At 51.1% G+C, this 275,803-nt stretch overlaps 68 protein-coding genes and 2 non-coding genes across 70 annotated transcripts; 33 read left to right on the plus strand and 37 right to left on the minus strand.

The window, feature by feature from the left end:
- Positions 1-1,093: 1,093 nt before the first annotated feature.
- UHO2_04285 (uncharacterized protein) lies at positions 1,094-1,894 on the plus strand (the record flags this gene model as incomplete). Its single annotated transcript, XM_041555958.1, has 2 exons — positions 1,094-1,518; positions 1,588-1,894. The coding sequence occupies 2 exons, from the start codon at positions 1,094-1,096 to the stop codon at positions 1,892-1,894; spliced, it is 732 nt and encodes a 243-aa protein (XP_041411892.1).
- Positions 1,895-2,394: 500 nt separating this feature from the next.
- Positions 2,395-3,900, minus strand: UHO2_04286 (uncharacterized protein; the record flags this gene model as incomplete). Its single annotated transcript, XM_041555959.1, has 3 exons — positions 2,395-2,576; positions 2,625-3,162; positions 3,754-3,900. 3 exons carry the CDS (start codon positions 3,898-3,900, stop codon positions 2,395-2,397), a joined length of 867 nt encoding a protein of 288 aa, XP_041411893.1.
- Positions 3,901-16,180: 12,280 nt separating this feature from the next.
- Positions 16,181-16,288, minus strand: tRNA-Asp(GTC). Its single transcript has one exon. It is a non-coding gene; the product is annotated as a tRNA-Asp (tRNA).
- A 2,147-nt stretch (positions 16,289-18,435) lies between these two features.
- On the minus strand, positions 18,436-19,051 carry UHO2_04287 (uncharacterized protein; the record flags this gene model as incomplete). Its single annotated transcript, XM_041555960.1, has 2 exons — positions 18,436-18,516; positions 18,668-19,051. 2 exons carry the CDS (start codon positions 19,049-19,051, stop codon positions 18,436-18,438), a joined length of 465 nt encoding a protein of 154 aa, XP_041411894.1.
- A 7,198-nt stretch (positions 19,052-26,249) lies between these two features.
- On the plus strand, positions 26,250-28,120 carry UHO2_04288 (uncharacterized protein; the record flags this gene model as incomplete). Its single annotated transcript, XM_041555961.1, has 2 exons — positions 26,250-26,407; positions 26,530-28,120. 2 exons carry the CDS (start codon positions 26,250-26,252, stop codon positions 28,118-28,120), a joined length of 1,749 nt encoding a protein of 582 aa, XP_041411895.1.
- A 1,007-nt stretch (positions 28,121-29,127) lies between these two features.
- On the plus strand, positions 29,128-30,380 carry UHO2_04289 (putative ornithine carbamoyltransferase precursor; the record flags this gene model as incomplete). Its single annotated transcript, XM_041555962.1, has 2 exons — positions 29,128-29,634; positions 29,718-30,380. The coding sequence occupies 2 exons, from the start codon at positions 29,128-29,130 to the stop codon at positions 30,378-30,380; spliced, it is 1,170 nt and encodes a 389-aa protein (XP_041411896.1).
- Positions 30,381-30,907: 527 nt separating this feature from the next.
- Positions 30,908-32,506, plus strand: UHO2_04290 (uncharacterized protein; the record flags this gene model as incomplete). Its single annotated transcript, XM_041555963.1, has 3 exons — positions 30,908-31,365; positions 31,455-32,055; positions 32,138-32,506. 3 exons carry the CDS (start codon positions 30,908-30,910, stop codon positions 32,504-32,506), a joined length of 1,428 nt encoding a protein of 475 aa, XP_041411897.1.
- A 99-nt stretch (positions 32,507-32,605) lies between these two features.
- Positions 32,606-33,695, minus strand: UHO2_04291 (uncharacterized protein; the record flags this gene model as incomplete). Its single annotated transcript, XM_041555964.1, has 2 exons — positions 32,606-33,355; positions 33,444-33,695. 2 exons carry the CDS (start codon positions 33,693-33,695, stop codon positions 32,606-32,608), a joined length of 1,002 nt encoding a protein of 333 aa, XP_041411898.1.
- A 521-nt stretch (positions 33,696-34,216) lies between these two features.
- On the plus strand, positions 34,217-36,166 carry UHO2_04292 (uncharacterized protein; the record flags this gene model as incomplete). Its single annotated transcript, XM_041555965.1, has 1 exon — positions 34,217-36,166. The coding sequence occupies one exon, from the start codon at positions 34,217-34,219 to the stop codon at positions 36,164-36,166; it is 1,950 nt and encodes a 649-aa protein (XP_041411899.1).
- Positions 36,167-36,316: 150 nt separating this feature from the next.
- UHO2_04293 (uncharacterized protein) lies at positions 36,317-38,285 on the minus strand (the record flags this gene model as incomplete). The annotated part of the gene is made up of 4 exons (XM_041555966.1): positions 36,317-36,690; positions 36,776-36,819; positions 36,910-37,053; positions 37,147-38,285. The coding sequence occupies 4 exons, from the start codon at positions 38,283-38,285 to the stop codon at positions 36,317-36,319; spliced, it is 1,701 nt and encodes a 566-aa protein (XP_041411900.1).
- Positions 38,286-40,286: 2,001 nt separating this feature from the next.
- On the minus strand, positions 40,287-41,476 carry UHO2_04294 (uncharacterized protein; the record flags this gene model as incomplete). The annotated part of the gene is made up of 2 exons (XM_041555967.1): positions 40,287-41,129; positions 41,237-41,476. 2 exons carry the CDS (start codon positions 41,474-41,476, stop codon positions 40,287-40,289), a joined length of 1,083 nt encoding a protein of 360 aa, XP_041411901.1.
- A 558-nt stretch (positions 41,477-42,034) lies between these two features.
- On the plus strand, positions 42,035-43,054 carry UHO2_04295 (uncharacterized protein; the record flags this gene model as incomplete). The annotated part of the gene is made up of 1 exon (XM_041555968.1): positions 42,035-43,054. The coding sequence occupies one exon, from the start codon at positions 42,035-42,037 to the stop codon at positions 43,052-43,054; it is 1,020 nt and encodes a 339-aa protein (XP_041411902.1).
- Positions 43,055-45,808: 2,754 nt separating this feature from the next.
- Positions 45,809-50,979, minus strand: UHO2_04296 (uncharacterized protein; the record flags this gene model as incomplete). The annotated part of the gene is made up of 4 exons (XM_041555969.1): positions 45,809-48,266; positions 48,345-49,461; positions 49,560-49,768; positions 50,063-50,979. The coding sequence occupies 4 exons, from the start codon at positions 50,977-50,979 to the stop codon at positions 45,809-45,811; spliced, it is 4,701 nt and encodes a 1,566-aa protein (XP_041411903.1).
- A 2,729-nt stretch (positions 50,980-53,708) lies between these two features.
- On the minus strand, positions 53,709-54,505 carry UHO2_04297 (uncharacterized protein; the record flags this gene model as incomplete). The annotated part of the gene is made up of 2 exons (XM_041555970.1): positions 53,709-53,927; positions 54,011-54,505. 2 exons carry the CDS (start codon positions 54,503-54,505, stop codon positions 53,709-53,711), a joined length of 714 nt encoding a protein of 237 aa, XP_041411904.1.
- A 3,759-nt stretch (positions 54,506-58,264) lies between these two features.
- Positions 58,265-65,283, plus strand: UHO2_04298 (putative URA2 - multifunctional pyrimidine biosynthesis protein; the record flags this gene model as incomplete). Its single annotated transcript, XM_041555971.1, has 2 exons — positions 58,265-58,469; positions 58,613-65,283. 2 exons carry the CDS (start codon positions 58,265-58,267, stop codon positions 65,281-65,283), a joined length of 6,876 nt encoding a protein of 2,291 aa, XP_041411905.1.
- A 1,047-nt stretch (positions 65,284-66,330) lies between these two features.
- On the plus strand, positions 66,331-67,629 carry UHO2_04299 (uncharacterized protein; the record flags this gene model as incomplete). The annotated part of the gene is made up of 1 exon (XM_041555972.1): positions 66,331-67,629. One exon carries the CDS (start codon positions 66,331-66,333, stop codon positions 67,627-67,629), a length of 1,299 nt encoding a protein of 432 aa, XP_041411906.1.
- Positions 67,630-68,196: 567 nt separating this feature from the next.
- Positions 68,197-68,611, minus strand: UHO2_04300 (uncharacterized protein; the record flags this gene model as incomplete). Its single annotated transcript, XM_041555973.1, has 3 exons — positions 68,197-68,246; positions 68,335-68,476; positions 68,567-68,611. The coding sequence occupies 3 exons, from the start codon at positions 68,609-68,611 to the stop codon at positions 68,197-68,199; spliced, it is 237 nt and encodes a 78-aa protein (XP_041411907.1).
- Positions 68,612-71,884: 3,273 nt separating this feature from the next.
- On the plus strand, positions 71,885-75,140 carry UHO2_04301 (uncharacterized protein; the record flags this gene model as incomplete). The annotated part of the gene is made up of 2 exons (XM_041555974.1): positions 71,885-72,200; positions 72,286-75,140. 2 exons carry the CDS (start codon positions 71,885-71,887, stop codon positions 75,138-75,140), a joined length of 3,171 nt encoding a protein of 1,056 aa, XP_041411908.1.
- A 381-nt stretch (positions 75,141-75,521) lies between these two features.
- UHO2_04302 (uncharacterized protein) lies at positions 75,522-76,613 on the minus strand (the record flags this gene model as incomplete). Its single annotated transcript, XM_041555975.1, has 1 exon — positions 75,522-76,613. One exon carries the CDS (start codon positions 76,611-76,613, stop codon positions 75,522-75,524), a length of 1,092 nt encoding a protein of 363 aa, XP_041411909.1.
- A 1,263-nt stretch (positions 76,614-77,876) lies between these two features.
- UHO2_04303 (uncharacterized protein) lies at positions 77,877-81,638 on the plus strand (the record flags this gene model as incomplete). Its single annotated transcript, XM_041555976.1, has 1 exon — positions 77,877-81,638. One exon carries the CDS (start codon positions 77,877-77,879, stop codon positions 81,636-81,638), a length of 3,762 nt encoding a protein of 1,253 aa, XP_041411910.1.
- Positions 81,639-82,124: 486 nt separating this feature from the next.
- Positions 82,125-83,328, plus strand: UHO2_04304 (uncharacterized protein; the record flags this gene model as incomplete). The annotated part of the gene is made up of 2 exons (XM_041555977.1): positions 82,125-82,397; positions 82,561-83,328. 2 exons carry the CDS (start codon positions 82,125-82,127, stop codon positions 83,326-83,328), a joined length of 1,041 nt encoding a protein of 346 aa, XP_041411911.1.
- A 1,057-nt stretch (positions 83,329-84,385) lies between these two features.
- Positions 84,386-84,494, minus strand: tRNA-Glu(CTC). Its single transcript has one exon. It is a non-coding gene; the product is annotated as a tRNA-Glu (tRNA).
- A 681-nt stretch (positions 84,495-85,175) lies between these two features.
- On the minus strand, positions 85,176-85,813 carry UHO2_04305 (uncharacterized protein; the record flags this gene model as incomplete). The annotated part of the gene is made up of 2 exons (XM_041555978.1): positions 85,176-85,694; positions 85,766-85,813. 2 exons carry the CDS (start codon positions 85,811-85,813, stop codon positions 85,176-85,178), a joined length of 567 nt encoding a protein of 188 aa, XP_041411912.1.
- Positions 85,814-86,250: 437 nt separating this feature from the next.
- On the plus strand, positions 86,251-88,146 carry UHO2_04306 (uncharacterized protein; the record flags this gene model as incomplete). Its single annotated transcript, XM_041555979.1, has 1 exon — positions 86,251-88,146. The coding sequence occupies one exon, from the start codon at positions 86,251-86,253 to the stop codon at positions 88,144-88,146; it is 1,896 nt and encodes a 631-aa protein (XP_041411913.1).
- Positions 88,147-88,325: 179 nt separating this feature from the next.
- Positions 88,326-88,881, minus strand: UHO2_04307 (uncharacterized protein; the record flags this gene model as incomplete). The annotated part of the gene is made up of 2 exons (XM_041555980.1): positions 88,326-88,508; positions 88,600-88,881. The coding sequence occupies 2 exons, from the start codon at positions 88,879-88,881 to the stop codon at positions 88,326-88,328; spliced, it is 465 nt and encodes a 154-aa protein (XP_041411914.1).
- A 464-nt stretch (positions 88,882-89,345) lies between these two features.
- On the minus strand, positions 89,346-90,116 carry UHO2_04308 (uncharacterized protein; the record flags this gene model as incomplete). Its single annotated transcript, XM_041555981.1, has 1 exon — positions 89,346-90,116. The coding sequence occupies one exon, from the start codon at positions 90,114-90,116 to the stop codon at positions 89,346-89,348; it is 771 nt and encodes a 256-aa protein (XP_041411915.1).
- A 760-nt stretch (positions 90,117-90,876) lies between these two features.
- On the plus strand, positions 90,877-92,358 carry UHO2_04309 (uncharacterized protein; the record flags this gene model as incomplete). The annotated part of the gene is made up of 1 exon (XM_041555982.1): positions 90,877-92,358. One exon carries the CDS (start codon positions 90,877-90,879, stop codon positions 92,356-92,358), a length of 1,482 nt encoding a protein of 493 aa, XP_041411916.1.
- A 53-nt stretch (positions 92,359-92,411) lies between these two features.
- On the minus strand, positions 92,412-94,802 carry UHO2_04310 (putative QNS1 - Glutamine-dependent NAD Synthetase; the record flags this gene model as incomplete). The annotated part of the gene is made up of 2 exons (XM_041555983.1): positions 92,412-94,692; positions 94,789-94,802. The coding sequence occupies 2 exons, from the start codon at positions 94,800-94,802 to the stop codon at positions 92,412-92,414; spliced, it is 2,295 nt and encodes a 764-aa protein (XP_041411917.1).
- A 468-nt stretch (positions 94,803-95,270) lies between these two features.
- Positions 95,271-95,927, plus strand: UHO2_04311 (uncharacterized protein; the record flags this gene model as incomplete). The annotated part of the gene is made up of 4 exons (XM_041555984.1): positions 95,271-95,320; positions 95,417-95,505; positions 95,599-95,782; positions 95,867-95,927. The coding sequence occupies 4 exons, from the start codon at positions 95,271-95,273 to the stop codon at positions 95,925-95,927; spliced, it is 384 nt and encodes a 127-aa protein (XP_041411918.1).
- An 82-nt stretch (positions 95,928-96,009) lies between these two features.
- Positions 96,010-99,873, minus strand: UHO2_04312 (uncharacterized protein; the record flags this gene model as incomplete). Its single annotated transcript, XM_041555985.1, has 1 exon — positions 96,010-99,873. One exon carries the CDS (start codon positions 99,871-99,873, stop codon positions 96,010-96,012), a length of 3,864 nt encoding a protein of 1,287 aa, XP_041411919.1.
- A 1,014-nt stretch (positions 99,874-100,887) lies between these two features.
- On the minus strand, positions 100,888-103,494 carry UHO2_04313 (uncharacterized protein; the record flags this gene model as incomplete). Its single annotated transcript, XM_041555986.1, has 1 exon — positions 100,888-103,494. One exon carries the CDS (start codon positions 103,492-103,494, stop codon positions 100,888-100,890), a length of 2,607 nt encoding a protein of 868 aa, XP_041411920.1.
- A 480-nt stretch (positions 103,495-103,974) lies between these two features.
- On the minus strand, positions 103,975-105,093 carry UHO2_04314 (uncharacterized protein; the record flags this gene model as incomplete). Its single annotated transcript, XM_041555987.1, has 4 exons — positions 103,975-104,368; positions 104,455-104,513; positions 104,595-104,621; positions 104,737-105,093. 4 exons carry the CDS (start codon positions 105,091-105,093, stop codon positions 103,975-103,977), a joined length of 837 nt encoding a protein of 278 aa, XP_041411921.1.
- A 691-nt stretch (positions 105,094-105,784) lies between these two features.
- On the minus strand, positions 105,785-106,510 carry UHO2_04315 (related to MIA40 - mitochondrial intermembrane space protein, involved in import and assembly of intermembrane space proteins; the record flags this gene model as incomplete). Its single annotated transcript, XM_041555988.1, has 1 exon — positions 105,785-106,510. The coding sequence occupies one exon, from the start codon at positions 106,508-106,510 to the stop codon at positions 105,785-105,787; it is 726 nt and encodes a 241-aa protein (XP_041411922.1).
- Positions 106,511-107,200: 690 nt separating this feature from the next.
- UHO2_04316 (uncharacterized protein) lies at positions 107,201-107,938 on the plus strand (the record flags this gene model as incomplete). Its single annotated transcript, XM_041555989.1, has 1 exon — positions 107,201-107,938. The coding sequence occupies one exon, from the start codon at positions 107,201-107,203 to the stop codon at positions 107,936-107,938; it is 738 nt and encodes a 245-aa protein (XP_041411923.1).
- A 4,198-nt stretch (positions 107,939-112,136) lies between these two features.
- On the plus strand, positions 112,137-115,010 carry UHO2_04317 (uncharacterized protein; the record flags this gene model as incomplete). Its single annotated transcript, XM_041555990.1, has 1 exon — positions 112,137-115,010. The coding sequence occupies one exon, from the start codon at positions 112,137-112,139 to the stop codon at positions 115,008-115,010; it is 2,874 nt and encodes a 957-aa protein (XP_041411924.1).
- Positions 115,011-115,206: 196 nt separating this feature from the next.
- Positions 115,207-118,188, plus strand: UHO2_04318 (uncharacterized protein; the record flags this gene model as incomplete). The annotated part of the gene is made up of 1 exon (XM_041555991.1): positions 115,207-118,188. One exon carries the CDS (start codon positions 115,207-115,209, stop codon positions 118,186-118,188), a length of 2,982 nt encoding a protein of 993 aa, XP_041411925.1.
- A 132-nt stretch (positions 118,189-118,320) lies between these two features.
- UHO2_04319 (uncharacterized protein) lies at positions 118,321-118,833 on the minus strand (the record flags this gene model as incomplete). The annotated part of the gene is made up of 1 exon (XM_041555992.1): positions 118,321-118,833. The coding sequence occupies one exon, from the start codon at positions 118,831-118,833 to the stop codon at positions 118,321-118,323; it is 513 nt and encodes a 170-aa protein (XP_041411926.1).
- Positions 118,834-119,320: 487 nt separating this feature from the next.
- Positions 119,321-121,390, plus strand: UHO2_04320 (uncharacterized protein; the record flags this gene model as incomplete). The annotated part of the gene is made up of 1 exon (XM_041555993.1): positions 119,321-121,390. One exon carries the CDS (start codon positions 119,321-119,323, stop codon positions 121,388-121,390), a length of 2,070 nt encoding a protein of 689 aa, XP_041411927.1.
- A 109-nt stretch (positions 121,391-121,499) lies between these two features.
- On the minus strand, positions 121,500-125,573 carry UHO2_04321 (uncharacterized protein; the record flags this gene model as incomplete). The annotated part of the gene is made up of 1 exon (XM_041555994.1): positions 121,500-125,573. One exon carries the CDS (start codon positions 125,571-125,573, stop codon positions 121,500-121,502), a length of 4,074 nt encoding a protein of 1,357 aa, XP_041411928.1.
- A 602-nt stretch (positions 125,574-126,175) lies between these two features.
- Positions 126,176-128,893, plus strand: UHO2_04322 (uncharacterized protein; the record flags this gene model as incomplete). Its single annotated transcript, XM_041555995.1, has 1 exon — positions 126,176-128,893. The coding sequence occupies one exon, from the start codon at positions 126,176-126,178 to the stop codon at positions 128,891-128,893; it is 2,718 nt and encodes a 905-aa protein (XP_041411929.1).
- Positions 128,894-129,055: 162 nt separating this feature from the next.
- Positions 129,056-129,988, minus strand: UHO2_04323 (uncharacterized protein; the record flags this gene model as incomplete). Its single annotated transcript, XM_041555996.1, has 1 exon — positions 129,056-129,988. The coding sequence occupies one exon, from the start codon at positions 129,986-129,988 to the stop codon at positions 129,056-129,058; it is 933 nt and encodes a 310-aa protein (XP_041411930.1).
- Positions 129,989-131,550: 1,562 nt separating this feature from the next.
- UHO2_04324 (uncharacterized protein) lies at positions 131,551-133,572 on the plus strand (the record flags this gene model as incomplete). Its single annotated transcript, XM_041555997.1, has 1 exon — positions 131,551-133,572. The coding sequence occupies one exon, from the start codon at positions 131,551-131,553 to the stop codon at positions 133,570-133,572; it is 2,022 nt and encodes a 673-aa protein (XP_041411931.1).
- A 361-nt stretch (positions 133,573-133,933) lies between these two features.
- On the minus strand, positions 133,934-134,320 carry UHO2_04325 (uncharacterized protein; the record flags this gene model as incomplete). Its single annotated transcript, XM_041555998.1, has 1 exon — positions 133,934-134,320. One exon carries the CDS (start codon positions 134,318-134,320, stop codon positions 133,934-133,936), a length of 387 nt encoding a protein of 128 aa, XP_041411932.1.
- A 3,730-nt stretch (positions 134,321-138,050) lies between these two features.
- Positions 138,051-141,068, plus strand: UHO2_04326 (uncharacterized protein; the record flags this gene model as incomplete). The annotated part of the gene is made up of 1 exon (XM_041555999.1): positions 138,051-141,068. One exon carries the CDS (start codon positions 138,051-138,053, stop codon positions 141,066-141,068), a length of 3,018 nt encoding a protein of 1,005 aa, XP_041411933.1.
- An 11,473-nt stretch (positions 141,069-152,541) lies between these two features.
- On the minus strand, positions 152,542-153,417 carry UHO2_04327 (uncharacterized protein; the record flags this gene model as incomplete). Its single annotated transcript, XM_041556000.1, has 1 exon — positions 152,542-153,417. One exon carries the CDS (start codon positions 153,415-153,417, stop codon positions 152,542-152,544), a length of 876 nt encoding a protein of 291 aa, XP_041411934.1.
- A 60-nt stretch (positions 153,418-153,477) lies between these two features.
- UHO2_04328 (uncharacterized protein) lies at positions 153,478-157,124 on the minus strand (the record flags this gene model as incomplete). The annotated part of the gene is made up of 5 exons (XM_041556001.1): positions 153,478-155,103; positions 155,173-155,747; positions 155,846-156,054; positions 156,385-156,591; positions 156,628-157,124. 5 exons carry the CDS (start codon positions 157,122-157,124, stop codon positions 153,478-153,480), a joined length of 3,114 nt encoding a protein of 1,037 aa, XP_041411935.1.
- Positions 157,125-163,669: 6,545 nt separating this feature from the next.
- UHO2_04329 (uncharacterized protein) lies at positions 163,670-164,716 on the minus strand (the record flags this gene model as incomplete). The annotated part of the gene is made up of 1 exon (XM_041556002.1): positions 163,670-164,716. One exon carries the CDS (start codon positions 164,714-164,716, stop codon positions 163,670-163,672), a length of 1,047 nt encoding a protein of 348 aa, XP_041411936.1.
- Positions 164,717-165,766: 1,050 nt separating this feature from the next.
- On the minus strand, positions 165,767-167,515 carry UHO2_04330 (uncharacterized protein; the record flags this gene model as incomplete). The annotated part of the gene is made up of 3 exons (XM_041556003.1): positions 165,767-166,539; positions 166,630-167,219; positions 167,268-167,515. The coding sequence occupies 3 exons, from the start codon at positions 167,513-167,515 to the stop codon at positions 165,767-165,769; spliced, it is 1,611 nt and encodes a 536-aa protein (XP_041411937.1).
- Positions 167,516-172,135: 4,620 nt separating this feature from the next.
- Positions 172,136-173,878, minus strand: UHO2_04331 (uncharacterized protein; the record flags this gene model as incomplete). The annotated part of the gene is made up of 1 exon (XM_041556004.1): positions 172,136-173,878. The coding sequence occupies one exon, from the start codon at positions 173,876-173,878 to the stop codon at positions 172,136-172,138; it is 1,743 nt and encodes a 580-aa protein (XP_041411938.1).
- Positions 173,879-176,245: 2,367 nt separating this feature from the next.
- On the minus strand, positions 176,246-178,189 carry UHO2_04332 (uncharacterized protein; the record flags this gene model as incomplete). The annotated part of the gene is made up of 1 exon (XM_041556005.1): positions 176,246-178,189. One exon carries the CDS (start codon positions 178,187-178,189, stop codon positions 176,246-176,248), a length of 1,944 nt encoding a protein of 647 aa, XP_041411939.1.
- An 18,806-nt stretch (positions 178,190-196,995) lies between these two features.
- On the plus strand, positions 196,996-204,247 carry UHO2_04333 (related to URB1 - nucleolar protein required for the normal accumulation of 25S and 5.8S rRNAs; the record flags this gene model as incomplete). Its single annotated transcript, XM_041556006.1, has 2 exons — positions 196,996-200,131; positions 200,478-204,247. 2 exons carry the CDS (start codon positions 196,996-196,998, stop codon positions 204,245-204,247), a joined length of 6,906 nt encoding a protein of 2,301 aa, XP_041411940.1.
- Positions 204,248-204,277: 30 nt separating this feature from the next.
- UHO2_04334 (uncharacterized protein) lies at positions 204,278-206,427 on the minus strand (the record flags this gene model as incomplete). The annotated part of the gene is made up of 2 exons (XM_041556007.1): positions 204,278-204,302; positions 204,338-206,427. The coding sequence occupies 2 exons, from the start codon at positions 206,425-206,427 to the stop codon at positions 204,278-204,280; spliced, it is 2,115 nt and encodes a 704-aa protein (XP_041411941.1).
- A 2,324-nt stretch (positions 206,428-208,751) lies between these two features.
- UHO2_04335 (uncharacterized protein) lies at positions 208,752-210,887 on the plus strand (the record flags this gene model as incomplete). The annotated part of the gene is made up of 2 exons (XM_041556008.1): positions 208,752-209,267; positions 209,400-210,887. 2 exons carry the CDS (start codon positions 208,752-208,754, stop codon positions 210,885-210,887), a joined length of 2,004 nt encoding a protein of 667 aa, XP_041411942.1.
- A 329-nt stretch (positions 210,888-211,216) lies between these two features.
- Positions 211,217-212,632, minus strand: UHO2_04336 (uncharacterized protein; the record flags this gene model as incomplete). Its single annotated transcript, XM_041556009.1, has 1 exon — positions 211,217-212,632. One exon carries the CDS (start codon positions 212,630-212,632, stop codon positions 211,217-211,219), a length of 1,416 nt encoding a protein of 471 aa, XP_041411943.1.
- A 1,388-nt stretch (positions 212,633-214,020) lies between these two features.
- Positions 214,021-217,386, minus strand: UHO2_04337 (uncharacterized protein; the record flags this gene model as incomplete). The annotated part of the gene is made up of 1 exon (XM_041556010.1): positions 214,021-217,386. The coding sequence occupies one exon, from the start codon at positions 217,384-217,386 to the stop codon at positions 214,021-214,023; it is 3,366 nt and encodes a 1,121-aa protein (XP_041411944.1).
- Positions 217,387-218,636: 1,250 nt separating this feature from the next.
- Positions 218,637-218,942, plus strand: UHO2_04338 (uncharacterized protein; the record flags this gene model as incomplete). The annotated part of the gene is made up of 1 exon (XM_041556011.1): positions 218,637-218,942. One exon carries the CDS (start codon positions 218,637-218,639, stop codon positions 218,940-218,942), a length of 306 nt encoding a protein of 101 aa, XP_041411945.1.
- A 1,084-nt stretch (positions 218,943-220,026) lies between these two features.
- Positions 220,027-221,634, minus strand: UHO2_04339 (uncharacterized protein; the record flags this gene model as incomplete). Its single annotated transcript, XM_041556012.1, has 1 exon — positions 220,027-221,634. One exon carries the CDS (start codon positions 221,632-221,634, stop codon positions 220,027-220,029), a length of 1,608 nt encoding a protein of 535 aa, XP_041411946.1.
- Positions 221,635-222,508: 874 nt separating this feature from the next.
- UHO2_04340 (uncharacterized protein) lies at positions 222,509-223,093 on the plus strand (the record flags this gene model as incomplete). The annotated part of the gene is made up of 3 exons (XM_041556013.1): positions 222,509-222,614; positions 222,652-222,834; positions 223,050-223,093. The coding sequence occupies 3 exons, from the start codon at positions 222,509-222,511 to the stop codon at positions 223,091-223,093; spliced, it is 333 nt and encodes a 110-aa protein (XP_041411947.1).
- A 16,615-nt stretch (positions 223,094-239,708) lies between these two features.
- On the plus strand, positions 239,709-241,889 carry UHO2_04341 (uncharacterized protein; the record flags this gene model as incomplete). Its single annotated transcript, XM_041556014.1, has 2 exons — positions 239,709-241,707; positions 241,801-241,889. 2 exons carry the CDS (start codon positions 239,709-239,711, stop codon positions 241,887-241,889), a joined length of 2,088 nt encoding a protein of 695 aa, XP_041411948.1.
- A 97-nt stretch (positions 241,890-241,986) lies between these two features.
- UHO2_04342 (putative RSA4 - WD-repeat protein involved in ribosome biogenesis) lies at positions 241,987-243,906 on the minus strand (the record flags this gene model as incomplete). The annotated part of the gene is made up of 1 exon (XM_041556015.1): positions 241,987-243,906. One exon carries the CDS (start codon positions 243,904-243,906, stop codon positions 241,987-241,989), a length of 1,920 nt encoding a protein of 639 aa, XP_041411949.1.
- Positions 243,907-244,545: 639 nt separating this feature from the next.
- Positions 244,546-246,198, plus strand: UHO2_04343 (uncharacterized protein; the record flags this gene model as incomplete). Its single annotated transcript, XM_041556016.1, has 1 exon — positions 244,546-246,198. The coding sequence occupies one exon, from the start codon at positions 244,546-244,548 to the stop codon at positions 246,196-246,198; it is 1,653 nt and encodes a 550-aa protein (XP_041411950.1).
- Positions 246,199-247,254: 1,056 nt separating this feature from the next.
- On the plus strand, positions 247,255-252,381 carry UHO2_04344 (putative ARO1 - Pentafunctional AROM polypeptide; the record flags this gene model as incomplete). The annotated part of the gene is made up of 1 exon (XM_041556017.1): positions 247,255-252,381. The coding sequence occupies one exon, from the start codon at positions 247,255-247,257 to the stop codon at positions 252,379-252,381; it is 5,127 nt and encodes a 1,708-aa protein (XP_041411951.1).
- Positions 252,382-252,577: 196 nt separating this feature from the next.
- Positions 252,578-253,909, minus strand: UHO2_04345 (uncharacterized protein; the record flags this gene model as incomplete). Its single annotated transcript, XM_041556018.1, has 1 exon — positions 252,578-253,909. The coding sequence occupies one exon, from the start codon at positions 253,907-253,909 to the stop codon at positions 252,578-252,580; it is 1,332 nt and encodes a 443-aa protein (XP_041411952.1).
- A 2,230-nt stretch (positions 253,910-256,139) lies between these two features.
- On the plus strand, positions 256,140-256,712 carry UHO2_04346 (uncharacterized protein; the record flags this gene model as incomplete). The annotated part of the gene is made up of 1 exon (XM_041556019.1): positions 256,140-256,712. The coding sequence occupies one exon, from the start codon at positions 256,140-256,142 to the stop codon at positions 256,710-256,712; it is 573 nt and encodes a 190-aa protein (XP_041411953.1).
- A 170-nt stretch (positions 256,713-256,882) lies between these two features.
- On the minus strand, positions 256,883-258,955 carry UHO2_04347 (uncharacterized protein; the record flags this gene model as incomplete). Its single annotated transcript, XM_041556020.1, has 1 exon — positions 256,883-258,955. The coding sequence occupies one exon, from the start codon at positions 258,953-258,955 to the stop codon at positions 256,883-256,885; it is 2,073 nt and encodes a 690-aa protein (XP_041411954.1).
- Positions 258,956-261,752: 2,797 nt separating this feature from the next.
- On the plus strand, positions 261,753-266,716 carry UHO2_04348 (uncharacterized protein; the record flags this gene model as incomplete). Its single annotated transcript, XM_041556021.1, has 2 exons — positions 261,753-262,605; positions 263,154-266,716. The coding sequence occupies 2 exons, from the start codon at positions 261,753-261,755 to the stop codon at positions 266,714-266,716; spliced, it is 4,416 nt and encodes a 1,471-aa protein (XP_041411955.1).
- Positions 266,717-266,981: 265 nt separating this feature from the next.
- On the minus strand, positions 266,982-267,680 carry UHO2_04349 (putative Ras-related protein Rab-18; the record flags this gene model as incomplete). Its single annotated transcript, XM_041556022.1, has 1 exon — positions 266,982-267,680. The coding sequence occupies one exon, from the start codon at positions 267,678-267,680 to the stop codon at positions 266,982-266,984; it is 699 nt and encodes a 232-aa protein (XP_041411956.1).
- Positions 267,681-268,480: 800 nt separating this feature from the next.
- Positions 268,481-268,744, plus strand: UHO2_04350 (putative Diphthamide biosynthesis protein 3; the record flags this gene model as incomplete). The annotated part of the gene is made up of 1 exon (XM_041556023.1): positions 268,481-268,744. The coding sequence occupies one exon, from the start codon at positions 268,481-268,483 to the stop codon at positions 268,742-268,744; it is 264 nt and encodes an 87-aa protein (XP_041411957.1).
- Positions 268,745-270,962: 2,218 nt separating this feature from the next.
- On the plus strand, positions 270,963-272,102 carry UHO2_04351 (putative CDC12 - septin; the record flags this gene model as incomplete). Its single annotated transcript, XM_041556024.1, has 1 exon — positions 270,963-272,102. One exon carries the CDS (start codon positions 270,963-270,965, stop codon positions 272,100-272,102), a length of 1,140 nt encoding a protein of 379 aa, XP_041411958.1.
- A 1,970-nt stretch (positions 272,103-274,072) lies between these two features.
- UHO2_04352 (uncharacterized protein) lies at positions 274,073-275,659 on the plus strand (the record flags this gene model as incomplete). The annotated part of the gene is made up of 2 exons (XM_041556025.1): positions 274,073-274,233; positions 274,336-275,659. 2 exons carry the CDS (start codon positions 274,073-274,075, stop codon positions 275,657-275,659), a joined length of 1,485 nt encoding a protein of 494 aa, XP_041411959.1.
- Positions 275,660-275,803: the final 144 nt, after the last annotated feature.

Here is a 275,803-nt window from a genome sequence, read left to right on the forward strand (position 1 = left end):
ACTAATGATACTTATTGCTTGAAGTAATACTAGTTTGTTTGATGAGTAGAGTGGATGAGGATCCACTTGACCATTTGTGACAAGGAGGTATGACTATATACCTCTTCGCAGCGTTGCCAGTGACACTGCTCCTGCTCCCTTTTCTCCAGAGAGTTCCTTCTTCATCGAGTACTGCACAGGGATCTCCCAGGAGACACCTCCTCCAGGTCCAGCCTTGACCCTCCTGTCTTTCCTGAGCTGTGTTGACTTCATCGACACTGCTCCTCCTCTTCATGTCCCTCTCACCAGTGTCCTTTACACAGCTCTCCTTCCTCTGACCAGTGACAGTTCTCTTTTACTCCTGTCTTGTGGGCCCCTGAGTGGTAACCGTCTGTGTGTCACTGAGCTCGGTCCCTCTTGTGTGTGAATTGTCATATGGACATCCTTGCTACCGATCTCCGCAGAATCTGCCACATGGTCTCGCTTGTCACAGATTCTGGTGGGATTCGTGATATCAACAATGCTCGTGCCAATTTCGCTGCGATCTGCCATAGTGCAGATTCTACTGCTGATCTTGGTGAACTCTGTCACAGCTCCTACGATCTACCCGATTCCATGATTCCTGTGCTACCTTCATATCATTTCGGCCTTCCCTCGCTCTGTGCAGCTTAGGCCCGTGACATTACCCCCCTCTTAAGAGCTGAGCTCCATCGAGGCATGTTTTGCTCCATGTCTAAGTCATACTACCATCTTGTTCCATCTACTCATCATCAGTATGAGTTCTCATTACAATACTTGTTCGTGGTCCTCCACTAATGATGCTACTCCCACCTCCAGTTGTCATCGGATTGTTCCTCGACTACGTCCACATGAGGAATCAGCTCCAACAGCCACTCCTCTGTCTCCTCCTTCGTCTGCCATTCCCTTGGCTTCTCCAGTGGCTCGTTCACCATTGGAGCCTCTTTTCTTGGGGATGGATGACAATGCAGTCATCACTCCCCTCCCTTCCCCATACTTGGCTCCCATTGTTCCCAACCCCATGGGGAATGACCCTTCCCCAGATTCTCCAGCCATCGACCTGTACGAGGTCGACTCGTGACATGCTGCGCCAGAGATGACAACTCCAGAGCACCAAGCAGTTTGGGAGGCCGAATTGGCCTGGTCTCCCACTCCACCCCCTGCTGCCGATGAGGTGATTGACATGATCCTGTTGGCTCCTCAGCCTGAGACTCTGGTATATTGGCTGGTGGTCCAACCTTTGACTCCACCTCCCCACTGGGTGGCTCGTTGGACCCCTCCTCCTCCTCCTCCAGACTGCCACCTTCCCAGCAATGGTGAACTTGCTGGGTGGTCAGTACAATTTGTCACAGCCGAGCTCTTGACTTGGGTCACTGACCATTACTACCCTCCAGACTGGGACATACCGGTTGGTTCCTTACCAGCTAAATGTCTTCACTGTTTAGTCATGCTTCGCCTCACAGAGGGTTGCATGCCATGGCCAAGTTGGCAGTGTCGACACTGCTTCAACTTAGGCATTCTGTAAGCACACTTCTCAAACTTTGCTTTCGACTCTGAACCAATACTGATGATCTCCTTTCTTCGTTTTAGCTGCTTTGCATCTGCATTTACCAACCCGTTTGGTGAACATACTCGAATCCCTTGTGCCTGCATGCACTGTTACCTAGCCAGGTTGGGTCACTGCGAGCATAGCATCCCAGCTCATCCCGGCATGGATTACACCAGTGATGGGACTCCAAGTTTGCAACCTCGTGGGTCTCATCAGGTAGAATGTGCACACTTAACTGTAGCGGATGGATATGGTCCTGGATTGGTTTGGTCAGATGAACAAACCACCAACCTAGTGATGACCCATGGCTGGGTGGCTGCAATGCAGGTTGTGTGGCACTTACACTGACAGGAATTGGTAAGTTCCCTCCTCCATACACTCCAGCTATATGTCAAGCATCATGACCAACTGTACTCAGAGTGTCAGCCTCACGAGTCTGTCACGGAGTCTGGTGGTCCCCCAGACCTCCTTCACAAGTGGGTCACCCCTACTGAGGAGGAACTGGTGATCCATTTGTCACTTGCCCCTCCTCCTCCTCCCTCTTCCTATGTCAACATGTAGCAACATGTCTCCTTCTGTAATGTCGATGCCCTTGTTTCCTGAACTGAGTCTGTGGCCTGACTCTTGTGATGTTGATTATGAGCCTGGCTGTTGAGTACCATGCTCTTGACCCTCCTCTTGTATGGTGAGAGTAGTTTTCAGGTCCTCTTCCTGAAATCTGCCATACCATTAGTACTGTGACAGATTTCTGTGTAGTCTGTAACAACTCCCCTCCTCTCACATTTTTCACTCAAATTGGTTCTAACCCTCTTCTTACCAATTTCTCCTTCTCCTTGTGCTCGTGCTTGTTAGCCTCGTCCCCCCACCGAAACCTCATACTCCCGGATGAGGTCAGGACAGTTGAGATTCAACAATGGTTCCCAAGAGGCAGCCTCCTCTGGATACCCCCTCCAAAGCACCTTGTATTCTGTCACCTCATTGTGTGAACGCTTGCTGACAATGGCTTCAACTTCGAAGTCAAGATCCTCGTCTGGTAGCGATGGTATGATTGGTTGTGTCGATCATTGAGGAATAGAACTATTCCTTGCTGGTTCAAGCAAGGACACATGGAACACATCATGAACTCTGAGGGTTGCTGGCAATGTGATTCTATAGGCTCGTTGGCCCACCCTTTCTTGTACCAGATAAGGTCCTGTGAATCTGGTGTCCAGCTTTGGTGTGGGTCGCCTGGTCTTCCAATTCTTGTGATTGATGTAGACCATGTTGCCAACCTTAAATTCTATGTCCTTGTGTCTTCGGTTATAATGATTGACAGTATGACACTGTGCCTCCCTGATCTGTTCTTGAAGATACTTGCAGTGCTCTTTACCATCAAGCAAGTATTCAGAACATTCAGGGTTGTTCACTCCTAGTTGTTGAGGAATGTCAGGATGGGCTTTCAGGTTCCATCCATAACATGCAAAGAACAGCAAGACACTGATGCTATTGTGTACAGTATTGTTGTACACAAATGCTGCAGTGTCGAGCAAGCCGGCCCAGTCATTCTGTTCATAGTTGCAGTACATACGAAGGTACTGCTCTACTACTTGATTGACCCTTTCCATTTGCCCATCCATCTGAGGATGATAAGCAGTGCTGAGCAAATGTTTCATACCCATTTGATTGGCAAATGCTTTCCATGCTCCCGAGATGAACTGCCTGCCTCGGTCCGAGACCATGTGATCTGGATAACTGAAGTGTCTAACCAGATAACGCCATAGTAGCACAGCAGTCTGTTTCGCTGTGACTGTTTTGTATGTAGGGGCCAGAATAGCAAACTTGGTCAATCTGTCAACAATGACCAGGATTGAATCATATCCCTTTGATGGTGGTAATCCTTCAATAAAATCCAAGGATATAGAGCCCCATGGTCTGTCCAGAGTAGCGAGTGGCTGCAGCAAGCCATATGGGCGATGGCGAGGAGCCTTGTATCTGGCACACACTTGGCAACTTGCGACATAATCAGCAATCCAGGCTGACATGTTTGGCCACCAATAGTGTCGTTGGGCTGACTTAATGGTAGCATCTTGCCCCACATGTCCAGCTGTGATGCCATCATGACATTGAGACATGACCATGAATTGCAAGTGTTCTACAGACAACAACTGTCCATCAACTTCTTTGGCACTTCGCAAACAATGGTCATTGGTTCTCCCTGGCATTGTTACCTTGGGGATAACCAACCATCCGCCACTATACCATAAGTCATCTCTGATCTCGAATGGCTTCCTTAGATGAATCTCCTGAAGCTCGGGATCCAGAGGCTGGAAGATTCTGGCCAGATCTTTGATTCCTTTCATGGCTATAGACTCCATCGTGAGGATGGGAGCCACTAATACGGAATTGTTGCCTGAGCATGCAGTTAGAACCGATTCTGCTGAAATCGGTGGTATCATGCTTGCTATTACATTTTCGGCTGAAATCTGCTGCAGCTTGCTCCCTGTTGTGATCTTGTTTTCAACTTGTTCAAACACCCAGGGGGGCAATAGTTGTCGAACATTATGCTCCTGCTCTTTACTGACCAGCTGCATATCAGCTTGTCTGGTGAGAGCATCGGGTTCACCACCCTTGTCTCCTGGTCAATATTGTAGCACAAAGTCGAAATCTGCTAACAATACTGCCCATCTTGCTTGTCTGCCAGTGATGCGACGTTGCGACTTGAAGTACTTGAGCACTTTGTGATCTGTGAGAATGACTAACTGACTTGGAAGTCCTGCTAGCATGTGTCACCACTGAGTGAGGCAGGCAACCACTGCTAGGAGCTCCTTGTCGTGGATCTTGTAGTTTTTCTCAGCCAACAACATCTTCCTTGAATAAAATGCTACTGGGTGCCAATGTCCCTTGTGCTCTTGTTTGAGCACTCCAGTGATGGCAAAATCGCTTGCATCTGTTTCCAGCCTTGTAGGAAGGTGGTAATTGAAGTGTCAAAGTACTCCAGCCATCATGAATGCTTGGATGAGTTTGTGGAAAGCTTGTCGAGCTTCCTCCAGCAACTCAAACTTCCTGAAGCATTCAGTTGGTTTCACCAGTGATGTTAGTGGCTTGGCGATTCAAGCAAAGTGGGCAATGAATTGCCTGTAGAAGTTGGCAAAGCCAAGGAATCTCTGGATATCATGGATTGATTCTGGCATTGGCCACTCCTTGACTGTCCATACTTTCTCAGGATCCATCTCTACCCCTGTGGGTTTGATGATATACCCTAGAAATTCTACTGTCATGGTGTGGAACTCACACTTCGACAGCTTAGCAAACAGCTGATTGTTTCTCAAATGGGTGAGAACTTCAGTGACATGTTGCACATGTGCTTCCTCCATGTCACTAAAGATGAGGAAGTCATCCAAGTATACAACAACATATACTCCGATGATGTCTCAGAAGATGATGTTGATGAATGATTGGAAATGAGCTGGTGCATTCGCTAACCCGAATGGCATCACAAGGTACTTGTATAATCCCAATTGTGTACCAAACGCTGTTTTCCATTCATCTCCTTTCATGATGCAAATGAGGTTGTATGCTGCTCGGAGATCTAGTTTGGAATAGATCTTTGCCTTTCAGAGCAGAAACAGTTGCTCCTCGATGAGGGGCAACGGAGCCCTGTTCTTGATGGTAATCTCATTGAGTCCCCAATAGTCCACACAAAGTCTGAGACCTCCATCTTTCTTAGGTATGAAGAGCACAGGTGACCTTGCTGGACTCTTCGATGGTTGTATGAACCCCTTTGCAAGGTTCTCGTCCAGATACTTCCTCAATTCAGACATTTCTTTCGGCCCTTTGAGATACAACAGGCCTTGAGGCAGTTGACTTCCTTCCATTAGTTCAAGGTGAAGATCATGTTCAGTATGCTGGGGAAGCCTGTCTGCTTCCACCTCATCGAACACATCATGAAGGTGTTGGTATGGCTTTGGTATATCTGCTGCCATCACCTTCTTCTCGATCTCAACCTCGATCTCTACTCCTTTATCGGTGCCGGTAGGAATGAAACCGAAGGCCGGGAGTGATGAGGGTGGTACTTCCAATAACATGAACCCTATGGGTCTGTCCTCTAACACTGCCTGAAGTAAGTGCTTCGCTGAGATGAACTCATTTCCATGCATGGTTGGTCATGCCATTTTTTCTTCGTAGGAGCCCATTACCACAGATTTCGTTGAAATTGGTGATAAGCTGTCTCTTATGGCAAGCTCCTGTTTTTGCTTGCCTGTTGTGGCAGCTTTCGTCAAATTCTGTGACAGTTCTGCTACTATGACCGATTTCGATGCTTTTGATTGTAGGCCCCTAGTTGCGGCGGCTTCAGGGGGTTGTTTTCGGTCCTGGGACTTGAACTCTAGTTGGCCTGTGTCCCATCATATAGTGGGCTTGAGCCTTCTGAGCTCGGTGAATCCCAATATAAGGTTGTAGTTGGCGGTATCGGCTACCGATACTTTGACTACACCTAGGCTGTGCTTGCCAATAACCACCTGTACAGTCATGGCGCTATTGATAACGAGCTGGTGTCCAGTGACACCATGAATCGATCTTGTTTTTGAGGGTTTTGTTGGTATTAAGTACTTACTGATAAAGGAATCTGAAACTATGGACAATCCAGCACCAGTGTTGGTGAGTATATGAGCAGGATGGTCTTGGACTGTTCCTGTAAGCTCTAATACTGCTTTTCCTTTGCTGGTGGAGAAACATATTTGGCAATCTTGATATATACACAACGATGGTGAGGAGGTTTGTAGAGCCATGCACACCATCAGTGCATCACCCCACTGTTGTTTCCCTCGTCGTCATCATCTTGGGATTCCTCATGATTAATGTCATTAGGAACTTGGTATTGACTGAAGTCTAGGTCATCAGGGTTGCTTGTTTCAGCACTGCCTGTATGCCCATCCCCTGAGTTGGTGGCCCCTTCTTCAAAGGGGTCTTCCATGGTTACCATGACTCTTGGGCCCAAAGGTCGTGGGCCCAGAGGATCTGCCTTCTTGCTTGGACAGTCTCTGGCCCAATGTCCGATGCCTTTGCAGATATGGCAGGTGCTATTGCCTGGTACTGTGGGGCCTCCTTGTTTCAGGCCTGGTACATGCTGCTGAGGTAGCAGCCAGTTGGTTGGTCTGCTCAGGCTTCCGGCTGTTATTGGTGCTGGCATTCAAGCAGAGTTTCTTTGTGCCAGTTGCTGAATGGGGAATGAGCTCTGAGCAGGTGGCATTGGTTGGATTCCCAGGTTCAATCATGGAGGAGCAGCGCTTGGGTGCCTAGCAGAGGACTGCTGTAGCAGCATCCTCTGTCAGTCGATATCTTCGACCTCTCAGTACCATCCCCACCTCTTTGCAGGCAGGTTTCACTCAAACTTTTCTTGCAGACTACATGTGAGACTGCCTCTGAACAAGTCAATGATGAGTTTGTTATCATCCAGATTGACTTGTCCTTCCAAGTCTCTGAAACATTCCACATGGCGTGTGGCAGCACTGGGTGAATCGCTAGAGAGTTTGAGAGCCAACAGCTTGTTGTAGGCTTCCATTCTAGCATTCCGGGGATTGAATTGTTCTGACAGCTGCTCTGTAAAGTAGTGCCAATCATTGAATAACCTTCCTTCACATGCCCTGTCAATTTGGAGCTTGGAGGTCCACCACTCCTGTGCATTCCCTTCCAATTGAGAGCCCATGTGGTTGATCATTCTTGTTTGCTCATATACCTGGTTAAACTTAAACCAGGCTTCGGCTTCGAGAATGAATATCTCCACATCTCGCAGATTAAACTTAGGAAAAGGTGTGGCGATTGGCTTTGATTGAGAAAGATCTGCCAATACACTAGGATCCTCCTCCGAGTATGAGGCATAAGGTTCTGTCCTAGTCCTACTATATGGATCCTCCCTGGGTTTGTAGTACCTTGGCCTGGTGGGCGATGCATACTTTTCGTAATTAGCATCATCTTGCTCATCTATGGCAGCAAACGAAACCGATCATCTTGGTCATGATGCTGGTGTAGGAGTCTGAGGGTCTCCTAGCATGGATTCATCTCCTCCTGCTTGATCTTCTGATTGCAAGAACTCAATCGTCTCTTCTCCTCTTAGGTGAGCACAGCGAAGTCACTCTTCTCATTGGCCTTGCCTGGTGAGCTCGAGTTGGGCTTCCAATAGTGCTAGAAGCTGGTCAAGCTTATCATTGAGGCCTTGGTCCATCATCGCGATTGTGGGGTGCTGCTTGAACGATCCACTCTAATGTCAGCAGTCATGTGCCTGAAACCTGAGATCAGTAGCAGTATCAGTACTATCACCAGTTCTGTCGAATTATGTGACAGCACTAATGGTATTTCAATTCTTAGTGAAATATGCGACAGAGCCTTTTCTGTCACCTTTCTCATTAGAATCTGTAGTTGTATTATTGTTATGACAGATTTCGACTAACCACTGTGGACACTCCATCCAGAGGTAGCTCGGCACGATCAGACTATGATATGACTCTAAGTGAGCTTGATGTTGACACCAATGGTCTGGTGTGAGTATGGATTGATGATGCCAACATGAGTGTCCAGTGTGTTGGCTAATGCTTGAAGTGATCCCCAGGCCACAGTGGCCATCTGCCTTCAGTTCTATTGTTATCTGGACTGCTGGTTTGCTATGAACCACCTTTGGACATCAGGAAACGGTGATACCACACATGCACTTTGATGAAGAGCAATCTGTTGATTACTACTATGCTGACTGTGAACTAATGATACTTATTGCTTGAAGTAATACTAGTTTGTTTGATGAGTAGAGTGGATGAGGATCCACTTGACCATTTGTGACAAGGAGGTATGACTATATACCTCTTCGCAGCATTGCCAGTGACACTGCTCCTGCTCCCTTTTCTCCAGAGAGTTCCTTCTTCATCGAGTACTGCACAGGGATCTCCCAGGAGACACCTCCTCCAGGTCCAGCCTTGACCCTCCTGTCTTTCCTGAGCTGTGTTGACTTCATCGACACTGCTCCTCCTCTTCATGTCCCTCTCACCAGTGTCCTTTACACAGCTCTCCTTCCTCTGACCAGCAACAGTTCTCTTTTACTCCTGTCTTGTGGGCCCCTGAGTGGTAACTGTCTGCATGTCACTGAGCTCAGTCCCTCTTGTGTGTGAATTGTCATATGGACATCCTTGCTACCGATCTCTGCAGAATCTGCCACATGGTCTTGCTTGTCACAGATTCTGGTGGGATTCATGATATCGACAATGCTTGTGCCGATTTCGCTGCGATCTGCCATAGTGCAGATTCTACTGCTGATCTTGGTGAACTCTGTCGCAGCTCCTACGATCTACCCGATTCCACGATTCCTGCGCTACCTTCATATCATTTCGGCCTTCCCTCGCTCTGCGCAGCTTAGGCCCGTGACACACAGAAGCTGCGCTGGAAGATCCGAAATGAGGTATGAGGAGCCTTGTGCACACAAAATTGTGAAACCAACCAGATCATGGGTTTCCAGTTGATTTCACTTGACAATAACCATGTCACATCTGTCTGGTTGATTTTACTGAAATCAATCAGAATACAACTATCCAGTTGATTTCACCAAACACACCACAAGAAGCTTCCATTGGTATGGAACAAGCCAATGGACTACAAGGAAACAATGGGAGGCTTGGTAGGGAAGACCTCCATAGTCAAGGGGGAGGTCAGGATGATGGGAAAGGTTTCACATGCAAGGAGAAGGTCTGAGCTCAGCCAAGAAGAGGACCAAGCTCAAGAGCAAGCGGCAGGTTACTGTCAGAGGTCTCGCGCCTAAGACCTGATATCTGTAATAGAAACACATCTATTACAAATCCTGTTGAGTTATGTGGTAATGTGCTGTGTATTACTATTTCTAACAAGGTATGTCATAGAGAGGCCTCTATGACTTTTCTTGCCCAAAGATGTAATAGTGGTTTTGCTATTGCAGATTTTGACTGACCACTGTGGACACTCCATCCAGAGGTAACTCAGCATGATCAATAATGTATATGAACTTGTATGGACACCAAGGTCTGGTGTGAATGAGATGATTGGTGGTGCTGACATGAGTGTCCAGTGTGTTGACTGAGTGCTTGAGGTGATTCCCAGACCACAGTGGATGACTGCCTTTGGTTCTATCATTATCTGGACCACCAGTTGCTATGAACCACCTTTGGATGTCAGTGAGCAGTGATATAACACATGTGCTATGATGGAAGCAATCTACTTGTGATTGCAACTTTGCTGACTGGAAACTAATGTATACTTGTGCTGAAGTGATAACTAGTTTGTATGGTGTAGAGTGGATGGCAATCCACTCACTTGCTATGATGGGGAACATGGTTATATACCTGTCTGGCAGTGTTGCCAGTGACACTGCTTCCCCCTTTGTTCCTCCTATACTCCCCATCCACCTTGTAATGCTACTCATGGACACTGCACCCTCATCTCCTGTGGATGGATAGGCCCCTTGCTTCCTCATCTCTGTCAGGGGCCAGTCCCACTTCATCCAGGTGGTGACTCGCACCCTTTCATCACTTCCTTGTCTTTGGTGCCCACCTGCTGGCATTGACTTCATTGTTGTGCAAGGCCCCTTCTTCATTTAGTGGTGTCCTCTCCCTCATCCAGTATCCTTCTCTTGCCATATCAGTGATGGAGGTGCCTCTCAATCTGATTCTTGTGAGGTCTGTTGTATGAGTGTGATATTACCATTCCCACTGAGCTCTGTAGTAACAACATTGTTCCTACTGATCCTGATGAGTTCTGCCATAGAGCCATTTCTACTACTGTTCTCAGCAAGCTCTGCCTTAAGCTCTTGCTTAGCCCAATCTCATGATTTCTGTGCTCCTCTTCATATAACTTCAGATCTTCTTACTTCCTGCGCATCCTGTCCCATGACAGTTACCACACAGGGGGGACGTGCTCTTGATCACATAAGAACCAGTCACAAGGTAGACTGCATGGACAGGAGTGGGACAATATGGATGGTCACATGGTCAGGGAGAGCCATCAGATAGGGGCCAAGGGAATGGCCATGGATTGGGAAGAGAGGGGGATGAGCTGAAAGGACCAACATTGGTACCATGAGGAGGACAGGCAGTGTCAAGAAGATTAACACACAAGGAGAGGAGGAGTAGGAGGAGGACAGGGACACTCTGTCATGGGCCTGGATGCTCAAGAAGCAGGAGGGTCACGGGTTCATATGGAAGGAGCACAGGTATCGAAGATCTAGTCGAGATCAGTAGAGAGCATGGTTGTAGTGCAGTCTCCATGGAGACCATGGACTCCTACGGACTCACATGCAAAGAAGGGCCAAGCACAGCCACGAGGAGGACCAAGCTCAAGGAGCAGGCACAGCCACGAAGAGGACCAAGCTCAAGGAGCAGGCACAGCCACGAAGAGGACCAAGCTCAGATGGTTACCACTCAGGGGCTTGAGAGACAAGAGTCAAAGGAACTGTCACTGGTCAAAGGAAGAGGAGCAGTGTTGAAGGAGTTGACACCAGGTCATGAGGAGGAGGAGCAGTGTCGAAGGAGTCAACACAGCTCAAGAGGCACAGGGGTGCCAAGCAGGAGAGGCCCCTGAGCAGTACTCGATGAAGAAGGTACTCTCTGGAGAGAGAGCAGGAGCAGCATCGCTGGCGATGCTGAGAAGAGGTATATAACCATGCTTTCTCATCATCAATAGGATGAGTGGATCCTCATCCACTCTACTCACCATAACTAGTTATCACTTCAGCATAAGTATATATTAGTTTCAGTCAGCATAGCAGCAATCCATCAAAGGTTGCTCCTCATTGTAGTGTGTGTGTTGTATCACCACTACCTGACGTCCGAAGGCGCCCATAGCAGGTTAGCGGTCCGGATCAAGATAGAACCGAAGGCAGTAGTCCACTGTGGTCCAGGGATCACTTCAAGCATCAAGTCAACACACCAGACACTCGTGTTGACACCACCAACCTTATCACCAACACCAACAACCTCATTATCATTGACATCACCAATCTCATCACCAACACCATCAACCTCATCATCATCAACACTCACACCAGACCTTGGTGTCATCATAACATTGATATTGATCGTGCTGAGCTACCCCTGAATGGAGTGTCCACAGAGGTCAGCCGAAACCTACGATAGTATATACAACAAACGCCACCTGCTGTCACTGCACAACTTGATAGTCACCGATACCGAGACAATAGCTGTCGCACAGTTTGATAGTCACCGAGTATCTCGACAGACCGACCTGGGTTTCAGGCGCGAGACCCCTGACACACTCCTCCAAGAGGAGCAGGAGCAGTGCAGTGGATGACACCCTCCAGACACATAAATACTACCACTTCACCATAGCATATGAGTGGATCCTCATCCACTCTACTCTTTACTTTACTTACTCTTACTTAGTTACATATCATTGCAATAGCAAGAAGCCTTTGCAATGACATCTCAAACATGTGTGTTGTATCACCATCAGATGTCAGAAACTGTAGGTGGTGTTCTCTCAACACCTGTGGTCCAGTTCATCACTGTAGGCAGTGTTGCTCAACATCTGCAGGCCAGTCAGTTATTGTAGGTGGTGTCTAACACCTGGAGTCCAGTAACTCCTGTCATCTGTAGGCAATAGGCTTATTGCAGTCCAGGCAACGTCAAAGAGCATCAGGCAACAGTACTATGAACACTTGTGCTGTATAGGAGAGTGTAACACTCTCACCCCAGGGAGTAACAGATGTGCTGCACAACCTCTGAATGGAGTGTTCAAGGTGGTCAGCCAAAACCTACCAGAACAAAGCTGTCTGGTTACTCTCAGTTGAAACATACTGAGTAGATCTTACTCAATCAATCTCACCAAAATCAATTGGAAGCACCCTGTCATGGGCCTAAATGCTCAGGAAGCAGGAGGGTCACTGGTTCATATGAGAGGGGCACAGGTAGAGATCTAGTCGATACCAGTAGAGAGCATGGTCGTAGTGCAGTCTCCATGGAGACCATGGACTCCTATGGACTCACATGCAAAGGAGGACTGAGCCATATGCGAGGAGGGCCAGGCACAGTCACGAGGAGGACCAAGCTCAAGGAGCAGGCACAGCCACGAAGAGGACCAAGCTCAAGGAGCATGCAGATGGTTACCACTCAGGGGCTCGAGAGACAAGAGTCGAAGGAGTCGATATCAGGTCATGAGGAGGAGGAGCAGTGTCGAAGGAGTCGACACCACTCAGGAGGCACAAGGGTGCCAAACAAGCAGCAGGATAGCAAGGAGGAGGAGCAGTGTCAAAGGAGTCAACACAGCTCAAGAGGCACAGGGGTGCCAAGCAAGCAGGAGAGGCCCCTGAACAGTACTCGATGAAGAAGGTACTCTCTGGAGAGAGAGCAGGAGCAGCATCGCTGGCGATGCTGTGAAGAGGTATATAACCATGCTTTCTCATCATCAAAGGTCGAGTGGATCCTCATCCACTCTACTCACCATACAACTAGTCAATACTTTAGAAACATAAGTACTCATTAGTTTTCAGTCAGCATAGCAGCAATCTATCAAGGTTGCTCCTCATCATAGTGTGTGTGTTGTATCACCACTACCTGACGTCCGAAGGCGCCCCATAGCAGGTTAGCAGTCTGGATATAGATAGAACCAAAGGCAGTAGTCCACTGCGGTCCAGGGATCACCTCAAGCATCAAGTCAACACACTGGACACTCGTGTTGATGCCACCAACCTTATCACCAATGCCACCAACCTTATCACCAACATCATCAACCTCATCATCATCAACACTCACACCAGACCTTGGTGTCATCATAACTGAAGCATTGATATTGATCATGCTGAGCTACCCCTGAATGGAGTGTCCACAGAGGTCAGCCAAAACCTACAACAGTATATACAATGAATGTCACCTGCTGTCAACATGCAACTTGATAGTCACCAAGCAACTAGCTCATCAGGACCAATACTGAGACAATAGCTGTCGCACAGTTTGATAGTCACCAAGTATCTCAACAGACCGACCTGGGTTTCAGGCGCGAGACCCCTGACATGTATCTACTACTGATTTCAGCAAACTCTTCCTTAAGCTTTCGTTTAGCCCAATCCTGTGATTTCTGCACTCCTTCATATGACTTCAACTTCTTCCTGTCTCTTGTGCATCCGGCTCCTATGACAGCGCACCTAGAACCCGAAATATGTGGTAGAGGTCAATTAAATTCAGTCTCGGTGAAATCTGTTGTAGAAGCCTTTTATTACTGTTCCTGCCAGAATCTGCTGTAGAAGCCTTCTATCCTCCTTTTTGCTCAAATAGCTTGTAACTGAGAGTTATCACAGATTCTGACTAACCACTGTGGACACTCCACTCAGAGGTAGCTTGGCACAATCAATGTCCAATGGTTTCCTGTTGGACAACACCAAGATCTGGTGTGAATGTGTTTGTCTTGACACAAGTGTCCAGTGTGTTGATTGATTGATTGATTGATCCCCAGACCACAGTGGATGACTGCCTTTGGTATGAGATTGAGAGAACCAGACCACAGTATGAACCACCTTTGGTGTTGATCAATATCTGGACTGCAGGAAGTACTGCCTTCAGATGACATCAAAAGTGGTGATACAACACACATACTAAGTAGATGCAATGCTCTGCAATTGCAACTGTTGACAGAAAACTACTAAGTATACTTTAAGTCGAAGTTAGAGCTAGTAATGTGTAAGGTAGAGTGGATAAGGATCCACTCACTGCTACAATGAAGAGCATGTGTGTATTATATAGATGTTCTTGCAGCATTGCTGGTGACACTGCTCTTACCCTATGTGGACTCATCTGACACTGCTTCTCCTCCTCTCGGCTCTTTTACAAGGCCCCTTCTCTTTTAGCACAGTTCCTCCTGCTCCCTGTGAGTGGGGAGTCCTCATGCTGCCTCTTCGTTGATAGGGGCCACACCCACTTCATTGGAGTGGCAAAGTGACTCTCTTTCATCTTGTTTCCTGGTGATGGCACCCATCCTTGTGGGCCAAGTTCATCATTGTGCCAGGCCCCTACTTCATCAGGTGTCAAACCCAGCATCGGTACCATATGTCCCCTTACAAGATCTGTGGGGGATGCTGTCAGGGGTCTCGTACCTGAAACCTGATATCTGTAGTAGAAAAGCATCTATTACAGATCCTGTTGAGATATGTGGTAATGTGCTGTGTATTATTATTCTTGTCGAGTTATGTCATAGAAAGGCCTCTATGACTTTCCTCACCCGAATATGTGATCTGCTGGTTGCTATGAACCGCCTTTGGACTGTCAATGAGCAGTGATACAACACACATGCTATGTTAGGAGCAATGTCTTACAATTGCTACTGCTTGACGAAATACTAATGTATACTTTATGTGAAAGCTATAACTAGTAATGTATGGTGTAGAGTGGATGGCCATCCACTCACTTGCTATGATGAGGAGCATGGTTATATACCATCCTCACAGCATCACCTGTGACACTGCTCCTGTTCTGTGAGGCCTCCTCAACCCTATGTCTCCTCCTCATCCTTCCTACTGTTTTCCATCCATGTTGGGCTGCTGCTCATTGGCACTGCTTTCCTCTCTTCCTATGGATGGATGGCCCTTGTGCTGCTTCATCATTGTCAGGGGCCATTCCCACTTCATCTGAGTGGCAACCTGCATCCTTTCATCTCCCTCCTGTCACCAGCACCCATCTGCCTGCACCAACTTCATTGTTGTGCAAGGTCCCTGCTTCATATGGTGGCAACTCCTCCCTTGTTCTCAGTCATCCCCTTGCTGTATTGGCAATAGAGGTTTCTCTCAAATTGATTCACATGAGGCCTGTTGTAGCAAGTGTGATCCTGCTGATTCTACTGACTCCTGTAATAGGACCTGTGTTCCTACTGAGCACAATGAGTTATGTCATAGAGTTGTTGATCCTACCAATCTTACTGATCCCTGTTGGAACTCTACTTTCCTGCTGATTCTACTCCGGTAACAAGACCCATGTGTCAGGGGTCTCGCGCCTGAAACCCAGGTCGGTCTGTCGAGATACTCGGTGACTATCAAACTGTGCGACAGCTAAGAAGGGCAGAACGAGGTAGGAGCAGAGGGGCAAAACCTGTGCAGAAAGCAGCAGGCACATGTTGCCTTCAGGGCCAAAAAACAGTGATATGGACAAGGTAGCTGAAGATGCTCCTAAATGAAGTTGGTTGTATGATTGCCAGTTTTGCCCAGGATTATGGCGAAGGCTCCCCAGCTTTGCACTAAGTGGTGAGTGCTGTTCAAAGACAGATCAAAAGGCAAGGTTCTTGGGTGGGATTGAAGCAGAAGAAGAAAAAACTAGTGATACAGTTGGGTTATAACTATTGGTGCTCATTGCACTGCATTGCAGCTGAACAGGGTTGGAAAAGCTAGCTGGGGGCTTGCACCAAAGTCTGATGAGCCATCAGGTAAGTTGTTTATGCTGTCTCAATTACAAGGAACTACACTGCATGGGTTGACAACTGTTGAGAGTAGGGTCAGCAGGGGCTGACACCATCTCAAAAACTTTTAAATCGCCATAACTCATCCATTTCTTGATATATCTTGCTCGAAAAAGTTGGAGGGCAATCCCCTCGTTATTCCGCGTAGACAGAGTCAAAAAAATTGTTGATGTCCAAAGGTTAAAAAAAATTCTCCGAATCCGGGAATTGAACCCGGGTCTGCGCCGTATTATCTGCGCGGAGAATATATGAGCATCCTAAGATGACAAGGCGCCGTCATAGCCACTAAACTAATTCGGATCCATTTGATGCAAATCATAAGGATTATTGACAAAATATTAATACCAAATTTTACGCTGCTACCGAAGACTGATCTTCAAGCCCTTGTTCATTCTCGTGCACTTCGAACACATACACAAGTCAGCTCCTGCTATGCGTCTTACGGGAGCCAAGACCGATGCCTCGCGCTGCAAACTAGAGCTTCGTAGGCCCCATCTGACCTCCAGGTCTGTGCATTCATAAGACTATCGACCGGTCAACACCATCCACTGATGTCACCGAGAGACCATCTCCTCTCACACAGCCGAGAAGATCCCAATGATACGGTTTGGGGAAGAGTCTAATGCGGTTTCGTCATCACCTCTACACCATACGGCGAAATCAGGACGGGGGGAGAATTACATTGCAGTTCGTAGCGACCTTCGGCTACGAGGTCGCCGGAAGCTAGCGACGGTTTTGCGGATGGATGAGATGGCACGATCAAGTTCGGTTATGCTCTCAAGCTCTTTGTTCAGGATGATGCATCACAATGAGATTTGGCAGACCTGCCGAGGAGGGTGATCAACGCAAAGTGATGAAATCCTCGAACCTCGGATAATATTTCGCGTGGCAGAACGTAAACTTTCCGAGACATATAACTGGGTTCCTCGTTTCTATGCTTTCTGATTGGTAGGAAAGCTTCGACTTTGCGGTTGCGCATCCGTACTTGCGCTTCGAGCTGTATCAGGCATCGGCTGCACGGACAACTGAAGATGCTATCAACAACTCAAACTTGCTGTCGCATCAAGGGTCAAGCAAAGGGTGTCACTGAGAGAGGCGAATAAAGTCGAGATCTACGACAAAATAATTTGACGTCTAGATTACTTCGGGCAGAGTTGGCACTCAGGAAGAGGCCTCCATTCAATCATAGCAACGGAGAAGGCGGAGGTGATGAAAGTTGGTCGTGCTTCCCGGAGCGGAGTAAAGGTCGTAAGTGCACTCAATCAAGCTGACTGGTCAACCTTTGCACAGCGGAACACCTCGCAGACCACCGGTCATGGCTGCCGAGCGTAGACTAGCTCCTTTCGTGTTGTCCATGCGGCAAGGTCAATCCTGACCGACGAGAAGGGAATTCGCTCCGAGGAAAGATGCTGAATCCAATCGGCGCCGAAAAGGCGAAATCACCGAGCACATATCGTTGTCCCCGATCGATTATAGCCTCACCCATCACTCACTCTGGCTCTCTCTCTGTCACTCTTCATGCGCCAGCGGATCTACAGCATCTCCTTTGCACAGCCGAGCACCCATGCAGCCTACAGTCCATGAGAGGACGGAAGCTGCAGCAAGAGGAGAAGGTAGTAGTATAGTTCGCACCAGTTGCTTGGATGGGAAAGGAGAGATTTTGGTCGAGATGATCTTGAAATCCAGGGAGCTCGAAAGGAGAATTTCGTGAATCTCGCCGCGGAGCATTTCAGCATTCCAAGAACCAAACCGCAAACTCAAACCCAGGTCGCAGGACCTTGGCAACAACTGAAGGTAAGCTCGGTCGTCGTGTCAGCTTCCCAAGGAGGAGCATGAACTTAGGAGGTCGCGGTTCCCGATGGACGGTCGCACTGCTAGACACCCGGTTGGGGCGTCCATGTTGAGCGTAACTACGGACGCATCCAGCGAACTATCTCGGGCAGTCGATGGCTTGTCGAGTCGCTTGGCCAAGGAGACAATAGACATGTCAAGCACTCGTTCGGAGACAAAGACAATAGACGGTGATAGCAGGTATACGGCAAACAGACCGGAAGCATTTCGTATTCGTCGGATCTCTTCAGACAATGATCTGGTCTCTGCTTGCCAAGTTGTCGGAACGGTCGAACCTTCCTCTCATTACGTTGCTGACCATCAAAGGTATTCTTAAGTCATCAACTGACCGCAGCAGCGTTGGAAAGCCCACTCTTTGGAGAGCCCAAAGAAACCCGGACGGGGATCAAACCTACCATTAGAATGAAGCAAAAGCCAGGCTGTTGCTTCTGGGTCTGTTTTTGTTGGTGACAAGTGACCTTTTGGAAGCGTAGAGGTAGCTTCGTATGGCTCCATGTTTGACGCTGTGATACACAACCAGGTTCTTGTCGTAGGAACCAGAGTCTTGATCTCGTCACGAAAGTGAGAGTCGAGACCTGTTCCTTTCTACTGACACCTCACTTGCCGTCTTCGTAGTCTACACCAGCGATGTAGGTGTTGAACCATTTGCCGCGCACTTGAAGTTGACGAGGAGAAGCCTTTGGAAAGGACGAGCTGTCATTCAATGATCATTGGCCCGTGTCGGCGAGTGTTTGAGTAAGGCAGGGTCTCTACACATGTCAATCACAATGTGAGTCCGCAACAAACTGCCGCCTTTCATCCCCGTCGCATTTCAACTTTCCAGCTCACAGTGGTTGTTTGGCAAAGGAACGAAGCGGGCCGTCCAATGAGGGTCGGGAAGTTTGTAACTTTGTTTGCAAAGATTAGGAGTCCTACCACTTTTCCAAAGTCCGCTCGCAGCAATGGAACCCTTTTGAGCACTTTGTTGCCGCCGCGAAGAGCGGAAGGTCGGGCTGAGTCGCTAATCTTTTGACGGCCAGGAACGAAATGTAAATAAATAAAAAACATTTCCAAACCTCTTTTCTGGCTTCTGTGAGACACTTGAGCTTCTGGAGTTGCGACGGCTGTATTCGGACCGGTCGAAGAGATTGTGTTGTGGTTGGTATGTCGCTCGTGCAGTCCGTACAAAGGTCCAATCACAATTCCTTTGCTTTGAAAGCGGCTCTCGGGCATTGTTCAACTCATGTTGTGTCGCCACATAGACACCGTTGACAGATTACAATCGCATCGAGTGTAGGAGGACGCAGTGATGCTCAAGGGGTCAAGACCACAGAAATAACACCTTCTTCCGGCCGGCGCCACTTCAAGTCCACGAGATCATCACGATCAGGTAGATACGGTGGTTTGAGGATGCTCCACTTTTGCGGAACGTGTGCCGACTTGCCGTACTAGCACTGCTTGGGAAAAGGAGGGATCAAGGTGCTGGAGCTGTCTCGTGTCATGCCAATCTCGGCATGAACGAAGCCGGGCCCGTGTTCGCTCATGCGTTCCTCGTGCTCTCCTTGCCATAAGCCTTGGCATTCCAAGCCGTTAGCTCATACGAGTTGAGCAACGGCTGGCAATCGGCATTGCAAGGCCAAAGCGTTGTGTTTTTAATGGAATCTGCTAAACCAGCTCATACCCAGATTCCATCATGCAACAGTACTCAAAAAGCTCGCAGCGGTAGCGTTGGCCGCGGCAGCATGATTAGTGGGTCTTTGCAGCCACGCTGTGCGGCTGTGCTTGTTGTCATGCACAAGAAGCTAATCAAGGCTCGGTGTGATGCATCGGAGCAAAGCGTTCCCTTGCTCACAAATTTGGCTTGCAGCTCTCGTCTTCACTGTCAACATGCCGACTTTCTGATTAGTGTAGAAAAGCGTTACACAAATGTGCTTCTGTTGGGAAAGCCAAGACTGTCTTTGTCTGCAGCGGTGTCCGAACTTGGCCGGTGGCGAGCGTGCGTGCACCGTTGCAAGCTCTCATGGTCCAATCTCACTTGCCCTGCGTAAGTTAGCGGTTTGAGCTAAACATGCAGCTCGCGTTTGCCCTCGTTACAGACTCACGTTTGACAAGCTGCCACCAGGGTTCACCGTTGACGACTTCGGTGAATTCGTGTAAGTGTGTGCAGCGGACAGCGGACGGCGTTAAGGGGGAAGCCAACAGATAGAGCTCTAGACCGTTGGGTGCACGCAGGGCCTCGCACTATCATTCCATCCGCTCGATGCAGTTCTACCGGTTCAGCTTGATCAAGCCGGATATACTCGCACTTGCCACACCAAGACTCGGCTCTTGACATCCATTCTTGTGTTGCCCGAGTCTGGTCAAATACGATAAGAACAAAGTTCGAACCCAAGTATAGTCTGATAGTGTAGTGTGTGTACATTCCTGACCAAGAGCGGGACTAAATACATGTTATAGGAGGCTAAGGGCAGAGGAAAGAACCTAGGTCCGTCCGGGGAGGTATGAGCAGCCGGTTTCCTTTACAAGTCTCCTGATGAAGGCTGTTGCGGCTCGACAACCGATTTGCTGCCACGCTACAAGCTTAGTCTGGTTAGAATGTGAAGAAATTTTGACCCGATAACTGACGATCGGGGAGAGTCTGAGTACCATGTCACTACTGTTTTAGGGCAGAAACATATATACTCGATTGACTAAGAAAAGAAAGTGGCGCCCCGCTTGATATATATACAAAGTTTCGGCATATGCCAAAGGTGGGAGCATTCCACTTAATGACAATGTCTCTCAACGAGCGGGACTAAGTTGTACCCGATCTCTGATCAGATCGGCTCTGCCCGATCTCTTTTGTATCCGCTTACGTCAACTCGCATCATCATATTGGATCGTTTCCTTCAGCAAGTCTATGAAGTTGCCCGACTGGGCTCGATCTTCTTGGCCATTGATTCCAACGCCGCTTCCAAGTAGCAAAGGTTTGGAGACAGATGGAGCCACTTCAACTGGCGTATGTACCATGCTTTGACCTGTGCTATCGACTGCGCATGAAACTTGGCCGTCAGAACGATCCGAAGACAGGAGGCGCATTTCTCACGCTAGGTCTCAAATGTGTTCCCCGACAAGGGACCTGCTACTCACTATCGTTGTCAGCGCATCTGCTTCCCATGAGATCGATTTCGCCTAGAGCTCTATTTGCCGAGACGATAGCACTTCTGGATCTGTTGGATCAGATGATGGACATCGGAAAGTTTGTCATGATCACAAGAGGCCTGCTTGCGGTTGCGGGTGACTGAGCAGCTGGGAGTGACAATTCCAATTTCATGCCTATCTGGGACGTAATGCACGAACGGAGGAACGATAGATCGATTAAAGCAAGCATGCCACACCCGAAGTGCAGCATATGGCCATACTTTTGCAGAAAAGACAGGGAGATCAACAAACGGCCTTACCTCTGTGTGGGAGTGCTATGCGCTAGGATGAAAACCAACGAGTTGAACCTTGTGGATTGGATTAAGCGACTCTCTCAGGCCATACTTGTCACGCATACACACTTTCTCGTGCGAATAGATGCCGCACGAGAAAGTTCGATTTCTAGGGTTGCTTTGTATAGACTCCCTCTAGATCCTCCTTGGCGCAATCCACTTGGTTACTCCGTTACAACGTGCATATAGCCTGCGCATGTAACAATACTGTACAGTACCCCGGTAAGCATCAACGGAGAAGCGAGCTAGCGAGCGAGCAATCCACGTTGGTATTTGAGCGAGAAGCAAGATTTCAAGGTTGCAAAAGGCTAATGGGGGCTGCATGATTGACGACGGCGAGACGAAGAGAGCAGCTCGTCTGAATGCGGCCCAACGGTGTCAGCAGGCGGTGATTCGCTGTGTCACACCTCGGCTGGAGTTACGAGCTTGGTTGATGTAAAGCAAGTTGCAACGTAACATGGCCGAAACTAGACCATATGCACTTTCGCTGCCTGGCGGGTCGACGAGTCAAGTCCTGCTCATGCTTGGGATGCAGGTAAGCTCGGGCTGTGTCTTGAGAAAATTCGCCGCCGTCGCCTCGCTTAGAGACAATACGGTCTCGCTCTTCGCTCTCGCTCCAAATTGGCGGTGGTAGTGGGATATGACACGCGAGGCCCTAATCTCGGGCAATTTAGTGGCCAGGTCAGCTGTTGACTGCATCATCGTCTCCTATCAATTCCCATACGATCGGTAGGTGCCATAGGAGATCGCGCTGGAGCTGGAGCATTATATTGATCAGATCAGAAACGATCCCGGCTTCATGTGCGGCAAGGGCGACCACTGAACCTAGGGCTGTGTAGCATTGCAGCGAGCATCAAATGTACTGCTGGATGTGACCGCATCCGAGAAGCTAGATCAATGCCACTGATGGCATGCCAGACATTCCTTGGACGGTTGAGCAATCCGTCGGACACCGCTGACAGGCTGACCTCGATGTGTAGGCTAATCTAGCAGATGAGTGGATGGTTCATGTTGCCTGCCTTGGCCTCTCCACAGATCGGGTCGGGTCAACTTGATTGTCAATCGCAGCTCCGCCACTATCTTAAGAGATGCAATAGCGAGCAAAACAATCTCGGTCCCGTCGGATACAATCGTTATCGCAATGAGAAGTGTAATGGTGACGAGAAGATAGCAGCAAAGTAGAAGAACTGGGTCCCTTGCGGGATTCTTGATACTTGGCAGCTCTAGCCAAGGCTCATTGTCACTGCCGGCTTGTGCACGTAGACAATGCACTGTATACTAACATCGGCAATTGGTTCACACTGTCCTTGCTGTCGTGGCTTGAAAGCTAGCTGGCATTGCCAGCAGGAGGATGACACCAAGCTCATCAAGTCGTCGAATTTGCACGTCACAATGATGACTTCGGCAGAGTCAATCTTGTCGCTGTTTCCGTCGAGAACGGCACTAAGCATGACCCACCGTTCCTCTCGCTTGCTTGCTCCTATGACCTATGCGGAAGCAGGTTAAGAGCGCTGTCAGCTCGAAAGGATGAGGTACAAACAAAAAGATAGCAGACTCCGGATCGCAACGAGAGATGCGGTCAGTATGAGCTCATTCACTCATTCATTCTAGAGAGAGGAAAGAAAGAGGCAACAATTTCGTCCCGACCAAATTCTCGCTTGGTTGCTTGCCTTGGATGCAGTCACTCTCCAAAGTTTTTTTGGCTCCGAAACCCTGCAGATCGATTGCATCGCATTGCAGAGAAGGCGTCACGCAGCTGAACTCCTCATCAAGAGCGCAGAGCCAGAGCATAAGCCCAGAAGAAATCCAACTTTGGAGTTCTACTTCCGCCGCCTGCGGGTGCCAAGTTTATCGGCAGGCGAGACAGAGAGCGATAGAAAGGGAGGGACGCAAAAGGGCGCGTGAGAAGTGCATTTGTGTGTGTCTCTCTCTCTTCCTATCTCGCTCTCGGAGTTCTAGCTGAAGAGCAGTCTGAAACGAGGACTTGCCGCTCTGTTGTTTCCGATTGTTTGGCTTTGCTAGTGACCATGGCCTGAACTGAAGAACGACGGGAGCGAGCATTCTTACTTCCTGCACGATGGAACATCAAAAGGACGCTGGCCTTGAACTGCCAATGGTGAGCCACGTCTTTGACGATCTAACTCAAGACTGTTTTACGGGAATGCTGAGGACAATAGAGATAGAGAGAGAGAGAGAGAGAGTGTGTGTGTGTGTGTGTGTGTGTGTGTGTGTGTGTTTGTCAGTGTTGAACCGGCTTTTGCCCCGATTGCAAAGCCGTCGAATCTGAATGGTCGCCACGCTATGCTTGCTGTTTTGGACGCATACCGGCAACGACCCTGCAGTGAGGGCCCTTCTTCCCCGAGAATGCCCTGTAGAAAGTGTTCTCATTCGTCGACGGTCCAGTGCTGTAATTGTCACCGTTCCAAAGTCGAGGAAAGCGGACATTTGTGTCTGAAATTGGCTGGCTGCAGAAGAAATGCGAGTTGAGCCGAAAGCAGAAGCCCGCAAAAGCAGCACTCTCGGGCCAAATGGAAAAATTAAGACATAAAAAAAAGGTATAAAAAAAATAACAACAACAAACAGGCAGTTTTTCTTCTTCTGGGAAAACAAAAAAGAAGAAAAAATAAAATAAAACAATCAGGCAGTGCTTTTCCGAAGACGGACATCAGAAAGGCATTTCAGCAGTGTTCTGAGTCGACCTGACCATTTTTGTAGGGTCGAGTTACGTGGATTGAATGTCAGCACCTTGAAGCCAACACTGCTCAGGTGCCTGTTGCTAGTCGTTGGCCCCAATTTTTCCCGAAAACCAGAACTCCAAAGGCTTTGGCATGATCGTCCCCTCCCTTTCTGACACTCCTCTTTTTGCTTCGCAGCCAGCAATGAGCAGCACTGACAGCCAACGCAGGCGACACATTTACAAAGGCGCCTTTTTTGGCCCATCCGAAGCAGCCACTTGAGCTGGAACTCGTTGCTCCACTGACGGCTTTCCCTTTTTCTCACCTTAGCTCAACTTACAGCATTTCAAAGCATTCATATCCATCGACCTTCCTTTGCCTTTGTCGCTTCAGCGTGGTGATTGCGAGCTGTCTTCATGAGAGCGATTGGTGGGCTATGCAAACCGATCAAAGGGCGATTCGGCTTTATTCAAACTCACATACAAAGCCTTTTTTTTTTGGTCGACGAGCAAAGCGGGCGCAGTCGTGAACAAAGGACGCAATCATTTAGAGGGTCGGGTAGGAGCATTTGCGTTGGTGGCGCTCAGGGATCTGCGCGACGCTCCTCGCAATTAAAATCGTAAACGAATGAATGGATGAATGAGCTGGGAGGATGTGAAAGGCAAAACAGCTGGAGCGCGCAAGAACAGGCGAGTCTAAGAGAGGGTGGGAACATTAGGGGCAGAGTGCCGCTCCACCTTCGAAGAGGGTCCAACTGCAACTGTGCCAGTTCATGCACCAGAGAAGCTTGGTTTGTTGATGTGTCTCTGTCTCAACGGCAGTTTCCATTGCACACTCACACACAGGCATAGAGCCCACTCAACTAGAGATCCATTGTGATGGCATTCCATTCAATCGAACAAGAAAGGCATCCGAGCTGCACCGTCAGAGATGGAAATTCTGCCCTGCCTACGCTGTGAGGGAGTGGGCGAGGTTGTGACGCGGCTCCCATCCGGTCAGTCTCCTCTTGGTCACCTTCGCCTTTTCGACTTACAATTTTGGGATTCTCCCTACGGCTGCTTTTTCGGCTTTGCTTGTGCGCTGCGTTCAAACCCTATCCAAACCATCATGCGTTTGACTGCTCATGTTCCTTGCAACCTCTACAGCCAGGTTTCAGTTCTTCCAAGTCTGCCGAAAGAAAAGGTGGCCTGTCATTGCCTCGCATCTTGGAAAAGTCCGTTGACACTCTCGGTCCACACCCAGATTGCCGTTGCTCCTTCCATACAGTCTAAGGCAGTTTATCAGTCACTTTGGCCTTTATTCCTGCCTGTCCTCGCCTTCTGAAACTGACTCAATTCCACGCGTTCCCCTCCCATGATTTGGACTCAGTCCTCTGCTTTAACGCCCACTTTTACTCTCCATAAGTGCCTTTGATCCCTCGTGTGCCGTGTGCGCAGACCTGCCCTCTGGCATTTCGCCTCAATCTCAATTCTTCCTGAAGGGCCCCAATTCTACCCAGAAGCTCTCCATCAGGCGCAACCCACCCAAACGGCGCAGCAACTACCTTGCGTATTGCAGCAGCAGCGTCAACGCTGTCACACTTGGCTCTCCAGTGGCTACCTCGTCTCACTCCTTCGCCTCCTTCTGCTTCTCGACCCACTCTCGCTCGCCCTCTTTCTCAACTAACCTTTCCATCCCTACGACCCTTTCCTATCATCATCTTCCCATTCTATATCTATTCTCCTATAGCCTCCAACACGCACCCACACACCCAACACAACCCAAAAGGCATACCGCATACATTGCCACCACTCAGGCGTCTGACCCCTCAGCTACTCTATCCTGATACCCAAAAAGCTCCCCTACAGGAAGCACATCGACCTCTTCTCCTCATATTAACCTTTGCCTTCTTGCATCCTATCAAAAATCTCATCCCCCCCTCCCTCGTTGGCTTGCCACCATCTATAATCACATCACACCAACACGTACATAACCCTACAGCTTCCTTGCGTCTCATCACCCCCGCAACCAACGCTTGGATCCTATCAACAATCCAATACCCGAACAACAACAACAACAACAACAACAACAACAATAACAATAACAACAGCAGCAGCAACTCTCTCTGCTCAGCATTGTTCCTTGTCGCCGTCAGCCAAGCTAAACGGTATTCCGACACTCGACACTGTTCAGCTATCTGTAGAGCTTAGAGCTTCTTCTTTCGACAGCGTCCACCTCCCCACCATCAACTCCTTCTCCGCTTTCCATCACGATCAACTGGTCGTGATTCATACCTAGCCCATGATGCAGTCGCCAATTCCAATTGCACAGGCTCCAAGCCGCCTTGATTCTTTCAGCTTTCAGCGCCCTGGTGGCCTCACACCCCGCGCATCCTCCAGCTTTGTTGGTAGCGCGAGCTACAAGGAGCCAATGGCCGTCTCCTTTGGCAAAGATGTCTCAGAGTAAGTTGATATCTTCATCGTCTCGACCACATTTCGGGCAATAGCTTACCCTCTACACTTGCTCGCTGTCGTCGCTGTTTACCCCTCTCCCCTTCTAGAATCATGGACTACTCGATCTCAAGATTCGGCACTTCTACCGAGTCCGACGTCACCGTCGCCCCGTCTTCCGTGCGCCTCGAATCCACCTTCTGCCGCAACTTTACATGCTGTGGTCAGAAGCTTGACGACCTCCACGATCTTCTCCAGCACTACGAGGAGTGCCACGTTCGCTTCGAGGATGACGAGATGCCCGCCATGATTGCCGACGACGAGCTCGAGTCTTCCGACTCGTCCACCGCTTCCACATCGCAGCCTTCAAGCCCACGAACCTCGAACGCCGCCTCCACTGCCTCGACTGCCGCTTCGGCCACCGCCGCTACCACTTCTGGTGCCACCTCGGACTTGACCGTCACAACGCCTACTGGCCATGACGACACCGACAAGGCTTCGGCTTTCGACACAGCTGTGATGCGCTCGCCATCACTCTCCAAGGGTAAGAAGCGTTCTTTCGGCCAGTACGCCAATGCCTCTTCGGCAAGCCCTAACGGTGCTATTCACCAGTCCTTGAGAAGAGCGCTCATCGACGGTGGTGTTGGTAGACGCACTCCTGGCTCCCCGAACATCTATGCTCCCAACTCGCCCTTCTCGACACCAGGCAGCTCCATTCCCAGCACACCATCCCTCGACGCGGACGACGATGGCTACTTTGCCAACGGTCTCAACCCTGCCGCCTTCTCGGCCTTGTCCATTCGATCGAGCAACGCCGACGAGCACCATCTCCCCTCATGTGCGCCACCCAACCTCTTCTTCCCTGCTTCCGGCACTGCTTCTTCCTCGATGCAGCCGCCTGCCAAGCGTGAAAAGACCAGTGCGGTGACCAACGCTTCGACCATTGCTCTCGAGAACGCTCTCCGTGCCGGTGCCGCCAACATTGACAAGCCCTACAAGTGTCCCGCTCCTGGCTGCGACAAGGCTTACAAGCAGATGAACGGTCTCAAGTACCACCGTCTTCACGGTCACTGCAACCAGAACAACCTGCCCATCACCGCACAGGCCGCTGCTCAGCCACCTACCATCCACGTCACCACCAACTCGGCCAAGACCTCGCCACAGCCCGAGTCGGCTGACGGCATCAAGATTGAGGATGGCGGTGCTACTCCTTCGCTGGGCTCGCCTTCATCGCCAACGGCCAGCTCTGCCTCGTCGCCTGACCCGGCCAGCCCTGCTACCCACGCACCTATCTCTCTCGGTGACCGTCTATACATCTGCCAGGTTGGTGCCTGTGGCAAGCGCTACAAGAACCTCAACGGCTTGCGATACCACTACCTCCACTCTGGGTCGCATGGCTTGCTCGGCTTGCAGCTTCTCCAGTCGGGTGGTGGTGCCAGTGCCAAGGTAGATGCCACCGGCCGTGCTCCCGTCAGCACCAGCACCCTTAGCCAAGAGGAGATCACTGCTGCCGCTCAGGCTGCTCAGTTGGCTCAGGAGCAGATCCAGGCGCAAGCCGCCAAGAACGCTGCCGCCACCGCAGCTGCCGCTGCTGCTGCTTCGGCCGCCGCCGCTGCACGCAAGGAGGAGAGCGAGCGTCAGACTCCTACTCTCTCTACACCTCCTTCGCAGCTCACCCAGGCATTGCAGCAGGCTGCATCCGCATCGTCGCCCACCGGCTTGTAAATATACCTCCAGCTGTGTGTGGGCTGCTCGTTCGCGATGCGATGCGATGCTTCTCACTTACTCAGCAGCAGTCCTGTTGTGGTTGTCGTTCTTGTCTTTGTTCTTTCTCTCTGTATTGATACCCTTTCTCTTCCCTCTTGCACTGTGTTAATGTTTCTGTTCAGCGTTCATTGCTGGACTCGCTTTCCCCTCACTCTCCCCACCAATCCTCGTCGTGATCGGTTCAAACCGTCATCTACCATCGATTGCTACTCTTAGCTTCGTCACGCCAACGCGGTTGCCCCTGTCCCCTCCTTGGGCCCGCATCAGGTCAAGTCTTCTGCTCTAGAAGATCTTGTAGACCTCTCACCTTTGTCGTTGCTTTCCCGTCTATGGTCTTTTCCGTCTTTGCACCGTTCGCATTTGCAACTTTCTCTATATTCGCCGTTAATATTGCATTCGCTACTAGGGTTGTGCGCCCTCGCTTTGGCAGCCTTTCGCGGGCATTTCTCGAGGATATTGCGCTGGTTACCCTTTTCTCTCAGACTTGGTCCTTGTGGACATACGCAGGTCATACCTTGCATGTACAGGTACATTGTTGCTTTTGAAGAAACTCATTCTCCACTCATATCTCCGCCTGTTCTGCAGTTCTAGTGTGGTTTGTTCGTTGCGCTTTACCTTTAACATTGTCCAAGGAGGGTTTCTAGGCCACCGCCGCTTGATCGAAGGTTTCCGCTGGAAAGGTGTTTCCGATGACTCGGTTGGTGGGTAAGGTGGTGACGCTGAGATGATCTTTGACTGTCTTGCATTGCATTTGACTCTCGCTGAATGGCCATGCGCGAATTGTGGGCGACAAGTTGATCAGAAAGTGATAGGCTGGTATGACTCGAAAATCGCTCGCCAAGATTAGACCGGCAGAAGGTTTAGATTTGCAACGTTGGGGCCACTTTTTAAAGGCAGCAAACCTCCCACACTTTCTTCTCACCATCAACACATCACCAGCTCTGTACATCGTACTCATCGCAACCATGGCAGGACGACAAGCCGCAACCACATTGCTGCGAACCGCAGCGCTTCTCAAGCCTACGGGCACTACTTCCTCGTCGCTGCCTCGACTCGCTTCGACATCCTCTTCATCGGCGGCCACCCGCACACCACCACACCTCTTGTCGCTCGCCGATCTTTCATCCGCTCAGATCGCATCGGTGCTTGAATCAGCGATCGAGTTCAAGTCAGCATTCAGGAGCACCTCATTGGCACTCCCCGAGTCTTCTCGCAAACAGCTTAGCCTGGGCGAATCCCCCATCGTTCAAAGCTTGAAGAACAAGTCGATCGCTATCATGTTCAGCAAACGTAGCACTCGTACCCGTGTCGCTTCCGAAACAAGCGTTGCTTCGCTTGGAGGAACTGGTCTTTTCTTGGCTCCTTCCGACATTCAGCTTGGTGTGAACGAAAGCTTGTATGACACTGCCAAGGTGGTCAGCTCTATGGTTGATGGTATCATGGCTCGCGTCGGCGGTCATGATGAAGTCGAGGTAAGTACAGTCAAAGACTTTCTCTCGATAACATGCTGAGCTCATGGCGATTGACTTAATGTTTTGCCTGTTGACTTTGTCAGCTCCTATCCAAGCACTCAACAGTACCAGTGATCAACGCCCTCTCCGCCCGCTACCACCCCACTCAAATCCTAGCCGACCTGCAAACAATGCTCGAAGTCTACGCCTCCACCTCCTCCCCTACCGACCTCACTTCCCTCGCAGGCTTAAAAGTAGCTTGGGTGGGAGACAGCAACAACATCCTCAACGACATGCTTGTTTCCTACCCTCGTCTCGGTATCAACCTCTCTGTCGCTACTCCTTCTGGTTCCGCTTACCAGCGCGATGAGCTCGTATGGGGCACAATGCAAGACGGACTTTCCGCCCTCACCAAGTCCGGTTCTTCCCCCGTCGCTCTTGGTCAAGTCAACTGGACCAATGACCCTCTTGAAGCAGTCAAAGATGCAGATATCATCGTCACCGACACTTGGATCAGCATGGGTGATGAGGCGCAAAAAGAACAGCGTCTGCGAGATTTCAAAGGATTCCAAGTGACCAATGAGATGGCGAACAAGGGCGGCGCAAAGTCAGATTGGAAGTTCATGCACTGCTTGCCTAGGAAGAGTGATGAGGTGGATGACGAGGTGTTCTATTCCGATCGTTCGATTGTTTTCCCTGAGGCGGAGAACAGGAAATGGACGATTATGAGTTTGTTTGATCGCATGTTTGGTCGATGGGAGCTGTAGAGCTTTATGCTCATCTGTGCTCTATGGCAATCCGATGCTTTCCATACTACCCTCGTTTCTGTATGCTTGTGTCTCAAGCTGGCCGACTGTAAGGCAATCAGCTGCTCTCAAAGGCGTAGTAGAGCAACGTCGTTTGATGTGAGATTACTACAAGCCACTTCGGCGTCTTGCCAAAAAACCAGTCGGGACTACTCCGGTGTCAAACTTTGGTTCTCTGAGTGGACATCATGTTCACCCTAGCAGCTTGTTGTGTCATGAGTCGACATGGAGTGGTGCAATGAGAGGTCGACGAGTTTGTGTAGAGTCAATATGGTGGCACAGTGGCGTGCTTCACGCGAGAGAACCGCCGGTATCTAGTCCGGCAATGGATTTCCAGCTGGTCGGTGCATACTCATACAGCCTTCCGATTTGACAACCCCACATCTTCCTTTCTTGCCTCACATCTGCTATCTTATCTAACTCAACTCTTGTCCCTCCCCGACACCATCTTGAACTCATCCGGCCTGCTCCTCTATACAACCGCCAAGATGTCCGAGCCACTGGACTACCAATCTCTGCTCTCCGACTCGGCGCGCAACCGCATGCCCTCAGCCATTCGCTCGCTTTTCCCTGCCGAACTCATTCCTGGCATGGTCTCTCTTCTCTCTGGCAAGCCCAACTCGGATACTTTCCCGTTTCAGAAGATCACGCTCGAGCTCAAACCCGAAGTTGCCGAGGCAGGCAAAGTTGAAACAGTCACTATCGAAGGTTCTGACCTGGACATAGCTCTGCAGTACTCCGCCACAAGTGGGTTGCCCAAATTGGTGGATTGGATCGAGAACTTCCAGAGCAAGGTACACAAACGACCTAGAGTGAAGGAGGGGAAGCGGGCAGGAGAGGTGTGGAGATGCTCGTTTGGAAATGGAAGTCAGGACTTGCTGACAAAGGCGTTTGAAGCATTGGTGAATGAGGGCGATTCTGTGTTATTGGAATCTCCAGCTTATTCGTAAGTTCTCTCCCCCCCCCCCATCTCTTTCGTGGATATGTTGAAGAGCTGTGACTGACAAAGAGACCTTGCCTCTGTGAGATCACCAGTGGTATTCTTCCAAGCCTAGTCTCTCACAAAGCCCGCTTCTTTGAAGCTGCAACCGATTCTGAAGGCGTAGAACCCACCGCCCTCGACGCACTCCTCTCCAACTGGTCAACTTCCTCTTCCACCAAAGACTCACCCTTCCCCAAATTCCTCTACACAACACCCACAGGAGCCAACCCTTCCGGTACTACAGCTTCAGACGACCGCAAAAGAGCCGTCCTTGCCGTCGCCGGCAAACACAACCTCCTGCTGCTGGAAGACGATCCCTACTACTTCCTCTCTTTCAAAGGTCTAAGCGCCGTTGCTGATCCAGTTACAAGGGTGAGGGGAAAGAGCTACTTCCAGCTCGAAGCAGAGGACAACTATGTGGGAGGTGTGGGTAGAGTATTGAGGTTTGACAGCTTCAGTAAGATCCTCTCTGCCGGTTTGAGGTTAGGGTTCGTCACCGGTCCGAAAGAGATCCTGGATGCGATTGACTTGGACACGAGCAGTAGAAACCTTCAGACCAGCGGCACCAGTCAGGCTATTGCTTATGCGTTGCTGAGCAAGTGGGGTATCGATGGATTCTTGAAGCATGCGGATAACGTGGCGAAGTTCTACCAGGTAAGCACTCCCACCTCATCAACCTCAGCAACTGCAACTTCTTACTTACACGCGCGCTTCTTTCCTTTGTATGTGACTATAGGATCGGCTGGAGAAATTCGAATCATCAGCCAAAACCATCCTTCAATCCTTACCCTCGATTGCAACATGGATCACTCCCACAGCAGGCATGTTCCTCTGGATCAAGCTTCGTCTCCCACCCACCAACGGCTCAGAGGGAGATGAAGGAGACTCATTCGATTTGATCAGTAACAAAGCTAAAGCTGCCGGAGTCCTCGCTCTGCCCGGTGTAGCATTCAAACCACCCAATAAAGGCGAGCGTAAGACAAGTGCGTATGTCAGAACAAGTTTCAGCCAAGTTCCGATGGAGCAAGTCGACGAGGCATTCAAAAGGCTCAGAAAGGTCGTGGAGGAAGCTTGGGCCGAGGCTGGTCAGCAAATTCCTGCTTGAACTGCTCTGTTGTGGGATGTATCTTTCGAATGTCATAGATTGGGTTGTTGAAATCATATACAAAGCGTCGAAGAGCCTGAAGTGCAAGTCCTGCTAAACTTAACCACGCGAGAGACGGTAATCGCTCTCAACGCTCGTAGCCAGCTGTGCCAACTCCTGCTGAACAGTCGACAACAACTCTGCCGCAGCAGCATGATATTCAGCCTGGGCCTTAATGAATGCACTCAAGCTCTTAATCGGCTCCGGGTTCTCCAAAACCTGCTTCATCAAGCTGATCGCCTCCTCTGTCGCAGCGACCAACTTATCCTCTGCCTGTTCAACTTCAGCTCTGTACTGTTCCAACTTTGCCGAAGCTCCGCTGTTCTCTGCTGACTTTAACGACTGTTTCCAGCTGTCCAAGTGCAAACGAGCATCGGTGACGCTCTGACGAGCCTTCATAGCGAGCTGAATCTGTGCACCAAACGAGTTGAATGGTACGTTGAAGCCTTGCGTGATCTGGTCATCCTGCGTCAAGCGAGCGTTGCCGAGACGGTCTTCGGCGATGGCGAACTTCTGGAGAGCTTCACCGAGTTTGCTCTCGTCCTTGACGGGGGCGGGTTCAGAGCCGGGAGCTTGGGCGGTGTCGAGGTTAGGAAGTCCAGAGAGGTTGGATGGGTCAGCGCCGAGTTGGAGGGCACCTGAGGCGGCAGCGCGGGAAAGAGCGTGGTGGAGAGTCTTGTTGACTTTCTGAGGAGGAGCAGTAGGGGAGACTTTGGGGAGGTTGGTACCGCGAGTAGCAGAGGCGGCCCAGGAAGTGACGCTGTGTCCAACGGAAGCGGAGAGCTGGGTGATGCTCTCCTGCAATTGAGTCTGCCATAACGCACACAGAGGATGAGAACAAAAGTGCGTCAGTAGAGCAATGGAGATAGACCTTAGTGCAATCGGTGATTGTGCTTACAGGATAGTCGTAGCTCTCAGTCTCGTAGACTTTGGCAACCTTGATCAAGCCGGTGTGAGCATTCTTGAGTGCATCAACACGTCTTTCGAGATCCTTGTACTCCTGAGGCAACTCGGTGATGTCTTCCTGGTCAACGGCACCGAAACGCTCACGAGCCTGCTGGTTGAGGTTGCCGAACGTCTTGCCGATGTTCTGGAATTGAGGTGCAACATTGCTGGCAACGTTGCTGGTGAATTTCTTCCACTGGTCCATTTTGAATGATGCTTCGAAGGTGCAAGTACGAAATCGAGGTGATGTGATGGTGGTGAGCAAGAGGGATACCGAAAACGCATTCACAAGTCCAAGTCTGGATTGCATTCACGACGCTGCGGTGTTGCTCTGTTGCTCTGTCGCTCTGTTCGCAATCCAATCCACACTTCTGGCTTTGTCTCACGAAGCGCTCTTTCTTGCCGCGTTTGGCATTGGTTGGTTGGTTGGTTGGCTGCGATGCGCTGCACTGCACAGGGCAACTCTAGCATGCCGTGTTGTGCCAAATTAGACGCGTGCTGCGCAACTACTGCTTCGAATATTCCTATCACGCACAGACCAGCTGAGATAGCAGTGTTAGAGCAGAGAGATCAGATCGGCTGAGAAGCCCGATCGATTCCTTTCCTGCTCGTCAACTCTGACACCAACAGATCAAGAGCTGAGCCACGTTCTCCCGCTCAGGGTCTCATCCTACCATCGCTATCACTATCAAGCAACTACGTCTGGTCGCGTGAATAGCCTTAGCCATGCCGCTGAGAAACGATTCAGACAATCCAGACATCTGGGCAAGCTCAGAAGGAGGCATCGTCAGGTTCCCCGCCTTTGTCCGCCTCCCCGCCTCTGCACGTCCCGACAACAGACGCCTTCTCCTTCCCAACGACAACGACTCTGTTAAAAACATCACCCTCTCGGCTCGTCTACCTCCGCACTATGTCGAATCTTCTCGTCTCGCATCCTTCCGCCAGCAGATCGCCGCTCGATGGAGCATTTCAGAAGAACGTATTCGCGCGCTCACCGTCAACCTCGACGGCAAACGAGTCTTGATCGAAGACAATGACGATTGGGAGGATTGGGTTGCAACGTACTTTTTCCATCCGACACACCCGCCTTCTTCCTCAAGCTCGTACGCTAGCTCGATCAGCAGGCAGCAGGAAGATTCTCGTGCGAAGAAGGAGTTCCGTATCAAGCCTGTCCACATCAATATCATGGTGGAATCACCCCCGGCTTATGCCGAAGCTGGAGCTGAAAGCAGGTCCACTCAGACGAACGATCAAGTTGCCCCACCCATGGTTGACGATCTAATCGCGCGCATGAGAAGCCTTACTGATGACCTCCGAACCTACTTGGAGGCCCAGCGTGCTTCGAATCCTGCTGCTTCGACGACGCAGCGGCCCGATCAGCCACGAACACAGATACACCAGCCACAACGTGAAGCGCCCGCGCCCCAAGCGCAACCAGTCGTCAGCGAAGAAACCTGGCATCCTCTTCCGATTCAGCCTACACTTCCCAATGCCAGCGACGTGGTCGGCTCAGTCTTACAAGCTATTCAGCCTCAGCTTCGAGACGCCATGCCCCTGCTCTCCGGCCTGCTGTCCTCCTTGCCCGCTCAGCTGGCCAATCCTACTAGATCCACGGCTTTGTCACAGCAGACATTCACAGCCACACCAGCGCAGCGACCTGCACCTCCCGCTGCAACCACTGCCACTCCAGGCGCTGATACAGTCACCACCGCTAGCAACGGAACAAATGATGCAGTTCCGCAACAGAGGCAATCGCTCATCGAGGGACTGTTTAATGAGATTTCGCGTGTTCGTTCGCAGCGATCGGCATCGGAACAACCGCGAGCTCAGGGCGCCAACACAACAAGTGAAGAGGTGGAAGGTGAAATGAGCACAGTATTGAGCCAGGCGTTTGCTGAGATGCTTGCTCGTCAGCGATCCGCCCCCGCCCCCGCCACTGCCACTTCTGCTGCTGCGGCTGTCCCACAGGGAGAAGGACATGTCAATGAAGTTGCAGAGGCGGAAGAGCTGGATGAGGAGGAGGAGGCTGAAGAGTCGATCACTGTTGTTTCTACCCCTTCCACCAGCTCTCGTCGCTCCTCCCGCTCTCGCTCCCGATCTCCCCCTCCAGCAGCCAACCGCAGCATCTTCGCAACAACAACCCTATTCTTAACCCTATTCACTTTCATCCTCTCACTGGTCACTCCCACCTTCGCCTCCCCATCCCCCCTCACGACCTCCCTCAACCCCCGTTCCCTCACTAACCCCCTCAACCCCAACCCTCTCACCCCACGCGCTAACTCCCGCAACCTCCACCTCTGCAAATGTACGTGTTTCCAAATCAACTCCACTCTCGTTCCACTCTATTCCCCCTCCAATCCAGCTAAACCTTGCGCCACATGCACGCGGCAGTTCTGTCTCGATCAGGGCCTAGAGATCTGCAAAGGGGCCAAATTGGAGCATACGGATCACGACACGGGGACGGGGTTAGAAGGTGATGTTTGGGCGAAATGTTTCGAGAGGGATAGCCGGAAAGATCAGAATATTATTACATTGTATTTGTTGGTTGTAGTGGGGTTGGTTGCGTTTGCTGCGTTTAGGGGGAGAGTTGAAGGGTGGGTAAGGAGGTACGAGGAATTAGGTCCGAGAGGGTTGTATAGCGCTGTTAGGGATGCGCCTTGGCGTAGAGGCAGGTGATTTTTGTATTCATGGCTTTCAATGACACGGCACTTCGTTCAATCACTCTTGCTGTGAGAGAAGACACTTCTGGAATTGCAAAACCAAGAGTTCTGTTTGAACACGAACTGGGCCGAACCTCTCTCACATGACCATCCCTTGAAACCAAAGTTACTTACTTCCACTCAGCAGTCTCCTCAATTCACCTTCGAACCCTCCCAGTAGCCCCAAAACCACACAAACCCGCTCATACCACTTGTTTTCGACAAAATACCCTCCCACACCATCTGGCACCTTGTTTCCGCTCCGATGACACGCCTGAGCATGTTTCCACCAGTAAATCTCTGCCACTTTGACCTCTGTCTCTTTAGGTCCCTGAATATCGATGTACTTGTTGCACGAGTGACAAAGACCTTGGATGATCTGCCTGCGCTCCTTTGGTTTTGCGTTTGGTCGCGACTCGGTTCGGAATTTGGAGGGTGGAGTGAAGGGTAGACCGGTGAGGGCGGAGATGCCGTGGAAGTTCTGTAGGTGATAGTTGTAGGCTGTTGCGCACAGTAGGAAGACAAAATCAAGAAAGTCGGCATGAGCTTCGAAAGTGACATGAGAGACAGAAAGAGCGCAACTTACCCGAAAGCTTGGTCTTGAAGAACTTGACTTTACCATCCTCGTAGCTGCAGTTGGCAATGGCAAATCAGCATATGTACTTAACAGCCCTGAGTATCCAAGCGTAAACACGCGTGTCAGATTGAACGTGAACTTACCAAACGGGACACATCCCGACCTTCTGTGCACCCACACCCTTGACAAAGCGAGGCGTGTAAAGATCCAGAATCGAACGAGGCTTGTTGAAAGTACCTTGCACCGTTTGTGCTCTGTCTACGACCTCGTGAAACTCATCGTCGACGCTGTAGCGACGCAGTGTGCCAAGCAAAAGAACGGCTAAGGTGAACATCTTCTGGAAATCAACTCCTACTACACCTTGACGATGGATAACTTACTCGGCATGATTGAGTCCTCTAAGCAGCATCTCTAGCACTTCAGGACTGACTGAAGAAGGAACGCAGTATCGCTGATAAAGCAATGGAAAGTCGGCATGGATCTCGAAGTGGGCTGGGAATGTGCGCTGACCCCTGACCCTGACCCTCGCGGAGTCGGGCGATGCTGAAGGGATATCCAGTTCATCACCTTCGCCAGCACTGTCAGCGTCATAGCTATCTTCGAGCTTGGTCGTGGGCGCACCAGGCATCGCTGTGGGCGATGGTGTGAAGTTCCTGCCTCGATCCTCCTCTGGCTGGTCGACCCAGTCAGTCCATCCGTCCACGGCTTCATCTGAGGCTAGAGATGCAATGTTTCTCGGCGGAGTCATCAGCGAAGAGAGGTTGAGTTCCGGAACGCTCTCCTTCTTCCGCAGTCTGTACCTGCCAGTGGAGGAAGCTGGTGAGGACGGATTGATTGAGGCGGAAATACTGCCGATCTCGCTGCTGACGATGGGATCTTCCCGCTTGCTGCTGGAGCTGAGAGGCCTACGGGTCGTCGCTTTCTTCTTCGGCTTTGATGCTTTTGGTTGCTTCTTGCTGGCTTTCTTGGCTTTCGTAACATTCTTGCTAGTTCCACTGTCGTCACGCGTCTTGTTTGCCGTGCTCTTCTTTTGCTTCTTACTGGCTGCCCAAGACAAAGGGACGTCTTCAGAGTCGCTGCTAGGTAGAGAAGGGGCCCTTTTCTGAAGAGTGCTGGTGGTGGCAGAATTGTACAGTAGGTTCGGCTTGCTGACCTTGCCCAGCTGATTGAGAGAAAGCCCGCGCTGAGACGTGGTACGGCGGTGTTCTCCCTCCTGAACGTCGTCGCCGCGCGTCGCTGCATTTTGTTGCTCTGTCGCCTTCCACGTGCCGTCACGACCAAGCAAGGGGATTGGCGGGTCATCTACATCGAGTGTAGCCACAGTGCTGGTGCTTGTATCTGCTGGTTGGGCCATCCAGAAGGAGTGTTCAGAGTAGAAAGACTCTTCGAGCTCGCCCTCCGCGTCTTCGCTGCAAGAGGACAAGATGAGCCCGTCTGGTACGAGGTCCGCAGAGAGGAGGGAAGCTGGAAGACCCGGTTCTGCTTCGCGAGAGCTCTGTTGAGAAGAGAGTAGAGGCATGTTTTGTTCGAAAGGTAACAGTGGGAAACAAAGAGAGCTTTTGGGGTCGATGTCGCCGATAGAGGAGCTTGAAAGTGGTTCAGCCTCGCAGCGAAAGCTCTTGATGGCTTGCAATGCAACCGGATCTGTCTCTTGAGGAGGAATGAGGTCAGTATGATGAAGCAAAGGGAAGTCGGGGTCTGTACAAGTCAGTGCCTCTACTCTCGACTCAGCCATGCTCTGCTGTCAGGATGAATACTGGTGATAGAGACCAAAGAAGGGGCGTGCAAAGGGTAGCCTGGCGACGAATCCCAGAAGACTGCGAAGATTCAAGATGATGGAGGTGTCTGTATGATGGTCAGATCAAGGCGTGACCTGGCTTGACAGTTGTCAAGACAATGAAGCTAGGATACCTGAGGAGGGAAAGAAAAAGGGACGAGAGAAGATGCTTCGAGCCTTATTTGTATCACTAAGGATCGGCGGAACTTGCTTTTCCTTTCGTTTTGCAAAGAAGCCGCACACAGGGCGAAGAACGATCATTGTGCAAGTTTCGCTGAAAGACAGACGAAAGACAGCTGACGAGGAGAGGTGTGCCACAACAGCATCTGGACTGTGTGTCAGGTACACCTGAGCTTACTTGCTTTTTCGCTCAATCTCTTGCTTGTGCGTGTGCTTTGCTTCGTTGGCCATGCACTGCCAAGGCCAATCTCAATGCAAGCGGTGAGGCCGTGTCAACAGCTGCTGTCGGGTGTGAGTCCCTTGTGAGCTGGTCGCTGACCGCATACAGCCACTTTGTTGGCTTGATGCGCGGAGAAAGCGGAAGAAGTTGGTTCGAGGTTGAATCGCTCTGCAGCACATTTGGGCGAGGCTTGTGGCTCGGCAGCTTATGTATCAATTCTGTTCTGCTCTTTTGCTTGTTCTGTCGTGGCCTGTTGATTTAGAAAGCGAAAGAAGGCTTGCATCTTGCTGGCTTGCAACGTTGAATGGCTGGGTGTGCTACTCAATGCCTGTGAAAAATGTTGCTTTCAGATGCTGCCCAGTTCGTCGAGTCGGACGTCTCTGCAAGCTCAAGTACGGGTACAAGGATGTCGCAAGTTGGGCGCATATAGCCACTATCTCGCCATAGTAAAGCTTGATGGCCAGGCAGACGTTACGATCTGCCATGAGAAGAGCAAGTCCACCATGCCTTGTATGCGCCTGGCATCAAGCTCAATTTCGAGTTCCTCTTCAACTTCTTTCTCAGCCGGCACTCGTCACTTCAGCTACCCAGATATGCGTTGCAGAAGCCGAAAGCGAGTTGACAACGGGCTAGATTTAGTTCGACTGCATCCGAAGATGCGAAAGAAGGGCATGAGCTCAAAGCTGAGGAGGCAAGAGGTATCGCATGTCGTCATGCGCGTGCAAAGCACTGGCAGCAATACCGCGATCTGGGGCAGCAGCCTGAAAACTCTACGTCGTGACTAAATGAAAGCCAGGCTTTCGGTGCTCCGTTGTGCCTTGAGCTGCTGCCCTGCGATGAAGAAGTGCTGAGAGAGGTTGGAGATGGGTCGACAGGGAGAGAAACAAGAACAGAGGGGGGGGGGGAGAGAGAGAAAGGCAAAGAGGATCGCGGTGCTGTCGCCAAAACGACATGGCTAAAAAGAGAAGAAAACAAAAGCACTGTTAGTTCAGCTGTCTTTTCAGAGATCACCTTCATTCCCTACAATCACACGTCCCGTCAAGCAACGCGAACTGCGCGCAAAACCAGTAACGTCACCCTCCCTCTCTGACAGGCACAGAGCTCTTCCGCCTTCTCCCAACTGCATCGAAGCGAAGCATTGAAGGCTGGAGAGATTGAATAGCAAGTTGATGCATATGCATGAATAAAAGAGGAGATTGACCTGATGTTTGTATGCGGCAGCGTATCGGTCACAGGCATTGCAGTGAACTGAATGCTTCACGGCGGAAGACTTCGCATATATCGATCAAGGAGAATGCTGTATTGATGTATGCTGTACAAGTGAATGCTTTGAAGGAAAGTGTTCAGAAAAGAACAAGCTTGGTAGGCGACTTGGATCGCTTGAAAGAGCTCATCACCGCATCAAGCGCCAACAGCTTCATCAACTCGTCTCTTGTCTCGAAGCTGTCAAACACGCTTCGCTGCTTGGCATCGACCCAAGTCTGGTCGATAAGGATAGCTTGAAGCGAGTCGAGCCGCAAGCTTCCCGAAGCAATCAATGCTGCCACACGTTGTGGTGTACCGGCAGCCAATGGTGCCGTGTGTTCCTTCAGCCACGCCTCATGCTCCTTAAGTTTGAAGTGGCGTGCAAAGAGCTTCGCTACCGAGAAACCGCCCAACAATGCTCTGCTGTCCTTCGACGTGGCAGCTGCCCCTTTCTTGCCAGCTGCTGCTGCTCCCTTGTCGTCCTTGCCTTGAGCTTTGCCATTGCCGAGCTTGCGCCTCTTTGAAGATCCCAACGCAGATCGATCGTCGTCGCCACCTTCTGCCGACGCCGGGAGTTGAGGACCGAGAGCACGCAGATTGCGTGCAAGATCGGCAGCACGCTGTGCGTTACCGGTAAGCATGATGAGTGCAGGACGGCCTGGTTGGCTGAGGGTAGGATCTTGTGCGTCGTTGATACTCTTTGCTACGGAAGGAATGCATTTGCGCACAAAGGTGGCGAGGGTATCAAGGATGCGCGGCTGGTCAAATGCAGTGGTGTCGAGAAGCATACTTTCACGGAGACGGAGCTCTTCCAACTCGAGCTCGCTCAGCTTGGCAAATGAGGCGGTCTGTTTGGTGGTGATATAGTCGGCCTGCATGTCAGGTGGCTGCGTTGCTACTGAGCCCACACCTTGCGCAAAGTCGGCAGATAATGCCGCTCGCTGTAATGTAGGAGCATGTCGAAAGGTGATATATGCGTTCCTGTCAGTAAGGCTGCGCTGCGCTGACGTGCCACTGTGATTGATATTGCTGTTCAACTGGAACATACCTTTTGCTTGCGAGCCTTATCCTTCTCTTTACGCTTGCGCTTTTTGTCCTCTTTGCGAGCTGCCTCATCCTTGATCTCCTGTGCGCTTGGTTGAGGTGGTGATGGTGCTGATCCTTCAGCGGTGTCATTATTCGAGTGCTCGGGCTCATCTTGGATACTGACAGCTCCATCATCGGAACCAACCACCGAACCTGCATCGTTTTCGTCCAAGAGGTAGTTCTCCTCCAGTGTGTCGGCCATGTTTGCTGCGGTGTAGGTATGATATAGTGGAAGGTGGTATGATGGTTTGAACTGTTGTGTGTATGCTCTATGCAGTACACCTTTTCTTCTCGAAAAGTGTGGAGGAAATTTAAAGCTGCAGCTGCAGCATGAAAGAAGAAGAAATCCAAATTTTGAGCTTTTTCTCGGAATTCGGATTTTAGTTGGCTCGGCAGCTCGCCAGTTTCAGAGCGCAGCAAAAGTCGCGTTTGCATCTTGGACCCTGATCACCGCCATCATCATCTCGCCTCATATCTCACTGGCCTTCAAGCCACTCTACACAACGCGCTTCAGCACCGCGGACAGCATCCTCATCAGCTCAAGAGGTGCCTCTCGCGCAAGGCAAGCCAAACAGGACCCGGAATCCTTCTTCCAGCGAAGAGCGGCGGACGGGACCAAGGTACAGACTTGAAACACTGCCTCGCAACTCCGTCTAGGAGCTCATTGCCTCGGAACAAGGCGGCACACACGTACACGTACGCCTCCCACACATACAGCGGTCGATAGTCCTGCCCGGCTTGTTCTGCAAGAGACTACAAGATGATGCACATCGAGGATCCTGCGGAGATCGCAGCGATTGCGACCGAGTTCATCTCGAATCTAGACAACTTGCCGCAAGAGGTCAGTCACATGGTCAAGGAGATCGAACACAAGGATGCCAAGATCCAAGACCTTCTCTCCAAAATTGCTGCTAGAGAATCGCAACTGAGGGAAATCTTGCAAAAGAGCGGAGGCGGACTGTCAAACCCTTCAGGCAATCTGTCGGAAGCAGACCGAGTAAAGGCGGAAAAGCTAGCGGAAAAGATCCGGACCGACTATGGACGTGCAGATGAATGGAGCTCGCAGAAGGAAGCCTTGAGTATACGTCTTTGGCGATCGATCCATGCGCACCACAAGCATCTCAAAGAAGAGATGAACAAGATCAGTCCATCCGTACTCAACAACTTCTCTTCAACAGCTTCGATCGGAACGCCACAGGTACCTTCCTTGTCTGCACTACCGGCAGCCTTAGCAGGACTCAAGAGTCCAGCAGTGGAGATGGACTCGCCGCTTGCTGGACTAAAGCGCAAGGGAAGCATATTATCGCCTGGTGTTGGTACCCTCACTCCTGGCACGCCAATGAGTGCGGCAGCAAGAGCGAGAGCAGGAGGACGCACGACACCGGTCGAATCTGGATCTCCTGCACCGCCCGAGAGAGGATTGGGAGGGTCGATTCGAGGCGTCGGTGCTTCACGCAAGACACGCGGCGGGTCGTTATCGGCCAGTGGACCAGGAAGGTCTGGCTTGTCACAGAGCACCGAACTCGGATCACTGGGACTGGAAGGATTCGAGGGCGAGCCTGGCGAGGGCGAAGAAGGAGAAGAGAAGGACGACACGCCGTACTGCTTCTGTCAGCGAGTGTCGTTCGGCGAGATGATCGGATGCGACAATGCCGAAAACGATCCGGACTGCAAAGAATGGTTCCACATTGGATGTGTCGGAGTCACCAAGCCACTGCCTCAGAAATGGTACTGCTCCGAATGTCTGGCCAAGCTCAAGAACAAGCGTCGAAGGCAATAGAGTCACTCTCTTCCAGCATCTGCACACATCACACTGTAATTTTAGTATACCCTTTTGTGCCATTGCCGTTGTCATCACTGAACGGAGACCGTTGCGACCGTTCTGTGAACACTCTGAACGCTCTGCAGTGCCGAAGTCGGCTCCGGTGCAATTGAGGAGAGCACCTTTTCCCGATCTCTGCTGCCGATCTGGGCGTGCTTTACCGAAGACACTTTTCGGGAAATGCAGAAAAGAAAGGAAAAAAAAATTTGTTTGAAAAGGGTGGGAACCCACCATTTCAAAGCTCCTTTTTCAAAAAGCAATCTACGCGAAAGCAAATGCTGCACTTCAGCTCCAATTGACTTTGAGAAGCAAGATGCCCTCTGGTGTGTAACCATCGCGTTGCGGTCGGATCAGGACACGAAGATCTTCTCGATTTCACGATTTCAGCCGAGGCAAGAACGCCGTGTCGAGCGCACAAGAAATTTTAATTTTAATCCTTTTTGCGGTAGGAGAGCAGAGGCGAGATAGGAAGAAGAAGAAGAAGCGCAGTGTTACACAGTCGTACAGAGTCACACACACACACACACACACACACACACACACACACACACAAAGACGTCGGAAGCATTTCAAAATTTTCCTATCCGAGCTTCGACTCTGTGTTTTTTTTTTCTTTTGCTTTTTTTCGGCTCATCCCCACTCTCAAACTGAGACTCTCCCCCCACTCTTCTTACCAACCTTCAGATACAGAGGAGGACGGACCATGTCTTCGCTTGCTCTGCCTGTCTAGAGGCACTTCTTCTTGTCCACTCGACATGATTGGGTCCCAGTTACGATTGTCGACAGCGGAGGTATCCACCGCAAACTGAGTGTTGTTTTTTTTTCTTTTTTTTTTTTCTTTTTCTTTTTTCTTTTTCTTTTTCTTTTCTTTTTCTTTTTCTTTTTTTCTTCCTCTGAGTCCTTCTCATGGTTCAAGCTCGATTTTTTTATTTTTTATTTTTTGCTTTTTTGCTTTTTAGGGGGTATCAATTTTCGAGTGTTTTTAGAAACACGTGTTTCTCGATTTTGACGAGTTTTTATTTCACACAAAAACCTTACATAAGCTCACCCAAAGTGGAAAAAACACATGTTTCTGAAAACATGCCTCTGGACCCAATAAAATGGACTCACTTTTTTTGTCACTCTCCAAAATGATGTCCATTTGCACAATAAATCTTCACATCATATGAACACACCTGTGACATATATGTTTGGTCTCAAGAACATTCAGCATTCATTGCACAAAGAAGCAGTACCAGAAACAAAGTGCATTTCATGAAGACAAGCACAGTGAGATGGTACTGAGAAGATGCTTTTCCTGACCATCACAGTCTAGAGCATTATGGTCTTGGCAATTGTTGATTGCCAAGACTGGATGTCAAGGTGATGGTCCTCCTTGTTGCTGAGTGATCATCATATGCATCATTTCAATGAATACATTGTGATCCTCCAAGCAAACACATTCTTCGCACTCCCTTTCCTGAGCATGAAGACATTTGTCAGGGGTCTCGCGCCTGAAACCCAGGTCGGTCTGTCGAGATACTCAGTGACTATTAAACTGTGTGACAGCTATTGTCTCGGTATCGGTGACTATCAAGTTGTGCAGTGACAGCAGGTGGCGTTCGTTGTATATACTATCGTAGGTTTCGGCTGACCTCTGTGGACACTCCGTTCAGGGGTAGCTCGGCACGATCAATATCAATGTTATGATGACACCAAGGTCTGGTGTGGGTGTTGATGATGATGAGGTTGATGGTGTTGGTGATGAGATTGGTGATGTCGATGATAATGAGGTTGATGGTGTTGATGATAAGATTGGTGATGTCAATGATAATGAGGTTGATGGTGTTGGTGATAAGGTTGGTGGCGTCAACACGAGTGTCCAGTGTGTTGACTTGATGCTTTGAAGTGATCCCCGGACCGCAGTGGACTACTGCCTTCGGTTCTATCTATATCCGGACCGCTAACCTGCTATGGGCGCCTTCGGACGTCAGGTAGTGGTGATACAACACACACACTACGATGAGGAGCAACCTTGATAGATTGCTGCTATGCTGACTGTAACTAATGAGTACTTGTGTTTCTAAAGTATTGACTAGTTGTATGGTGAGTAGAGTGGATGGGGATCCACTCGACCTATGATGATGAGAAAGCATGGTTATATACCTCTTCACAGCATTGCCAGCGATGCTGCTCCTGCTCTCTCTCCAGAGAGTACCTTCTTCATCGAGTACTGCTCAGGGGCCTCTCCTGCTTGGCACCCCTGTGCCTCTTGAGTGGTGTCGACTCCTTCGACACTGCTCCTCCTCCTCATGACCTGTGTCGACTTCCTGTCTCTCGAGCCCCTGAGTGGTAACCATCTGAGCTTGGTCCTCCTCGTGGCTGCGCCTGCTCTTTGAGCTTGGTCCTCCTCGTGGCTGTGCCTGGTCCTCCTCGCATATGGGCTCAGTGCTCCTTTGCATGTGAATCCATAGGAGTCCATGGTCTCCATGGAGACTGCACTACGACCATGCTCTCTACTGGTATCGACTAGGTCTTCGATACCTGTGCTCCGTCCATATGAACCAGTGACCCTCCTGCTTCTTGAGCATCCAGGCCCATGACACTACCCCCCTCTTAAGAGCCGAGCTCCGTCGAGGCATGCTCTGGTCTGGTTCATGCTGACTCCTCCTCTTCCTTGACAACATCGCCCCCGTCATCCTTCCTCCTTCTCTCAACGTCATCCTCCTCTCTCTACTCCTCCTGTTCTCTCCTCCTTTCTCTACTTTGTCTACTCACTCGTCCCCCCTCCGACACCTCATACTCCTGAATGAGGTCGGGACAGTTGAGGTTCTCTACTGGTTCCCATGAAGCAGCTTCTTCTGAGTACCCTCTCCACAACACCTTGTACTCTGTAGTCCCATTGTGTGAACGCTTGTCGATGAGTGCTTCGACTTCGAAGTCGAGGTCCTCATCTGGAAGTGGTGGCATGGTGGGCTGTTCAGCACGTTGAGGAAGAGAACTTGTTCTTGCTGGCTCGAGCATGGAGACATGGAACACATCATGCACCCTAAGGTTTGCTGGCAATGTGATTCGGTAAGCTCGGCGTCCTACCCGTTCCTGAACTGGGTAGGGTCCTGCAAACCGGGTATCCAACTTGGGTGTGGGTCTCCGTGTCTTCCAGTTTCGGCGGTTGATATAGACCATATCACCCACCTTAAACTCAATGTCCTTGTGCTTCCTGTTATACTGGTCTACTGATCTACGTTGTGCCTCTCTGATCTGCTCCTGGAGGTACTTGCAACGCTCCTTTCCATCCATGAGGTACTTGAAGCGACCTGGATCATTGACTCCTAGTCGTTGAGGGATGTCAGGATGAGCTTTGGGGTTCCATCCATAGCATGCAAAGAATGGTGAGACACCAATGCTGTTGTGGACCGTGTTGTTGTATACAAAGGCCGCAGTGTCCAGCAGGTTGGCCCAGTCATTCTGCTCATAGTTGCAGTACATCCTGAGATATTGCTCTATGACCTGATTGACTCTCTCTGTCTGACCATCAGTTTGAGGATGGTAAGCCGTGCTAAGTGAGTGCTTCACACCCATTTGCTCTGCAAATGCCTTCCATGCTCCTGATATGAACTGCCTGCCTCGGTCCGAGACCATGTGATCTGGATATCCAAAGAGTCTAACCATGTGTCCATATAGCAATACTGCAGTCTGTTTGGCCGTGACTGTCTTATGGGTTGGAGCTAGTATGGCAAACTTGGTTAGCCTGTCGACAATGACTAAGATAGAGTCATAGGTCTTGGAGTCATACTTCTTCGATGTTGGTAGTCCTTCGATGAAGTCGAGGGATATGGAGCCCCAGGGCCTGTCTGGGGTTGCTAGTGGCTGTAGCAAACCATATGGACGATGACGAGGAGCTTTGTACCTAGCACATACAGGACAACTTGCTACATAGTCTGCAATCCAAGCTGTCATGTTTGGCCACCAGTAATGTCGTTGAGCTGCCTTGATGGTAGCATCTCTTCCTACGTGTCCAGCAGTGATACCATCATGGCATTGGGTCATCACCATGAATCGCAGATGCTCTACAGAGAGAGACTGTCCATCTACCTCTTTGGCACTCCTTGAGTGTCGGTTGTTGGTCCTCCCTGGCATGATCACCTTGGGGATAACCAACCTTCCTCCACTGTACCATAGGTCATCCTTGAGTTCGAAAGGCTTCTTCCTATGTATCTCCTGTAGCTCTTGGTCTAAAGGCTGGAAGATCTTGACCAGGTCTTTGAGACCTTTTGATGCTATGGACTCCATCGAGATCATGGGGGCCACTAGGAGCGAGTCATGGTCTGCTGTCTCCTTGAACACTCGAGGAGGCAGTAGTTGCCTCACATTGTGATCCTGCTCTTCACCGGCTGGTTGCATGTCTGTCCTTCTGGTGAGAGCATCGGGTTCACCACCTTTGTCTCCTGGTCGATACTGCAATATGAAGTCGAAGTCTGCTAGTAGTATTGCCCATCGAGCTTGTCGACCTGTGATGCGTCTCTGTGACTTGAAGTACTTGAGGGCTTCATGGTCAGTGAGGATGACCAGTTGGTTCGGTAGTCCAGCTAGCATGTGTCGCCACTGAGTGAGGCAGGCGACCACAGCTAGGAGCTCCTTATCATGGATCTCATAGTTCTTCTCGGCAGAAGACATCTTCCTAGAGTAAAAGGCCACTGGATGCCATCGTCCTTCATGCTCCTGCTTGAGTACTCCTGCTATAGCAAAGTCACTTGCATCAGTCTCCAACCTTGTTGGAAGGTGGTAGTCGAAGTGCTGAAGCACTCCTGCTGATGTGAAGGCCTGGATGAGCTTGTGGAAGGCCTGTTGGGCCTCCTCTGGTAGCTCAAACTTCTTGAACCGTTCTATAGGCTTTACCAGTGCTGTCAAGGGCTTGGCTATGCGAGCAAAGTGGGCTATGAACCTTCGATAGAAGTTGGCAAAACCCAGGAACCTCTGGATGTCATGGATTGACTCCGGCATTGGCCACTCCTTGACAGTGCACACCTTTTCTGGGTCCATCTCTATGCCCGTTGGCTTGATGATGTACCCCAGGAACTCAACTGTCTTGGTGTGGAACTCACACTTTGACAGCTTAGCAAAGAGCCTGTTGCTCCTTAAGCGAGTGAGGACCTCAGTGACATGCTTCACATGTGCTTCTTCAGTGTCACTGAAGATCAGGAAGTCATCTAGGTATACTACCACATATATCCCAATGATGTCTCAGAAGATGTCATTGATGAATGACTGGAAGTGAGCCGGAGCATTGGCTAGGCCAAAGGGCATCACTAGGTACTCATAGAGTCCCAACTGAGTGCCAAAAGCTGTCTTCCATTCATCTCCTTTAGCAATCCGGATGAGGTTGTATGCTGCTCTAAGGTCTAGCTTGGTATAGATCCTTGCCTTCCTGAGTAAGAACAGCTGCTCCTCGATGAGGGGCAATGGTGCCCTGTTCTTGACAGTGATCTCGTTGAGACCTCTGTAGTCCACACAGAGTCTGAGACCTCCATCCTTCTTTGGTACGAAGAGCACCGGTGATCGTGCCGGGCTCTTCGATGGTCTTATGAACCCCTTCTCGAGGTTCTCATCCAAGTACCTCCTCAACTCGGACATCTCCTTGGGTCCCTTAAGGTATAGGGGCCCTTGAGGTGGCTTCCCTCCTTCTATCAACTCGAGGTGGAGATCATGCTCGGTATGATGGGGCAGCTTGTCTGCTTCCACCTCATCAAACACATCTCGCAGGTGTTGGTATGGCTTTGGTATGTCTGCAGCCGTCACCACCTTATCTACCTCCACCTCCATCTCGACTCCTTTGTCTGCGCCTGTAGGTACAAAACCAAAGGCTGGGAGTGATGATGGTGGCTCCTCTAACAGCATGAACCCTATGGGTCCATCTTCCAGAGCTGCTCGTAGTATGCGCTCTGCTGAGACAAACTCGTTACCATGAAGGGTTGGTCTCCTCATGGTTAGGTCCCCTGCTCTTGCTGCTTCAGGGGGTCTCCTAGGGGGTCGGTCCTGCTCCTGAGTCTTGAACTCCAGCTGGCCCGTATCCCATTGTATGGTGGGTTTGAGCCTCCGTAGCTCAGTGAACCCCAGGATGAGGTCATAGTCCGCAGTGTCGGCCACTGAAGCTTCGACCACACCCAGATTGTGTGTACCAATAGATACCTGCATGCTCGCAGAACTATTGATGGAGAGTTGGTGCCCGGTGACACCATGGATCGATCTTGTTTTTATGGGTTTTGTGGGTATTTGGTACCTACTAATGAAAGAATCTGAGACTATGGACAAACCAGCACCGGTATCAGCTAGTATCCGAGCAGGATGGTCTTGAACCATTCCAGAGAGCTCCAGTACTGCTTTGCCTCCACTGGTAGAGAAACATACTTGACAATCTTGATATATACAGAGTGATGGCGAGGAGGTTTGTAGAGCAATGCATGCCATCAGTGCATCACCCCACTGACGTTTCCCTCGTCGTCATCATCATTGTGCTCCTCCTCGTGATCGGGGTCCATGGGTTGCTGGTATGAGCTGAGGTCCATGGCCTCGGGGTCACCCGTCTCAGTGCTGCCTGTGTGGCCATCCCCTGAGTCAGTGGCCTCCTCGAAGGGGTCTGCTGTGGTGACCATAACCTTTGGTCCCATGGGTCGAGAGCTAAGAGGGTTTACCCTCCTGCTGGGGCAGTCTCTGGCCCAATGGCCAATACCTTTGCATACATGACAGGTGTTGATACCTGATGGAGCAGGGCTTCCTTGCTTCGAGGGTTGGGTGGGATGATGAGGAAGGGGTCGGTTTAGGTTTTGTATAGTTGCTTGTGTAGTTGCTTGTGTAGTTGCTTGTGATGGTGATCGAGCTGGATAAGGTTGAGTGGGTTGTCGGATGGGGATCGAACTTTGATTTGGCCGAGACCCAGTTCTTAGTGGAGGTAATGTGGCATTTGGGAGTGAGTGTCTAGCCGAGGACTGCTGTAGTAGCATCCTCTGTTGATCGATCTCCTCAACCTCTCGATACCACTCCCATCTCTTCCCAGGTGGATTCCTCTCGAACTTCTCCTGTATGCTGCGAGTGAGACTACCTCTGAAGAGATCAATCACTAGCTCGTTGTCATCTAGGTTGACCTGTCCTTCCAAGTCTCTGAACCGCTCTACATGACGTGTGGCGGCACCAGGAGTATCACTTGTGAGTCTGAGAGCCAACAGCTTGTTGTATGCCTCCATCCTAGCATTGCGTGGGTTGAACTGCTCTGACAGTCGCTCTGTGAAGTAATGCCAATCATTGAACAACCTTCCTTCTCTAGCTCTATCAATACGGAGCTTGGAGGTCCACCACTCTCTTGCTGTCCCTTCCAGTTGAGCACCCATGTGATTGATCATCCTAGACTGCTCATACACCTGGTTGTACTTAAACCATGCTTCGGCTTCTAGAATGAAGATCTCCATGTCTCGGGGATTGAACTTTGGAAAGGGGGTGGCGATGGGCTTTGACCGGTTAAGCTCTGCCATGATGCTGGTATCCTCCTCGTGGTCCAGGGGGTAAGGGTCCGTCCTAGTCCTGCTGTAGGGGTCCAGCTTAGTCTTGACATATCTTGGCCCAGTAGGTGAAGCATACTTCTCGTAGTTGATGTCCTCCTGCTCATCCAGGTTGAATGAGACTGATCGTCTTGGTCGTGGAGCTGGAGTAGGAGTATGTGGGTCTCCTATCATAGACTCATCTCCTCCTCCTGCTTGGTCTTCTGAGTGAGAGAGGTCCATTGTCTCCTCCCTGCTCAGTTGAGCTCGTTGTAATCGTTCCTCTCGATGACCCTGTCTGGTAAGCTCTAGCTGTGCTTCCAATAGAGTGAGTAGTCTATCGAGCTTATTGTTGAGGTCTGGGTCCGTCATGGTGATCGTGAGGAGCTGCTTGAATGATCCACTCTAATGTCAGGGGTCTCGCGCCTGAAACCCAGGTCGGTCTGTCGAGATACTCAGTGACTATTAAACTGTGTGACAGCTATTGTCTCGGTATCGGTGACTATCAAGTTGTGCAGTGACAGCAGGTGGCGTTCGTTGTATATACTATCGTAGGTTTCGGCTGACCTCTGTGGACACTCCGTTCAGGGGTAGCTCGGCACGATCAATATCAATGTTATGATGACACCAAGGTCTGGTGTGGGTGTTGATGATGATGAGGTTGATGGTGTTGGTGATGAGATTGGTGATGTCGATGATAATGAGGTTGATGGTGTTGATGATAAGATTGGTGATGTCAATGATAATGAGGTTGATGGTGTTGGTGATAAGGTTGGTGGCGTCAACACGAGTGTCCAGTGTGTTGACTTGATGCTTTGAAGTGATCCCCGGACCGCAGTGGACTACTGCCTTCGGTTCTATCTATATCCGGACCGCTAACCTGCTATGGGCGCCTTCGGACGTCAGGTAGTGGTGATACAACACACACACTACGATGAGGAGCAACCTTGATAGATTGCTGCTATGCTGACTGTAACTAATGAGTACTTGTGTTTCTAAAGTATTGACTAGTTGTATGGTGAGTAGAGTGGATGGGGATCCACTCGACCTATGATGATGAGAAAGCATGGTTATATACCTCTTCACAGCATTGCCAGCGATGCTGCTCCTGCTCTCTCTCCAGAGAGTACCTTCTTCATCGAGTACTGCTCAGGGGCCTCTCCTGCTTGGCACCCCTGTGCCTCTTAAGTGGTGTCGACTCCTTCGACACTGCTCCTCCTCCTCATGACCTGTGTCGACTCCTTCGACACTGCTCCTCCTCCTCATGACCTGTGTCGACTTCCTGTCTCTCGAGCCCCTGAGTGGTAACCATCTGAGCTTGGTCCTCCTCGTGGCTGCGCCTGCTCTTTGAGCTTGGTCCTCCTCGTGGCTGTGCCTGGTCCTCCTCGCATATGGGCTCAGTGCTCCTTTGCATGTGAATCCATAGGAGTCCATGGTCTCCATGGAGACTGCACTACGACCATGCTCTCTACTGGTATCGACTAGGTCTTCGATACCTGTGCTCCGTCCATATGAACCAGTGACCCTCCTGCTTCTTGAGCATCCAGGCCCATGACAACATTCTTCTTGCTCCCTTTCCTTGCACTTGTGCTGTAACTGCAATTCTTCCTGCTTGGTGCACTCTGCTTCTTGCTTGGTGCACTCCTGTGCAAGCTTGAGGCAAATTGATAGGCTTTCTATTGAAGATTGATAGAAAGCCTCTGCAAGGGAATCCCACTTCTGTTCAACATTGTTATGCTTGTGCTTGTAGCCATTTGCTTGCAAAGATGAGGCCTGGTTTGAGAACATTGATGGACTTGAGACCAGGGCATCTGATTGGATGGGATGTGGGGGTGGTGTTGAGATGTCAAAATCAGTGCAATCTCCAGCATTACTGGGAGCAGCATCCACCAGGTCATGGATTGGGGGTAGGTTCTGTCAGCGGTTGTGTGCCTGAAAACTGCGATCGGTAGTAGTATCGATGCTATTACCGATTCTGTCGAGTTATGTGACAATGCTAGTGGTATTTCGATTCTTAGTGAAATATGCGATAGAGCTGTCTCTATCACTTTTCTCGTTCGAATCTGTAGTTGTAGTAATGCTATTGCAGATTTCAACTAACTGCTGTGGACACTCCATCCAGGGGAAGCTCGGCATGGTCAATAATGATATGATGTTGGATGAACTTGATGATGACACCAAAGGTCTGGTGTGAGTATGATACTGGTGGCATCGACATGAGTGTCCAGTGTGTCGACTATCACTTGAGGTGATCCCCAGACCACAGTGGACAACTGCCTTTGGTTCTATCTAATCTGGACCACTGGTTTACTATGAACTGCCTTCAGATGTCAGTGAGTGGTGATACAACACACATGCTACAATGAGAGGCAATCTATTTGATTGCGACTATGCTGACTGAAACTAATGAGTACTTATGCTTCTGAAGTAATACTAGTTATATGGTGTAGAGTGGATGAGCATCCACTTGTCCACTGATGAAGAGAAGGCATGCTTTTATACATCTTATGCAGCATCACCTGTGACACTGCTCCAGCTCTCTCTCTCCAGAGAGTACCTTCTTCGTCGAGTACTATCCAAGGGCCCCTGATAAGGCGCCTCCTCCTCCTCGAACCATGCTTGCTCATCGCTCCTGTCCTCCTTGAGCTGTGTCGACTCCTTCGACACTGCTCCTCCTCCTCATGACCTACTTGCTGGTGTCCTTTACACAGCTCCTCTTCCTTCAACCGGCAATGGTTCTCTTTACTCCTATCTTGTGCACCCCTGAGTGGTAACTGTCTGTGTGTCACCGAGCTTGGTCCCCATCTTGGCAAAGCTTGGTCCTCCCTGTATGTGAGCTTGGTCCTCCTTGCATGTGAACCATCATATGAACATCCCTATTGCTGATCTCCACAGAATCTGTCCTATGATTGTGCTTACTACCGATCTCGGTGGGATCTGTGATATCACCCTTGCTCATACTGATTGCACCGAGATCTGTCATAGAGCCGATTCTACTGCAGATCTTGGCGAATTCTGCCACAACTCGTACGATCTGCCCAATCCCCTGATTCCTGCGCTCCCTTCATATGAACTAATGGGTCTTCCTGCTTCCTGCACATTCAGGCCCATGACAGGTTCCGGGCATGCACTGTGTGGTCGAGGTCTGCATCGCTGGATTCCTCCATGGGATTGCTGCCAGGGAGCACATGATTGGAATCCTTGTTGCCAGTAGCATCCAGTCTAGGTGTTGTGAGGAGGACAGCTGGCCCTGCCAACACACATTCATTCATCATCTCATGCATCTTCTCAAACCAAGGATACTTGGCTGAGAGAGCAACCTGAGACATGTAAGACTGTAGAGAGAAAGTGTCAGCAAGTACATATTCACAAGTAATATAACTGATGGTCTTAAAGTACTTACAGGATTTGTTGCATCCATGTCCTTCAGCAGTGTTCCAGCTCCTGTAAGTGAGAGAGCTTTCTTCTCCTGATGGTATGTTTCTTGAAGCCAGCATACCTTGAACTTGATGCAAGAGGGATCAACAGACCTGGCAGGGAAGACCGATTTGCTGAGGTCACAATAGACTGTATCTTTGTGAAGCTTGTTGGCAGGCTCATTGGCTTCATTGTGATGAGAAGGGAGAATTGTGTGCTGATATGACTCATTGATGTAGATCATGTCTACAAGGCACTCGATGTCCTGAGCCTGCCAGACAAAGTTCTTCTTTGCCCCATTGTCAGCAGGCCTGGTGGATTGGGTGGAAGGTGTACCAGACATCCAATTGATTGGGGAAGTGACAGGAGAAAGCACAGGAGGTGCACCTTGTTCTTGCTCTGTGTCAGATGGGGGAGTTGGAGAAGCAGGAAGAGAAACATCCCAGCTTCCAGCTTCAAATACTTTGTCAATGAATGACATGGTGCACCAGTGCAATGAAGTAGTCAAGTTGAGGAGGTGAAGCAAGCAGATGTGCATCCATCTGCAAATGTGCACACTTTTCAAAGGTGTGCACAGCACTCTATGTGCACAACACTTTGCACAATGCTTTGCGCCATCTTTCTTGCTCCTCTCTCTTCCTTCTTCCTTCTTCACCAACACCATCACCTTCACCTTCCATTCCAACCATAACCCCCTTCCCTTCCTCACAGTCCTCTACACCATGGTTGTCAGGGGTCTCGCGCCTGAAACCCAGGTCGGTCTGTCGAGATACTTGGTGACTATCAAACTGTGCAACAGCTATTGTCTCGGTATCAGTGACTATCAAGTTGCACAGTGACAGCAGGTGGCGTTCATTGTATATACTATCATAGGTTTCGGCTGACCTCTGTGGACACTCTGTTCAGGGGTAGCTTGGCACAATCAATATCAATGCTTTGGTTATGATGACACCAAGATCTGGTGTGAGTGTTGATGATGATGAGGTTGATGACATTGGTGATAAGGTTGGTGAGTGTTGATGATAATGAGGTTGATGGTGTTGGTGATAAGGTTGGTGGCATCAACACGAGTGTCCAGTGTGTTGACTTTGACGCTTGAAGTGATCCCTGGACCGCAGTGAACTACTGCCTTTGGTTCTATCTATATCCAGACCACTAACCTGCTATGGGGTGCCTATGGACGTCAGGTAGTGGTGATACAACACACACACACTATGATGAGGAGCAACCTTGATAGATTGCTGCTATGCTGACTGTAACTAATGAGTACTTGTGTTTCTAAAGTATTGACTAGTTGTATGGTGAGTAGAGTGGATGAGGATCCACTCGACCTATGATGATGAGAAAGCATGGTTATATACCTCTTCACAGCATCGCCAGCGATGCTGCTCCTGCTCTCTCTCCAGAGAGTACCTTCTTCATTGAGTACTGCTCAGGGGCCTCTCCTGCTTGGCACCCCTGTGCCTCTTGAGTGGTGTCAACTCCTTCGACACTGCTCCTCCTCCTCATGACCTGGTGTCGACTCCTTCGACACTGCTCCTCTTCCTCAGGACCTGCCTGCTAGTGTCCTATACACTGCTCCTTCTCCTTTGACTGGTGACAGTTCCTTTGACTCTTGTCTCTCGAGCCCCTGAGTGGTAACCACCTGAGCTTGGTCCTCTTCGTGGCTGTGCCTGCTCCTTGAGCTTGGTCCTCCTCGTGGCTGTGCCTGGCCCTCCTCGCATGTGGCTCATGTCCTCCTTTGCATGTGAGTCCATAGGAGTCCATGGTCTCCATGGAGACTGCACTACGACCATGCTCTCTACTGGTATCGACTAGATCTTTGATACCTGTGCTCCTTCCATATGAACCCGTGACCCTCCTGCTTCTTGAGCATCCAGGCCCATGACACACTTCAGCACAAAACAGGACCAGCTCAATAGCATCATTCAAACTCTGGAAGTATCATTGCCTGCTGGACTTGATCAGTATGCAGAAGAGTTGCAAAACCTGGACTTTGATATGGATGATTATGATAGCAGCTCTGACACTGATGATGGCCCAACACCTCTTTTGGCAGGCCTCATTTGCATGTACACCCTCATTGCCCAGCAGCAATACTCAGTCTCATGGATTCACACACAGGGCCACTCCAAAAAGCTAATTGAGCTCCTGGACCAATATGCCATGATGAAGCCAGCCCTTTTCCAAGGCTTGCTATGAATGACACCTTTGGCTTTTGAGGAGCTGGTGAAATGCCTTCAACAAATGAAATCATTTAACTCAGGTCAGGTCTTGATTGAACAGTGCAGAGAAATCCTGTCAGTGGCTCTTTACCAGCTTTGGCAATTAGGAAATGGAGCCAGAGAGTGCAATGTTTCCCTGCAATGTGGCTACAGCATTGGAACTGTGATAGGCTGGACCAAACAGACTGTCTGCAGACTTCTTGAACTCAACAAGGAGGTTATGCAATTTGCATTGGAAGCAGAGAGGCAAAGTGCTTCTGCATGGGTGCAAAGGACTACTGGAGTAGAGGAATGGGGAAAAGGCTGGCTTGTGGTTGATGGTACTCATGTACCACTTGCATGGAAGCCAGGGATGATGAGCCAGGAGCACTTTAGCTACAAGGGCTTTTACAGCATGAATGTTGCCCTGGTCATCCTACCTCATTCTCTTCACATTGTGGAGTCAGTTGTTGGACAGCCTGGTAGTGTCCAAGACTCAAAGGTTTGGACTTCAGGCAGCAACATCCTCAAGAAACCTTGATTGTACTTGGACAATGGTGAGTTTATCTGGGTTGATGGAGGGTATGGTCACTCTGCCTTCATGGTTGGACCTTTCTCACACATAGCTGCTGCAAAAAGCCATGACCTGCATTTCTTCAACCACTCTCTCTCTCAAGTCTGGGTCTGGGTTGAACATGCCATTGCCTACCTCAAGAATCGATTTCAGTGCCTGAATGGGTACAGAGGGAACATGTATCATGTCAAGGATCATATGACAGCAGCAAGGACTATACAAGCATGCATTGTTGCCCATACATTTGCAAGCCAATATGATGGTCCAGACATGGTTGCTGAACTCCTTTGCCCATCCTTCTCTGAGGAAGTAGTCCATGATGTTGTTCAGACTCTCAGCACTGACCTGAGCCAGAGTGGGAATATGCAGAGTCAACAGCAGACAAATCAAGCTCAGTACAAGGAGGAGAGCATGGCAAGTATGCAAAGCATGACACAGCCTGCCTTGACACAACTTTGCAGCTCATTGGCACATGATCTTCAAGAGCAAATGTTTCAGGTGCTGTTCACTTCCACTGGCTGACAGCAGGAGGACACAACTGCATGCTCCAGGTGCCATGAGAGGATGGCCAAGGACTACAATGCAATGTTGGCATGGGGCTGGTTGTCCAGGCAAAGTTGCCAATTGTCAACACCTTCACATCCCTAGCACCTGTTCATTTTCATCCTTAGTGAAATGTTTCCACAAAAGACTTGATTGACTATGACCATCTGTAACAGTGTGAAGCACATGCTAACATGATACTGATGAGCTTCAGTATTAATAACATATGTGTTAAAACAAACCAAATGTCACATTTGCTGCAGATGTGTTTTTAGAAACATGTGTTTTTTGGATCCTTAAAAGGGGTGTTCAAAAATGGGAAAAAGTCGTCAAAATCGAGAAACACGTGTTTCTAAAAACACTCGAAAATTGATACCCCCTTTTTGCTTTTTTGCTTTTTTGCTTTTTTTGCTTTTTTGCTTTGAATTCGGGCTCATCGACGAAAGGTTAGTCCGTTGGACGGCGCTCCCACCATCTTCCTTCCTTTCTTCCTCCTTCTTCCCTCCTACCTCTCCTCCTTCCTTCTTCTCTTAGCGAGCACAACACACTCACGCAAGACAGGAAGGAGGTCGAAACGAGGTTCAAGAACTCGATCTGATCTGCCAATCCAAAAAGACCAACGTCACTTCTGACAACCCCCTTTAGACGTCTTCTCCTTCCTTGATTGTGTTCTTCGTCCATCATCAACGTCGTTTCTTCTCCTTGGAGGAACTTTTCGATCTATTCTATCAGAAAAAGTATCTCTTAGCAGATACTCGACGCTAGACGAACCCCACACACACCCCGCACGTTTCATCTCCCCAAAAAGTAGCCTCACTCTGATCAGCTGTCAGCGCTGTTCGAGGTTCATATCACTTTCTTTTTTTCCAAATTCGTTTCTCTTTCTGTTTCCGTTCTCTTTCTTCTTTAGACATTCAAAATGGCCACCCCTTCGCTGGGCGCAGGCCAAGTCGCCGCCGCCGTTAACGGCCAGGCTCTTCTCTTCCCCCCTGCTACAAGCCCTCCCCTCGGTCAAGAAGACTCTACCGAGATGGTCCTCGAACTTGCTGACGGCACCGCTTACCGTGGTATTAGCTTCGGTGCTGAAGGAAAGTCTATCTCTGGTGAATGTGTCTTCCAGACTGGTAAGTTTTCTAACTCCACACCTGCTGCTGCATTCTATGCACAAGCAATGCCGTTCCAGCATCGCGCCTGTTCGCTTTGCAATGCCCAGAGATACATGGCTGATCTGACGCGCTGTCTACCTCTCCAACCACGCCCATCACAGGTATGGTCGGCTATGTCGAGTCCATCACCGACCCTTCCTATGAAGGTCAGATCCTCGTTCTCACCTTCCCCCTCGCTGGTAACTACGGTGTCCCCAGCCGCGAGGAGGCGGCTCAGAGCATCCAGAAGCTCTTGGTCTCTCCCTTCGAGTCGAGCCGCATTCACGTGGCCGGTCTCGTCGTCTCGTACTACAGCCACGAATTCAGCCACTACCTCGCCAAGACCGGTCTTTCGGAATGGCTCAAGGAGAGCGGTGTCCCAGCCGTCTACGGCATCGACACCCGAGCTTTGACCAAGAAGATCCGCAACCAAGGTAGCATGCTTGGCAAGCTTCTCACTCCTCAGCCCCGTCTTTCCATTGTTCAGGCTGCTGCCGCTGGTGACTGGCGCGAGGCCGTCGTCGACCTTCCCTTCGCTGACCCCAACGCCGAGAACCTCGTTGCCCGTGTCTCGTGCAAGAAGCCTCAGCTCTACACTCCTGCCAACACTGCCTCGGGCGAGTCCCTTGGCAAGTACGAGGCTCCCCTCCTCCACCCCTCTGGTCGTCCCATCCGCATCCTCTGTCTCGATGTTGGTATGAAGTACAACCAGATCCGATGCTTCACCTCGCGTGGTGTCGAGCTCAAGGTTGTTCCTTGGGATTACGACTTCCTCACCGAGACTGAGGCCTTTGATGGTCTTTTCATCTCCAACGGTCCTGGTGACCCCATCTCTTGCGGTCCCACCATCGCTCGCATCCGCGAGCTTCTTAAGCTCAAGGGTGCCAATCAGATCCCCATCTTCGGTATCTGTCTCGGTCACCAGCTTCTCGCCCTTGCTGCTGGTGCCCAGACCGAGAAGCTCAAGTTCGGTAACCGTGGTCACAACATCCCTTGTACCGACCAGATCAGCGGTCGTTGCTACATCACTTCCCAGAACCACGGTTACGCCGTCAATGCCGACACTCTTCCCGTGGGCTGGAAGCCTCTCTTCGCTAACGCCAACGACGACACCAATGAGGGTATCTACTGCACCGAGGGTCCTTTCTTCAGTGTCCAGTTCCACCCCGAAAGCACTCCCGGTCCACGTGACACCGAGTTCCTCTTTGACGTCTTCATCCGCAGTGTCGTTGACTGCGCTGCCGTCAAGATCGCTCCCGGTGCCACCCCTGCTACCATCTTGCCTCCCGTCGGTTTCACCGGTGGTCTCCTTGCCGACAACGCCGCCAAGGTACCTCGCGTCAATGTTCGCAAGGTCCTTGTCCTTGGTTCCGGTGGTCTCTCCATCGGTCAGGCCGGTGAGTTTGACTATTCGGGTTCGCAGGCCATCAAGGCGCTCAATGAGGAGGGCATCTACACTGTTCTCATCAACCCCAACATCGCCACCATTCAGACCTCGACTGGTCTGGCCGACAAGGTCTACTTCCTGCCCGTGACCCCCGAGTTCGTGCTCAAGGTCATCGAGCACGAGCGTCCTGACGGTATCTACTGCACATTCGGTGGTCAGACCGCCTTGAACGTCGGTATCAAGATCAAAGATGAGCTCCCAAAGATGGGTGTCAAGATCCTTGGTACTCCCATCGAGACCATCATCACCACTGAGGACCGTGACCTCTTCGCCAAGGCGATGGAGGAGATAGGCGAGCGATGTGCCCCCTCTGCTGCTGCCAACAACTGGGACGAGGCTCTCGCTGCCGCTCAGTCGATCGGTTTCCCCGTCATTGTGCGTGCTGCCTTCGCTCTTGGTGGTCTCGGCTCCGGTTTCGCCAACAACGTAGAGGAGCTCCGCAAGCTCTGCTCGGCTGCCTTCGCTAACTCACCCCAGGTCCTTGTCGAGAAGTCGATGAAGGGCTGGAAGGAGGTCGAGTACGAGGTCGTCCGTGATTGCCGCAACAACTGCATCACTGTGTGTAACATGGAGAACTTCGACCCCTTGGGTATTCACACTGGTGACTCGATCGTCATTGCCCCCTCTCAGACCCTCAGCGACGATGACTACAACATGCTTCGTACCACCGCCGTCAATGTGATCCGTCACCTTGGTGTCGTTGGTGAATGCAACATCCAGTACGCTCTCAACCCTCACAAGCGCGAGTACTGCATTATCGAAGTCAACGCTCGTCTCTCGCGATCATCGGCTTTGGCTTCAAAGGCTACCGGATACCCCCTCGCTTTCATCGCTGCCAAGCTCGGTCTCAACATCCCGCTCAATGAGATCCGCAACAGCGTTACTCGCGAGACCAGCGCCTGCTTCGAGCCTTCGCTCGACTACGTTGTCACTAAGTTTCCCCGATGGGATCTGCGCAAGTTCGTTCGCGTCAGCAGCAAGCTTGGCTCTTCGATGAAGAGTGTCGGTGAAGTCATGAGCATTGGCCGAACCTTCGAAGAATCGATCCAGAAGGCCATCCGATCCATCGACTACCAGCACGATGGTTTCAGCCAGAACGAGGTCGTCACTGACGACGAGATTGACGAGGAGCTCATCAACCCCACCGACAAGCGCATGTTCGCCATTGCCAACGCCATGGCCAAGGGCTACTCTGTGGACAAGATCCACGAGATGAGCAACATCGACCGATGGTTCCTCAGCAAGCTCATGCGCATCATGAACGCCAGCAAGGTCTTCTCCACGCACAACGCCGCCTCGTTCCCTCCTGCCATGCTCCGACAGGCTAAGCAGCTCGGTTTCTCGGACAAGCAGTTGGCCAAGTGCCTCAACTCGACCGAGTTGGCTGTCCGAAAGATGCGACAGGAGCACGCCATCATGCCCTTCGTCAAGCAGATCGACACGGTCGCTGCCGAATTCCCTGCCTACACCAACTACCTCTACACCACTTACAACGCTGTCGAGCACGACGTCAACTTCAGCGACAAGGGTGTCATGATGCTCGGTTCCGGTGTCTACCGTATCGGTTCGTCGGTCGAGTTCGATTGGTGTGCCGTGCGTGCCATCCGAACTCTCCGTCAGCGCGGTTTCAAGACCATCATGGTCAACTACAACCCCGAGACTGTCTCGACCGACTACGACGAGGCGGACCGGCTCTACTTCGAGAACATCTCGCTCGAGACGATCCTCGACATCTATGACACCGAGCAGTCGTCTGGTGTCATCGTCTCGATGGGTGGTCAGACTTCAAACAACATCGCCTTGCCCTTGCACCGACAGAACGTCAAGATCCTCGGTACTTCGCCCGAGATGATCGACATGGCCGAGAACCGATACAAGTTCTCTCGTATGCTTGACAAGATCGGCGTCGACCAGCCCATGTGGAAGGAGCTCACCAGTTTCGAGGAAGCTCAGGCTGCCTGCGCCCGCTTCGGCTACCCCGTCTTGGTGCGTCCCTCGTACGTTCTTAGTGGTGCCGCCATGAACGTCGTCTACTCGCCCGAGGACTTGAACAGCTACCTCTCCCAGGCTGCTGCCATCAACCGCGAGCACCCCGTCGTTATCACCAAGTACCTCGAGGGTGCCAAAGAGATCGAGATGGACGCTGTTGCCAAGGACGGTAAGATGATGATGCACTACGTCTCCGAGCACGTCGAGAACGCTGGTGTTCACTCCGGTGACGCTACTCTCATCCTTCCTCCTCAGGACTTGGACCCCGAAACTGTGCGCCGCATCGAGGTCGCCACCGCCAAGATCGCCGCATCGCTCCACGTCACTGGACCCTTCAACATCCAGTTCATCGCCAAGAACAACGACATCAAGGTCATTGAGTGCAACGTCCGTGCTGCCCGATCGTTCCCCTTCGTCTCCAAGGTCACTGGTATCGATGCCATCCAGATGGCTACCGACGTGATGCTAGACTTGCCCGTCGAGGCCTACCCCAAGGTCGACTTGCCTCGCGACTACGTCGGTGTCAAGGTGCCACAGTTCAGTTTCAGCCGTCTCGCCGGTGCTGACCCCATTCTCGGTGTCGAGATGGCTTCGACTGGTGAGGTTGCCTGTTTCGGTCGCAACAAGTACGAGGCTTACCTCAAGGCTATGATCGCCTCGGGTATCCGCCTTCCTACCAAGAACGTCTTGCTCAGTATCGGTTCGTACAGCGAGAAGCAGGAGTTGCTCCCTTCGGTGCGCACCCTTCATCAGCTCGGCTTCACCCTCTACGGTTCGTCTGGTTCCGCCGACTTCTACTCGGAGCAGGGCATCCCTGTCATCCACCTCGAGTCGTTGCCCGAAGATGACGAGTCCAAGTTCGAAGACCAGGCCAAGGCTTCGTACTCGCTCTTGACGCACTTGACCCAGGGTCTTTCGTCGCTCTTTATCTCGCTTCCAAGCAAGAACAAGTACCGCCGACCTGTGTCGTTCACCTCGATGGGTTACCGCGCCCGTCGATTGGCGATTGACCGATCGATTCCCCTCATCACCAACGTCAAGAACGCCAAGCTCTTCGTCGAGGCGCTCGCCCGTCACCGCAAGGCTGGCTCGAGCTTCGACATCTCGCCTGTCGACTTCAAGACGAGCCACACCGCCTTCACCTTGCCTGGTCTTATCAATGTCAACGCCTTCGTGCCCAACATTGCTGATGGCAAGGCGAGCGCAGAGGAGCTTGTTGCAATCACCCGTGCCTCGATCGCTGGTGGTTTCACCACAATCCAGATGATGCCCGCTGGTGTCTCGTCGAGCATCGTTGATGCTACTTCGCTCGCCACTGCTGAGAGCAAGATTGCTGGTGGTGCTCACTGCGACGTCTCGCTCGGTGTTTCCGCCACTGCCGACAACCACGAGTTGATCGACGAGCTTGCTGACAGCGCCCGCTCGCTGCTCATCTCGTTCAACGGTCTTGGCTCCAACATCAGCAAGGCTGCCACCATCGCCTCGCACTTTTCCTCGTGGCCTGCAGACCGACCCATTGTCACTGACGCTCGCAACACCGACCTCGCATCGGTGCTCTTGCTCGCCAGTCTCAACAACCGATCGATCCACGTCACCAACGTTCTCTCGCGTGATGACATCCATCTCATTGCTTTGAGTAAGGCCAAGGGTCTGCAGGTGACATGCGATGTTGCCGTCTATGCTCTCTTCTTCACCACCGAGATGTACCCTCAGGCCACCTGCCTCCCTTCGGCCGACGACCAGAAGGCACTCTGGGAGAAGCTCGAGGACATTGACATGTTCTCGATTGGCAGTACCCCTTACCAGCTTGCCAAGGAGATCGGCGAGGTTGTTGCTCCTCAGTCAGGGATCGAGGAGACTCTCTTGCTTCTCCTCGACGCTGTCAACGAGCACCGATTGACGCTTGACGACATTCTGCTCAGGCTGTACACCAAGCCCAAGGAGATCTTTGGCGTTCAGGCTCAGGCCAACACTCAGGTTGAGATCGAGATTGACCGACCTACCGCCTTTATCCGCCGAGACTACTGGTCGCCTCTTGAGTCGCGTGCCACTGTTGGCTCAATCAATCGTGTCACACTGAAGGGCAAGACCGTCTTCGTCGATGGCGAGGTTCTCTCGGATGCTTCGCTCGGTACCAATGTCAGCAACGTCGCTACTGTTGCCAAGCAGGCCAAGTCGGCTGGTCGCCGAGTCTCGTTCTCGGCTGCCACTGCCGGTGTTTCTTCCAGCTCGGGTGTTGTTTCGGCGCAGGATACTCCTACATCGCCACCTCCTCTCTCGTTGGCCATGAAGTCGCCTGTTCTCGGTGCAAGCGAGCCTGGTCAGCCTCGCAGTAGCAGCTTGATGGCTGTTTTTGCCAACGAGTCGACCGCCCTCACAACCACTCAGTATCAGGGAGCTGCTTCGATCGGATCGGTCCTGTACCACCCCACATTCGCTCGTCGCCACATCCTCTCGGCCAAGAGCTTCACTCGTGATGACTTGCACGCCCTCTTCTCGGTGGCTACCGAGATGCGTGTGATGGTCGAGCGACAGGGGTCTGTCGACTTGCTCCGTGGTCGTGTCTTGGCTACCCTCTTCTACGAGGAGTCGACACGCACTTCGTGCTCGTTCGAGGCCGCCATGCTTCGTCTTGGTGGTCAGGTGGTCAAAGTTCAGCCTGACAAGTCGTCGATGCAGAAGGGCGAGTCGATCCCTGACACCATCCGCACTCTTGGCTGCTACGCCGATGCGGTTGTGATGCGCCACCCTACTGCAGGCAGTGTGCACCTAGCTGCTAAGCACTCGCCTGTTCCCGTCATCTCGGGTGGTGAGTCTTCGATCGAGCACCCCACTCAGGCTTTGCTTGACATCTTCGCCATTCGTGAAGAGATGGGTACCGTAGCTGGTCTCACCATCACCATGGTCGGCGACCTCAAGTACGGCCGCACCGTGCACAGCTTGGTTCAGCTGCTCTGTCTGTACGGTGTCACTGTCAACTACGTCAGCCCCGAGTCGCTCAAGATGCCCGAAGAGGTCAAGCAGGCTGTTGCTCGCAAGGGCATCAAGCAGTACGAGTCGACTGTGCTCTCGGATGATGTTCTTGCTCGTACTGATGTGCTCTACGTCACTCGTGTTCAGAAGGAGCGCTTCCCCGACGCTGCTTCGTACGAAGCGGTCAAGGACAGCTACGTCGTCGACAACGCTACCTTGGCCAAGTGCAAGCCCAGCACCATTGTCTTACACCCCTTGCCCAAGAACAACGAGTTGGCCGAGGACCTCGAATACGACCCTCGTGCCGCTTGGTGGCGACAGGTCAAGTACGGTCTATATCTGCGCATGGCTTTGCTCGCCATGGTCCTGCACCACCGTGCCTAAGCTCCTCCCTCTGTGTATAAAAGTCTTTGTTCTCGCTCTATGCTCACTGTACCTCCCTCTCACACTTCCTTGTCCTTGACTTCCTGGTAGTTCGAGCTGCCAAAGATGCTCTAGGTTAGGAAGGAGTTTATTTGTCGCTTTGCACTCATATGTCTTTAGAAGAAATGTCGATTCGATTCTCTATGCACACTCTTTGCCTGTTGGAGCGGAATAGAACTTGACTGAAGAAGATCTTGAGGTATGGCCCTGGCTTTTGATGGCTCTTCGGCGGGATCGAATCGACACCCCCGGCCTGGCGGACAAAAAGCCCGATGTGGGCCGTCTCAGTGTGGAGGTCATGCTGCGAGAAAAGCCAGGTTGGCAGATCAGTCTCTTTTTGATCCTCCAGTCAATTTCCGGCAGACTGACGAGCAACTGCAGACACTTTTTGACTGCTCGAGCGAGTGAGAAGACGAGGCGAGAGGACGATAAAGTTGCAGCAATGTGAATCACAAATGCAGGCTTGCGAATGAGCTTTTGACCTTCTCCTGTGGGTTGTGGGTGGGAGACAAGCCACGGAACCCCTTTCCTATCCAATCTAGCGGTAGTGTGTGTCTACATTCCTGACCAAGAGCGGGACTAAATACATGTTATAAGAGGCTAATACAGCACCTTCTTGTTCGGACATTCCTTCCCTTCTCACCATCAATACACCTCAATGCTGGCGAACAAGTAGCATCGAGACATCCATTTACATCCTCGGAGTTCGATACGCCTTTGTGCAGCTTTCTGGGCAAGATCTTATACTGTTAGTCTTCATTGTCGAACACTGGAGAAACAGCAACTTGAGAACACTGGCCAGCCAGCTTCTTTGATCGAGCTTGCACTTAAGCTTGTCAAGCGAACGCTTCTACACGATTCATCCTAGCTGCTCGAGGATCCTTAAGCCGGCGACACGGTCAAGCTGTTCTACTTTTTAAGTACATAATACCGCTGTCTAGGCTCACGGAGTATCTGCATCGATTCGCTTCGGCCTCAGTTTCAGCCCCTTCTAGATAGCTACAAACAATGCCGCCCTCCATCGAGTCCTCCACCTCCTCTGCTTCCACTGGCAACTCCATCAACGAGCCCAAGACACCACCGTTCAACCGCAACACCTCTGCACCTACCCCTGAAAAGCTCTCCACACCCACCTCTTTCCGCGGTCGATTCGCCTCGCTCACTCGCTCCGCCGGCAAGTCCACATCTAACAACCTCTCCGCCCCCGCCCCCGCTCCCGCCTCTGCTGGTTCAACACCTCGCTCCACGGCTCCACTCGAAGAAACGGCCGGTCGAATCGAAAAGCTTGACCTTACCAAGGGGGCGCCAGACTCGACAATGCCTAAGCATCCTCCCTCAGCGCCAGTCTGCCGAAGAGCAAGCGACGATGACGTCTTTGACAGCAGTCACCCGCACAAAACCGTTGCTGAGATGAACGAGGATTCTCCTCTCCAAAAGGTTTTGCAGAGTCCGAAAGCGCAACCGCTCCCAGGGCATCCAGGTAATCTCACCTCTGCTCAAACACATGCACTTCAAGAACTCACAGCCACACTCAAACGAGACGGAGCCCTGCACACATCCGAATCCGAAACACTCTCCCACCAAGAAACGCAGTTGCTCCGCTTCCTCCGTGCACGAAACTTCAATCCGGAAGCAGCCCGAACCATGTACCTCAAAGCGGAAGCCTGGAAGAAAGAAATTCAGCTCGACCACCTGATCTCTACGTTTTCCTTTTCCGAGCGAGACATCGTCGCCTCTCACGGCTGGTCAATGTATTTCCATAAAACCGACAAACTCGGTCGACCTATCTTCATCCAAGATCTGGGCAACATGGACACTACTTCCGTCTTCCGCAACACTACCCCCGAGCGAGTCATACAGAACTTCGCAGTGACACTAGAACTAGCTGTGCGACATCGCTACGAAGCATGTACGATCTCTTCCGGCCGTTGGGTGGACGATAACTATACGGTAGTAAACCTCGCCGGGCTGGGTTTAAGCACCTTTTGGTCAATGAAGGGGCAGTTGCAACAGTTGTTGGGGATATTGGACAATAACTTTCCAGAATTGTCAGGGAGAGTACAGATTATCAATGCTCCGTATATGTTCAGTACAATTTGGAGTTGGATTAAGGGGTGGTTGCCAACAGTGACGGTGGAGAAGATCGATATTGCGGGGGCGGATTATCATGAGAGGATATGGGAGTTTGTGAAGAAGGAAGATTGGCCGAAGAGTTTGGGTGGAGAGTGTGAATGTGAAGGTGGATGTGGCAAGAAGGATGACGGTCCTTGGGATAAGAGGCTGGTCAGGGGTGCGGCTGATGTTTGAATGTGGGGGAGTTTGCTGTTTCTTGGCATGCTGTTGTTCTCATTTTATAGATCATCTCAATTGCATTTCGTTTCATGCTTGATTCGACTGTTTCGTCCAACCAAGATCGACGTCTGGGTCGTGAAAGCTCCCTGAAGTCTGAGGTCACGTCGCTGTTGGTACTGCCAAAAGCGGGCGCAGGACGTCGTTCTGCCATTGACCATAGTTGCCGCGTCTGAGCTAATCGAGTTGAAGCAGCTACTTCTTCAGCTTCATCGTGAGCCTTTCAGAAGCTTCTGGTATCATCTGAACACTGTGCAACGGCTTTTCTGATCGCCTGCACCCCATCCCGAGCCTTGGACACACCAAATACCAAGTCCAATTTCGTCTATCCCGAGTATCTTCGTTGCCAAATGGTCCTCTGTGTCCGGGTCTGAGTGTTCCTGTCCTCTCTGTCCAGAGTATGCTGATGTCATGTCATGTACAGTACAGTACGAATGCGATCAGTCCACTTCAATCGAGATGCTAGTTCTGCAGAAAGGATGCTATTGCAAAGAAGCGAGTCTGTATTTGTAAGTGTGGTTGGGTTCACTCTTCGTCGTCGTACGCAGTGATCTCTTGACGTGCGCGAGCGGGAACTGTCAGGTGGATAGAAACATTCGTCATTCTCAATGTCAGTATTCTCCCTTCAATACCTGCATCATTGCTGCAACATGTATCACTCACGAGGGTAAGAAGTAGGAACCTTTTCAGCAGGCTTCCAACCGTATGCTTTACGAATAGGGGGCACTGTCAAGACTGCCACTGGTCCAACAGATCCAATGGCAATCGAGAAGAAGACTGCTGGGTGTTCGTGCGCTGCATATTGCTGTTTCATCATCAGCACAAGGTCATGAACTGTAAGTCTTAGGCACTTCTTTCTGCTTTTGCAGGTTCAGTTGAGTTGGGGGGCACTTACGAGGTATCGGTATGTGCTGCGGAACGGAGAAAATAGAGATACCATCATGGGTGCCTGTTTCTGGCCTGCAGATATGTCCCGCGCGGGTGCAGTTTGGAGGTGTAGGATGGTTGAGAAGATATGGTGTCGATAGGAATGCGGAGTGTGCGAAAGCATCAGTTGGATTTGAAATCGTGATCGTCTGGAAGCGTGTTCGGAGCCGAGTCCCGCTCGACAAATAATCCATATTTGTTGCTGTATTGCAATCTGACAGCCTACGACGAAATTGCGTATAATCGATCTTGGGCAAATTCTCTGGACGCGACTCCCGATCGATCCACAGCAGCACGTTTCGACCCGCGATAGCGGAGACCAACACTTTCCAAGACAGGGTTACATGACCTCGAACTACACCTCACTATCCTCTTTGTCCCTTTGCCCTTCCACCTTGATCGTTCCAATGATGCTGACCTTCACGCTATAAAGAAAGGGAGACACTACTACATACAGTACAGTATATGCGGAAGTTTAGAGGATGAGCAAATGTTTCTGAAATCGTACTCATTGCAGCTGTCAAACTACACCTGAAAATGTATTCGCAAATACAAAAGACGTCAACTCCGAGGTGCATATGTAGAGTTTTGACATTTGAACCCTTTTCTTTGACACACCTCAACCAATTGATCCTCCCTCCTGCTTCCCACGACAGAGACACAATACACATCTCCTCTCCATCTTTAGCGCTGATGAGCGAGAGGTGCAGGGTAGATTGTATATTGACACTTCGATCTTGAATTTAAGTTTTGTGCATTTGTCTTGTGCGACGGAGTGTAGCTCCGCTTTTCATGGCTGCACCAAGGGTGGCTTGAAGGTTGATGCACTGCGAAGAGTTGCTTTTGCCGGCAGATATTGATGGTGGAAGAAGGTTGCTTCTTTGAGTTGAAGCAGACGGCTAAGCTCTCGAGGAGTGCGCTTGTTCTGCTTCGCTAGAATGTCAAAGCTGTACGGCTTTCCAGGACGCTGCTTTCTACGACGCAAGGTAGGTGTAGGAAGAGCTCAAGCTTGACCCTCCATCGCATTCCGAGACTTGTGATAAGGCCCGTATTGTTCTCTGAGATGAGCCTAGATGAACCTTGCTGGTGTATCTGCTAAACTATATTGTGTTCGGATCGACAAGCGTATGAGGGTCTCAATGAGGAAAGATGAGTCAACCCTATCTTAGGGCCCCCCACACCCGAGACAGCTGTTGATCACGAGGGCCTCAATCATCTTTTCATCCCCCAAATCACTGCTAAGGTTCTGTACGACAACTCTTACCTTGTAAGAGAAGGCAGTTCGAGCCACTAGGCTATCATAGATGACCCGGATAAGCCATCTAGGGGACTCCGGTCTGCTTACCCTCTGGGCTAACCGAACTGAGATTCGGACTATCAATCTCGTCGAAAGCCGAACCAAATGCCACCATCCCCCACATTCATCTCACCAATACTATCTAATGATAAAAGGGCAAGTGTGTCAGGGAAAGCTCGTTCGGCCAGACTCGGTCGGTCGCGGGCAGGCGTTCTTGTTCGAGGTAAGTCTCGCTGCGTCGGGGCAACAATAAAGCTAGCTTTAAGGCGCTATGATGTTCTACGGAGCGGGAAATAAGATCCGTTGCCGTTTTGTCTGATAAGCTGCAGAGAGAAGCGGCTGAACCACACGGCGGACCCCATCAGAGGACGGAGCGGCTATCACGAGCAAGCAATCATTGACACCCCCAGCTCATACTTCATCAACACGTCTCGGGAGATGTCGACGAACTGCGACTTTGCTCTTTATCCGTACAATTAGAAGCAGTCCCCGGTCTGGCTTGAATGAAATTGGTCGATGACTCTGAGGAGGGGACTCAGCGTCGAGAGCCAGTTTGTTTGCGAACTGAAATCAATAGGGATTCAATTCCTCTTTTTTTCTTTTTTTTTTTTTTTCGATGTTGTCAGAGCTGTGCTGTGGTGTTGTTGTTCTCGAAACGAGGGCACAAGATTGAATGGCCGATGTCGCTCCGACAGGGTTTGCATCAAAGCAACAACAACAACGACAGGGAATCATCAGATGGCTTGCAAGGCGAGGCCAAGGTTATCCAAGCCTCCCAGTTGACAGACTGTCGATCCTGCCTCGCCTAAACTTGTTCCCTTTCATCTGTTGACACAGCTCTCTTCCTCTTTATCCTCCCCCCTCCGGTAAGCGAGTCAACTCTAGCTACAGCTGCAAGGCAGATAAAGGCCTGGATCCCAAGTCCGACTTTTGTTAGCCGCATCTCTCTTCTCCCTCGAGAAAAGGAAAGGGCTTTGTCGATCTGCACTTAGCTGCGTCGATCCCTTTGATCAAGATGGGTGCGTGGGTGACAAGTGATGCACACACTCTGTGTGAGACCTTCCAAGGGAATGCAGTTCCGACACCGCCGGGGAAGCGCACGAGCAGCGTTCTATTGTTGTCTCGCCTGAAGGGCCCTGTCATTCTGGAAACTAGTACTGCTCGTCCTCCTCATCCTCTCGAAATTGACATGCTGTTCTGCCCTTGGCGGTGAAGGGTGGCGGCTGCTAGAAGCTTTGCTTGCGCGCAAACCTCGTCCGAGGACCCCACTCGCTGAGATATGCTGTCTCGCTACAATGAGAAGCTAGAATCGTATCGGACGGTCGCCGCTAGAGATGCAAGAGAAGTCGACTCAGCCATGCGCATGAGCAGAGGCGTCATTATACTGTAACTTCTCACTCCCCTCTACCCTCCGCTCATCAGGTCTTGCTGCTTTTCACTAAGTTCGCTTCGATCTTTGGTTCACTCTCCACCCAGTCTCTTCTGCTTCTCCTTCCTTTCCCTCAACCTCTCCATCTGCATCCTCAATTCATTGTCCCTTCCTTGTCTCATCCCATATTGGCATCTGACAGATCCGCACGCCCAAACCCTCATCCGCTTCTTTGGCTGTTGCGAGACATCCCACACCTTCCTTTTCCACCTCATCCTCTACACTCTTCTTTCGTCGTCTCGATATCCGTTCCGTCTTTCTCCTCCATCTTACGACGCCACCGTCTATACCACAGCCATCATCTTATCCGACACTCACCTTTTTCATCGCCGTCCTTCTTTCTCTTGCTCAAATTCGAGGCACCAGATACCGCGTCTCCATCTCATCCACGTTCGCCACGCACTCGTGTCTACCAGGCACCGGCAGAGGTGACCTCAACGACAACCACCTTCCGTCCTTGCGACTGAGCTAGACTATCTCGCTGGACCCTCCGACCACAAGCTCGAGAGTTCTCAGGGAAGCTCCAAAAGCTTCCCTCTGCTCCTACTCACCGTTTCATCATGACGAGCGGCGTGGTCATAGCCACGGGCGAATCGCTCGGTAGACGACACAACTCACACAACAACCTTGTTGCTTCATCCGACAACGTCTCTGAATGGCTTCATCAATCGTCACACGACAACACGCCAAAAGCACAAACAGGCTTTGCTACATCTCACGAAACCATTCACCGTCAGGACAGCTTCGCTAGCCTCACCGACGGCTTTGACATTGTCTCACCACCTGCACTCAGCTGGTCGAATACGGCAGAGAGCAAAATCATGGGGCTAAACAACGCCGACGACTATCTCTGTGACTTCGTCGAGCATTCCATTGGTACGTCTCCCCCCACTCTGCAACAACGCTTGACGATAACTGTCTACTGACCCGACTTTGCATATTGACTACAATAATGAAACAGACCTAAAGACGACCGTCACCGAAACTCTGCACGTTGACGACTTCTTCAATGACTCAACCTCAGCCTCAAGCAGCCCTTACACAGGCACCACTATCAACCTTCCTGGCTGGAACCACGGTCCCGAGATCGCATCCGGCTTCAACTCTGATGCAGACTCACCTGAAGGCATCTGGTATGGTCATACACAAGCCATTAACTCAAAGACCGCTCGCAGAGGCCCGAACGTACCCAGCTTTGCTTTTAACATTGAGCATTCCGAGCTGGCTGCCTCTCCTGGCGCACCCACTTCTCTTGAATTCGACACTCTCAACCCTCCATCGTCCACATCGCCCAACGAGAGCCAAGGCTTGCTCGGTGCACCCGCTCGTACTTTGAGGTCTTGCATTAGTGCACCGCTGTTGCAGCGAGACGACCCTGTGCTGGAGGCTGCGGGGACACAAAACCTGATCAACGACTATTTTATCGATGTTGGGTTCCCTCAAGATCGCATTCCTGAGACTAACGCTCTGGGACTCGAACTTGGTCCTCAGTCCAGCGTGGTCAACAGCCCGGCTCAAGATGGGTTGATCAACGATGTCTCGCTTAGCACGGGCAGCGATGGGCTCCACGTACAAACCGAGCTGGCAGGTGGCAACACCAGCGTCGCTCAGTCTTCTGCTCTGTTCCAGCGTCGTGCTGTTCAGCGAGAGCTGCATGCCCCTGCTCCAGTTGCTGTCCCTGCCGCTGTCGAAGGCTCAACTGGTGACCGAACAATCGAAGTGGCTCCGGGACGCACCGTTACAGTCAACAACCCAGCAGAGTCGACCCTCGACCCCGAAAAGATGACCGACGAGCAAAAACGTCGACTTTTCCAGCTTCATCAGACCCACGTTGCCCAGCAAGCAGCCCGTCTTGGCGTCTATCAAGACTTTGTTACCCCTTCACAGCAATTTGCGGGTCAGGAAGCCAGCGAGCGCGCTGCAAAAACCGTGCAAGCGGCATTGATGTATGGCATGGAAGGTAACTCCCCACGCAAGCTCAGTGTAGGCTCTACGGGTCTTCTCACACCTGTTACTCCACAGCACCCTTTGCAGCCTGGTCCCAGCAGTGGTGGTGCCGGTAATGCGTACCATCCTCACCTGCAGTACATGCCCGATATGCAGATGCAAGGCTACCCAGCGGGCGCGAAGTTCGATCCTAGGATGCCTGGCATGCCACTGAGTGCGGACTCGGCCAGCTTTGCACCAAGCATCCAGAATCAGTTCTCAAATTTGCATCTTGCTCAACAACAGCAGGCGCAGGCGCAGGCGCAGCAAGGTCAGGGAGTATTCACGCCGCAATTTTTGCATCAGAATGACACGACGCTGTTCGCAGGACAAGGCATGGGAACGCAGGATATGTCAGGGTACACTTCGGTCTACCCACCACCAAGGCATAACAGTGTCAGTGGTGGATCTGGTGTTGATCGTAGTAGTATCAGTGGTGCAAGTGGAGCAGCGCGGATGGGAATGTATGGGTTGACGTTGAGTGCGAGCGGGATGGTCGGAGGCGCTACAGGGGTGGATCAGATGCTCCTTGCTGCGAGAAGAGGTAGTCATGCAGTATTGAGGACTTCGGAATCGAGTCCATCGCTGGCTTCGCAGATCGCGGCCAACCCGATGCAGCTCCAGAACCCCTTCTCGCAACAGCTTCCACAGCAGCAGCAGGTTCCGACCACCCTAGAACCTGCCAAGTTGATGGGCGCAGCGGGCTCCAACGTCGGTCTAGAAATCGGCTTGATGCCTCCTGTAGCCAGCACGCCTCGCTCCGCACCCGCAGATGCATCCCGAGAGCACCTCGCATTGCAGCAAACACGAATGCGACAACTTCAACAACAGCGACCCCAACTTCCTCAGATGCAAAACGTTGCCGTCAAACGGCAACAAGCCGCAGTTTCCGCCGCTGCCAAACAAGGCACGGTCACAACACGCAAGATGCCCAGCAACCTTTCTGCACCTCTAAGCCCGCCTAGGTCACCAGCAAAGATGAAGTCGACCCCCCACCTATACAGTCCTCTGGCGGGCAGTAGTGGTATCGGTCTGCCTCCTTCGCCAGGTAAATCTATGCTGCGCAAGATTGCATCGAACAGACGTATCACGACCTCAGGCGACAGCGGATCGACATTGATGGCAAGTGGAAGCAGTGGATCTTCTTCTGCTAGCTTTTCAAATTCAGGTCATGGGCTCAAGTCTAAATCGAGCAACATCGGATCTCAAGGCTTCACCCTCGAACTCACCACTACAGCGTCGCCAAATCGCGCAAGAACGATCTCTCATCAAAGCGCCTCTTCTTCTCGCTCTCACTCTTCCCTTAGCAAGTCCAAATCTCCCACTCCCTCAGCCCTTGCGTCCGGCAGCGGCAACGGCGGATTCTCCTCGCTCTCCTTCGTCAACTATGGTATGGACGATGCAGATGAGATCTGTTCAGCAGTCGCTCCTAGCGGAAGCTACAAAGTGCCTCTGCGCGGATTTGGTGCTTCTTCGGGTGAAGATGACGACTTTGATGATGAAGCAAGCTCCATCCGCACCAGAACAATGAGCAATATTACGGGGACAACGGCAGGGATGATGGGTTCGGACGAAGAGAAGGACAGTCCGGGGTCGAGTACAACGGTCATGCCTGGAAGCCCGACGAAGAAGGTTAGAAAGAACTCGAGCCGGCCGAATCTGCTAATGGCAAGCGGGAGCAGCGGGGGTAGTTCATTGAAGAGTAAGAGGAGTGTGGCGAATTTGGGTGGAAGCAGTAGAGGTTGGGATCTGATGGGGATGGGAAGGTCTCCTAGGAAGGCGAAATCGACTATTCTTAGTCCTGTGTCTAGCGCTGGTAGTGGGGAGTAGTAGGATACCGTAGGCTATTCTCGACTGTGGTGTTGCTCTTCGTCGTCGTCACACGTTTTCTTCATGAATTTTTTGGCCCTCTTTTCTCACGACATTTTACGATCCTTTATTATTATTTTCGACGAATAACTTTGACAAGCATTTGTACTGTTTCGCTTCGACATCTGCCCCTCTTCACACTTGAGGTGGCCTTTTGTATTCTCACTCACACTTTCTGCGCTCAATTTCACGAAGCATGCCAGCCACCTTCGTACCTAACGTATGTGCATCATCTACGCACATCTGATCTCAATCAAGTCAATGCGTGAAGATGCGTATCCGATGCGATTGCGATCAACCGAAAAGCTACTGTTACAATTCTTTTCTAACCTTGTCATAGGCTTAGGCGCCGACCTTGACCACCATCTTACCAACATTCTTACCAGCAAACAGATCATTCAACGCCTTAGGGCACTGCTCCAAGCTCTTGCCTTCCTCCCTTGCCTTTCCGTCCAACTCCTCGCCAACCACGTGGAACTTCCTTGCCAACTTGCCCTCCTTCATCCACTTGGTCATGTCGTCCTCAGCCTCGCCGTACCTCTTGGCATAGTCGAAGACGATGAAGCCCTGCAACTTAATCCTCATGGCAATGATGGTCTGGTAGTTCTTCAAACCGTCAGGTTTAGGGTTGTTGTAGTCCGAGATGGCACCGCAAAGCGCAATACGAGCGTGAGGCTTCATGCAGAGCAAGGACATGTCGAGGATCTCACCACCGACATTCTCGAAGATGGCATCGATGTAGCCGTACTTCTTCTGAACGATCTCACGGTAGGTCTTCTTGAAGTCGGGAGCTTTGTAGTTGAGTGCCTCGTCAGCACCAAGGGATTCTTTGAGCCACTGGCATTTGTCGTCAGCACCGGCGACAGCGATGACCTTGCATCCCTTGAGTTTGGCGAGCTGGACAGCAATGGAGCCGACAGAGCCAGCAGCACCGGTAACGACGACAACATCGCCTTGCTTAATAGCGGCAACGTCGAAAATCCCCCAGTAGGCGGTCTGGCCCGAGGAACCAAGAGGTCCAAGGTAGTCGAGGAGAGAACCGCCTTCACGAATGGTGCGCTTCTCGACAGTCTTTCCGGGAACACGGGCGTACTGTTGCCAACCGAGAGTACCGCTAACCTGGTCACCCTTCTGAAGACCAGAGAACTTGGAAGCGACGACAACACCAACACCACCAGCACGCATCACCTCACCAATCTGGACGGGGGGAAGGTAAGATCGTGCATCACGCAACCAGCCACGCATGGCAGGGTCGAGAGAGACATACTCGACCTTGATGAGAACTTCACCATCTTGAAGCTCGGATTCCTTAGGAACGGGGACGGTGCGCTTCTCGTAGGTAGAGTCGGAGGCTCCAAGAGTGTCATTAATGGCGGCGGTAGGACGCTCGCGCAAGACGATCTGGGTCTGCTGGGACGGAACGTTGAACGACATGTTGGGCGAAAGTGGGGCAAGGATGTGTGATGGATGTGAGAGAAGAAGGTGGAGAAATCCCAGGATGCTTCGGAGTTGGAGGGAAACAAACCGTTCTTGACGAAGCCAAGGAGCCGACATTTGTATGGTTGAGACCAGGAAGCCGAGTCCGGCTTTGCTCTTGCCTACGTTTGAGGCCGTTCAAACAAACTCCACGGAACATGGCAGACACTTCACACGCATACAGTACAGACCACGACCCCACTCTCGGAGATACCGTACACATGATCTTCTTGTTGGAAAGTTTCCAAGGAGGTGGAAGGGAGATGGCACAACTGGCTCGAACATCAGGTTTACTTCTTCCGGTCAGTTCTACCGGTTAGAGACTGTGCTCGAGTGCCATCTTTCTTCCTGTTCGGGTCGCGTTTGAGCCGGCTAACGCTTTGGCCGAGTTTTGATTTTTTTTTTTTTTTTATTGGGTTATTTATTATTTTTTTATATAGCTTTTTGTGTTAGGGTTACGATGCCGTCATGCTTCAACAGCGCTAAATCCACATGGCCGGAATCTAGAGACCGGAAAATGTTGAAAAGTGAAGACGCTTGAGTCCCGATAACTGGCGATCGGGGAGAGTCTAAGTACGATGTCACTGCTGGTTTAGACAGAAACATGTATACTCAATTGACTAAGTGAACATGGCGAGAACCTAGTGTTCTCGAGCTAAATATATATACATCTCTGAGGCTGATACCGAGTGTGGGCGCTATCTACTTAATGACGATGCCTGACAAGGAGTGAGGTTGCATCCGATCCCTGGCGTGATCGTCTCTGTCTAATCTCCGATCATTGCTGCTTCGCCCGATCTCTCTCATATCGCCTTATGTCTGCTTACATCACCATGTTGGATTGTCTACTTTCAACAAAAAAGGGTCTTCGACGCTTCGTATTTTGGCCGACCAGCAAGGAGTGTGAGATCGAGAAAAAAAACTACAAACCTCAAATTAGTTGTGTTGGACCCTGAACGCAAAGATTCGGGTTTCGGATCCAAGTTCAAGATGAACACGGCGCAACATGCAGGAAGATTAGACTTCTGACATGCCGCTCCACCACATCACTTTATTTAATGCTGGGTTGACTCTGGCCAGCTCTCAAGACACCATCTGCGAGGCTGTCTCCTCACTTGCGGGCAAGACGTCTTTTCAGCCTCGAGAAGAGCTCTCAACGGCACGACGTACTCGCACATGCTGCTACCATAGTGTCTCTTCTACGCGGCTCATCGAACACTCATGGCCGCTGCCGCTGCGAAGCTGGCCGGCTCCAGCTCAGCTACAGCATCCACATCAGCAGCACCGGCCAAGGACGACTCGCAGGCCAACGCTCTCTACAAAGAAAGAGAGAAGAAGCGATGCCAACTACGCGCTGCCAACCTACAAGCCTGGACTTCCGGTCCACCAGCAACACCAAAGACCCTCGATTCGAACCTCAAGAAGAACACAGCGTTCGTCAAGCGGGTCAAGCAGAGCATTGGTCAAGATGCTCGCGACCAGCTTCTCAAAGACCTGCCTCAGCTCAACCTAGAGAAATATTTGCAAGAGCTCACACAGGCGGTACCTGAGGGCTTGTCGAGGTGTGCCACAGCGAAGGACTGCTTTGCCGCGGCAGAGATCGTCTCCGCATTTCATGTTCGCTTTGGTGGTGAGGCTTTCAGCTTGCCCCTCACTATTGCGCTTGAGCAGGCACTAGCTCCTGCAAGCAAGACTGTCTACCAGAATGCAACAGCAGAGCAAAAGGAGAGAGACGAGGCTGCTCGAGTAGCTCGTCAAAAGCCGCTGCTTCGTGTGACGGCAGAGCTCGCGCTCGTTGAAGCGATAGGTACCTCGAACGACAACAAGGGAGCAGCCTGGCTTTACACCCTTCTCAAGAACCTCTTAGCTACCGACAAAGAGCACAGCAACGTTCCGCTACTCATCTCCATCCTCAAAGGTCTCGGTCAGTCCATCCTAGCTCCACCTGCAGCTAGCGATGCTGATACGCAACTTTCTAAGCAGGCCAACTCACTCACTCTAGGCGAAGTTGTCGACATGAGCGCCGTCGAAGCAGCCGATCCAGCAACTGCCCCTCTCGTTTCGTCAGATATGCAGGCCAAGTTTCGCAAACTTATCGAGAGCTACTTCCAGACTCTTGCTCGACGCATCGTCAAGGAACACCAGAGGTTGCAGGACCAGGATCGCAAGAACCACGAAGCCTACATTCGTTCTGGAGAGATATTTGAGGACCGTCAGCAGAACTACGAACGCATGACGAAGAGCTTCGAGCGCGTTCGGGACTGGGGTCGGATCCTGTCGGACCTACTCCACGTGCCGATGCCTGAACTCGAGTCTTCAGCTTCGGCGAGCAACGCCGTCGGCCTGGGCGTCAACTTGGATTCAAAATCAGCCTTCGAGCGGGCAGATGAAGAATTTGCGACGGATCAGAGTCCATGGGAGGACCAAGACTCGCAAAAGTTCTACGAAGAAATCTTGGATCTGGGCGACATTATCCCTCCTGCGATCCTGGCACAGACTACAGGCATCAGCACCAACGCTTCCAGCATCGGTGGCAGAGCAGATTGGGCAGAGGATGGAGCCAGCCGCAGCGAAACAGACCCAGTCAGCACATCGTCAGGACTGAACACGCCTCAACTCAACGCTGATCAGACTGACGAAGTAATGAATGCTGGACCTGCTGCACAGCTTGCTACACTCATGGCCAAGTTGCTGGACATGACCAACCGCAGTATGATCGATAGCGCTGCGGTGGACTTTGCTTTCATCGCCACCAAGCCCGCTCGCAGAAAGTTGATCAAGCATCTCGCTTCCCTTCCACGGAACCGCATCGATTTAGCGCCATACTACGCTCGTCTCGCTGCAACGCTCAATCGCTACATGCCAGACGTTGGCTCTGGTCTCACATCTTTACTCGAAGACGAGTTCCGCTACCTGCAACGCAAGAAGAACGTCGACCTCACCGAGACCCGAGCAAAGAACGCACGCTTCATCTCAGAGCTCACCAAGTTCAAAGTGACACCAACACATGCTATCTTCCACTGTCTCAAGACATGTCTCGAGGATTTCACTGGGCCTAACATCGATGTGCTCGCTTCATTGCTCGAGGGCTGTGGACGATACCTTTTGCGCACGGAAGCAACATCAGCAAATATGCGTAGCATGCTCGAAATGCTGAGGCGAAAGCGTGCAGCTGCCAATCTAGACTCTCGCCAGCTGCTCCTTCTCAATAATGCCTACTACCAATGCAATCCACCCAAGCGCAAAGCAGCCGAGCAGAAAGTCCGATCCCCGATGGAGCTTTACATCCGTCATCTCATCTACCATGTTCTCACAAAGAAGATGGTCGATCACGTTGTTATGCAGCTCCGGAAACTTAACTGGGACAATCCCGAGGTGTACGGATGGCTCAAGGATGCATTCACTCGAGCATGGAGAATTCGATACTCCAACATTCACCTGCTCGCTATCCTTCTTTACGAGCTCGACAGATTCCACCCTTCCTTCGCAGTCGAAGTCATCGATCAGATCCTCGAGAACGTCCGCATCGGTATGGAAGAAAACATCTTCAAGCACAACCAGCGACGCGTTGCCACCATCTGCTACCTTGGCGAGCTCTACAACTACCGTCTCATCAACAGCGGGATGTTGTTCGAGCAGCTCTGGTCGCTTGTCACTTTCGGTCATCCCAACGGCAGGCCGTGGCCAGGGCAAGTGGCACCACTTGACGCGCCAGATGATTACTTCAGGATCAGACTCGTCTGTACATTGCTAGACACGTGTGGTGTCTGCTTTGACAGAGGGTCGTTGCGGAGGAAGCTGGATGACTTTTTGGTGTTTCTGAACGTGTATGTGCTGTGTAAAGAACAGCCGTTGCCTATGGACGTCGACTTTATGTTGATAGAGACACTGGAGACGCTGAGGCCGGAGTTGAAATTCAAGAGGGTATTTGGAGATGCAGCTGCGGCATGGGAGGAGATGATGGCTGTGAACAGGCAGAAGACTGCTCAGGTGGGAGCGGCGGACGAGGAAGAGGAGGAAAGTGACGCGAGAAGCTCGGACGAGGGTCCGAGAGCAAACGGACAGAGCGGTGAGAGTGGGGAGAAGAGACGCAGAGCCAAGGGAAGGAATGCTGTCGAAGGTGACGACACTTCGGATAGTGACGACTCGTCTGGTTCTTACACTTCCTCATCGGGCTCAGCGCAATCCGACGAGGAGGAATCTTCCCCATCGGGTTCTTCTGAGGACTCGGATGCGTTACGTTCGGATGCAGGAGACTCTGACGTCTCTGACGCCGACTCGGACGAGGAAGATGAAGTGAGCCGTCACCGCATGGACGAGGAACTCGCTCTCCGCAAGGAAGCGGACGACGAATTCGACCGCGAGCTCGCAAGAATGATGGCTGAGTCTAGCTCTTCAGGTTCTTCAGCTGCCCCGGCTCAAGTCAGCAACGCCGCTACAAGCAACCCGCGAAGCATGCATCTCTTCTCACGAGGTGGACTGTCCTCCACCAACACCGGCTACAATCACGGCCATATCCACGTTCACTCTCACGCTTCCGGCTCAGGCGGACTTTCCGAGATCGGCCTTCCCCTTCGCAAGAAGCCTTATGAGCAGACCCACAGCACCATTGTCGAGGACAACAGCTCGCATATGAAGTTCTCTCTCCTTTCCAAGAAGGGCTCTAAGCAGGTCACTCACGAAGTTCACGTCCCCTCGACAGCTTCTATCGCGATCAACACACGCTCGAAGCAGCTGAAGGAAGAAGCGGAACGTAAGCAGCTCAAGGAGCTGGTACTAGCGTACGAGAGGAGCTCGGAGAATCAACAGCACAGCTCGCCACTCCCGCCACATGGGTCTTTCTTGCGTCGTCAGAACCAGCAGCAGGAGCAAACGCAGCAGCAGCAACAATCACAGCAACAGCAGCGCGGACTGCAGTCAGCAAGAGGCGGTAGAGGTGCTGCGGGCGACGATTTCAAGATTTGGACCAGTCACGGCTTTTAGATTGCAATGCAGATGTTCTGATGTATGCGCGTTGACAACACTGACCGTGGTCTGCTTGGACAATGTGGGTGAAGCAGCGAGTATGATGGATGAAGAAGCATCAACGTATGGCGCCAAGATTTCACTCAATGTTAAGTTCGACTTTGCTCTGCGCCAAATCACGTGATGCCCTTTTTCCACGAAAGGGTCGCAATTCAAGAAGATTGAATATCGCCGTGACGCTCCTTCTTGCAGACGACACACTCACCATCACCGACCATTTATCCTTCTTCACCTTCGTTCTGGCTCATACATTCGTTTCATATCAGTCACACGCCTCCCTGTAGCCTGCTGCCCAGTCAGCTCGACAGACCATCTTTGTCTCCAAAGCGTACGAAAGAAGAACCAGCGCGACGCATCCTGTCCCGACCCAGCAGCATTTTCCAGCACCTCGTCGCCGAGCACGCACGTCCTACTCAAGAGTCGTGACACTCACTCTCACACATCATGAACGGCAGATATGATGCAGCAGCCTTACGGCCCAAGATCACAGTGCGACAACTCAACCGTGACCATGCCAACTTCATTCTCGAAAATGTCGATCTTTCCTTTGCCAACTCATTGCGGAGAATCATGATTGCAGACATCCCAACAGTGGCGATCGATATGGTGGAAATCAGGAATAACACAACGGTGTTGCCGGATGAGTTCTTGGCGCATAGACTGGGTATGGTCCCATTGTTGAGTATGGATTGTTCGAAGGCTTTGGTTGATCACAGGGTACGTTTCTTGTTCTCGGCCTAAGGTTTGACTTTGCCGCTGCTTCGAGCTGTGATCTGACTCTCTTTTCTTCTTGCTTTGACCTGTCCTCCCTACCTCTCACACTGCTGCACACGCTCACGAATCACTCGAACACTCCAAACGCTCGCACGCACGCTCGCAGGACTGTGCCTGTGAAGACGGCTGCGACCGATGTTCCGTCGAACTCACATTACGCGCCCGTTGCACAACCCGAGGTAACCTCGAAGTAACCTCCCGCGACCTTATACGATCAGACACCATCGAAAATGCCACAATCTATGACGATGATGCAATGAACGAACCCGCCGCACCCAAACACCCCGATTTTGGTCGACCCGTAGGCCACGATGGATCCATCCCACCCATTATGCTTGTCAAAATGTCCAAAGGCCAAGAACTCGACATTCGCTGTATTGCACGTAAAGGATTTGCAAAGGAACACGCCAAATGGTCGCCCTGTTCCGCAGTCGGATTTGAATATGACCCGCACAACGCCTTGCGCCATACCACATACTGGTACGAGTTCGATGCGAAACAAGAATGGCCTGAAGGACCGAATGCAGAGTTGGAAGAACCACCACAGGAGGGAGCTCCGTTTGATTACAATAAGAAGGTGGATAAGTTCTATTTTGATGTTGAGGCAAGTGGGAGTATGCATCCAGCGGAAATTGTCGAGACGGGATTGGGGTTGTTGGAGTATAGAGTGGCACAGATCGTTCAAGAGTTGAGTATGTTGGATGATCCTCAACCTGGAGGGGGGTTGGAGAATGGAATGATGGATCCATATGGTACGGGGACAGGAGGCATGCCAAATGGAGGAGGGATGGATATGAATGGCGGGATGGGTGATATGAATGGGTACCATGCTCAGCAACAGCAGGCTAATCCTTATGCTGGCGGATGGGACTAAACCACGGTACGGTCGTTTGCGGAAGCAGCTTCCTTCGGCTCGCTGCCTTGAATACAGTCCCGTGTTTCAGCGGAACCATTCCACCGCCTCCGCATCCCAACGAAGCTTTCGCCTCACACATACGCCCATGCACTTCCAAGACTTTCGCACAGCGAACAAAGACATCAAGACTTCTCTGTTGTCGGACTCGACCTCCTACGTCTCCAGCTCCGCATCCGCATCGTGCCGGATTCCTTTCAATGGCTCACGCACCCGCGTTCACTTCACTTCACAAACAAGAGTTGCGAAATGCAACGCTGAAAAGCTGTACTTCTAGACACAAACCATCATTCGCAATTAGCGTGACCTGATTTTAAGTGCAAACGTGTGGTGCCAAGTGTATCGTTCAAGCGACAGCGAGGTGTTCCCTGGCCGAATGTCACCTTTTTTTTTTGTTTTTGTTTTTGTTTTTTCGATTGCAAAACCAACAGGGACGCGTGAAAGTAAATGTACACGAAATGAAACGAGATGAGACCAATACGCCTCTAGGCCAGGCTCGAACGTTCCCGATGATCAGAGGTCATCTGGCTATGTGTCCTCTAAAGAGGTGACTTCCCGGTCAAAAGAGCGAGAGAGCCGAACAACATAGCTAATAACCAATGCTCACCAGGCAGCAGAGGCCAGGTCAGAGGCGAAAGAAAACACCCAGTGATTGGGCGCAATAGAGTGGAGCGTGGAGAGCATAAAGTCATGAAGCCGGAACGGGGCCAAGACTGTGATGTTGTCAAAAGGTCAGAAGGCCAAAGTGATCAGGCGCGACGCCTGATTAGTACCAGTGGCACCATCTCAAAAACTTTAAAATCACCATAACTCGGCCATTTCTTGATAAGTCTTGTTCGAAAAAGTTGGAGGGTGTTCCCCTCGCTATTCCGCATTCGTGGAGGCCCTCAAAAGGGCAAAAAATTTCGCCAAACACTCTGTGCTCGTGCGAAGTCTCGGGAGAAAGCTGGGGTGATACAATGAAGGAGTCTGAACTCGAAGTTGAACAGTGATGTCAAAAAAAAAGGCTCAAAATGTTTTCCCGGCCAGGGAATCGAACCCTGATCTGAGCAGAACAATCAAGTTCGGGTTGAAACAACAGCTAACAAACTGAGAGTGCCCTATACTAACCATTGTACTAACTGGGATTTGTTACAACGTTGCGCTCAGCAAGACAATATAATGTGCCAAAGAGTTATTGATGAAATTTTTATCCTTCACCAACTCATTTTTGCACTAACTAGCATCATCTTGATGGTGCCCAGCTGCTTCTTCTACAGGCAGACCTCTATCAAGCGCAGTTCCCCCCAGTTTCAAGAATGATGAATTTGCTTGCTTTGTGTCTGCGCTATGAGCCCCCGACTGTCTTCAATCATCAACCATCAACCATCAACCCTTCTTCAGTGGCGCTCGTAGCACCTGATATAGTAACCGTCTCTGGATGGAGTACTCGGCCTTTTCGCCGCCACGAAGCCAAGCCATCCACAGCCACGGTTCTATTGGCTGCAGATGTAGTATGAGCTATGCCAAGCCTCCGGGCGGTTGGTCGGAATTGCGGAAAGAGTCAATGGGCGTTGGAGACCATCTTCCAGTGATAAGAGAAAAGCGAGGCCCGATGATGCGACAAATGTCTCTGTGTGTCGCAGTCTGGTCGGATCGTTGAAGACCAACCATCCAAGCGAAGTTTTTCATTTTCTGTTTGCCAGACCAAATTAGGCAGGTACAGGAACACCACTACCGTATCCTCAGCCCCAACGCCGTCAACTCTAAGTTTCACAGTTCTTTGCCCGCGTCCGAGACTGCTGTCTTCGACACAGAACAGCGCGCAACTAAGGCTGTGAAGTGAGGCCGCCTGACCAAGTCCCACCACAGTCCTGTATCCTCTCCTGGATGGTTGCCACCAGAAAGAGGGGCTTTAGTGGGAGGATAAACGCTAGTAAGCGAAGCGGAGGTTTGGTGGTGACAGCTAATGCGATCGTTGCAAGAGGCACACGAGGCAAGGCCAAGCGTTTCATGCTCGCATGCCATGTTCTTCTTCCGCCGCTAAAACTCACGTTTCGCATCGCTAAACGAAAGACTCGTCCGAATGCCGCTGTTCGGAGAGGAGCGAGCCGGTGAATCAATTCGTTGTTCATCACAAAGGAGTTCCGCACCCTCCTGTTACTACTGTCTCGCTTCGCTTGGATATAGCTTTTGATGCTTGATCCCGCATTCCTAATTACACCGCCGCACTGGTGCAGGGCTACATCATTCTTCTCCCCACCACCGCCAGTAGGAAGCCACAATGGAGTGGTTGCTTCTATCGTAACGCCACGACCCACGTTATCTGTTTGTTTGCTCTTGCCCAACTGTATACAGAGAAAAATTCCGAAGATGCTCAGAAAGCCACCTCTTCCTTTCGTTTGTAAAACGGACTTACATCGTCTTCGGGATTCCCCATCACAAATCGTCTTTTGGCCGCCTCCATGTTCGAGATTTGCAACTGTTGTACAATGTGTCAGTCGATCACGTTTCAAGGCCGACTGTCGAAGGTGTGCGGGCTGGCGAAATAGAGTCTCGAAACAGTGGTGGGCGGAGTCCGTTGTGATCAGAACCCTCGACCGCAGCTTCATTGTACGCAGTGGGGTTCCTCAGCGTCCCCACCTCCTGCTGGACTTGAAACAATTGTTTGACTGAGTGTGTACCATTCGCAATGAGAAGCATCGAACCTAGCCCCACTCCATCCATCCTGGGCGAATGTGTATATAGGCCGCCTCCCTCTTGAGCAGTCACCAACCATCTACCCAACGAACCCTATCCTGGACAGGATATACCCCATAGACCTTATCCCCTCTCTATCCATCCCTTAGACATCAAGCAACAAACTTTCCCCCCTTCCCTCCGGACGGAAGATAGCACGGAACAATGGTCCATCTCACCCGATCCTTCACTACCCTCGCCTCCTTCCTCTTCCTCTCCCTCACCTGCGTTTCTGCCGGCGTTGTTACGGACGCATCCCTCGTCTCGAACTCCGCCTACGACTACATCATCGTCGGAGGTGGTCTTGCCGGTCTGACCGTTGCTAACCGACTTTCAGCAAGCTCCTCTGTTTCCGTCCTAGTCATCGAAGCGGGCAACGACGACCGCAGCAACCCTAACATCTACGACGTCGGTAACTACGGTGCAGCCTTCTCCACTGGCCTCACCTTCCGCTACACCACCACTCCCCAGATCGGTGGTCGAACAAAGGAGCCCAAGGGTGGCCGCACTCTCGGTGGATCCACCTCAATCAACGGTGCGGCGTGGAACCGCGGTCACAAGGCACAGTATGATGCTCTGGGTGAATTGGTAGGTCAGTACTCGGATGGTTGGAACTGGGACGGAATGCTCGGATACATGAAGCAGAGCGAGAAGTTCGTTGCTCCGAATGCTCGACAGAAAGCTGCAGGGGCGAGATATGATGCTAGCACGCACGGATTCAATGGTCCTTTGGAGATCAGGTTTTCGCCTATCAGGAATAACGGAAGGAGGAGTGTGCAGGGAGGAGCATCACAGCAGTGGAAGAGGATGTTCACTGGTCCTCAACAGGCTGCTTTCATCCGAGCTGTCGGCGAGACCCTTGGTGTGCAGCAAGTAGACGACCAGTGTTCAGGAAACGCCAACTCCGTTGCCTATACACCCACCTCTATCGACGTCAACAACAATCGTGTCTCTGCAGCCACTGCCTACTACTCCCCAATAGAGAACCGTCCCAACCTCACCATCCTTACTGGCACACGAGCAAAGAACCTCATCTGGGACTCTTCCTCCAACAGCGGCATCCGCAGCTCCGGTGTCGTCGTCCAACAATCCCGTGATGGAAATCAAATACGAGTCACCGCCAAAAGAGAAGTCATCCTTGCAGCAGGCGCACTCTCCACCCCTGCCATCCTCCAGCGTTCCGGGGTTGGCTCTCGCTCCGACCTCAACTCTATCAGCGTCGATCAAAAACTCGACCTTCCTGGCGTTGGCAAGAACCTTCAGGACCAAACCCTCACAACCATCGGCTCGCAAGGTAACATTGATTACTCCGGCGGCGGCCCATCCAACACCATTGCTATGCCAACAATCCAACAGATCATGTCCAACTCCACCGACGTACGCAGCTACATCAACTCAAACCTCAACACTTGGGCTGATCAGCTTGTCTCCCAAGGTCACGTCGCGTCCAAAGACGGGTTGATGGAGCAGTGGAATTCTGCAGTCAACCTTATCTTTGATCAACAAGCACCCGTGGCGGAATTGTTCTTTGATACTGGGCACCCGAGAAACTCTTACGGTCTTGTTATCTGGCCTCTCCTTCCCTTTTCGCGTGGATCCACTCGGGCAGTAAGCCAAAACCCATTTGACATGCCCCGTGTAGATCCCAACTACTTCGGCCTGCCCATTGATATGGACATGCAAGTAGCCTCTCTCCGAGCCTCTCGCCGAGTTTTGCAGAACGACAACCTCAAACCTCTCACCTACAACGGTGAAACAACTCCCGGATTCGACTTGATCCCTGATGGAACCCACAAAGGTCGCTACAGCCGCTGGAGGGATTGGGTCCTCGGAAACACAGGTGGTAGTGGATTCGCAGCTAACAATCACCAACTCGGGACAGCGTCAATGCAGCCTCGAGAGAAGGGCGGTGTGGTGGATGGAAGGTTCAAAGTGTACGGTACGCAAAATGTCAGGGTGGTGGATGCAAGTGCTTTGCCGGTACAAGTTTCGGCACACTTGAGTTCGACTTTGTACGGAATGGCGGAGAAGGCAGCCGATACGATTCTGAAGGGTAACTAGAAAGGACGTTTGATGCAGCGATTGCTCCGTCTATAGCTATGCATTTTATACTCTTACGAAATAGAAACGTTTTGATCAAATCCTGATATGAAGTGTGATTGAGAAGACCACACGAGTGCATGTGTTGATGAGAGGGATGGATAGAGATTACTCGAAGCACGCGAGAGAGGAACGAGGGTCTACTTTGCCCGTTTGCTAGCCCCATTCGAGCCTGACGGCTGCGCGCGTTTGCGCTTGGCGCTTGACGAAGCGGGTGTGCTGCCCTCTTCGTCAGATTCTTGGATTTCGGGATCATCGTCTTCGTCATCTTCCTCCTGAGATTCGTGGAAATCTTCGTCTTCTGATTCTTCTTCGTCGTCGTGCTTTTATAGGCAACCACATAATCGCCAGCCGAAGAGTGTTGCAAAGTCAGAACGGAAGTCCACCGTGGAGGAAGGGTAGGGAAAAACTTACATCTTGTAGCAAGTACGACAAGCCTACGTTTCCAGATTCCCCTTCGTCACTGCTCTCCTCGTATGCTTCTTCCGAGCCCTCGTGTGGTAAATCTTCATCACCTTCCGGCTCACCACCCTCCAGCTGGTCCCCGTCTCCTCCTTTGTCTTCGTCCTGGCTCTCACCCTGTTTCAGAGATGTCGTCGTGTCTTTCGGTGCCACTGTCTCTGTTGACTTGGGCGCAAATGTACTTCTGCTCGTCTCGGCCGCCTTTGTTTTTGCTGGAACTGATGTCTCTGTCATCTTGTATCTATCTCACTGAAATCTGCACAACTGGCTGGTAATGGAGGTTAAAGAAGTTGAGACGGGCAATAAGGTTTTGACGTTGATCCGTGCTTCGCATCTTCGCAGAGCTTGACAGATGGACGCGATTTTTTATTATTGTTACATTATACCTTCAAACTGTTGAAGAATACACAAGCGAGGAGCGGCAAAGCGGATAGCGATCGTTGTCATTAGAAAGTGACTAAGTACAAAGCAATGCTAGATATATATGTCTCTGCCGATGGTCGGTGTGTATGTGTGGAATGAAGTGACACGTAGGATTGCGTGCTATCGTAATGGGGCAAGGGTGTTGACATGGATGATGAGTATCGTTGGTGGGTGATGATGAGTGACGACGGTGAACGAGGTTGGCGGACATGTTAGAGCGAAGGAAAGAGATCATGTGATTTCACCCAAACATGTCGCGACCACGCCACTCATCGCTACCACTTCCTCACAACTCTCTCCTCCGCAGGATCTTTCAACAAAGCCTCCCTCACCTCCTCCCCATCCTCTCTCGGCACCTCCCTCTCCCTCGCCCACTCTAGATGCTCCTCTCTCAATCTCACATACTTTTCATTGCCCCAACACTCCTCATTCAGCACCCACTTGAAGATCTTTGCAGCCTCTACCTTCTCCGCATCCTGATCTGCCACTTCCAACCTTGGAATCTCCTTTCTCCCATCTTTACCCTTTCCTTCTCCATATATGTATTTCTTTCCTCCCTTATGATTAGAATACCTCCTAGCACGTGTGTAGCCCATCTGAATGAACTTTCTTGTCATATCTGCTCCCACGAAATCATCCTCTTCCAAATAAGAGCAGAAGATAGAGTACAGCTTAGAGGACGACTCACGAGCAGCGGGAGGATTCTTAAATCGCCAATGAGGTAAGATCTCGGACTTGTAAGGCTCGACCATGAGGACTCCTTGTTCGCCTATGCCGGTGCGGTAGAGGTGTGGATTGGTACGGAGGCAGAGATGATTATAGGGGAGGTCATATGCGAATTTGGGTGCGGGAGTGGGCTTGGAAGTGCCTGACCTTGGCTTGCGTATGGACGTTGCCTTGGGTCTCTTATCTCCTGTATCCGAATCTAGGGTTTCTTTCGAGGAGGAAGCTTTCGACGTTGTCGACTTTGCCTTTGGTGAGGATGTTGCTTTTCGTTTCGACGGGGAAGAGGCCGAAATTGAGGCTCTGGACCTAGTCACCACCATGTTTACCAAATGGCGTCGCAGCAGAGATGTTGCGACAGGAGGATAGGTTTGCAGTAATGGGAGAGTGGTAGCATGAAAAGGTCAGGGTCTGAGAGACACAACGAAGAAAGCTGGCTGCATACAAACAAGTGTTGGTGTGGAGGTTGGCCGAGTCAGCTTGAACGGTGACTAAACCCTCACTCTCCGTGTCTCACATCTGCCGTTTGTGCTGCAGCGTGCAGATCTGGAGTAGTACAGTCCCTTCCGAAAGTTTGGGGACGGGTCCAAGTAGACAACTCATGCGGTAGCATACCTTCTATGCGCTTGGACGACTGATGTCTCAGAAGTGACAGGCTGTACGAAACACACAGTGAGCAAGTCTGAAACAAGAGCTTTCGATTGCAGTGGGTCCATGCTTAGTAAGCACCTGCTCCACCCGCTGCTCTATCGACGAGATCACAGGGTTGATGTGTTTGAGCGTTGTACCGTTCGGCTATCCAACCTTATGTACCGTTCAACCACGCGGTTTCACCTGCCGCTGGGCTGCAGTTAATGATTTCACCAGGCTTTCAGTTCAAACTTTCCTCCCACTCCAACATACACTACTTGCTCTTCGACATCACCATCGCGTCTTCCATCTCTTCCACCAACACCATCTTCTTGTAGAACATACTCGATAGACAAAGAGGGCCTTGCTTTGCTGGACAAAGTAATGCTCACCCAACCACAGCTTTTATAATACTTCGGCACTGAAGCGCACCCACAGGAAGAAGTCGACGAGATGGCATCAACACGAAGACAAGAAGAAGCGCGACCGCTTCTCTCCTCCGCCTCAACCCAGACCGCTGCGTACGATGCTACATCAATAACAAACCGAAACGCACCACCATCACAACAACCGGCAGCAGAGGAACGAAAAGCAACACCTCTCCCCCTCCGTCAACTCTTCATCCTCTGCTTGATGCGTTTATCTGAACCTGTCTCATTCACCGTCATATTCCCGTTCGTGACACCTATGCTCCGCTCAAACCTCTCTTCTTCCATCCCAGACTCACAGCTTGGATACTATGCAGGCATAGTTGAATCTTCCTTCGCATTTGTTCAGTTCCTGACCATCTTTTTCTGGGCGCGACTATCCGATAGAATTGGACGCAAACCAGTCCTTCTCATAGGCTTGTTCGGTTCCTTTCTATCTGTCAACGCATTTGGGTTGGCAAAGACGTTCCCGCAGATGGTCGCAGCGAGAAGCATCGCTGGGTTGATGAATGGCAACATTGCAATCCTCAAAAGCGTTTTGGCGGAGGTGACTGATGAGACGAATCAAGCGAGAGCGTTCAGTCTCATCCCGCTTTGCTTTGCAGTAGGCAGCATCGTGGGCAATGGTTTGGGTGGGTGGTTAGGCGGATATGGAATGGGAAAAGAGGGCTGGCTAGGAGATCATCCTTGGTGGTTACCTTGTGGTATAGCCTCCTGCTTCAACCTCTTAGCTATCATCACCGGGTTCATGTTCCTCAAAGAAACCCTCCCTCCCAAGAAACCCAAACCAACAACACAAACAGAAGCAGTGCAGCAAGAAGCAGCACCCTCCATCCCGACCCTTCTCTCCTCTAAAAGCATTCGTCGAATCCTCACCACCCAATACTGCTTAAACTTCCTAAATGCATGCCATGCAGCCCTACTCCCACTCTTCTGCTACACGTCCATCTCTCACGGTGGTCTTTCCTTCTCATCACGCGATATCGGTTCAATCCTCGCACTCGATGGAGCTTTAACAATTCTCGTCCAACTCGCCCTATTCCCCACTCTCGAACGCCGTCTTGGTGGGCCCCTCCCAGTGTATCGAAGGGTTACTTCAGCTCTACCGTTTTTATGGTTGTGTTTCCCGCTCGCACATTTCCTCGCTACTACATCCCCCGCAAAAACACTCCCAATGGCCATGCTAGTGCTGGCAATCGTGCTAAAAGGATGGAGCAATATGTCCATCGTCTGCTCTAACCTCTTAGTTAGCAATGCGGCGCCGAATAGAGCTAGTTTGGCAACGCTAAACAGCGTATCTCAAATGGCTGGATGCTTGAGTAGGACCATTGGTCCAAGCTTCAGCACAAGCCTATTCGCCTTTTCCACAAGTAAGAACTTGTTGGATGGACAAGCGAGTTGGGTAGTTATGTGGGCAATCAGCGCCATCACTTGGCTTGTTACGCTTCGAATGGAGGCCCCGCAGGAGGCTGTTTGGCGTCGAAAAGAGTCTCGAGCACAAGCATAGACACCCTCTCTCTTCCTAGCATAGAAATAGCATTGTATTCCTCCAGATCTCGTCTAATCCTGCTTCTTCGCCTCTTCAACCCCCTTAGATAAAGGCCTGAGTCGAGCGACTAACTCGTCAATCTTCCTGAACTGAAACGGGAATCTACTGGGATACAAAAACGGTCTTAAATCAAACCTGTTGTCGTCCGGACTATATCCTTCTGCATGATACGACGGAGTAAGGGTCGTCATCTTATGCCTATTCCTAGCGTATTCGAACCAGAACAACTTTACCTTTTCTGCTACTTTCTCTGCTCCCAACGTTGGTCCCCATTCCTGAAGAAGTTTGTTGAACATAGAGTAAGGTCCGCATTTAAGATTCTTCCGAAGACGGCCGAAGATGCTAAGCTCATCATAGGTCATACCCATATCCGCCTCGTCAGCTTGAACATACGTTTCCGTCATAGGTTCCAACTCAGCAGTAGGCACGGCAGTAAGGAAGCTATGCAAGATCGGAAGGTCGAACGCATCCCTAGCATACGCAATGAAAGACTTCAGATCCGTCTTGGAAATACCCCCTATAGGGTTAATATCCGCACTCGAACAATCATACTTCGTCAAATACCCCCTCAAGCTCTCATCCACATTCGCTGATCCCAACACCAGCAATCCACCCCAAGACCCTCTAACCCATGGTGTGAGCTGAGCAAACATATACGCGAGTAACATCCTCAATCTTGCCTGGATGTTTTGCAATGCCAGATTCTCTCCAGGCGTTCCTCCGTGCGCTCTGAATCGAGGGGTAGCGTTCGTGACAGTGGAGAAAAGAGTGATGATCGCGCGAATGACAAGATCCATATTGAGATCGATGTGGTAGGAGCCAATGTCGCGAGCAAGGTCCGCTGCGCGACCGCGGGTTTCGGCGGAAGAGTTTTCAGTTCCCATGTAGCAGGTCACGAAGATTCGGTTGCAGAGTTCTTGAGGGGTGGAGGGTGTCCAGGTTGAGTTCTCTTTTTCGTTGCAGATTCGTCGGACGTCGGAGAGGACTTGAGCGCAAGTGTCGGTTGTGAGAGCTGAAGTTCCCTTTCCTGTTGAATCGGCGGAAGAAGAGGAAGTTGGAGGTTGGATGGCAGCATGTACGAGTCTACACATGCTGAAAACGATCGTTGCAGTAGCGCACGAGTCGATACCTCCCGACAGCGGCACAAAGTACCCTTGCGTCCTAGACCGCCTCAAGTAGTCCCATAACCAGCACGCAGGACCCAACGCAATTTCCTCCTCTGGTGAATGGTACTGAACGACGATGGGCTGGGAAAGCGGGGTAAAGTATCTCCTGAATAACCTTGTCGCATCCCCTCCTTTCTCTTCCTTTCCTTTCTGCTGAGAAGTAGTGGGAGTAGCAGTACCAGGCGTCTTACTTCCAAACTCCTCCGACTCTCCCATCTCAAAATCCACGTTCACTCTCGGACACCCTGCTCCAATACTATCACTGACAGCCTGCATCCCTCGACTCTTCGCACTCCTATGGGCCCTGATATCGTCCAAGTCCACGGTTGCACTAATCACCTGCACGTCATCCAACGAAAACTGTGATCCCTGAGCAACAATGTTTCCGTTCACTGCGATCAATGGGCATCCATCATAGTACAACCTATCACCATCGCAGCCTTGCTGATTGGCGTAGAGGTAAATACCGCCAAGCTTCAGAGTGGCTTCTTTGATCAGCTCCACCCTTCTGTACAGCTTTCGCAGCTCGTGATGAGAGGCAGAAGAGTTGGTGAAAATTTCCACCCCGCCAAGACCCTGTCGGATGTGAGGCGAGTCCGGAGTGAAGAGCTCCTCACACAGCTCTACACCAAGTACAGCATCCCTCGTCTTCACTACAGCATCTCCGATGGGCACCTCATCTTGACCCGTAACCTCCGCCACTATTCGTGGCAATGTAAAGCTGTCGGTGTGATTAGCCCTCGTCCAAGGAGTAAAATACCTCATTTCGCGGTAGTTTCCATCGTTAGCCAGCCACATCTTCGGCCTGATCTGCAGAATCTTTCCATCCAGCAACAGCAATCGGCAGTTGTAGAGTGTAGAGCGATGAAGGACGGGCATACCGACATCGCAGAGGATTTCGTGAGTTGCGTCGGAGGAAAGGATCTCAGCGAGAACCTGCCATGAGTGGAGAACGGTATCCGGTTCGAGGAAGTGATCGAAACAGCCGTAGCCTGGGATTTCGAGTTCAGGTCCAACACGGAGCCGCGAGCCTGCAGATTTGGCGAGTTGAATGGAGGAGAGAATTCGGTCTCGGTTGCCGTTGAAGTCGAGAGCCCATTGGTTTAAGGAGCAGGTTGAGACGGTGCTACGAAGTCAAAAGTCGGGCAGATTGATAGGGAGGCGATGAGAATCTTAGTGCTCTGCCAAAGAAACCAGCTAGCAGGGAATAGGAGAAACTTACATAGGCAGCCCCATATTGACGACAATACAACTGAGCTGATCGTTGGTGGTGGTGAAGAGTGCGGCTGAGTTGGTGTTTGCAAGCGAAGCTGGAATCTAAGCACTGACCACTTTCTCTCACTTCTTCCCTTCCAGACCCTTTCGTCGCTTCTCGGACTTTGGCTGTGACTCGTCAATTTTTCCTACCTTTGTTATTTTGGTGCGCCCTAACACACAGGAAAATTGTGTTTCATCGTCGACTGTGTGTGAATATGGCGTCATCGTGCGTGAGTGACAGCCCGAGATATCTCCACATGGCTGCAGGGTTGGTGTGCATCAGATACCTGACTCTTTCTTCCTGAAGACTCGCACTCAAGCCGCTTCCTTGAGTCAGCACAACGCACAACCCTCCAGTGCAACCTGTTTATCTCACCGCTTCAGCCTGCCTACCTTGCTCGATACCATCACCACCAACACCATCATACTGTGGGAAAGATAGCAATCATGTCAGCCCAAGACGAAGGAACACCAAACGTAGCATTCCAGAACGAAGCGTACGTCAACCAACCCCTCTCAAATTGCCATTGACCCACTTCTCTTTCTACCCCTTACTAAGCCCTTCTTACCCCTCTTTCGTTGCGGCAACACAGCAAATACCCTGGTCAAACAACAGGTTTTCGAGGCCCAGGAGCCTCAGCAGAAAATCCAGCTGGTGCTTTTCCTCGTGATACTCGTCAAGGTAAGCACCCCTTATCCCCCCACCTCGCTTCCCTTTTTCTCGCCTTCCTACCACTGACTTCCGCTTCTTCTTTCCTTTGCTGGGGATGTGTAGCTGATCCGGACCCGATCGAGTCCCGTCGACCCAAATCAACCATCTTTTCAGCGATCGAAAATCCCTACGCACTGCAGGAGGCAATTAACAAGCTCGAGTCGAGTCTTGATGAAGTAATCTCACTCTTCCAAGCCGAAAAGAACACGCTGGCGAGAGAGGGGGGTTTCACGAAAGGGAAGCAAGGGTAAGTTTCATCACCACCATATCCAAGTTATGGGGGGATCGTGAGGGTAGGCAACGCTGACGAATCTTTGTTGTGATGGTGTAGGATTGAGTTATTTGAATCGTGGAAGCAGGAGTTGGAGCGGATCAAGTCTGGGCAGGAGTAATACTCATTCTTGCTCGCACATAATCAAGCAGGTTGATGGTACAAATACAGCTAGTATTCTCCAGCAATTATAGCTGTGATCCTTATCGCGTGGTAGACGTAGCAGCAGCCTGCGCGGAAGCTGTGTTCGAACCCGCAGCGTTGATTGAAGCTGTACCAGTGAAAGGTACACTAGCGGCACTCGCATTTGCACCGGCGTTGCTCGCCGCACCAGTCGTCCCCGCACTACCGCCATTAGTATTCGTCATTCCATTCAACGCTTCAATATAAGAACCAGTGAAGTTGGCCCAAGACAGCGCATCTTCTGACGCAAGAGGCATTGCTCCCCAATACGACGTATCGTGCAGCTTCAGATAGGCTGTGGGATTGACAGGTGCGCCGATCAACCCTGCTACTGTTGCTCCACCGTCGTTAGCTGTGGAGCCGACGGCAGGGGAGTCTACTCTACCAGCCACGTTCTGAGCAGCAGTAGTAGCGTCAACTACAGATGCAGGGGCTGCATTGCAGCTAGGGTTGGAAGTTGGAACACGAGATGTAGCAGGCCATCCGTAGAGCAAGCCAGGGGTTTGACCTTGAGCGTGAAACTGGGCTTGAAGATCGTCTTGAAGTGCAGGTGCGATTTGGTAACTTGTGCGCGAACGGGTGAGGTACATTGGTGCACCGATAGGTCCCGGTACTGAAAGGCCCCCCGTACAATCATCTGTTCCTGCAGCTGCGGATGCTCCTGTAGGAACAATACTCGGCGGTTGCTGTGTTTGCAGTGCTAACCCAGCCGCACTATTGAGATCGCCCCGCGCAGGAGTGGCCCCCTGTTCCCCACCCCCAACTTGTTGCAATCGCTCCCCGATCGATCCCTGCGTCTCCCTCGGCAACGACAACTGCGAAGGTCCCACATCAACCCCTGCACTCTTCGCAATCGCACTTGTCGCAGCTGTCACCGCAGCCGCTGTATTCGGACTATCCGCTCTACTAGCCACCGTACCTCCCGTTGCACTGGGCTCTCTATGACTTGGCAGCCCCGTTCCATCCAAATCTGCATCAATTCCATGTCCCAACTGCTCGAGAATCTTAAGATGATGACTAGCGCTCTGCCAGGATTTGCTCATCCTCGAAAGCCATGACATGAACTTGCGCAGACGGCGCTTGGCTTCCAATGCAACCGCAGCATCGGTGGAGGTCGTGTTGGCAATCTCGATCGTGGACGCGGTAAAGATGCAGTATGTGACGGTGGAAGAGAGTTTTCGCATACCAAAGTTGTTGTCGTAGGCGGTGAGGATGTCGCAAATACTGCCGACTGCGTCTGTGCAGATGCGATGGGAAGGCGGCAAGTCGGGGCGAGAGGATTGCTTGAGGATATAAGGTCGATGAAGCATGACTTTGCACGCTTGGAACCAGAGGTGCTGCGAGAGCGTATTGGGTAGACGGTGCGAAGGGTTATCGAAACGAAGTCGGTAAGGAAGATCACGTTCCCAAATTTCGAGCATCCGGTGGAGACGGACGAGACGAGTCTCCCATTCTGGGATCGCATCTGCACCGTCCTTGTCGTCCTGATCATCATCCTTGCCTGTTCCGAGAGTATCGGGCGCTTGGTCATCGTATGGACGGCGAACTTGTGTGTAGATTGCAATGACCTCCTCACAGATATGACCCAGTCTGATACCAAAGCGCAAATGAGACATAGCCGCAACCGGTGTTTTCAGCAAGATGCTTCGCGCCCTATCTTTGATGAGTGAGCTGTTGTTGGTCGTCTCTGCCCAAGTCTCGTGTTCGTCCGCCTCGTCGATATTGGGCAGTGGGCAATCAATTTCTGAGTATCGCAACGTTACTGGTCTACCCAACGAAGCACACGATGTCTTATCCAGCAGATACAAACACCAGAAGATGCGTCGTCTTGCCTGTTCCTCTGCGTGCGAGAAGTGTAATCCCAACACAGAAGAGAAGTCTCGCTGTCTGTGCAGACCAAGATCAATGCACATTCTGCATGCCGTTGAGAGATAGGCTGATGCTTGACTCGCTCGACCGTTGCCCCCTTCTCTCAGCGCCATAAAGAGAAGCGACTGGATCGTCTCAAGACTAGGCTCGTTGTTGGACTTGACAAGGTAGTACTTGGCTCGAGCGAGGAAGATGTCTCCAAGATCAGCGGCGCTGAGACGACGCAGGCTGGTACCATCGCCAAGCTGTGCTGGTGCCGAGCTAAAGCTGAGATCAGAGGCAGTGCGTTCGACCCAGTCGGACTGAGTTGCTTCTGTGTCTTCTTCCGAAACGCCGAACTCGCCCGAGTCCCAAGCGACTGCCGCTAAAGCACATGCAGCATTGTGTAGCATCGGATGCTTCTCTGGATCGATGACGTTGAAGTTGGAAAGACAGAGCGCAGGCTTATACAGCGCAGGCCAAATTGTTTGCACTATCCCCCAGAAAATAGTGAATAGACGCTCCTGTATGAGAGGTGGGATCTCTGGCTTGTTCAGTGTGACACCAGAACGGTTGACGCCACTTCTGCTTTCATCACCTGGCTTGACCCAAAGGAGAGGCTCGAGATTAACGTCTTCGTCTCTGGGTCGACTGACATCAGCTGTCGTTGCTTTGCCGGCACGATCACGATCGCGGTCGCGTTGCAGTTGCAAGAGCGTTCCTTCAACCGAGAGCTGGTTGTGGTCGGTGGTGTGTGGCTGGCTGATCCCTGTGGATCGACCGATTGCTGGTCTGCCAGGATCAACGGCGTCCGCTCCTGATGTTCGACCGGCAGTCGCCCAAGGGTTACTACTCGGGCCTCGGGATGCAGTCGCAGCAGCAGCTGCATGGCGACTGTCAGGCCCCGAAGCATCCGAGACTGCACTGCCTGCACCTGGCAACTGACTGACTGCATCTCCCGATGTGGACGTTGTTGGTGATGGTCGAGCATATGGAGCTGCTGTCTTGTACAGCGACTTGTTGGCACTTGATCTACCTGGCAATGTAGACTCGAACGTATCTGAGCCGATCGAAACTCTGGCATAGTTGCTTGGCGAAGAAGAGGACCGGTTGGACGAGCGAGTGCCGTAAAAGTCCAATGGCGGCAATCTTCGATCAGCAGATCCAGGTGGTGGACGAATAAAACCAAGACCGCTGCTACTTCCACGATAGAATGTCTCGCTGCGCTGCTTGGAGCCATGATGTGAACCCGAAGCTGGGTCATAGCGAGACGGATAAGAGTAGTAGCCTGGACTGGAAGCATTGGGCCCGTAGTTGGGGCTGCCGACACTGCCATCATGTGCTGAGCCTGCTGTGCGATGGCTTTGGTTAGGATAACTGCTTTCTGGTGATGGGTGTGCAGATGTCGTATATGGCTCTGCATGGACATCGGACGGCAATGATGCTGGAGCGCTTACGGAGCCTGCTGAAAGTGGCTGCTGGTGTGGAAACTGCTGTTGCTGGTAGGGTGGTAGCGCGGGATATGGCAAGACATTCATTGCTCCTTGTTGTGGGTATCTAGAGGAAGAGGCTGCAGCAGCGGCTGGAGGCACGACGGTGCGGCTCCAGTCGGAGTCCGGCAAAGCTGGAGGCGGTGGTCGTGAAAGCGGGAGGCCGTTGGGGTCTGTGGATGTGGAAGCGGCATAGTCGCGCGAGGATTGCATTGGAAGGTTATTGGCTGCTTCGTAGACACCTCTGCGAGCAGCAGAGAGCTGAGCTTGAGCTTCCGCCTTGCGCTTGGCAGTCTTGCTTCCTCCGCGAGTCGATCCCTTTGGCGGTCCTCGCTTCTTGGGCTGACCATATTCGCAGACCTCGCCGGAGCGGATGCAGGTGATGCAGGGCTTGGAGCCATCGCATTTGACTCGCTTGATACCACACGGACGACAAGCCTGCTGGATCCGCTTCTTCTTGAGACCACTTGTTGGCTGATCGTCGTCATGGTCTTCGTTGCAGCCTTGACTGGAAGGCGACGGTGGTCGCTCGTCCTGCTTGACCATGATGGGTATAGTTTCTATCACTGCTGGTGGTGAGCAGGAGTCCGTTGCCCTAATGTGTGTGTGTGTCGTTCTAGTGGAGGCGAATTCGAGCAGTACCTAGTCAGGTGGTGATGGCAGAAGGAAAGAGGTCCAACCAAGAGCTTGTCTCCATGGCTGGTATCGGAATAGCGATACGAGCAGCACTCTGTGCAGATGAGGGGAAGGTAAATGGAGGTGCACCGAGCGGATGGTGGACCATCTGACTGGGTCTAGATCTCTTGTGTCCCCCTGTGGTACGTACTACTTGGTGTCTATGCACGCTAAAACACAACCACCATCCATTTCGGCAGAGTTATCAGGCAAAAGGAGCAGGAAAAGAGGCGTTCTGATGCAAGTCTATGTTTGTGTTAGTCTTCTTTCATGTCAGACACCTTCGCCCTCGCCTGTCCTCCGTTCTGAAAGCGACTGAGCAGAAAGCGACTGAATCGAATCGATTCTTCAGAGTGATTCGACGAATCGGTCCCTTGTGGAACACCTCCGTTGAATTCGATTTCATACTCTTCTGACTGCCATTAAATTGACCCTAAAGGGGGTTTCAAATTTCGAGTGTTTTTAGAAACACGTGTTTCTCGATTTTGACCTGTTTTTGTTTCGCACTAAAATCTTATGTAAGCTCACTCGAAATTGATAAAAAAACAAAAACAAAAAAAAACACGTGTTTCTGAAAACACTCCTCCGGACCAGGTAAAATGGTCTCCCCATTTTTGGTTACTCTCCAAATGATTACCTCATCCCACTGGTGCGCCTTGCCCTTCATCACCGACAATGCATGGCCCATATCCGATCACACGATGGTCTCATCCCACTTCAGACCTTCCACTGATCTAGCGTCTGCTTTCAAATTGATTGTTGGTAGCCGAGTAGCCCGCAGATGGTATGTCTGTGTGTTGCCAAGATGTGAGAGGCAGAAGAGAACACTCTGGACTCCGCCGGATAGTTTGACAAAGTGCATTGCCGTGGCAGCTGCTTTGAGTGCTAGTCGCGATCCTTGCTCTTCCACCCACCCAGCCCTAACGCTTGTGTTGCGCTCGCCGCCATCCCTGCCGCTCTCTCGGCTCCCAGGTTGGCTAGCAATCCACCATTATAGCTTGATCCGTAGGCCTGTGCTACTCTGCTCATCACTGTCGGACCTCCAGTTTCCGGCACCAGATCGTTCAACCCTTCGCTCTTCACCTTCCTCCTCGCGCTTTCCATCAAACTGCTCACATCGTCCTTCTTGAGATCATCTCTTGCTCTCATGATAGATTCCAAAAAGCCCAAATGCGCTCCGTGTGCCTTGGCAAAGCTCCAGTATGGAAGGAATACCATTGTAGCAGAAGACGTGAGCATGCCTTGGATCGCATCGAGCACTTCGAATTTCCCCTGCACCTCTTCTTCCTTCTTGAATGCGTGGAACAAGGTTTTAGCATCTTCGACGTCTTTTCGCATCTGTTCGCCTGCTGCGGGCATACGAAGCTTGCCACTGCCAACACGACGAAGTGCACCGATGTAGGCGACTTGGAGACGCTCGATCATGTCGTCGCACAACACATCGAACAGGTTCGGATTGAGACGCTCGCTATAGTCTGTCGTATAGTCGCGCATCGTCTCGACAATCGTTGTCATCGTGCCTTCCGAATACCATACCGGGAATGCGAATAGATCCTTGATCGCCGGCTGCAAATCAGCAAACACCAAGTCGACCAGCACTTGCGTACATCGCTTCGAAACATCGAGGAACCCGTTGAGTGCGTTGTCGGCGGCTTCTCGAATACCTGCTTGGTACTTCTTGCTGACCATTGGTTCCAGTCTTGCAAGCAACACTTCTGCATAGTCTGCTGATTTGAGCTGATCATTCGCGAGTGCAATCACATACTCCACCAAGCCACCAACAACATCGTCGGCCGACTTGGCCTCGCGTTGCTTCTTGAATTCACTCTCCAGCACCCTGAGCCAAGTTGCTTGTGTTGAATGCATCGCTTTAGCCGCATGATCCACCACTTTCGCCAACACACTTGCCTGCCCTGAATCCGCCGCAACATCCACCTGCTGATTGACCATCTGGAACAAGATCGCTGCACCTTGCAATCCATACAATCCCTCATTGTCTTCATCGGGCGGGTTCTGCCGCGCAACAAACTCACGCACCTCATCCGACATCAAGTTGGCTGACCACTCATCGATCTTTTTGGTGATCAATCCGAGGTAGTCGTCGATAATGCCCTGTTCTTTACCAGCCAGAAGTGTCGGCTCGAGCCAAGACTTGTCTGCACCAATCTCCTTGGTCATTGTTTTTGTGTACTTTTGTGTGAACTGGTAAAGCTCCAGCAATGCGCTTGCTTCCGGTTCTGTTGCCAAGATACGTTCACGCAAGATACCACCTAGATGCTTGTGATAGCTCTTGGCAAAAGTTCGTAGGATCTTGTAGTCTTCGGGAAAGAGCGGTGTCACTTCGGACTGGATGAAGCGCATGTCATCATAGATCCAGTCCAGATGCCCCAGAAACTCGAGACTTGTTCCATCAGCTCCAAAGCGGCCCCAGCACTCGTCGAATAGCTCTCCGGTGGACCGATCGATAGCTTCCACGAATTTGGGTCGGTACAGCTTGATGACTCTTGCATTCGCCACCACTGATCTGAAGCGAGCGGCACCTTCGAGATTGGCACGTTTGGCAAGACGAATCGCTGCTGCGCGTTCATCTTCGCGAGACTCTTTCTCGATGATCTTGATGAGCTTGACCACCACGGAGGATCTATCTTCTCGAACAAGGTCCAAGGTGCGCTCGGCTAGCTGCATGATATAATCGTCGAATGCCTTGATGAGCCCATCGAGCGGCGCAAAGAACTTCGACACCGTGCTGCGTACATCAGCCGAGCACGTCCTTGCAATCTGAAAAGTCTCATTGCGGAACGCTTCCAGCTGCGAAAGATGGAAATGCAGTGGCAGCAAGTCGGTCGCTGGCCCCATAATGTCATCTTTGCCTCGTTGCAGCATTTCTGCTAGTGTCTGAATCTGTCCCGGCAGAGCATCGAGCTTCTCGAGCGTATTTGTAGTCTGAACAAAGTTGCGGTGAATCTGCGATACCTGACTGATGACCCTGAAAGAACGATTGGCATCTGGATGAGTCGATCTCGACCCATCCTCTCCTTCTGTGTTGGTATATAGCGCTTCGATCTGCGCGAACGCCTCCCTGATTGCTGCGACATCTTTCCTTGTCGCCTGTAATTTCAGCAAGCCCTCTCTGGTAGCTTCGAGCTGCTCTTTGGCGCCAAGCTTGAGCTTGGCCGATAGACTCGCTTGCTCCTTGAGCAGCTTCTTGCGAAGTGCTGAGATCTTGGTCAGGTCGTCTGGAGACTTGAGGAATTCGGCGACGAGGTTGGACGGGTTCAGGATAGCGCTGCTGGGCAGTGTCGCGGCGGAGAGGGCATTCGACATGAGTACTGAAGAATGTGTGTTGGACGATGGACCTGCATGTCCGAGCGATGAAGATGACGGTGAAGAGGATGATGCGCCTCCGCTTTTGAGCTGCGTTCCGTTCTGTTTGGCGTTGGGCGATAGAGACGCCATGCCGACCAGATGATGGGCAGGAAGTGCGAAGCTCATCTTGCCGCGCTCAAAGTGAATGCGTGTTGTAGCGTGGCGTTGTTCGGGCTACCTTGACTGCATGGGGGACGCCTTCGAGCAGCACGTTGTAGTCAATACTGGTGCTGCTGCTCATGCACTCCTATCGGACTAGCCCGTTGCTTCTGCGAGCGCTTACTGCAAGGATAGTGTGGGGTATATGTGAATGTGATGGTCAAGGCAAGAACAACACACAAAGATACGCTTGCAACATGTTCACACAATTGACAGCAGTTGAAAGGCGCGGCCCGAGCGCGGTGAATTTCAGTTTTGCTGTCACGCCTGCCGCTCTCACACAATTCCACCAGCGGGCAAAAACTGCTCCGTCGCTATGGCTACATCTTTTCACCACATTGCATAGGCACATTCCGATCGAGATACAGTAGCCGCAACAAATTGAGAGGGGAAGTGAACGGGGAGAAAGCGGGAAATGGTGGAAAGGCATATGGCGACGGGGACGTGCTAAACAAGGTCGTCATCAGACAGCGGGGCATTCTTGGCCAGAAACTCCTTGAAGAGCTGATCAAGGCTGCCTGGAGCTTGGTAGAGGGGAGGAGTCATGACACTCGAATCGAGAGACGAGACTGAGGCAAAGGTGGGAGAGATATCGCTCCAAGAAGACGTGGCAGGAGTGACTGAGAGACTACGGATGGCCGGGGAGAGAGATTCAACCGCCTCCACCTGAGCTCGGATGGCGTGGATAATGTCGAAGAGGCGGGAGGAGATATCGTCAGAGAAGCAGATAAGCTCGTCTTTGTGTGCGATCTCGTGCTTCAGAGCTTCTACTTCACGTTCGAGAGCGGTAGTGGTGGAGTTAACGTTGTTGAGCTGAGTGAGTAGGGTTTGTCGTTCGTCTCTGTGGTTTGGCAGTCAAGAGAGCGTGTCAGTATGGGGAGCGCAATCAAACGCTCATCATCCAGAGCAACGTAGATGTATGCTTACTCTTCAGCTTCAAGCTGCGATCGAAGCAAGGCACATTCTTCGTCATGCGTCTGCTGGATCTGTTGACCGGCAAAGATGGTACAGCGAATTTAGTACTTTGATCCACGGTGTTGTTCACGACGATGCCTGAAAACACTCACGTTTCTAAGACTTTCGAGTTCGCGACTCTGTCAAAAATATGGTCCATCGTGAGTACGCGGAAAGAAATGTCAGCTTTGGGTCTGAGATGGTTGCTTGCCAGCGACGTACTTATTCGTCCGTCAACTGTGAGCAAAAACTTACCTTCTCGTCGAAAGCAATGGCGATGTGACGCAGTGAGTGAGCAATGTACGAGATGCTTAGCCTCTGCTCGAGCTCCTCGTCATCATCGCCATGCATTTCCTTCTGACTGCTTTGATCACCACCAACAATGCTATTGGTAGAAGAGCCTTCAGATGCTTGAACAGTGTGGCGCTCGACCGAGTCCTCTCCCAGCAGCTCGTCACGGATCATAGCTGCGCGCTCGGTGATGGATCCCGAGCCACTACTGGCTGGGCTTTTGCTGGCATGCATCTCCGGCTGGTTCTCCTCCGGGTTCTCCTTCTCCCTGCTGATGCTGTCTGGATCGGAGGCTGTCGCCTGAAGCGGATGCCCAATCATCTTGACCTTTCTTGAGGGCCTTTCCTAGGCGCAATGCAAGCTCAGTCCCCGTCACAGTACCAGAAAGTTCTAAGTTGAAGCGGTGTTTTCCGTTAGGGAGCCTGTGCACCTGAATTGTAGCCTTGTCTAGAACTTCGCGCAAAAGGCTGATGTGGTTATGATGCAAATTGTGTGATTCTAGTGCTTGGAGCACTAGATCCAGTTCGACTTTACGCACTGCCTCTCAATATCGTCCGAGTAGTATACAACAACCGCCGTGAGTACAATGATGGAGGTGAGAAACAATACAGCAGCGGCAATCCCCCACGGCTCAGTCATGGAGAAAGTCTAGCTTGGATGAGGCGAATGTATGGAACGGACGATGGAGGGCAGGTCAGTGGTAGGTGTGAAAGGGGAGGTTGGGCAGGGATGCCGATCTATTAGCAAAATGCGATGCTTTTTTATGTACAGGAGTGGAAGCCATGAGAGGTGTGTGTTTGCGTACAAATGCGCAGAGCGCAGGGGGCTTTTGATACAGAAGAGCAGTGAAGGACGAAATGGTCTGATTGATCTGAGCGGACGCATGGCCGCGTTAGAAATGAGGTGCGCAACGCGCAGCAAAGCTTGATGCCAAACCTATTCAGCTGCTCATCCGTGACGATGCGGAAGTACGTCTTTCCTCTCGAGAACACCATTCCTTTCTGCGCCAACCTTAGGCAGAGCTGTCCTCCTTTTCCTTCTTCTTTTCTGCTGGTGTGCTCTCGGAATTGGCCTCAGCCCCTTCCTTCTCGAACTGAGCGTTGGCAGCCTCGTCGTCCTCGATCTCGTCCTTGTACACGTCCGGGTGCTCGCGGAAGCAGTCCTGCATCGCCTTGAACTTGTCTACGCAATCGATACCCTTTGGCTCGGCCTCAGAATAGATGAAGCATGAGAAAGCAAGCTTGAACTGTCCACCGCATGGGCCGTGTGCCATACCACCAAGGCATGGGCAGTCCCAGTTGATCTCGCCAGTCTCGGGGTCGTACGCGGACTGCTGCCCAGTCTGCTCTTCGCTCTCCTCAACAGCGACTTCGATGGCGGCGGGTGTCTCCTCGGCAGCTTCGGCCTCTTCTTCATCGTGGACAGCAGCGGGTGGATGGCGATCGTGGGCGTCCTTGTGGAGGAAAGCGTCACCTTTAAACTCCTTGGGCCTCATGCGGTCGGACCATTTCTGACGGGGCTCGCACTGGATGGATGAGCGATGCAAGGAAGCGTAGGCGGCGGCACCGACACCGACAGCGGCAGCGGCAGCGAGCGAGTAAGAAGAAGACCAGGCGGCTTGACGAGATGGCCTAGCGGCTGACTTGGTGGCAACGCCGCGCGTGGATGGAAGAAAGGAGCGCGAGGCTTGCTGAAGCGAACGACTCGCTGAACGAGCTACAATTTGGCCTGACAGCATTGTGAGAGGAAAGGTGAAGGGCCTTGGGTGGCGTGTAGCTGGTGAATGGTTCCGTGGATGAGAATGTGGAAGGCTAATAAAAAAGATGACGATAAAGGGTTTGACCCTGACCTTGTTGAGCTCGCTTGACGGTTCCTGGCCGCTTCTTTGAGGAAGAAATCAGATCGAAAGAACAAAACACAAAACGTCACAGCACAGCACAGCACAGCACAGCGCGATATGTTGCCGTTAACTGAGCCATCCTGCAATTTCCGATGGTCTTCAAAATGCCCTGAATTTCTTGATTTCTCGCTTAAGCGTTTCAGTTGAAGATGCGTCGGCATCTCAAGCAAGATGCACGTGTTACGGCCGAGACACCGAGACACGGGAGGCTTACTTAAGCGAGAAGAACAATGAGGTACATGATTGTTGTCATGACGACAGCACAGTGGCACTCAGTATCATAGCAACACAGGAGTACAAATGAAGTGACATGTCCTGTCTCAGATAGGACTAGAGCGGTGAATGGAGTATATATATGTGTTTGTCATTTAGTTTCACACTATGAAAACTAAGCATTACATGGAACACATGGCTGTGGTAAAGGGAGTCTGATCATGACCCTGATATCGCTGAGTATTAATTGTTATCTTCAATTGATTAAGAGTCTGAAGAAGCTATCACCAAGCTAACCGAAACTCATTGACAACAATGGTAGAAGACACCGAAATGAGGATCAAAGGAAGCAGAAAAGGCAAGAACACCCAGGTTCAGGTCAACAATGATGCCATGAATGAAAACGAGCCAGAGGCCATCAACAATGAAGCTGACGAAGACATCGATTCTGACTCCAACTTCGATGACAATGACAAGAGATATAACTTTCGCACCCTAGCAAAGCTCCTCAAACCCGTGCCAAAGCTCATGTCACGCAGCTATTATAGCTGGAGCACTCACATGAAATCTTTCCTCCAATCTGTGCCCCATGCGATGAAACATCTCGAGGGAATGTACAACAAGAAGCACCTGAAATGGAGCCACTCCCTTGATGATGCTTTAATCAATGCCCTGCATGGAACAATCGACACTACCGGAGAATACAATGTAAACTACCTCGTTCTAGATGTAATCAAGGAGTACCTTACTTTTAACCAAGTATGGAGAAAGATCGAAAACAGTCTCACAAATGAAGCCACCAAGATGTCTCACAGACTTGTGCTCATCTCACAGCTCAATGACACAAAGATGTTTCACTCGGATGTTAGAAAGCTAATTCAAGAGATCCAGTCCATACAGACTGAAAGTAGCCTCCTCGGCAAACCATTTGCCGATGATACATTGTTCTCAGCTCTGCAGAAATGCATGATCCAGCATCCAGTGTATAAGGAGACAGTTGCCACCATCCATCAAATCGATTTTAACACCCTCGCCACCGCACTAAGCATCTGACAGACCACTGTCGAGAGTGTCCCCGTGCAAAAGATCAACCCCCACCAAGCCAGTGCTTGGACTGCCAGCAACAATGATCAAAGCAAATGGACTGGAGAAACTGAAGCCAAAGCTGACAATAGCCACACAAGCCCGAAGAATGCAGGAAGATCACACTGAATCCGATGCTGGATCTGCAAGCGACCGGGACATGGCATTAGTCAATGCGACACTTCGGTTACCATCCCCAAAGACTCCCCCCTCACCAAACTTAAATAGGAAGCATGGTGCTCCCTCACCTTCTCACAAGACCCCCTGAACACCAAGGAAACAGCTCATTGGATCTTGGATTTGGGGGCAAGTTATCACATGGTAAACAACTATAGCATGCTCATCCACCTGAGAACTTGCTGAAAGCAGATAATTACTGCCAGAAGCGAGGTTTTGGAAGTGGCAGCTATAGGAGATGCAAGCATATCAACAGATTACAGGGAAATCTCCCTCCAAAATGTACTATATGTGAAGCATCTTAATGTTAACCTTCTGTCAACAAATTCATTAATGGATGAAGGAGCACGAGTGACATTGGACACAACTGGCAGCCAGATTGTCCTAACAAACGGCATGACACTTAAAATTGCAAAGAATTGCAAGCGAGGACTTTTGGAGTTCCAAGGCAACACATGGCAAGAAAGCATGATGGTCACATCAGCATCACTGTTTGAAGGTGTTGATGAGGAGTTTGAGCATATTAAGAATGAACCAAAAGTTTCAAAGGAACAACTATGGCATGAGCATCTTGGACACCCAGGAAGAGACAAAGCCAGGATGATCATGAGTAAATTAAAGAATAAGCATACCATGCATCTGGATCCAAACACTGCTCTGACATGTGAGCAGTGCATACGATCCAAGAGCACAAGTGCCCAGATGGGGCAAGGCAGTGGCGAAAGAGCTGTGGGGCCCCTGGACCTCATCCACATCAATCTAATAATAGACTCGTCCCACGTGACAGAGTATATGTGCACTCTGGTGCTAATCGACAATCATAGCAAGTATGTGTATGCACAGCCATTGGTGTGAAAGAGTCATGCATTCATGCAACTCAAAAGGATTGTTTTGTTCCTGGAGACACAGACGGATTGGAAGCTAAAAGCGATCTGTTCTGACCAAGGAACTGAATGGAAAAGCAACGATGCATTAGAGTGGTCATTAGAAAAGGGCATAGAGTGGCAAACCACTGTGGGGTACAACAGCAAACAAAATGGGCAGGTGGAGAGAATGAACAGGACCCTTGGAGAGAAGATGAGAACATTGCTGATGCAGAGGAGACTGCTGAAGAGATTTTGGCCATATGTGATCAGAGCTGCAGCATTCAAATCAACCTCACTCTGAGCATTGTTAATGAGTTCCCTTATCAAGCCATGTTCGGCAAGTCACCAGAGCAAGCTTTAAGACTCCTACGAGTGTTTGGTTGTCTGGCATGGGTAAACATACCCAAAGTCAAATGGGACAACAAGAAACTGGACCAGCGAGCCGTCACATCCATTTTCTTGGGATACAGTCTAGAGAGAAAGGGCTGGTTATTCTACAGTCTGGACTATAACCCAAACATGTTCTGGAGCAATTCAGCAAAATTCATGGAATCAAAGTGCTGGTCAGACAGAATGGAGTGGCGACCAGTTGACACAAAGGCACCTCCAGCAATGATGACAGAAGAGGATTTTGAAGACCTAGGATATAACAAAGAAAATATATTCGATGAAACAGATGAAAGGCCACTACAAGAATACATGGATATGGAGCAGATTCAGAAGAAAGATTAAGCAGAGGAATGGCAGAGGTGATGGAACAAGGATCAATCACTGAAACTCAGTTTGACAGTAAATCCTTTGGACTCATAGTGACACGACCGGAATGGAGAAAGAACCTGGACCCAACCATACATGAAGCAATGAGTGGAGAAGACAGAAAGCACTGGGAGGAGGCCATGTGAAAGGAGCTGGATGGATTAGAAGCGATGGGCACGTGGGAGATTGTTGACCTCCCGAAGGGTGCAAACACTGTCGACACATGTTGGGTACTCAAGATCAAAACCAATGCAAACCTCATGCCGACAAAGTTCAAAGCCTGGCTCATGGCATGAGGTTTCACTCAATGCGAGGGCATCAACTACATGGAGGTCTTCGCACCAGTAGCACCCATCCAATCCATTTGAGGGGTGATCACTGTTGCAGCAATACAAGATTGGGAAATAGACTCTATTGATGTAAAGCAAGCATACCTGAACTCTACTATACACCATGATGTATATCTAAAGCCCCCAGTAGGAATCAAGATACCACCTGGAAAAGCATTGAAGGTAGTGAAAGGACTGTATGGTCTGAAACAATCGGGCCAAGAATGGAACATTGAGTTAGACTCACATCTCTGGATGATCAGATTTCACTGCATGCCAAGTGCACCATGCCTATACTCAAGAGGGACAGGTGACAAGATCACAATCATCACAACATACATGGACGACATGCTGATAACATCACCCAGTCATGATGAAGTGGACTGCACCAAGCAAGAGATCATGGACAAATGGGAAACACAAGACAATGGAAGGATCAGAGAATTCCTGGGTATCAAGATCACATGTGATAGAAAACAGAGGAAGATATCTCTAGGTCTAACAGCATACATCAAAGAAATGGTGAACAAATGGTTAGGAGGAGCAAATGAGAAATCTTGGGTACCCATGCTAAGCATAGTGAACATCGCTGGAGGCAAGAGATGTGATCCTCAGCAAGCAAAGAAATATCAAGAGTTGGTTGGCCAACTATTATGGGTCTCCAACACAGCCCGACCAGATATTGCCTTTGCTGTTGGCATATTGTTGTGATACATGTCGATCCCAATTGACAGTGCATGGAAGGCAGCCATTCACATGGTAAAGTATCTGAACCAGATGAATGGATATCAGTTGCATTTAGGAGGGGAGACAAACGAGTGCTCAGATACACCAGTAACAACATATACTGATGCAAACTGGGCATCCAACCCCACAAATGGACAAAGGAGTACTTCAGGGTCGATAACATATGTATATGGATGTACAGTAAGCTGGAGGTCTCACGTTCAAAAGTGTGTGGCACTGTCAGCAGTTGAAGCTGAGTTCATCGCCACTTCCGAGGCAGTGAGAGAAGCATTGTTCTTTTCATACCTGCTCCAGGATTTGGAGATCATGAATGTTCAGCCCATACTATACACAGATAGCCAGGGGTGCATGCAGGTGAGTAAGGATCCAGCCAAACATTGGAAGCTAAAGCACATCGACACACAGTATCACTTCATCTGTGATCACGTGCAAGAGGGCAATGTGGCAATCAAACATATCGGAACAGCAAACAATGTTGCAGACATCTTGACAAAACCTTTACAGGGTCTCAACACCTCACAATTAGCTAGGATGATAGGGCTGGAGATCCCGCTGAAAGGGGGAGTTGAAGATGCATCAGCATCTCAAGCAAGATGCATGTGTTATGGCTGAGACACCAAGACATGGGAGGCTTACTTAAGTGAGAAGCACAATGAGGTACATGATTGTTGTCATGGCAACAGCACAGTGGCACTCAGTATCATAGCAACACAGGAGTATGAATGAAGTGACACGTCCTGTCTCGGATAGGACTAGAGTGGCAAATGGAGTATATATATGTGTTTGTCATTTAGTTTCACACTATGAAAACTAAGCATTACATGGAACACATGGCTGTGGTAAAGGGAGTCTGATCGTGACCCCGATATCGCCGAGTATTAATTGTTATCTTCAATTTTTCCTTCTCGAGTCTTCGATTTTTGGCTTCGGCTGCTGCTATTTGTCCGACTTCCGCTTTCCCGGACACGCAAGATCGGGTCTCATCTGCGAGGTGAAGCGAGATCAGATCTGTGACATCTCTCCACTTTTCCGGCGCTGAGAAGAAGGAGAAAGCTGACGAGTCCAACACAACACAGACAGACACACGCCAAGGTCTTCGCAACCCGGCAACAAAGGGCTCACGTAACGTCGATCAAGGGTCTCATCGCCTGGGAGGACAGCAGGACGGAACAAGTTTGCTTCCTCAACCTAACTCAAGAATCTCCATACTCTCCTCGCTCTCGGTGTTGGACATACCTTTCACGATCCAAGTCGACACGGTCTTGCTCGCGGTCCTACAGCACTCAAGCCGTCATGTCGAACACGGGCAACTCCTCCTCGTCGAGCACAACAGGCCAGGCACAGCCAAACAAAGGCGCTGTGCCGTCCTTTCTTCAACGACGATTTCCACGCGCCGCCTTTGTTGCCAACAAGATCATCACCTCCCGCACAGGTCGTACCACCGCGAAAGCGTGGTCCTACCGCCGCCCTCTCCTCTTTGGCTTCTTCGCAACTTACACCGCTATTGGCTATCTCAAGCTCAAACGCGATGCCTACCTTCGTGACTTTGTGCACCCCGATACTTACTTGGTTTGGAAGATCTACGATGGCTCTATCGTTGAGTCACGCGGGCCTCCCTCAGTCAGCGCGCTCATTAATGCTCCTGCGGCCGGTGAGGATGCGCCGCATGTGATGGAGTTGTTCGAGGTCATCCGGGCGCTGAAGTGGGCTCAAGCAGACGAGCGCATCAAGGGTATCTTTGCCGACTTTTCCGGCTTACATCTTCCTTCGTCAGTGACACCAAATCGACTTGGCCTAGCACAGATCGAGGAGCTGATGCAAGTTCTTCACGAATTCAAGCGGGCCAAGAAGCAACAGCATGGAGAAAAGGCGCGGCCGTCGATTGCTTGGGCAGACACGTTCAACAGCCAAGGCTCCTTCCTCCTCGCGTCCGCTTTCGATGAGCTGTGGATGCAGCCAACAGGCTCAGTCCCATTAACAGGTCTCGGTGCTCAGATTCCTTTCTTCAAGAAGGTCCTCGACTACTTTGGCATCAAGGTACTTGCTGAAGCACGACGAGAGTACAAGTCAATGATCTCTACTTTCAACCGCGAAGAATCGCTGTCGGCACCGCAAATCCAAAACGAAGCCGAGCTGCTGGGTGAGCTCAACCGCGGTCTCATTCACGCAGTTGCAGTCAACCGCTACCCTGATGAGGATCCAGATACCATGTCAGGCAAGCTCGAACAGTGGATGAAGGAAGGTCCCTTCTCGACACGCGAAGCTAAGGAGCTTGGTCTCATCAATGGTGCAGCTTTCAAAAGGGATATCATCAAGCGTCTTGTTGATCCCAAGCACGGCGGCAACGAGGAGACAAAGTTCAAGTCCCTACACCACTACAACAAGGTCACCAACCGTGGCCTTGAACGACAGCTCAACGACGACGAGGTGGTACAGGTTGGTGTCGTCTACCTTCTTGGTGGCATCAGCTCGGCACCCGGCGAGTTCTCGACCTCCTCCGTGCTCAAGGGTCTCAAGGAAGCGGCAGAGCACAAAGATATCAAATCGATCGTTCTGCGTATCGACTCGGGTGGAGGAGACGTCGTTGCCAGTGAGTCGATCTGGGATGCTGTCAAGCGCGTGCGAGAGGACTATGGCAAGCCAGTAGTTGCATCTTTCGGTAACGCTGCTGCTTCGGGTGGCTACTACGCTGCCAGTGCCGCTGATGCCATTCTTGCTTGCGAGAACACCGTCACCGGATCCATCGGTGTCGCATCTCTCCGTCCTACTATCACACGGGCTTTCTTCGACCGCTTCAATGTCGGTATTCAATCGTTCTTCACCAGCTCCACTTCGCAATCGACGTTGCACGAGCTCAACGAGGCACAGTGTGCCAAGTCGGCCAAGCACATCGACCAGATGTACGACGACTTCCTGCAGAAGGTCTGCGATGGACGTAACATCTCGCGAGACGTGATCGAAAGTCTGGCCGGAGGAAGGGTCATGACTGGTCTCAGCGCATGGGCTCGATGCAATCCAGATGCAGAACTCGAGTGGGCTCAATTTAGCAGCGGTGCCGGATCAGAAGCTGGTACTCCTCGAGCTGAGAAGGTTGTCGAGCTCGGTCAAGAGGCTGAAGCTGAAAAGCCTGCCACTGGCAAGAAGGCAGAGGAGAAGGATGTGCAGGAGAGCGTCAAATCAGCCGTGCGCAGGATCAAGGCCGTCAGTCTCACAAGCCAATGGAAGACGAAGGAGGTCGCCGCCAGCAGTGGCAACAACACGATCATGATCGAACGTGTCGGTCCCACTCAGCCTTCCGCCTCTTCTTCCTCGTCCGCTTCTTCCGCCGGTGAAAACGGCGACAATGACGAGCACAACCGAATCCTCTCTGACCTGATTGCAAGAGCAGAAGAAGCTCTCTTGGGCCGCTCTGATGCTGCTGTCAGCTCCAGCAGCCAATCTGCCTCCGACTCGTCTTCGTTCGAGAAGCCCTTGACAGGAGCCGAAAAGCTCAAGAAGCGAATGGAGGAAGAAGAGTCGCGTCTTGCCATGGCTGCTCATTTCGCCGCCGAAAAATCTCGCAAGTCAGATAGCGATGCCGAGATCAAGACCGCTGGAGTCGTCGCAAGTGAATCTGACGCTGCTGCTGACGCCGCCAAGCTTGGCCCATACGGCAAAGGTCTCGTTGACTCCATCGGTGGTATCTGGGATTCTGCTTTCTTCGCCATGACCCTTGCCCTTCAAGCTGAGATCGAATCTATGGTCACCAAGGACAACCTCACCCTCGAGCAGGCCACTGCCAAGATTCGTCCCGGTGCTGATCGCGAAGTCACCGAAGATGGCATGCTTGCCCTAGCTACCGACTTGAGAGTGGTGCGATTCCCTGAAGACAAGCCGTTCTGGAAGAAGGTTAAGGCGATGAATGCGAAGGGTGATGAGCCGCAGTTGTCGTTATTGCCTAGGTCGGTGAGCAACACCATCGCATTGATGATGCACGAGGCTGGAGAGAAGGCAGCGAGAGCAGCGGTGAGGATGATGATCGCCACCGCTGCTGATCCGAGTGGTATTGCGGCTGCGTTTGATGACCCGCAGCTGGCGGAGAAGTTGCGGGTCAACAATGGATTGGGTGCAGGTAACACCAGAGGCAGGGCGAGAGCCGAGTACCCTCTTGCTTCGCTGTTCAGCTAGATCACACTTGTAATAGACGAATAGAAGCCTCACTCCACGGCCATCAAGTATACCTGTCTTCATAGAAACTGCTATCTTTGGATTAACAGCTTTGTTAGGCCGTCTCAAAGTTCGCGTCACAAAATAGCGACCTCGGCCAACTCCGAAACCGCACAAGTGGCGGATCTGAGTTTCTCATTCAGGACCATCGCCAACTATGATTGCTCGACCCGGCGACTCTGTTGGACATCATCACCTCCCCACTTCTCTATCTGCGATAAGGGTTACATCACTTCTACTACTGCTACGGACCTCGTACAACAAACTTCAACATGCTCACATTATCATCGACGCTTTGAGCTTCCTCTCTGCGCCTTCCTTGGCTCTTGACGCCTTTTCAATTTCCGGTTGGTACCCTGGTTCTTCAGATCTCGTGATGATAGCGGCGCAGTTCACGCTTGCAGGCCTTTCAGAGATGTCAGCATGCACGCTTGCCGCGTTTGCGGCGCTGCTTGTTCTAATAACGCCATATATCGCATCACTACTGTCGCAACTTAGTCTCACTCAGCGCCTTGTAGCGTCTCTGGCCATCTACATGCTCGTCTCGGGGCAGCAGCAACACCGATCAGCCAAGCGCTTCGCCGTCGACCAGCAAAGGACTACATCAGAGTCGAAGATTCCTTCAGCTGCTAACTCAAAGCCCTCGCAGCCTCGATCACAGCTGTCATCTCCATCATTTCAGAAGAGAAGCTCAGCATCACGGCCCGCAGCACCATCCGGAAATGAAAGCTCAGTCCCCGAGAAAGTATCGCGAGTTCAGAGCGAGCAATGCCCACAACTAATTGACGCATGCTACCTTGATGCAGCAGCTGCACCTCCCTATCCATCGGGTTTGGTCAAAGCTGTAGCAGACGAGCTCTCAACCAAGCTCCTCTCCAATCCGCATTCAAAGTCACCCTCAGCTATCTCTACCGCCGATCAGATTACTTCTGTCCGCCTGCGGGTCATGCGCGAGCTCTTTGGCATTCAAGACACGCACAATTGGCATCTCGTCTTCACTTCTGGCGCAACGGCCTCCCTAAAACTTGTCGGCGAGTCGTTCGACTGGAATTCTGTCGCTAGCTCATCCAAAGCGTCCCCTGGCTTCTCTTACTTGCTAGAGAGCCACACAAGCGCAGTCGGGATCAGAGTTATTGCTGCACGCGCAGGTGTGACCAGCTCGAGCTTTAGCGAGAACGATGATCTGACACAAGTTGGCGCCAGTGGACTCGTCGTGCTGCCGTTGCAATGCAATGCTACAGGTCGAAGGTATTCGGATCTGGTCAAGCGAGTGTGTCGAGCCAAAAGGAACGACACGCTCGTGATGGTTGATGCAGCTTCCTATCTCTCTTCCTCCTCTAGGCTCGATATGTCACAAGTGTTGCCAGAGGAGACGCCTGACATGATCGCATTTTCATTCTACAAGATCTTTGGCTACCCAACTGGACTCGGCGGTCTCCTTGTCAAAGCATCAGCCGCACCTCGACTCAGCAACAAGACTTACTTTGGCGGTGGGACTGTCGACTCTGTCCTAGCAGAGAGTTGTTGGACAAAGCCAAGAAAAGAGTTCGAAGCGCGGTTCGAGGATGGGACGGTCAACATACACGGTATTGTTGCCGTCAATAAAGCACTCGACTATTACGGCAAGACGTTCGGCCCTTGGGCTGCTCGGAGCGAGTACGTTGGTGGTCTGAGAGAGAAGCTCATTCGTGCTATGCGAGGTTTGATGCATGGAAATGGATCAGCAGTCGTCCGACTCTATCCAGAAAATGACGCAGAGAAGGAGTTTGGACCCATTATCAACTTCAACATCCTTAACAGCAACGGCTCCATAGTCCCACCACAAGAAGTGGAACGACTCGCCAGCATCAGCAACATACACCTTCGTATGGGTCGACACTGCAATCCTGGTTTCGTTACTTCTCAACTCGGCATAACACACGAACAGCTCAAGACGGAATACGCGGAGGGTGTTGGATGCGATGATGCCAGCGCTGATGCTGGGCTTGCTGTTTCGGTGTCCTTGAGGGCGAGCTTGTGCCTGCTGAATGTGGAAGAAGATGTGGAACGGTTGATTGGGTTTATTGCCAGGTTCTTCCTTTCCTGCTCTCCCATCTCTTCAATGCACAGCGTTTCAGGAAAGACTGCATCCAGGAAGGAGAAGAGGTTCGAACTGGCCAACATCACCGTCTACCCGGTCAAGTCTTGCGCCGGTCAAAACCTCCGCCCTGGTCAGGAATGGGGATTGACACGACACGGGTTGGAGTACGACAGAGAATGGATCGTAATGAACCTTGCCAACGGAAAAGCTTTGAGTCAGAAACGTTTCCCAAAGATGGCTCTAATCCGACCCAGTATCGATCTGGCTACACGCAAGATGACGGTTTCCATCGCCGGTTCCTCGACTAGCGTCGCTGTGGATTTGGAAGACGATTCGCAATATGTTGACGATGCATCTTCTTCAATCTCAGCAGAGGTGTGCGGAGCAGAAATCCGTCCAAGAGCGCACAAGTGCGAAATCTTGCGACGCATGCTCACCGACCTTCTAGGCGTATCTTGCACGCTTGCTCGACAAGCAACCGAGGTAAGCCGACATTCGAAACTCGACTCAGGAAGCGACAAGATCCCGCTCATATTCAGCAACGAGTCGCCTTTCCTGATGATCGACTCTGCTAGTGTGGACAAAGTCAGTCGGTGGATTCAGCAAGATTCTCAACCTGCGCTTCTTCCGGGCAGTGAGGAGTTGGCTTCAGATTCAGGCTACTCTTCTATCTCTCACTCGCTGGACGGGAAGGAGGAAGGTGGGATAATGGCTCAGGCAGCTAGCTTTCGTGCCAACTTTCTCATCTCTCCCCTCAGCACGTCAGCTCAGGAAATTAAGGCAGTGGAAGCATTTGCAGAGGACGAGTTGAGCAGAGTAGTGATGGGCGGCAAACACGTGTTCGGTGTCCTGGGCGAGTGTAGGAGATGTCTGATGGTTTGTGTGGATCAGGAGACGGGTGAAGTCAAACCTCAGACCCTCAAAGCTTTGGCCAAGTACAGAAGGAATGCAAGGGGAAGGGTCATATTTGGTAGCCATTTGTGTTGGTTGCCTGACATCGGCTTGAAAGAGGAGGAGGGAGCGAAGGTTTGGGTCGGGATGGAGGTCGTTGCTTCCTAAGTCCCCGTTCCATCTTGTATCATTAGTCATCAATTGTTACCCGCCACTTTCAACTCTTTCCGCAGTTTTTGTATGCTTTTGTGATCCTTGTTGATGCTGAGAGATAGTACATGATAGCGTAAATGATGCTGATCAGAAGGGCCACCAACTCTTCTTACCCTCCTTCTGTCCGTCTTTTACCTCTGACACCACTTTCGACCCTGCGTCAGACACCTTGGCTTGCGCCTGTTCGACCTTCTCAGCAATGCTTCTCGCCGTGCTTTCCAAACCAGCTGTATGCGCGTTCATCAGCTTCGTCTGTTCATCTCTATCCAATACGTTCCATAGCAAATGTAGACCGAAGTAGGCACTGCTGCCATAGGCTAATATGCGAAGCAGCGCTGGAAAGATATGGCTGTAGAGCGAGGCATGTCTCGCTGAAGCACCTGTCGGGTTGGATGCTCGAGCGGCTTTATATGCCGATTTGTTCGCAAGGTATCGTTGGGCTTCGTTCAGTTCTTCTTCTTGTGTTGATTGTGGTGCTGCGAGGCTGCGGAGTTGTGTTGAGGTGAAGGTGCGGACTGTCATGGGTGTGCGGCGTGTCAGCAGAGGTCTCTGCGATGTTGCTCGTAGTAGGGGTAGGATTGACGTTGTTGCTGCAAACATTGTGTGAGCGAGTAGGGTGATTGTTGGAGCAAGGCAACCAAGAGGAGAAGAAGGCAGGAAAGAGTGTCTGTGCCAAGATAGGCGAAAGCTCAACTGTGAGATCCAGATGGAAGGTTTAGTTCAAATCGGGCAGTGGAGGTGGAAATCGGAATCGGCGATGTCTGATGAATGACTGAGGCGCGTGAATTATTATTATGTTGCTGCTGGTGAAATGGCAAATCCAACAAAGTCGCGTCTCGAACATACACACTTTCCCACTTGATTTCCACCTTCTCTCGGCCTTTGACTTGCTGCTCACTTCCATCTACTCACTTCCATCTCCTCACGCCTTTATCCACCAAACAACACCATCATCAAACCCTACCGTCGACTTGTTCTATATACCCCCAGCACTCACAGTCTGAATCACTGCGCGCTCGATGTGCACCACTCAAAGGTTGAAACCATCGCATAGCCCAACTTCGAAAACAAAAAGAGACGACCGGTGATGGTTCCCACCGACGAAACCGCGATCGACTCAGCCCCACCGGTAAAGAGACCACGCGGCAGACCACGCAAAGCCCAGTCGGCTGAGATCGATACTTGGCAGCCGCTGCATCCCTGGGCCAGCACCTCGAAGCACCAGCAGCTGTCGACAGCTACAGCATCCACATCATACCTGCCGCCAAAGAAGGCACGCGCTCAACCACAGGAGCAGCAGCAGCACTATGTGTCCGCGATGCAACCTCCGCCGCAGCCCCATGCTGCAGCACCCATCACGACTTCGAGCTTCTATGCCCAACCACAACAGCAGCCGCAAGCATATGTAGTGCGAGCATCGGCAACGCCAGCTCCAGCACCAGTGGTCGAGCCGCAGTACGTGATGCCGATGATAGCACCGAGACAGAACATACCAACGCGCAAAGATCTGGAGTTCTTGCTGGGTGGGCCGCCAAGAGTGCGCGAACGGTCATCGACGCCTAGTACGGCGGGCTTCCAGGCGAGAGCATCAGTAGCACCAGCCGACAGCACCTACCCTGCGGCAGCACCGAGAAGAACAGTTTCTGCGGCTCAGTATCAGTACCAGACAGAGGCGACACCAGTGGCGGGGTCCAGTCAATCCTCAGTCCAGCAACAGGAACCAGCTGCTGCTCGCCTATCAGTAGCACGTCACTCAGCACCTTCCCGTAGACCACGACAAATCGACGTATTCCCTGGCGACGAAGATGGAGAAGCAGATTTGCAGGACTACGACGAAGACGATGGGCTCGCACTTGGCGCAGAGGCAGTCATGGAATCCGACCACGACGGTGACTACGCCGACGCCGAAGACGAGACTCTGCCCAATGATCATGACGATCCAAATGATGGAGACTTCAGGCCGAACAACTCTGCCAAACGCATCATTCCCCACTCACACACCTCAGGTCATGCAGCCGATGCTTCTGGCTCCGTCTCCACCCCTCCCCGCGCCACAACATCTGCCCCACGACGCAGCCTCGCAAGCAGCAGTACAGCCGGCAAAGTCCCAGGGAGCGCAACGAAGGCTGATCCTTCTGATCCCAACGAACCGCCCAAACGCCGCGGACGATGGCGTAAGGAAGACTACACCCCTGACGTGCTCGAAAAGATCAAAGCCGCCAACGAGATCCTCGCTGTTGCACTCGAAGCGTCTGCAGAACATCCGACTGAAAAAGCAAGTCGTCGCAAGAGTCGGCAACTTCGTCTCGACGATGTTTTGGATCGCAAAACTGTTCAATCTCTCTCCCCTGAGATGCAGGCCGCTCTCAGAAGGGCTCGAAACACACAACTGCAACGAGAAAGAAGAGAAAGGTTGAGAGCAGAAGCAGGCTGGACCGGCAAACGTCGAAGAAAAGCGCCTGTTGGACCCTTCGAAGGTGTTGGCGTAGAAAGCAGTGCAGGGGAGGACAAAAGGCGTGGGCGAAAACACAAGATCCCACAGCACGAGGGGGATGAAGTAGAGAGTGGATCAGGGATTGTAGAGAGAGCGAGGGGGAAAGTGTTTGAGTGGATGAAGAATGTTTCTAGTGAAGCGGAGATGAGTGTCGAGCCTGAGATGCCTTTTCAGACGGATGGAGAGGGAGGTGGGGGAAGAAGTTTTAGTTCTGAACCGACGGTGCAAAGGAAGGGTCCAAGCACTTATCCACGTCGGTCGGTAAGCCAGACGCATATGGCTGCTACAATTGCGACTTTACCTTCAAGTTCCCAACAGCAGAGGAGGGAGAGCTCGCCGTTGACACCGGATAGTGCTGAGGCTAAAGAGAAAGCAAGAGAGGGCACGTTAGAGGGTGGGTTGGTGCGGGATATTGATCCGAGATTGCAAGCTGACAGTTCTGGCGAGCAAGGGTTCTTCTCTCGTTTCGGTACCGTGACTGGTAAAGTCCAGCCTGTTGCACCAGACACACCTGCTCCGGCTCCGGTGACTACGGCAGTGTTGGCAGTTGGGACCGGAATCAAACCCGACATCTCGGACGCTGGAGTTGTGGGGGAGAAGAAAGACTCCAAACCAGCCTACGAAGCAGGCGTTATGGGCGATGAGTATTATTTCTCCACTTGAAATCGCTACACTCCCTCTTTCTCTCTTCTTCTCTTCTATCAGACTGCGCTCAAAATCGTGGTGAACTTTCTATGAGTTGCAAAATGTCCGGTTGATGAGTTCCATGGCCTTATGTCTCAGAGATAGCAAACCAGGCATCCCTAGCATCCACTGCAAAACTCCTAACACCCCTCACTGGATCATCAATCCCCTTCCCATCCCTACCCAGTTCTTTCAACACGACATTCCTCAGCGGGTGCAAATGGTGATGCTCCAACCCTCCTGCCTCCACCTTTCCAGCTGCTTCTTCCTCCACACCTCCTGGTTTCGCCGCCAAACTAGCCAAAGTTCGCAAAGCGGCAATCCTCGTCAAGCTTGGCGTAAAATCACTTGGCTCGATATCCGCCAGCAGTCTAGTAACGATCGAAGTTAGATGCTCGGCGATGAGCGCAGTTGGATTGAACCCAGCCTTAGCCTCAGTGGAAGATGGGAGCTTTTTCCCTACTTCGCTAGCCACCGTGATAGCATTAGCAGCTGCCGCTCGCGCCTTTGAATCCGGTAAACCCAAAGCCTGGATCAGAAGCGGAAAAAGACCTTCCAATCGCTCGACCAGCATCGTCGACGGAAGAGAGGGTAGAAGACCGGCCAGGGAGACAAGATAGATCGTCTTTGCATCCACATCCTTCTCTCCGTGCTGATGTTCGTGGTCGCACTTTTCCCCATGAGCATGATTGTGGCCTTGCGAATGGGTCACTTTAGCAGCGGCACCATAACTCTCCAATAACCTCGGCAGCAAGAAGCTAAATAACTTTTGCTTCCACAACAGCCTTACCGTAAACCCGTTCTCCTTTGTCGCAATACCATCTTCACCCACGCCAACAATCGCGGAGAGATCCCTTGCTGCAGCCCTAGCGAACTTCCACTCCGCACCCTCTACCCCTTTACCCTCCCCCCTACCTCCTTGTACCAGCTGCGTCGTAGGAGCCTGACCAAAGATCTTAGACGCAACATCATCAAAAATCTCAATCAGAACCCTGTTGAGCATCGCTTCGGATAGTTTGCTGGATTTGACCACCAATGCGCGGGTTAGCCACATCCAGATCTGCAATGCTACCCTTCTCTTCGCACGACCCAAGGCTGAGGAGGAGGAAGACTTGATGTTGTTGATCCAGAAGGCGTCGAGCAGGTCAAGGAAAGCTTGCTGGGATTCGTCGATGAACTTGTTGGTGAGACTGACGATGGTCCAGAAAGCCGAATTGAGTTGGAGTGCTTCGGATGCTTTGAGGGTGGCGCTCTTTGAGTTTTGGGCCGAGGCGAGTGCCCAATCGAGCAGAACTGAGAGGGACGAGAGTGCGGCCTCGTGTTTCGTTGCCTGTTTACCTTCGGAGGTGAGAACAACCACTCCAGCAGCAGGGTTAGACGCAACAACAGCAGCACTCAATAGCGCAATTGCGTTCCTACTCGCCACATGCCCTTCACCGAACGGAGCGAAAGCGTTCCTCAGCTTGGAGCTGCTCTGAATTAAAGACTCCCTCTCTGTAGTCGCACCTTCGACAAAGGTCCCAGTACCACGAACAAACGTCTTGTTGAGACTACTCAGCAGCTCTTTCTGCTTCGCTCCATCCAGCAACTTCACAAACGTACCCAACAGTGCCGCCATATCAGCCACAACCGCCGGATCCGCCGCGATACTCAACTCTTCCCCTCCACTCTTCGACGTCTCCACTCCCGCAAGCGCCAACGTCACCAACCTCGGCGGCAAAGTAACCGCATACTTGGTCAAATCCCTATGTCCGTTCGCTCGCTTCAAATCGACCATTGTCTGCAGAGTCAGAATCAACCCCCTTGCATATCCGACATTAGCTTCCTGCAGCGACTTGAGCTGGTCTTGAACAGTGGAATCGGCTTTACCTTGTTCATTTGTATCTGTTAACCCAAGGATTCCCTTCTCCTCGCCTGTACCGCCGGATGAAGTGCGGGAGCTGGGTCGACAGCACAGTTCTAACTTCGTGAAGAGCTTGACTACCACTGCTTCGAAAAGGAATGGAGCTACGCATAGGCGTGAAAGAGCGCCGAGGGAACGTCGGATATTGGCTTTGATGAGCTCGATTTCGGCCCCTGTATCGTCCATAGCATTACCTGGGGTTCGTCCTTCGGGATCATCGAGGGGTTTGATCCTATCCGGCAACTTCTCCAACAGCACAGGGAGTACCACTTGTTCGATGACTTTCGCGGTCGGGTTTGCTGCAGCAAGAGTATTCGATGTGCGTTCATTCGAAATCACCTCGATTGCACATAGCGCTTCCTCCCTCACATCATCCCCCACGGACGACGTGAGCAACGAAGCAACCTCCCGAGTGAGGAAACTAAGCTCGTCAAAGTCTAACAGCGGCTTTTCCGCCTTACCCTCCTTCCCAGGCGCACCATTGCTGCTGAGGATGGAAATCGACACTACTGACGAAAAGACTAGCATTGCTGAACGACGGTAACTCGTCGATCTAAGCCCGTTGCTCAGACAGTTCAACAGATCCTCCAAAAAGGCATCCAAAGGTCGATTATCCCCCGCATAGCTCCTCCCCTTTGCACTCTCCGGCAACAGCTGACCTGACCCAATCTCACTCCCTACCGCCGCAGTCTCCTCGCCAGCTCGTGAAAGCTCCGCATGACGATACACCTTCGCCAAAGCCTCCAGCAGCTCTCCAATTCCCGCTAAGATGGGGGTTCGCTGTGCAAGGTCTTCGGGATCAGCAAACATCTTAGTCATCTGATCCATGAACCCGTACACCGCCAAATACGCAGTACTCGTACTAGCACGCACTAAACACGAAAGAACCTTAATCCCCGCTTTCGCAAGTGACTTGCCCGGTTCTTCAAGCTCGACCAAACAATCATGGACCATCTTCGGCGCGATTCCCTTTGGCGGGTCCACTGCTTCGTACAAGACATGCAGGAGCATGGTGAGCGTGTCAACGGCAAGATCGCCAGTTTCGTCATCAATCGCGTGGAAAATTTCGATCTTGAGACTCTCCCATAGCTTTTCGGCGTTGGCGAGTGCTGCTGCACGACCGTAGACTGGCATAGCCGCGATAAGTGTTCGAAGGGTGTCGAGTTTGGCTGGCCCGCCTACTGCACTGAGCTTCTCCAATAGCAGAGGGTAGCCGAGGGGCGCCATTGCGGGAGAGGCGCAGATCGCTGCTCGAAGCGCAATTTTGAGATCATCGGATGTAATCCCATAGGGATCGTCAGGCGGAGGTCGGAAAGTAATGGGGAAGTAACAGAAAGTAATGTCGAAGAACTCTTCGGTCATTTGTCGATCCATAATCCATTCAGTCAACAAGACTTTATCGACGCCAAAGAGAACCATTAGGTTGCGAGGGTCTTTTTCGCCAGAAACCATCTTGACATAGCCTGAGAGAAAGTCTTTTCCTTGACAAACCTCGGATTGGGATGCATCGGCGGTGGGTGGATCGACTTCCATTGGTGTTGGCGAATTTGGCTTCTCGTCGGTGGTGTCAGTGGAGGAGGAGGAAGAGCGATATGCTTTGAGCGCATCTCTATGATGAGCAACCAAGCTGTCCAACAGCCGATAGATGATGAAGCGTAGACTTTGAGGATGGTTGCTCGCCACGACATGAGTAAAAAGTGCATCTGCGACTGCATGCGCTTGTTCCTGACCAAATCCTTTCACTGGCGCTTCTCTACCCGGTGCTACTCCCGCTGGAGTCTTACACGCACCCAAGACAGTAAGCGCTTTCAGCGAGCTTACAAGCATAGCACTTCCCTGTAATGTTTTCTGTTCCACGTCATTTTTCCTAGCCCGTGGTGCAGTGTCTGGTAACACTTCAGGCGCTTTCGAAGATCGAACAAAGTTGTCAGAGATGATTACACCATCTGCGACCTTGTGCGCGAAGAAGGAAGTGAGTGTTCGGACTGCTTGGATAGTGAATATGCTGGATAAGGGCTGCTGTGTAGAGATAGGTTGTGATTGGGAGCTGGGTTCAAGGAAATGACATGTGAGATGGGACAAGAGTTGGACCGCACGGGTGCGAGTGTCTTCTTCTTCGGATGTAAGGTATTCGCCGAGGAGGCGGACTAGACCGAGAAGCGAGACTGAGCCGGTGGCGAGGTCGTTGATGAGGGAAGGGGGAAGGTCTTGGAATGAGCCTACGATGTAGGCTCTGATTGCTTGTGCTGGGTCCGACATGATGGCACTACTACGCAAAATAAACCTTGTGCGCTGCCAGAGCCAGTTGAGAGATACGGTTAGATATGCAGCGGATATGCGGAACTGGATCACGATGATACTGCTGCTGTTGTCGTCGAATGATACGGTGATAAAAATGGTGGTGAGTTAGTGGTTGCTTAGTCGATATGATCAGCTATCAGAAGAAAGAGTGACAGACTCATGACGTTTCCAAAACTCCACCTTTTTTATCTTCTTCTCGTCATTTTCCGGTAGTGTAGATTTATGAGAACTTAACAGATTCTCTGAAAGTGATCTCGGCGAAATCTCGTCAAGTGTCCCCGATTTGAGAGCCTTCAGATCCGTCCAATAGGGCACAGGCTCAGCCGATACGGTCGATAAGGCTAAATGCCTCCACTTGACTGCGGTTTGCTACACACGGGCCACCTTATCATGTTGCGGTGAGGAACAGTGACCGTACCCTTACTTCTCCGGTTCCTGGAATTGTAACAGCACCATCGTCTTCGAAACAACCTACATTCGACACCACTCGATCAAGCACTCGGACGTCTTGGCTGCCGTTCAGTGCGTTCAGGATGGCCGATACGATACGAGACGCCTCGATGGGCCCCGAGCTAGGAAGCGGTCAAGAAAGCAGCGTCCAAGCAGACGCCGTTCCATTATCCTATCTGCCACGCATTCGGATCTGTATTTTGCAGCAATCTCTTCCTCCTCCCATCTCAAAAGGAATCGATGAGCTAGTTCGGCACCATATTCGACCAGATGTGCTCTACCTTCATCGGGGCAACTCGCCCCTACCCGCCAATGGCCTTCCAAACCACAACGGAGGCCGCACCTCATCCTCTGCGCCTGTCTGGGACTGGAACCTTCAATTCACCGAATTTACCGCAATAGATCCCTTGACATGGACTTCTTCCACCTCATTCTCTAACTTCGCCTCCTCCTCCGATGCTTCACGCTCACAGCCAGTCAATGCACCTTTCATCATCAACATTACCTACCATCCTGCCTCCCCGCATCACGCCTACCGAGCTCTCGGGCACATTCTTGGTGTCAGCAAGGACATCCTCTCCCTAATCTCAAGCTCTATCTCTGAACCTACGCCGCTACACCCTAATCTGTTCCCCCAAAACCACAGCTCAGGATACTACCTCTCGCCCTCAATTGCCAACAACAAATTGAACATCACGCAGAAATCCGACTATGAGACAATCGGCACCATGATCGACTGTTCCCGAAATGGAGTCCTCAACGTCCGTTCCAATAAATATCTCCTCCGCACTCTCGCTCTTCTTGGGTATAACATGCTCCAGCTCTACACCGAGGACACGTACGAGATCGACGGAGAACCTTTCTTCGGTTACCTGCGTGGTGGATACACCCACACCGAGCTGCGAGAGATTGACGACTATGCGGCTATGTTGGGAGTTGAAGTCATTCCGTGTATCCAAACTTTAGGACATTTGGGTCAGATGTTGCAATGGCCCAGATATCTGGCGTTGAGAGATACAGCAGAAGTGTTGCTTCCGGAGTGGGGAGAGACTTATGTTATGTTGGAGAAGATGATTCGTGCTGCCACATCGCCTTTCCGCAGCAAGAAGATTCATTTAGGGATGGATGAGACTCATGGACTCTCCCAGGGGAGGTATTACTCGATTTTTGGTCATGCGAACAACAAACCAAGCAGCCAAGTGTTTGTCGAGCATTTGGAAAAGGTGAATGACATATGTAAGGGTATGGGGTTAGAGCCGATGATTTGGAGCGATATGCTCTTCTGCCTATCAGCGAGGAATAATAGTTTAGTGGGGTACTACGATTCGGAGCAACCCTTGGATGTGAAGGAGCAAGGTTTGCCGGGTGGGATAGATCTGGTTTATTGGGATTATTACCATACGAGTGTGCAGAGCTATGAAGGTAGGATAAGGAATCATGAACAGTTGAGGGGTGCAAGTCCTTGGTTAGCTGCTGGAAGCTGGACTTGGTCCAGGTTTTGGACTGCTTTGCCGTTTACATTTCAGACTATTGCGGTAAATTTGACGGCTGCGAAGAGGAGTGTAGGGGTGAAACATGTATTTTTGACGATTTGGGGAGATGAAGGAAATGAAGTGGATTTGTGGAGTTCGTTGCCTGCTTGGGTGTACTATGCTGATCACTGCTACACAACGACCTCCTCTGTGGAGGGTGGAGAAAGGGGGTTGGAAGTGGGGATGGTGAAGGCCAAGTTTGATGCAATAGTGGGTGCGAATTGGGACGACTTTATCCAAGCTTCTTCTATCGACGATACGAGTAAGGATGGGAATAAGTTTGCGGAGGACGATAAGATTCATTTTGCTCCCAACACGAGCAAGTGGATGCTTTGGAGCGATCCGGTGCATAGCTTCGCGGAGCCAACATTGGTTGCAAGTGGGTTCGATGCTGAATCGCACTACGCCGGCCTAGCTGAAACGTTAGGGGAACGGGTGGAGGGTGTGACTCTGTCGAACCCGCTTCAGCACCACAATACACTTGTTGTCCGATCCACACAGGGCAAAGAGGAAAAGAAAGGACTCTTTGGTGCAGCTGCTTCGCTTCTTTCCTCCGTTACAGGCACAAGCGAGGGTGGGGGGATGAAAACAATTCGAATTTTAGCGGATCACCCGTTCAACGCTCGACTCGAACTTGCTCGGCTACTCGCCCGGACTCTCTCGTTGAAGGCAAATCTGAGGCAGAGGTTGCATCAGGCGTATGTATCGAGAAATTGGCCTCAGCTGCAACAGTTGAATCGGAGGACGGGGAGGTGTGCGGACGCAGCGAGAAAGTTGTGGAGATACCATAGGGAGGTTTGGATGTCGATGTATAAGCCTCATGGTTGGGAGACGTTGGAGTTGCGGTATGGCGGGTTGGTGGCGCGGTTGGAGACGCTGCATCGGAGAGTTGGGGCGTTTTTGGAGCATGTGTTGCGGCCGACGACGTTGGGTGGCGGGTTAGTGGGAGAGGAGGAAGGGGATGGGGAGGAGGAGGATGTGGTACGGGCGAGTGGGAGGAGGGCTGATGTGTTTTTGCCCGTTCCGTCAAGTTTTGATGAGGACGCAGGGGAAAGTGGAAGAAGTTCTTTGGATCCAGAACAGAGTCAAGAAGGGGAAAGCAGGGGTGATAGTGGAGAAGATGGGAGTGAAGACGATGATGATTCGATGAGATCAAGGAGAAGGAGGGAGAATAAATGGGGTTGGCAAGAGAAAGTGACTTCTTTACCAGAGTTGGAAAAGCCGTTGCATTTGGTATATGGTAGTCCGGAACAGTTGTTGGATTATCATCGTGTTTCGAGGCCTACGTATTGTTGATCCCTCGCACACACATTCGCACTTTCATTTCTGTTATCCTTGGGAAACGGCATTTGCATTGCATTCGAAGACCACTTCGAATCTCGGCGACGCTGAATAACAGGCTGGTTGTGCACAACATGCTGTGTTTGCAGCAGCTTCCTGAACAAGAGAGTGTCGTGCTTAGGCAATGAAAGGGAACATGGCCTTCCTCTTCGGGTACTCCTTACCGAACTCCTTCTTATAATTTTTATGTTTCTTCACCGCCCATACCCACATTTGTCCCGTGCTCACCGCCGCAAACAAAGCACTTGCCGGGTTCAGCGTCAACGCTGTAAAGGCTGCCCAAGCTACGAACTCGAAAAAGTAGTTCGGGCACGAAACCAACTCAAACGCGAACCCTCTTGGAATCCTCCTCACCTTCGTACCCGCCGGTCTGAGGTTCTTCAAAATAATGTGCGTGTAGGCATTGCTCAGCTCCGCAAGAACCCAAACTGCGACGGTGGTGAAGATGAACGTGTTGTTATCCTGAATAGTCCCCGCTATAGACGCAGCTGAGAACCAGGGCGAGTAGATGAATGGAGCGAGCAAGAATCCGGAAAGGAACCAATAGTGGGTGGAGTTCTTAAAGATGTTAAACAACGGCATTGTGCCGTTGGAGAATCGATGGACGAAGAGGGTTTCAAGTTCGCGTTTGACGTAGTGGGCAACGGCGAGAGTGAGAGCGACTGTTTGCATTCTGGAAGGGACGTATTCCCGGTGCCAGATTTTGGGACCGAGGTAGTAGAAGAGGGGGTGGATGAAGATGGGACCGGCGTATTCGGTGAGGAAGACGGTTTTCCATCCAATTTGGGGGCCTAGGTCTTTGACGTAGAGGGTTTGACCGGAGGTGATGTTGAGGGAGGATAGGGAGGCATCATCGTCGAGGAGAGGCTTTTTGTCTTCGGTGGTGATGCGTTGACGTTCGGGGGTGAGTTTTCGAGAGGAGGAAGCAACTTGTTTTTTGACTTCGGAAAGAGTGGATTGGGCGGAGGCAAGGTTGATGGTGAGAGGGAAGCCTTTGGAGGCTGACTTGCCCGGAGCGGTGCGTTTCTCGATGGTGATGGTGAAGGCCATCTTTGCGATCACAGTGGGGGAGGAGATAAAGGTGGTGGTGGTGGAGAAGGAAGAAGGAACGAGAGTGGGTTTGGCTTTTGGCTTTGTTTCTTCTTCTTGGATGGCTCAACCGTCGTCGTTGTTGTCGATTCGAGCGTGGCGTAACGCGCTCTCTTTCACTTTTGACGCATTTTTGGGAATGTTGAAGCCGGAATGCCGACTCTGCCCGACTTCCGAGATAGCAGCCAGAATAGTGAGGTTTCGGTAGTAACGTCCACGCCGGACTCGGCCTCGGCAAGGACCTCAAAGACCAGCTGAGTTTTAAACGAGGTTAACGAAGTCGACGTAGGCGTGGACGCTGCCCAAGGCCCTTTTCAATTAGTAGCAGGCAGGCGTTGGAAAAGTCAACGCCTAACTGCTCTTCAAGCATGTTTTTGAGAGGAGTGTAACATATACTGCTTACCAATGATGAGTGGAGTGTGAAAGTATATTGAGAAATGAGCGTGCTTGTGAACTAGATACAGGAGTTGATGCTGATGCACTAGTTACAAGAGGTCCTTGCGGCGGTGATGGTCTTGCTGGCCAATCGACGTCGGCAAGGAACTCCTCGTCCTCGTCCTCGTCCTCGTCAACTTTCAACTTGGTTCCTAACATTTGCAAGCTACCCACTGCGTGAGAGCGATTACAGCTTTTCAGACACAACAGGAGGTAGTGTGCTGAGTGCGAAAGCGGTGACCTGGCTGCTGTTCATGCTGTCGGCAGTGCAGTGCGCTGATGATGGGGTATATGAAGTGAGAGACATACGGGGTAATAGAGACCGAAGGCCGTGAACCTTAACTTTACCGACCCGTGCCTGATCGCGACCACGAGTACTACCATCCGCCAGCTCACGGATCTCACTGTATCAGCCGGTTCCGAGGGCCGCGGGTTGGTGAGCAGCTGAGAATTTTGGCGCTAAGTTACTGATGAGTCATTTTTGAGTGCTATTTACATAAGCATATATATATGTGCATGCTTGGTGGTTACCTTCAGCCTGTGCCCATCTATGACTAGTTCACCCCTCACATTGCTCCTAAGTTGTCATGGTAACGCCTATGCATCCCACATGCGTAGCCACCGACGTCTGGTTTCGTCTGGTTTCGTATCATCAATGGTTATTTGCCCTCCGCGGACCCCGTAGGCTCTGTTTGGTTCCGACGCGTCTCCAACCATTGTTACGTTTCCCTCAACTTGAGCACATGCTTATAAATCGCACAGACGCGTCACTTGGAATTTTTAATCTTTTTTTTTTTTTTTTTTTTTTTTTTTTTTTTTTCAAATTGCTCAACCCAAAAATCGAGTTGGTCTTTGACAAAGTTGTTGCTTCCGAACCACCAACATCATCTTCACCTCTCCGACGTACTCGCTTACGAGTTTGTCGTTGGTCGTAGGTAAGTAACCGAAACTTCTCTAATTTCTCTGTGTTGAGAAGAAAAAGCTGACGTTCAGGGTTCAGCAAGGAGGATTTGTCCACACCACCCAGACCCAGACACCATCGACACAGACCAAGGTCGGCCATCCAAGCGACATTGATTGGATTTACAATGTCAACCGACAACAGGCAGACGACATCTGAAGTGGAGGCCAACTTCCTCCGCTGGTTCCGCCAATCCGGAGGGACCCTCGACCAACGATGCCGTATCCAACCCATCCCTGGCATGGGCAGAGGCATGGTCGCCACATCCCCCATTAAAGCAGGCGACACCATTTTTGTGATCCCTCGTCACGTATTGCTCAATCTTGCTACATCAACTCTCGCTCAACGATGCACAGAAGCTGAAGCCTCCACTTCCTCCTCAAGTAGCTCCTCTTCGGATGCGCTGACTTGGAAGCAGATCAGCAAAATGGGCTGGCTACCTCTCATATTGGCCATGATGTACGAGCGTAGAAGAGCCGCCAAACTCTTCTCCGCATCAACGTCGAGATCAAGTGCTGAAGACGGAGATGTGTCGATGGAGAACCTTGAAGCAGCACCATCGAATAACATCGCTCAGGTCGAAGGCACCGATGAGGAGGGCGCAGCATACCGCGAAGCTCCACGACAGTTTGGTGAGCAAAATTGGGGAGCGTACTTTGAAATCATGCCAACAGAGTTCAGCACGCCGATGTTCTGGCAAGAAGCAGATCTGAAACATTTGGCAGGCACTTCGATCGCGGATAAGATCGCGAGAGATGAGGCTGAGGCGGATTACCACATTAAGGCGCTTCCCTACATTCAATCGCTACCAGATGTGTTCCTGGATGGCGTCGAGAGTGAGGAGCAGCGTGATGCAGAGGTTCGGGAATGGTACCCGCTCGAGACATACCACATTATGGGATCGAGGATTTTGAGTCGCAGCTTTCACGTCAAGAGTCGGAAGAAAGGATTGGAAGGGAAGACGGTTGATATGGACGATCTGGACGATGATGAGGACGAGGAGGTTGATGAGTCCGAAGCGGAAGTGCTGGAAGATGAGGGTGAGGCCGATGCAGCAGAGGCCAGGACGGATGATGAAGCGGACGAAAGCAAACAAGATGATGGAGAAGTGGATGAGACCAAAGACGACGGCAACGAATCAGACGAAAGCGATGATGATGATGATGATGATGACGACGAAGAAGAGCAAGAGCAAGAAAACGTGATCGATATCTCGATGACTCCCATGGCAGACATGCTCAACGCGCGATTCGAATCCGATAATGCCCGACTTTTCTACAAGTCGCACGTCCTCGAGATGCGAGCTACCAAACCCATCTCTGCCGGTGAACAGATCTTCAACACCTACGCCGACCCACCGAACAGCGATCTCCTACGTCGATATGGTCACGTTGACGAACCCAACGGAAGCGATGTAGTCGAACTCGATGCGAAACTCATCCTCCAAGCTACCTTCTCCCACCTTTCCTCTCTTCTCCCTCGCAATGAAGAAGATCTGAAGAAGGATCTAGAAGAGAGACTGGAATGGGCATGTTCATCCCTCGGCATTGACGAAGTGTTCATCCTTAACTACCTCTTCACACCGTCTAAAAAGCCGCCACACAGAGCAGAGCCCGAGAAACCGAGCCCAAAAGAACTCAAAGCAGCAGCCACTGGCGGCGGAATCTCCGAAGAGATGATCGCTCTCGCCCGCGTCCTTACTCAGTCAAGGGAGACGTTCGAGAAGGCGAAAGCGAAAGGAAAAGGTCCGAGTGCGAGAGTGGAAGCGCAAGAAGAACACTCTTTGGAAGGAGGCAAGACTGTGCGTGTCTCTGTCAGTGAGATTATGATGAATGCGATCGATCTCAGGCTGAGAGATTATCCAAATGGTGGTTCGGTCGAGGAGGAAGAAGCAAAGTTGTACGGAAGCCGGAAGGGTGAGGTGAGTGGAGAGAATGAGAGAAGGGCACTGGTGGTGAGGTTGGGAGAAAAGAGGGTGTTGATGGATCAGAAGAGAGTGCTCAAGTACGTGTTGGAGAGGTTGAAGGAGGCAGAAGCAGAGAATGCGAAGAAGAAAAAGGATCTCAAGGACGCAGGCAAACGTAAAGGAGGAAGCTCGAATGGGAAACCTCGCAACAGCGGTAGTGACAAGAAGAAGCAGCGTCGCTGATTCTCACAATCAGTACCACCTCATACATATGATATCCAGATGATCCTAGCAATAGACGTAGAATCTGCAGCTTGGTGAACGACTCGTGGAAGATGCCATCGAATAGATCGGGACTTTGTCGGGATGCGAATCGTAGATGGAGGTCAGATATTGGCGTCGCTTCGGCAAACCCAAATTTGAAATGCGGCAGCTCCCGCAACGATTTTTGTTGCTAAAATCCGGCTCGCTTCGCTTAGAAAAATCGAGAGAAAAGAGCGGAAACAGCAACAGTTTGCAGCAGCAGGGTCTAGCACGCCAAGGCAACCGCTCACATGGCCCAGGCGCTGTCGAATTAAAAACTTTATACCCGGGTTAAGCTTTTCTATCGCATTGAATATTGTTTCCCCGCAGTTGAGCGCTCATGCTGGACATCACACCACATCACATTCCGCTTCGTCTCCATACAGTCTTCGTTCCCGCTCGTACGAACACAAGCAAGACCCTCATACGGCCGTCTTTGGACATTCCCCACATTCGCTTCTGCCAACGGCCCGACAACTGAACAATGAGCAAAGCGGAGTACGTAGGACATGGCCTTGACCCCCTTTTTACCATAATTTAGAGTAGGTCCCGTTGATACTCGGCCTCTTGCATCTCTTTCCTCTTCTTCCGCTTCTCCATTCGAGCGCCTGGTGAACGGTTGCTTTAGATCCTGAGAGACGAGGTGGGGAGATGATGTCAGGAATAAAGGGGAAAGGTAACACGGCATCGTGTGATCTTCCGACGGGCTTTCGTTGCTGCTTGGTCGATTCGGCTAGACCATGTAGAAGGAGCAAAGAGAGATGAAGCGCTGGCGCAAGTGTCGGAGCAAAAGCCAAGCCAAGCGCTTCTACTGTAATCTGGTCGGATTTTTCGAGATTACGGCCACGCACCTCCATCACCCTTTTTCTCAGCCTTTACTTATACTCAGCATTCTCGAGTGGCGCTTGAATTGTAGGCTGTGCCAAAGACCTATTCTAGATCTCGCTTCTTGTGATTAAGAGTGACTATGGAGGCCGAGAGAAAGGTTCGTTCGATGGTCTGCAACAAAAGTCCTACTCTAACTGGAGATGAGGGGATCGAGCAGTCTTTTTACCCCGCAATCAGAAACACTAAGCGAGGTATAGGCTGAAGAACAAAAAGAAATCCGAAAAATGAAGAGAGGAGCTCAAAGCTACGTAGCTCGGTCAATTTGCCTCTCAAAAAGAGAAACACAGACACACACAGATCCCACGCCTAATGCACCTACACTTGAACTGCAAGATGACTGACTGTGCAGTGCCCCTTCAGCCACCCTTCACCCTCCGTTGTTCTCTATGGTAAGCGAAGGGGCACGTGACCAACACACATCACTCCATTTTGTCACAACACCTTAACCTGTCCTGCTTGCTCTCCTCTCTTTCTTCTTCTCCATCACCTTCCCTGCCTTTGCACTCACCTCCAGGCTGCACTTTGTCAAGGTTGGTGTTGCACTCAATGTGTCATGAAGAGAGTCACAAGTGTTGTGCCAGTTCCCACACAGATGAGCTGCATGACACTGTGACTGAGTCCAACACTTTTTCAAGAAAGAAAGGGGTCCAAAAACACAAGATTCAGTCACAGTATTGGCTTGTTTGCTTGCTTCTCTCAGGGTCTGGAGGAGCAGGAGCAGTGTCGCAGGCGACACTATACATACATATATATACATACATTCACTTCGTCACAGTGAAAGAGTGGGAGTTCATCCACTTTACACTTCAGTTACTTTACCATATGCTCAGTATAGCTTCTCAGTCTCTTTTTCAGTATTGCCATCAGTTGCAATTGCAGGGAATTGCAACTACTCCATGTGTGTGTGTGTGTGTTGTATAACCACTTCTAGATGTTGTTGACCCCTCAATCAACGCTACAACACCTCAACCATAGGCAGCACCTCCACTGTGGTCCTGGCACCACAACCAGTACCATCATACAACTGTCCATGCATAACAAACACTTGTGCAAAGACAGGTGTATCATACAATTCACCAAGTATCCAAGTATTCTGAACGTGCCATGCTACCTCTGAATGGAGTGTTCACAGTGGTCAGCCAAAACCTGTTAGAAGTGTGTCTCCCAACACATCTCATTGAGATTTGCCAGGAGGAGCTCACTTGACACATTTTGCTGATATTTGCTGGAACAAGCTCATCCAGCAGTTTTCGTGTTTCAGGCGCAAGACCCCTGACACCATTTGCCTTGTCATCTATGCAATGCTGCAAGCTTCAAAAGCGCTCAAAGAAGGTCCACAAAAAGCTGCAGCAGCTTATCAATAATCTACATTGCCAGATGGCAAATTATCTAGTGACCTCATCCCACATTGTGGTCATGCCAACGATGGAGGTTTGCACGATGATACAAAGGAAGAATAGGAACTTGCTGTAAGCGGTCATGTGCCTGGAACCCGAAATCTGTGTTAAAGGTCAATTAGGATTGGTCTCGGTGAAATCTCCTGTATGAGCTCTTTACAAGGGGTTTTGCTGGAATAGATTGTAACACTGCTTTCAAACAAGTTCCGACTAACTGCTGTGGACACTCTGTCCAGTGGTAGTGTGGCACAATCAAAGCCCTAAGGAACTTGCTGAGACTACACCAGGGTGTGGTGCAACAGTGTCCATCTTAACACAAGCATCTGTAATGTTGACAGCAGCACAATTGGGTTGGGTTGATTGTTATCTGGACCACAGTGGAAGACTGCCTTTGGTATGAGATTGAGAGAGCTGGACCACAGTAAGAGACTGCCTTCAGTATTGATTGATATCTGGTTTGCAGTGGAGTACTGCCTATGGATGATGTCAAGAAGTGGTGATATGGCACATGTGCTATAGTAGAAGCAATGTCCTGCAATTGCAACTGTTTGACAAGACAACTAAGTATACAATATGGTAAAGATATAGCTAGTTATGTGTAGAGTGGATAAGGATCCACTCCTCTACAATGGTGGAGTGAGTGTAAATATAGACTCTTACAGTGTTGCCTGCAACACTGCTCTTGCCCCTCCTAGGAGGTGTAAGTCCCTCTTGACACTGCTTCTACAGCTTCTACTCCTGGTCCCATATGTGACCTGTCTTGTCCTCACTCCTTCTCCTCCTGCTCTTTGTTGAGGTGACTAAGTGTGACTTCATTGTTGATAGGGGTTGTTCCCACTTCATCCAAGTGGCAAGACACACCCTCCTTCATCTTGCCCCCTTGTAGTTCCTTGCTCTCCTCTGATGACAACACCAACCTTCCTATGCTGAGTTCATTGCTGCTCAGGGGCCTCTCCCCACTTCATCTGGGTGGCAAGCTCTTCTGTGCCTGCCACCATCCATTGCTTGAAGTCACCTGACCCCTATCAACTCAACTGTCTCCTTCTTCGTGGCATGTCTTGTGAGATCAGTGTGAGTAGCACCCTTTGTTTGGTTTCGTTGAGATCTGTCATAAGGTCTTGATTCCACTGATCCTGCCAAACTCTGTCAGAACCCACTACTCACCCGATTCCGCGATTTGTGTGCATGGCACCTCTTCCTTCTGTGCCTCTGGTCCTATGACACTTGCACCAAAACACCCACTGGAGGCTGCTGGGCTGGGGACACTGCAACTTCATCAACTGTTTGCTGATTGATTGCCACAATGTTGCTCATGATCCATGCTATCTGCACAAATGTGGGTGGCCAACAGTGCTTCTTATACAATCAGAAGCATATACATTGAAGACCTGCTCTCAGTGTGGCAAACTCAACCAAAGACTAGGTGTTAGCAAACATTTCTGATGCTTAACCTGCTTCTACTCAGCAGATTGTGACCACAATGGTGCTTTCAATATGCCTATCAAGGCTATCCATATGACTCCTTTATTTTCTCAGATGTAGCATTGCATAGCATTATCATGGACCTTGGGAAGTGGGTCCTGCCCCCCACTGGGGGTTAAGTGCGGGGCAGACATGTTTGGTGTGTCTGATCTGAATCTCTGCGAAAATGCCATTCTGCAATCTAATCTTTAGTCTCTCCCTCATCTCCCCTCGTAGACTGCGGTGGAGAGCATCGAAAGATGCGACATTCCCCCGCATTTCTTTGACGGAACGTCTCAGAATATATAGTCGCAATCCATTCGTCGGTCCTTCCTACAATCGGGCCTCCTTTGCTGCCCGCCACTCTTCACCCAGTTCCGACAGCGAACAACTTTCTTATCGTCACTATCACCAACTCTGTCATCACAAGGTGCTAAGATTTACGCCACCGACTTAGCCTTCTCACGCCATCAGAAGCGATCTTCGGCACCACCGATCCGCACACTTCATTTAACCTAACCGACTGATCTGCCATTTCAGGATCGCCACCCTTTGCACCTTCCTATAGCCTCATCATCACCACCACCACCACCACCATTACCATTACCATCACCATCACCATCACCATCACCATCACCATCACCATCACCATCATCGGGACGATCCGTCACAATGTCTTCAACCAACAACGCAACAAATACAGCCGCTGAGGCTTCCACCTGCGCTGCTGCGGGCGGCGCTGGTGCAGCACGCTCGCGCAAGAAAATGTACAAGAACTGCGACCGTTGTCGACAAGCCAAACGTGCCTGTTCCGCTCAGTACGTTTCCATTGCGGAAGCGTTAGCGAGCAAGGTGGCATGCACTAACTGCAAGAAGAAAGGCCAGGTTTGCACCTTTAACAGCTTGATCAACTCATTTGGCGGAATTCCACTGGGTGGGTTGACTGGGGCGGCGTTTGCTGAGAGCTTGCAGTCTCAACTACCCGCAATAATGGCGGACGAAAGTATGGTGGCGGCCATGGAAGAGAGTAGTAAAGGCGCGAAAAGAAGAAGGGAGAGTGTAGCGGAAAGTATCGGTAATGTCGATGCCGTATTTGAGGTCCTCGACAACACCTCCCAAGCAGGTGGTGAAGAGGGAGAGGAGAGGGACAGTAAGAGAAGTAAGCAGAGCAACACCACAGCGACAACAACGTTTGCTGACTTTGCCGACTTCGATCACGCCACCACTTCCAGCTATGCTAGCCGTGCTGGGCCACTAGTACGAAGTCGAGCGCAGTCACCTTTTACTGCAAATGGCACTTCGCCTTTTGACGTTCTCGGTTTCGACATTTGGAACACAGCCCCTTCCGTCCGCCTCGCCCAATCATCAGATCGATTTCACCTCAACACCGATCTTTTGAATGTATACGAAGGAGCCGCAGAATCCGCTTTCAGAGTTTGGGTCACCGATGCAACCACGCCTTACCTCCTCTGCTCTTCTGCCCTCTGCTCTTCCTTCTCTCCGCCTTCTTCTTCTGCGGCTATGGCCCTCAACAAAAAGGTGTGCTTGCTCGACCACGCCTCCAAACGCATCTTCAAACCTGACAACGCCAATCGCAATGTCGAGAAGCGCGTTTCGGAAGCATATCACGCTGTACTCCTCGCTTATGCTGCCCAATGGCCAAGACACCGAAGCGAAGAGGCTGGCGGTGGATGGAGGCCGGACGAAGCAAGGATCCGGTTATCGCTGTGGAAACAGGCCAGAGACAAACTCATGGATGCTGCCGATGCGTGGAGCTTTAGAATCGTCTTTGCGCTGATATTGTTCGCTTGGACGGAAAAGCCGAGGGAAGTGCCCGACAATGAAGCTTTTCCTCGGGATGATCCGAGTCATGATCATCCTTCTCAGCTACACGTTCCTTCGCTGGATGAGAACTCGGCGCTGGACTCCAGCTCATGGCAGATCCCTGCAGAGGCGAGTACCATGATGTTGGCCACTGCTATGCGCAAGCTCAAAGCTTTCCGTCTCAAGATCCAACAGCTCAGGCGGAAAGGCATCGATCTCTGGTCAACTCAAGAACCCGGCCTGGATCCCACCCAGGTTGCTCACCGCCGAGCTGAAGCAACACTACTGGAGAACACCTACCACAATCTCTACTGGTTCGGGTGTATGATGGATACCGAACTCTCCGTTCTCCGCAAATACGACGCTGTCATTGGCGATGAAGATGCAGAGCTCACCGACCAACTCCTCTCCACCCAACCCTCTGCATCCGAAACAGACAGCTTCCTTACCTCGGGCAGCACCCGCAAAAAACCGCTCCGCAAGATCTGGGACGAAGTAATTCCCGCAAACAGCAAATCAAACATGCACACCTTTGCCAAATCTTGGCCATGCTCTGAAGAAGAAGCCAAACGCACCCTTGCCTACGCCACCCCTATCAAGGTCCTGCTCTTCCGCCACGTAGGTCGTCTGCAATCGAGCTATTGGCGTCAAGCCCCCGCCGAACAGATCGAGAGACAGATCACCCACGTGTTGTCCGTGGTTCGACACTGGGATGAAACCTTCGCTCCCTTTTTCGCTTCTTGTATCGCACACCATTCCGAACTTCCGCCCTCCATTCAATCTTGGCACGTGATCACCGCTACGAAGTGGAACCTTGCTGCAATCCTCCTCGTCGAGCTCGTCTCTACTATGGACCGTTCCGCTTCGGACCCGTTTAACAACACCGATCAAGTCTTCGCTTCGCTCCGTAGCAAGGTATGCAACCAAACCGCCGCGCTGATCTATGCTATTCAGCATTCGAGTTTGGCGAGTAGTATGGCCAAAGCTGGCAGTCCGAGTTCGTTCGACTTTATCGAAGCTACCAACAGCACTATCTTGCATAGTGATCCGTGGCCGGAAATTTCAGTTCATGGATTCGCCTGTGTTGCAAAAAGCGAGATCAAGGCATTTGCGGGATGGGCGAGGGAAGGAAGGTGGGAAGAGGTCAAAAGTGCGGAGGAGAGGGTGGAGAAGTGTATCTGGGCGTTGGAACAGTTGAGCAATCGAAGTATTATGGCGGTGGATGCAAGTGTGGAGGTTAGGAAGTTGTTGGATCTACATTCGCCACTGAAGCAGCAGCAACAACGCTGCGAGCAGGAGGTGGCAGAGGTAGGACTGGGCAGGAAGAACGCTAGTGCGATCGAATCTTTCCTTGCCGATGCTTCTACTTGTCATCAGGGAGGAGCGGAGGGACAGGTGTCAGTATTGCCCGACGATGTGTGGCAATCTTGCTGGCAGATTCTCAACGAAGGTGGTGCTGCCGCTGATAGTGGTGCGAATCTCAGCGTCCCAGTGCCAACACAGCAACAAACGTACACACCCAGCGGAGGAGGAATGCAACCATTCTGGACAGACCTCGATCTGGATCCGACCTCTTCTCCCCACCCTTGCAACAATGCGAATGCGAATCAGGGGTTTTTTCTAACTCCTACAACGCTGCCTCCTAAACATGCCAGTTCAGAGGTTTCGGACGCAAGTTCAAGTAGAGCCTCTTCCAACCATTCTCTTTCTCCACCGCTGACGACGGCTACGTTGGGATCACTTGATTACGGGAGTTCGGTTGAGTTTACCCCTCCTAGTCTCGGTGGGATGGGGATGAAGGAGGGAGGAGGAGGGGAAGAGTTTCAGCTGCCTGATTTGAGTCCTTTCCAGTTTCGTGTAGCCTAAGGTTCTACAGCACGCGCGTAAACTGTCCCATAATTTTACATGTCACCATACATCACTCTAATGCTCAATAGCTATAAGTTGTATTGCCACACTGTCTCATATCATCTGAAAGCCCTGCTTCTTCTCTCCAAGACTGTGTAATTGATATTGACATTGACTAAAAAAATTGTGCTATGAAGAAGAGCTGAAATTTTTTTTATTGTGGGACAGTTTATGGAGCATGCTCCCAAATAGTGACACCACTCCATTCCTGACCTTGTGAGCTTTTGACTACAATGAAACTTGCAATGTAACTTGGTGGGCACCTTCATACACATTGAAAGTAGTGATGTGGAAAGTTTCAGCTCAATCAGATGACTGTGAGCAATCTGGCAGCACTTCCAGTCTGACACCATCATATCTATACCATCATGCCAAAAACCATCCCAGAGAGGTGCCAATTGGCACTCTTTCACATCCAAAATGGGGAATCTATCTGTTCAGTTGCAGAACAACTTGGTATGAGCAAGTCTACTGTGAATCACATCAGCAAAAGTACCTCTGCTGATGTTCCAAAGTCAAAGGGGGGCCAGCTGAGAAAACTCCAGCCTCATCATGTTTGCTTCCTGGATCACTATTTTGAGCTCAATTCAACCTCCACAGTCAGGAAAGCATGTCATGCACTGCAGGAGATGTTTCAAATCAAAGCATGCCCAACTGCACTTCATTACTGTCATTACAAAGCATGAAGGTTAGTGAAAAAACCAAAGCTACTCAAGAGACATTACAAAGCCCATTTCAAATTTGCTAATGAGCACAAGGACATGACTGTTGAGGATTGGAAGAATGTGGTATGGTCTGATGAGATGAAGATCAACTTCTTTGGACTGGATGGTAAGCAGTTCTGTTGGATTAAGAATGCCAGCTTCAACAGCAAGCTTGTCAGGCTGATGGTCAAGTTTGGCAGCAGCTCCATCATGATCTGGGGCTGTATGATGTGGGAAGGGGTGGTGTCAGGGGTCTCGCGCCTGAAACCCAGGTCGGTCTGTCGAGATACTCGGTGACTATCAAACTGTGCAACAGCTATTGTCTCGGTATCGGTTGTCATGGGCCTGGATGCTCAAGAAGCAGGAGGGTCATGGGTTCATATGGAAGGAGCACAGGTATCGAAGATCTAGTCGATACCAGTAGAGAGCATGGTCGTAGTGCAGTCTCCATGGAGACCATGGACTCCTATGGACTCACATGCAAAGGAGGACTGGGCCCATATGCAAGGAGGGCCAGGCACAGCCACGAGGAGGACCAAGCTCAAGGAGCAGGCACAGCCACGAAGAGGACCAAGCTCAAGGAGCATGCAGATGGTTACCACTCAGGGGCTCGAGAGACAAGAGCCAAAGGAACTGTCACTGATCAAAGGAGGAGGAGCAGTGTCGAAGGAGTCGACACCAGGTCATGAGGAGGAGGAGCAGTGTCGAAGGGTTGACATCAGGTCATGAGGAGGAGGAGCAGTGTCGAAGGAGTCGACACAGCTCAAGAGGCACAGGGGTGCCAAGCAGGAGAGGCCCCTGAGCAGTACTCGATGAAGAAGGTACTCTCTGGAGAGAGAGCAGGAGCAGCATCACTGGCGATGCTGAGAAGAGGTATATAACCATGCTTTCTCATCATCAATAGGTCGAGTGGATCCTCATCCACTCTACTCACCATATAACTAGTTATCACTTCAGCATAAGTATACATTAGTTTCAGTCAGCATAGCAGCAATCTATCAAGGTTGCTCCTCATCGTAGTGTGTGTGTTGTATCACCACTACCTGACGTCCAAAGGCGCCCATAGCAGGTTAGCAGTCCAGATCAAGATAGAACCGAAGGCAGTAGTCCACTGCGGTCCGGGGATCACTTCAAGCATCAAGTCAACACACTGGACACTCGTGTTGACGCCACCAACCTTATCACCAACACCATCAACCTCATTACCATCGACATCACCAATCTCATCACCAACACCATCAACCTCATCATCATCAACACTCACACCAGACCTTGGTGTCATCATAACATTGATATTGATCGTGCCGAGCTACCCCTGAATGGAGTGTCCACAGAGGTCAGCCGAAACCTACGATAGTATATACAATGAACACCACCTGTTGTCACTGCACAACTTGATAGTCACTGATACCGAGACAATAGCTGTCGCACAGTTTGATAGTCACCGAGTATCTCGACAGACCGACCTGGGTTTCAGGCGCGAGACCCCTGACATCGGTGACTATCAAGTTGCAAAGTGACAGCAGGTGGCATTCATCATATATACTATTGTAGGTTTTGGCTGACCTCTGTGGACACTCCATTCAGGGGTAGCTCGGCATGATCAATATCAATGCTTCGGTTATGATGACACCAAGGTCTGGTGTTAGTGTTGATGATGATGAGGTTGATGACGTTGGTGATAAGGTTGGTGAGTGTTGCTGATAATGAGGTTGATGGTGTTGGTGATAAGGTTGGTGGCGTCAACACGAGTGTCCAGTGTGTTGACTTGATGCTTGAAGTGATCCCCGGACCGCAGTGGACTACTGCCTTCGGTTCTATCTTGATCTGGACTGCTAACCTGCTATGGGCGCCTTTGGACGTCAGGTAGTGGTGATACAACACACACACTACGATGAGGAGCAACCTTGATAGATTGCTGCTATGCTGACTGAAACTAATGTATACTTATGCTGAAGTGATAACTAGTTATATGGTGAGTAGAGTGGATGAGGATCCACTCGACCTATTGATGATGAGAAAGCATGGTTATATACCTCTTCACAGCATCGCCAGTGATGCTGCTCCTGCTCTCTCTCCAGAGAGTACCTTCTTCATCGATTACTGTTCAGGGGCCTCTCCTGCTTGGCACCCCTGTGCCTCTTGAGCTGTGTCAACTCCTTCGACACTGCTCCTCCTCCTTGCTATCCTGCTGCTTGTTTGGCACCCCTGTGCCTCCTGAATGGTGTTGACTCCTTTGACACTGCTCCTCCTCCTCATGACCTGGTGTCGACTCCTTCGACACTGCTCCTTCTCCTTTGATCAGTGACAGTTCCTTTGGCTCTTGTCTCTCAAGCCCCTGAGTGGTAACCATCTGCATGCTCCTTGAGCTTGGTCCTCTTCGTGGCTGTGCCTGCTCCTTGAGCTTGGTCCTCCTTGTGGCTGTGCTTGGCCCTCCTTTGCATGTGAGTCCATAGGAGTCCATGGTCTCCATGGAGACTGCACTATGACCATGCTCTCTACTGGTATCGACTAGATCTTCGATACCTGTGCTCCTTCCATATGAACCAGTGACCCTCCTGCTTCTTGAGCATCCAGGCCCATGACAGGTGGGAGGTATGCACTTGGTGCTGGGTTCAATAAATTCAGACCAATACATTGGTATCTTGAATGACAAGCTTTTGAAAACAATCTCAGATTTGCAGCTTCAGCATGCATACACTGACATCACCTTTCAGCAAGACAATGACCTGAAACACACATCAAAGAAGACAATAATGTGGTTGGAAAGCAATAGCATTAAGGTTATGCAATGGCTGGTGCAGTTGCCAGACTTAAACCCAATTGAACACCTCTGGCACCATCTCAAAATGCGACTTTCATGGTATAGTACAATTGCAAAGTCCAGGGATGAACTGCTCAAGAGATGTGAAGCTGAATGGACAGCAATCACTCCAGAGACATGTAGGATGCTAATAGAGAGCATGCCAGACCACATCAAGGCAGTTCTGAAGGCCAAAGGAGGGAATATGAAGTACTAAGGTGTTGTCAAGGAGCACTCCATAAACTGTCCCACAATTAAAAAAAAATTGGCTCTTCTTCATAGCACAATTTTTTTAGTCAATGTCAATATCAATTACACAGTCTTGGAGAGAAGAAGCAGGGCTTTCAGATGATATGAGACAGTGTGGCAATACAACTTATAGCTATTGAGCATTAGAGTGATGTATGGTGACATGTAAAATTATGGGACAGTTTATGCGCGTGCTGTATGTACTTTTAGTATTCTGGTGTTTGGTCTTGTTCTCGCAATTCGCAGATCTGCTCTTCTTCCTTCTTTGTGCTTTGAAGCTGGACTTGAGGTCCGCTTCCATACCATGTACCTCCTGGTGGTGACTTCAGAGATCAGGTAGAGTTGGGTCATTCCAACTTCAGTACACAATCTCTAGAGTCAGAGTCAATAGTAGATTTTCCTTTAGAGCAAGGAGCAAGGAGCAAGTATCACAGTTTCAGGGCCAGGGCTAGCTTAGCTTAGGGTTGGGGTTAGGGTTAGGGTTGGCCTCCCTATATCATTCATACTTGAACAGCCATAGTCTCAGATTGTTGAACGGGATGGTGTCGAAAGCGTGTTGCGGGCTTGTGCACAATTTGACAGCACGGTGGGGTGTTGCGTGGCGTTCATTTTGAGTGCCTAATTTCTGCACCTCATGTTTGCGCTTTTTTTTTTAGAGTCATTCTGCCTGTCACAAAATTTCCTCTTCCTCAACGACAGCGCTCCAGACAAAGCTCCTTATCTGCTAGTCTCCCACACATGCTCTTTCAAGCAAGCGAGAACTCATGGAAGCCTAGAGTCGCAGCTTGCTCAGTTCCAGACGTCGACACGGCGTGCGATTGGAGGCTACGATTAGATTCAGTTGAAGATACGTCAAAAAATCTCTAGAGCTTATTCAATTGCTGAAGCCCGCGATTGTTGGAACATATGATTGCCGAGGTTAGCGATTGCCGAGGCTAGCAGTCGCCGGACCTTGTGAAAGAGCTGCTTATTCACGAGCTGACTCAGGGATGCCGGAAGCATGATGTAGTTAACGAAGCAGCTCAGGGAACCTGTAGGAGAAATGGCTGAGGAGCACAGCAGGACAGACACTCAGTTTGCCTAAGAATACTTGATGTTCTCATGGATGATGCGAAGCTATATATATGCACATGTTTGTAGCTCTAGTCCACACGAAGAAAATTAAGCATCGCAATTAGCATACACCTGTTCGAAAGGAGCTTGATCGTAGTCCCAACGTAGTGGTGTCTTTTGCTCTAACAATCTTCAATTGATTCAATTGAAGATTACAAGTCCTATATGCTGATCAGAGCTACCATCAAGCTCTTGTCCACAAGCATATGTCTTCTTGAATGCTTATCATTTTTATCAATGGGATGCTATGTACATAGGCATATATATATACCTGATCATCACCTTCTATACATGCAAGACTGTGGTGGGCCATTCCTCACATTACTCCTGAGTGTCATCTCCTGTGTTACTCCTGAGTGTCATCTCCTGTGTTACTCCTGAGTGTTGCTATGGCAACACTTATGCATCCCACATGCATACCACCTATATGCACTTTACTTCACTGGTGGCTTGCTTGTGCTCTGTGGACCCCATAAACCCTGTTGGAATGCCAACAATTCTTCAACTCCCCCCCTTGACAGCATTGCCAATCCCATCAACTGGGCTAGCCAGGACATTGCCAATCCTTTCAATGGTTTCGTTAAGATATCTGCAACATTGTTAGCTGTCCCAACAAATCTGATTTCTATCTCTCCATCCTGAATGTGACCCCTGATGAAATGATACCTAGTGTCTATGTGCTTCAACTTCCAGTGTTTTGCAGGATCCTTACTCACCTGGATGCATCCCTGGCTGTCTGTGCATAAGACTGGGTGAGCAGTGTCAATCTCCAAGTCCCTGAGAAGGTATGAGAAGAAAAGTGCTTCTCTTGCTGCCTCTGAAGCAGCAACAAACTTGGCCTTCACCACTGATAATGCCACACATTTCTGGATGTGTGATCTCCAGCTGACTGGGCACCCATATACATATGTCATCACTCCTGACATGCTTCTCCACCCATTTGTTGGGTCTGAAGCCCAGTTTGCATTGGTGTATGTGACAATCAGCTGCCCTGAGTGTTCACTTGATCTGTTTCTGAAGATTAGTTTATATTTGCTAGTTTGATTGAGGTATTTTATCAAGTGGATGGCAGCTTTCCATGTGCTGTTGGTCAGGTTTGACATATGCCTTGCCAGTATTCCCACAGTGAATGATATATCAGGCTGTGCAGTGTTTGCTACCCATAATAGTTGTCCCACCAGCTCCTGGTATTGCTTCACCTCTAGTGGATTGCACTTGTCATTTCCTGTGATGCTGGTTATTCCTTGCATTGGTACCCAGGACTTCTGTTCCATCATTTGTAACCATTTACTCACCATCACCTTGATGTAAGCTGTCAAATCAAGTGACATCCTTTTCTGTGCTCTGTCTCACTTGATGCTAATGCCTAAGAACTCTTTCACCAGCCTGTTATCCTCTGTTCCCCATTTAGACATTATTTCCCTTTTGGTGCAATTCACTTCCTCATGACTGGGTGATGCTATGAGCATGTTGTTGACATATGCCATGATGACAGTCATGCTGTTTCTGGTTCCTCTTGATTAAAGGCATGGTGCACTTGGCATGCAGTGAAAACCTATGCTTCACAGATATGAATCCAGCTCTATGTTCCATTCTTGGCCTGATTGCTTCAGTCCATATAGTCCCTTCACCAGCTTTAAGGCCTTTCCAGAGGGGACTTTCATTCCAAATGGCAGTTTCAGGAAAACATCATGGTGTAATGTTGAATTTAGATATGCTTGCTTGACATCAATGCTATCTACTTCCCAGTCTTGCACTGTTGCTATGGCTAGAACTCCTCAGATTGATTGAATAGGTGCCACAGGCACAAACACCTCTGTGTAATTGATGCCTTCCCTTTGTGTGAAGCCTCTTGCCACCAGCCTTGCCTTGAACTTTGTTGGGATTAGATTTGCATCTGTTTTGATCTTTAGGACCCAACATGTGTCAACAGCATGCATGCCCTTGGGGAGGTTGACAATCTCCCATGTGCCCATAACTTTTAATCCATCCAGCTCTTTGCACATCACCTCCTCCCAATGCTTCCTATCTTCTCCCAATAATGCCTCACTGATGGTTGGGTCTAGGTTCCTTCCTTTGTGATCATTTATCGCCATAAGTCCAAAATGGGTACTGTCAGTCCATGTGTTGGTTTTGGTCCCATACTCGATCATCTTTGTGTCAGGGGTCTCGCGCCTCAAACCCAGGTCGGTATGTCGAGATACTCGGTGACTATCAAACTGTGCAACAGCTATTGTCTCAGTATCGGTCTTGATGAGCTAGTCATTCAGTGACTATCAAGTTGTGCAATGGCAGCAGGTGGCATTTGTTGTATATACTATCGTAGGTTTCGGCTGACCTCTGTGGACACTCTGTTCAGGGGTAGCTTGGCACAATCAATATCAATGCATAGGTTATGATGGCACCAAGGTCTGGTGTGAGTGTTGATGATGATGAGGTTGATGGTGTTGGTGATAAGGTTGGTGGCATCAACATGAGTGTCCAGTGTGTTGACTGATGCTTGAGGTGATCCCCAGACTGCAGTGGACTACTGCCTTCAGTTCTATCTATATCTGGACCGCTGACCTGCTATGGGTCGCCTTCGGATGTCAGGTAGTGGTGATACAACACACGCACTACGATGAGGAGCAACCTGTCACAGGGACGGCTGGCCTGCGCAAGAGAGTGTGCCAAATGATCAGTGGCAGCTATGGTAATGTTGCATAACGGAGCAGTATATGAAGGGTGCTCAGAAGATCAACATATGAAGGGTGTGCCAGATTGATCAGAGCCAAAAACCATCGGGGATCAACGAGATTAATCAGGTTGGCAGTGCACATGAATTATGAGATCGATCGAACCCCGGGAATCCAGATCGATCTCATGGGATCAGTTGGAGTCAGCTGGATCAGCATGCTTCAACTAGTCGGCCAATTTGAACAAGTACTCAGAGCTGTGCCAACATCAGAGTCAGCTGGATCAGCATGCCTCAACTAGTTGGCCAATCTGAACAAGTATGCAGAGCTGTGCCAACATCAGAGTCAGTTGGATCAGCATGCCTCAACTAGTTGGCCAATCCGAACAAGTATTCAGAGCTGTGCCGATGTTGGAGTCAGCCAGTTCAGCACACTTCAACTAGTCAGCCAATCTGAACAAGTCGAGATGGAACTGTGCTGGTGTGACCACATGACCAGGGGGTATGGTCACAAGGTTCAAAGGGAATTCACATGATTAAGTCGAAAGGGAGCTGTGCTGAAAGGGGGCATCACACATCAGACAGAAGGAGAGCATGTAGGTGGGAGGGCAGTGTTGCATAACCCTTATGCTGAGCAAATGGTAGGAGTGCAGTATTGAAGGGGTCAGTGCCAGCAGGGCAAGACAATGCCTAACAGGGGACAAAGGCCCCTCAAGAGGAGCAGGATAGGTGTTGAGGGAAAACACTGACTGAATGTATAAATACTCTCATTCTACCATAGCATATGAGTGGAGGGGCATCCACTCTGAACTCAACTTACTTACTCTATACTTACTTGGTTACATATCATCGCAATAGCAGTGCTCTTGCAACGACTCTCAATGTGTGTGTTGTATCACTGTTAGTTGACAACTGTAGGCAGTGTTCCTCACACTAGCAGTCCAGTTCATTACTGTAGGCAGTGTTCTTCAACACCTGTGGTCCAGTCCCTTGCTGTAGGTGGTGTTGCTTGACACCAGCAGTCCAGTCAGTTATTGTAGGCGGTGATTCACACCTGCAGTCCAGTAACTCCCATCCTCTGTAGGCAATTAGCATATCGCAGTCCAGACAATGTCCAAGAGCATTATCAACAGTACTACAAACACTTGTACTGTAGTGGAGGGTGTATCACCCACTCACCAACAAACAACATCTGTGCTGTGCAACCTCTGAACAGAGTGTTCAAGGTGGTCAGTCGAGACTTACTAGGCAATGACACTTGGTTATGTTTAGGCGAATCATATCGAGTAGTCCTTACTCAATCAACCTCAGTTAGTCTCTGGCGTGCGATCGCTTACACAACCTTGATAGATTGCTGCTATGCTGACTGAAACTAATATATACTTATGCTGAAGTGATAACTAGTTATGATGGTTGTGTAGAGTGGATGAGGATCCACTCGACCTTTGATGATGAGAAAGCATGGTTATATACCTCTTCACAGCATCACCAGCGACACTGCTCCTGCTCTCTCTCCAGAGAGTACCTTCTTCATTGAGTACTGTTCAGGGGGCCTCTCCTGCTTGCTTGGCACCCCTGTGCCTCTTGAGCTGTGTTGACTCCTTCGACACTGCTCCTCCTCCTTGCTATCCTGCTTGTTTGGCACCCTTGTGCCTCCTGAGTGGTGTTGACTCCTTCAACACTGCTCCTCCTCCTCAGGACCTGGTGTCAACTCCTTCGACACTGCTCCTCCTCCTCAGGACCTGCTTGCCAGTTCCCTATACACTGCTCCTTCTCCTTTGACCAGTGACAGTTCCTTTGACTCTTGTCTCTCGAGCCCCTGAGTGGTAACCATCTGCATGCTCCTTGAGCTTGGTCCTCTTCATGGCTGTGCCTGGCCCTCCTCGCATATGGGCTCTGTGCTCCTTTGCATGTGAGTCCATAGAAGTCCATGGTCTCCATGGAGACTGCACTATGACCATGCTCTCTACTGGTATTGACTAGATCTCCAATACCTGTGCTCCTTCCATATGAACCAGCGACCCTCCTGCTTCCTGAGCATTCAGGCCCATGACACTTTGTTGTACCCTCACCTGGGTCTCTCTCATCGTCCAATCCATCAATTGCTTCCATATCCATGTATTTGTTTAGTGGCTCCTTCTCTCTCTCATTGAAGAGGTTCTTATCTGTGTACCTTAAGTCATCTAGGTCTCCTTCATCTGCCAGTGCTGGTGGTGGCCACATGCTTACTGGTTGCCACTCTGTTTTATCAGACCAGCATTTAGACTCCATGAATCTCACAAAGTTGCTCCAGAATATGTTCAGGCTGTAGTCTGGGCTGTAGAAAAGCCATCCTCTCCTTTCCAGACTGCATCCCAGAAATATAGATGCCATGGCTTGTTGGTCTAGCTTTTTATTATCTCTTTTAACTTTTGGAATGTTTACCCATGCTAGGCATCTGAATATGTGTAAGAGCCTCTTGAGCTACTCCAGCAACTTCCCAAACATAGCTTGGTATGGGAACTCACCATTGATGTTTGGGGTGAGGTTCATTTTGAATGCTGCATCCCAGATTGCATAGGGCCAGAAACTCTTTGGCAGCCTCCTTTGCATGAGCAGTGTTTGCATCTTCTCACCCAGACTCCTATTCATCCTCTCCACATGTCTGTTCTGTCTGCTATTGTATCCCACAGTCATCTGCCATTCTATGCCCTTATCATATGTCCATTCAAGTGCATCATTGTGTCATGGGCCTGAATGCTCAAGAAGCAGGAGGGTCACTGGTGTCAGGGGTCTCGCGCCTGAAACCCAGGTCGGTCTGTCGAGATACTCGGTGACTATCAAGTTGCGCAGTGACAGCAGGTGGCGTTCATTGTATATACTATCGTAGGTTTCGGCTGACCTCTGTGGACACTCCGTTCAGGGGTAGCTCAGCATGATCAATATCAATGCTTCAGTTATGATGACACCAAGGTCTGGTGTTAGTGTTGATGATGATGAGGTTGATGATGTTGGTGATAAGGTTGGTGAGTGTTGCTGATAATGAGGTTGATGGTGTTGGTGATAAGGTTGGTGGCATCAACATGAGTGTCCAGTGTGTTGACTTGATGCTTGAAGTGATCCCCAGACCGCAGTGGACTACTGCCTTCAGTTCTATCTTGATCTGGACTGCTAACCTGCTATGGGCGCCTTTGGACATCAGGTAGTGGTGATACAACACACACACTACAATGAGGAGCAACCTTGATAGATTGCTGCTATGCTGACTGAAACTAATATATACTTATGCTGAAGTGATAACTAGTTATGGTGAGTAGAGTGGATGAGGATCCACTCAACCTTTGATGATGAGAAAGCATGGTTATATACCTCTTCACAGCATCACCAGCAATGCTGCTCCTGCTCTCTCTCCAGAGAGTACCTTCTTCATCGAGTACTGTTCAGGGGCCTCTCCTGCTTGGCACCCCTGTGCCTCTTGAGTGGTGTCGACTCCTTCGACACTGCTCCTCCTCCTCATGACCTGGTGTCGACTCCTTTGACACTGCTCCTCTTCCTCAGGACCTGCTTGCCAGTGTCCTATGACTCTTGTCTCTTGAGCCCCTGAGTGGTAACCATCTGAGCTTGGTCCTCTTCGTGGCTGTGCCTGCTCCTTGAGCTTGGTCCTCCTCGTGGCTGTGCCTGGCCCTCCTCGCATGTGGCTCAGTTCTCCTTTGCATGTGGGTCCATAGGAGTCCATGGTCTCCATGGAGACTGCACTATGACCATGCTCTCTACTGGTATCGACTAGATCTTTGATACCTGTGCTCCTTCCATATGAACCAGTGACCCTCCTGCTTCTTGAGCATCCAGGCCCATGACACTACCCCCCTCTTAAGAGCCGAGCTCCGTCGAGGCATGCTCTGGTCTGGTTCATGCTGACTCCTCCTCCTCCTCCCCCTCCTCAACAACATCATCCTTCCTCCTTCTCTCAACGTCATCCTCCTTCCTCCTTCTCTCTCTATTTTGTCTACTCGCTCGTCCCCCCTCCGACACCTCATACTCCTGGATGAGGTCGGGGCAGTTGAGGTTCTCTACTGGTTCCCATGAAGCAGCTTCCTCTGAGTACCCTCTCCACAACACTTTGTACTCTGTTGTCCCATTGTGTGAACATTTGTCGATGAGTGCCTCGACTTCGAAGTTGAGGTCCTCATCTGGAAGTGATGGTATGGTGGGCTGTTCAGCACATTGAGGAAGAGAACTTGTTCTTGCTGGCTTGAGCATGGAGACATGGAACACATCATGCACCCTAAGGTTTGCTGGCAATGTGATTCGATAAGCTCGGTGTCCTACTCGTTCCTGAACTGGGTAGGGTCCTGCAAACTGGGTATCTAACTTGGGTGTGGGTCTCCTTGTCTTCCAGTTTCGACGGTTGAGCAACACTGCAGTCTGTTTGGCCGTGACTGTCTTATGGGTTGGGGCTAGTATGGCAAACTTGGTCAACCTGTCAACAATGACTAAGATAGAGTCATAGGTCTTGGAGTCATACTTCTTTGATGGTGGTAGTCCTTCAATGAAGTCGAGGGATATGGAGCCCCAGGGCCTGTCTGGTGTTGCTAGTGGCTGTAGCAAACCATATGGACGATGACAAGGAGCTTTGTACCTAGCACATACAGGACAACTTGCTACATAGTCTGCAATCCAAGCTGTCATGTTTGGCCACCAGTAATGTTGTTGAGCTGCCTTGATGGTAGCATCTCTTCCTACATGTCCAGCAGTGATACCATCATGGCATTGGGTCATCACCATGAATCACAGATGCTCTACAGAGAGGGACTGTCCATCTACCTCTTTGGCACTCCTTGAGTGTCAGTTGTTGGTCCTCCCTGGCATGATCACTTTGGGGATAACCAACCTTCCTCCACTGTACCATAGGTTGTCCTTGACCTCGAAGGGCTTCTTCCTATGTATCTCCTGTAGCTCTTGGTCTAAGGGCTGGAAGATCTTGACCAGGTCTCTGAGACCTTTTGATGCTATGGACTCCATTGAGAGCATAGGGGCCACTAGGGTCGAGCCATGGTCTGCTGTCTCCCTGAACACTCGAGGAGGCAGTAGTTGCCTCACATTGTGATCCTGCTCTTCACCAGCTGGTTGCATGTCTGTCCTTCTGGTGAGAGCATCGGGTTCACCACCTTTGTCTCCTGGTCGATACTGCAATATGAAGTCGAAGTCTGCTAGTAGTATTGCCCATCGAGCCTGTTGACCTGTGATGCATCTCTGTGACTTGAAGTACTTGAGGGCTTCATGGTCAGTGAGGATGACCAGTTGTCTCGGTAGTCCAGCTAGCATGTGTTGCCACTGAGTGAGGCAGGCGACCACAGCTAGGAGCTCCTTGTCATGGATTTCATAGTTCTTCTCAGCAGGAGACATCTTCCTAGAGTAGAAGGCCACTGGGTGCCATTGTCCTTCATGCTCCTGCTTGAGTACTCCTGCTATAGCAAAGTCACTTGCATCAGTCTCCAACCTGGTTGGGAGGTGGTAGTTGAAGTGCTGAAGCACTCCTGCTGATGTGAATGCCTGGATGAGCTTGTGGAAGGCCTGCTGGGCCTCCTCTGGTAGCTCGAACTTCTTGAACCATTCTGTAGGCTTTACCAGTGATGTCAAGGGCTTGGCTATTCGAGCAAACTGGGCTATGAACCTTCGATAGAAGTTGGCAAAACCCAGGAACCTCTGGATGTCATGGATTGACTCTGGCATTGGCCACTCCTTGACAGTGCGCACCTTTTCTGGGTCCATCTCTATGCCTGTCAGCTTGATGATGTACCCCAGGAACTTGACTGTCTTGGTGTGGAACTCACACTTCAACAGCTTAGCAAAGAGCCTGTTGCTCCTTAAGTGAGTGAGGACCTTGGTGACATGCTTCACATGTGCTTCTTCAGTGTCACTGAAGATCAGGAAGTCATCTAGGTATACTACCACATATATCCCAATGATGTCTTGGAAGATGTCATTGATGAATGACTGGAAGTGAGCCAGAGCATTGGCTAGGCCAAAGGGCATCACTAGGTACTCATAGAGTCCCAACTGAGTGCCAAAAGCTGTCTTCCATTCATCTCCTTTAGCAATCCGGATGAGGTTGTATGCTGCTCTAAGGTCTAGCTTGGTATAGATCCTTGCCTTCCTGAGTAAGAACAGCTGCTCCTCGATGAGGGGCAATGGTGCCCTGTTCTTGACAGTGATCTCGTTGAGACCTTGGTAGTCCACACAGAGTCTGAGACCTCCATCCTTCTTTGGTACGAAGAGCACTGGTGATCGTGCTGGGCTCTTCGATGGTCTTATGAACCCCTTCTCGAGGTTCTCATCCAAGTACCTCCTCAACTTGGACATCTCCTTGGGTCCCTTAAGGTATAGGGGCCCTTGAGGTGGCTTACCTCCTTCTATCAACTCGAGGTGGAGATCATGCTCGGTATGATGGGGCAGCTTGTCTGCTTCCACCTCATTGAACACATCTCACAGGTGTTGGTATGGCTTTGGTATGTCTGCAGCTGTCACCACCTTGTCTACCTCCACCTCCATCTCGACTCCTTTGTCTGCACCTGTAGGTACAAAACCAAAGGCTGGGAGTGATGATGGTGGCTCCTCCAACAGCATGAACCCTATGGGTCCATCTTCCAGAGCTGCTTGTAGTATGTGCTCTGCTGAGACAAACTTGTTACCATGAAGGGTTGGTCTCCTCATGGTTAGGTCCCCTGCTCTTGCTACTTCAGGGGGTCTCCTTGGGGTTTGATCCTGCTCCTGAGTCTTGAACTCCAGCTGGCCCGTATCCCATTGTATGGTGGGTTTGAGCCTCCGTAGCTCAGTGAACCCCAGGATGAGGTCATAGTCAGCAGTGTTGGCCACTGAAGCTTCAACCACACCCAGATTGTGTGTACCAATAGATACCTGCATGCTCGCAGAACTATTGATGGAGAGTTGGTGTCTGGTGACACCATGGATCGATCTTGTATTTATGGGTTTTGTGGGTATTTGGTACTTACTAATGAAAGAATCTGAGACTATGGACAAACCAGCACCAGTATCAGCTAGTATCTGAGCAGGATGGTCTTGAACCATTCCAGAGAGCTCCAATACTGCTTTGCCTCCACTGGTAGAGAAACATACTTGACAATCTTGATATATACAGAGTGATGGCGAGGAGGTTTGTAGAGCAATGCATGCCATCAGTGCATCACCCCACTGATGTTTCCCTTGTCGTCGTCATCATCGTGCTCCTCCTCATGATCGGGGTCCATGGGTTGCTGGTATGAGCTGAGGTCCATGGCCTTGGGGTCACCCATCTCAGTGCTGCCTGTGTGGCCATCTCCTGAGTCGGTGGCCTCCTCGAAGGGGTCTGCTGTGGTGACCATAACCTTTGGTCCCATGGGTCGAGAGCTAAGAGGGTCTATCCTCCTGCTGGGGCAGTCTCTGGCCCAATGGCCGATACCCTTGCATACATGACAGGTGTTGATACCTGTTGGAGCAGGGCTTCCTTGCTTCGAGGTTTGGGTGGGTTGATGAGGAAGGGGTCGGTTTAGGTTTTGTGTAGTTGCTTGTGTAGTTGCTTGTGCTGGTGATCGAGCTGGATAAGGTTGAGTGGGTTGCTGTATGGGGATTGAACTTTGAATTGGCCGAGACCCAGTTCTTAGTGGAGGTGACATGGCATTTGGGAGTGAGTGTCTAGCCGAGGACTGCTGTAGTAGCATCCTCTGTTGATCGATCTCCTCAACCTCTCAATACCACTCCCATCTCTTCCCAGGTGGGTTCCTCTCAAACTTCTCCTGTATGCTACGAGTGAGACTACCTCTGAAGAGATCAATCACTAGCTCATTGTCATCTAGGTTGACCTGTCCTTCCAAGTCTCTGAACCACTCTACATGACATGTGGCAGCACCAGGAGCATCACTTGTGAGTCTGAGGGCCAACAGCTTGTTGTATGCCTCCATCCTAGCATTGCGCGGGTTGAACTGCTCTGACAGTCACTCTGTGAAGTAGTGCCAATCATTGAACAACCTTCCTTCTCTAGCTCTATCAATATGGAGCTTGGAGGTCCACCACTCTCTTGCTGTCCCTTCCAGTTGAGCACCCATGTGATTGATCATCCTAGTCTGCTCATACACCTGGTTGAACTTAAACCATGCTTCGGCTTCTAGAATGAAGATCTCCATGTCTTGGGGATTGAACTTTCGAAAGGGGGTGGCAATGGGCTTTGACCGGTTAAGCTCTGCCATGATGCTAGAGTCCTCCTCCTGATCAAGTGCATAGTGATCTGTCCTGCTCTTGTTATATGGATCCACCCTGGACTTGACATATCTTGGCCCCGTGGGTGAAGCATACTTCTCATAGTTGATGTCCTCCTGCTCATCCAGGTTGAATGAGACTGATTGTCTTGGTTGTGGAGCCGGAGTAGGAGTATGTGGGTCTCCTATCATAGACTCATCTCCTCCTCCTGCTTGGTCTTCTGAGTGGGAGAGGTCCATTGTCTCCTCCCTGCTCAGTTGAGCTCATTGTAATCGTTCCTCTCGATGACCCTGTCTGGTAAGCTCTAGCTGTGCTTCTAATAGAGTGAGTAGTCTATCAAGCTTATTGTTGAGGTCTGGGTCTGTCATGGTGATCATGAGGAGCTGCTTGAACGATCCACTCTAATGTCAGGGGTCTCGCGCCTGAAACCCAGTGTCATGGGCCTGGATGCTCAAGAAGCAGGAGGGTCATGGGTTCATATGGAAGGAGCACAGGTATCGAAGATCTAGTCGAGATCAGTAGAGAGCATAGTGCAATCTCCATGGAGACCATGGACTCCTATGGACTCACATGCAAAGGAGGGCCAAGCACAGCCACAAGGAGGACCAAGCTCAAGGAGCAGGCACAGCCACGAAGAGGACCAAGCTCAAGGAGCATGCAGATGGTTACCACTCAGGGGCTCGAGAGACAAGAGCCAAAGGAACTGTCACTGATCAAAGGAGGAGGAGCAGTGTTGAAGGAGTTGACACCAGGTCATGAGGAGGAGGAGCAGTGTCGAAGGAGTCGACACCAGGTCATGAGGAGGAGGACCAGTGTCGAAGGAGTTGACATCAGGTCATGAGGAAGAGGAGCAGTGTCGAAGGAGTCGACACAGCTCAAGAGGCACAGGGGTGCCAAGCAGGAGAGGCCCCTGAGCAGTACTCGATGAAGAAGGTACTGTCTGGAGAGAGAGAGCAGGAGCAGCATCGCTGGCGATGCTGAGTAGAGGTATATAACCATGCTTTCTCATCATCATAGGTCGAGTGGATCCTCATCCACTCTACTCACCATAACTAGTTATCACTTCAGCATAAGTATATATTAGTTTCAGTCAGCATAGCAGCAATCCATCAAAGGTTGCTCCTCATCGTAGTGTGTGTGTTGTATCACCACTACCTGATGTCTGAAGGTGCCCATAGCAGGTTAGCGGTCCAGATCAAGATAGAACTGAAGGCAGTAGTCCACTGTGGTCTGGGGATCACTTCAAGCATCAAGTCAACACACTGGACACTCGTGTTGATGCCACCAACCTTATCACCAACACCATCAACCTCATTATCAGCAACACTCACCAACCTTATCACCAACATCATCAACCTCATCATCATCAACACTAACACCAGACCTTGGTGTCATCATAACTGAAGCATTGATATTGATCGTGCCAAGCTACCCCTGAACGGAGTGTCCACAGAGGTCAGCCGAAACCTACGATAGTATATACAACGAACACCACCTGTTGTCACTGCACAACTTGATAGTCACCCATACCGAGACAATAGCTGTCGCACAGTTTGATAGTCACCGAGTATCTCGATAGACCGACCTGGGTTTCAGGCGCGAGACCCCTGATGCCCAGGTCGGCCTGTCGAGATACTGTGTGACTATCAAGTTGCGCAGTGACAGCAGGTGGCGTTCGTTGTATATACTATTGTAGGTTTCGGCTGACCTCTGTGGACACTCCATTCAGGGGTAGCTTGGCACGATCAATATCAATGCTTCGGTTATGATGACACCAAGATCTGGTGTGAGGGTTGATGATGATGAGGTTGATGACGTTGGTGATGAGATTGGTGATGTTGATGATAATGAGGTTGATGGTGTTGGTGATAAGGTTGGTGGCGTCAACACGAGTGTCCAGTGTGTTGACTTGATGCTTGAAGTGATCCCTGGACCACAGTGGACTACTGCCTTCGGTTCTATCTTGATCCGGACTGCTAACCTGCTATGGGCAACTTCAGACATCAGGTAGTGGTGATACAACACACACACTATGATGAGGAGCAACCTTGATAGATTGCTGCTATGCTGACTGAAACTAATATATACTTATGCTGAAGTGATAACTAGTTATGGTGAGTAGAGTGGATGAGGATCCACTCGACCTTTGATGATGAGAAAGCATGGTTATATACCTCTTCACAGCATCGCCAGCGATGCTGCTCCTGCTCTCTCTCCAGAGAGTACCTTCTTCATCGAGTACTGTTCAGGGGCCTCTCCTGCTTGGCACCCCTGTGCCTCTTGAGTGGTGTCGACTCCTTCGACACTGCTCCTCCTCCTCATGACCTGGTGTCGACTCCTTCGACACTGCTCCTCCTCCTCATGACCTGGTGTCAACTCCTTCGACACTGCTCCTCTTCCTCAGGACCTGCTTGCCAGTGTCCTATGACTCTTGTCTCTCAAGCCCCTGAGTGGTAACCATCTGAGCTTGGTCCTCTTCGTGGCTGTGCCTGCTCCTTGAGCTTGGTCCTCCTCATGGCTGTGCCTGGCCCTCCTCACATGTGGCTCGGTTCTCCTTTGCATGTGGGTCCATAGGAGTCCATGGTCTCCATGGAGACTGCACTATGACCATGCTCTCTACTGGTATCGACTAGGTCTTCGATACCTGTGCTCCTTCCATATGAACCAGTGACCCTCCTGCTTCTTGAGCATCCAGGCCCATGACAACTGGTTCATATGGAAGGAGCACAGGTATCGGAAATCTAGTTGATACCAGTAGAGAGCATGGTCGTAGTGCAGTCTCCATGGAGACCATGGACTCCTACGGACTCACATGCAAAGGAGGACTGGGCCCATATGCGAGGAGGGCCAGGCACAGCCACGAAGAGGACCGAGCTCAAGGAGCAGGCACAGCCACAAAGAGGACCAAGCTCAAGGAGCATGCAGATGGTTACCACTCAGGGGCTCAAGAGACAAGAGTCAAAGGAACCATCACCAGTCAAAGGAGAAGGAGCAGTGTATAGGAAACTGGCAAGCAGGTCCTGAGGAGGAGGAGCAGTGTCGAAGGAGTCAACACCACTCAGGAGGCACAGGGGTGCCAAACAAGCAGGATAGCAAGAAGGAGGAGCAGTGTTGAAGGAGTCAACACAGCTCAAGAGGCACAGGGGTGCCAAGCAAGCAGGACAGCTCAAGAGGACAGGAGTGGTGCTAGAGGGGCCCTCTGTACAGTACACAATGAAGAAGGTACTCTCTGGAGAGAGAGAGCAGGAGCAGCATTGCTGGCAACACTGTGAAGAGGTATATAACCATACCTTCTCATCATCAAAGGTTGAGTGGATCCTCATCAACTCTACACACACCATAACTAGTTATCACTTCAGCATAAGTATATATTAGTTCCAGTCAGCATAGTAGCAATCTATCAAGGTTGCTCCTCCTTGTAGTGCATGTGTTGTATCACCACTACCTGATGTCCAAAGGCAGTTCATAGCAAACCAGCAGTCTGTATTAAGATAGAACCAAAGGCAGTAGTCCACTGCAGTCTGGGGATCACTCCAAGCATCAGTCAACACACTGGACACTCATGTTGATGCCACCAACCTTATCACCAACACCATCAACCTTATCACCAACACCATCAACCTTATCACCAACACCATCAACCTCATCATCATCAACACTCACACCAGACCTTGGTGTCATCATAACCTACATATTGATATTGATCGTGCCAAGCTACCCCTGAACAGAGTGTCCACAGAGGTCAGCTGAAACCTATGACAGTATATACAATGAATGCCACCTGCTGTCATTGTGCAACTTGATAGTTGCCAAGTGATGTAGCTCATCAAGACTGATACTGAGACAATAGCTGTTGCACAGTTTGATAGTCACCAAGTATCTCGACAGACCGACCTGGGTGTCAGCGGTCGTGTGCCTAAAACCCGACTGCCTGCAGAATGGGCCATCTCAGTGGAACTCAGTGAGTTCCAATAGGGTGGGTAGACTGAGTGTACTTCTCGGAGAACCAATGAGGAGGCTCTCCTGAACAGTTACCCATGATACCCAATGAGTGAGGCCCAGGGAATGGATGTCGACTAACCACTGTCAGCACTCCATACAGAGGTAACACAGCAAGGTCAGCTCCTAGCAATGGTGTAGTGCAATGTTGGCATGAGTGTCAAGACATTGACATAGCATGGTCAGTGACAGAGCTAATGCTTGGTCATTGTTGCTGGCAGCAGTTAGGTTATAGGGACTGGTAGAGGTTCCAGGCCTGCGGTGGAGGTTCTGCCTGTAGTTGAGGTGCTACAGTGCCAATGTAGGTGTCGATGACATCGTTTACAATACTCTTCATTCAACAACGAAGGCTCAGACTTGCAATGATTGCAATAGATGATATTGCGATGTGCAATGTAGAAAGAATGTTACTGTTCATGTAGTGGAACATATGGCTATGATAACTGTGAAAGTTTTGTAGAGTGGATGAGTCTCTGCTCATCCAATAGCATGGGGAGATAGTATATATACAATGCTGTATCAAGGACACAATCTAGTGCCACCACACGACCTGCATGTGGCACCACTCAGGGCTTGCTTGGTAAGGCTGACTTCAGCACCTTCCCGAGCTGCCAAACCAACTACACTTCCAGAGTGATTGTTCCCTAGCAATTCATCATGTGTCTGATCATCGTTGATTGACAACAACAACTTCCCATGTGTACCACAGAGTGGCATTGCTCAACAACCCTCCCATCTGTTCCTGCCACCAGTAGTCCCTGATATCCAGCAAGTTATGGTCTCCTACTGGATCTCCTTGGGAACTGCTGAGTCAGGTTCTTACACAGCCCTTCAACCGATTTAACCTCTCTGTCTGCGCAGATGGCACAGACTCCATTTCGGCAGATGGTGCAGACTCCATTTTGGCCAACCGGCTCCCATGACACTACCCCCCCTTCAAGAGCTGAGCTCCATCGAGGCTAGCTCCATTTACCAGCAATCCCTTACTTCCTGCTGTTCCACCAACAGCACTACACATGATCATCAAGATGATGTGCACACGTAACCCTTCCTGCTCTGCTTTGTCGTCCCAACCCCTACCCACCTCTGGGTTGGGAAAACCTGTGTGCTGCAGCGCCAGGCTACTTGGATGCAGTTCTGCCCCTCCTGTGGGTCCCTTTGCTGCTGACCCCATGGCCACAGCTCCTCCTACAACCGCCATCAACGAGCAGTCTTCTGAAACTGCAGCTGCTGAGCTGCTAGACTCCCTTGCTTCGGAAGCCTGTCCCTGCTTGGAACCGCTGTTCCTCTGCAGTGATGAAGAAGAACCATTGTTCCTTGGTGGTGAAGGGGTGGAAACCGCGTTCCTTGAGAGTGAGGAGGAGGAGGAGGAACAATGGGTGGTGGAGCTGGAAATTGGGGAATTGGAGGAGAGGGAGGTCATCGAGATGGTAGAGGAAACCATGGCTCGACGTGTAAGGATGATGACTGAGGAGCGTGAACTGGGGTATCAGGCACAGTTGGGCGCACTGGAGTCTCCACCACCCACTGCTGATGAGGTGGTGGATGCTATGCTCAGAACCAGTTGTGAGGACACGCTGGTGCTTATCGAGATGCCCACCAGGGTTACTCCACCACCGGTGGTCTACCCTCCCACACCTTCACCTGCTTCCTCTGTCATAGGAGAGCATGTGCCCAACAACCACGAGGTCATGTTATGGGCCAAGCGACACATTGCTCCAGTGTTGCTGGTATTGGTGGCCTGTCAGGCTTGGCCCGGGGATTGGGTGGTGGCAGAGAATGCTCCCGTGGCTGGGTGGCTCCGTTGTCTGGTCTTGCTTCGCTTGACCGAGGGCTGTATGCCCTGGCCAAGCTGGCAATGCCTCCGCTGCACCAAGCTTGGTATCCCATAAGTACCTGGTTGCCTCTTCCCTACTTGTCTTATGGGCCGCTGCTGACCCTCTTCTGCTCCCCACAGGTGCTTTCCATCAGCCTTCGCTGACATGCTCTCCGCCGGCGGTAGGGGCCAGCTTCCTCACAACTGTGTGCATTGCCATCTAGGCAGCCACAAAAGATGCAGATGCACAGTGAGTGCCTTACCCACAATGGTGTATTATGGGGACGCTCCCCCTCGACACCTGTGCCCTGGCGAGCATGGTGTCGAGCATGCTCATCTTACCGGTGCCAGGGGAAAAGGCTCAGGTGCAGTATGCGAGCAAGACCACCTCTCAAACCCCATGGAGGATGATGACTGGGACTACACAATGTGCATCATCTGGGGTGCCTCACCCTGCTCTGTATGTGAACCAGTCCTTCTCGCAATTGAGGAGTACCTTCATTGTTGGTCGTGCTTGGAGTCTCTGCACACCCCCTTTGAAAGGTTGGAGGTTGCCAGTGCCGGCCCTGCCCCCATCAACACCGCTCCACCTGCCGACAAGCACTCGCCCATTGCCGAGACTGTGGAGCTAACCATGCCAATGGGCTATATTGACATGTAGTGACTTGGCAATCATAACCTTCTTGTTCCTCATCATCCCTCGTGTGAGACTGAATGTGTGGCCGCTAGCATGAGGCGAACCATATACACCATGGCACACACATGTTGGCACATGTCACCTCCTAGACCTGAGATCCTTTGACTCCTGCACAACTTGGTGGATTTGTGGAAATTCTCTGAATCAGGGTCTCTGACCAGGTCTTGTCCCTCTGCTGTGCCCAGTATTATTTGGCAGATCTCATGGACATCCCCCGAATTGAGGTCGCCGACCAGAACTCATTTCTTTGCAACCCCTCACTGTTGTCTGTGCTACTGTCTCCTTCCCCCCTCTGAATCCTCATACTCCCGGATGAGGTCAGGACAATTGAGACAGGCCACTGGTTCCCATGAGGCTGCCTCTTCCGGGTAGCCCTGCCATAACACCTTGTACTCCAGCTGCCGACCATGCCCACGCTTCACAACAATTGCCTCCACTTCGAACTCTAACTCTTCGTCTGGCAGTGGTGGTGTGACCTCAATCTCTGAATGCTGTGGTAGAGAGCTGGTCATCTTTGGTTCGAGCATTGAGACATGGAAGACATCATGTATGTGCAGACTTGTGGGCAGTTGCAGTCGATATGCCCACCTGCCGATGTGTTCAAGCACTGGGAACAGACCCACCAGACAGGTGTCGAGTTTGGGGCTAGGTCTTGTCGTTTTCCAGTTCTTCTGGTTGACATAGACCATGTCACCAACCCTGAACTCCATGTCCTTCCTCTTCTGATTATATTGTGCCACTGCACGGCCCTGAGCCTGCTGGATCTGGTCCTGCAGGTATGCCGTGAACTCTTCTCTGCGGGTGGCAAACTCACTCTTCTTCAGGTCGAGTATTCCGACTTGTTTCAGAAGCTCTGGGTGCAACTTCAGGTTCCACCTGTAGCATGCGAAGAAGGGAGAGACTCCTATGCTGCTGTGAACTGTGTTATTGTACATGAATGCAGCCATCGGCAGCCAAGTAACCCAGTCATCTTGCTTGTAGTTACAGTACATGCGGAGGTACTGTTCTACCACTTGGTTGACTTGCTCCATCTGTCTGTCTGTCTGCAGGTGGTAGGCTGTGCTGAGCGAGTGGTGAATGACCAGCTTCTCCATGAACTCTCTCCATGCTGCTGAGACAAACTGGTGGCTGCAATCTGAGACTATATGGTCCGGTACTCCAAAGTGACTCATGACCTGGTCCTTGAGCAGCTCTGCAGTTTGCTTCGACATGATCATCTTGTGCATCAGTGCTAAAATGGCATACTTAGTTAGCTGGTCAACGATCATGAAGATCAAATCATAGCTGGCCAACTTGGGCAATCCTTTGATAAAGTCCATGGATATGGAGCTCCATGGCTTCGACAGAGTTGACAGTGGTTGCAAGAGACCATAGGGCCAGTGTCAGGGCACTTTGTAGTGGGCACACACTGAGCAGCTTGCCACATAGTCAGCGATCCAAGCGGCCATATTCAGCCACCAGTAATGTCACTTCATAAGCTCGAGAGTAGCATCCCAGCCTGTGTGGCCGGTGGTGACCCCATCATGGCACTGTGACATCACCATGTACTGGAGGTGCTCCACTGAGAGTGACCAGTCCTTCACCTCCACTGCACTTCGAGTGTTGCATTGGCCTTTCCTCCCCAGCAGGGAGACCCGCGGTATCACTAGTCGACCATTGTGGTACCATAGTCCCTCAGTGGTCTCGAAAGGCTGCTTCTGGTGGAGCACCACAAGCTCAGTATCAAGGGGTTGGAAAGTCCTTACCAACTTGGTTAACCCTCCTTCTGCGATATCTGACATTGTTGGATCCAGTGTATCCCCACAGACTTCGGTGGGTCACACTCTCTGGGCAGACTCCGGTGAGTTTTGCCAAATGGTACCCTCTTGCCAGATGTCCCTTGCGACAGTTGCCGGGGCCTTGTGCAACATATTTACCCAAGATTCGGCAGGGCACACTTCTCCATTGGGTTCCAGTGAACCTCATCTGGTCACATCATCTCATCAGATGTTGGGGTTTTCGAGGAATACCTGCATTGGTAGCAACTGTTGGACATTGTGCAAGTCTTCCTCTGGGGTCGGAAGCATGTCCCTTCGTCGGGTCAGGGTGTCCAGCTCTCCTGCCTTCTCTCCTGGTCTGTATTGGAGCATGAAGTCGAAGTCAGCGAGTAATACTGACCAGCATGCCTGCCTGCCTGTGATCTGTCATTGGGACTTGAAATACTTCAGCGCCTCATGGTTGGTGAGGATGGTGAGCTGGCTGGGCAACCCTGCGAGCATGTGCCGCCAATGATTGAGACAGACAACAACAGTGAGAAGCTCCTTGTCATGAATCTCATAGTTCCTCTCTGCCGAGGCCATTTTGCATGAGTAGAACACCACTGGGTGCCATCACCTGTTGTACTCTTGTTTGAGTATGCCAGTGATGGCGAAGTCGCTGGCATCCGTCTCCAAATGTGTAGGATGATGGTAGTCAAAGTGCTTGAGTACCCCAGCAGTGGTGAAAACCTCCACCAGCTTGTAGAAGGCCATGCAGGCATCATCAGGGAGGGTGAACTTCTTGAACCGCTCTGTTGGTTTGACTAGTGACATGAGTGGTCTCGTGATACATGCAAAGTGGGATATGAACCTCCAATAGAAGTTGGTGAATCCAAGGAAGCATTGGATGTCATGTATTGACTCCAGCATCAGCCACTCCTTGATCGTCTTGATCTTATCAGGGTCCATCTCAATACTGGAAGGCTTGATGATGTAGCTGAGGAACTCAACAGTGTTGGTATGGAATGTGCACTTCGAGAGCTTGGCAAACAATCGCCATGCCTTGAGTCTACCCAGCACTGTCCTGACATGCTCGATGTGCTCTCTCTCATTGTTGCTGAATATCAGGAAGTCATCGAGGTATACCACCATGTATACACCAATGATGTCACAATAGATTTGGTTGATGAGCGATTGGAAATGCGCAGGTGCATTCACCAACCCAAATGGCATGACCAGATACTCGTACAGCCCCAATTGAGTACCGAATGCTGTTTTCCACTCATTGCCCTCAGCGATCCTGACCAAGTTGTATGCTGCCTTCAGGTCCAGCTTGGTGTAGATCTTCGCTTTTCGAAGGAGGAACAGCTGCTCCTCGATCAGAGGCAGCAGTGCCCAATTCTTAACTGTGACCTCATTGAGGCCACGATAGTCAATGCAAAGCCACAGACCACCATCCTTCTTAGGTATGAAGAGGACAGGTGATCAGGCTGGACTCTTTGAAGGGCATATGAACCCCTTCTCAAGATTTTCGTCAAGGTACTTCCTTAGTTCGGCCATCTCCTTTGGCCCCTTAAGATACAAAGGGCCCTGTGGTGGTGTTGAGCTGGGGAGTAGCTCGATATGCAAGTCGTGGGCAGCATGAGGGGGAAGCTTATCTGCCTTGACCTCATCAAACACCTCCTGGAGATGTTGGTATGGAGCTGGTATGTTGACGGCCATGGGGGGTTCCCCCTGTGTCATTTCCATTTCTATGCCTTTATTGTCCCCTGTGGGGACAAACCCAAACACCAGGAATGATGCTGGAGGGGCACTGACTAGCATGATCCCAATGGGGCCATCTCGCAGTGCTGCATGGATGAGCTCCTTAGCATCGACGAACTCATGTCCATGCACCACGAGATTCACCTGAGACTCATCAGGTCTGTGGTTCTTGCCGAGTTTCAGTGGGATCCCTCGAGGAGGCGCTTTTGACTGGAACTTGTTGGTTCCACCATCAGTCTTGCAATTGGCACCCAATTCTGGTGTAATCCCTTGGGTGGTTGTGTTTGGCTGGACCACATCATTTCTGCCAAAGTCGAGCTGGCTGGTGTCCCAATTGACTGTCAGCTGCAACTGTCAGAGTTCATCGTACCCCAGGATGAGGTCATAGTCACTAGCATTGGCAATGGTGACCTTCAGCATTCCCAGGTACTGCCCTCCAATGGCTATGTCTACCTCAGCATCTCTGGAGATGGCAAGGGAGTGACCAGTCACCCCATGTACAGTTCTGTTTTTTGTGGGTTTTGTTTTTATTGAGTGCTTGTGAACGAAAGGTGTCAAAACTATAGACAAGGCAGCACTGGTGTCGGCAAGGATATTGGCCAGGTGGCGATTAACCATACCAACCAGCTTGAGTACTGAGGCACCAGTTGCTGCAGAGAAACAGAGAGGACAATCTTGACATATACAGGATGATGGCGAAAGGGGTCATAGAGTGATGCAGGCCATCATTGCATCGCTCCAAGGTCGTTTCCCCCTCCCTCATGGTCATGCTCGCCAGGAACATGGTCATCAGCAAAGAGGTTGGGGTCATAATGATCCTCATGGTCGCTGACACCCTCATGATCCTCATGTCCATCATTGGCATCACCTCCTTCCCTGGGTACTGTGGCATCCTGAGGCTCGTCGGACTCCAACACCATGTGGGCTCACAGCTGCAGACCCACAGGTCTAGGTGGGTACACCGTCGGCTTGGCATTTGGACAGTTCCACTGCCAATGTCCTGTCTTGCCACAGACCCTGCATGCATCGCTATTGAACGTTGTCAGGCCCATGTCAACCCTATGTTCATCATGGGGTCTCAGCTGTGGTTCCCTTGCCAATGGCCTTTGCGCAAAATGTGGGGGCAGTGGCCGCAGGCCAGCTTTTGGCGGGGCACCAAGCTCAGTATAAGTAACCCTCGAGGTTGGGGTCAGGGCAAAGCGAGCAATGTTCTGGTGGTGCTGCATGTGCTGGCGGTCAATGTCTTCGACCTTGCAGTACCATGCCCACTGGTCCTCTGGTGGGTTATGCTCGAACTTCTCCTGGAGAGAGCAAGTAAGACTTCCCCAGAAAAGATTGACCACGAACTTGGGGTCTTCCAAGTGACACCGAGCTGCCAGGTCTCAGAAGCATTCGACATGTTGCATCGCAGCTCCTGGTGTGTCAGTGGTGAGCCTCAATGTGAGAAGCTTGTTGTAGGCATCGACCCTGTTACTGCATTGGTTGTACAGCTCCTGGAGGCAAGTGGTGAAGTGGCTCCAATCATGGAACAGCATGCCTTGATGGTGCAAATCTATGTGGAGCTTACCCTTCCACCATTCACGGGCAGTGCCTTCAAGCTGAGTGGCTGTGTGGTGAATCATGGACATGTGATCATGTACACCATTGGCCTTGAACCAGGCGTCGGCCTCAAGGAAGAAGATGTCAACATCTCGAGTGTCAAGCTTGGGGAACAGGGTCTTGAGGCCCATATGCACCATGGCTTGTGGCTCGCTGGTTGTGCTTCCCCATGCATCAGGTATGGCAGGCTTGGCATAACGGGGTCCAGTAGGAGTGGTGTACTTCTCCTGGTCAGTGTATGCCCACTTGCCTAGGATGTCATAGGTAATAGGCTGGGGGGGAGGTCTATTGGATGGGGTTGGTGTCTCTAGTCCACCAACAAAAGACTCATTGGCAGGCTCCAGAGCTCGATGGGTCAGGGAGCATAAGTACTGCTCTGTGGTCCATCAAACAGGGGGTGGGGAATCCTGACGATCGAGCCGAGCTCTGAGAGCAGCATTGTCTTCTTGCTGGCGCTCGAGGAGCTCGATGAGCCAGTCGATCTTGGAATGTAACATCGAATCGGTCATCTTGATGAACTTGGGGCATCGCTTGTATGATCCACTCTAATGTCAGTGGTCGTGTGCCTAACACCTGACTGCCTGCAGAATGGGCCATCTCAGTGGAACTCAGTGAGTTCCAATAGGGTGGGTAGACTGAGTGTACTTCTCGGAGAACCAATGAGGAGGCTCTCCTGAACGGTGTCATGGGCCTGGATGCTCAAGAAGCAGGAGGGTCACGGGTTCATATGGAAGGAGCACAGGTATCGAAGATCTAGTTGATACCAGTAGAGAGCATGGTTGTAGTGCAGTCTCCATGGAGACCATGGACTCCTATGGACTCACATGCAAAGGAGGACATGAGCCACATGCGAGGAGGGCCAGGCACAGCCATGAGGAGGACCAAGCTCAAGGAGCAGGCACAGCCACGAAGAGGACCAAGCTCAGATGGTTACCACTCAGGGGCTCGAGAGACAAGAGTCAAAGGAACTGTCACCAGTCAAAGGAAGAGGAGCAGTGTTGAAGGAGTCGACACCAGGTCATGAGGAGGAGCAGTGTCGAAGGAGTCGACACCACTCAAGAGGCACAGGGGTGCCAAGCAGGAGAGGCCCCTGAGCAGTACTCGATGAAGAAGGTACTCTCTGGAGAGAGAGCAGGAGCAGCATCGCTGGCGATGCTGTGAAGAGGTATATAACCATGCTTTCTCATCATCATTGGTCAAGTGGATCCTCATCCACTCTACTCACCATACAACTAGTCAATACTTTAGAAACACAAGTACTCATTAGTTACAGTCAGCATAGCAGCAATCTATCAAGGTTGCTCCTCATTGTAGTGTGTGTGTTGTATCACCACTACCTGACATCCATAGGCACCCCATAGCAGGTTAGCAGTCTGGATATAGATAGAACCGAAGGCAGTAGTCCACTGCAGTCCGGGGATCACTTCAAGCATCAAAGTCAACACACTGGACACTTGTGTTGACGCCACCAACCTTATCACCAACACCATCAACCTCATTATCATCAACACTCACCAACCTTATCACCAACATCATCAACCTCATCATCATCAACACTCACACCAGACCTTGGCGTCATCATAACCAAAGCATTGATATTGATCATGCTGAGCTACCCCTGAATGAAGTGTCCACAGAGGTCAGCCGAAACCTACAATAGTATATACAACAAATGCCACCTGCTGTCACTGCGCAACTTGATAGTCACCAATACTGAGACAATAGCTGTCGCACAGTTTGATAGTCACCGAGTATCTCGACAGACCGACCTGGGTTTCAGGCGCGAGACCCCTGACAAACGGTTACCCGTGATACCCAATGAGTGAGGTCCAGGGAATGGATGTCGACTAACCGCTGTTGGCACTCCATACAGAGGTAACACGGCAAGGTCAGCTCCTAGCAATGGTGTAGTGCAACGTCAGTGCAAGTGTCAAGACATCGATGTAGCATGGTCAGTGACGGAGCTAATGCTCGGTTGTTGTTGCTGGCAGCAGTTAGGTTATAGGGACTGGTAGAGGTTCCAGGCCTGCGGTGGAGGTTCTGCCTGTAGTTGAGGTGCTACAGTGCCAATGTAGGTGTCGATGACATCGTTTACAATACTCTTCATTTGACAATGAAGGCTCAGACTTGCAATGATTGCAATAGATGATATTGTGATGTGCAACATAGAAAGAATGTTACTGTTCATGTAGTGGAACATATGGCTATGATAACTGTGAAAGTTTTGTAGAGTGGATGAGTCTCTGCTCATCCAATAGCATGGGGAGATAGTATATATACAATGCTGTATCAAGGACACAATCTAGTGCCACCACACGACCTGCATGTGGCACCACTCAGGGCTTGCTTGGTAAGGCTGACTTCAGCACCTTCCCAAGCTGCCAAACCAACTACACTTCCAGAGTGATTGTTCCCTAGCAATTCATCATGTGTCTGATCATCATTGATCGATGACAACGACTTCCCACATGTACCACAGAGTGGCATTGCTCAACAACCCTCCCATCTGTTCCTGCCACCAGTAGTCCCTGATATCCAGCAAGTTATGGTCTCCTACTGGATCTCCTTGGGAACTGCCGAGTCAGGTTCTTATGCAGCCCTTCAACCGATTTAACCTCTCTGTCTGTGCAGTTGGCACAGACTCCATTTCGGCAGATGGCGCAGACTCCATTTCGGCTGACCGGCTCCCGTGACACTGGGTTTCAGGCGCGAGACCCCTGACAATTTGCAGCAAAGGTGGCAATTAATTTGATTTAACACATCTGTTATCAAATTCATTGCTGGTAATGAAGGAGGGAAGCAAGCAGTTGCACATCTGCACATCCACACTTCATTTGACACACAGTAATGAAGGACATGATGCACAGTGATGAAGGACATGACACACCAGTGTGATGAAGTGAAGCAAGTGGATGCACATCCATGCATCCACACTTCATTTTGGAGAGTGACAAAAAAAGTGAGTCCATTTTACCAGGTCTGGAGGCGTGTTTTCAGAAACATGTGTTTTTTCAGTTGAAGTTTCGTGTGATTTTTATATGATGATAGTAAGAGAGAGAGAGAGCGAGGAGAGAGAAGGAGTCTTTTATATACAAAAGAAGAGCAGCAGAGAGCCGCATCGACTGCGGAGCATAACAAAGCATTTGTCTTGAGTAGGTTGTGACACATGTGGTCCGTGCTCAGATGCTCAAGCCTTTTACTCAGCCATAAGCACTACCTTCACCATCTCTACACTTTGTGTGGCTTTTACCTACTTCAACTTTTTCAACTTTGGGTGAGCTTATGTAGGTTTTTGTGCGAAATAAAAACTCGTCAAAATCGAGAAACACGTGTTTCTAAAAACACTCGAAAATTGATACCCCCTAACGGTGAGTTATCGCCCTTGACAAAGCGTGAAAATTGTTGGAAAAGGAGGCTGAGAAATTGAGGGAAAAGGAATGTTAAATTGCTTAACCCGAGTGAGTCGCTTGCGAGCTTCCGGCTCAAAGCGTTGTGACGAAATGAGAGTGTTGCGCGTTGGTCACGTGCCCCTTCGCTCATCATTGAAAAAATGCGCATGTATCCATTCGCACGATAAGTCTATGTACATTTGCTTCCATCTATACAACTCTCAACGCACATCTCTTCTCCTATCGCAGTCTACTCCTGAGGCTGTTCATGCTGCTTCCTCCTGCGGTACATAGTGCCGTTCTCCGCCTTTTCATCTTGATCGGTCCTCTTACCGCCGTTCGCCTTCCTATCCTCAGCCAGCGACTGGGCGAACCTACTCCTCTCCCTGATCGCAGGTCCCTTCCAGTAGAAGATGTATACGGGAATGGCAACGATGATGGCAAGGAAAGCGAGGAGAGTAGAAGCCCATTCGAGACCCAGCGTGTCGTAGAGAGGTGTGGCGTACATTGCGGAGATACCGGCAAGGAAGTCTCTTGCCAGAGCGTTTCCTCCTGTTGCAGAGGCCGAGTAAGGACCGTAAGCGGCTATCATGTAGTCAATCGTCGCCATATATATAGCGTAGTTTGCGATTGCGATCATGCAGGAGAAAATCATGGGGGCGATCCAGTGCACCTCAGGTGGGCCGAGAGATGTCCAGGCAAAGCCAAATAGTCCAAGTGCTTCGAGGGGTGCGAGGTAAAGCAGCAACCAGAGACGGGCTTCGGGAGCGAGGGCATCGGGGTCACGAACGCGGCGTTTCCTCTCCCAGCGGAAACGGGGCACAAAAATGAAGTAGGCTAGCAGATAACCCAGGTTGATGGGGATAAAGGCCAGACCAATCTGGACAGTGCTGAAACCCCACTGCTTGTACACGAGCTGGAATGACTCGAGGAAGATAAAGATGAGCATGTCGGAGAAACCAGAAAGCAATGAGAGGAAAAGAACAATAGGCTCTCGAAGGAACATCTCGAAGGGACGAAGCCAGTAGGTTCCGATCTCCTTCATGCTGAATCGCTCCGTGCGAACTTCGTTGGGACCGTAAATGTTGTTCTCGCCGCTCTTGCGACGGCGCTTGGCCTCGCGATCGAGCAAGATAGTGGAACGAGTCTCGGGAACGAGGAAGAAGTGTGCGATCTGGACAACACCTCCAAAGATGAGCTGAATCCAGAAGTTCCACTCGAGCTTAAGGTAAGCCTGGATGAAACCACCGACGAAAGGACCGACGGAAGTACCACCGACGGAGGAGAGCACGACGAAGGCGACAGCAAACTGTTGCTCATCAGGCTCCCAGAGATCGGCAACCATACCCAAAGTGACGGATCCACCTGCGGTGAAGAGACCACCGAGGAAACGAGCAACGATGAGAGAGCCGTAGTTGGGAGCGAGAGCGGCGAGAATCTGCCAGATGTTGACGAGAAAGAGCGAAAGCTGAAGGACGGGCCATCGACCAATCTCTTCAGACCAGGGAGCCCAGAACTCACAGCCGAAAGCGTAGGCGACAAGGAAGATCATCTGACCTACACGAGCGGCCGGCTCGGAAACGCGGTACTTTTCGGCAACACCCACAACAGCGTTAGGGTAGACGGAAGTGTTGAAGTTCATGGAAACCTGAACGGCAAAGATGACGCAGAGAATGGCCCACTTCTTCCATGTCGGGTAGGAGTAACCAGTTGAGAGGTAACCGGCTCGCTCGGTAAGGACGATCTTGCCATCCTCTTCACGGGGTTGAAGATCGTGTTCTCCTTCGCGCTGCTTCTCTTGGTTGGTCTTTGTGAGATCGTTCTTCTCGCGAATGGCCTCGATATCAGCGGGGACTTCCTCGTTGGTTTTGTTGCTGCTGTCGTGGGTGGAGGAAGCGGCGTCATTGTGTCGTGGTATTTCGGCTGCGGTCTCTTCGTCAGATGAAGAGGTGCGGTGGACAGCACCAGCACTGCTATATGAGTTGTCCGCCATGATCGGTGGACCCTTATTAGCACCAAAGGATCTCGATGCTCCGAGAGAGGGGAAGTTGAGAGATGATAGGTGTGGTTATGGAAGGGTGTTGCGTTTCAGAGAGGAGCTGAGTTCTGTTGCTCGCTCGAGTTGGGCTAGAAGAAGGGTTTCTCTTTCTCTCACTTCGGAGAGTAAGAGCGCTAAAGCAATGTGGTGTGGGAGCAAAGAGGCACTGGAGCTACGTCGGGTCTTCCGAGAGGGATGAGTATGTCGTGGGAAAAACACTATGGTAAAGTGCCGAACTGAATGGTCTGGCTACGCGGAAACAAAAAGGGCATTGGTGAACCCGGACCGATAGATCATCGCCCCGAGTGACGCTAGAGAAAGGAAAAGGGAACTGGCAGGTTTAGCCTCAGACCAGACGAAGGAACTCGCTCTAACGCAATCGTCATCACATTGAGTTCTCTTCTTTGTGATTGTGAGAAATGTTGCCGCAGAACACAGACAGACGGTACGCTATTATTACCTGTGATGGTATGAGTTTACCCAGGGTCAGGACCCTTTGCTAGGAAAGAAAGGTATAGTTTCGAAGGTCATTCGCTAATGAGTCTGGATTGATTCGCCTATGTACAGCACATTGATTGCAGTGCAGCATGATTGAGTGCAAGCAAGCAAGCAAGCGAGCAAGCGAGAGCGGAGAATTTGTGCCAGGGCTACGTATGTATTCGCGACCACGGCTAAGCTAGAGAACAGGGGCTACATCATACGACAAGCAAGGCAGATAGGCACAGGCAAGTCGAGAGGAAGCGAACCAAAGAGAGCGAGGAATGACGTTGGAAACATGCACGCACATCGATCAAAGAACGAGCGGTGCTCTTGTTTGTGCAAGAAAAATGACGGCCTGGCGCGTTTTACTGTATGACTGGCCGGCGCACACAACAAGAGTTGTCCGCTCCAACTGCCGTCGACAAGTATGTGCCCTGTTTCTTTTCTCTTTTATCACGCTTGGCACAGCATCTCTTTGCTCTTTTCCTAGCTTGACCGTCGGTGTGCAGCCTCTGTATTCTTCTCTAGCAGTTGCATACCAAGACGCAAACTTGCCAAAAAAAAAAAAAAAAAAAAAAAAAACACCAGAAACCGTGCCGCAGCTACAGTACATCCATTGCATCGGGCTTTTCGTCTTTTTCGGTAGCGCCGCTTCTATGTGCACCGACGCAAATTGCATGCAGCGGGAAAACCGATCATCACTTTCCCGGCGTATCAAATAACAGAGAAATCCAGTTTGAAAGCGATTTGACAGCGGGAGAGGGAGACAATTGGGATTGTGGCTTGCTTCTCGCTTCGAACGGAACAGGAACAGCAAGATTCGATTTGCAGCCTACAGCAGCCAATCAAGCAAAAGCCTTCGCATCAACGCCAATCGAGCTCGCGATCATGACTTATCGTGCAAATGGATACATGCGCATTTTTCAAAGGTGAGCGAAGGGGCACGTGACCAACGCGCAGAACTCCATTTCGTGGCAACGCTTTGAGCCGGGAGCTCGCAAGCGACTCACTCGAGTTGGGCAATTTAACATTATATATATATTTTTTCCTTCCAATTTCTCGGCCTCCTTTTCCAACAATTTTCACGCGTTGTCAAGGGCGATAACTCAGCGTTGACAACATTGCTTGGCAAAAGCAATTCGAAAAAGTCTTACGCTGACAGGATCGAGTTTCAGGGAGAAAACAAGGGACTGACGTCGAACATCCAAAGCTGGTTAACTTACGCGAGAGAGCGCCGCAACCCAAGTACGCAAAGCCGGATTGGCAGTGAGGGCGGGAAGAATGATGGCCGATCAAATAAGACATCCCGTCTTCGTTGTCCTTGTTGCTGCTGATCATCAAAACGAGCGGCCTGAGAGCACCAAGACACCGACGTTCTGCAGATGCGTCATGTAAAATTGCATCGTCAGCCATTTTGGCCTGTCGATGCCCTGTCAAATGTCGGGTCTTGCGCGATGACGCTGCACGCTCACTCATCATCATCTTTCAATCACAGGGTTCGCAGCTTGCACCTTCTTCGCGATTGACCTCCTCTTCGATGCTTCATAATAGCCCTTCTGCCTTTCTGACCCACTTCGGATCGTGTTGGAACCGGTGAGGATCGCACGTGGTTACTGAACGCGCGTCGTCTCCCCGGCCATCGACTGCCCAGTTCGCTACAAGCGAGATCGAGGAAACAGGAAAGCCACAGGTTAGATTAGGCAATGACAGTCATCCTATTGCATCACAGAACCCATGACACTTCTATCTTGCAACTCGACCAAACACACTTTGACGGCCAGAACAAGTCGCGCTACTAGTCTCGTGGTGTGCGGAGAAATGCGCGCATGGACAGCGTTGCTTTCAAGGTTCAAGCACCAATCTGCGCAAACGACCATCTATAGCTTCATCCCACATGCCTGCTTCCAGTCGACACGCCGCGTTCCAGATCTTTTGCAACTTTCGCAGCCTCTCCGGTGTGGGAGCATCTCTTGCAGCCTTGGCCTCCACTAGTCGCATCGCCTTTTGCACCACCTCCTGAAACTCGTCCCCTGCGTAGCCATCGATCCACGCTGCATAGTCCTTGTTGATGTCTGCCTTGCGCTTCTTTGCCAGCCAGAGACCAACTTGAGCATAACCCACCATGCATGGGCTTACTGCGACGAGCAAGTCCAGACCATCGCTGGACCGAGCTGTGTCGAGCACAAACCGCGTGTATGCTAGTGTCGCTGCGCTTTCCATCGTCTCATTCTCCAGCTGCTCGGCAGATATCCCAAAGCTCTCCGAACAGAGGCGTTGATGTAGTTTCGCTTCCTCTGCCATCGCTTCTGATAGCTCTGCCAATTGAGAAACCTCTTCGAACGTGTTGTCTGGCGACGAGGCCGCTTGTGCCCAGATGCGTGCATAGTGACCAAGGAAGAGATAGTCTTGCTTCATGAACCATACGAAGCTTTCCCATGGTAATGAGCCGTCTGCCAGTCCCAATACGAAAGGGTGCTGGACGAAGGCTGTCCAAACCTCGAGCGAGTTCGAGATCAAGTTCCGATTCAATGCGAACGGATGCGTTGTAGAGCTATCTGTATGAGTCGGTGAGGTGATGAGACCACGTGGCTGGAACGGATATGAATGGTCGAGTGGGCCTGGACCTTTGCCTAGATCGTGAATGCCGTTAGCAATCGCGTTTTGCACGTACTTGATCGCTATCGATGTGGAGCGCAGTAAAGAAAGGCCCTGTGCAAGAGACGCTGCTATGGCGGATGAGAGTGTGCAGCCTGTACCGTGTGTCGCGGTTGAGTCGATCAGTGGTTTGACGAACAACACATATGCACCCTCGCCTTGGCTGATCTGTTGATACATGACATCACATACAACAGATTCGTCATCTGATTGCTTATGTTGGCGATCCAAGACCTCGCTCAGCGGGATCCTGTCGGTCCGGATGACCGTTACGCTGCCTTGAACTGTGATGATGGCGCCATCAACACCCGCGAGTTGTCTGGAATCCTCTTCAGTCGTTGCCTTCCGAGATTTCGACGCAGTGCTACGCTTCTCTTTGCGCTGTGGATATCGCTCTTTGGGCCTAGATGCTTGCCAAGTAGTTTCCGTCAGAGGTATCGTCTGTACACCAGAAGGCCCTGCATCGATACCTTCCAGATACGCGTCAATCTGGCATCTTTTAAGCTTGGCGTGACCTCCTTTGACCAGCACAGCCTCCGGACCTAGCTTTGCGATGCTCTTGGCTGCTGCCATCATCTGTGGTAGCTCTGTATCGTGATTGTACTGTGCCAGCTCGAGCTCGCGCGGTCCTGATTGGTGCGACGTGAACTTGGCAGCATACTTGAGCAGCTGTCTTGCCTCTGGCAAGTTCGGTGTCAGGATAGTGCAAAGCGGCAGCAAGTCTCGAATCAGCGTCTCAATAGCACCTTCCGAGAGCAGCAGAGATCCTGATGTCGAGACCATAACCGGGTCCAATACTATTGGTACCCCACTGCCACCGTTCGCATCAGTCGCCTTCCTCCATTCGCCAAGTCTTGATGCCAGGGCGGCGACAATCTCGTGATTGCACAACATGCCGAGCTTGACTGCATCGATCTGGATATCTGAAGCTACCGAGTTGAATTGCTGCAGCACAAATTCGGGTGGACAGGCATGGATTGCGGACACGCCTGCTGTATTTTGCGCTGTCAAGGCCGTGAGTACCGAAAGACCATACGTGCCCAGGGAGAGCAACGTCTTGAGATCGGCTTGGATGCCTGCGCCTCCTCCTGAATCCGAACCAGCGATGGTGAGCACGCGCGGCGGCGACATCCTTGATATGTGCGTGCGAGCCTTTAGATGATCTTGTCGAGCTGATGGTGGTGGTGGATCTATGCTCAGGTCAGAATTTATATTGTTGGACCCTTGTGCTTCTGTTGTCACTCCGAGATGGCCGGTGCGTTTCTTCTCAAAGCGTGCCTCGCCTTGTGGAGGGCCAAATTGTGAATTTGAGCAAAGCGTTGTGAGATCCCACTTGGGAGCTCAGTTCCGTGTCCCGAGCTTTTCTATAATCAACGGTGATTATTATCGCTCTTGACAACGCATGAAAATTGTTGGAAAAGGAGGCTAAGAAATTGAGGAATAAAAAAGGGGGGGGGGGGGAAATGTTAAATTGCCGAACTCGAGGTGAGTCGTGTCATGGGCCTGAATGCTCAAGAAGCAGGAGGGTCACTGGTTCATATGGAAGGAGCACAGGTATCGGAGATCTAGTCAATACCAGTGGTGAGCATGGTCATAGTGCAGTCTCCATGGAGACCATGGACTCCTATGGACTCACATGCAAAAGAGGACCAGGCCCATATGCAAGGAGGGCCAGGCACAGCGAGCTACCCCTGAACGGAGTGTCCACAGAGGTCAGCCGAAACCTATGATAGTATATACAACGAACGCCACCTGCTGTCACTACGCAACTTGATAGTCACCGATACCGAGACAATAGCTGTCGCACAGTTTGATAGTCACCGATACCGAGACAATAGCTGTCGCACAGTTTGATAGTCACCGAGTATCTCGACAGACCGACCTGGGTTTCAGGCGCGAGACCCCTGACACAGGGCACCATTGCCCCTCATCGAGGAGCAGCTGTTCTTACTCAGGAAGGCAAGGATCTATACCAAGCTAGACCTTAGAGCAGCATACAACCTCATCCGGATTGCTAAAGGAGATGAATGGAAGACAGCTTTTGGCACTCAGTTGGGACTCTATGAGTACCTAGTGATGCCCTTTGGCCTAGCCAATGCTCCAGCTCACTTCCAGTTGTTCATCAACAACATCTTCCGAGACATCATTGGAGTATATGTAGTGGTATACCTAGATGACTTCCTGATCTTCAGTGACACTGAGGAGGTACATGTGAAGCATGTCACCGAGGTCCTCACTCGCTTAAGGAGCAACAGGCTCTTTGCTAAGCTGTTGAAGTGTGAGTTCCACACCAAGACAGTCAAGTTCCTGGGGTACATCATCAAGCCGACAGGCATAGAGATGGACCCAGAAAAGGTGCGCACTGTCAAGGAGTGGCCAATGCCAGAGTCAATCCATGACATCCAAAGGTTCCTGGGTTTTGCCAACTTCTATCGAAGGTTCATAGCCCACTTTGCTCACATAGCCAAGCCATTGACATCACTGGTAAAGCCTACAGAACGGTTCAAGAAGTTCGAGCTACCAGAGGAGGCCCAGCAGGCCTTCCACCAGCTCATCCAGGCATTCACATCAGCAGGAGTGCTGCAGCACTTTGACTACCACCTCCCAACCAGGTTGGAGACTGATGCAAGTGACTTTGCTATAGCAGGAGTACTCAAGCAGGAGCATGAAGGATGATGGCACCCAGTGGCTTTCTACTCTAGGAAGATGTCTTCTGCCAAGAAGAACTATGAAATCCATGACAAGGAGCTCCTAGCTGTGGTCGCCTGCCTTACTCAGTGGTGACACATGCTAGCTGGACTACCAAGCCAACTGGTCATCCTCACTGACCATGAAGCCCTCAAGTACTTCAAGACACAGAGATGCATCACAGGTCAACAGGCTTGATGGGCTATACTACTAGCAGACTTCGACTTCATATTGCAGTATCGACCAGGAGACAAAGGTGGTGAACCTGATGCTCTCACCAGAAGGACAGACATGCAACCAGCTGGTGAAGAGCAGGATCACAATGTGAGGCAACTACTGCCTCCTTGAGTGTTCAAGGAGACAGCAGACCATGACTCGACCCTAGTGGCCCCCATGATCTCGATGGAGTCCATAGCATCAAAAGGTCTCAGAGACCTGGTCAAGATCTTCCAGCCCTTAGACCAAGAGCTACAGGAGATACATAGGAAGAAGCCCTTTGAGCTCAAGGACAACCTATGGTACAGTGGAGGAAGGTTGGTTATCCCCAAAGTAATCATGCCAGGGAGGACCAACAACTGACACTCAAGGAGTGCCAAAGAGGTAGATGGACAGTCCCTCTCTGTAGAGCATCTGCAATTCATGGTGATGACCCAATGCCATGATGGTATCACTGCTGGACATGTAGGAAGAGATGCTACCATCAAGGCAGCTCAATGACATTACTGGTGGCCAAACATGACAGCTTGGATTGCAGACTATGTAGCAAGTTGTCCTGTATGTGCTAGGTACAAAGCTCCTTGTCATCGTCCATATGGTTTGCTACAGCCACTAGCAACACCAGACAGGCCCTGGGGCTCCATATCCCTCAACTTCATCGAAGGACTACCACCATCGAAGAAGTATGACTCCAAGACCTATGACTCTATCTTAGTCATTGTTGACAGGTTAACCAAGTTTGCCATACTAGCTCCAACCCATAAGACAGTCACAGCCAAACAGACTGCAGTGTTGCTATATGGACACATGGTTAGGCTTTTTGGATACCCAGATCACATGGTCTCAGACTGAGGCAGGCAGTTCATATCAGGAGCATGGAAGGCATTTGCAGAGCAAATGGGTGTGAAGCACTCACTTAGCACAGCCTACCATCCTCAAACTGATGGTCAGACAGAGAGGGTCAATCAGGTCATTGAGCAGTACCTAAGGATGTACTGCAACTATGAGCAGGATGACTGGGCCAACCTGCTGGACACTGCAGCATTTGTATACAACAACACAGTCCACAACAGCATTGGTGTCTCACCATTCTTTGCATGCTATGGATGGAACCCCAAAGCTCATCCTGACATCCCTCAACAACTAGGAGTCAATGATCCAGGTCGCTTCAAGTACCTCATGGATGGAAAGGAGCGTTGCAAGTACCTCCAGGAGCAGATCAGAGAGGCACAATGTAGATCAGTAGACCAGTATAACAGGAAGCACAAGGACATCGAGTTTAAGGTGGGTGATATGGTCTATATCAACCGTCGAAACTGGAAGACACGGAGACCCACACCCAAGTTAGATACCCGGTTTGCAGGACCCTACCCAGTTCAGGAACGGGTAGGATGCTGAGCTTATAAAATCACATTGCCAGCAAACCTTAGGGTGCATGATGTGTTCCATGTCTCCATGCTCGAGCCAGCAAGAACAAGTTCTCTTCCTCAATGAGCTGAGCAGCCCACCATACCACCACTCCCAGATGAGGACCTCGACTTCGAAGTCGAAGCACTCATCAACAAATGTTCACACAATGGGTCTACAGAGTACAAAGTGTTGTGGAGAGGGTACTCAGAAGAAGCTGCTTCATGGGAACCAGTAGAGAACCTCAACTGCCCCGACCTCATCCAGGAGTATGAGGTGTTGGAGGGGGGACGAGCGAGTAGACAAAGTAGAGAAAGGAGGAGAGAACAGGAGGAGTAGAGAGAGGAAGAGGAAGGATGATGCTGGCGATGTTGTCGAGGAGGAGGAGGAGGAGGAGTCAGCATGAACCAGACCAGAGCCAGAGCATGCCTCGACGGAGCTCGGCTCTTAAGAGGGGGGTAGTGTCATGGGCCTGGATGCTCAAGAAGCAGGAGGGTCACTGGTTCATATGGAAGGAGCACAGGTATCAAAGATCTAGTCGATACCATTAGAGAGCATGGTTGTAGTGCAGCCTCCATGGAGACCATGGACTCCTATGGACTCACATGCAAAGGAGGACACGAGCCACATGCGAGGAGGGCCAGGCACAGCCACGAGGAGGACCAAGCTCAAAGAGCAGGCGCAGCCACGAGGAGGACCAAGCTCAGATGGTTACCACTCAGGGGCTCGAGAGACAGGAAGTCGACACAGGTCATGAGGAGGAGGAGCAGTGTCGAAGGAGTCGACACCACTCAAGAGGAACAGGGGTGCCAAGCAGGAGAGGCCCCTGAACAGTACTCGATGAAGAAGGTACTCTCTGGAGAGAGAGCAGGAGCAGCATCGCTGGCGGTGCTGTGAAGAGGTATATAACCATGCTTTCTCATCATCATAGGTCGAGTGGATCCCCATCCACTCTACTCACCATAACTAGTTATCACTTCAGCATAAGTATATATTAGTTTCAGTCAGCATAGCAGCAATCTATCAAGGTTGCTCCTCATCATAGTGTGTGTGTTGTATCACCACTACCTGACGTCTGAAGGCGCCCATAGCAGGTTAGCGGTCCGGATCAAGATAGAACTGAAGGCAGTAGTCCACTGCGGTCTGGGGATCACTACAAGCATCAAGTCAACACACTGGACACTCGTGTTGATGCCACCAACCTTATCACCAACACCATCAACCTCATTATCATCAACACCCACCAACCTTATCACCAATGTCATCAACCTCATCATCATCAACACTCACACCAGACCTTGGTGTCATCATAGCATTGATATTGATCGTGCCAAGCTACCCCTGAACAGAGTGTCCACAGAGGTCAGCCGAAACCTTCGATAGTTTATACAACGAATGCCACCTGCTGTCACTGTGCAACTTGATAGTCACCGATACCGAGACAATAGCTGTCGCACAGTTTGATAGTCACCGAGTATCTCGACAGACCGACCTGGGTTTCAGGCGCGAGACCCCTGACACTTCTCTACCAGCGGAGGAATGGCAGTACTAGAGCTCTCCGGAACGGTTCAAGACCATCTGGCTCAAATACTTGCTGACACCAGTGCTGGACTGTCAATAGTTTCAGATTCCTTTGTTAGTAAGTACCACATACCCACAAAACCCACAAAAACAAGAACCATCCACAGTGTCACCAGGCATCAGCTTGCCATAAACAGTTCAGCTAGCATTCAAGTTGCTATCAGCAAGCACAGTCTCAGAGTAGTCGAAGCCTCGGTGGCCAATACTGCCAACTATGACCTTATCTTGGGCTTCACCAAGCTAAGAAGGCTGAAACCCACCATATGGTGGGAGACGGGCCAACTGGAGTTCCGGACCCAGGACGAGGACTGACCCCCGAAACAGCCCCCTGAAGAAGCTGTACCTGGGGAATTACATGTGAACTCAGTGAAATCTGTCATAAGAAGTGACTTATTACTGAATTTGGCGAAAGATGTTATAGCTAGTGAGTTAAAACAAGAGCCCACTATAGAAGACAGCCTATCACCAAATTCAGCTGGATCAGTGGTAACACGCCTCTATGACGAGAAACTGAAACATCTGACCATTCATGGAAATGAGTTCATTTCAGCGGCAAGCCTGATACAAGCTGCCCTGGAGGATGGACCCATTGGGTTCATGCTCCTGGACCTCCCACCCTCATCGCTCCTGGCCTTCGGGTTTGTACCCACTGGTGCCAACAAGGGCATAGAAATGGAAGTAGAGGTTGATCAGAAGGTATTGGCAGAAGATATACCAGAACCATATCAACAGTTGCGGGATGTGTTCAATGAGGTGGAAGCAGATAAGCTGCCCCACCATACAGAGCATGATCTCCATCTGGAACTAATGGAAGACAGTAGGCCACCACAGGGCCCACTATACCTCAAGGGGCCGAAGGAAATGGCTGAACTAAGGAAGTACCTCGATGAGAACCTCGCAAAAGGGTTCATATGCCCCTCAAAGAGCCCAGCAAGATCTCCAGTGCTCTTTGTGCCCAAGAAGGATGGAGGCCTCAGGCTATGTGTGGACTACCATGGCCTGAATGAAATCACCCTCAAGAATCGGGCACCACTGCCCCTCATTGAGGAGCAGCTTTTCCTGCTCCGGAAGGCAAAGATCTACACCAAGTTAGATCTGCAAGCAGCATACAATCTCATCTGCATCACAAAAGGGGATGAATGGAAGACTGCATTTGGCACACAGTTGGGACTCTATGAGTACCTGGTGATGCCCTTCGGCCTGGCGAATGCGCCGGCCCATTTCCAGTCCTTCATCAATCACATCTTCCGAGACATCATTGGAGTGTTTGTGGTTGTGTACCTGGATGACTTCCTCATCTTCAGTAGCACAGAGGGGGAACATGTCCAACATGTCACGGAAGTGCTCACTCAATTAAGAAGCAATCGACTGTTCGCCAAGCTGTCAAAGTGTGAGTTTCACATCACTACAGTTGAGTTCTTGGGGTACATCATCAAACCAACCAGGATTGAGATGGACCCAGAGAAGGTCCGAACTGTCAAGGAATGGCCAATGCCAGAATCAATACATGACATCCAACGATTCCTAGGCTTCGCCAACTTCTATCGGCGATTCATAGCACACTTCGCTCGAATCGCCAAACCATTGACATCTCTGGTCAAACCTACAGAACATTTCAAGAAGTTTGAGCTGCCGGAAGAAGCTCAACAGGCTTTCCACAAGCTCATACAAGCATTCACAATGGCAGGAGTGCTTCAGCACTTCGATTACCACCTGCCAACAAGGTTGGAAACTGATGCAAGTGACTTCGCCATCACTGGTGTGCTCAAACAGGAGCATGAAGGACGTTGGCACCCCATGGCTTTCTATTCCCGGAAGATGTCATCTGTGGAAAAGAACTATGAGATTCATGACAAGGAGCTCCTCGCAGTGGTCACCTGTCTTACTCAGTGGCGCCACATGCTAGCAGGACTGCTGAGTCAGTTAGTCATCCTCACAGATCACGAGGTGCTCAAGTACTTCAAGTTGCAATGCTGCATCATGGGACGACAAGCAAGATGGGCGGTATTGCTAGCTGATTTCAACTTCATGCTACAATACTGACCAGGAGACAAGGGTGGTGAACCTGATGCTCTCACCAGACGAGCTGACATGCAACCAATCGGTGAGGAGCAAAAGCACAATGTACGGCAATTGTTGCCTCCCTGAGTGTTCGAAAAGGTTGAAAACAACATCACTATAGGAAGCACACTACAGTAAAATTCAGCAGGAAATGTAGTAACAAGCATGGTACTACCAATCTCAGCAGAATCGGCCATACCAACAGGCCTAGACGATGATGCGGTATTAATGGCTCCCATGCTCACCATGGAGATCATAGCAACGAAAGGACTCAAAGACCTGACCAAGATCTTTCAGCCCTTGGACCTGGAGCTACAGGAAATACATGTCAAGAAGCTGTTCGAGATCAAAGACGGCTTATGGCATAGTGGTGGAAGGTTGGTTATACCAAAGGTAACCATGCCAGGAAGAACCAATGACCATGGGTCACGAAGTGCTCAGGAGGTAGATGGCCAATCCCTTTCTGTTGAGCATCTACAATTCATGGTCATGGCTCAATGTCATGATGGCATAACGGCCAGTCATGTGGGTCGAGATGCCACCACCAAAGCAGCCCAAAGGCATTATTGGTGGCCCAACATGACAGCCTGGATTGCTGATTATGTCGCAAGCTGCCCTGTATGTGCCAGATACAAAGCTCCTTGTCATCATCTGTATGGCTTGTGTCATGGGCCTGGATGCTCAAGAAGCAGGAGAGTCACGGGTTCATATTGAAGGAGCACAGGTATCGAAGATCTAGTCGAGATCAGTAGAGAGCATGGTCGTAGTGCAGTCTCCATGGAGACCATGGACTCCTATGGACTCACATGCAAAGGAGGGCCAAGCACAGCCACGAGGAGGACCAAGCTCAAGGAGCATGCAGATGGTTACCACTCAGGGGCTCGAGAGACAAGAGCCAAAGGAACTGTCACTGATCAAAGGAGGAGGAGCAGTGTCGAAGGAGTCGACACCAGGTCATGAGGAGGAGGAGCAGTGTCGAAGGAGTCGACATCAGGTCATGAGGAGGAGGAGCAGTGTCGAAGGAGTCGACACCAGGTCATGAGGAGGAGGAGCAGTGTCGAAGGAGTCGACACGAAGGAGTCGACACAGCTCAAGAGGCACAGGGGTGCCAAGCAGGAGAGGCCCCTGAGCAGTACTCGATGAAGAAGGTACTCTCTGGAGAGAGAGCACGAGCAGCATCGCTGGCGATGCTGAGAAGAGGTATATAACCATGCTTTCTCATCATCATAGGTCGAGTGGATCCTCATCCACTCTACTCACCATATAACTAGTTATCACTTCAGCATAAGTATATATTAGTTTCAGTCAGCATAGCAGAAATCTATCAAGGTTGCTCCTCATCGTAGTGTGTGTGTTGTATCACCACTACCTGACGTCCGAAGGTGCCCATAGCAGGTTAGCGGTCCGGATCAAGATAGAACCGAAGGCAGTAGTCCACTGCGGTCCGGGGATCACTTCAAGCATCAAGTCAACACACTGGACACTCGTGTTGATGCCACCAACCTTATCACCAACACCATCAACCTCATTATCATCGACATCACCAATCTTATCACCAACACCATCAACCTCATTATCATCAACATCACCAATCTCATCATCAACACCATCAACCTCATCATCAACAACACTCACACCAGACCTTGGTGTCATCATAACATTGATATTGATCGTGCCGAGCTACCCCTGAATGGAGTGTCCACAGAGGTCAGCCGAAACCTATGATAGTATATACAACGAACGCCACCTGCTGTCACCGCACAACTTGATAGTCACCGATACCGAGACAATAGCTGTCGCACAGTTTGATAGTCACCGAGTATCTCGACAGACCGACCTGGGTTTCAGGCGCGAGACCCCTGACAGCTTGTTGCAACTGCTCGCCACACCAGAAAGGCCATGGGGCTCAATATCATTGGACTTCATTGAGGGCCTTCCAGTGTCAAAGGGGTTTGATTCCATCCTGGTCATTGTTGATAGACTGACCAAGTATGCCATCTTGGCCCCAACTCATAAGACAGTCACAGTGACACAAACTGCTGTCCTACTGTGGAGGTACATGATTAGACACTTTGGTTATCCAGACCATATGGTGTCTGACCAAGGAAGACAGTTCATTTCAAAAGCATGGAAAGTGTTCACTATGGGCATAGGTGCTAAGCACTCCCTCAGCACAGCCTATCACCCACAGACTGATGGACAAACTGAGAGGGTCAACCAAGTAGTGGAGCAGTACTTGTGAATGTATTGCAACTATGAGCAGGATGATTGGGCTGACTTGCTCAAGACAGCGGCATTCATGTATAATAACACAGTCCACAATAGTATCAGTGTCTCACCATTCTTTGCTTGCTACAGTTGGAATCTGAAGGCCCATCCGGACATACCTCAGTGGCTGGGAGTCAATGACCCAGATCATTTCGAGTACCTCGTTGATGGGAAGGAACATTGCAAATACCTCCAGGACCAGATTAGGAGAGCGCAGCATCGAACGGTGGAACAATACAACCGGAAACACAAAGACATCGAATTTAAGGTAGGCGACATGGTTTATATCAATCGCCAGAACTGGAAGACAAGACAACCCATGCCAAAACTGGATACCAGGTTTGCAGGACCTTATCCAGTTCAAGAAAGGGTGGGCTGCCGAGCATATAGGATTACATTGCCAGCAAACCTCAGAGTCCATGATGTCTTCCATGTGTCAATGCTCGAGCCAGCAAAGACGAGCTCACTCCCTCAACAGTCGAAACAACCAGTGGTACCATCACTACCAGATGAAGACCTCAAATTCAAAGTGGAAGCACTCATTGGTAAATGCACATGCAATTGAATGACCAAATACAAGGTCTTATGGCGAGGATACCCAGAGGAAGCTGCCTCCTGGGAGCCAGTTTCAAACCTCAATTGTCCTGACCTCATCCGGGAGTATGAGGTTTCGGCAGGGGGACAAGGTTAACAAACATGAGGAGAAGGCGGAAGCAGTAAGGAGGAAGTTGGGACAGATTTGAGCGAAATCTGTGAGAATAGTGGCACTATTACAGATTACGTGGAAATCAGTAATTGTAGTAGCACTATGACATTTTCACAACAAGAGTGGGAGAGGACAGGTTTTTCCCACACACACGAGAAACCAAAGATGAGGTGACCAATGTAACAAGGTCAGGAGCAATCACACAAGGGTCAGGACACAGACTTAAAGGGATCGGAAGGAACAGAAGGCTGATATTGAAAAATGTCGCTATATGTCGACATAGGAAGAAGGAGCAGTGGGAGGAGCAAGAGATGATCGGATCACCAGCTCCTCATCTGTAGGGGCCACCCAAGTATCAATGGAATCCAGGGGGCCACCAGGCACGGCTACTGACTCATGTGGTTGTCACTCTGAATACAACCTGTTGTGGTGGGCAACAAAGTCCTGAAGGGTATGCAAAACAGTACTCACCCAGTTCGAGTCAGGCAAAATGCCATATGACCCACATGGCTGTGGCCCAACCCATGGACATAACGGGGTCCAAAACCCATTCCTCTGACCACACAAACCCGGGGCCATACCCATTTGCAACTGTCAAATGGGCTCTTTCGGCTTGGTGCAAACCACAAGGCTGCATGCTTGGAGTACCGTCACCTAGGTACTCCATGCTGGGATGGGCAGGGATACTATGCTCACAATTACCCAGACCAGCCAGGTAACAATGTGTGCAAGCATGGGGCACCCTGTTCCTCTCACCAAATGGGTTGGTGAAAGTGGAGGCAAAACAACTGGTAAAAAGAGAAAGGGGTTAGGGACAAATAGGAAAGGTAGTCATATATGGCAAGGGACACTTATGTCATGGGCCTGGATGCTCAAGAAGCAGGAGAGTCACGGGTTCATATGGAAGGAGCACAGGTATCGAAGATCTAGTCGAGATCAGTAGAGAGCATGGTCGTAGTGCAGTCTCCATGGAGAGCATGGTCGTAGTGCAGTCTCCATGGAGACCATGGACTCCTATGGACTCACATGCAAAGGAAGGCCAAGCACAGCCACGAGGAGGACCAAGCTCAAGGAGCAGGCACAGCCACGAAGAGGACCAAGCTCAAGGAGCATGCAGATGGTTACCACTCAGGGGCTCGAGAGACAAGAGCCAAAGGAACTGTCACTGATCAAAGGAGGAGGAGCAGTGTCGAAGGAGTCGACACCAGGTCATGAGGAGGAGGAGCAGTGTCGAAGGAGTCAACATCAGGTCATGAGGAGGAGGAGCAGTGTCGAAGGAGTCGACACCAGGTCATGAGGAGGAGGAGCAGTGTCGAAGGAGTCGACACGAAGGAGTCGACACAGCTCAAGAGGCACAGGGGTGCCAAGCAGGAGAGGCCCCTGAGCAGTACTCGATGAAGAAGGTACTCTCTGGAGAGAGAGCAGGAGCAGCATCGCTGGCGATGCTGAGAAGAGGTATATAACCATGCTTTCTCATCATCATAGGTCGAGTGGATCCTCATCCACTCTACTCACCATACAACTAGTCAATACTTTAGAAACACAAGTACTCATTAGTTACAGTCAGCATAGCAGCAATCTATCAAGGTTGCTCCTCATCATAGTGTGTGTGTTGTATCACCACTACCTGACGCCCGAAGGCGCCCATAGCAGGTTAGCAGTCCAGATCAAGATAGAACTGAAGGCAGTAGTCCACTGCGGTCCAGGGATCACTTCAAGCATCAAGTCAACACACTGGACACTCGTGTTGACGCCACCAACCTTATCACCAACACCATCAACCTCATTATCATCGACATCACCAATCTCATCACCAACACCATCAACCTCATCATCATCAACACTCACACCAGACCTTGGTGTCATCATAGCATTGATATTGATCGTGCCGAGCTACCCCTGAACGGAGTGTCCACAGAGGTCAGCCGAAACCTACGATAGTATATACAATGAACACCACCTGTTGTCACTGCACAACTTGATAGTCACCGATACCGAGACAATAGCTGCCGCACAGTTTGATAGTCACCGAGTATCTCGACAGACCGACCTGGGTTTCAGGCGCGAGACCCCTGACATTAGAGTGGATCGTTCAAGCAGCTCCTCACAATCACCATGATGGACCCAGACCTCAACAATAAGCTCGATAGACTACTCACTCTATTGGAAGCACAGCTAGAGCTTACCAGACAGGGTCATCGAGAGGAACGATTACAACGAGCTCAACTGAGCAGGGAGGAGACAATGGACCTCTCTCACTCAGAAGACCAAGCAGGAGGAGGAGATGAGTCTATGATAGGAGATCCACATACTCCTACTCCGGCTCCACGACCAAGACGATCAGTCTCATTCAACCTGGATGAGCAGGAGGACATCAACTACAAGAAGTATGCTTCACCTACTGGGCCAAGATATGTCAAGACTAAGGTGGACCCCTACAGCAGGACTAGGACGGACCCTTACCCCCTGGACCATGAGGAGGTCACCAGCATCATGGCAGAGCTTAATCGGTCAAAGCCCATCGCCACCCCCTTTCCAAAGTTCAATCCCCAAGACATGGAGATCTTCATTCTAGAAGCCGAAGCATGGTTTAAGTTCAACCAGGTGTATGAGCAGTCTAGGATGATCAATCACATGGGTGCTCAACTGGAAGGGACAGCAAGAGAGTGGTGGACCTCCAAGCTCCATATTGATAGAGCTAGAGAAGGAAGGTTGTTCAATGATTGGCACTACTTCACAGAGTGACTGTCAGAACAGTTCAACCCATGCAATGCTAGGATGGAGGCATACAACAAGCTGTTGGCTCTCAGACTCACAAGTGATGCTCCTGGTGCCGCCACACATCATGTAGAGCGGTTCAGAGACTTGGAAGGACAGGTCAACCTAGATGACAATGAGCTAGTGATTGATCTCTTCAGAGGTAGTCTCACTCGTAGCATACAGGAGAAGTTTGAGAGGAACCCACCTGGGAAGAGATGGGAGTGGTATTGAAAGGTTGAGGAGATCGATCAACAGAGGATGCTACTACAGCAGTCCTCGGCTAGACACTCACTCCCAAATGCCATGTCACCTCCACTAAGAACTGGGTCTCGGCCAATTCAAAGTTCAATCCCCATACAGCAACCCACTCAACCTTATCCAGCTCGATCACCAGCACAAGCAACTACACAAGCAACTACACAAAACCTAAACTGACCCCTTCCTCATCAACCCACCCAAACCTTGAAGCAAGGAAGCCCTGCTCCAACAGGTATCAACACCTGTCATGTATGCAAGGGTATCGGCCATTGGGCCAGAGACTGCCCCAGCAGGAGGATAGACCCTCTTAGCTCTCGACCCATGGGACCAAAGGTTATGGTCACCACAGCAGACCCCTTCGAGGAGGCCACTGACTCAGGAGATGGCCACACAGGCAGCACTGAGATGGGTGACCCCAAGGCCATGGACCTCAGCTCATACCAGCAACCCATGGACCCCGATCATGAGGAGGAGCACAATGATGACGACGACAAGGGAAACATCAGTGGGGTGATGCACTGATGGCATGCATTGCTCTACAAACCTCCTTGCCATCACTCTGTATATATCAAGATTGTCAAGTATGTTTCTCTACCAGTGGAGGCAAAGCAGTACTGGAGCTCTCTGGAATGGTTCAAGACCATCCTGCTCAGATACTAGCTGATACCGGTGCTGGTTTGTCCATAGTCTCAGATTCTTTCATTAGTAAGTACCAAATACCCACAAAACCCATAAAAACAAGATCGATCCATGGTGTCACCAGACACCAACTCTCCATCAATAGTTCTGCGAGCATGCAGGTATCTATTGGTACACACAATCTGGGTGTGGTTGAAGCTTCAGTGGCCGACACTGCTGACTATGACCTCATCCTGGGGTTCACTGAGCTATGGAGGCTCAAACCCACCATACAATGGGATATGGGCCAGCTGGAGTTCAAGACTCAGGAGCAGGATCGAACCCCAAGGAGACCCCCTGAAGTAGCAAGAGCAGGGGACCTAACCATGAGGAGACCAACCCTTCATGGAAATGAGTTTGTCTCAGCAGAGCACATACTACAAGCAGCTCTGGAAGATGGACCCATAGGGTTCATGCTGTTGGAGGAGCCACCATCATCACTCCCAGCCTTTGGTTTTGTACCTACAGGTGCAGACAAAGGAGTCGAGATGGAGGTGGAGGTAGACAAGGTGGTGACGGCTGCAGACATACCAAAGCCATACCAACACCTGCGAGATGTGTTCAATGAGGTGGAAGCAGACAAGCTGCCCCATCATACCGAGCATGATCTCCACCTCGAGTTGATAGAAGGAGGTAAGCCACCTCAAGGGCCCCTATACCTTAAGGGACCCAAGGAGATGTCCGAGTTGAGGAGGTACTTGGATGAGAACCTCGAGAAGGGGTTCATAAGACCATCGAAGAGCCCAGCACGATCACCAGTGCTCTTCGTACCAAAGAAGGATGGAGGTCTCAGACTCTGTGTGGACTACTGAGGTCTCAACGAGATCACTGTCAAGAACAGGGCACCATTGCCCCTCATCGAGGAGCAGCTGTTCTTACTCAGGAAGGCAAGGATCTATACCAAGCTAGACCTTAGAGCAGCATACAACCTCATCCGGATTGCTAAAGGAGATGAATGGAAGACAGCTTTTGGCACTCAGTTGGGACTCTATGAGTACCTAGTGATGCCCTTTGGCCTAGCCAATGCTCTGGCTCACTTCCAGTCATTCATCAATGACATCTTCTGAGACATCATTGGGATATATGTGGTAGTATACCTAGATGACTTCCTGATCTTCAGTGACACTGAAGAAGCACATGTGAAGCATGTCACCAAGGTCCTCACTCACTTAAGGAGCAACAGGCTCTTTGCTAAGCTGTTGAAGTGTGAGTTCCACACCAAGACAGTCAAGTTCCTGGGGTACATCATCAAGCCGACAGGCATAGAGATGGACCCAGAAAAGGTGCGCACTGTCAAGGAGTGGCCAATGCCAGAGTCAATCCATGACATCCAGAGGTTCCTGGGTTTTGCCAACTTCTATCGAAGGTTCATAGCCCACTTTGCTCACATAGCCAAGCCCTTGACAGCACTGGTAAAGCCTATAGAACGGTTCAAGAAGTTCGAGCTACCAGAGGAGGCCCAACAGGCCTTCCACAAGCTCATCCAGGCCTTCACATCAGCAGGAGTGCTTCAGCACTTCGACTACCACCTTCCAACAAGGTTGGAGACTGATGCAAGTGACTTTGCTATAGCAGGAGTGCTCAAGCAGGAGCATGAAGGACGATGGCATCCAGTGGCCTTCTACTCTAGGAAAATGTCTTCTGCCGAGAAGAACTATGAAATCCATGACAAGGAGCTCCTAGCTGTGGTTGCCTGCCTTACTCAGTGGCGACACATGCTAGCTGGACTACTGAACCAACTGGTCATCCTCACTGACCATGAAGCCCTCAAGTACTTCAAGTCACAGAGACGCATCACAGGTCGACAGGCTCGATGGGCCATAGCTTGGCACAATCAATATCAATGCATAGGTTATGATGACACCAAGGTCTGGTGTGAGTGTTGATGATGATGAGGTTGATGGTGTCAGTGATAAGGTTGGTGAGTGTTGATGGTAATGAGGTTGGTGGTGTGGGTGATAAGGTTGGTGGCATCAACACGAGTGTCCAGTGTGTTGACTTGATGCTTGAAGTGATCCCTGGACCGCAGTGGACTACTGCCTTTGGTTCTATCTTGATCCGGACCGCTAACCTGCTATGGGTGCCTTCGGACATCAGGTAGTGGTGATACAACACACACACTACGATGAGGAGCAACCTTTGATGGATTGCTGCTATGCTGACTGAAACTAATATATACTTATGTTGAAGTGATAACTAGTTATGGTGAGTAGAGTGGATGAGGATCCACTCGACCTATGATGATGAGAAAGCATGGTTATATACCTCTTCACAGCATCGCCAGCGATGCTGCTCCTGCTCTCTCTCCAGAGAGTGCCCTCTTCATCGAGTACTGCTCAGGGGCCTCTCCTGCTTGGCACCCCTGTGCCTCTTAAGTGGTGTCAACTCCTTCGACACTGCTCCTCCTCCTCATGACCTGGTGTCGACTCCCTCGACACTGCTCCTCTTCCTCAGGACCTGCTTGCCAGTGTCCTAGGACTCTTGTCTCTCGAGCCCCTGAGTGGTAACCATCTGAGCTTGGTCCTCTTCGTGGCTGTGCCTGCTCCTTGAGCTTGGTCCTCCTCGTGGCTGTTCCTGGCCCTCCTCACATGTGGCTCAGTTCTCCTTTGCATGTGAGTCCATAGGGGTCCATGGTCTCCATGGAGACTGCACTACGACCATGCTCTCTACTGGTATCGACTAGGTCTTCGATACCTGTGCTCCTTCCATATGAACCCATGACCCTCCTGCTTCTTGAGCATCCAGGCCCATGACAGTCAGTCGAAATCTGTCACAACATCAATACAACTACAGATTCCAATGAGAAAAGTGGCAGAGACGGTTCTGTCGCATATTACACTAGGAATTGTAATACCACTAGCACTGTTGCATAACTCGACAGAATCAGTGACAGTACTGATACTACTACTGATCTCAGGTTTCAGGCACGCGACCGCTGACATTGACCCACACCCAAGTTAGATACCCGGTTTGCAGGACCCTACCCAGTTCAGGAACGAGTAGGACGCCGAGCTTATCGAATCACATTGCCAGCAAACCTCAGGGTGCATGATGTGTTCCATGTCTCCATGCTCGAACCAACAAGAACAAGTTCTCTTCCTCAATGAGCTGAGCAGCCCACCATACCACCACTCCCAGATGAGGACCTCGACTTCGAAGTCAAAGCACTCATCAACAAGCATTCACACAATGGGATGACAGAGTACAAAGTGTTATGGAGAGGGTACTCAGAAGAAGCTGCTTCATGGGAACCAGTAGAGAACCTCAACTGCCCCGACCTCATCCAGGAGTATGAGGTGTCAGAGGGGGGACGAGTGAGTAGACAAAGTAGAGAGAGGAGGAGAGGACAGGAGGAGTAGAGAGAGGAGGAGGAAGGAGGATGACGTCGAGAGAAGGAGGAAGGGTGATGTTGGTGATGTTGTCGAGGAGGAGGAGGAGGAGGAGTCAGCATGAACCAGACCAGAGCATGCCTCGACGGAGCTCGGCTCTTAAGAGGGGGGTAGTGTCATGGGCCTAGATGCTCAAGAAGCAGGAGGGTCACTGGTTCATATGGAAGGAGCACAGGTATCGAAGTTCTAGTCGATACCAGTAGAGAGCATGGTCATAGTGCAGTCTCCATGGAGACCATGGACCCCTATGGACTCACATGCAAAGGAGAACTGAGCCACATGCGAGGAGGGCCAGGCACAGCCACGAGGAGGACCAAGCTCAAGGAGCAGGCACAGCCACGAAGAGGACCAAGCTCAGATGGTTACCACTCAGGGGCTCGAGAGACAAGAGTCCTAGGACACTGGCAAGCAGGTCCTGAGGAAGAGGAGCAGTGTCGAAGGAGTTGACACTACTCAGGAGGCACAGGGGTGCCAAGCAAGCAGGATAGCAAGGAGGAGGAGCAGTGTCGAAGGAGTCGACACGAAGGAGTCGACACAGCTCAAGAGGCACAGGGGTGCCAAGCAGGAGAGGCCCCTGAGCAGTACTCGATGAAGAAGGTACTCTCTGGAGAGAGAGCAGGAGCAGCATCGCTGGCGATGCTGAGAAGAGGTATATAACCATGCTTTCTCATCATCAAAGGTCGAGTGGATCCTCATCCACTCTCTACACACATCATAACTAGTTATCACTTCAGCATAAGTATATATTAGTTTCAGTCAGCATAGTAGCAATCTATCAAGGTTGCTCCTCATTGTAGTGCATGTGTTGTATCACCACTACCTGATGTCTGAAGGCAGTTCATAGCAAACCAGCAGTCCAGATATAGATAGAACTGAAGGCAGTAGTCCACTGCAGTCCAGGGATCACTTCAAGCATCAAGTCAACACACTGGACACTCGTGTTGATGCCACCAACCTTATCACCCACACCACCAACCTCATTACCATCAACACTCACCAACCTTATCACTGACACCATCAACCTCATCATCATCAACACTCACACCAGACCTTGGTGTCATCATAACCTATGCATTGATATTGATTGTGCCAAGCTACCCCTGAATGGAGTGTCCACAGAGGTCAGCTGAAACCTATGATAGTATATACAATGAATGCCACCTGCTGTCATCACACAACTTGATAGTTGCTGAGCAACTAACTCGTTGAGACTGATACTGAGACAATAGCTGTCACACAGTTTGATAGTCACCAAGTACCTCGACAGACCAACCTGGGTTTCAGGCGCGAGACCCCTGACAATGGGCTCCCAGATGGCCCAGTTGTTCTCATTGAGCTTGACAATTTGCGAGATGATGCTGAGTACTGACTTGGGGATCTTTTCTGCTTGGCTGGTATTAGGTTGAAGGTTCATTATGGAGAAGGCATGCTCCAAGATTTGGTCTTCATTCCAATTGGCATGAGTTTCCCTGATCATCTGCATGGTGCATTCGAGCAGGGCTATGCTGTCTACCCTTGGTGGCATGCTGATTGCATTCAGTTGCTGGCTGCAGAGTGCTAGAAGCTGCTGAGCTTCAGACTCTTAATCAGTTGAGGTGTTCAAGATTGCTGCTATTATGATGTTCTAAGTACAAGTTTGAATCCGGAGGTCTTCAAGTCTTTTGCCACTTGTGCATGAGCGCAACCATTGCAAAAAATTTCATTGGCCGGAATTCCTACTCTGTTACGTTTTCCTCAACCGACAGTTTACGCGCGAGCTGTATATTTTCGTTTTTTTGACTCTCGAAAGGATCTCATTCAAGAATCCCACTTCTGCGCCCAACCTTTCCTCTCATCTTTACATCACCAGCCCTCCCGCTTCGAACATACGGGCTTTCTCTCCTAATACAGAGACTGCTTGAGCATCGAGATCGTGGACTATCGCCATGACCCACAATCGCAAACGCGCAGGCTCAGATGCAGCCTCCTCGGCTCATCACTCCTCCGACGCTTCAGAGGATGAGCATGTCGCCAACGATCAGGCTGAGGCTGTAGCCGCAGCGTCGATGCCCAACAAGGACTTTGTTCCATTCACAGATGGTGCTGAGCTCCACCAAGTACTCAAAACACCCTCTGCCGATCTCTTGCGTCTTCTCCTTTCCCGCCTCCGCAACCAAACCAGTCTCTCTTTCGTCGAAAACACACAACGTTCCACCATCCCTGCGAGCGACAAGCGCATTCAGCTGGTTAAGGACTACTGCCTGCTATGCGAGACGCAAGCATCTAATTATGGCTCACCGTCCTCAGCAGCTGCTTCCATCTTCTCTACTTGGGAGCTCGCTGATCGTCAGGACCTTTCAACATTGTTGCATCTGCCCATCTTCTGTTTAGCCCAATCGCTGGCTCTTCTTTCCATTCACTATCCTACACATCCGCTAGGCTCCAACATTGTCGAGCGTATTCTGAATTCTAATGAGCCATGGCTGGCAATGCTGCACGACTACATCTCCAACCTCGGTGGCGCCAAGTTTGCAACCAAGCAGCGCAACCCTCGTACCTCGAAGATCTCAGATGTGGTCCCTCTCGCTTCACTTGTCCTTCTTCGCGAGATCACCACATTCGCCAAGGGTCGCTATGCTTCCAAGCTCTTTGACTCTTTCAACTGGTCCATGGGGGTCTTGCCTCACCTCTTCAACATGCGCAGGAGAGTCAACCGCAAATCCAAGACATCCAAAAAGGCGCAGGCTGCTCAAGATGTGTCGCTTCGACGACCCGATATTCGCACTCTCTACATCCTCTTCCTTCTTTCCTTCTTGCAGCAGAGCTACTCGCATACACTCAAGCTCCGACTCCTCGATCTTGGACGTGACTTCTTGCCAGGCATTCTCAAAGGTCTGCCTCAGGATCCGCCCGATGTCGTCCAGACCGTCCTGCTCCACCTTCACGAAGACCTTGTCAAGGACCAAAGGATCCCACGCAGCAAGAAAGTCGAGTTTTGGAATGAGTGGGCATGTGGCTGTGTCGTCCAGCTCTATGCACGCGAACAGGAGCACGTCCTCATCCACGCTGACTCCGACGCAGTCGAGAATCCTTCGGTAGCCGAGCTTGCTCACCACTTTCTCCTCAGCATCTGCACGAACCCAGGCTTCGGTATCTGTTACCCAGATCGTGGCTGGTTCCCACGCAAAGCCTCGAGCAAGGGAGATGGCGCCCATACCGCGAATGCAACTCAGAGTGACGCACTCATCGACGGCGTTGATCGTCTCGACTTCTCTCCAGAACCCACTTCCGTACAGAAGGGTAAGCAGAGCAGCATTGCTGGCGGCTCGATCTACAACAAGGTTTTGTCGGGTGTCCTGCGTCAGCTTGGTGTCGCCGAAGATCTCCGACAGCAAGAGTTGGCCCTCAGCATCCTCACTGCTTGCCCCGAGCTTGTTGGTCCTTATCTCGAAAGCTCCTGTGCAGGTCTAAGCGTCGATCCAAGGCCAAGCTCTCGTTGGCTATGCAATGTTGCCTTCTTCGGTCGAGTAGTCGGGCTCGAGCTTCCTTCCTTCCGCAACGCCAAAGTCGAACACCTCGAGAATGCCGACGATGCGTCAGCTGGTGCGCTGACACCACAAGCCCATCGCATGTTCGCCTCGGAGCCACCTCCGATGTCGAGCATCCTTGCCAACATTTTTCCCGGCCCGCTGCACCGCTTCCTTTTCAGTCAAGGTCTCAACAGTTCCGATCGTCTGGTGCGTTACTCGACGTGTGCACTTCTGTGCCGTTGTCTGGATCGCATGGTCCGCTTCCGCAATGTCTGCCTCGACGCCATCACAGAGCTCGATGAAGACGAAAATGGACCTTGGCGTAAACGTCTAGATGCGCTCGAGATGGAAGCACGACGCCGCATTCCTGATATCTCGATCGTTATTCAGATCTTGCAAGTTGCCACGTCTCGTTCCAATGCGAATTGCAACTCGACTGCGATAGACACGGAAGACGATGCCACTAACGGTGCAAATGACGACGTTGTGGAGAAGAAGGACATGCTATCGACTGAAGTCGCACTTCGCCTTCTCTCCCTGTACTATCAGGCAGTGCCCAGTTCAGCGTTCGACGTGCGCTTCAACGCCGGTAAGCTGCTTACCAATGCATTCAATCAGTCTTCGCGTCCCTCTGCAAGTCACGAACAAGGCCGGGGTGCAGACATGACCAATGACACCGCTGCTCAGAGTGAGGATGACAGCGACGGTGAGAATGAAGGCGAAGACAACGGCGAGATCAACTTAGAAGCACTTTGCCAGGTGCACACCTTGCGCATCCTGTCGCACTCTGCGCGGGCCACCTCCTTCGACTGGACTGCCAAACCGAGCGGCTCTGGCAACAACCTCAGCTACCTCGGCATGCTCCTCTCCCTCTTCATCTTGACACCTCTGCAACAAGTTAAGCAAGCATGTTCGGACCTTCTTCACTCGCTCCTCGCGCCCTCTGCGCTCTTTGAGCATCATCCCGCTGAGATCGAGGCGTGGCTTGCCAGCCTTCCGCAAGCAGACACCCGGATGGTTGTCCCTGGAGAGGATGCAAACAGCTCCATTGCAAGTCAGCGGCTTTCCGACGAACAGCAGGCAGTCATTACATTTCTGGACGAGTGCATGCTCCGGTGCATCAAGACACCGTATCGCTACATCGAGAGCGCACGTCAATACCTGCAGAAACACGGCAAATTCACGCATTATGACGGCTCTGACGGCGTGTCTGATGACGAGCTTGCCTCTGCCAACCTGATGGCCTCGCCGTGGCTCATGGCTTTGGTCGAGCAATTCACCGTTCGTTTAGAAAAAGGTTTATTCCCGACCCAGACAGTTACAGTGGACGCACTGCTGGCATTCTTCGTCCGCTTACTACCGACGCTCTGTGCTTACTCTTGCCAGACCAGGGTGTTCGACCAACTTGTGTGGGACATGGACAATTGCTGTTTCGACAAACAAAACAGCAAATATTATAAACGTCTCCTCTCGCTGTTAGACAACAAGATGTTAGGTTTCAGGTACCCTAACGTGCGTATCGACGAAGAACAGAAAGTGTCACATTCTTCGAGTCGAAGCGACTCGACCTCGTTCAGTGGTGAGTACTCTTTTTTGGTCTGACTTCTTCTACTCTGTCCTCTCTCAAGGACGCAGATAAAGGTTCTCGTGTCGAATGGGATGATTAGAATCTCCCAATTATCAGAACCGCTACACCAAAGGTACATTCTCCAGCTTGATTGCTGGAGCGATGGCTTGCCGATAATTCTGAAGTCGTCCTTCTTTTGTATCACCGAAGTTGTGGCGTCCTGACCATTCGACACGAGGCTCAAACCTTGTCGACTTGAAGTATTTCACATGAAAATGCGCTAACCTCTGATCCTTCCTTGTATTACACACAATGTTCTTGCTCCCGACAGATTGCACAACCCCCGCTGACCTCAAGGAGCGTTTGCGAGCTCTCGATTCTGATGAAACTCTTCGCCCTTCCGAGGTCCGCGAGGTGTACATGACGGTGCGGAAACTGCACTCGAATGGCTATTCGTGCGTGTCGCAGATTCTCGAGGAGCTCGAGCCTCGTGAAGAGAACATCGCGGCCGCTGTGTTTCCGGGGTCAAAGGAGCTTGCTTACGGCAGTATTCCGATCTTCCACTTTCCGCATGGAGCAAGATTCGTTGCCTCTACCCAAAGCGACTTCATTACGACGTCACAGTCACTTCACGCGCCTGCCGAAACCACAATAGTGCCTTGGAAAGCTAAAGATCAGGTCCGTATCGCTCTCTGGAAGGCCTTCTCACGCTCCAGGATAAGTACCATAAAAAGTCTTTCAGAGCATTTGGACCCGTACATCGCGCTTGCTGATGTCTCAGGATCTCTCTCTTACGACGACATCAAGCATTTTCTCTTCGTCGAGGCCGTATCGACTATGACCGAGGGTCGGCATTGGTCTAAGAGCTCGAACCCGATCATGCTCCAGGTAAGCGACCTTGCCTTTCGACACTTGGATCCTCGGCGAAAGGACCACGTGAAGATGGCAGCAACAGTCTTACAGAAGATCGAGAATATGGCGGGCTACGATTATTTCATGTGCATGGCCAAGCTAGTACCTTTCATGAACGAACAGGACGCCGTCAAGGTGATCGAAAGATGCGCCAGCACTATCAAGAGCCGATTGCAAAGTAGCAAGCCGTATCTTTTATCCACAGAGCTTCTTTACATCCTTCTCGCCGCTCATGGCTCGTCTTCCCAGGTCTGGAACATCATGGCATCGCAGCTAGACAGCGTTCTCGATGCAGTCGCACGCAAAGGATTCCCAAAAAGCTGCAAAACGCCAGATGGCCACTGTTGCGAAGATATGCTTTGCGCAATTATTCAGTCCGTCCTGCAACAAGCCCCGCATCGTGCCAACACGGAGCTTCATAGCAAGTTCGCCAAGCTTCACCTAAGCAAAATCGTTTATGCAAGAGCCACTGCTCAGGCCAAAGACGGCGCATTGGTAGCAGCTATGCACGCAGATCCTGCACTTGCACTGTCCGTCTCCGAGTCGATGCTTTCCGTCTTGGCTGCACCTCAGGAACATCGTCCTGTTCAAGCACTGCCTTGCACGTACCTCACGCTCCTCTCCGCTTTGCTGGAGGCAGGATCGCCCCAGCTGGCTGGCCAAGTTTGGAAAGAGTCCCACCTCGAACTCATTGTTAGACTTGGAGTCTTTGCTATCCTCAAGACGCCGGAGAGCTGGAATGGGAGCATGCAGCACGCAGCGTACCTGGTGATGGCGCTGCGATGTGCGTCCAAGTTCGGCTGGACCGAGACACAGTCGCAGGTCGCCGGTAGTCTTCTGAAGTTCGTGAAAAAGGCGCTCGGAGGATCGCATAAGGAGGCTTTCCGAGCCTCGCTGTTGCAGACTTTGCTTGGATTGGTCGAAGAGGTGCCCGAACTGCCTCGCTTATCCGAGATCCTCCAAGCGACATTCGATTGCGCGTTGCTATGGCTCGTTCGTCGATTTGCGGAGGATAGCAATGATTCGATCGAGCTGGTGCAGACGATCTCGATCTTTACTTCGCTTGTTGAGCGTGTCAGCGAGAACGCGAAGCTCAAGGTGCAGCTGAAGAAGTCGCTCGTCGACCCTGTCATTCAGGCAGCCATCAAGAATCGACTTCGAGCTCTCGACCAGATGCAGCTTCTTCTCGCACTTTGCAGTCATGCCGATCTGGCAGCGAGCCATCTTTCTCGCTACCTCGGAGCCATTTCTGCCCACGCTGACTTTAATACCGTCATGCGAGGCAATGCTACGATTCAGCGACCCCTGCATGCGGATGAGGATGCGGACGAGGAGCAAGATCTAGATTCGCTCAGCGAAGAGGAGAAGCGTACTAAGTCGGAGGAGCTCAAGCAGCTCATGGTTGAGCTGGTCTACACCGTCGCCAGTCGTGACGCCAAGTCTTTGCTGCGAGCTCCATTGCTGACAAAATTGATGTCGTTCTACGACGCCAGCCTTGCAAAGAACGATCGAATGCTCCTGTCGTTGTTCAGGAAGTTCGAGGAAGAGTGCGGACACTCCTTCGCATCCCTTGTGCAGGAGTGGACGTTGCCGTCGTCGCAGCAAGGTGACAGCACGGGCGGTGCAGAGCAAGAGAACACGCTCGAGGCGCTGCAGTCGCTTGATGCTAACACCGTCTTCGCAACTTGCACCGAGTACCCTCGATCGCTGCCTTCGCGCAACACCATCGCATCAGGCTACGAAAGCGCAGATGAGGACAATGTGTTGCCAGGCCAAGTATACGGCCGTCACACCGATGCAGCTCAGCGATACGACCCTGTCTTCCTCTCTTCACTCCTTGCTGGTGTCACCGCGCCAGGAATTAAGCTCACTGGGTTGCAGTGGCTAAGCGTGTTTTCAACTAACGTGCCCGGTTTGGTTGTTTGTGGACTGTCGTCGCGCTGCCCCGACATGCGAAGTGCGTGTCTCACCCTCATCTCGAACCTCTATCTGGCAGTTCGAGAAGCAGACTTCCAAGAGAAAGACCACCTCATCATGGTCCTCGATCTCTTCCGCGACGCTCTTGATTCTGCTGCGACCTTGGAAGACTCGAACACGCCTTCATCTTCACCCTTCCTGCCAACCACCACCACACTCTTCATCGCTCATGCCTTACGCTCGGTCGCGACACCAGGATCATTCATCTATCCCGTCATCTCTCACTTCTTGCTCCAACGACCCGAGCTTGATGTCGGCGATGTGCCACTGCTCTACAACTTGCTCTACGCTGCATCGGACAAGTACAAGCAGGAACGAATGTGGATGCTTCGTTTCCTCCGCGATGTGGCACGATCGGGAGGTAGGAACGATTGGAAGATCTTCAAACGCAGACGCACGTGGGAGTTGTTAGCGTCGCTATACGATGCATGTGATGTCGGAGCAGCAGGGATCAGCGCTTGGCGGGCGGTCGAGGAAGCAGCTATGCGGGCTTTGATTGAGGATACGACTGCTTGGTTGATGCGGAATGGAGATGTGGCGATCGAATTGGTGACCAGGAGAGGATTGTTGACGTGGGTTTGGCAGCAAGTTGTGAAGGAAGGGGTGATGGCCATTGCTGAAGACGGTCGGTTTGCGAAAGGGCAAAGTGAACAGAAGGGTGCGGAAGCTGAGACACGCTCACCAGTAGCTACACTCCGCAGCTTATGGATCCTTCTGCTCGCTCAATTAGTCCGCAGCGTTGACCTTGACCGTCTACATCGAGCCACAGAAGGAGCTTGGCTAAGTACCCTTACTACACTCCTACAAACGACCATTTATGCCTTGCACAATTGCGTCACCAACACAGCTTCTCCCAGGCTGCCTTCTGTCTCTGCAGAGTTGACACGCACGATCACGAACGCAGCCACAGTTGTACTGGATAAGATGATGCTCTTCGCCGATGACCCAGCCATGACCATTCATCGGGGCGACATCAACGAGATCCTCAAAAAAGTCCTGGATCTCACCGAACATCACAACAAGGCAGAACAGATGCAACACAGCGCGGTCAGAATCCAACAATCTATCCTCAACCTAGCCGCTGCATCAGGTTCAGCAGACACTGACAGTGCATTGGCAAAACTCCTCCGTCGATCCACAGCGCTGTGCAGATTGGTTGATGTCAAGGCGTCTTCTCTTGCCATATCTAATCTCTTTTCCGCCTCGGGCTAAGCAAATCGTAATCAAAAGTTTCTTTCTTGTTCACCTTTCATGCGTGTGTGCGTGTCTAGCCAAGAAAAAGGCAAAACAAAGTCATCAAACCTCTTGCCCGCCTCGCCTGCATCCTTCGAACTGATCCTATGATACGTTCTAATCCTCCTCCCCCATTCTTCTAACACAATCACCCTAGCCCTCCGCTCCACCTTGGCATTCCCGTATCCAGCAAGTGACGAACCGCCACCAAAACAAATCCAAACATTATTCACCCTTCTACAGTCCGAATTCAGATGCATATGACCATGAACAACTAACTTCACCCCTGCAATGTTTCCGGCCCCTCCTACGTCGGGGAGTGCATGAGTGTTTAGTTGGGTAAAAAGGTCAAATATACCAGGTTGAGATTGAGCTCCTTCGAAGGTTGCTGTTTCTTTCCTATCTCCTACTGCCATTGTTGTGCGGGAGATGGAGGTGTTGGTTGGGTTTGAAACAGAGAGTGGTGAAGGGGAGGTATCGACGGGATTGAATGCTTCGGGGATGGGGATGTGCATGAATACGATTGATGGTGGTCTGGCGAGCGCTTGATTTTGGTCTGCTGCTGCGTCCCATGTAACATCCCTCCTCGAGCTATCTCCGGTTGCATCGGATAGTTGTCGTGCTGATGCACGTCTCGCTCGCTTCCAGTTCTGTTGTGGAAGATCCTTCGCCCCATCCGGCTTATAAGGTAGCAAAACTTGTTTGATATCGGTGTAATGCTTTTCGAACCACTCGATTTGATCTTTATGCACATAACCATAACCTGGCTTTGTCCATGGCTTCCATTTGTCCCTCTCTGCCCGTGCACCTGTATCCATGAACCATAGACTTGCTACGTGGGTTCTATCTTCCCTCCCGCTCTCTATTTTGAGCAGATAATTGCCCTCCCCTGTGACCATGGCCGGCCCAACTTGGCTATAGGAGTACGGCATTTGGGAGATGATCTGCATCTGTTCCCCACGTGTCAGCGGTCCAGATTCGCTGTCGTGGTTGCCAAGAATGACCGCGTATGGGATCTTGCGCGCAATAAGTGGTGCGGTGTAGAGGGATAGCACCGAACGAGGGTCCCATGAAGTTCCTTGACCATTAAGCTGATCTCCTGTAAGCACCACCAAGTCGGGTTTCTCCGTATCGAGCCAATTGTCGATGAGAGAAAACGTATCGTTCTTTGACAAACATCCGCGAGTTGCCCACCGAGGATCTTTCGGGTTATAATCTCTGCATGGTTCTGGATTGACGGAAAAGTGTAAATCCGCCAGTTGGAGGATTTTAAATGACCCATCTTGCTTGAACTTCAACGGTGATAGGGGTGGCTTCCTCATCGGGTTCCGACGAAAGGAGAGGCTGACTTGAGTAGCACCTATGGAGCTATGTTCCTGGCTCACTAACCCCGCTGACTCGAACCCTGGCCAGAGTGGGTTATCTCCGTATACCAGATCCAGCTCTGTAATTGCCTCTGCTGCCTTCCTCTTCCACAGTCCCGAGCTCTGTGCCTGCCTCTGCGCGGGAGAAACGGTACGATAGTAGAGATGTAGAGCTTTTTCACCACTTATTAACCTCACCGTCTTCGAACGCAGACCCTTTTTGATGCGATGCCACCCTTCATCGCCGCCTGGTGTCGGAGGTGTTTCTCCCTCCTCGACCAATTTGAGTTCCACTACATTCTGCACGTCTCGCCGTCTAGATCTTCTATAAAAGATGTACCGTTGTTCAATACTCCCAAATAAATTCCCCAACATACCCCCCGCACTGGCACCGTACTGTCCAGTTGGACTCAAACTTCGATCCACCTTCACCCACTTCCCTAGCAGTGCATCTTCCGCAGGTGTAGTCTTAGGGGAGCATGATGCGATGGGAAGACAAGAGTGGACTGTGATCTCGGTAAGCGGGGAAGGGTTGGGGAGGAGAGGCGCGTAGAAGTCGAGTGGGAAGATGTCGTCGTATTGCTCTGAGGCGGGCGAAGTCGAGGTGACTGAGGACTGAGGAGAGGAGGAGGTAGAGGGGGAGGAGGATTTGCGGAGATCGATAGATGTATATGCTTGCCAGCCAATGATGCGGGAGTTGGAGAGAACGGTGTCGTGAGCAAGATAGAAGACGAAGGTTAGGAGGAGGGTGAAGCTGGCGGTAAGGAGGAGGGGTTTAGCTATTTTACGTCGCATTGTTGCGGGTGGCTGGGCAGGATAAGGAAACTGATAATTCTATGGTGTTGGTAATGAGAATGGAGCAAGCGAGGGAGGTAGCTAGCTAGTAGGATGGTCAGATGTCGGTGGAGAGGAAGAAGATGTATGCACAAAGAAACGTCAATCAAATAAGGCCCTGCATGTGTGGGAGTCGCCGAAATCCCATGTGTCAGATCCTGTCTAGACAACATCTTTTCAACCTTTTTCTCTATCAAGATTAGAAATATCGCCAGTTGTGTTGCCATGTGTTGCCATCGGCGATCTACTGGCTTCGGCAGATGGTGGCCGAACTAGCTGCAACTCAACGGCATGGAAGCAAATGCTTGGCGCTTTGATGGTCCGGAACATGGAATGTACCACTTCGACCTACTCTTCACATTGCCAACAGATGCTTCGGCTGCACCTCGACGATCGAACAATCTGTCGCAGCACAACAGCCAGCCAAGAAAAGCTCGGTTGTGCAAGGTCAGATTTGCATTGCAGAAGGTGCAACCGTGCGGTCGTTATCACGAGGTAGAGAAGAGGTCCAAGCATTCCACCATGAGGAGGATTTTGTTCTTGGTTGCTGCTAGCTTCGCTTGGCTTTGGAGAATTTCAGGAACGTTTTCAGCTCCATTGTGTTAGGTGTGGTTCGTCGAAAGCGTCAACTTGCATCGCTGGCCGTTGACACTTGGTATCAGACAGTGGTACAAGCGCGGGCGTAACATGTTGTAACAACAGCAGCATGCGCCTTGGCCTGAACTTGGCGACAAAGGAAAGGGAAGCTTCCAGCACAGTCAGGAACCACCTTCACGACACGCATAGCGACGGACAGAACGGCACCACGCAGCCGAAAAGGTCATTCTCGGCAGAAGCTCTTGCATCCATCCGAGTCCGCAAGAGACTTGGATCCGAGCAAGCAGTCATACATGTCCTCGCAGCCACTACACAAGGTGGCGCTATAAAGGACCCTGGTGAAGAGGGGGACGAACACGTCGCGCTGGCAAACAGAAACCCTTTTGTTCACAGTCCTTGGCGCGGTGTAAAAAACGCGCTGTATTGCAAGCGAAACATGCACATTTCAACAGCTGCCAAAACGCGATGGGAGATTTTTGCAACTTCGAGGTATGAAGCTTCCCAGCTCGGTGGTCGACTGAAACTCTTGCCCCCCTTCGATCATTCGGCTTTCTTGCTCTGGACACATCGACCGACAGGTTAATGGGGAGATGTGGAGTGCAGTGAGATGAGATGAAAAGGTGAGATTGGGTGAGGAGAAAGAGAAGAACCCGACAAGGAGGATAGAGGGAAGTATATTCCAGCCCTTGCCGATGGTGCCTGAAGAAGAGAGGTCGGGTTCGCCTACGGAAAGGTTGCTCGACCTCCTTCTCATCCTCCGGCAAGACTAGTCTCGCTTTTGCGCAGACTTGTGGTGTTCCTCCCTTCACTGTCAGCTAGGTGAGCATGCCGAAGAAGCCAGATCCGATGACGCTTGCTTCGAGCTTGGAGACTTGGCTGCTGCAATGTAGCTGTAGTTTGCATCGTGAACTCACCACGGCCCCTATTTGCGCTGATTGGCAGTTCCGTGTCTCCTTCAGGGTAGCCAAGATATCTTTTGCTATGCCAAGCTTACTCACCATTGCTTCATGTGGAATGTCACACTCTCTCATTTTGGTTTATAGTATAACTTTGCACGGGTGAGTAGTGGTGGTATGAGGTCCCATTGAGCGAGTACGAGTTAGTGTATGGAAAGGATGGGCGAGGTCGCGCTCGCTATATGACAGGAGGGAATCGTTTCCATCCTCTTGCCAAGCCCGGGTAGTGGTAACTTTTCTCTTTTGAAGTCCCGCTCCCGCTCCCGCTCCTAACCCCCCTCCCCCTTCTCCATTCGACCACTTCCCTTTATCGACTACCAGCCTCGCTCTCGCTCCTCTATAGCAAGATTCAGTAACCGACAAGGCCAGACCCATTGCTCGTCTGACCCACGTCGCTTCACGCTCCTTTGTCCCTCCTCCCATCACCTTTCCCCCTCCTCGTCACCATCTGTCCTTTCCACCACCATTCCACCATACCCCCCAACCCACTCCCCTCTCCACTATTTCGGCTACAGCAAGGGCCTACATCTGACCGGTTCAGACAGTCGTGGCCTCTGCTTGCAGCATCGCTTTCTTTCTATACCACCCCTCCCAACAACCCTCCTTTGAAGCCTACTGGTAGCCTTTTTCTGGATCTCTCGACGACGTTCGCTCTCTCGTCGTTTCTCTCACCCAACCACCAGCACACATAAACAACCCCACCCTCCTCATCGAGCAGTGCTTATGCCCAACATGAAGACCACCTTCATTACCCTCCTCCTGGTCTATCTACCCATCGTCTCCACCGCCTCTCGCGAACCCCATCGTTCGCGTCCTAGTTCCCACCATCACCGTCGCACACGAAACTTTCACGCCGACCCTTACACCCCCTCCACCCCATCCCTCTACTCCCGCGATTCCTTCGGCGATCAACCTCGCCCTCTCCACCGTCGATCCGAACCAGGGGCAGCGATCGCTAAAATCTACACTGCAGTCACGGATAAAGTGTTCGACTATGTCATCGCTGGCGGCGGTACTGCTGGTCTCGCACTTGCTGGACGTCTATCCGAGGATCCTGACGTGACAGTTGCTGTGATTGAAGCTGGCCATTCAGGCTACAACTCTGATTCTGAACTACTTGTGCCTAGCAATGCGTACTTCAAATCGTCTGTAGGTTCGGATCTCGACTGGCAGTACGAGACGGCATTGCAGTCGAAACTTCAGGATGAGAGTGGAAATGCACGAACCGCTAGCTGGCCTCGCGGAAAGGTAATGGGTGGATCTTCGGCTATTAATGGTTTATACTACGTAGCGGCGAGCAAGAGAGAGCATCAAGTGTAGGGGAGGTTGTCTGGGGATGTGGCTACTTGGGGATGGCATTCTTTCCGTGATGCTATGAAGAAGTCCACCGATTTCAGTCCCAACCAAATCAAGGAGCTCGATTCCAGCATAAAAAAGCAGACCAAGTATGTCGGCGACAACGGCCCTGTGGGTGTGACCTACCCAGGCGTTAGTTACCAGCCGGTAGCTGATTGGGTTCCCACTCTTGCAGCGTTGGGTATCGACCATGCAGAGAGCCCTTACAACGGCGACAATCAAGGTGCTTTTATCGCAACGTCAACGATCAACCCTAAGACTTGGGAACGATCTTTCTCTCGTAACGCTTACATCGATCCCATTGTTAACAAGAGAAAGAATTTGGTTGTGCTTCCTAACCAGACCGTTACGAGGATTATTTGGGATACGGAGCTGAATGAGGATGGGAAGCTCCGCGCACTTGGTGTTGAGTTTGCTGCCAACTCTGCCGCTTCTAGGGTGCACGTCACTGCGAGACGAGAGGTGATTCTGTCAGCAGGTGCTATCGGATCACCCCAGATCTTGCAGTTGTCGGGTGTCGGATGCAAAGAGCTTTTGGAGAAGAACAACGTTACCCTGGTCAAAGAGCTTCCTGGAGTCGGTCAGAATCTGCAAGACCATCTTGCTGGTTCAGTCACCTATACCCCCGCCGACGGCCTCGTGCTTCCCTCTGCAACCAACCTCACCCGCAAAGCCTCCTTCTTTGACTCCAGCGTCGCCTACATCACCCTGGAAAAGATGTACGGCACCAACGAAACCGCCAACTTCATCGCCCGCGCTAAAAAGTTGTCCGTCGATTACATCAAAAGCGCCACCAACGTCCCAGCTGCTGTCCGTCGTGGTTGGGCTAAACAGTACAAATACCTACCCGAAGATCTCCTCGTTCCCACCAGCAAGAATGGTTTCACTGGTTCTGCAAAAGGAGCGATGGAGATGCTTCTCGGAATCTCCACTGGCTCTTCCATCACGGTAGAAGCAGCACTTCAAGCTCCATTCTCCCGTGGATGGGTCGAAATCTCCTCCGACAACGCCTTCGATAAACCTATTATCAACCCTAACTATCTCCAACACCAATCTGATGTTGAACTCATGCGATCTGGGTTTCAGCTCGCCCGCAAAATCGGCCAAACCGCACCCCTCTCCAGCCTAGTCAAAGCGGAAGCAGCACCGGGTGCGGAAGTGGATAGCGACGAAGAGTGGGATAAGTTCGTAGCCAAGACGGTGCAGACGGAGTACCACCCAAGTAGCACGTGCAGTATGCTGGATGAGGGCGATGGTGGAGTGGTGGATGAAGAGTTGAGGGTGTATGGTACGAGTAATGTGAGGGTGGTGGATGCTAGTGTGGTGCCGATTTCGTTGAGTAGTCATTTGATGAGTGCGACGTATGCGATTGCGGAGACTGCGGCGGAGTTGATCAAGAGTTGCCCGTACGAAGTTGTGGATGAGTGTGATTGGGATGGTGAGGGAGAGGATGAGGAGGTTAGTGCTAGTGCGGATGGAGCTGAGGAGGAGGATTGCGAGGATGAGGAGTAGATTCCCGGCTTGTGATAGCTTGTACCATTGCTTCCGCTTCGATTTCATACCAATCCTTACCTTTAATTGTTTCAATTCGATCTCACTTGGTACCCCTTTGACTACTTCTCTTGGAGTTTGCTTGCAATCTCATACCTTTGTGCTGGTTGCCGCTGCGCCAGTCGCCTTCATTCTTGGGTGTCACACGGTATGATTAGCTGTGTTGAACGATCGTCAATTCCACGAAGAAATGAATGCAAGAAAGTGGGTGTGATGGGCGGCTCAGCCAGACCCCAAGTTATGATGTTCTATGATTCTACTTGATCTTCCCAAACGTCCTTTCTGCTGTTCTAGTACAGCATCACTGCGAGCACAACGCTCACCACCACCATTGTCGCTCCCGATCCCAACTTCACTGCCTTCACTGATGCAGCTGCAGAAGTACCCTGCCCATCAGCCGTCGAACTCAAATCGACCGTTGCCGGAGTGGAATTAGTAGTCGACCCACCAGCAGCCTTATTATAACCTTTCGGTCTCCATCCTCTCGCAACATCCTTCTGGCTCTTCTCAAACAGCACCGTTCTCCCTTGCCTACTCCCAAACACCTCATCTGCATTATGCGTCGCTCCCTCGACCACCGTCAATGTATGAGCCAATTTCCCACCACTGAGGTTGCTCCAATCGGGTAAGTCTTGAGCAGTGATGTTGCCTGGGAGACCGGAGACATCCTCATTCGTCCTCGCCAAAAGATTGATGTACTTCCACCAAGCTAAGTTCCTGTCCCTTCGTGCAAGACCGCCTTGGAGGATAGCCATGCAGTATTGATCTCCGGATTCGGAGGTATCGTCGTAACCGACGATGTATCGGACATCACGGACGACGTTTTGTGCGAAATATGCTTGCGGGGTCTTAAGACCGTCGAGGGTTCCGGTGAAGTTGTCGAATCCGTATCTCCAGGTGTTGTACAGTGGGCAGGTGGATTTGGATGCGATATCGGCGTTGGTGGTGGGGCGATGGTCAGTGAAGTAAGCGCTGGAGGAAGGATCGCCGGCGATGAAACGAACGGAGAGGGCATTGGCGGACATATCTTTCGCTACGATTCCATATCGATTAATCAACTGTCCACCGCCACCATGTCCTACAAACACCAGCTCTTCCAAACTCGGATAGGCTGTCTGGTTCGAAAAGTGATCAAACAGTGCATCGAGTGCGTCAAAACTCGTCTCTTTAGCACTTTTGGGGTGAATGGCAGCTTCACCCGCTTGCCACGCATTGACATCGTCCCAGGCCAGTTCATGCTTCTCGTACTGCCCCTTATTCAACTTCTCTGAATAGAATTGAGGAGCGACGATGATAGCATTAGGGTCGGCAGAGGCATAGTTGTCCGAGACGGCGGCGTCGACGATCTTGGACATGGTAGTCCAATAGTCGTTGCCGTTACGGTTTCGACCGTGGATCATGATGAATGCTTGTTTAGCAGCCGCATTGTTGGGGTTGCGAGTCCAGTATGTGGCGAGGCTGTGGGAAGAGGTGCCGACAGGGATCGAGGTTAGACGGGAACCGGAGGGTGCACCGGGTTTGGTGTGGATTTCGTAGCCAAGGGATGTGTCTTTGAGACGGGCGGTGTAGGTGGATGCATCGCGACCAAGCAGGTGTGAGTGCCGTTGGTGAGGGAATGGGACGTAGTCGGCGGATACAGTGGATGTGAGAACGGTCAGGGTGGTGAGAAGGGTGGTGAGGGTTGTTATGATTGTTGGGGGGCGCATTGTGGAGATGATGGCAGCATGTGAGAGTGGTGATGGGATATCTGCTCTATGGTGGTGGTAGAGATCAAGCAAAGTCGACAGCCTCTTTAAGGAAGGCGAAGATGAAGCGGACTCGACGAGCTTTGTGCAAGGGGAGAGTATGATGATGGTGATGGTGATAACGAAACAAAGGAAGGTCGGATAGTTGACTAGGGTCAGCACTGCTCTCTGTCTGTAACGAGGGCAAGAAGCAACACACAACACTTCCCGAAGCAAAGGAGCAAAAGGAACATGACATCAAAGGACCGTCGGGGATCAAGCATCACTTTAAGTGAGCCCTTCACATCGCCCTTCTTTTGGGAATTGTCACGCGAATCCCCTCCTTCGACCGAAGGGTACAGCAGGGGGGGGGGGGGGGTTACGCAGCACAAGCAGAGCAGAGCACGCGGTCAGCAACGCTCTTCATGCGCCGAGGCAAGGATGGTAGTAAGTTGTACCGAAATTTGCCAACAACAACGAAAGGCATGCCAGCAGCTGTGCCAAGAGCTGAACCGGGGGCTTGCATGAAGCAATGCGAATCATGAGCCGAGTCGGTTCGGGAAGGAACAAGAAGAGAGCGAGCGGCGTACTCGAAGCTTCCCTTTTGCCCTCACAAGACAATGCCCCTCGTGTCTGGATTAGTCGCCGTTCTCTTTTCTTCTCCATAGTCTTTCCTATTCTTCCTCTTTCTTCTCTTGTTTCATTCCTGCTAAAACAAAGCTAGGTTGAAAAGATAAGGAGAGGGGAAGGAGGAGGAGCCTGGCGAGTGAAACAAACACCGGCCCGTTGTTGACCGTGTCGATCATCTTGTGCCAGCTGGGTTTGAACTTGGCTCGGAAAAGACCGAGCGCTCTCTTTGCTGGCGACGATGCGGTTCATTTGCAGCCAAACCCCCAAAATTGCATTTTTTTAAATAAAAAATGCCAAGTCTGATGCGAACTAGTTTTTGACCGCACATGAAGAGGGAGCAGGACGGCTCGGAGAATGAGTTGGCTTGGCATGCGACTTGCGCCTTTCCCCTCCCCCCCTTCCTCCTCACCCTCTCCCTTTTTGTATATGTTATAAGGGTGTTTGGGTTTTGCTTTGCAGTTCCGTTCCGTCATGCGACAGTCATCGAAAAGTGACAAAGGGAACGAGGATAATCGGGCCAAGGGAAGGCTCTCGGCCAGGAACCTCGCTTGATCGGAGGAGGAAACTTCTCTTTTGCCGCTCGTCGATCTCTTGCTGTGTTTGGCAAATTGCAAATTCAACCCTGGTCAAACACACACGACAGTTGTTGCCGCTCGGCATTTGTCTCCACACCTTCGACACACTTACGATGATCGGAGTCAAAGAGTTTTGCCGCCGGGGAGGCTGAGGCCTGGTGTTGTTCATTGCTGTAAGAAAGCAGGTGGAAGCTCTAACATGCTCCAAAACTCGCCAATGTTTTGGGTGGTTGGGTTGAATGCGAATGGAGATGTGTTGAATCCTCCTGCAGTTGCTGCATTGGTGTTGTTCTGCGATACAGGCACAGGTGGCGCAGCGTTGCTCTGCTGCATCGCATTACTCCGTGCATGCTGTTGCTGCGGTTGTGCGAGGCGTGGTTGCTGTGTATAGCCGTCCCCTGATGGATACGGCATTGCCTGTGCGTTGGGTTGCATTGCAACGCCAGCGCCGAGAGAAAAGTTATTGAGATCGAATCCATAAGCCATGTTCTGCTGAGGCAACCCTTGCTGCTGTTGCTGTGGAAGCACCGTGTTAGGCGGAAGAGAGTTGAAGTTCGTACCCATCAGATTGGAAGCAGAGGCCGCATTCTCGTTCCAGAAGAACGATTCGACGTCAAAGATGCCTGGTGCGAAGTCAACCGACGGCATACCACCGACATTCGACTGGTTGCCTGCAAACCCGAGACTTACTCCATCAGCGAACCCTTGCATCGGTAGAGCTGCCTCGACAACATCACCATTACCATTATCCTGACCCTCTCCCTTCTCAGCATTACCACCGCGTTTGCCTCCTTCACCTCGTCCCGACTTTTTCGCCTCAGCATCACCGATCGACGCCTCCGTCTCCGCAATCCAACTCGAAACCTTGGCCACCCCACCCCCAACCCGCACCGCACTCCCTCTCCTCCCTCCCTCCACCCGCGCACCCTGCTTCGACGCATCCTCACCAACAACCGCAAATCCATCCAACAACAACCTGTGCGCCGATGCAGCAGGCCATGTATCAGCTAACTTCTTCAACCACTGCATACACAATCCATACCTTCTCCTTGCATCCACCGCGATCTTGCCATCCGGCAGCCTTGCATTGAACACAAACATCACCGCCGCCGTAAACAGACAGTATCCCAGATCTGTCGATAACCTATCGACGATATCTCTAGACGTCGCTTCGAGTAAATCGCAGATGGTGTTGGCTGCGAGTGTTGATTGTCGATGAGAATCATTTTCGAGAACTTTTGACATGGATAGACCTTCTTCTTGAGGAATGAAAGGACGATGGAGGAGGAGTCGAGCGGTATAGTACCATAGGTTGAGGGCGAAGAAGGAAGGGAATGGTCCATCTTGTGTTCGGTCATCGTCGAGATGGAGGTGAGGGGGGAGTTTGAGTTTCCATTCTGTAAGTTGTCCGTCGAGGTCGGTTCGGACTTGTTCTTTGCCTTGTTTTCTCAGCAAAGCTTTGCGTCGAAGGGAGTGAACTTCATCGAGGATGCGTTCGACGATCTTAAATAGATGCACGCCCCAATTTAAACATGATGGAGCATGCAATCGTCGAGGAGCCGAACCAGAGGTGGCTGTAGCACGCCTTGCCCCACCTTGATCTACGTGTTGCATCTCAGTCTGATCCGACCACAACTCAAACTCATCCTCTTCCGCCTCTGACAATAGTGGCACATCAATATCCTTGGCCCTCAACCCCACCGGTCTCCCCATCTCTGCACATAACAGCTTATCCACAATATAACAATGCCATATAATCCTTATCCTCGTCTCCCTCTGCACACGATCTTGTACGATCTCAGGTCGATAGATCGGCCAGCGATGCAAACCCATATCGACCGCCATCGAGCTAGCTAAGTTGGAGAAGTTCCATGCTCTTGAAAGATCCCCTGTTCCATGAGAGTAGAGGCTGAGCAGCCAACAAGTTTGAATCGAAGCTATATCCGGTCGCAATCCTTTGGCGAGGACATGTCGTTCAGCTGCCCGACAGAAAGACTGCACTCGGTCAAGGTTAAGTTTGTGAAGCGACGGTTCGCTATCACTCGCAGTGTTAAAGGCAGAGGCGTTGCCAGGGACAACGCAAGCGGCGATCGCGTAGATAGCATAGAGTAAGCTCGAATCGAGGTTCGATCGAAGTTCTTCCCGCGAGAAGGTGACGAACCAGGGCTTGTACAGGATAGGGTAGAACGGATGAAATCCTTGCCAATAGTAGCGGAAGAGACGGTCGGTTTCTTGGTCTGACACGACCGGATCTTCAGTGGTGGTGCCAGTGGATGGACGACCATCGCGGCTAGAGCCAGGGTAGAGGCTTTGTAAATTGGCTGCGTCTTTGCGAGGTGTGAGACCTGATGGGCGTGGAGAACGGTCTTGTTGTGAGCTTGTTGTTTCTGCATCACCGACAGGTCGTGGCGACGAGATAGGTAGAAAGACAGGGGGCTTTACGTCTACTGGACCTCGATCATCACCAGATCGTCCACCGAAGGGCGCTGAGGAGCTCGAAGCGACTGATCGTGTAGCACCAATACCGATAGCTGCAGAAGGTGACTCGGCGCGATGTTGACGTTGCAAGATTCCAATGCCTGAGCTAGATCCACGATAGACCAGTTCACCTTGACGAGTTTCACCAATTACATCTTCCTCCGCTTCTGCTGCTGGATCATCAGCTTCGCTATCAGAATGCCTTGCATTGCCAAAGGAAGTAGATGAGGTAGAGGTGAGATGCTCGATCTTGATCCTTGCAGCTGACCTATCCTCAGCCATAGCCGGGCGACGGCTTCCCTTGGCTCCATCGCCTGGATCAGGCTTCTTCTCCGTCTTTGTATCAGCAATACTCAGCTCTCTGTGTGCAGAAACACGGAGAATCTGTGCACCAGCATCCTCCTTTCCCAAATGATTCACCAAGTCACGAATGGTAGTCTCCAGCGTACGAATAAGCTTGGCCTTCGCCGACTCTTTCGGACTGGAACGAAAGCCTTTGGGCGGCCCACGTTTCAACCCTGTATGATTGTACGTGCATGGAGTACGCAATACTTGACAGACGGAGCATTCGGGTTGTCGACCATCGCATTTACGCTTCTTGGCGCTGCAGGGTTGGCAAGCTTTTGCAACTCGAGTGGATGGTTTCGAGTCTATGTTGCTGGTGTCTGCCTCGGGTGTGTTGGCCGATGCAATCTTCGGGTTCAGTGCTGGAGAGCGAGAAGAAGCTGGGATGGCGGGCGAGTCGTTGGACTGTTTGCGACGTTTGGATGCTGAGGTACCGCTTTGCGGCGATGTATCCGGGGGGTCGATGGATGTGCGAGGTGCTGAATGGCCAGAGGATGAGGTGGGGTAATGGTCGTGTCCGCTCCTCTTGGAGTTATGGTCGCCGAAAGCTTCGGGACTGGAAGCGTTGGAGGCACTGCGATACGCGTGTGATGTGCGTCCTGTTGTTGAGTATAGTGGTGTGGATCGAGGTGAGGGTGAGTATGAGGCGTGTTCTGGATGCTGAAGTTGGTGCGCCGCTGAGCGGTATGGATGGGAAGAGGAAGGCATTGTGAAGAGCCCTGTTGACAGGCAATACTCTGTGGAGCTGCTTGGTCCGCTAAATAGTCTCGGCGCGAGACTCGAATGCAACGATCGGGGGGAGGCCGCAGAGTTTGGCGTGGTTGTATGTCCTGCGTTCAGCTTTGCATCCTGGGCTGAGTTGCGCTATCAATCGAGTTGGAAAGTCGATCTAGAAAGACAAGCATCAGACTACCAGGCGTAGAGGCGCAAGGTGGTGCGACGATGAGGTTGATAGAGTCGAGCGTATTGCTTGACGAGCCAACCAGATGCTGGTGCTTGTTGCGGGTAGCGATGATGGTCTTGACGATAGATGAAAAGGTGGCCAGACGGCCTTGGAAATTCTGATACTCGCTTGTTTTTCAGGCTTCTCACTTTTCCTTTCTTGCAGCTTGCCCCCACCCACTCTCAACACTTGGTTGCCATTGATCTTCCACAGCCGGATCAACACCCACATCGTTTGATGCTATCTTCAGGAACTTCTCCCTCCAAGTAAATTTTTTTTTTTTTTTTTTGAAGCAAGTCGCTTTGGTATTGCAAAGCATTCTCGGACACAAGAAGAAGGGATTCGGCTTTTATCGCTCTCTTATCGGATAAGTTAGGCTCGATGAGTAGGGATGGCTGAGGGGAAACACACAGAGCGCTGAAAAAGGGTCCACAGCAACCGCCTAAGAGCGTTTATGCGAACCCGATCGATCGGGGTGGCCTCCATGAAAAGGCCGATGACACCGATCCTTATTGCTGTCGAACATCGCAAACCTCTCGTCAAGAAAGGATCGTTGAGACATCTTGACAGAAGTCGTTGTCTTGATCAACCTCGAAGTACGCCGTGATGGTCACCTCGACCCGATCGAATGCCCGAATAGCCCACGTGAGATCCGAGTCGGCATTCTTGATCGTAAAACTCTTGAGACCAGGGGTGGTTGGGGGGAAAGGAGTCGACTAGTCGAGAGCGGCAGTCTATATACACCCACGACCGAAGGATCGAAGAGTGCGGAAAGGTTGACTACGACTTCACTGCTTGCAGCAGCCTTCCGCTTCCGCACTCTGGGAAGCTCAGACGGAGCATTGCGTGCTTAATCTGTGACCCCTCTATCAACACGTAGAGGTACATCTCTCAATCCTCAGCTTGAAGCATCTGTGAGAGCTCCTCGGACGGAGTCAGATGCTCCATATCAGTATGGCCGATATCTCTTGTCGTGGAATCCGCACCCAGGCGTGACGAGGCGAGGCAGAAAGCTATGCCGAACAAGTTGCGGAAAGCCTTAGCTGACGGTTATCCCTTTCCGCACCCGCCTATGAGCGGAACCTGGCCAAGCTTCCGTGCCGAGGCTGACATCCCTTCAGCTTATGAAAGCTTGACAAGAGCCTCACGCTCCTTGCAGAACGGAAGCACCTCTACACCAATCACTTCACCCGCTCCTCTTTGGAACGGCGATGCCGTCTCAAGCTGTCCCGCTCTCATCGCCGCCTCACAACAAACCACAGCTCAGCTCTCATCTGCGTCTCTCAGCGGACCGCACCCAAATCAACCACTTGACGCATAACAACATCATCATTCTTTAAACCCAGACCTAAATCTACAGCGTATATCTAAACAACGGACTGCTGTCCCCAATCGGCGCCTTCGTCTTCCCCTCCCTGACCAACCTTTCCCATTCCTCCCAATTCCCCTCTCTCTTCCCCTCCCTCCTCGCCTTGTTTTCACTCCAACACCACCGCATGTCCTTCCACATGCCTCGGTGCCCATTTCTCCTGATATATGAACGTAGCCACAAATCCAGCTAGATTCGCGATCATCAACTGCAACGCGTTTACCAGACAGATGAGGAATGTTGCACCATATTTTGTACGCGGGTTTGAGGTGGCGAGGAGGAGGATGTATCCTATCATTGATAGGGGGAGGAAGGAGAGGATGTAGGGTCGGCGGAGACGTGTTGGGGGAGCGGGAGGAGGAGGAACCGGCGATCTAATCGGTCAAAATAAAAGCAATGCCGGCTAAAGTGCCGCTTTGCCGCCCTTTTACCAGCGGAAGGGCAAGAAAATTTTACAGTTGGCCTCGGCTGTCAAACAGCAACGCCCTGTGCCGGGTAGCTTTTGCCCACCCTCGATGCTGTCATTGATTTGAGGCACGGTCAGCTGAACGTATAGCACCGTTTGTGCCAGGAAGGCGACCTACCTATCCATGTCAATGATGAAAGGTTCGCAACAAGGAATGAAGACGTCGGAAGAAATGTCGAATGACTCTTCTGTACTGTGTCGGAGTTTCGTGAGCCGGTTCTATACTTTGCAGGATCGAGCCCGCGCTTTGCATTGTGGCCTCCACTGTCCAACGGTATCGGTTTGAGTTGGCCGACGTTTCGACAAGGCGGGAACGACTTTGTGAGCATGGACTGCTGTGCAGGATTACAACTCATCGCCTCGCCAACCAGCTTTGATGGTCTTCCCAGGGTGAGCACAGCGAAGCAATCATGCAACCTTCAGCTCTCTACCAGGTCCAAACCGCTGTGCTGAGCAACGAATCACAGCCGAAAGCTCAAGCACAACCATCGTCCACAAGACCAAACCTGAAGACGGACTCTCTACTGAAATTGCAAATAAAACTGAAACGAAGCGGATTCTATGCTGCATCTATCGACGTTTCGACTTCTTCTTCTTCTGCCCTTTGGTCGTCTGCTGCAACTTGTCCGTCTCCCTCCCCACCACCTCAGCCGCTAGCCCCTCGACTGGCTCATCCATTTCATCCTCATAACTACTCTCTGCATCACTCCTACTATCAACCGCACCGGCCTTCGTCACCACCCTATAAGCCACTCTACAAATCATATAAAACCACATCAACAATATCACCTGCAATGCACACAGTAACACCACCAACACCCTATGCGCTGTCTTTGTAAAAAAGTCCCCTGTTAGATGATTTGTTGGCTTAAAAGTCATAGCCTTGACTGGGTCGAAAACGCAACTCCAAACCACTCGGATATACAGCAAATGCCTTGTTACTAACCAACTGAGCATGAACAGACCAAATGCAATGTCGCATGTTGTTTGCCATCCTGCATACTTTAGCATCTTGGCAATGTTTAGTGCAATATCGCTCGGGTCCATCAAACAGAGGATCGCATTGCCGACCTTGTGGAAGCTGCAGATATAACTGCCGGAGATGAGAGCGATCGTTATGACGTGATGAGAAAACATCTGCCAGTGGTCCGAACGCTTCGCTTCGAGGTGAAGGACGAATAGTTGTTGGATGTAAAACGCACAGGAGGCGAGGTAGTAAAATTTGAACAAAGGTTCGAGGCGGAATTGCGGATAGTGTGTCCAGTATTCGATCGTGTTAAAAGGCCAATAAGGTTGAGAGGAAGCGACATAGAGGCCGAGAGACCAGGAGAAAGAGTAGTAGATGAGGGAGAAGCCCTGTTCTGCGAATCGAAGGACTTCCTTTTCGCGATTGCGGAGAAGTTTCGCCCGTTCGGCGATGGAGTCAGGGGAGGAAGAGGTGCGAGTTTTGCGGGACTCGGAAAGGTGTGGCACTGCGATTTCGCCAAGGGGTAGGAGGAGATATTTCATGAGAAGAGCTCGAGCGAGGGTGAAGAGTAGGACTAGGGTTGCGACGAAGAGTGCATCTTTCAATCCTCGCTCGTACAAGTAGCCTGGCAAGCCATAGAGGAGAGCCCATGGAGCAGCGCGGACCGAGTGTGGGAGGGAGTCGTGCTTCAATGCAGCAATGGGCGAAGAAAGGGCATCGGGTACAGGGTAAGAGAGCCCCAAGCAAGCGCGTGTGAAGTTGTGCAATGCTGTAAGAGGGTGTCCAAACCCACGAGCTTCGCTGCGGAAGGGGCCGAGACTGCTTGCTTCACCGACGAGATTGGACCAGAGTTGGTGTGCACCTCGTTCGGAAGCGTTGGGTAGGTCGGATGCAAATTGTGCAAGGGAGGGCAATCTGAGCCATGATGGAATGATGGAGTGGAGTGAAGAAGGTAGATGCAAGTGGGAGGAGAGATGTGCTAGGGAGAGAGAAGACGGAGAAGAGAGTGTGTGCATGACAAGGAGTGCGATGAGCCCATTAAAAGTGTATTGAATTTGTGTGGTGAGGGACTCTTCGGCTGCTCTTCGGGTTGCAGACCATTCTCTGGATCTAAACGATGCTTTGGAGAGATAGCCTTTGGAGAAGGGCTTTTTTAAAGCCGATGATGCCATGGCGGAGGACGGCGACTGTGATGCTGCTGCCTTGGCCATCGTAGTGTGTGTGTGTGTCTAGGGTTGCTGCTGATATGCTGTTGAGAAGAGATCGCTCGGCGTGGTAGAAGATGGGGCGTGGTGATGGAGATGGTGGTGTAAAGGGTGAGATGGCTGCTGACGGTTTACTGAGGCAGGAGGCGGGCGAGGCTGGGTGGAATGAACGCCAGCAAATTCGATATGAAGTTGGTTGAAAAGTGATGCAAAGATGGTGGGTATTTGTCCACAAAAGCTCGGGTGCAACGCCAGACAAGTTGCCAATATGAAGTATTGGTTGCGTGCGAGAGAGATGTACTCGGAGGGGTGATTGGGATCGGTGGTGAGTGATGCTGATGGTGGCGGTGGCGGTGGCGGTGGAGGAAGGAGCAAGTGGATAACGAACAACAAGGAGAAGAAGAGATCTATCCTTTGGTTGGCTCCGAGAGAAAGGAGGCCTAAAAAAGAACGTGGTCAGAGTTTAACAGCAGAAGAACAAGAAGAAAAAGAAAACGCGCCCTCCTTTCGCCTCGTCCCCAGTTGAAGCATGTGACCTCTCGGAGTATGTAACTTCTACACCGAGCTCACATCTAAATGCCAACCTTGCTTACTCAGGTTTAGTGCATTACCCAGACCAACTGTCAGACATCAAGACACCAGCCAATAGACAGCCAGTGTAGTTTCTCTGTAGTTCCACAACCATGTCTTCAACCTCAACACCCTAGTACCATACATGCATACAAGGAGCATTGAGACATATATATACACTCGGATCATCTTGTACTTAGCACGCACCCATCATCACAATCGACACCTGTGATCATTGACATTTGATGCACACCCTTCAACAGATTAAGAGTCTGACTGTTCTTGCTGTAGGATCATCGTGCAAGCGGTCATGCACCGGAAACCAGGTTTGGTGTTTCCAGTTGATATTGGTGAAATCAACCAAGTAAGCTCTGTTTGGTATGTTTTGGTGAAAGTAACCAGACAGCTGAGTTCTGGTAGGTTTTGACTGACCACCTTGAACACTCTGTTCAGAGGCTATGCAGCACATCCAAAGAACTAGATTGGGAATGCTATATGATGCAGCCTCCCATATCAGCATGAGTGTTTGTAGTGCTGTTTGTTGCTTGATGGTATTTGTTGGTGTCTGGACTGCAGTAAGGTTATCACCTGCAGATGAGGGAGGTACTGGACTGCAGGTGTTATACACTGCCTTCAGTGAGAGACTGGACCACAAGTGTTGAAGAACACCACCTACAGTTGATGTCCAACTGTGATACAACACACATGTTCGAGATGTCATTGCAAAGCCCTGTGTCATAGGACCAGATGCGCAGGGGGAACTGGGATCATATGAGGAGATACCATGTGTCAAAGGTTGCGCACCTGAAACCTGAAATCTGTAGTAGAAAGACAACTACTACTTATCACAGGACCTGCACAGGAGATCGGGTCGGTGCAGGAAGATCTGAGATGAAGATGAAGATGTGGTGTGCCCAGGAAAAGGCACATGAAATGTGACATCAACTGTAAGATGGGTTTCCGGTTGATTTCAGGGAAATCAACCATGATGGGGGTTTCTGATTGGTTTTGCTGAAATCGAGCAGAACATGCTCATCTGGTTGATTTCACCAAAGCATGTCACACAAAGCCCCATTGGTATGGAACAGACCAACAGGACACAAGGAGGCAACAGGAGACTTGGTAGGGAAGGCCTCCATCATCAAAGGTAGGATAGGGCACAAGGAAGGGTCTCACATGCTAAAGGGGGTCTGAGTTTAGCCAAGAAGAGGACCAAGCTCAGGAGCAAGCAGCAGGTTACCACATAGGGGGATGTGCTCTTGATTGCATAAGGGTCAGTCACAAGGTAGACCACATGGACAAGAACAAGACAATAAGGATGGTCACATGGTCAGAGAGGGCCATCAGATAGGGGCCAAGGAATGACCATGGATTGAGGGGAGAGGGAGTCGGACCAAGAGGGTTGGCATTGGTACTGTCACAGGGCCAGCGCAAGAAGGGTGTGCCAAATTGACCGACAGCATTCATGGTAATGTCACACAGGATCAGCAGATCAACATATGAAGGGTGTGCCAAGTTGATCAGTGCCAAATCATTGGGGATCGACGGAGCTAATTGGGCTGGTAGCACATATGATTTACAAGATCAACCAAACTCTGGGTTCCAGGTTAATCTCATGAGGATCAATCAGAATCAGCCAGATCAGCATGCCTCAGCAAGTCAGCCGATACAAGCAAGTACCAGGAGATTCAGGAAGGAAGGTACTGGCATAAGAAGGAGAAGCATATGGAGATAACCACATGTAGGAGTGGGGGACCAAGCTCAGCATCATGCAGATGGTTACTGCTCAAGGGGTGCATGTGTATAGCCACACAGGACCAAGCACAGGGGGTGACTGCATGACCAAGGGGTTTGGTCACAAGGTCCAACAGGTGGCTAAGGGGATTCACAAGATAAGGATGGGAAGGTGGTCACCAGTGAAGAGAGAAGGAAATGGTGAATGGATTGGTTAAACAAAGAGGAGGAGCTGTGTTGAAGGGGTTGTCACACCTCATCAAGCAGAAAGGGAGCATGAAGGCAAAAGGGCAGTGTTGCATAACCATTACACTGTGCAGATGGTAGGGGTGCAGCATCAATGGGATTGATGCCAGCAGGAGAGACATGTCAGGGGTCTCGCGCCTGAAACCCAGGTCGGTCTGTCGAGATACTTGGTGACTATCAAGTTGTGCAACAGCTATTGTCTCAGTATCAGTCTCGACAAGCTAGTTGTTCGGTGACTATCAAGTTGCACAATGACAGTGGGTGGCATTTGTTGTATATACTATCGTAGGTTTCAGCTGGCCTCTGTGGAAACTCTGTTCAGGGGTAGCTCAGCACGATCAATATCAATACATAGGTTGTGATGACACCAAGGTCTGGTGTGAGTGTTGATGATGATGAGGTCAATGGTGTTGGTGATTGTCAGGGGTCTCGCGCCTGAAACCCAGGTCGGACTGTCGAGATACTTGGTGACTATCAAACTGTGCGACAGCTATTGTCTCGGTATTGGTGTTGATGAGCTAGTTGCTTGGCGACTATCAAGTTGCGCAATGACAGCGGGTGGCATTCGTTGTATATACTATCATAGGTTTCAGCTGGCCTCTGTGGACACTGCATTCAGGGGTAGCTCAGCACGATCAATATCAATGCATAGGTTATGATGACACCAAGGTCTGGTGTGAGTGTTGCTGATGACAAGGTTGATGGTGTCAGTGATAAGGTTGGTGAGTGTTGATGATAATGAGGTTGATGGTGTTGGTGATAAGGTTGGTGGTGTCAACATGAGTGTCCAGTGTGTTGACTGATGCTTGAGGTGATCCCCAGACTGCAGTGGACTACTGCCTTCGGTTCTACCTTGATCCAGACTGCTAACCTGCTATGGGGCGCCTTCAGATGTCAGGTAGTGGTGATACAACACACACACTATGATGAGGAGCAACCTTGATAGATTGCTGCTATGCTGACTGAAACTAATATATACTTATGCTGAAGTGATAACTAGTTATGGTGAGTAGAGTGGATGAGGATCCACTCAACCTATGATGATGAGAAAGCATGGTTATATACCTCTTCACAGCATCGCCAGCGATGCTGCTCCTGCTCTCTCTCCAGAGAGTACCTTCTTCATCGAGTGCTGTTCAGGGGCCTCTCCTGCTTGGCACCCCTGTGTCTCTTGAGTGGTGTCGACTCCTTCGACACTGCTCCTCCTCCTCATGACCTGGTGTCGACTCCTTCGACACTGCTCCTCTTCCTTTGACCAGTGACAGTTCCTTTGACTCTTGTCTCTCGAGCCCCTGAGTGGTAACCATCTGCATGCTCCTTGAGCTTGCTCCCCTTCGTGGCTGTGCCTGCTCTGTGAGCTTGGTCCTCCTCATGGCTGTGCCTGGCCTTCCTCGCATATGACTCAGTGCTCCTTTGCATGTGAGTCCATAGGAGTCCATGGTCTCCATGGAGACTGCACTACGACCATGCTCTCTACTGGTATCGACTAGATCTTCGATACCTGTGCTCCTTCCATATGAACCAGTGACCCTCCTGCTTCTTGAGCATCCAGGCCCATGACAGTCACCATCCATTTGTACATATCAAGAATGTTCTGTTTGTTTCTCTGCTAATGCAAGCAAGGTGGTGTTTGAGTTAACTGGTATGATCCAAGATCACCCAGCTTGAATACTCACCAACACTGGCACAGGCCTATCCATAGTTTCAGAATCTTTTGTCCATAAGTACCACTTAAACACAAAACCAACAAAAACATGATCCGTACATGGTGTCACCAGACACCAACTTGCCATTAACAGCTCTGCTATGGTGCAGGTAGTTATTGGAAAACACAAACTAGGGGCAGTGGAGGCATCAGTAGCTGACACCACTGAGTATGACCTCATTTTGGGTTTCTCAGAACTGAAAAGGTTGAGACCAACAATCCAGTGGGATACTGGCCAACTCAAATTCAAGACCCAAACTCAGAAGGACCAACCAGAAGAGTCAGGAGCCCTATGACAGGCACCCCTGAAGATAAACAAAAGGGATCCCCCTGATAAGAACTATAAGTCTATTAAACTTCATGGACATGAGTTCATATCAGTGGAATGACTGATCCAAGCAGCTTTGGAGGATGGCCCTATTGGGTTCATGCTGCTAGACACTCTGCCCTCATCTCTCCTGGCATTTGGATTTGTGCCTACTGGAGCTGATTGAGGGGTAGAGATGGAGGTAGAGGCAGATAAACCAGTTACAGTCAAGGACATACCAAAACTATACTGACACCTATGAGAGGTGTTTTACAAGGTGGAAGCAGACAAGCTACCACCACACATGGAGCACAATCTATGGCTTGAACTGGCTGAAAATGGTAAGCCCCCTCAAGGACCATTATATCTCAAGGGACCAAAGGAAATGGCCAAATTACACAAGTATCTTGATGAAAATCTAGCCAAAGGTTTCATATGGCCATCGAAAAGCCCTGCAAGATCACCAGTGCTCTTTGTACCTAAGAAGGATGGAGGGTTATGACACTGTGTCAATTACAGGGGTCTGAATGAAATCATGATCAAGAACTGAGCACCATTGCCACTAATCAATGAGCAGTTGTTCCTCCTACACAAGGCACAGATATATTCAAAATTGGATCTCAAGGCAGCATATAACCTTATCCATATTGCAGATGGAGATGAATGGAAGACAGCATTTGGCACCCAGCTGGGTCTTTATGAGTATTTGGTGATGCCATTCAGCCTAGCTAATGCTCCTGCCCACTTCCAGTCATTCATCAACCACATCTTCTGTGATATTATTGGAATATATGTGGTGGTATACCTGGATGACTTCCTAATCTTTAGTGACATGAAGGAGGAACATATCATGCACATTACTGAGATTCTGACATGCTTGAAGAAGCATCAACTATTCACCAAGCTGTCAAAATGTGAATTCCATACAGACACCATTGAATTCTTAGGGTATATCATAAAACCCACAGGGATAGAAATGGACCCAGACAAAGTACAAATGGTTACAGAATGGCTGATACTGGAGTCAATTCATGACATCCAGCACTTCCTGGGCTTTGCAAACTTCTACCAGAGGTTCATAGCCCATTTTGCATGCATTGCGAAACTGCTTACATCATTAGTAAAGCCCACAGAGCAATTCAAGAAGTTCAAGTTACCCAAGGATGCCAAGCAGGCTTTTCACAAGCTCATCCAATCATTTATGACAGCTGGGGTGTTGAAGCACTTCGACTATCACTTGCTGACCCAGCTAGAGATGGATGCAAGTGACTTTGCCATTGCTTGGGTATTAAAACAAGAACATGAAGGATGCTGGCATCCAGTAGCATACTATTCTCACAAGATGGCATCAGCAGAAAAGAATTATGAGATACATGATAAAGAGCTCCTAGCAGTTGTGGCATGCCTCACCCAGTGGCACCACATGTTAGCTGGACTACCCAATCAGCTTGTCATTCTTACAGATCATGAAGCTCTCAAATACTTTAAGTCCCAACATTGTATTACTGGAAGACAAGCTAGATGGGCAGTATTGTTGGTCAATTTTGATTTCATGCTACAATATTGTCCAGGCAATAAGGCTGGAGAACCAGATGCATTAACTCAGAGGAGGGACATGCAACCCATTGGGGAGGAACAGGAACACAATGTGCAGCAGTTACTACCACCTGTCAGCGGTCGTGTACCTGGAACCCGAGAATTACCGGTCTGGGTGATTTCAGCCAATTTCAGTGAGCATGCTTGAGGATGCACCTATCAGCCAATTTCACTGAAACTGCTTGAAGGCTGTTTGTTTGATGGGTTTCAGCTAACTGCTGTGAACACTCCATTCAGTGGTAGCACAGCACAGTCAGTTCCAGCTTGTTGCAGAACCCTTAGTGTAGGAATGAGGTTTGTCCACTTCAACACAAGTGTTCAAGGTGTTGATGATCAAATGGTGAATCAATAAGAGAAGTCCAGACTGCAGTATGTATACTGCCTTCAGAGAGGCAATTATCTGGACTGCAGTATGACTGCCTACAGATGACATCAATGAGAGGTGATACAACACACCTACTCAGATTAGTAGCAATGGCCTGCAATTGCACTATATGATGGAAACAACTAAGTATACATTACAGTAGAGTATAGTTTAGTTAAGAATAGAGTGGATGCCAGATCCACTCATTCACTATGGCAGCAGGGTGTATTTATCTCCTCTCGCCATAGTGTCTTCATCACCATGGCCCCTCCCCTCTCCTCCACACAGGGTATGGTGTCCCTGTCCATTGGGTATGGCCTCCCCATCTCTCCTGTTCTATCTGACTCCTGCAGCTATCCTGCCCCTCCTATCCTTCCTATCCCTACTTCCTGTTGAGGCACCAATCCTACTTCATCGACTTCATCATGCTCAGGGGTCTCCTCCCACCTCATCTGATGGCAAGGTCTCTGGTACCCCACTCTCAATAGCCATTCCTCTGATCTCGGTGGGGCACCTTCATCTGGTCATGGGGCTGGTTGATCTGCTTCATCTCAGGCCAGTCTTGGTGAAACCTCTCTGTACCCACCATCCCAACCAATCTCGATGAAGTTTCTCTTCCACCTTGCTTTCCAACCATTCTTGGTGAGACTGGTTGGAACCCCTGGGTATCAACCAGTTCTGCTGTGGATGTGCCGAGCTCATTTCGGCAGCTGCGCAACACGGCTGCTTATGACCTCTGCGCGGGCCCTGTGACACCACCCAGGGTGTTCGAGAGAGTTCAAGATGTGAACGAACTGCAGGACACAACTGGAACAGCAGGGGATACTTCAATACTGATAGCAGCCATGCCAACAATGGAGGCCATCACATCACAAGGATTACTAGGCCTAGTCTGAATGTTCCAGCCCCTAGAACAGGAACTTCAAGAGATGCATGCCCAGACACCCTTTGAGACCAAGAATGGGCTCTGGCACAAAGACAGACACCTGGTGATTCCAAAGGTAACCATGCCAGGGAAAACCAACCATTGCAGGACACAAGGCATACAAGACATAGATGAGCAATCCCTCTCAGTGGAACATCTACAATTCATGGTGATGTCTCAGTGTCATGATGGTGTAACTGCTGGACATGTCAGATGGGATGCCACTATCCAGTCTGCCCAAAGGCACTACTGGTGGCCTAATATGACAGCTTGGATCACAGACTATGTAGCAAGTTGTCCTGTATGTGCATGATACAAGACACCATGACACTGACCCTACAGTCTTCTCCAACCGTTGTCCACACCAGGAAGGCCATGGGGATCCATATCATTGGATTTCATTGAAGGACTGCCAATGTCAGGAGGTTACAATTCCATCTTGGTCATAGTAGACCAACTGACCAAATACACAATCATGATTCCAACAACAAAGTCTATAATGGCAGAACAGACAGCTGTACTGCTTAAGATGAACCTCTTCCCATTATTTGGCACCCCAGATCACATTGTCTCAGACTGCAGACAACAATTCATATCCAAGTCTTGGTCTGCATTCATAGACAGCCTAGGTGCAAAACACTCACCCAGTACATCTTATCACCCACAAACTGATGGGCAGACAGAATGAGTAAATCAGGTCATGGAGCAGTATGTCAGGGGTCTCGCGCCTGAAACCCAGGTTGGTCTGTCGAGATACTCGGTGACTATCAAACTGTGTGACAGCTATTGTCTCGGTATCAGTCTTGATGAGCTATGCTGCTCAGCAACTACCAAGTTGTGTGGTGACAGCAGGTGGCATTCGTTGTATATACTATCGTAGGTTTCAGCTGACTTCTGTGGACACTCCATTCAGGGGTAGCTCGGCACAATCAATATCAATATGTATGTTATGATGACACCAAGGTCTGGTGTGAGTGTTGATGATGATGAGGTTGATGGTGTCAGTGATAAGGTTGGTGAATGTTGATGGTAATGAGGTTGATGGTGTTGGTGATAAGGTTGGTGGTGTCAACATGAGTGTCCAGTGTGTTGACTGATGCTTGAGGTGATCCCCAGACCGCAGTGGACTACTGCCTTCGGTTCTAACTATATCCAGACTGCTGACCTGCTATGGGTCACCTTCGGACATCAGGTAGTGGTGATACAACACACACACTATGATGAGGAGCAACCTTGATAGATTGCTGCTATGCTGACTGAAACTAATATATACTTATGCTGAAGTGATAACTAGTTATGATGTGTGTAGAGAGTGGATGAGGATCCACTCGACCTTTGATGATGAGAAAGTATGGTTAAATACCTCTTCACAGCGTCGCCAGCGACGCTGCTCCTGCTCTCTCTCCAGAGAGTACCTTCTTCATCGAGTACTGAACAGGGGACTTCTCTAGCACCTCTCCTGTCCTCCTTGAGCTATCTGCACCCCTGTGCCTCTTGAGCTGTGTCGACTCCTTCGACACTGCTCCTCCTCCTTGCTATCCTGCTTGCTTGGCACCCCTGTGCCTCCTGAGTGGTGTCGACTCCTTCGACACTGCTCCTCCTCCTCAGGACCTGGTGTCGACTCCTTTGACTCTTGTCTCTCGAGCCCCTGAGTGGTAACCATCTGCATGCTCCTTGAGCTTGGTCCTCTTTGTGGCTGTGCCTGGCCCTCCTCGCATATGGGCTCGGTCCTCCTTTGCATGTGAGTCCATAGGAGTCCATGGTCTCCATGGAGGCTGCACTACAACCATGCTCTCTACTGATCTCGACTAGATCTTCGATACCTGTGCTCCTTCCATATGAACCTGTGACCCTCCTGCTTCTTGAGCATCCAGGCCCATGACACTACCCCCCTCTTAAGAGCCGAGCTCCGTCGAGGCATGCTCTGGTCTGGTCCATGCTGACTCCTCCTCCTCCTCCTCCTCCTCGACAACATCGCCAACATCATCCTTCCTCCTTCTCTCAACGTCATCCTCCTTCCTCTTCCTCTCTCTACTCCTCCTGTTCTCTCCTCCTTTATCTACTTTGTCTACTCACTCGTCCCCCCTCCGACACCTCATACTCCTGGATGAGGTCGGGACAGTTGAGGTTCTCTACTGGTTCCCATGAAGCAGCTTCCTCTGAGTACCCTCTCCACAACACCTTGTACTCTGTAGTCCCATTGTGTGAACGCTTGTCGATGAGTGCTTCGATTTCGAAGTCGAGGTCCTCATCTGGAAGTGATGGTATGGTGGGCTGTTCAGCACATTGAGGAAGAGAACTTGTTCTTGCTGGCTCGAGCATGGAGACATGGAACACATCATGCACCCTAAGGTTTGCTGGCAATGTGATTCGATAAGCTCGGCGTCCTACCCGTTCCTGAACTGGGTAGGGTCCTGCAAACTGGGTATCTAACTTGGGTGTGGGTCTCCATGTCTTCCAGTTTCGATGGTTGATATAGACCATATCACCCACCTTAAACTCGATGTCCTTGTGCTTCCTGTTATACTGGTCTACTGATCTCCATTGTGCCTCTCTGATCTGCTCCTGGAGGTACTTGCAATGCTCCTTTCCATCCATGAGGTACTCGAAGCGACCTGGATCATTGACTCCTAGTCGTTGAGGGATGTCAGGATGAGCTTTGGGGTTCCATCCATAGCATGCAAAGAATGGTGAGACACCAATGCTGTTGTGGACCATGTTGTTGTATACAAAGGCTGCAGTGTCCAGCAGGTCGGCCCAGTCATTCTGCTCATAGTTACAGTACATCCTGAGGTATTGCTCTATGACCTGATTGACCCTCTCTGTCTGACCATCAGTTTGAGGATGGTAAGCCATGCTAAGTGAGTGCTTCACACCCATTTGCTCTGCAAATGCCTTCCATGCTCCTGATATGAACTGCCTGCCTCGGTCCGAGACCATGTGATTTGGGTATCCGAAGAGTCTAACCATGTGTCCATATAGCAATACTGCAGTCTGTTTGGCCGTGACTGTCTTATGGGTTGGAGCTAGTATGGCAAACTTGGTTAGCCTGTCGACAATGACTAAGATAGAGTCATAGGTCTTGGAGTCATACTTCCTCGATGTTGGTAGTCCTTCGATGAAGTCGAGGGATATGGAGCCCCAGGGCCTGTCTGGGGTTGCTAGTGGCTGTAGCAAACCATATGGACGATGACAAGGAGCTTTGTACCTAGCACATACAGGACAACTTGCTACATAGTCTGCAATCCAAGCTGTCATGTTTGGCCACCAGTAATGTCGTTGAGCTGCCTTGATGGTAGCATCTCTTCCCACATGTCCAGCAGTGATACCGTCATGGCATTGGGTCATCACCATGAATCGCAGATGTTCTACAGAGAGGGACTGTCCATCTACCTCTTTGGCACTCCTTGAGTGTCGGTTGTTGGTCCTCCCTGGCATGGTTACTTTGGGGATAACCAACCTTCCTCCACTGTACCATAGGTCATCCTTGAGTTTGAAGGGCTTCTTCCTATGTATCTCCTGTAGCTCTTGGTCTAAGGGCTGGAAGATCTTGACCAGGTCTTTGAGACCTTTTGATGCTATGGACTCCATCGAGAGCATAGGGGCCACTAGGGTCAAGTCATGGTCTGCTGTCTCCTTGAACACTCGAGGAGGCAGTAGTTGCCTCACATTGTGATCCTGCTCTTCACCAGCTGGTTGCATGTCAGTCCTTCTGGTGAGAGCATCGGGTTCACCACCTTTGTCTCCTGGTCAATACTGCAATATGAAGTCGAAGTCTGCTAGTAGTATGGCCCATCGAGCCTGTCGACCTGTGATGCATCTCTGTGACTTGAAGTACTTGAGGGCTTCATGGTCAGTGAGGATGACCAGTTGGCTCAGTAGTCCAGCTAGCATGTGTCGCCACTGAGTAAGGCAGGCGACCACAGCTAGGAGCTCCTTGTCATGGATTTCATAGTTCTTCTTGGCAGAAGACATCTTCCTAGAGTAGAAGGCCACTGGATGCCATCATCCTTCATGCTCCTGCTTGAGTACTCCTGCTATAGCAAAGTCACTTGCATTGGTCTCCAACCTTGTTGGAAGGTGGTAGTCGAAGTGCTGAAGCACTCCTGCTGATGTGAATGCCTGGATGAGCTTGTGGAAGGCCTGTTGGGCCTCCTCTGGTAGCTCGAACTTCTTGAACTGTTCTATAGGCTTTACCAGTGATGTCAAGGGCTTGGCTATGCGAGCAAAGTGGGCTATGAACCTTCGATAGAAGTTGGCAAAACCCAGGAACCTTTGGATGTCATGGATTGACTCTGGCATTGGCCACTCCTTGACAGTGTGCACCTTTTCTGGGTCCATCTCTATGCCCATTGGCTTGATGATGTACCCCAGGAACTCGACTGTCTTGGTGTGGAACTCACACTTCGACAGCTTAGCAAAGAGCCTGTTGCTCCTTAAGCGAGTGAGGACCTTGGTGACATGCTTCACATGTACCTCCTCAGTGTCACTGAAGATCAGGAAGTCATCTAGGTATACCACTACATATACTCCAATGATGTCTCAGAAGATGTCATTGATGAATGACTGGAAGTGAGCCGGAGCATTGGCTAGGCCAAAGGGCATCACTAGGTACTCATAGAGTCCCAACTGAGTGCCAAAAGCTGTCTTCCATTCATCTCCTTTAGCAATCCAGATGAGGTTGTATGCTGCTCTAAGGTCTAGCTTGGTATAGATCCTTGCCTTCCTGAGTAAGAACAGCTGCTCCTCGATGAGGGGCAATGGTGCCCTGTTCTTGACAGTGATCTCGTTGAGACCTCTGTAGTCCACACAGAGTCTGAGACCTCCATCCTTCTTTGGTACGAAGAGCACTGGTGAATGTGCCGGGCTCTTCGATGGTCTTATGAACCCCTTCTCGAGGTTCTCATCCAAGTATCTCCTCAACTCGGACATCTCCTTGGGTCCCTTAAGGTATAGGGGCCCTTGAGGTGGCTTACCTCCTTCTATCAACTCGAGGTGGAGATCATGCTCGGTATGATGGGGCAGCTTGTCTGCTTCCACCTCATTAAACACATCTTGCAGGTGTTGGTATGGCTTTGGTATGTCTGCAGCCGTCACCACCTTGTCTACCTCCACCTCCATCTCGACTCCTTTGTCTGCACCTGTAGGTACAAAACCAAAGGCTGGGAGTGATGATGGTGGCTCCTCCAACAGCATGAACCCTATGGGTCCATCTTCCAGAGCTGCTCGTAGTATGCGCTCTGCTGAGACAAACTCGTTACCATGAAGGGTTGGTCTCCTCATGGTTAGGTCCCCTGCTCTTGCTGCCTCAGGGGGTCTCCTTGGGGGTCAGTCCTGCTCCTGAGTCTTGAACTCCAGCTGGCCCGTATCCCATTGTATGGTGGGTTTGAGCCTCTGTAGCTCAGTGAACCCCAGGATGAGGTCATAGTCCACAGTGTCAGCCACTGAAGCTTCGACCACACCCAGATTGTGTGTACCAATAGATACCTGCATGCTCGCAGAACTATTGATGGAGAGTTGGTGCCCGGTGACACCATGGATCGATCTTGTTTTTATGGGTTTTGTGGGTATTTGGTACTTACTAATGAAAGAACCTGAGACTATGGACAAACCAGCACTGGTATCAGCTAGTATCCGAGCAGGATGGTCTTGAACCATTCCAGAGAGCTCCAGTACTGCTTTGCCTCCACTGGTAGAGAAACATACTTGACAATCTTGATATATACAGAGTGATGGCGAGGAGGTTTGTAGAGCAATGCATGCCATCAGTGCATCACCCCACTGACGTTTCCCTCGTCGTCATCATCATCGTGCTCCTCCTCGTGATCGGGGTCCATGGGTTGCTGGTATGAGCTGAGGTCCATGGCCTCGGGGTCACCCGTCTCAGTGCTGCCTGTGTGGCCATCTCCTGAGTCGGTGGCCTCCTCGAAGGGGTCTGCTGTGGTGACCATAACCTTTGGTCCCATGGGTCGAGAGCTAAGAGGGTTTACCCTCCTGCTGGGGCAGTCTCTGGCCCAATGGCCGATACCCTTGCATACATGACAGGTGTTGATACCTGATGGAGCAGGGCTTCCTTGCTTCGAGGGTTGGGTGGGATGATGAGGAAGGGGTCGGTTTAGGTTTTGTATAGTTGCTTGTGTAGTTGCTTGTGGTGGTGACCGAGCTGGATAAGGTTGAGTGGGTTGTCGGATGGGGATCGAACTTTGATTTGGCCGAGACCCAGTTCTTAGTGGAGGTGATGTGGCGTTTGGGAGTGAGTGTCTAGCCGAGGACTGCTGTAGTAGCATCCTCTGTCGATCGATCTCCTCAACCTCTCGGTACCACTCCCATCTCTTCCCAGGTGGATTCCTCTCGAACTTCTCCTGTATGCTGCGAGTGAGACTTCCTCTGAAGAGATCAATTACTAGCTCGTTGTCATCTAGGTTGACCTGTCCCTCCAAGTCTCTGAACCGCTCTACATGACATGTGGCAGCACCAGGAGCATCACTTGTGAGTCTGAGAGCCAACAGCTTGTTGTATGCCTCCATCCTAGCATTGCGTGGGTTGAACTGTTCTGACAGTCGCTCTGTGAAGTAGTGCCAATCATTGAACAACCTTCCTTCTCTAGCTCTATCAATACGGAGCTTGGAGGTCCACCACTCTCTTGCTGTCCCTTCCAGTTGAGCACCCATGTGGTTGATCATCCTAGTCTGCTCATACACCTGGTTGAACTTAAACCATGCTTCGGCTTCTAGAATGAAGATCTCCATGTCTCGGGGATTGAACTTTGGGAAGGGGGTGGTGATGGGCTTTGACCGGTTAAGCTCTGCCATGATGCTGGTGTCCTCCTCATGGTCCAGGGGGTAAGGGTCCGTCCTAGTCCTGCTGTAGGGGTCCACCTTAGTCTTGACATATCTTGGCCCAGTAGGTGAAGCATACTTCTCATAGTTGATGTCCTCCTGCTCATCTAGGTTGAATGAGACTGATTGTCTTGGTCGTGGAGCTGGAGTAGGAGTTTGTGGGTCTCCTATCATAGACTCATCTCCTCCTCCTGCTTGGTCTTCTGAGTGAGAGAGGTCCATTGTCTCCTCCCTGCTCAGTTGAGCTCGTTGTAATCGTTCCTCTCGATGACCCTGTCTGGTAAGCTCTAGCTGTGCTTCCAATAGAGTGAGTAGTCTATCGAGCTTATTGTTGAGGTCTGGGTCTGTCATGGTGATCATGAGGAGCTGCTTGAACGATCCACTCTAATGTCAGGGGTCTTGCGCCTGAAACCCAGGTTGGTCTGTCGAGATACTCGGTGACTATCAAACTGTGCGACAGCTATTGTTTCGGTATCGGTGACTATCAAGTTGTGCAGTGACAGCAGGTGGCGTTCGTTGTATATACTATCGTAGGTTTCGGCTGACCTCTGGGGACACTCCGTTCAGGGGTAGCTCGGCACGATCAATATCAATGTTATGATGACACCAAGGTCTGGTGTGAGTGTTGATGATGATGAGGTTGATGGTGTTGGTGATGAGATTGGTGATGTCGATGATAATGAGGTTGATGGTGTTGGTGATAAGGTTGGTGGTGTCAACACGAGTGTCCAGTGTGTTGACTTGATGCTTGAAGTGATCCCCGGACCGCAGTGGACTACTGCCTTCGGTTCTATCTTGATCCGGACTGCTAACCTGCTATGGGCACCTTCGGACGTCAGGTAGTGGTGATACAACACACACACTACGATGAGGAGCAACCTTGATAGATTGCTGCTATGCTGACTGAAACTAATGTATACTTATGCTGAAGTGATAACTAGTTATATGGTGAGTAGAGTGGATGAGGATCCACTCGACCTATGATGATGAGAAAGCATGGTTATATACCTCTACTCAGCATCACCAGCGATGCTGCTCCTGCTCTCTCTCTCCAGAGAGTACCTTCTTCATCGAGTACTGCTCAGGGGCCTCTCCTGCTTGGCACCCCTGTGCCTCTTGAGCTGTGTCAACTCCTTCGACACTGCTCCTCCTCCTCATGACCTGGTGTCGACTCCTTCGACACTGCTCCTCCTCCTTTGATCAGTGACAGTTCCTTTGGCTCTTGTCTCTCGAGCCCCTGAGTGGTAACCATCTGCATGCTCCTTGAGCTTGGTCCTCTTCGTGGCTGTGCCTGCTCCTTGAGCTTGGTCCTCCTCGTGGCTGTGCTTGGCCCTCCTTTGTATGTGAGTCCATAGGAGTCCATGGTCTCCATGGAGACTGCATTACGACCATGCTCTCTACTGATCTCGACTAGATCTTCGATACCTGTGCTCCTTCCATATGAACCCATGACCCTCCTGCTTCTTGAGCATCCAGGCCCATGACACCCAATTCCTTGATTTCTGTGCTCCCTTCATATGAGTTGACAGATCTTCCTGCTTCTTGCGCATCCAGCCCCATGACACACCCCATCGCTGATACGATGAGGGAGGGAACATTGTACAAGAGGAAGACACCACTGGATGAAGCAGGGGTCTGACACGAAGATGAGGTCAGGGCCAACAGGTGGGCGCTGATGACATAAGTATGAGAGGGGGGTGTGAGTCACCACTCAGATGAAGTGGGACTGACCCCTAACAAAGATGAAGGCAGCAAGAGGCCCATCCATCTGCAGGAGGCTAGGGAAGCAGTGCCAACGAGTAGCAGCACAAGGATGGATGGGGGGAGTAGCAGGAAGGAGGAGGAGGAGCAGTGTTGTGGGCAACACTACTAGAAAGGTATATAACCATGCTCCCCATCATAGTAAGTGAGTGGATCAGCATCCACTCTACACCATACACTACTAGTCATAGCTTTACACATAAGTATACATTAGTATCCAGTCAGCATGTTGCAATCTCAATAAGATTGCATCCATTGTAGTGCATGTGTTGTATCACTGCTCACTGACATCTGAAGGCAGTTCATAGAAACCTGTGGTCTGGATAATGATAGAACCAAAGGCAGTTGTCCACTGTGGTCTGGGGATCACCTCAAGCATTCAGTTGACACACTGGACACTCATGTCAGTGCTACCAGTCCTCTCACTCACACCAGACCTTTGGTGTCAGGCAATACATCCAAGTTATTGATCATGCTGAGCTACCTCTGGATGGAGTGTCCACAGTGGTTAGTCAAAACCTGCAATAGCAAAGCCATTACTGCATCTTTGAGCAAGAAAAGTGATAGCAACATCTCTACTACATATCTCACCAAGAATCATAATACCACAAGCACTGTCACATATCTCGACAGGATTTGTAATAGACACGGTTCTATTACAGATATCAGGTTTTGGGCGCGCGACCTCTGACATGTTCCTCTGATCCAGCCATCATCCTCCGGGTGGCCAGTGTGGCCCTTTCCCATGACCATGCCGTCATCACCCTCCTGGCCTCGAAGACTGACCCTTTCAGGCTTGGTGTCAAGGTGGTCGCCCCCCTCATGGGTGGGCCTGAGTGCCCATCTCTCACCTCCAACCCTTGCTCTCCCAACCAGCCTCCTCTCCCCTCTTTGGCCTTGGCCCATCCAGAACTGCACCCCTCTCTCACTCTGCCTTTGTCTCAACACTCCAATGGGCAATTGCAGCTTCTGGCCTCTCCCCCTTGGCCTATGCTGGCCACTCCTTCTGCCATGGTGCTGCCACCTGGGCTGCCAGCCTTGGTGCTGATGCCACTACCATTCAGTGTCTTGGCTGGTGGAACTCAGACTGTTTCCAGCACTACATTGACTGCTCAGCCACTGACCATCAGGACCTCTCCATCTCTGCTCTCTACCATCTTTGAGATGGCCCACTCATCCCCCCCACTGCCTTGTGGTGCAATGTGGGTTCTTCCTAAGCCTCTCCAGTTGGCCCCATCCCTGTCGAGACTGCTCTCTGCTGTGCAGGTGGCTCAACCTTTGGCTGGCAGGCTGGGAGCCTTTGAGCCAGTGAGCCACCTCACTGACCTGCAATCTAACAGGACCTTCATATTGTCTTCTGCATTGACCAACTGACCCCCATTTTATGGCCGTGTGAGCCAGGCTGGGATGCGCACAACACGCCCGATGCTTGTTTCAGATCTTCGGTACCTGATGCTTGCTTCAGATCTTCTGTGCAGGATCTTCTGCGCAGACCCTGTGACATCCGGCTAAATTAGGAAATTACCCGATTGCCCTCAAACTTCCACACAGGGTCTGTACATGCATACGAGGAGCATTGAGATATATATATACACTCGGATCATCTTGTACTTAGCACGCACCCATCATCACAATCGACACTTGTGATCATTGACATTTGACGCACGCCCTTCAGCATCCCTGGCCAGCTCCAGGGCAAGTGTTGCTGTATCCAGCTTTTCCTTCCATTCATTTTAGCGAGCCTGATCTCGGGCTCGATCCTTGCCCGATACGCGATAAATACATGGTCTTCTTGCCCGATTTGCAATTGACATCGGCAAAGCGCTTACAGTTGTCTTCCGGACCGAATTTGTGTAACACACACGGACAACAAGGCAGAGAAGCGATTGTCGGTTCGAGCTTCCGTTTGACACAGCTTTCCATCACCACCACCAGCATCACTAACAACAACAGCCAGCACGTCACAACAAAAGGCAGAGATGCTGTAGAACATTTCGCAGCTAGCAAGTAGCACAGAAATCTTTTTCATCACAATGTCTGCTCTACATCAGCGTCGAGCACCCGCCGTTCGCGAGGCATCCACATCTAGCATCGAAGAAGATCGCAAGATTTCTGGTTCCTGGCATCAGTCTGCTTCTCCTTCATCGCCTTGCTCCCCTTCCTTTTCTCTCCCTGCTACTAGCTCTCGACCTCCGCTCAGCGTCAACATCTCTTCGCCCAACACCTCTTCATCCAACACCTCCGACTCCAAAGACAAGAACAACGGCAAACGAGGTCACATCCAAAAGCACGAAAAGATCGAACGCATCGGTCTCCTTCGTGGCTCATCCTACGTCAAATCCACCGACAAAGATTGCGTCCCCCAACACGAGCTGACCACCTCCATCGGACTCCAAGACGATTCCGTTTACGATGCATACCTTCCACCTCCTGTCGCTTTCTTGCGTCGTCTCATCGTAGCAGTCTTGCGCAAGGAAGCGTCGCTACACGAGCGACATCAGAATTTCATGCGTAGACCATGGCTAGATCGATATTTCGTCAACACATCCCTGCTGGGGACGCATAGTTTCTTCCTCGTCTTCTTGCCGATGATCTTCTGGTTGGGAGACCCGAGGTTCGGTCGTGGAATGATCAACGTTTTGGCTTTTGGAGTGTATCTTTCTTCTGCGATCAAGGATCTTTTCTGCCTTCCTCGGCCTTACTCTCCCCCAGTAACGCGTCTAACGGTGGGTACGCATCATTTGGAGTATGGATTCCCATCAACACACTCAACCAACAGTGTCAGCATCGCACTTTACATCTACCTTTGGATTCGAAAACTTCGCCAAATCACCCCTGTAGAATCTATCGGCATCTTCTCCTCTCCACTCTGGGAAGCAGGTCTCTTATTCTACGCAACCAGCGTTGTCTATGGGCGCATCTACGCCGGTATGCATTCGATCATCGACTGTATTGCCGGCTCAGCATTGGGTGCAGCCATCACGGCGGTACAATGGGCATGCTTTGACCAGATCGAAGAGTTTTTCCAGATCAACAGTTGGACTGTTCCAATCGCAGTAATCCCAGCTGGGTTGTTGATGGTTTCGGTTCATCCACAACCAGTCGATGACTGCCCGTGCTTCGAAGACGCCATTGCCTTTATCTCTGTTGCTATGGGCGTAGGTCTAGCGCGATGGAGTGGAATCCGGTTCGGGATCACACTCAATACCGATCCCACCTTGCACCCTTTCCAAGGCCCGAGCGGTGCTTTGGCAGGGTTAGAAACTCGCAGCTTTAACGCAACCAGCATCGACAGAGAGCCTCTAATCCAGATCCCGATCGCGGGGGTGTGGGAGAGATGGATTAAGAATGGTCTAATTATGGTGTTCGGTTTAGTCAACGTGCTATTGTTGAGGGTAATTGTGAAGACGGCGTGTAAAGTGATACTTCCGCCGACGTTCAGGTTGGTGGATGAGTTGATCGGGTTCAGTCTGCCGAGAAGACATTATACACCGGCGAGCGATTATAACAAGATCCCACTGAAGGATCTAAGCGCGGTTCCGTCGGTGATCGATTTGCCCAGTCAAATTATTGTTACTGATGAAAGTGGGAATGAGCAGACGATTCAGTCCCCGCTTACTTCGCCGCTGGGTAGTAGGAGGGCTAGTGCGATTGCGATGGGTGGAGCCGGAGGAGCATCAAGCCCGTCTTCTGTTTCAAGTGCATTGTTGGCGAGGTCACCGATACATTCACCTGTTCTGTCGAGAACTCCGAGTCCGAATCCACTGGAGATGCGACGTGCGTTGGGTGGCGGATCGGCAGTGGGCAAGAGAAAGATTCAATTCACGATTGGTGGCGGAAGTGCGGATGATGCGATCGAGGATACAGTAGCTGAACGAGGGGCTCAGGATCTGCCTATTCCGTTAACGCAAAGCAAGGCACATCCGAACTTTGTAGCGCCTGATGAACAGGTAGCGAAGAATTTGGCAGCTGATATCAAACGTACTACCCCGACCGAGGTGGAGAAAGAGGTCAAACATTATGATGCCGATGGTAAGTTCCCCGCAAACACCCCACTATCTGATCTGATGTGGATGGGGAGAAAACTGACGAGAATCCTTTTTGTTGTGGCGCGGCGATCAACAGTGTTGACCAAAGTGATAGTGTATACCAATATTGGGTTGTTCTCTGCTGGATTGATTCCGGCTTTGTTCGAGAGGTTAGGTCTTTGCTAAGTTGCCTCACGATCAAATACAGACTCGTCTTTCATTCAGCCGCGTCGTTAAAAGTGTGTGTGGAACCATGGATGAAATGCTGTCTATGAGTGCGAGCTTAGTGACGCCAAATCTTTACAACCTTATCCCTGCCCCCACTGGCCACCTTATCAGCAACAAAATCGACACAGTACACTTCATCCGTATGTCCCGGCAAATCCTTCCTAATCTTGAACGTCTTCACCGGATCCCACAACTTCAACGTCGAATCTTTACTCGCGGAAATCAACATTCTCGAATCGCTCGACCAAGCCAACCTATACACCGACGCTACGTGCCCTCTCAGCGTCGCGATAAATTTCCCTGTTCGAGCATCCCAAAGCTTGATGCTGTTGTCGAAAGAAGCAGAAGCGATCTTTTTACCGTCTGGGGAGAACGCGACGTGGTTGACGCTTTTCTGGTGACCGGTAAGACGAGCGATGGGTTTCTTGGGTGTGGAGGCGAAACCGTTGATTTGAGGAGGCCAGAGGAAGAGGGTGTGATCGTCGGATCCGGTGATGATGGTTTCGGGGGTGGAACCGGAGCTGGTGGCTTCGCGGAAACGGTTTAGGGCTGAGGATTTGGCGTCTTCGTCGGAGGGTTGGACGTAGGATGGGGTGATATTGTTGTTGTTGGAGGAGGAGGAGGCTGCTCGACCGGTGTGATCGAAAGGACCGGTACGGAGGATAAAGTCGGTGGAGAGAGCGATGGTGTTGACCCAGTGAGCGTGTTCGTTGAGGTTGCGGATGAGTTTACCTCCATCCGCGGACCAGACTTTCACGGTGCGATCGGAAGAAGCGGTGTAGATGGCTCCCTCGCCTCCCCAACGCACGCAATTGACTGAGGCTGTGTGGCCTCCGAGGATATATTCGCAACGATGGAGGGTGGGGTTCCAGACTCGAACGGTGCCGTCTTTGGAAGAGGATGCAAGGCGAGGATTGGTTGGGTTGAGATGAATAGGTTCCCATGAGAGAGAGGTGATCCATTTGGTGTGTCCACAAAGAGGCTTGCCTTGAGGTGCAGCGTTTCGGGCTGCTCGACGTGCTTTGACGCCCATCTTGGCCGGCTTGCCGTTTGTTTCTCCCTGAGCGGTATCAGCAGCAGTGGTATCGCCGTTCTCTTGCTTCTGCTGTTCTTGCCATTCCTCATCAACCTGCTTAGCCGTTCGGGAAAGCCAACCCTTGCGACCGGTAAAGTTAGGATCAAGTGCTTGCCAAACCCACACTTGACCATCCATTCCGCCGGTAGCGAGTTTGCGTTCGCGACCCTCCCACTCGGCACACAGAACCCAGTTGGAGTGTCCCACGAGCGTGTGCATGGGTGTCTCGGTGTCAAGATCCCAAAGTCGAGCCGTCTTATCACCAGCACCTGTAGCCAGCAGCGAGCCAGTGGGAGAGAAAGTACTGCATAGAATAGGCGAAGCATGACCGCTCATCGTACTCGAGCATCGACTAACAGGTCGAACTTTGAACACAGCTTGCGGCTCAAAGACAACGGTAAGGGTATCTTCCTGACTGAGACCCAGCTTCTTCGCCTGCTGAGCATTGAGAACATCCTGAGTGAGCGAATCGTTGATGGGTAGTCGAGCATTGCTCTTGACCAGCTCCTGCTTTTCCTCTGTATCTACACCTGCGCTTGCTGAGAGCTGTTGGAGGTCGACGTGGAAGGCGTAAGGTAAATCGTCATCGTCATCGTCATCGTCATCGTCGTCGCTCTCTGCCGGGTCGTCTACAGAGCGTTTCTTGGGACCTTGAGCTGCTTTGAGCTGACGTCGAAGCTGGTTAATGATCGCCTGAAGTTCCTTCTGACCTGTTGATGCGGGCAAGTTGATGGTGGGACCGAGCAGGCTTCCATCTTGACCGGACTGGAATTGGATGACAAGGGTCTCTGTTGAGGGACCGAGTTGACCTTGGGCTTGGAGCGAAGAAGCTTCACGAGCAGCTTTTTCGTCGGCGAGACGTTGCCGTTTGGCTGTTCGCTGGGGTATTTGTGTCGCCATAGTTGTATCAAGTGGCCCTGATAAGAGAGGTGGTGTTGGTGTGAGCACAAAGCTGAGCTTCTTGTTTCTTCATGTTGTTCGGTGCCGTGTTTGTTTGTGTGTGGAGAAAATCAAAAATTTCAAGAAGAAAAAGTGAAAATGTCAGGGTCCAGATCGGTTGAAAAGTCCCGATCCCCTGCTCAAAAGCCTGTTTCGGTGAAGGCCGATGCCGATGCCGATGCCGATGCCGATGCCGATATTGCTGCCGATGCCGATGCTTTTTTTCTTTTTCTTTTTCTTTTTTTCTTTTTCTTATTCCTACATATCTCCTTCTCCTTCCTGCAGCAGACGAAATTTTCTGAAATTTGAGAGTGAAGAAGCGAGAGACTTTTTTTTAGCTTTGGGTAACCATCAGCTATCTTAGAGCTCAAGCTTGTTCCATACCATACTATCTCCCTCTGCTCATCACTCATCCACATCTTACCGCATCGACTTGAATAGCTTCAGGAGCTGCCACGGATACAGCTCGGACACACCCTTTTCACTGGCTCACGGCTCGACTGACTCTCCGGCCCTTACGAACACACAGTGCAAGTTCCGCCATCCCAAGGAAAGCAAGCAGTCGGGGATACTGAGCACCGTCTCTGATTCATCTACACAATGGCAGCTGCAAAGGTTGCCTCATCAAAGGCGTCCACTTCGACCCTCCCCAACGGCACACCAACAAAGAAGTCGCCAACAAAGCAAGCAAAGACTGCTAGCACTTCAGTCAATGGCGTTGACGCTTCCGCCTCAGCATCCACTTCCGCAGACGTTTCGACATCTGCTGCATCCGGAAAGTACCTCGATTCATTGACAAAGCACAATGCTGCCTTCACCTCGCTCCTTGACCTCATCCCACCGCAATTCTACCTTACACGCGATGACGTCGACGATCTCGCAGAAGACGGTGCCTCATCCAAGTACATGAAGAACAAACGCAAGAAGGCCAAGTCCGAGATCGAAGCACAGGAGCGCAAAACAAAGCTACGCGAAGCCAAGAAACAGCGTCTTGATCCAGACAACTTTGTCACCGTCACCGATATTCAAGCCGAACGTGCTGCTGCCAAAGCAGCTCGTCAAGCGGCCGAAGCTGACTCGGATCTGGAGATGGATGTTGAAGGCATGGTCTCCGACCAGGACGATGAGGAGGACAACGAGACAAGAGGCGCTGCAGCAGCGGGAGATACAGATGAAGATTTGCAGGATTCGGATGAGGAGGATCTGCTATCTAAGCCTGCTGCTAAGGGCGTTAATGGTGTCGCTGCTCCCGTTGCACCCAAGCCGATCCAGACGGAAGGCGAGCGCAAAGCATCCGTCGAAGCGCTACGAGCCAAACTTCATGCCAAGATCGCCGGTCTGCAACGTAAGCGTGGCCACCTCGACACCATTGAAGATGCTTCCGATGCAGGAAGCAGTGTGATCAGCAGCAAAGACGAGCTTCTCGAGGAACGACGCAGACAGAGGATCGACGCGCGCGAGAAGAAGAAGCAGAAAAAGATGGAAGGGAAAGCAGCGGCAAAAGCTGCCGCCAAAGCTAAGAAAGCTGGCATCGACAATGCTCCCAACGGTACCAAATCCGGCAAGCAGCTCAACATTGGCACCAAGGCACCAGCACTTCTCGTTGCTGAGCCAGGCTACGGTGACAAGCGCAATGGAGCTTCCGGCTCGGGTGCTTCGAACATTGACGTCAACGGTGGATCGCTCAACTTTAACGCACTCGACTTCCAAGCTGTTGGTGCTGCCGGTGCGACGTTGCCTGAGTCTTCAGCAGGCGGCAAAAAGAGCAAGCTTGCTCTACCATCCGATCCCAAAGCAGCTTTGCAGGTGCTTGAGGCGAGAAAGAAGCAAGAAGAGGCACGAAAAGCCAAATTGGCCAACAAGCTTGGCGATGCACCCGAAGCGCTAAACGCAAAGGTTTCCGAGTTGGAAGAGCAGAAGCAGTGGGATAAAGTGCTTGCTTCAGCCACAGGTGTCAAGATTCGTGACGACGAGAAGTTGCTCAAGAAAGCAGCCAAACGCAAGGACAAGCAGAAGGAGAAGTCAGGTATCGCATGGAACGAGCGCAAGCAGGCAGAGGTCAAACAACAGGCGGATAGACAGAAGAAGCGTCAGGATAATATTGCTGCAAGAAAGGCGGCGAAAGGTGGGAAGGGAAAGAAGGCTTCTTCGTCCACCTTGTCCAAGTCTAAGACTCCGAGTGGCAAGAAGCCGTCATTTGGAAAGGCGAGACCTGGCTTTGAGGGTAAGAAGATTGGCAGATCCAAGAAGTGAGCCAAGCCATTAACCTTTCACCACGCTCCTCTGTTCTTACTGTCTTTCACTTGTTCACCATCACAATTGCTCGTGTTCAAAACGGTCTCGATTGCATCTTACTGCCCCTGCATTTCAATACATCCAGCATATTCGGATACAGTCTGAGTCTGTGCTGTTTAGAGTCTCTAGGGCAAAGCATGATCAGCTGAAGGTACAAGCCAGTGAGCTTCTTATTCAGGGTCTGCTTCACCGGCGCGGTGAATACTGTTTTTTTTTTTTTTGTTTTTTTCTTTCTTTTTTTTTTCTCGTGCGATAAGAAGATCTAGAAAGCCCTTTTTTTTCTTTTTTTTTTTTTTTTTTTTTCCCTTTTTTCTCGCCTTTTCCTGTGGAAAATCAGATCAAGCGGCAGAGGCCCCAGAGGAGTGTGGGCAGATCGAGTCACTTTTCAGTGCCAGCAATAGTAGCAGCAGCAGCAACAACCTTGCTTTTGCCCACACCCTAGCACCAACATGCTTTGCAAGACGACAACTTGGAACAGATGTGCGATACAAATGCAGTCACTGCGCTTGTCTGAGAAGATTGAGCTTCAACAGGAGGGATGCTGGCTTGCAGCAGCGCTCGAGCATTTGGTGCGGCCAATTAAATCGCCACGCCGACACTTTCGCTTCTCCTTGCAACTCTTCATCTTTCCATCTTCCTCCCCCCCTCTCTCCACTACAACTGCTACAACGAACAACCTCTCGCTCCTTACACAATCCGACCTTCGCTGTCTGCTCCTTCGATCAAAGCTCTGTAGGTGTTGCAGATCGAGCTCTTTACGACAATCGATCTCAACAAGCTTCACAACCGCTTGTTGACGCAACCCCAAGCTCACATCCTGAGCTTGTCCACACGCTGCATATCACCTGGTCGGTACCAGCTACAACCTCTCTACCCTACTCCGCCGTACACTTCCCCCCAATAGAACAAGGCAGACGCTAGCTTCTGATCTTGAGCGATTGCTTTTCCCTTGAAAAGGCAGCCTCGCTCTTGGTCTGATCGGCGTATCTGCTCCCCTCGCTTCCACCGCCAAAAATGGCATCTACACAGCCATCATCCCAGTCGGCAGCCGAACCCGTGCTGAGGACAAAGACGCCTTCATACCACGCTCCTCCTTCCACCGACCCTCTTACTGGCGCTACCATTCACACTCTTCGTTGCCTTGACACACCCATTCATCTCGGCTACCATCTCACTCCTCACATCGCCAGGACGCTTCTCTCCACCCTACCTTCATCCACCTACGTCCTCATCACCGACCAGAACCTCGAATCGAGATGCAGCGTCACCACCGCTTTCCGTCGCGAGTTCGAAAAGGCCGCTGCAGAACTCAGTCCTTCGCACACCTGGAAGCTTCTCACCAAGGTCATCCCGCCCGGCGAAGCCTCCAAAAGCCGTCAAGGCAAGAATGCCATCGAGGATTGGATGTTTGAGCACCGTGTCACCCGTGATGCTGTTATGCTTGCTGTTGGTGGTGGTGTGATTGGCGATCTTGTGGGATTCGTAGCTGCTACTTTCATGCGTGGTCTCAAGTTTGTTCAGATCCCAACTACGCTCCTTGCTATGGTCGACTCGGCGGTGGGTGGTAAGACCGCGATTGACCACCCGCTGGGAAAGAACTTGATTGGCAGCTTCCACCAACCCAACTACGTCTTTATTGATGCTGCTTGGCTCAAAACCTTGCCAGCCCGCGAGTTCAGTAACGGTATGGCGGAAGTCGTCAAGACCGCTGCTATTTGGGATCCGATCGACTTTGCCAAGCTCGAGTCTAGTGCACCTGCGATTCGATCTGCTGTGCTTGGTCCTTTCGCTAAGCATGCTCCCCTCGATGAGGGCAGGACACTCGATACCCGTACCCAGGCTCAGTCCTTGCTTCTCGATGTCATTCGCGGTTCCGTTGGTGTCAAGGCTCATATTGTTACTATCGACGAGAAGGAAACCGGCCTGCGAAACCTCGTCAACTTTGGCCACACAATTGGTCACGCTATCGAAGCCGTCCTCACACCTGAGATGCTCCACGGTGAGTGCATCTCGATCGGAATGATCCTCGAAGCCGAGGTCGCTCGTTACATGCACGGTCTCAGCCAGGTTGCCATTGGACGTCTCACCCGTTGTCTCAAGGAGTACGACTTGCCTGTCACCCTCTCCGACCCGCGCCTCACCCGTCTTCCCAAGTCGCTCGACGTCACTGTCGACCGTCTCCTCGACATCATGAAAGTTGACAAGAAGAATTCGGGCAGCAACAAGAAGATTGTCCTCCTCAGTTCCATCGGTGACACTGTCGAAGATAAAGCTTCCACCGTCAGCGACGACATCATCCGCCGTGTCCTCTCCCTTGGTGCTACCGTCACACCCATCCTTGAGCAACCCAACAATCCCAAGGTGACCCTCTCGACTCCCGGTTCCAAGTCGATCTCCAACCGTGCTCTCGTTCTTGCTGCTCTTGCCGGCAACACTTGTCGTTTGCGCAACATGCTTCACTCCGACGACACACAGGTCATGATGTCTGGTCTCCATGACTTGCAGGCCGCTCGCTTCGAGTTCGAAGATGGAGGAGAGACTATCGTCGTTCACGGCAATAACGGTGCTCTTCGTCGCCCTGCCAACAGCAAGCAGATCTACCTTCAGAACGCAGGTACTGCAGCTCGATTCATGGCCACTGTCGTCAGCCTCGTTGAGAATGATGGCAACCAAGAACCTGTCGTGATCACCGGTAATAAGCGTATGAAGGAGCGTCCTATCGGTGCGCTTGTTGATGCGCTTCGCTCCAACAGCACCTCGATCGACTACTTGGAGGCTCATGGATGCTTGCCTCTTGCGGTTAAGGGTACCGAGCGCGGTTTCAAGGGCGGCAAGATCCAGCTCTCGGCTACGATCTCTTCGCAGTACGTCTCGTCGATCTTGCTCTGCGCTCCTTATGCGGCTGAGGATGTCGTGTTGGAGCTTGTTGGAGGTCAGGTCATTTCGCAGCTCTACATCGATATGACCATCGCCATGATGGCTACCTTCGGTATCAAGGTCGAGCGTCTGTTGGACCCTGCCACAGGTCGACCTTCCAACACGTACAGGATTCCCAAGGGCCACTACATCTCGCCTGACGTGTACGACATTGAGAGTGATGCTAGCAGTGCTACTTACCCGCTTGCTATTGCTGCTATCACCGGTACCGAATGCACAGTTCCCAACATCGGCTCTGCTTCTCTTCAAGGCGATGCTCGTTTCGCTAAGGAGGTTCTCGAACCGATGGGATGCATTGTTCATCAGACCGCCACTTCGACCACTGTTATCGGGCCTAAGGTTGGTCAGCTTCGTCAGATCGGCTTGGTGGACATGGAGCCCATGACCGATGCCTTCCTCACCGCTTCCGTGCTTCTCGCTGTTTCAGCACAGCCCCCTGCCAACGGCTCTACCTCGACTGCTCGCCCTTCCACCCGCATCACAGGAATCGCCAACCAGCGTGTCAAAGAATGCAATCGTATCCGCGCTATGATGGACGAACTCGCCAAATTCGAGGTCGAAACCAAGGAACACGAAGATGGTCTCGAGATCTTCGGTATCGATTACCGCCAACTCCGATCCAACGTTCGCGTTCACTGCTACGACGACCACCGTGTAGCTATGGCTTTCTCCGTTCTTTCCTCTCTCGCACCGGGTGCGATTTTGGAAGAGAAGCGATGTGTCGAAAAGACTTGGCCGAACTGGTGGGATGATCTGGAACGCAAGCTTGGGATTCGTGCTCATGGTGTTGATCCTGAATGCTCGCCGAGCTTGTGCATTTCTCCTTCGCACTTCAACAAGGCCAGCGTGGCAGGTGCGAATGGGAAGCAGGCTACAATTTTGAGCCAGTTGACCAGTAGCGGGGCGCTGGCGCCGAAGAAGTACGCCAAGGATGCGACTATCTTTTGTATTGGCATGCGTGCGTCGGGAAAGACATTTTTGGGTGCGATTGGTGCAGCTGCGTTGGGAAGAACGTTTGTTGATGCTGATGTTGTCTTTAACCAGAAGCTCGGATCGAAGGATGGGTTGGGTGAGTTCGTGAAACAGCATGGATGGCCCGCGTTCCGACAGAAGGAATTGAAGATTTTGGAAGAGCTCATGCTGCACCATCCCACCGGCCACCTCATTTCGCTCGGTGGAGGAGTAGTCGAAACTGAAGCCTGCCGCAAGCTTCTCGCTGAATACGCTCAGACCAAAGGACCAGTCGTCTACATCGTCCGCGACACGGAAGCCATTGTCAATTTCCTCGCTACCAGCGACCGCCCAGCTTACGGAGAACCCATTATGGACGTCTACCACCGTCGCAACCCATGGTTCAGCGAATGCTCGTCTGTCGAACTCGTCTCTTACTCGGAAGGCGAGAGTATGACGGCACAACCATGTGCAGCCAACGTCCCAGATCCGTCGTTTACAATCCAGAAGCAGTTCGGATTGGAGTCGGAGGTGGCGAGATTCTTCAAGTTCGTCACTGGGCAAGATACTAATCAGGTGGAAGATCTGGTGGTGGATAGCAGGAAGGGAGGGAGGAGGACTTACTTTTTGAGTCTTACTTTCCCGGATGTAGTGCCGAAGTTGGAGTTGATTAGGAGTATGGAGTCTGGTGCGGATGCGTTGGAGTTCCGTGCCGATCTTCTGAACCCGTCAGGTCAGCCAGTGACGACACCTCAAGTTCCACCCAATGACTTTGTGAGGAACCAGTTGGCGGCATTGCGACACCGCACTTCGCTCCCAATCGTGTTCACCGTCCGTACTCATTCGCAGGGAGGTATGTTCCCGGACAACCACCAGAAAGAGTACTTTGACCTGATCAGTCTTGCCCTGCGACACGGTTGCGAGTATATTGATCTCGAGCTTGGCTTCGACGATTCTCTCCTCACCGCCGTAGTGGAAGCTAAGGCAAACAGTCAGATCATTGCCTCCCACCACGACTGGTCCGGAAATCTAGACTGGGAAAGCGATACAACAGCTGCAATCTACACCCGGGCTTGTCAGTTCGGCGATATCGCAAAGATCATCGGCAAAGCGAACTCGATGGAGGACAACTACAGCTTAGAGCGATTCCGAGCTAAGGTTTCTGCTTCAGCAACGAAGCCTTTGCTAGCGGTGAACATGGGTGCTGCCGGGCAGTTCAGTAGGGTCGTGAACCCTGTGTTCACACCGATCACACATGAAACGATGCCAGTTAAAGCCGCTCCTGGACAACTCACCTTCCGACAAATTCAGACTGCATTGGCACTCATCGGTCAAACCACGGCGCTCAAGTTTGCGCTGTTCGGTAGCCCGATCAGTCACAGTTTGAGCCCAGTCCTCCACAATACGGCTTTTGGTGCTTTGGGTTTGCCTCATCACTACGAGCTGTTCGAAACGGCTGAGGTGGACGATGCTATTGCTGCCTATGTTCGCTCGGGTGACTTTGGCGGGGCTAGTGTAACGATCCCCCACAAACTTGCTATTATAAAGTATTTGGATCAGGTCAGTGACGAAGCGAAAGCCATTGGTGCGGTTAACACCGTGATCCCCATCCGCGATGCAGAGGGGAAAGTGACAGCGCTGCTCGGGGATAACACGGACTGGATCGCAATCGAGACTCTGGCCCGACGTTCCCTCCGCACTGTCCACCTTGCAGATCCCAACCTTACCGGTCTTGTCATCGGCGCAGGCGGGTCAGCACGCGCTGCGCTCTTCGCACTCTATCGTCTCGGCGTAAAGAAAATTTTGCTCTTCAACCGAACGCTAGCTAACGCAGAGAACCTAGCCAAGCAGGTTCCTGTGGAGTGGAACGTTCAAGTTCTCACCTCCTTAGACGAGATCGGTTCTCTCCCAGCGGAGCTTGCGCCGTCGGTAGTAGTGTCGAATATCCCTGCTGAAGGTGCGACGTTGGATCCCAACGCCCAGGGACTGATTCATCTTCCGGTGGGGATTTTGAAGAATCCTGCAGGGGGAGTGGTGATTGATATGAGCTATAGGCCTTACAGTACGAGCCTTTTGCAGTTGGCTCAGCAGGTGAATACGGCGGTGGCGGCAGGGAAGAAGTTGTGGTCTGCTATTCCGGGGATTACGATCTTGCTGGAGCAAGGATGCCATCAGTTTTTGCGCTGGTCGGGGAGGGAGGCACCGAGGGAGGAGATTGAGAGGGCTGCTTGGGAGGTTTATCTCCAGCGCTGATCTTGCTTTACTCCAGCGTTGAAAGGTGTTGTCATTCGCAATCAAAGCTCGTTTCTCTTTTCTCGTTTTTCTCTCTCGTGTGTGTTCGATCAGCCAAGTGTTATGTGTGTCATGAATGTCAAGAATTGCTCCACTAGACAAGGGCAATGCTAGAGAGAAAAATCCAAAAGAATGTCCGTTCTTCCCTCTCCCCTTTCTACTGATCAGCAACGCACTCACTCGAATGAAGCGAAGTTGTCTTTGTAACCATCACCAACGGCGCTGGTCTAGTCGGAGGACTGGCTCTAACCGCAAAGGGTCTCCCCACCACCCTTCCTGTTCCTGTTCCTGTTCCTGTTCCTGGGTCTGATCTGAAAAGCCTTGTATCATCGCGCATCGCCGCATCCGCACCTTCCGAGAAGGTTTTCGCATGCCCAACCTCGCCTACTCGCACTGCATGAAGTGAGCTGAACCCGGTAAACCTTCGTTCCCCACCCTGCCAACTTTCATCCTCAGTTTTCCCCGTTTCTTCCATTTGGATATCCTGTTCCATCCCCGAGCGATAAGTGCAGACGGCATTGAAATCGAAGTTCCTCTGCGCCTGTCTCTCCGGATCCGCACTGGGTGAGTAGTCGGAAGTTGCTTTATGCATCGCCGTGCTTACCGCCTGCCTGTAGATCAAATTCGCCAACAACACCGTTGTATACAGCGCTCCACTGAGGAGGTAGATGGGAGTATACCACCCAATAACGCTAGTCGAGAACAAATAGAAGCTGGTTAACGAGAAGGTAGCCAAAACTACCTGTCCTTGTAATGAGTACACTCCCAAGTTGAATAGTACACGCCGGGCGGCATCCATGGAAGTTTGTCGACGGAGAACGATCAACCGAGCAATTGTGGTCAGGGTCGTGCTGATTTCGAGCAAGACAAAGATAATTGCCCATGCAGAAATAATTCCTTTCACCCAATGTCTCGTGCTGGGGTCTAGAAGACGATGTTTGTATCGAACAGCATAAAATGCAGCTCCGAACCAAATCATCAATACAAACTGCGCCGTTATCCCCACTGTCGCCACTGCCACTCCTATCCGGGTAGATTTCTTCCTCACGTCGAACAACTTTGCGATCCTAGCCACGAAATACAACTGTCCTATGGCCCCGGGTATAGCTTGCATCGTGTGGTACAATGGGACGTACCATTCTATTGCGTTTGTGTCGAATCCTACTTTGGAATAGAGGGCGATTAGTGCGCGGTTGTACAGGCATACGAAACCGACGATTGCCAGGGTTAGGTTGCATAGTACGGATATAAGCACGGCTAGTTGGAGTAGGTATGGATCGCGGGATGGTTGCGAACGGGAGCGAAGACCGCCGAATAAGTGGAAGTAGACGAAAAAGAGGGAAGCGTTGGCACCGGCAAACATGCCCATGGCGTAAACGAGGATTTCGGTTGGACCTTCGGCTTTAGCCATGGATGTTGGGAGGAGCGGTGGCGGGTAGGCGTGTGCGTATAGACCGTAGGGGTCTGGTTTGCTGGGAGCTGCGCCCATCTTGTTTCCTCAGCCCTGGTTAAGAAATGTGTGTATGTGTGTCGACACAAAGCGATGTGGTGGTGGAGAGGAAGGTGGAGTTAGAGATCGTGGTTAGAGGTAGGGTTCGGAATGGGGAGGAAGCGAGGGTGGGTTGGAGAGCTTTTCAAGCTGGTACATATACTCCTTGTTCGCTGAGGGTGGGGCGGCAGGGAGGCGGAGAAAAGAGGGAGCAGGGCTGAGGTTAGGAACTGGATGATAAAGTTCGCGTTGGCAGGTTCGCTTCACTTTTGGGATGATGTCCACTTGTTCTGCGATTGTGTCTGGCCATCGCAGCCCACTCCAGCTCAACGTCGCCCACACTGCGCCTCCTAACTCACTCTCTTCCCTTCCTCTGAAGCACACACTCATGACGCACCCTTCCGCGCTCGCTCGGTCTTCTTGCTTGGCTTACCTAGGGCACGGGGGGTTCAATCCCATACTGAGTTTCCGACTATGCAGTGCTAGACTCTTTCACATCCTACGCCGAAGCTAAAAAAGAAGTTACTGCACATACCCAGGTCTAATACGTTGGCCGGAACACTTCTAGCCGCGGGACTGGTGTTACTTCGGATTGCGTTTCCGTATCAAACCTTGTCTAACCCCAGTCTCAGTGGGCTTGACGAGGTGTGAACAATAGCGTTGTAAGGCACCTAGGCTGTACTCCGGATTCTATGCTTGCTTGCTTTGATAAACAATAGCTATTGTGTGGCTGCAAAGGCGCATTGTTTGACATCTTTTTTGCAACGACGAACGCTAAAGATTGGAATCTACAGTAAGGTGGCGTTGTCGGACTGACGCACAACCTTTCCTCAAGCACATGAGAGCCGATTTTACTGCAATACGGTCTGTGCTGTGCTTCCATTCCCAGGCGGAAGCTAACACAATGCGCTCGAACCTCTTCGGTTGTCAAGTACGAATTAGACACGGGAGCCAAGACGACGCGCAATTGATGAAGCCACTGCATACAGAGTGCGATAATGTTTGGGCTGGTATATGTAGCGTGCTGCTCACTGGCCCTCGTTCTGTAGTGTTGCACGGTGACAAGTAGCATCGGGATCGAATCCATTCTTTCGTGTCTGCGGGTGAAGCACGCAGCTCTCTCGTGCAAGGACCTTTCTGTGAGTGGTAACAGAAAGCACCAACGTCGCTAATGGCGCGTAGAAGGCGGATCGAAGAGATCTGCGGGAAATATTTAGTGTCGATACATCCAAGCTTTCCTTCTAGTTGTTCTTGGTGATCTTCCGACGTTAGTGGTAGAATTCCTCTTTAGAGCTAGCTAGGTTTGCTTAGGGTCAGGGAGGGCTCTTATTCTATTTCCTCTACCTGAACCCTTAAAGAGGATTGCACGGGGAGAGTCGTAGCATGAACGATGTCGATTGATGCTTGTCGACTGATGTTAAATTCAGGTGCATTTTTGTGCCTCATTTTTGTTGTACTTTTTCCAACCGCCAAAATCCTTTTCTATGTTGATTATCTGCAAGCTCAGCAGCATACACTTTCGGGGCCTGCCAAGCCACCTCCTTGTATTCTCCCTATCTCCTCTTTTGGAGGCTTCATCTTTGAGCTTCCACCAGCTCTAGCCGAGCAGAAGAATAGGGACAAGTCGACAAGCCTGGGCGTCACGTCGTCGGCGAATTCCCTGCAAAAACACACACGAGGTGGAGGCCGCAGGCTGACACACCAACACTTTCTATGCACACATGGCCTGTCAACTTGCGCCTCACGTCACACCTCACTCATCACGCGTTTCTCTCTTCTCTCTTCTCTCTTCTCTCTTCCCTCCCCCTTCCCAGTTCGGAGGTGCAGGATTCGGGTTAGAGCTTGCTTGCGTGGAGATCGACGTTGGTGCGTGATGCGTTCACAAAAAGAAGGAGAGCGAGAGAAGCAGGGAAAGGTCAGATCCAGGGTCCAATGGTGTCAGGCAAGTGCGTGTACCGCAAGAAGAATGTGTGTGTATATGAGAGAGCGTTGCGTCACCAACCCGCACAAGCGAGTGGCACATGACTTTTTGCTTCAAAGTGAGGCTTGATCCTCTTCTTCAGGTGCTGGTGGTCAGAAGATATATAAGGCCGGCCATAAACCTTGTTTGTCCGTCATCGACCATAACTGCATAGCATTCTCTGTAACTCTCTTCAACTTGGCATTCGAAGAGATCTTCATTTCACGACTTCCAACACTACCACTTACCACCCACAACTGATCATCGAAAATGGCAGGCGGCGGAGCAGTCAACCGAGGCCCCCACACTGGATCTGGCACTGAAGCATCCTTGACCGACCTCAACGGACCGCAACGCAAATCCCTCCTCTCCAACTTGGATTTCTCCGAGATCGCTCGACTTCAAATCCCGCCTGCATCCGGTATCTCCGACTATGCTATCTTCGACCGTGACGATTGTCTCGCCGTTCAAGGCTCCCTCCCTACCTTCACCAAGTCTTTTGGCCCTGAAGAAATCCGTCAGTTGGTCGACGTCTTCGTCCAAGCCACTGCTCCCAGCGTCACCGAGGAGGAACTCAAGAAGAACAACCGAGAGATTGAACTAGCTGGCAAAAAGTTCACCATCTCCGGTCCAAGGGGAGCTCAGTACCCGTTGGAGATAGCAACTCTGCATGAGCAGGGAAAGGAGGAGGGTGACGTGTTGTTCGTTGCTACTACGGCTACTTTGTTGGTGGTGTTCAAGGCGGCGGAAGGGGCAAATGTTCAAGTCAAGACGAATGAGAAGGAGGGTGTTTGGACTGCGATTAGAAGCTTTGCTTTTGCGTTGAGTGAGAAGGGTCTCTAAACTCCATACACATTCATCTACAATGCCGCATCCCAAGCACATCTGCTCATCAAAGTATCAATGATATCAAGCAAGCATGAGGTTTGGCAATGACAGTGACTGTATTTTGCATGATGGTGACAAGTAGACAATGACAATGATTTGAAGCATCAAGTGTAAGAAGCACGAGTCTAAGCAAGGATAGCTCGATCAAGACCTGCCCAGATGTTGATCTCGCCCGCTGCACCACCAGCAGCAGGCTGAACAAGGATGGAAAGCCCAACATCCTCAGCATCGGGATAAACACGGGTAGAAAGTGCAACGAGATCATCGGCAAAGATCTCAAGCACCGAGTTGTCCATGAACAGCCTCAACTTGTGACTGCCGCTCTGTGTCGACGAGACGGGAGCGTAGAGGGTTGAAGTGTTGACCTTGATGTCCTTTGCGATGACCGATGTTTTGCCTGCAGAGTGTGTGCGATCGACAACGAGCTGACCATGGTCGGAAATGTAGATGAGGGTGCGAGTGTAAAGGTCGTCACTGTGAGCAACTACGATCCCTGGTTGAGCTGGAGTCAAATCCATTTCGATCTCATAGGATCGGCTGGCAACCGCCTCGACCTTTGCTGCGGCTAACTCCGTCGCACCACCCATCGCAGCTTCTATCAGTTCGATCAGAGTGGTTGGTTCCAAATCTTGAGTAGAAAGAGCGATGTGCTGTGCACCCTGACGCAGCTTGAAGACCTCCTCAGCAGGCCTAATGCCCAACTCGCTCGAAGTAGGATGATGGAACATTTCTCTCGGTAACGAGATCAATCCAGCCCAACCTTGGGTATTGTAGTAATCCTCTGGCAAATCATCCTCAGTAATCCAACCCCACACGATCCTACGATCGTGCTTCTCGTCATGAAAGCTACTAGCAGCATAGAGACAACCATGATCGAGCAACCCAACATGGCCAGGCTGCAATCGGATCCCATCCGGCTGCTGCATCTGAGTTGCTTCGAGATCCAGCTTGATATAGACAGGTGCACGTGCCGGTCCAGGCTCAGTACATCCCTCAACATTAATCAAAAGATATTCAGCCTCTGCCGAGGAGTGAGGATCGGGGATGGCGAAAAAGTTGGCAACTTCCCAGTTTTTCCCGAGATCGACACCGTAAGGAGCAGCTTTGTGGTTGGGACCCACGTCAGCTAGTGTGCCGATGTAAGTCCATTGGCTGAGATCGGTAGGGTTGATGGAATAAGCAAAGATGGTGGGTGTCGTATCTCGAATTCCGCCTGCGATGAGTGCGTACAGCCCAGGATTGCCTTCCCGACCCAGAAGGCTATCGAGCAAGGGCCAGGGAGCGGTATAAGGATCACGCCAAGAAATGACGTCGAGATGCTCTGGTGGACCATTGAGCACTACACCTTGTGGAATCCAGGTCTCGCCTCCATCAGAAGAGGTGGAGAGGACGACTTTTTCACTTCCGTAGTTGTAAGGTAGGGTGTGATGGATGGGGAGCTGGGAGACGGCAGTGTAAATGGCGGTCATTTCGCCTGTCTCGGCTGCTTCTTCGGCTGTTCCAAGCGGTGAACGTTGGAGGACGCAACCGGTAAAGATTCCTTCGTGGTCGCTGTTGCCGCCAGGGACGATGACAGGTCGTGGACGCGAAGTCCAGTGAATCATGTCTAGACTGTACGCATGTCCCCAGCAGATGCTGCCCCACGTGGAGGCATTTGGATTCCACTGATACCAGAGATGGTAGAGACCTGTACGTGAGTCATAAGAGGGACCGCAAGGATCGTTCATCCATCCATGCGGGCCGAGGAGGTGCGAAGTTGGTCTCCATTGGTCAAAGAGTGCTTTGGGCTCTTCCGATGTGGTGGCTGTAGTTGATGCTGCGTTGTTTTTAAGCATATCTGCTTCTTCGAGCTCTTCGAGTGGAGAGCAAGCGTTGGAAGAGGCAGGAGTAGAAGCGATCAGTGCGCTGGGAGAAGCTGGGGAAGAAGGAGCAAAAGCAGCAGCAAAGCCAGATGTAGCGGGTGATGCAGTACCAGAGAATTCCGACTCGGTGGATGGAAGACTGTCTTGCATTGGGGTCGAAGGCAATTGCGGCAGATCTAATTGGTTTGGTCGCACGCCATTCTGTTGCGCAGAAGACTTGAAACCTAGCGTGGCTTTGTGAGGAAGGTAAATATCTTTGCCGGAGGCGGGTTCGGAAACAGGCGGCTGCGCTGAGTCTGCAAAAGCAAGGGAATCTTGAGTTGAAGCGGGTGACATTTGCGGCAATAGGTGGGATGCCTTGCTGCTGTGATTCGCCGACGAGGGCTACTGTACAGCCAGGCTGAGAGATGGGTGGATCCGAGAAACGAAGCCGACTAGGAGCGAAACTGTGCCAAGACGTCAAAGCAGCAAGTGGATTGGGTAATATGGATGTCTTTGGTTGCCGGGTGTGTGACGGATGCAGACTTTCGTAAGCCGGTGCCGCGAATAAGCTCGCGGCGAGAGGAGATAAGATTGAGATAGAGGAAGAGGCGGAGGAGATGCCGTTTGCGATGGCTAAGTGGGAAGTCGAGCTTGAGCTTGAATGGGATGATAAACGGAAGCACGGGCTTGGAAGGTAGAGTTTGAATGAAATGAGCTTGTTTGAGCAAAGCTTAGATACCGTGATGCATGTGACGGAGAATGTGGCGGTAATGAGTCGGTGATTAGCACAAAGGAGCTTCGAGGAATGACGATGCAATGCTGCAGACGTTGCGCAGGCCCAAGAAGATGCAAGGTAGAAGAGATTGCCGAGACTGTGGTGAGGGTTCCGTTTAATACGCTGACGGCCGTATCGGCGAGGAGCAAGGGAGAGATTTGTTGATGTGGGCTGTTGCAAAGAGCTGCTATCGTGGCGAGGCTGCAAAGTAATGAGAGATGGTGCTGGCTTGCCGTGGCGTGGCGCAGAGATGAGAGGCTTGCGAGCCGTGTCGGTGGCGAAGGAGACGGCGTAGATGAAACAGGGATTTCTCTCTCTCTCTCTCTCTCAGCAATGCTGTTTTGCTCCAACGAATGATCCGAAGCAGGGATGTCTTTGTACGACCGTTGAGAGGACGTGTAATGGTGTCAGGAAGGTAGAGATGGTGGTAGGTGTCGCAAGATCAGCAACGCTTGAGGTTGGAGAGGTAGCCTTGATGATAAAACGGGAAGAGAGGGGGATGAGCTCGTGGCGATAGGAAAAGGAAAAGGCAAAGGCAAAAGCGAGGCTGGCAATGGAATCCATGCGAATGGCAGTCAAGGATGGACCTTCGTCTTGATACCTCCAACTCGTCGTTGAGTCTCGGCGGGACGGCGAAATCCAATTCTGCACAAACGCACCGACGAGAAAGCGAAATCTACACCGAGCAAAAGCCGTCACCTCCCAACCAAAAAGTTCCTGCTGAGATGGACAAGGCAGCTAGCTGACGTCAAGCATTTCCCGAGCTAATATCGAGATGATAGCGAGACTGAGGGCCGGGCTCATCTCGGTCGTCTATCGGCTGTTGTGCCTTGCTCAGCAACGCAACTCTCTATGCCGTAGCGTATCCGCGGTGATTGCCTTTTCGCTCGAGCTCTTCGGCGAGAATCGCTGCGGAGTGTCTCTGGCGAGGTCTACTGCTTGGCCTAGTCCTTGAACATATCTGTGCTGAAGGAAACGATCCAATATGATGATGCGAGTTGACGTAAGCGGATACGATAAGTAATCGGGCAAAGCCGATCTGATCGGAGATCAGGTAAAGCCGATAGAAGTGAGGGATCGGGTACAACTACGTCCCGCTCGTTGTCATGCTTGGTCATTAAGGGGAATGCTCCCACATTTGGTATCTGCCGCACCTTTGTATATATATCTAGCGGGGAGCTCGAGGCTCCCGCCACATTCTTTCCTCAGTCAATCGAGTATATTTGTTTCTGTCTAAAACTAGCAGTGACATCGTACTGAGACTCTACCCGATCGCCAGTTATCGGGACCAAACTTCAACAATCTGTTGCTCAGGGCAGAAAAGTGCGCGATACTCCCGTGTGTCAAGAATGGACGGATGAAGAGGACAAGTCGCTGGAGGAACCACTGTTCGAGACGTAACATGAGAGCGTAAAAAATAACAGATATCGGGCAAACAATAGGACTCTATCGCTCGATATCCCGATGCTTTACCATCGGTATCAATTCGCCCCGACTCGCTCGGATCCCGATGTTCTTCGTTCGCCTGATTCCATCGGCTGCCCATCCATGCCGAGGGCGGGCTACCTTTATGGTATTAGTTGACCGCCACTGGCGATTCATGTTGCTAAGCGTAGCCGCGAGCCGTACGAGTGGGGCCGATCCGTCCACAACTTCTTTTAGCATGTCTTGGTTCTCTGCTTCTTCTGCCTGTGCAACGATTACAGTATCATTGCGGTCCAAAGCGACGACGATCCTTGCAGCCAAATGAATGCATCTCTGCCGTCATCTTGCTTTTGTTGTTGTATTCTCTTCATAGGCCGCTTCTCCGCCTCGACCGGCATTGGAGAGACATGCGATGGCATCACCAATTGGATACTAATATCCCAGCTCAATCACCATTCGACTGAAACCTTGCTGAGGCCCCGTCGTCTGTGTGTGTTTGTATTGTATTGCCATTCTCCATCGTTTTTTTTCCGTCTTCGGATTCCGCAAAGGCGCTGACGAGCCTCCAGCTCTGCTCTTTACTGTGACCTGCATTCTCAGCGTCATCAGTCACACATCTCTCGCCCTTCTCGACTGGATTCGGCCTGCAACCCTTGCTCATCTTTCCTTTCCTACAATTCCATTCACGGTTCACTCCACCATCTCCTTCGACCACTAGCAAATGCAAGTCAGCATACCCGTCCGACTCTTGGATCCTCCATCCAGCTCAGGATCGAATCTGCAATACCCCTTCCTCGGTCCATACCACATACCACAGCCCACATCATTCTCATCCACACCATTCTCATCCACACCATTCTCATCCACACCATTCTCATCCACACCATTCTCATCCACACCATTCTCATCCACACCATTCTCATCCACACCATCAAATCATCGTTGCCCATCATGTCAATGGCACCACAAGCAATCCATTCCAACCTCTCGCGGCCACATCCTACCGACTCTCGCTTGCTCCAGAACCTGATCAAGGGGGAGAAGATCTATATCGACAACCTTGCCGCCTCGTCCCATTCAGGTTACGCTGCTGCTAGTGCGTTGGCCGCATGGGGTACTTCCGAGGCGCCGGACATCTCGAAAGCATCCCAGACTCTTTCTGAGATCCTGGCATCGGCCGCTGACGCACAACGCACTCATGTTCAGGCTCTCGAAGGCTACCGCAGTGCGCTCAAGGATGTGCTTGACCGTGAACATAGCATCCGCTCTGTCGTGCGTGATCGCGACATTCTTGTCGGTCGTCTGATCAAGGCGAGCAAGAAAAAGGTTTCCAAGAAGGACTCGGGTCTCAGCCAAGATGAAAAGATGGAGAAAGTCAATGCTGCACAGCGTGAGCTGCATGCTTGCGAACAAGTGCTTGCCAGCGAAGAAGCTGCTCTCGTTGGTGTTAAGCGACGCACCTTCAAGGAGGCCCTTACAATGCGTATGAAGACCATGGGCGATGCAGGTGCTGCTATGGTCGACGCTGCAAAAGAGGCCATTCTCTTGCTAGACGAGTTCGACACGCACGGACCCTTGCTTCAAGCTACTGGAGGTGGTCAGTACGAAAGCATGTACGCCGATGACGGTGTCGAGACCGGTGCCTACGACAACCAGGCTCTCGACCAGGCCTACTATGGTGGACAGCAACAGCCTCAAGGCATGCCAGACCAAATGCAGGCCGACAAGTACGGTTCGCCTATCGCAGCCAACGGTACCAACCTCACTCGCGACGAGCAGGGACGTTTCCACAAACACCTTCAGGGTAAGTCCACAATCTGTCTCGCTCATTTCCTTTCCTCTACTCTCATCGAACGACGAGCTTCCAACGTCAGGCGGTCTAGCTCGAAGCTGCACCATCCCCATCTCTTGCTTTCGGCGCACAAGCTCGGATGGTATCCGCAGTTGGATCGACCGATGAGAGAAAGAGCATTCTGAATCGCCCGATCCAAGCTTCGATTGAGAAACAGTCGACTGACGCTACTTTTTGGGTTTTCCCCACTTTGACTGCTCTCGCGCCCCAATCTCTGCACGGACACCCTCTCGATTTTCGATCGAAATTCGGCCTACGCTGATCCGCGCCTTTTTCTTCTCCCGCCGTGCCCCGCTTGTCATCATTTCCTCCACTTCACACCTCACATCCACCCTTGCGCTATTGGATGAATTTGGCTCCGCTCGATCTTTCGACCACCATCCACCTCTTTCGCTGTCCCATACAATCCCTCCGTTCCATGCTACCTTTACATTCGCCATAATGGGGACTCGCGCCGTACGCATCTGCCTGCATTGACCTCCCCCTTTTCCCTCAAACAGGCCCACACCTCGACTCTCGCAACCCTCAGCACTTTGACGGCGCCTCAGTCACTCCTTCTCAATCTGCCAGCCAAGTCATCGACCACGACCGCTCCCATGTCCCGCTAGGTCAGCGCTACACTTCGCAGTTTGAAGACGTAGAGGAGCAAGAAGGCATCCCTTCCGACACCGACAGCGAAGAGGACTACCGACGTGCTTTCATCGAGCCTCGCATGCGCATGCCCGCTCCGCATGAACTCGGCCTAGCAGCAGACACTCACCACTCGTTCATCCCAGAAGGTCAAGCCGGTCAGCGCGGTGCCAACGGCGCCGCGCCCCCTCCTCCTCCACGCAAAGACGACGGCGCCTCCCAAGTGCCTATGCCCCCTATGCCCTCGGCTCCTGCCTTTGACGTCAATCAGGCAGGTGAATACGACCAGAGTCAAAACGCCGACCAAGGCTACAATCCCAATAACACTCAGTACAGCTCTCCTCGCTACTCCATGTCGCGACGCAGCGGTGACTCCGAAGGTGGCTACGGCCACAAGCGCAAGTCGAGCAACTCATTGATCGGCAAGATGAGTCGTCTCTTCAAGACTGACATTCACAATGACGCACCTGATTCGGACCAACGTCCAGGCTGGAACACGCGCATTGCAGGCAATGTTGAACAAGGCGAGCGACGTCGTAGTGGTTTCTTCCGACCAAGTGAGCCTGACAGCTCCGATGAAGAGCCCGACACTCGCCAAGTCTTCCGCAATGTCAACCAACAACGTCCCGGCTATCCTGCCATTGGTGGCAAGGGCAAGCTCTCGTCCGGCTCTCGCATCCTTCCTGGGCCCCAGAGCAACCGTATCCATGACGCCGAACAAGCCGAGATCGACCGCATTCGCGCCTCTGTCGTTGGTGGTGGTATTGGCTCCTCTATCAAGCAACCTGCAGCTGGCGAAGCCGACAGCATTCGCTCCACGACGACTGGCACCAAGAAGAAGAAGAAGAAGAAGAAGCGTCCCGTTGCCGGCAGCGAGATTGGTACCGCACCCACTCGTCCATCGGCTAGCTACACCATCTCGGGCGACCTTTCGTCCTTGCGAGGCAACAGTTCAGCTGACCCTCCCGGCCTCTCGAGAAGTTCCACGATGAAGTCGACCAGCTCCAAGAAGAAGAACCGCGCCAGCACCGCTAGCTCAGGTCTGATTGGCGGTAACGTCTTCAGCCCCAACGCTGGCAAGTACGGTGCTGATTCTTGGATCAAGAAGCCTGCCAGTCAAATGACCGCGTACGAAGCTGTCGCTATGGCTGGTGTCGTGCCCAAGTCTGCCGCGCCCAAGGACAAGCCCGCTTCGACGACAACGACTACCCCTGCTGCTGTTCCATCCGGCTCTCTCTCGCCAACTACTGCTGGTGCGGCAGCGGGTAACGCCTCGCGGCCTGCTTCCGTCATGTCCGGATCAGCTGGCAAGAGCGCACCTCTCAAGTCGGCGCTCAAGACACCCACTCTAAGCCGTGCCAACAGCACCTCTAGCGCTAAGGACCTTTCGAAGTCGCCCAAGAAGGCATCTGGATCGTCGAACGCAGCTACGGTAGCTGCCCCAGGCCTCCCTGCCAAGTCCGCTCTCCGCAATGATATCACTCAGAGCATTCGAGCTGAACCTTTGCCTCAGCCCAAGATGGAGCCTATCCCCAAGGCACCGGCGCCCGTCACTTCCCAGCCTTTGCCTGAGACTGTGGCTTCTCAGCCAGCTCCTGCTGTTCAAGCCGCTCCAGTCCAGGCGGCTCCTCAAGCTCAGGCAGCGCCTGTTGCTTCGCAGCCAGCGGCCGCAACTTCGGCTCCGGCTGCAAGTGCCGCTGTTACTGCTCCTGCCACTGAGACTGCCGATCCAGCTGCCGCACCTCAGGCTGCTGGCGAAGCCGTCCCCAAAGCACCACAGTCCGTGCTCAGTATTGAGGAGGACAAGGGCTTCGATGGTACTGGCCGTCTCGATCTGTCTACCGACGGCGCAGCATCTGCGGCGACACAGATAAACACGGCCCCACAGGCCAAGGCGCAAATGCCCAAGCTCGACATGCCCAGCTCGGAACCCTTCTCGATCTCGTTCGACGGTGTCAACAAGGTCGACGGCGCTCGTCGTGGATCTGCTGTGACCATGGCAAGCAACGCTGAGGACGGTGTCGTAACTCCCGGAGCTGAACAGACTTACAAGGCATTCATCCAGGAGCACGGTCAATCTCCCTCCATCGAGCGCTCAGGTGAAGCTACACCCATCGGTACCAAGTCTCAGCCCAACGGTGTTACTCGCCTCACCGACCGCAAGGTCAAGCTTGAGCCCAGCCGTGTCTACGGTGCTGGTGGACCAGAGTTGAGCGACACTTCGTCAGAAGAGGGATCAGCTGTTCAAGCTGCCGAGAAGAACAGCAAGCAGGCTGAAGGCGGTGCACAGAAGGCCGCTCAGGTGCAAGCCTCGTCCGCTCTGGCTGATCCTACCCACCAGCCTGATCCCAGCTTGCAGAGCCTCTCCAGCGCTCCTGTCACCAGCGACGCTTCCGCTCCAGCCCTGTCTGGCACCCCGGCAGCCCCTGCGAAGGCTCTCAACCTTGCCGCCTTGGCTGTGCCCAACAAAGCCCCCAGCGAGACTGACAGCGTTGTCGCCCGTCGCAAGAGCGTCCGTATGGCACCTGACACCAAGCTCCCACCTGACACTCCTACCGATGGCGGCGACTTTGAAACTCCCCGAGGCAACGAACACGGCGGCCAGGACCCACTTGCCGCGCGTGGTTCGCAGTTGAGAAACCGGATCGCTCCTCTTCCCTCTGCTCCTACTAAGCCGACCAAGGAGCCAGGTCCGATTGACCTCGGTGCGGGTCGACAGCCGACCGGCTGGACCAGCCGTGTTCGTAACAATGCCGACAGCAGTGATGACGAGGACGCTGACGAAGATGGTTATTCGAGCGCACGCAAGGCGTTTGGCTCTGCCACGAGAGGATGGGGTGAGGCGATGGGTACGAGCAAGCCCAAGAAGAAGGCTGGTGATGCTGGGTCGGTGAGGTCGAAGGTTTCGACCAAGTCGAAGAAGGGTGCGGCGGCGGGGAAGCGAGGTTCTGAGGTTGGCGGTGGTAGTGCGGTTGCTACTCCGGCTGCTCCTCAGCCTTCGATTGGATACGTGCCTACTGCGCCTGGATCGATCTCGTCAACGCTGTATACGGCGAAGGCACCTGGCTCGTCGGTTGGGGCTGGTGCAAGTGCTCCTCCTCCTTCGAGCTCGATGTATTCTGTCACTGCTCCAGGCTCGGTTGTGAGCGGAAGCGTCGTTCCTCCCTCCACCTCCACCGCTCCCGCTTCTACTCCTGCAGCGACTACCATTCCCCAGGCTCCAGCTCAAGCCCCTGCCCCATTGACTGCATCCAACTTGAACACGTTGGACAGCAACAAAGATCGTCCCAACATGCCTCCTGTCCCCGTCGCTCCTCCTGCTCAGGGACAGAGCACGATCAGCGTCCCCACTGCCCCGCCTCCCGCTGTTTCGGGGAAGGTAAGCAGCTCAGGTGGAAAAGGCTTCTTTCGAAGGTTCAAGCGTAATAAGTAAAAGGCTTCTTTAATTGACGTCTCTCTCTCACACACACACACACACACACTCACTCACTCACACACACTCACTTTGGTTCTCGTTCGTTTGGAAGGATCTCTTCACTCTCATTTCGTTTTGTTCTATATGTGCGGCCTAAAACATAAGAGGAAGGTCGGAAATGAGAAAGTGTCTATGAGAGTGCGATGCGTGTGTAAGCCGTGGAAAAGCGATGAACTTGCTACGAACGATGGAAGAGGAAGAGGGGATTTGGTCGGTCCATTCTTTAGCAATTGCAGTTTTCCTTCGCAACCCCAAGCCCATATCCAACATATCCTTGCGAATTTGTCAATGAGATATTCCCTCGGCTGCTATCCGCTGCATGAGCTGCCGGAACACCTCCCGGCATCCTATCTCCTGGTCTCCTCTCTCCCGGCGCTGTCTTTTGCCACAACGACGGAGTAGAAATAATCCTATTCACCAATTCATCAAACGCTCCATTCACTCCCACTCCCTTCTTCGCGCTACACTCTACAAACAAACATCCCATCTTATCCGCAAATCCCTGCCCTTCCTCTGTTGTCACTACTCTCGAAAACTCCTTATCCACCTTATTCCCCACAATGATCTTCACCACGTCCTCACTCGTAGTAAACGTTTCCAACTCGTTGAACCAGGTGGGGAGAGCATCGAACGTGTCTCGTTGTGTAACGTCGTATGCGATGATAACACCTTGTGCTCCACGGTAGTAGCTGGAAGTGAGAGTTCGGAAACGTTCTTGGCCTGCTGTGTCCCAGATGGAAAGTTTGAACCGTTTGCCGCCAACTTCAATGCCTTTGATACGATAGTCTACACCGATGGTTGCGGTTGTTTCTTCAGGTGAGAGGAATTCGTCATCGGTGAAACGGAGAAGGAGGGAAGATTTGCCGACGGATGATGCTCCAATGAGGAGGATCTTGAGCGTGGGGATGTCAGAGGATGACATCTTGGGTACAAAGGCGCTCTTCGACAATGCGAAGGCGGATGGTGCTGGATAGGAGTCGTGGGTTGTATGAAGCCGTGTGCAGATGGCGAGATGAGGACGAGCGCTTCAATGGTCAAAGCGTGACCTATGGTCCTATCAGCGAGATTGAGGAGAATGGTGGTGGTAGAAGGATGAGCTGGTGTTGGTCTGGATGGCGAGAAAGTATAATCGATGCTCAGTTGGAGAGGAAAAGAGGAGAAAGTTGCATTGCATGTGAGTGTCAGTCAGGGTTTGGCAGGTTACTTTTCTGGGAAGGGCGAAAGCGGCTGCCACAGAGCGTGAGTGAGTGAGTGAGTGAGTGAGTGAGGTCACAGCTGAAAGCACACTCGAATGTGGAGGGCCAAATCTGAATCTGTTCAATATAGAGCTCTAACACACCGTTATCGTCGTTAGTCGTACGAGTCAGCTCACGTGATCATTCGAGCTTTCATTTCTCTTTGGTGGCTAGAAACAAGCGAAAAATTCAGGCCGCAGTCGGCTGAGCCTTTCAATAAGCAGAGATTTTTTCTTTGTTGCCTTGGCTCTACCTCCTTTTTATCCTTCAACCTCCTATCCATCACTCAAACACCTCAATATACCCGACCTCTTTTCGTCATCTGCGAAAGGCCACAAACGCATTTGCACACCATCGAGCCGTTTTCAGACACTGGATCAGCTCCAAACTTTGCATCGGAGCTGGTCTCGATCTGGGCATTCGCAACGCTTTTAAAGCTTACTTAACATCACTAGGTGACGACCTCTAGCCGTAAAACTAAAGCATCATGCCGAAGGCTTTTTATGACGAGGTTGAGCTCGAGGACATGTCCTATGATGAGGAGAAGGACCTCTTTCACTACCCTTGTCCTTGCGGTGACCGGTTCGAGATCACACGTCAGCAGCTCAAGGATGCCGAAGACGTGGCAAGATGTCCTGGCTGCTCTTTGATCATTCGAGTCGTGTTCGATCCGATCGATTTCGAGGACGACGACGATGCGCCAGCTAACGCGATCGAGTCTGCCAGTCTGACTATCGCTGCCGCAGCTTGAACGAGGTCAGCGCTCGCCACAAACAATTTTCTTACTAGAGAGGTAAGCAAGCCTCGCAACTGGAGCAAGCAGAGCATCATGAGAGACCGATTGAAGCAAAGGCAGAGGCAAAAGGCTACCTACTGCAACCCGGCACTGCAGTCTCGCAGCCGACCCCTTTGAATGATTAGATTTAAACTTTTACAGTTCTGCTTCCGAACAGAGACTTCGCAATCTCTTGTGGACAACCCATACCATATCAAATCTTTATATGACTGTTACCTCGGGAAGCAACCTTTGTGACCATCTCGATCGTACCTTCGGATGGTCATCCTATCGCTCTCGATGGGTCGATGGTTGCAGGAGGAGTCTTTTGCCAGCAATGCTCTGTTGCTTTCGAATGATGCAGTTCGCACTTGTCACGACAAGGTTGCTGACCATTCATTTTTTTTCTTCTGTCCTCGCCTCTGCTTGTAGAACTTTTAATTTTTCGCGTCCACACGGCTTCCAACACAGCATCGTATCAGCCTTCGATCAGTACAAGGTTAGTGTCGCACGTAACCCCATTCACACGCCCACGCCATGGCTGCTTTATCGAAACTCATTTGCCGCAGCAGTGAGCTTTCAGATGATTAAAACTAGTTTATCCATTCTCTGAGGGGGTGGAATGTCTGCCGTAGTCTCAACTCAGCGAGGGTTCAAAGGGACTCTGACGTTCCTTCGGGAGCTGATATGGTCTCGGCCCTCGTTTGAGGCTCCACCTTTCCGATTCCTCCTTTCGAGCTGCGTTGCTGACGGGAGGACGCTAGGCATGTCTAGGCCGCTGTCTCTGCTTTGACTTGGTGTCGATTAACTCGCTTCGGCGGCATGCGAAAGACATCAGGTCAGCGTTTACGGTGTGAAGCCTTCATGCTGTCTCTCCTTGTTGACAACGAAGTGCTGGGATTGCAGGGTCGGCAAGGTGCGTTGCAGCCTCGACCGTCCGTAGATGCATTAATCTTCTCTATGACTTTCCCTTATCAGCGATGTTGTGCCCCGCGCACACTTGCTGGACTCGGCGCAACTCAAGACGTGACGGAACGAGTTGCTAACATCGCTTTCACTCGAACCATTCTTGTCTTTCCAGTAGCTTTCTTGGCTGGTTCAAGCATCTCGCATCTTTCATTGCATCGTCAAAATGTCTACTTTGACTCGTAAGTGTTCCAACGCCAACTTCCCTTTTACGTTCGATACGGATTGCAGTGATCTTTGCTCTCTCTCTCTCTCTCCCCTCGATGACAGAGCGTAGGAGCGAGGACACTCATCCGGGCGTTGATGAACGTATTTCCCATACTCTTTACACCGAGCTGTGAGCCTTCGCAGTGGCGGGGCAGAGATCCCTTGCTCAAAACATGCATCACCAACTGAGCCCTTCACACCAACCCGTACCGAGTTGTCCGAGATAGAAGGAACAGTGTTTGCTGACTAGCCTGCTCCTCTCTTCTGTTCGTTCGATACTGCAGAATATCCCATAATCTTCTGGATAGCATCTACCTATTTTACTTGCCCTGCATTGCATTCTGTATATCACCATATCGCATCTTATTAGCATTTCATTGTATCACGCACTTTCTATTGACAGTTTCACATTGGCTGCGGTTGTATCTATCCTAGCATTCTACTTGTATCGTCTATCGCTTCATCTTTGTTCTGCTTGTTGGCCGATGAGCGTTTGAAAGCCTGAAGAGCTGAAAGCCTGGTTTGGCCTAGCGTAGTATAATCGTGTTGGGCGTAGCGAGCAACGAAGCTACAGTAGCATTTGTATTTAGAAACACAAAATTCAAGACCCGCCAAGTTGAATTCTATTCGAAATAGGCGCGGTTGTGTATATGTGTGTGTGTCTCTTTCGCTCGCTTTCTGAAACACGCACGGACAGAAAGGGTGCGTGCGTGTGGCGTGTGCGTGTTGCGTGTGCGGCGGCGTGTCTTCTTCGAAAGTGACAGCACAAGACAGAGCGAAGAAATCCAAGCGCACACGCCAGCACCAGAGAGCGAAATAGAGCAAAGGCATGTCCTCACCATCATCTCATCAACCTCACTTACTCCTCCTCCTCATCATCCATACCCGGCCTGCAGGACCATCTCGCATCGGCTAATAACGGTTTCTTCCATCTTATTCTATACAACAGCCCCGAGGCTACGACTTATCGCACAGGCTTGCTGCTTCTTCCTATCATTTCACACGTAACAATTCAGCAAAGATGGCATCCAACGGCATTGGCATCGCCAACCTGCCAAACCAGCGTCACAAGATCGTGGCCAAGGCAGGTGGACACTTCACCCTCATGGTCGTTGGTGAGAGCGGTGTAGGAAAGACCACCCTCATCAACACACTCTTCAGCACCGAGCTTGCTACCGGCAAGGATCACTCGCGACGACACACCAAGCAGCTCGACAAGACTGTTGAGATCGACATCATCAAGGCTGAACTCGAGGAGAAACAATTCAAGGTCAAGCTCACCGTCATCGACACTCCTGGTTTCGGTGACTATGTCAATAACCGTGACTCTTGGACTCCCATTGTCGACTTTATCGACGACCAGCACGAGTTGTACATGCGACAGGAGCAGCAGCCTTCGCGACGCGAGAAGACCGACCTCCGTGTTCATGCCTGTCTCTACTTCATCCGTCCCACCGGCCACACCCTCAAACCACTCGACATTGAGACCATGAAGCGTCTCGGTACTCGCGTCAACCTCATCCCCGTTGTTGCCAAAGCCGACACTCTCACACAGGCCGATCTTGCCGTCTTCAAGCAACGCATTCGTGAAGCGATCACAACCCAAGACATCCGCGTCTACTCTCCACCCGTTGAAGCCGACGACGAACCCTCCGCCGACCACGCTAAACTCCTCATGGGTGCTATGCCCTTCTCCATCATCGGTAGCACCGACGACGTCCGTACTCCCGACGGTCGAACTGTCAAAGGTCGTGAATACCTCTGGGGTGTAGCCGAAGTCGAAAATGAAGAACACTGCGATTTTAAGAAACTTCGTTCCCTTCTCATTCGAACACACATGCTCGACCTAATTAACACTACGGAAGAACTTCACTATGAGAATTACCGTCAAGCTCAGATGGAGACGCGCAAGTTCGGTGAACCCAAGGTGAAGAAGTTGGACAACCCCAAGTTCAAGGAAGAGGAAGAAATGTTGCGCAAGAGGTTTACCGAACAGGTCAAGTTGGAAGAGGCTCGGTTCAGACAGTGGGAACAGCATTTGATTGCGGAGAGAGATAGGTTGAACAAAGATTTGGAAACGGCTCATTCCACCGTGAAGGCGTTGGAGGCCGAGTTGGATGCTTTGGCTAATGGGTATGGTAGGGGTTCGCAGCGTCGTTAAACCCCATAGCTCCACTGTGAGGGTCGAGAACTTCTTTATTGAGAGAGATTTTCCTCTTGTATCGTAACTGTCTGAGCACGTCAGGCATCCGCTTGTTGTAATCGAAAACGCTAGGCTCAAAATGTAAACTGTGTGGTTGTGGCATTGCGGATGCGGGAAGATTGCGTGTGATGAAGTACCCTAAGACAATGGTGAACAAGTGGCTACAGAAGACAAGTGACAAGTCCTCAATTCCCATGCAGAGCATAACAGGTATTGCAAGAGGTCACAAGTGCTCACCATTACAAAGCAAGCAGTATCAGGATTTAATAGGACAGTTGCTATGGGTATCCAACACAGTGCAACCAGATATCTTGTTTGCAGTAGGAACCCAGGCACAATATATGTCAACCCCAATTGACAGTGCATGGGATACAGTGATCTGCATACTGAAGTACCTTAACCAGACAAGTGAATACTGCCTGTGATTGGGAGGAAAGTTGAGCAAGCATGTGAGCCAGCCAGTAGTTACATACATCAATGCAAACTGGGTGTTGGATTCTATGAACAGGTATAGAAGCACATCTGGGGCAGTCACATATGTGTATGGATGTCCAGTTAGTTGGAAGTTGCACATGCAGAAGTGTGTGGCATTGTCAGCAGTAGAGGTGGAGTTTGCCACTGCATCCAAAGTGGCATGAGAGGCACTCTTTTTCTTGTATTTGCTCAGGGATTTGGGAATAAAGGATGTTAAGCCATGAGTAGGTATGGACAGCCTGGGCTGCATGCAGGTAAGCAAGAATCCAGCAAAGCACTGGAAGCTCAAGCACATCAACACCAGGTACTACTTTGTTAGGGACCACATGCAAAATGGTGACAAAGTAATTGAATTTGTTGGGACAGTCAGCAATATGGCAGACATCCTCACAAAGCCATTAAAGGGACTGGATATGTCCTGGCTAGCTCAGTTGATAGGACTGGAAATGTCATCAAGGTGGGGAGTTGAAGAAATGTTGGGAAATTTCCAGGGTTTATCCAGAATGCCAACAGGGTGAAGCTCATGAAAGCAAACACTGCTTACTCACAAGCTTTGCCCAGACACATGAAAGGCATGAAGGTTGACATGGCAATGGCTCAGGAGCTCTGCAGGAGAGACACTCAACTCATATAAGGCTGCTCAATGTTCTCAGAGATAAAGTGAAGATACAAACACTCATGTTTATAGCCTTAGTTCACTTGAATATGATAAGCATTTGCAGTTGCTACACACATGTACAAAGAGAGCCAGCCTGATCATGGCCTCAACAAAGTGGTGCATATATTTGAACTGCATCAGCAGCAGGCAGCCTGAGAGTAACCAAAGGAAATAAAATGATGAATTTCAAAAGGACATCTGAATCGGCAACACAGCACATCACACAGCACAGCACAGCGCTCACAGATGGCTTGACCGCACTCAGCCCACAATAATTACGCACCGCACACATCGCACACTCGCTCGCACGCACGCTCACTCTCCGCTCACATCACGCATGGGCCAACGCCTCACTTTCTCGCCTATCTCCGTGCTTTCTTTGAAATAACATTGCTTTGTTCTTCTTTCCCTTTCACCATCCTCACCAAACCTTGTTTGCGCACTCCATCCATCCACCAACAAGCACCGGACAGCGCGGGCATCTCACACACGACCTTGAAGGCATTGTTCGAACCAGCCACGATCTGCGAGTGCCTTCCTCCACATCGCATTCAGGATAGCCTTTCTAGTCTATTCGGTAGTTCCGGTCTCGCTCGGACGATTTCTTTGACCGACCTTTAAACTCGCTGCTCAGACTCGTTGTCACGTCCGGCTCAGCAGCACCATCTCCTCTCGTCACCCTCCCGCACCCGGTGACTAACAGCACTTTGGCAACTCCGACATCCCGTCATTGTCCGGATCCCCTTGAAAGGCACACAGCGCCAGCCCTCACTTTGCTGCTCAGAATTCTCACACCATGTCGCTCCAGAACATCTCAAAATCTGCCGTGCGTGTAGGCAAGAACTACATCAAAGGCTACTCGGATGTCCAGGTCAAGGTTCGAGATGCTACCTCCAACGATCCATGGGGCCCAAGTGGTACTCAGATGAACGAGCTTGCACAGCTCAGTTACAACCAGTACGTCCCTTCTCCCTCCCTGTGCAGTCTCGTAATCTTTCTCGTTCCATACATCTGTGCTGACTTCCTCGATTCGCTTTGTCTTATCCTTCCACATTGCAGAAATGAGTTCATCGAAATGATGGAGATCCTCGACAAGCGTCTCAATGACAAGGGCAAGAACTGGAGACACGTCTTCAAGTCGCTCACTCTTCTCGACTATTTGCTCCATGCCGGCTCTGAAAACGTCGTTATCTACTTCCGAGACAACATTTACATCGTCAAGACCCTCAAAGAGTTCCAGTACATTGACGAGAGCGGCAAGGACCAGGGCGCCAACGTTCGACAGAAGGCCAAGGACATCACCAACCTCCTTCAGGACGAGGCGCGTCTTCGGGATGAGCGTCGATCACGTTCCCACATGCGCGATCGCATGTCCAACGGTCCCACCGACGACGATGATGACGCAAGGAGAAGGCGTGCAGAGCGGGAGAGGAATCGTCGAAGACCTGGCAACAACGAAGACGACGAGCTGCGACGAGCCATCGAAGAGTCCAAGCGCATGGCACAGCAGGAGCAAGATCGCATCCGTGCTGAAGCGAAAGACGAGGAGGAGCTCCAACGTGCCCTTGCACTGTCCAAGAAGGAGGAGGAAGAAAGGATCAAGGCGTTGGAAGAAGCCAACAAGAATGCGCTCTTTGACGACTCGATCAACATGGACGCTCCCAATGCTTATACCCAGAACCAGCAGGTCGACTTCTTTGGCAATCCTCTCGTTGATACCTCGGGCTCCCAGAGCTACGGTGTTCAGCCTCAATACACCTCTTTCAACCCTTACATGCAGATGCAACCCACCAGCTACAACCCTTTCCTTCAAAACCAGCTGCAGCAGCAAGAGCTCATGCAGCAGCAATATATGCAGCAACAACAAGCCGAGTACCAACGTCAGCTTGAGCTCCAGCAAGCAGCTGTGCAATACCAGAATATGATGGCCCAGCAGCCCATCCAGCCACAGCAGACCTCTTTCGGGTCCAACAACCCATGGCTTCAGTCTGGCCAGCAGCAGCCTCAACAACAACAACAGCAGCAACAGCACAATGTTCCCGTCGGTGATCTCTTCTCATCCGCGCCCACGCCTCCTCCAGTGCAAACCACACCACAGCCTCAGCCTCAGCAGTCGCCACAACAGAACCGACCAATCCGAGCCAAGGTCAACGATGACGGCAAATACAACGAGCTCAACCGCTTGCTGGCCATGGGTGACGGTGTAGACACTTTCGGTAACACGGGTGATATGAGGATGGGTCCTAACATTGCGCTTTATAACCAGATGCGTGCTCAAAAGACTGGTATGAACTTCAACGCCAACACTGCTGCTGGAGGGAGCCAACAGCAGCAGCAACCGCAGCAGACTGGAGCTGATAACAATCCTTTTTTCAAGGTCTGAGGCCGAGGTCCACCACATTTTCACTTCTTCTAGCCTCTCCTTTTCTTCTCATTATCTTTATTACCTTTTGTACCCCTTGTGTTCTTGTCCGACTGCAATGTCATCGTTCGAAAAGCTGCATGATTGCGGTCCGCTTGCAAATCG

The sequence above is a fragment of the Ustilago hordei genome (genome assembly GCF_900519145.1).
Source record: "Ustilago hordei strain Uho2 genome assembly, contig: UHO2_contig_08, whole genome shotgun sequence".
Taxonomy (NCBI): domain Eukaryota; kingdom Fungi; phylum Basidiomycota; class Ustilaginomycetes; order Ustilaginales; family Ustilaginaceae; genus Ustilago; species Ustilago hordei.